General features: G+C 37.4%; 13 protein-coding genes and 1 long non-coding RNA gene across 30 annotated transcripts in view; 8 read left to right on the top strand and 6 right to left on the bottom strand.

The window, feature by feature from the left end:
* The window catches only part of nme7 (NME/NM23 family member 7), a 42,564-nt gene extending 37,051 nt beyond the window's left edge, over nt 1-5,513 (bottom strand). Inside the window, exons 1-3 of one of the 2 annotated variants that reach the window (XM_079629148.1) lie at nt 5,180-5,513; nt 838-939; nt 590-756 (exon numbers count right to left, since the gene is read on the bottom strand). In XM_079629148.1, coding sequence (XP_079485274.1) covers nt 590-756; nt 838-939; nt 5,180-5,182 — 272 coding nt within the window. In that variant the 5' untranslated portion in view covers nt 5,183-5,513. The remainder of the gene's footprint in view (nt 1-589; nt 757-837; nt 940-5,179) is intronic. The other variant, XM_079629149.1, reaches the window with a different exon arrangement.
* Nucleotides 5,463-14,829, top strand: LOC307007309 (homocysteine S-methyltransferase YbgG). 2 transcript variants are annotated; one of them, XM_079629150.1, is made up of 8 exons: nt 5,463-5,803; nt 8,955-9,022; nt 11,269-11,441; nt 11,525-11,631; nt 11,713-11,874; nt 12,676-12,881; nt 14,540-14,613; nt 14,693-14,829. In XM_079629150.1, exons 1-8 carry the CDS (start codon nt 5,732-5,734, stop codon nt 14,752-14,754), a joined length of 924 nt encoding a protein of 307 aa, XP_079485276.1. In that variant the 5' UTR covers nt 5,463-5,731; the 3' UTR covers nt 14,755-14,829. The 2 variants fall into 2 exon arrangements, with proteins under 2 accessions (XP_079485276.1, XP_079485277.1); XM_079629151.1 differs by having other exon boundaries at nt 5,487-5,803; nt 11,528-11,631.
* LOC307007310 (uncharacterized protein) lies at nt 7,342-8,692 on the bottom strand. Its single transcript, XM_079629152.1, has 3 exons — nt 8,662-8,692; nt 8,255-8,324; nt 7,342-7,821 (listed from the first exon to the last, which is right to left on the bottom strand). Exon 3 carries the CDS (start codon nt 7,784-7,786, stop codon nt 7,484-7,486), a length of 303 nt encoding a protein of 100 aa, XP_079485278.1. The 5' UTR covers nt 7,787-7,821; nt 8,255-8,324; nt 8,662-8,692; the 3' UTR covers nt 7,342-7,483.
* Nucleotides 14,830-15,145: 316 nt separating the features above from the next.
* On the bottom strand, nt 15,146-24,432 carry LOC307007307 (basic immunoglobulin-like variable motif-containing protein). The gene is made up of 10 exons (XM_079629147.1): nt 24,299-24,432; nt 22,959-23,525; nt 21,773-21,902; nt 21,604-21,699; nt 21,264-21,368; nt 18,495-18,589; nt 18,114-18,246; nt 16,892-16,975; nt 16,715-16,811; nt 15,146-16,622 (listed from the first exon to the last, which is right to left on the bottom strand). Exons 2-10 carry the CDS (start codon nt 23,422-23,424, stop codon nt 16,326-16,328), a joined length of 1,503 nt encoding a protein of 500 aa, XP_079485273.1. The 5' UTR covers nt 23,425-23,525; nt 24,299-24,432; the 3' UTR covers nt 15,146-16,325.
* Nucleotides 24,433-24,545: 113 nt separating this feature from the next.
* LOC307007305 (uncharacterized protein) lies at nt 24,546-28,685 on the top strand. 2 transcript variants are annotated; one of them, XM_079629144.1, is made up of 6 exons: nt 24,546-24,679; nt 26,296-26,490; nt 26,573-26,752; nt 27,515-27,626; nt 27,764-27,900; nt 27,985-28,685. In XM_079629144.1, the coding sequence occupies exons 2-6, from the start codon at nt 26,308-26,310 to the stop codon at nt 28,342-28,344; spliced, it is 972 nt and encodes a 323-aa protein (XP_079485270.1). In that variant the 5' UTR covers nt 24,546-24,679; nt 26,296-26,307; the 3' UTR covers nt 28,345-28,685. The 2 variants fall into 2 exon arrangements, with proteins under 2 accessions (XP_079485270.1, XP_079485271.1); XM_079629145.1 differs by having other exon boundaries at nt 24,646-24,679; nt 26,270-26,490.
* tmem131 (transmembrane protein 131) lies at nt 28,681-64,789 on the bottom strand. 3 transcript variants are annotated; one of them, XM_079629137.1, is made up of 41 exons: nt 64,557-64,789; nt 58,042-58,103; nt 54,133-54,173; nt 51,445-51,513; nt 50,089-50,209; nt 48,050-48,166; nt 47,834-47,956; nt 46,294-46,374; nt 46,040-46,190; nt 45,904-45,960; nt 45,753-45,814; nt 45,132-45,240; nt 44,573-44,681; nt 44,344-44,497; nt 44,093-44,263; nt 43,850-43,960; nt 43,556-43,690; nt 42,183-42,287; nt 40,880-40,966; nt 40,368-40,520; nt 40,120-40,195; nt 39,898-40,012; nt 39,662-39,800; nt 39,388-39,497; nt 36,130-36,202; nt 35,804-35,955; nt 35,576-35,718; nt 35,284-35,467; nt 34,921-35,106; nt 34,039-34,194; nt 33,466-33,920; nt 33,111-33,295; nt 32,868-33,004; nt 32,040-32,161; nt 31,798-31,953; nt 31,548-31,704; nt 31,303-31,418; nt 31,080-31,167; nt 30,889-30,992; nt 30,299-30,441; nt 28,681-29,709 (listed from the first exon to the last, which is right to left on the bottom strand). In XM_079629137.1, exons 1-41 carry the CDS (start codon nt 64,786-64,788, stop codon nt 29,452-29,454), a joined length of 5,505 nt encoding a protein of 1,834 aa, XP_079485263.1. In that variant the 5' UTR covers nt 64,789; the 3' UTR covers nt 28,681-29,451. The 3 variants fall into 3 exon arrangements, with proteins under 3 accessions (XP_079485263.1, XP_079485264.1, XP_079485265.1); XM_079629138.1 differs by having other exon boundaries at nt 31,798-31,950; XM_079629139.1 differs by lacking the exon at nt 64,557-64,789 and having other exon boundaries at nt 51,445-51,515; nt 54,134-54,173; nt 58,042-58,097.
* A 10,254-nt stretch (nt 64,790-75,043) lies between these two features.
* On the top strand, nt 75,044-82,441 carry actl6a (actin-like 6A). Its single transcript, XM_079629143.1, has 14 exons — nt 75,044-75,251; nt 75,618-75,694; nt 75,789-75,963; nt 76,112-76,212; nt 76,322-76,419; nt 77,031-77,125; nt 77,487-77,593; nt 77,707-77,796; nt 77,889-77,950; nt 78,433-78,547; nt 78,624-78,704; nt 78,803-78,898; nt 79,256-79,342; nt 81,855-82,441. Exons 1-14 carry the CDS (start codon nt 75,227-75,229, stop codon nt 81,933-81,935), a joined length of 1,290 nt encoding a protein of 429 aa, XP_079485269.1. The 5' UTR covers nt 75,044-75,226; the 3' UTR covers nt 81,936-82,441.
* A 121-nt stretch (nt 82,442-82,562) lies between these two features.
* Nucleotides 82,563-87,517, bottom strand: mrpl47 (mitochondrial ribosomal protein L47). The gene is made up of 7 exons (XM_079629146.1): nt 87,264-87,517; nt 87,002-87,132; nt 86,746-86,806; nt 84,217-84,313; nt 83,331-83,461; nt 83,150-83,245; nt 82,563-82,782 (listed from the first exon to the last, which is right to left on the bottom strand). The coding sequence occupies exons 1-7, from the start codon at nt 87,395-87,397 to the stop codon at nt 82,674-82,676; spliced, it is 759 nt and encodes a 252-aa protein (XP_079485272.1). The 5' UTR covers nt 87,398-87,517; the 3' UTR covers nt 82,563-82,673.
* Nucleotides 87,518-88,145: 628 nt separating this feature from the next.
* On the top strand, nt 88,146-97,410 carry ndufb5 (NADH:ubiquinone oxidoreductase subunit B5). The gene is made up of 6 exons (XM_079629605.1): nt 88,146-88,321; nt 88,879-88,964; nt 89,079-89,145; nt 89,241-89,302; nt 89,453-89,559; nt 97,214-97,410. The coding sequence occupies exons 1-6, from the start codon at nt 88,204-88,206 to the stop codon at nt 97,332-97,334; spliced, it is 561 nt and encodes a 186-aa protein (XP_079485731.1). The 5' UTR covers nt 88,146-88,203; the 3' UTR covers nt 97,335-97,410.
* A 1,089-nt stretch (nt 97,411-98,499) lies between these two features.
* On the top strand, nt 98,500-125,387 carry usp13 (ubiquitin specific peptidase 13). 2 transcript variants are annotated; one of them, XM_079628416.1, is made up of 21 exons: nt 98,500-98,737; nt 100,268-100,393; nt 102,909-102,969; nt 104,772-104,893; nt 105,999-106,141; nt 107,203-107,387; nt 107,563-107,657; nt 108,007-108,197; nt 108,806-108,877; nt 109,101-109,194; nt 110,501-110,626; nt 113,549-113,702; nt 113,983-114,157; nt 114,484-114,572; nt 115,112-115,234; nt 115,861-115,887; nt 116,070-116,213; nt 120,136-120,302; nt 121,602-121,794; nt 121,915-121,999; nt 123,276-125,387. In XM_079628416.1, the coding sequence occupies exons 1-21, from the start codon at nt 98,627-98,629 to the stop codon at nt 123,370-123,372; spliced, it is 2,580 nt and encodes an 859-aa protein (XP_079484542.1). In that variant the 5' UTR covers nt 98,500-98,626; the 3' UTR covers nt 123,373-125,387. The 2 variants fall into 2 exon arrangements, with proteins under 2 accessions (XP_079484542.1, XP_079484543.1); XM_079628417.1 differs by having other exon boundaries at nt 98,504-98,737; nt 109,101-109,173.
* Nucleotides 125,388-125,430: 43 nt separating this feature from the next.
* On the bottom strand, nt 125,431-222,867 carry pex5la (peroxisomal biogenesis factor 5-like a). Of its 3 annotated transcripts, none has more exons than XM_079628418.1 (14): nt 222,366-222,867; nt 164,980-165,084; nt 152,880-152,991; nt 147,509-147,703; nt 147,103-147,223; nt 146,316-146,409; nt 143,509-143,604; nt 134,927-135,043; nt 134,628-134,771; nt 133,603-133,673; nt 131,407-131,613; nt 129,918-130,083; nt 129,168-129,325; nt 125,431-127,731 (listed from the first exon to the last, which is right to left on the bottom strand). In XM_079628418.1, the coding sequence occupies exons 1-14, from the start codon at nt 222,384-222,386 to the stop codon at nt 127,530-127,532; spliced, it is 1,809 nt and encodes a 602-aa protein (XP_079484544.1). In that variant the 5' UTR covers nt 222,387-222,867; the 3' UTR covers nt 125,431-127,529. The 3 variants fall into 3 exon arrangements, with proteins under 3 accessions (XP_079484544.1, XP_079484545.1, XP_079484546.1); XM_079628419.1 differs by having other exon boundaries at nt 125,511-127,731; nt 147,103-147,220; nt 222,366-222,765; XM_079628420.1 differs by lacking the exon at nt 164,980-165,084 and having other exon boundaries at nt 125,511-127,731; nt 222,366-222,765.
* LOC307006912 lies at nt 158,263-214,700 on the top strand. The gene is made up of 5 exons (XR_013799546.1): nt 158,263-158,575; nt 172,895-172,997; nt 213,124-213,274; nt 214,148-214,261; nt 214,444-214,700. It is a non-coding gene; the product is annotated as an uncharacterized lncRNA (long non-coding RNA).
* Nucleotides 222,868-257,308: 34,441 nt separating the features above from the next.
* Nucleotides 257,309-267,783, top strand: pde6d (phosphodiesterase 6D, cGMP-specific, rod, delta). Of its 3 annotated transcripts, none has more exons than XM_079628428.1 (5): nt 257,309-257,576; nt 263,297-263,385; nt 263,584-263,709; nt 266,754-266,859; nt 266,964-267,783. In XM_079628428.1, exons 1-5 carry the CDS (start codon nt 257,527-257,529, stop codon nt 267,043-267,045), a joined length of 453 nt encoding a protein of 150 aa, XP_079484554.1. In that variant the 5' UTR covers nt 257,309-257,526; the 3' UTR covers nt 267,046-267,783. The 3 variants fall into 3 exon arrangements, with proteins under 3 accessions (XP_079484554.1, XP_079484555.1, XP_079484556.1); XM_079628429.1 differs by having other exon boundaries at nt 257,343-257,576; nt 263,584-263,694; nt 266,964-267,489; XM_079628430.1 differs by lacking the exon at nt 257,309-257,576 and adding an exon at nt 258,710-258,789 and having other exon boundaries at nt 263,172-263,385; nt 266,964-267,492.
* A 54-nt stretch (nt 267,784-267,837) lies between these two features.
* phb2b (prohibitin 2b) lies at nt 267,838-275,808 on the top strand. Of its 7 annotated transcripts, none has more exons than XM_079628424.1 (11): nt 267,873-267,950; nt 269,123-269,159; nt 269,318-269,447; nt 270,076-270,160; nt 270,267-270,346; nt 270,522-270,706; nt 271,861-271,990; nt 272,061-272,164; nt 274,034-274,111; nt 274,359-274,435; nt 274,592-275,455. In XM_079628424.1, the coding sequence occupies exons 3-11, from the start codon at nt 269,354-269,356 to the stop codon at nt 274,611-274,613; spliced, it is 855 nt and encodes a 284-aa protein (XP_079484550.1). In that variant the 5' UTR covers nt 267,873-267,950; nt 269,123-269,159; nt 269,318-269,353; the 3' UTR covers nt 274,614-275,455. The 7 variants fall into 7 exon arrangements, with proteins under 7 accessions (XP_079484547.1, XP_079484550.1, XP_079484549.1 ...); XM_079628427.1 differs by lacking the exon at nt 267,873-267,950 and adding an exon at nt 268,232-268,276 and having other exon boundaries at nt 274,592-275,446; XM_079628421.1 differs by lacking the exon at nt 269,123-269,159 and having other exon boundaries at nt 267,838-267,950; nt 274,592-275,808.
* The last annotated feature ends 12,550 nt before the right edge of the window (nt 275,809-288,358 follow it).

Raw genomic sequence — 288,358 nt, 5'->3', positions numbered from 1 at the left:
GAATACTTCCTAATTGTAACAATGAAACATATTCTGTAAAGCTGCTTTGAAACAATATGTATTGTGAAAAGCGATATACAAATAAGTTTGAATTAAACTGAATTGAATAGAAGAAATAAAGTCATACAGGTTTGGAAAGACATGAGGGTGAGTAAATAGTTTTCATAATTCATATTTTTAGTAAACTATCCCTTTAAAGGCCCGTTTACACCAAGGACGATAACTATAAAGACAACGATAAAGATAATTCTCAAAATTAACAAATAGTTAGTTAGAGTTCACACCACAGCTATAACGATAACGGCACAGAGAAACGATATCGTTGGAATCCCTTTCAGAATGATTTTATCCAGCTGATGAACGATAAAAACATTGACAGCCAATCAGAATCCATCCTGCTGTAATGAGCTTGAGCATTTAAAGTGACAGACAAGCAAGCGCTTAGAATAAACAGAACCATATTGTCCGCTGATGTGGACGCTAATATAGTTATCTTTATATTTTTCGTACTTGGTGTGAACAGGCCTTAAGGCTGCATTTTTGTGACTAAGACAGGTCTTGCCTCAGCAGGTGTTCAAAAATAAAGTACCTCTCCTTCTTACTGCCCAGTTTATTGGCTGTGTACTGATCCCCATAACCTATGAGGTTCAGCTGACGTGAAAAGACGTTCACTCGGTTGCCAACAAACAGATCCTCTGGATGAAGCTCATCAAACTTGGTCCTCCGTAGGAAGGTACGCTGATTCTTCATATCAAACTGTATAAAAGAAACATGTGAAGGGAAAAATCTCAAGCATAGCTGAAAGTCAGGCGCTGAAATCTGAGTATAGGAACGCACCATCTCCACGGAGCCATCTTTAGGGTAGTAGAGCAGCTGGTATCGTCGCAGCAGAGCAGCGCTGGGGTCCAACCACTCAGCCAGAAATGCAAAGCGTTCCTCCTGTGCATAACACAACAGACACAACAAAACACACAGTCAAACCAGGCCCGACAGGGGAATGTCACTGATCTGACCCTCTTGCTTGGACAGGGAGTCACAACAGCCGTGCTCTGACCCTCAATAGAGACGGGCAGCTGGGCCTGTTAACATGCTGAGTCGGAGGATCAGACTTTGAACCAGTCCTATGATCCCCTGGGGAGCGTTGCTGCAAATGGGAAGCCATAATCCAGCTGCTGGAACTACTGCTCCTAAAAACATGCACTACACACTTACACAAATATAGAAACTAATTATCCATATCATCGCTAATATGTTATAAATCCACATGTCCTCATTGGAGGGCACAACCCAAAAATGTTGTCGTGGGCCCTGTGATGAAAAGGGGCATTTACGCTATATATAGCTTTTACTCATGGGGCCTGAGGAAGATGGAATAACAATTGTGTTCCGAGGAATATTTAGAATGGCCCATTATATCGCAATACTAATTAATTAAAAACAAACAAAACAAAACAACCCAACTCAAAGAGATAAAGTGACAATTAATAAAAGCTCTCTTAAACATTAATATAATTAATTCATTGAAATTTTGTTTTATCCAGCCGTGTTTGCAAAACAAAACATAAAAATTATATAAAATAATAATAAACAAAACAAAAATTCTAAAACATTGATACAATGTACAATGTGATATGCAATAAACACTCTCTTCCATAATGGAATAATTCATGGATTTTTTTTGTATCCAGCCATGTCTGACAAAAAAAGTGCACTTGTTATTGTTGAAATTTTTTGTGTAAACGCACTACTATACTACCGTAATTACAAATAGCCTACTACTCTATAAATAGTACTATAAGTACCATTTAATATTTATACAGCAAAACGGCATAGAAAAGTGCATATGTTTGCAAATTAGGGTTGCACCTATAAATATGTGAATTTAGACACCACAACATTATCACACACACACACACACACACACACACAGCTTTAAATATATATACTAAAGTAACATCAAAAATATATATACTAACAACTAGACAATGCATGGGCACCCATTATTAATGCAACCATTGATAAAACATAACAATTTAAATAAAGGAAATAAAAGTTTTCCAAAGCAGGACCCTTTAGGACTTTGCCACTCTCATTAAAAAATATTATTTCATGAGTATTTAATATAGCACTTCAAAACAAATCATAGATGTTATTAAAATATATTAGACTATCAAAACCACAGTGTTACTATTGTCCAATTTCACCTTGATACCAACTCAGAGGTGCCCTTGAACAAAACATGGAGAGCTAGCATGTTGGCGTGATGCTGATCTCTTTCCCATGCAGAGCGCCACCTTGTGGGTGAACTTCATAGAACAGGCTCAAGTGATTGAGGGGCACGTAACCGACCGCACAAGCGTCATCACAAGTGATGAGAAAATATCTGCTAATTTTCTGTTGATCAGTGGACATCAAAAGTCGTGCACATGAGAGTAGGTCTACAACAGTAACTCATAATAGTTATTAATATTCATAATAACTGACATAATAACTGGCAGATAAATAAGTGTATGTTAGAATGGCAGTAATTTGATGTTGCATTTCTAGGCACTATCCATCCTTCATGCCACATGCTCGATAATTCAGAGACAAGGCAACATGTCAACACTGAGGGCTAACATGGCATCACTATCTAATTTAACAACAAATCATAAGTGCATCTGCACCATTTTCTTATTCATCATTCCTTACACTCAATGAGAGAACGAGAATCCCTTTAACATAATTGTGCGATCCATCTTAAACCTAACAGGGCCTCTTCCCCAAATAAGAGCTATTTTTACCTCTCAGTCAGCTGTGACAGAGACGATACTGACAATGAACAGCCTTCTTTGTACAAAAATACACTGAGGCACAGGTCTGAAAAGCCATAAAACACATCTCCAGACTCTATTTAGAGTCATATTATGATATCTAGAGTGACGTTTTTGGCTGAAGCAAAAAGTTCTCATGTTGTCTGCACTGACACCAGTAGTTATCACCTTGTGTCTGAGGCCTTGCCAGTCAACAAGATGTAAAAATAAATGTGAAGACAGCTAAAATCTATTTTCGGCAGCACTAAACATTAAACAATTTACACAAAATAGTCTTTGATATCTTGTGTTCCATTACTAATATATCTAACAATTATTAAATCAAGATTAATTTACTTGAGAAGGAAAATAACTTATCAAATATCTGTCAATCGAGTAAGTAAAATAATTTTGTTTTGCCTTTTAAATAACCTGTGAAAATTCCTTTGAAAAGTCTCCTGTGTCATATACACACATTTCTAACTAAGGCCTCTAAATTATTATCATGATCAAAACTTTGCTGAAAAACGTGTTGTACAATCTACTTCATGCCTTCTGCACTCGGATTTAATTTTTTTTAGCAAGTAAAAGTCCTTTTAGTAATTCTAAAAACATCCCCCTTCATACATTTGTCTTCTTGCAATGATTTTTTTTTTTTTTAGAAATTAAACATAATAACTTTTATATTGTTAGTAATATTTTAAGATGAACACTGGACTTAAGCAACTTAAGGTTTACTTGATTATCCATACATAATTTTAGATAAATCATGTTAAAATGCGAGTATCAAATACGATACATCGGCCTTTTGAGGAACGTTTATTTGTACATCTCTCAATGCGTTTCATTGCATTTTGCCTTTCACAATAAAAACTGCAGAGCTTTGATCATAAAACTAAGCATTCGAATATCATCTTACTAAAACGCATTATTGGGAGATATAGAGTGACGTGTATTTTTCTAAAGGTTCAATGACCTGTTCATATGTCAGGCTTTACAAAGTTAAGGTTATTTTTTTCACCCCACTGACAGATATGTTATGACTTAAGAAAGTATTGATTTTTGTACTGGAAAATGAGACAAAAGAACTGAGCAATAAAATTAGTTTTTGCAGTGGAGTGCTTTGACAATATGATAAAAACAGCTATTGTAATGAAACACTAGCCTACATTTTCATAATCAAGGAGTTTTATGGCATTTCACCAATCTAAGTGGGGAAGATTCGGCAGGTAGTCACCCCCTACAGATTTGTGCAAAATAAGAGATATTATATATCCACATTCTGCCTGGGCCAAAGTTACCTGAGGACATCTGTATGTCTAATAAGAAAGATGGAGGGCTTTTTAACTAATTTTAGCACCACAAAGTGCACCCTATCTGTTTTTCTAAAAGGAAAGTGTCATAAAAACCGATTTTATTTTATTTTATATACATATGTGAGTGTTTACACTTACAGCAATAATAAAAGCACGTTCAGGGGGCATGGGGATCTAAATGAACATTCCAGCACAACAAAATCACAGTTCTCCTGGTTAATGATCCTGGCCAGATTGAACTAGATATAGCTGGGCTTATCTGCCACTTCTAACACTATGAAAAATAGGGCTTTCCTCTCAGAGCCCTTCTTGGAAGCTGAGACTTTCTCAGACACCTGCTGTTGCCCTATGCTATCACTGCAAACATTTCATGCTGTCTGCATGGAGATGGATCAATGTACACTACTTAAGGAGACAGAATGCGAATTGGAAAATAAACATAGCGTAGGAGTACAACAGAGCAAGGAAAATGATGGTCAAAGTATCCTGTTACCCACAGAATAACAAAGTTTAGATTGTTGTGCAAATGACACTAAAAAAGCATATTATTCCCCTCAGTGACATTAGAGCTTTTGATTGAACTTGGTCTGTAATTTCAACTAAATTTCAACCTTCCTTATGCAGGCATATACTGACATCTAGTGGCACATCAAATGAGAGCATTCAGAAACAAAACAGTTGAAAACGAGTTTACAAATGATGCATTTACAAAACTGTTTTGTTTTCTAACTGATTATGAAGTGTCTTCATTTAACTTAACTGGGATTTAAGTAGCCAAGATGCTAGTGTCAACTAAGTTAACTTTCACTTGCTCGAACTTCAAGAATCGCTCTATAACAGACCAGATTATAGTTCACACGCGAGATGTTATATAGCCTATTTTATAATTTAGTGAACACAATACGTCTCAGTGGATTATGTGACTTGTATTTCTTTCAGTGGAAAAAAATAAAAACTGTTAAAAAGCAACAAACAACAAACATTCATGAATCATGAGTTCAGTTTTTTAGTCTATGGTTCAGTCCTTCATTACGAACAACATAAGACTGGAAAATATATTCTCCCACTTACCATGTCTGAATTAAGTTATTAAAGGAAAGATACTGTTGTTGATTGTTGTTTAACAGACGGTTGATTGTCTTGCTTTAGCCTCGCTGTTAAGTCCCATCACCATAGCAACAACATCAAACGCCTACCGCCAAATAAAATAGTTCAACATATCTCATGTGAACTCGTAACTATATTCCGTAGTGTTTAAACATTAGGCTGACTTCGATATTTAAAGCCTGGTGAATATACAGACGCTTAGGAACGAATAGTTTGCTTGAACGATTGTCTACCATAACCCGGAAGTAGTCCTGACCTTTTACCGCCAACTGACACTCGCACATGGGTTTGTTATGGTGTGGACTTTGACACTTGTTTCTCTATTATTAGGAGCTTTTTGACATAATTGTTAAGCTATTGGCTACAATTTGACACGCTTTTAAAATTGGGGTTAGCTTAAAATGTTGCAAACCTTTCACAATATAAGACAAAGGCATTTTGTAATTTACTGTATAGGTGAGGTTTATAGTTTTGAGTTTTGAGTTTGAGGAATTTCCACTAACCACAGCAGTTAAAATGGATCCCAGTCCACTCATTTTAGATGGAGGTCTTGCAACAGAACTTGAAGCAAGTGGATTCCAATTACAGGTAAGTTAGGTACTAATACTATTACACAGACTTATTGTAGTGGTGGGCAGATCGAGGCTTCATGAAACAATGAAACGGTTGAAGCAACTGTGCCATATTGTGTCGAGGCTTCGAAACAATCCGACACCCGTCTCAACGGTGACGTGGTCACTTGCAGGTGATCTGAAACAACCTTGACAACGAGCCATTAAAAAAAAATGTTGTTTTTATTATTGTATTTTTCTAATATGTGAAGCTTGTAACCTGTAGGCTCCTCGCTGTGCATAATGTTTTTTTCGGTCATGAAAAATGAATATTAATAAAAGAAATCAAGCCACAATGTCTCACTTTTTTTTATAGATTTTTATTCAAAAATATTAATTTCTCTGCTGTGGAAGGACTTATAGCCTAACTTCTCTTTTTTACAGATAATTTGTCCAGCCTTTGAAAAAATCTTGTTGCTGGCATGCAAAGATATTTTTTAGCAAGGACATACAAATGAGGAAAGATTACTGCTCTCTCTTTCCAGTAAGTTAGGCCAGGGGATCATGAGTTCTGGGCAAAAACACATCGTTGAAGTATTTTTTCACTTCCACTGTGGCAGCTGTAGCATTGTGTATCATCCGTGTTTCACGGACACGATTATCAAAAAGTTCCCATAAACTGTCCTGTGTTTCTACTGGTGTTGATGATGGGCCTGATGTTGATATTTGTGGCTCTGAATATAAATGAAAACAGCAATTAGTAACAGATCCTAAACTGATGGCATTTATGAAGTATAAATTACATGAATCAGATTACATAACATAGACTGAAACTGCTCACCAGGAGTTGCGTTTGAACGCATCAGCAAAGCACACTCCAGTGTGATGAGCTTCACCGTCCTGGGCTTTGGTAGGATTTCCAAATGCTACATTTTTGAACCTTGGGTCCAGCAGTGTAGCCAGTGACAACAAGGCTCTAAAAGTGTCATACCCTCCACATCTGGAGTGCAGACCTTCTTGCAGATGTGAGCCTATAGCCAAAACAGGTGAAAACCATATTAATTATAATAATGACAACAATATGACAGTTATGGCCAATTACATGGGTAGGATGGTCATTGTGACCTACCTAATTGTACAGTTGATTTCTGCGTTGAATGTCCTATTTCCTGTGCAAGCTTGTGCTGCAACATCCTTTACAGTGAGTGGTATAAGCTTTGAAGCTGACACTCGGTTCCTCTGACATCTCTGTTGTTGCTATAGATTGAATGGTTGCAGTTGTGACAATGATTGTTGAATAATGTCATACTCAAGACTTGTCAGGGGAGCAGTATTACTGTTTAAATTGGAAAGTGCTGCACCCACTGGCTCACCTTGCTCATACAAGCGTTGTAGCATGTCGAATGTGCTGTTCCATCTCGTCTCAACCTCCTGTATCAGTTTCAGAGTTGGTCTGGCCATCAAGCCCTGCATCTCCACAAGCTTGTCCTTTGCTTTGCAGCTGGATCTGAACAACCCCACTATCTTTCTGGCGTATTTCATTGATGACTGGGGTTTGATCTATAGGGCCTTTTTCACAATCATATTTAAATTATGAGCAAAACATTGGACATGGCGAAGGTGGAGTAGCTAGGCGCTTAGGATCATGTTGGATGCATTGTCAGTCACCATGCACTGAACTTTGGAGGTTATTCCCCACTCAGCCATTAGCAAGGCTTTAGCCTCCATGATATGCTGGGCTGTGTGGGTTTGGTAAAACCTCCTTACCCAGTACAACAGTTGCCATTTTTGCCTCTGGTGTTATGTAATGGCAAGTTACACCAAGACATCCATCCATATTAATGGAGGACCACATGTCAGCTGTAAGGCTAACAAATTCAGCCTTTTGTAGGTCCTCCGTTGTCTTCTCCTTGGTTTTGTTTGGTTTTGGGAGGACATAACTTGGATCAAGCTGGTTCACAAAGGCCCTGAAACCCTCATCCTCCACGATGGTGAAGGACTGCAGATCCTTCACCACCATGTTTAGAAGAGCCTCATCCAATTCCCTCTGTCTGCCTTTTAAAAGAGAAGATAAAACATACTTTCAGACAAATACATAGTGCATAGCTATTAAAAGTAGCCTACTGGTTCATTATTTGGAAACCTTCCTAAACAAAGTTATGTTATCAACGTTTTTGCTCAGTGTGCAGAGAAAGATCAAATGGAACATACTAGAACTACAACAATTAGGAAAACCAAAATTATGTCTTCACTGGCTGTAGATTGGGTACTCATAGACCTATAAAATGTATATTCACAAAATATTATATTATATTGACAACATATTATATCATATTCACAGTGAAGCTGTTTTTAACATGATCGGCAGTTGTGATTGGGACGTTAGGTTGTAGGGCTTAGGTTGACACAGGCCTATGGACTTTTTAAACAGTGTCCCAAAAGTTTGTTATTATATTTCAATTATAATTATATTTCAAACAATGCATACCTTGCTTAGATGGCCCAGCAGTGTCAGTAGCAGGCCTATGTACAGGGGGAATTCTACCATCCTCTGCACCCTGCAAAATGGCACATCATGGATGATGTATTGTTGCAGTAGGCTAGCTGCCGATCACAATAAATACATCTCACTTTATTTGGGGTTTCCAAATGGAAATGCTCCCACACCACAGATGTACGGCATCTCTTCTGTGGAGCCTCCTTAATTATTTATCAATCTATCTTAATCTATGTATCTATTAATCTATCTATCTATTAATCTATCTGTCTATATATATTTCTATCTATTAATGTGTCACTATACTCTGTCTGTCTCTAGCCTATCAGTCAATGTGTAAAATTAAATATAACTAAACAAATTGCTCTATAAATGTCACTATATCACCAAAAACCCACGAGGTCAAGATGCGTTGACTTCACTTTTATACAGGTGTGCGATTGTGTGGTCTGTTCCCGACCCTGTCAATCAAACGCTGATTCGGCGGACCATGCCACCTGTCGAAACACTTGTGAAACACTCATTCATTTAGCCGTAGTCACGTGACATGGGTGTTTTGAATCACGCTTCGGATGTTTCGAAACATCTGCGGTTCGGGATCTCGAAAAGCTTCGGAACGTCAGTTTCGCGTCAGCCATCCCTAACTTATTGTCACTAATCACAAGTTTACTCACGCATATTGTGTTTGCAGGGAGATCCACTGTGGAGTGCAAGACTTCTGCATACAAACCCACAGGCCATTAAGGACGTACATTACAGGTAATTACAGGCTAATGTTCTGTACCTGTGTGGTCATGCAGTTATCGAACAATGTAAAATATTTTTAAACATATTGCTTATAATTACTGTATAAATTTTATATATATATATATATATATATATATATATATATATATATATATATATATATATATATATTAATATATTATATTTAATTATACATGCAGTGTTTTTATGTAATTTATATTAAAACTATATATATATATATATATATATATATATATATATATATATATATATATATATATATGAGAGAGAGAGAGAGAGAGAGAGAGAGAGAGTGTGTGTGTATCGGTCAAAAGTTTGGAAACATTACTATTTTTATTGTTTTTGAAAGAAGTCTCTTATGCTCATCAAGCCTGCATTTATTTGATTAAAAAAAACAGAAAAAAAAACAATAATATTGTGAAATATTATTACAATTTAAAATAATGTTTTTCTATTTTAATATAGGCCTACTTTAAAATACAATTTATTGCTGTGATGCAAAGCTGATTTTTTTTATCAGCCATTACTCCAGTCTTCAGTGTCACATAAGCCCCATTCACACAGCACTTTGAACCCGGCAAATTGCCGGCAAATTGCCGGAACGCCTTCTGTGTGAACGCAAACACGACCCGGGTTTAATGCCGGGATCGATGCCGGGTTGGGGACCTAGTAACATTGCCGTGTTCAGACCCGGAACGCGCGCTGTGTGAACAAAAGCCAGGACAAATGCCGTAAGGGGTGTGTCGTAGTGATGATGCACGAGCCTTCGCAATGACGTAGTGTTACTCTGTTAGAAGAAAGTTTGTGTTCGTCATCGATACAAGAAAGAACGAAAAGATGTCTGCAAACTGGACTGAAGCAGAGACCCGAGAGCCTTGCAATCCGCGCCGAAGCTGAGATCGTTCGCCACCTTATACGTCACATCATAACGTCACGCGTCTATCCGGGACATAGCCTACCCGGGTTGTGTGTGAACGCGCTCTCTGATTCCGGCAAATCACTGGCAGTGTGAATGAACCATTTTCAAACGAACCCGGGTCAAATCCCGGGTCACTTTATCCGTGTATTTTCCGGAATCTCTGTGTAAAATCATCTTTTCTTCAGAAATCATTATAATATGCTGATTTACTATCAATATTGGAAACAGTTGTGCCACTTATTTTTTTAAATAACCTTTGATACTTTTTTCCTGGATTCTTTGAATAAAAATAAAAAAAGAACAGCATTTATTTAAAATATAAATATGTTACAATATATACTACCGTTCAAAAGTTTGGGGTCAGTAATTTTATTTCTTTAATTTTTTATGATACTTTTATTCAGCAATAAAATGCAGCAATAAGATGTGTTAAATTGATAAAAGGTGATAGTAGCCTAAAGCTTTATGTTGTTAGAAAAGATTTCTATTTTGAATAAATGCTGTTCTTTTTAACTTTTTATTCATCAATGCATCCTGAAAAAAGTATCACAGGTTCCAAAAAAACTGTTTCCAACAATAATAACAGTATCAAATAAGCATATTAGAATAATTTCTGAAGGATCATGTGACTGAAGACTGGTGTAATAGCTGATAAAAATAATATTTCACAATATTACTCTTTTTTTCTGTATTTTTTATCAAAAAAGTGTAGACTTGATGAGCATAAGAGACTTCTTTCAAAAACATTAAAATGGTAATGTTTCCAAATTTTTGACCGATACTGTATACTATATATAATGTACTTTCTTAAAAATGTATTTGTCAGCTCCAGGAATTATCAAGTAAACAACAAAAAAAAGGTTAAACAAAAGTGAAAAAATACTGTACAGTCAAATGATATTGTTAAAAAGTTTGAAGTCAGTAATTATTAAATATGCTGTTCGTTTGAACTTTCAATAAAAAAAAAACTAAGCAGCACAACTGTTTTTAACATTAATCATCATATTAGAATGATTTCTGAAGGATCATGTGACTGAAGACTGGAGTAATGATGCTGAAAATTCAGCTTTGCCATAAATTGGGAATAAATTACAATTGAAAATATATTAAAATAGAAAACAGTTAATGTTGTAATACTATTTTACAACATTACTGTTTTTACTGTATTTTGATCAAATAAATGCAGCCTTAGTGAGCTTAAGAGACTTATTTAAAAAAAAAACTTTATTAATCTTTCAGTGGTATTTCTAAATGCCTCTATTCTATGACAAGAATGAATTAATATTTGATGAATGACTGATCTGACTTTTTAAAATAGATTTCTTCAAAGCGGCTCTGATGTCATAACAACAGCCACGTATCAGGCCACCATTGAGGGATTCGTGAAATACCTTGGTCTCCGACCTGAGGAAGCGCAGCAGATGATGATGTCAGGGGTTCAACTGGCAAAAGAGACAGTGCGTGAGTTCATGTCTCATTCACCCGAATCAGGTGTGTGCAAGTCTAACTTCTGCTAAATCATTAATTTGATCAAGTTTCTGCTACACAAATTCTAAAATGAATATATCCCCTAGAAGACAGAAGAGAGCCTTTGGTTGCAGGCTCAGTGGGTCCATATGGGGCCTTTCTACATGACGGGTCAGAGTACACAGGGGCCTATGAGGACAAGATGACATTGGAGGTAAAGAAAGATAAAGCTCTTTGTCTGCCCAAGCTGCCTCCTCACAAGAATATCAAGTGCATGTTTTCTCTTTTGTCTTAGGAGTTGAAAGACTGGCATCGTCCACAGATCCAGTGCTTAGTAAAAGCTGGAGCTGATCTTGTTGCTATGGAGACCATTCCAGGTCTCAAAGAGGCAGAGGCTCTGGTGGAAGTACTCAAAGAATTTCCCGAAATGAAAGCCTGGCTTTCCTTTTCCTGTAAGGTGACTGATATTAATGTGATAAGCGTTCCTTGAATTACAAATACCGCACATATATTATGATATGCAATGATAAATTGCAATTATAACACACTTGCAACCATTTATGTGATTAAAACAAGTAAGAGTGTGCTAGACATTGCTATTAAAGGCACAATATGACACAAGTCATTCAGCTTTTATTAATATGTGATATTTTAATATCGATCTAGCTTACTGTAATGTGCAACAAGTGTCTCATATCAGCCACCGAGTAAACGCAGAGTAACATTATAACATAACTTTCAACACACTCAAATGTATTTTTATTATGATCCAAGTAAAATAGTGCTTCGTTACCACACAATATTAATGGCTGTTTCATTAAAATGAAATACAATAATGTGAATTTAAGTGATCAAACGTAACTGTAACAATGTTCAAGTTTAGGGAGGAAGGTGACCATTAAACGTAACTTTAATTGTAAAATTTGCATAAACAACTTAACAAAAAGAGCGGCAGAGGCCGACTGCGGCATATAAGCGTAATAAAAACAGCAATGTAAATTGTTGCTGGCTCTCGGCCCGCCCTGCTTCATACCGAACCCAATGTCTCCCTGAGTTCCTTTGGATTGCTTTCCATTGGTTGTGGAGGTGAGGACGACAACTCCCATGATTCCACGCTCATTCATGGTGTCATCGAGCTACGCCTTTGTTGTTGTTTTTAATAAGCGACCTGTAGCGGTGAAACTTACCATATTGTTCTGAATATGAGGATATTATATTTTTCTTGGAAATACATGTTTAATGCAATAATATGTTTCAGGACATTCATAATATTTCAAGCGGGAGGAGCTTTTCTGAGGCGGTTCAGGTGGCCTGTAGGTCCACACAGTTGGTTGCTGTGGGTGTGAACTGTTGTCCCGCTACTTTGGTGAAACCACTTCTAGAGTCAGCCAATTCACACAAGAAAGCAGATTTGGGCTGGGTGGTCTACCCTAACAGTGGAGAGAGATGGGACCCCAAGACCGGGTGAGATTAATCAATTATTTTTTCATTTAACTTTTCATATTTTTAATTAAATTGACACAGGGTTCCAACATTCGTGGAAGATTTTACATTTGAAATGGAAAAAGTTTTATTAAAAATGGAATCTTAAAATTATAATTTCTAGACATGAAAAAGACATGGACATTAATATTTGATTCCATTTCATCCCATATATTAAAGGGGTCTTGACATGTTTTTATTTTATTTTATTATTATGTTCCCTTAGGTGCAATTATAGTATTACTATAGTTTTTTTTACAAAAAACTTTTAAAATGTCATCCTCTGATTAAAACAGTCTGTTTTGGGGGTGTTTCCCCTTTAAGGGTTCAGTGTTAACGCCCACTGTTATGATTGGCTAACGTCAGTGCCTATGCATCAATTATTAACGCCCCCAGCCAGAACATTTGCGGATTCATCGTATTTAAAAAGTAGTTTAAAGTTTTAAATACATTGCTTACAGTTTGCGTCGTCGTTGTTGAGCCCAGAATAGTCGGCACGGACTTATCTTTGAGCAACAGTTTTCTGGCAAAGCCAGCATCATTTTGGGATTTGTTCTCAAAACAGTCATCCTTCAAATGTATAGAACAAACGCTTAAACTAACACTGCCGTGACTGAGACGTCCGCAAAAAATAAAGTGCATCCATTTTTCCCTGACGTCTGGATCTTTCGGCAGCGTATTCAAAGATGTTGTTTGTCCACAGCCAGGAACAGCACATCTGCGTGGCATCGTAATTTCCCTGTACACAGACCCACTCGCTGTCCGTCGCCTGAACACTTGTGAGGCGCGCAGCGCGCGGGCGCGACAACGATACGAAATGAGCGTAGTTGTCTTGTGCTGGAGGCGTTCATATGCATAGACAGTATATAAACATATGCAAACGCTGGTACGTCACTTCGTACCGTGACGTCACTTCTTACCATGGATCCAGAACGAGCTGTATTTAGAGCTTGATTAAATAAATGATTCGTTTATAATGGGGAGGACGTCTTAAGCTATGAAACTTGCAGGACGTTTTAATTGTACAAAGACCTCTTATATACCAAAAGATCAAGGCAAATTTGGTTTCTCATGTCATGACCCCTTTAAAAATCGCTCTTTGTGAATGTCATCTTTATATAATTTATTAAATTAATTAATTAATATAAATGTATTAAATTATTTTCTATAGCTCAAATATATCACGGTTTCCACAAAACTATTAAGCAGCGCAACTGTTTTTAACATTGATAATAAACAATGTTTCTTGTGCACCAAATCATAATATTAGAATGATTTCTGAAGGATCGTGACACTGAAGACTGGACTAATAGATGCTGAAAATTTTAAAATATTAAAAAAGAAGTTATTTTAATGTATCATATTTTACATTATTATTGTTTGTCCTGTATTTTGATCAAATAAATGCAGCCTTGGTGAGCATAAGAAACTTCTTTCAAAAACATTAAACATTCTTACCAGCCCCAAACTTTTGAACCGTGTAATTAAATAAAACGTAAAATAATCACATATGACTGCAAAAGTCATAGAAATTGATTACTCCAAAGGTATGGGAATCCTGAATTCATTTACTTAGATCGTATCTGACACAATTTGTCTCAATAGTTTCACTGTGTAAGGCTGTTCTGATTCTATTTCAGATGGATAACGGAAAAACAGACGTCATTTGCCAAATTAAGTCTCGACTGGAAAGAACAAGGGGCTTTGTGGATTGGTTGGTATCGAGTTGCACCAGTTAATACTAAGACTTGTTCTTTACTGTTGCGCTGACTCACCAAGATTTCTGTTAACAGGTGGCTGCTGCCGTGTTGGTCCTGCTGATATAACTGCACTGAAGCAACAGCTACTTGTATAGCAATGACTCATCATGTAACATGACACCGTTCACATCTGGTTACCTATGAAATAATGCACTGATGTGTAAGAAGGTGTATAAATATTTTATTTATAAATAAAAATGAATACCAACACTAGATGACTAGACATTGAACATCATACATTAGATGTCGCTGTGTTAAAGGAAGAACACAAATCACAATGCACATGGAAGCAATCATGCAATCTCAGCTCACAGTGTTGCACAAAGAACGTGATTGTAATCCTTAAAGTTAGTATTTACAATAAGATAGCGCCATTTTAACAGACTGTCACTTCACTATAGCCTGAATCTGATTCATTGACACATTATTAAACACTCTTTTGATATCTTCATGATAACTTAGTTTGTATATTCTTTAGACGTACACTAATAAAACCATTTTGTGTAGTCTTCATAAAGATCAGTCTTCTATGTAATGTTCGGAGTATTCTGCATGTACTTTGTGCAGATTATTCATTTTTAAGTACATACCGTCCTCCAATTATCTACCATCAGTAGCATCCACTAAATAGCATATAATGGAAATGGAATGATGATTTTGATCAGAGAATCATATATTCACTAAATGCTCTTGGTACACTTAAGGTGCATGCAGTCACAAATTTTTGCAGACAAAAAAGTTTAGAAAATGTATGACGCTTTAATGTCGCTTTGAAACCAAGCAGCTTTCTGTTGGTCATTGAATCCTCATGACGAAGTTAAACCTGTTTTATCGCTGTCCTCTGTCGCATCTTGACTTCTGTTCTGGAGCCAAATTTTGCAGGCAAACAAGGCCTATTGTCTACAGCTCACAGAAGTCATTCCATGTGACCAACTTGAACCCATTGTGAAAACTCATTGCCCTCACGCCAAATTCTCGATCGCATGGATTTTGCACGCAAAAATTAGCTACACAATGGTAAATGTGACCGCTTAATTTATTTAATGATTCATTTATTCACAATGTTTAGCAAAGCAGCATCAGAAGTGACTTAACCTCTTCTTGGAGAGCCATTAAGTAGTATTTTTAATCCCACAATGGGGCAGTCATGTCCTAATGGTTAGAGAGTCAGATTGGTTACCCGAAAGTTGTGGGTTCGATTCTCAATACCGGCAGGAAATGACTGAGGTGCCCTTGAGCGAGGCACCTAACCCTCCCCGAGCGCCATAGCCGTGTGTGTGTGTTATCTACTCACTACTCCTAATGTGTGTGCACTAACTTGGATGGGTTAAATGCAGAGGATAAATCCTGAGTATGGGTTTCCATACTTGGCCTTCACATGTCACTTTCACATTACCAAGGCCTGTGAAATTTGATTCACATTGCTGTAGAATGGTAGCATTACAAGAACCTCCCCAACGAGAGGTTATCGTTCCTTCCTTATGGGCATCAAACCAGTATTCTTTTGGTTACCAGCCATACCTACTAAGCAACACCATTTGGCTTGCAACCGCATCTATCATATCTAACCTTTCACTGTTGCTAACAACCTGGAGAGATAAATATTCTTGTTTTAAACTGTCGAAACCCAATTGGCTCTTCAGAAGGAGGGTTGGAGACTTCAGACTTAGTCAGTTATGTCTTCTTCATCCAGGTCACTGTCTGGAGAGCCTCTGTGCCTGTACTCTGCTGTGTTGGACAAACGCTTCCAGGCATTGTCGGACTTGTTCCCCGTACTGAGGGACCTACCCAGACGTTTCACCGCTCGCTCCTCAGAACCATCCTCGGTCGCAGCTTGACCTCTGTGTTCTGATTCCTGATGGTGGAGATCATGCCTCAGATTTTCGAAATTCAGTGCCCATGGTCCCAACTTTTGCCAGTTCACTCTCTGGAAGGCCATGATGCAATGCAGATTGCCTCCAACCTATAAAAATATTATTGAAATAACAAATATGTGAAACAATTCTAATGTCCAAATTATTGTACAAGTACCATCACCATACTCAACTCCCTTACCTTCTTGGTTTTGCGATACTGAATGCCTCTCTCTGTATGACGTATGTCCAAGTATTCTGGGTTCTGAGTATTCAGATCCGTCACAATATCTGCCCATCTGATTAAAAATGAGGTTAGAATGAGTGCGTCATATTTCTAATTTTACCAAGTACTACAATTCCATAAAATGAACCATACTTTTTACAGTGGATTGCAGGGTGTTTCCTGCTTGGTTCGCCAATGAGAATCCAGTGTTCCATATCATTAAGCGGCAGTGACCCCCTGTAAAAATAATAATAAAGAAATTACCTTTCTTTCTTAATTAGAAGAAAAGGATATTGTAACACTTTCATGACATTTCATATTGTAATACCAGTTCTCAATAATAAGGATGGCCCAGGGTCAGTGAGAGATTTTTTTTTTTACTTTTGGTGGATTGTCACTAAATGCTGCCTTCACAGCGAAAATAGCCTGCATTTGACAGAAATTCCAGAATTGTCAGCAAGCTGACTGTCTAGCTAGCGCAGTGAATGCTTATATACTGTAGTTATCAATGAATGGGACGTTAAACATCAGTTTGGCTTAAATAAAATGTTCCTAATAAATAGGCAGTGTCCTCCATGATTCCTGTTCTTCCCGACAACAAAGCACTTTAGTGCGACAAGCTCAAAATCACAACTTCAGAATTGGGAACTAGGAAATTTCCAACAGCACATAAGGGCAGTATAAATCTTACGTTCGTTGATCTTGTTCACTACCCTTCAAAAGTTTGGGGTCGGTAAGACTTTAATGTGTTTGAGAGAAGTCTCTTATGCTGACCAAGCGTGCATTTATTTGATCAAAATACAGTTTAAAAAAGTAATATTGTAAAATATTACAAAACTGTTATAGTAGAAAATACATTTTCTGCATATTTTACTCCAGTTAACAGTGTCATATGATTCTTTCACAAATCATTCTAAAATTCTAATTTGGTGCACAAGAAACATTTATTATAATTATCAATATTAAAAACAGTTGTGCTGCTTAATATTTTTGTGGAAACTTTGATACATGTTTTCGAGATACTCTGAAGAATAGAAAGTTTAATATAACTTACTTAAAAACATATTTTAACACTAATTTCTTAACCCAAAAATTACTGAACCCAAACATTTGAACGAGAATGTACATATGTTTGTTTGCATTAAAAACCTAAACATTTGGCATTCAAAAAGTGAAAAAATATTGACATATTTTCTGACACACATAAAGTTCAATACTATATATATATATATATGGTGTGGCAAGTAAAAGCCTGAACAAAAAAAAGGGGAAAATTAGGCCTGAATGCATTATTTACAATTTTCTTACAACCACAATGACCTGAATTTAACAAATATAAGAATAAAATGAAAACGAAAGTTGCTGTATGTTGTACCTGTATGCTTTGGCTGCTTTTAGTGGGGTAGCTTCATAGCCCACAGGGCAGAAGTAGTGATTCTGACAGTGGTAAATGTAGGCCATGGATTCATCTTTGAGTCCCTGCGTCAGCTTCAGCAGCGCCCCCTCAGCTAGAAGGAACACACATGCTCTATAGTATGCAACTCAAGTATTTTTATGACAGAATAAAATTATTTTATAATAGATTAACTGTCTATATCTAAACTTAAACATAAGATTAAGGAAATATCAGATTCTATATTAAATGTGAACTACTGTCTGCTGACTCTGCTTAACAAACTAGATCAAAAGAGTATTTGTAGAACAATGTGCTGTTGCAGCCTCTGTTTTTATGAAAAAGGATTCAGAATTCACACACCTGTCTCTCCTGCTGTCTTGTGCTTCCCATAAGGTTTGTACAGAATATAAGAGCATCCCCGGACACGGAAATTATCGTTGATTTGTCTGAACCATCTGCACCAATATAAAAATAAATATTGTACACAACAAATCAAAGTTTGGGGTCAGTACGAAATATATTTTAAAGAAATTGATAATTCGTCCCCTTGGAATTATAAGGTTCTATCTGACATTTTTGTCAAAATTGAGTTATTCACATATTCTTATTCTGTGACAACTTATTTACATTATGTGATGTTGTTTTTTAAGTTGTGTACATTTTGGAACTTTTTATTTAGAAAATAAAAAGGTTCTTTCTACACAGTCGAATGGAATGCAAAAACTTTAAAGCTCAATATCTCAAAACCAGTCAGAATGCAGATAGAACCTTATAATTCCAAGGGGACGAATTGTATTCATCAAGGATGCAATTAAATTGATCAAATGTGACAAAGACTTTTACATTGTAAAAAAATATATATATTGAAGTTTCAATTAATCAAAGAAACCTTTTTTTTTTTTTCAAAAAAGCAGCAGAAATGTTCCCTCGTGTTGCGTCGGTAGATGTGATTGGGGGGGGGGGGGCTCCTTTTTCTTAGAATGTTGAAGCCTTACTTAATAAATGCAGTGATCAGTAAAACTGTACAAGCCAAAGCAGTGCAGGAATCTGCACGAGCCTATTGGTAGGCATCTCTGAAACATGCCTACTTTCATGTCCGGTTTGCGGACTGTCTCTGGCACCGCACAATTTCATGAAGTGCATGGATGCAGCCCTCTCCCCTCTGAGACAGAAGGGAGCACGCATCCTGAATTACCTCAACAACTGGCTCATTTTAGCCCAGTCGGAGCCTGAGTTAGACACTCACAGATCCTTGCTCCTCAGCCATTGGGAATGCCTGGGACTCAGGATCAACTTAGCCAAGAGCTCACCGTCTTCCAGCCAGTGAATCGCTTTTCTGGGAGTAGTTCTCGACTTGGCCCAAATGCATCAAACGAATCAGGGAGGAGGCACAGTCCTTCTGGTGGCCCCCCTCTGGCGGACCCAGCCTTGGTTCCCTGAGTTGATGCAGCTGCTAGCAGTAGCCCCATGGCCAATTCCCCTGAGGAAGGACCTCCTTTCCCAGGAGAAAGGAATGATTTGACACCCCAAACCTGAGTTGTGTGCCCTCCATATATGGCCCCTTACGGACCTCCTAGAGAGAGTCCTTAACACTGTCTCTGAGGCTAGAGCCTCGTCCACGAGACGCCTATACTCCCTTAAGTGGTCTGTTTTCTCTGACTCTTGTAAAGTCCGGAACAAAGACCTAACTTCCTGTGATATACCGCTGGTACTGTTCCTACAAGAGCGGATGGACACGGGTTGCACCCCTTTTACGGACAACCATAGCAGCATACCATGCTCCTGTGGCCGGCCAGTCTCTAGGCAGGAACAACCTCCCCACAAGCCACAACAGTTGGCCGAGCTGTAGCCACTTTCGCTTAAGACCGCTCTCCTGCTAGCTTTAGCATCGGTCAAGCGAGTGGGTGACTTGCAAGCGCTCTCAGTGAATGCATCTTGCCATTGGGACTAACGACTGCGAAGTTGTCCTCAAACCAAGACACGGCTATGTGCTCAAGGTGCTACAAAGACGAGCGTGAATTACACTTACTCTGCCATTACCTTGATGGTTCTACAGATGATCTTATCAGATTTTCCTGTGGTGTGACGTGTGTTAAGAGTGACAGAACCTGCTCGGGGAACCCCCAGGACATACTCGCACGTACTATGTTGAATGTCAAGAGGAATGAAACAATATCCAATCAGAAAGGAGCTGACAGAAGATGGAAGCATAACTACAGTCATGGCGCAGCAAAGAGTGGAATGGATATGGACACAGTTGGAAAATCTGTTTGTGTGTGGTGTGTTGTCTTTTTCACATAGGAGCAAAACTGTTAAATCTAGGATTTTTTGGCCTTTTGTTTGTGGTCTCTCACATTTTTTAAATCTTATAAGATTTTAAATATCTTTTGGTGTTGCCCCAGTATAAGAGTGTATATATAGAGCACTCTGCTCAGTTCAGAGAGTCAGAGCTCTTTGTGTGCTTCGGAGGCCGCAACAAAGGGCATCCGGTCACGAAGCAATGATGAACCTGCTGGATAGTGGACACCCATTGCATTAGCCTACACTTCGATGAGCCTTCAGCCAACACTAGTCAAGTTGATCTCAATCCTATGGCGAGACAAGCTTGTTTTATAGACGGATGCTCTGCCCATTCTGGCGGGCTGCGCACATTGGTTCACGCCGCTGCAACCACATAAGTTTGTGCAGATTACACTGCTCAGCCAATGGGCTTGTGCTTTGGCTTGTGCAGTTTCATTGCGTTATTCAATAAGGCTTCAACATTCACAGGAAATCTTGTTTTTCCCCCCATCGTGTCTTGCGACGCAATACTCGTTCCCGTTATCTCACGGGATCGGGGTTACGTTAGTAACCGAGTATGTTTTCAACACTGATGATGATATAATAGTAATAATAATAAGAAGAAATGTTTTTAAGCACCAAATTAACATATTAGAATGATATCGGAAGTAATTATGCTAAAAATTAAGCTTTGCCATTTTGTAATTTAAAATTGTAATAATATTTCACAATTGGTGAGCACAAGATACTTTTTTCCAGACCCCAAACTTTTTAATGGAAGTGAATGTATTAATGTATGTTAACACATTTTGAGAAACTGTTAAAAGGCAAAAACTACAGTAAACTTACCGCATCAGAGTGGCATTGCCGGTGAACGGTCCAAACTTGATATCTTCAAACGGAGGCTGGAAACCAAGTATATTCAGGGCTTCTTCTTGAGAAATGGGTGGGAGACTAAACAAATCAATCCTAAAGGTTACTCTTTGTCATTTCTACCAGACCAGATTAGAAATCTTAAAGTAGATCAGGTGAATGTGCTGTTTTTGCTCCTAAAAATACATATTCCTTGGTATATTTTTAAACAGTGTGCCAAGTCTCATGCATTAAATCAACAGAGGCCGATCCAGAAATTATGTCATTTGCAAAATGAAATTAGCTAGCTATTGATCAATTTCAGCAAGGAACACACCTGCCTGCTCCTAAAGTACTGTAGAGAAAGTTCCAACAAGAGACAAGTGAAGAGATTCCACACGATGTTTTATACTGGGGTCGGCTGATGCAGTACCTTAAACATCAGAGAGAAGTGGTTAAACAACGTTCACTTTTTGAGTCTCATTTCTCATTCACTAGAGTATTACCATCTACGGAGGTCCAAGACTTTTCTCTGTTTGATCTCCTCCAGAGAGGCTTGTGGTGGGGGATCTTGCAGGTTTCTGCTGAGCCTGTCAGATGATTTCATTTTCTTAGAGTTGAATTTCTTTAAATTACCTGAGGAAAAACACACTTAATCCTTTAAAATCATTCTAGGTAATATATTATATATTAATATATATTATACTCATTCTGGTTCAAATTTACACTCGCTTATCAAGTAGAAGAATTTGTTTCACTGGAAAATATAAAATACCCTTAAAATGCATTGAATAATGTCTTAGCTGGAGTTTGGATAAAGTTAACTCAATGTTAAGCTTCATTAAACGTATGTAGAGTGCATGATTATCATTCTGAATCTGCCCTGTGTACTTTGTCTTAGCAAAGATTCCTCAGATCAGTAATGCCAGTGTAACCATTTCTAGACTCTGTTTGATCAGGCACTGAGTGATGGCACACATCCAATGCATTCTCTCTATAAACGCTGAATCTAGGAATCATTTCAAATTAGTTAGGTGAAATCCATGTGACAGAGTCACCTGTGTCAGTGAAGTCATCACTGCAGTTACATAAATCACAGCAGATGGTCAATGAGCTAATGTTCCTGGCATATTTTGCTCAACAGCTTGTAGAATAAAAATGACCCTGATATTTTTTTAACTTTTCAGATTTCACTATTAGTTTACTGATAATAAAATAATTGTCATAATAAGCTTAAACGTTATTTTCAAAGGATTTTTGATTATTTAAAAAAATTCCCACAACATGATAATGCCCTATCCTGAAATATATAGGCAGCTTTATATTTTCATGTATTAAAACCCATTTATATTGTGAGAAAAATATTAAATGTTAAATCATGAAAACAACTAAATCTAAATTTTCCTAAAATAAATAATTGGAAGAAATTTTAAAAGCTTGAAAACCCCTGGTCAACAGTACGTAGATCAGGGGTAGGCAAGTTCGGTCCTAGAGAGCCGCTGTCCTGCAGAGTTTTGCTCCAAAACGGAAAAAAACCTCACCTGGCTATAGCCTTAGTAATCCTGAAGACATTGATTAGCTTGTTCAGGTGTGTTTGATTAGGGTTGGAACTAAATTCTGCAGGACAGCGGCTCTCTAGGACTGAACTTGCCTACTCCTGATGTATATCATTTTAGAGAGAGTCACTCATACTTGTTCTGGTTTTCCGGGATAAAACCACATCAAAATCAGAGGTGTCAATCTCCCAGGCCAGCACAGGCTTGTTGCTGGATGACACAACCTCCATATCACAGTTCCCATCTAAAGACACACTTATTCCCCCTGAGTGGCACTGGGAGGGGGTTGCAGTGTTAGTCTTGACTAATGATATCCCGGTGTCTGGATTGGTTGGTGGTGCATCTTCAGATGTGATGATGGGTCGGGCTCGGTTGAGCAGGGCATAGTCCGAGCAGACGGTGTAGAACTTCTCTCGGGAGTGTGTTACAGGGCAGGTCCAAGGAAGCTGGAGCTCTGCGCTGGAGGCCCGTCGCACCCGCAGCGCATCACTCGTCAACGGGCTCAGGAAGCTGCGCTCACGCTCATCCTCTCTGCCCGGGGCCCGTGATGGGGCCTCTTGATCAGATCCGTTGGCACCTTCACTTTCCACAGTGTTAGGCATTTAACGGAGAACTGGGATGACGGTTAGGAGAATACAGGTGTACTCCAGCTGTGACGGCTTGGTCCCAGAAGAGAGCTCAAAGAAAGAATCTCATCCACTGACTACAATTAAGAATAAGACAGAAAGTGCAATAATAATAACAATAATATGTATATATTAGTGCTGTAAAATCGATTAATCGTGATTAATCACATCTAACATAAAAGTTTATGTTTACATATAAGTGTGTATAATATAATTATATATATGCCTGTGTGTGTGCGCGCGTCTGCACATTCACTCACACACACACACACACATATATATATATATATATATATATAGTCTATAATATTTGTGTTTTTTATATATATTATATGTCTGTATATACAGTCTATATATAAAAACTTGGTGGATTTTTTGTACAATAAGGTGTGGTGTGACACTGTTGTCACCATCATCATGATTATAGTCCCTGCACTAAGCCAGAGATTTTTATTAATTGAAATTATGAAACTGACAACAGCTTTAAACGACGTTTAATCTTCTGACGTTATAGATTAATGGTACCACATTGTTGAATTCGACCTACATCATCATCATCATCGTCAACAACACTACCATCGTTTTAGGTCATTATTTATCGATGATGGTCGGTAGGCATCATTTCAGGTATAGATTGTAATTTAAATCGCTGCAATGTAAGTTTAAACCACCGAGAACACAATATAAATAATATACATATCAGAATAATAGCTAAACACCATCAATGTAGCATCAATGGGCTCTTCGAAATAATTTAACCCTTACATGAATGTGGGTTCATAGCGCAAATATTTATCCTTATTTACTTAACCTTAGTTAAAATTAGAATAATAATAAACACCTAACTTACCTTGCCAAATCTGCAGGCATAATTTATGTAACTTATACAGTACACTGCTCTGCGCGAGCTCTCTGTTTGCTGCCTAGCTGTGTTTTAACGGGCTCTACCAATCTCAAAGACAGGGGTGTTTTACGACATAGAAATTGTAAATATTTCCTTTATAGGATTTAAACGGTCTACATAACGGTGTACCGTTTTATTGAATACATTTTAAGAATGTTGGTATAAAACATGCAATGTGATGGCAGATAGTTTTGTAAATGAAGATAGTCGTAGAGATAGCCCCACCTCCGATGTTCTTTCAGAGGAAGTAGAGCGTGGTTGTCTTGAAAGTGGACTGAACTGCCTGTCAGTGAACTGAACTGAAGGAGGTGCAGACAAGAGACCTGGGTAGGTGAGCAACAGTCAAATAAAGCGAGTTTATGAAGTGTGGCTAAAAACTAAAGCATGGTTCCATGTGAAACAATTTATTGAAAATATTTCCAATGTTAAACGCATATGCACTTAGAATACGTATTTTGTAGTTTAAGATTTAACCTGCAGAAAGTAACCTGATTAAAACTTGATTGTTGATGATGCATCATGACACCTCAAAGTTTTTTTTTTTTTTTTACTATATATTTTTTATTCCAATTTTACTATTATTATTAAAATGAACTGTATCTTGACCATTTTTGGATAGTGTTGATTAAAAACTAATAATAAATAGGCTCACATTAGCTGAGTTGTTAGCAATACTTAATGTTTTTTAAATAAGCCTCTTATGCTCATCAAGCCAGCATTTATTTGATAAAAAATACAGGAGAAAAACTGTAATATTGTGAATTATTATTTCTATTTTCTATTTTAATATCCTTTTAAAAATATTTAAAATGTATTTCTGTGATGCAAAGCTGAATTTTCATCAGCCATTACTTCAGCCTTCAGTGTCACATGATCCTTCAGAAATCATTCTAATATGCTGATTTGATACAGTTATTATCAATGTTGGAAACAGTTGTGCTGCTTAATATTTTCTTATAACCTGTGATACTTATTTCAGGATTCTTTGATGAATAAAAAAAAAACAAAAAAAACCCAGCATTTATTTAAAATTCAAAAGTTTGGGCTCAGTAATCTTTTGCTTTAATTTTTTAAAAGAAATTAATACTTTTATTCAGCAAGGATGTGATTTAAATTGATAAAAAGTGATAGTAAAGATTTTTATTGTTAGAAAATATTTCTTCTTAAGGTAAGGCATTGTCATAAGCTTTCTGTAAATCATTGTGTTTTAGCGCTAACATTATATCTGATGTGATAAAATATTAGCATGGGAAAAAATAGGTGTATTCAGGTTGATTGGGACATTTCAAGTCATTTCAAAGGCAATGAGTGAATTTACCTAAATTTACCCCTATGTATAATTATATTTAATATACATATATATATATATTAGGGCTGTGAAACGATTAATTGAATTAAAATAAAAGTTTGTGTTTACATAATAAATGTGTGTACTGTGTATAATTATTTTGTATATATAAATACACACATGCTTGAATATATTTAAGAAATATTTGCATGTATATAGATAATTTGTATTATATATAAATATTTTATATATAAATAACACATTTTTCTTAAATATATACATGCACGTGTATTTATATATACAAAATAATTATACACAGTACACACACATTTATTATGTAAACACAAACTTGTATTTTGGATGCGAGTAATCGTTTCACAGCCCTAATATACATTTATAATTGATGTGATAAAATATTAACATGAAAAAATAATATATATATATATATGTTAATCTTTTATCACATCAAATATAATATTAGCACTAGTATACAATGATTTACAGAAAGCTTGTGACAATGCCTTACCTTAAGAACGAATGGTGCAATACCAAGTACTGAGTTGATTACAAATTAACTAGTAGTTACTAATCTCCATAGATAACATTCAACCCTGTATTGTGTGATTTAGAGTCCTTACTTGACTGATGTTTCTAGAATCTAACCACCATGGCTTGCAAGCTGCTAATAATCGACACAGACTGTGGCATAGATGATGCTCTGGCTATCATAGTTGCTCTCGCAGCTCCCGGCGTGAAGGTGTTGGGCATCACCTGCTGCTTTGGGAACACTGATGTGGATAATGTATGTCAGAATGTGGTGCGAGTACTGTCAGTCTGTCAACAAACCCAGGTATGTGCATTTAAAACAGTACCAATACAAATATCAAGAAATAAGAGAGATAATTGCATTCTATTGTATGGTTTTCCCTCAGATTCCAGTCTTCAAAGGGTCTGCTGGTCCTCTGGTTAGATCTGACACATCATGTAAAGATCATTTTGGCACAGATGGACTTGGAGATGTTCTGCAGAACTCTGAGATTTGGAAGAGGCAGATACAGAAAGAGCATGCCGTTCATGCCATGATACGACTGGTGAATGAAAACCAGGGAGAGGTAAGAAATCAACTAATAACCCACTTTAGTTATAGAATATTGATGTCAAAGTTTGAATAGAAACATTCAAGCACAATAAGTAACATTTTCTATCAACTAGCATATTCATTTATTTTGAGTTAATAAGTTTTGTTTTAGTTCATTCGAACACAAATCACACATTTTGAGTCTCTATGGACCCACTTTGCAGTATTTTTTTTGTTTAGGAGATTATTTTTTTACCTCAGAAATCCTTAAGATCCTAAAGAACAGTATGTGAGAGGACCTGAATCTTACAAAAAATAAATTTTTAAAACGTAAGCTAATATCATTACATATCATTTCCCTTATGTTTCCTTAACTGCTTTTTTTATTTAAAAATCAGGGTTGTAAAATAATATGACAGAAAAATAAATAAATAAAAACCCTGCAAATGCCATCAACTAGAAAAGTCATGTATACATTGGCAATAAAAAATTATAAGCCCTGTAGTGATTAAAACTTTTAGTATTTTTTTTTTAGTATATTAACACTCCTGGTTTCCATGAAAAAAAATATTAAAAAGTTTGAAAAAGAGCAGCATTGTCACTAAAGAAGTATCAAGAAATAACTTGGTGCAATCATATATTGATTATAACAATGGGGGGTTAAGGTCAAAACGGTTAAGAACCACTGGGTAAGAATGTTTAAAATGCAGTTAGTGAACTCTTCTGAATATTGTGATGCCATCTTGTGGTTGACAATGGAATGCGCTTAAACATCCCTGTTTGTTTACATCCACAGGTATCTCTCATTGCTCTTGGTCCACTCACTAACTTGGCTTTGGCTGTTAATTTAGACCCCACTTTCCCTCAGAAACTCAAGGATCTGTATATTATGGGCGGTAATATGGAAGGTAAGAAAATAAGCTGCTGTATAACATAAAAACCAAGCCAGTGCTGAGAACAGCACAGGTCAAGACACGTTCCCCTAATCGGGTCTCTTTCTATTGAGCTTCATCTCCCCCACACTGTCCACTGTTAAATCTTCCAGGGAAGGGAAATCTGACACCAACGGCAGAGTTTAATTTTAGAATGGACGCTGAATCAGCTTACGTAGTTTTGGAGGAATATACCTGCTCAACACACATCGCAACCTGGGAGTTCACTTGCAGAAACAAACTATCTTGGGTAAGAGCCTCCCAACATGAGCAAAATCCATTCTTGCGTGAACATTACAGGCCTGACAAACTTGTGTGCTTCATATTTCTCCAGGAGTTTTTTGATGAGCTGGTCAATCAGGATACATCAGCTGCTCGATTCATGAAGAAGATAACCTCCAAGTGCTGGGCCTTCTCTAGAGAATTTTCCACCAACAACAACAAAGATGTGCTCTTTGGGCAAGGGTTTGTACCCTACGATGCCTTTGCTGTGGCCGCTTGTGTGGACAGCAGCGTGATTACAGAGAGTGTACAGGGTGCCGTTCGCGTGGAGGTACAAGGTGCGTTGGGACGAGGCATGATGGTTGTGGACCAAGCCAATACTCTGAAGAAAGGCCATCTTGCATTTGTGATGAAGACATGTGACCTTAAAAAGTTCAGTTTGATGCTCAAAGCTTCTTTACAATTAGCATAGAAATAAAACTTTGACGCTTCAAAAAGTTCATAAAGACATTGTGAAGTAATCCACATGAATCATGCGTTGATCACTGATTAAATGCAAAATATATTTTTTTTTAATTGAGTGTCTCTCTCTTCAGAAGACTTGAAATAAAATGTAATATGGATTGTTTGTCTTTATGAACTTTTTGAAGCATCAATGGAGGGACATGAATCTCTCAGGTTTTATTAAAAACATTTGTTTCCAAGATGAAAGAAAGCCCGAGTTTGAAATAACATAAGGACGAGATGACAATTACTGTCCCTTTAAGCAAATTAAAATGTATGGCAGAAATAAAATGAGAAGTCCTGATTCCAGCCTGATATGTTTATTTCAACCAATGAGACCGAACGCTCACTCTTGAAGTGACAAATGAATGATGAACAGAACACATTTCAAGTTCTTTAAGCTCCCTCAAATTAAAAGCCAATTTCAGCAAATGAAGCCTTTCGCTTCAAGCTGAGGCCAATTAAAATAAAATAAAATCTCAACTTCTGAATGCTTTTACGATTTGGCTTTGACTTAGAGGGGTTCAAATCAATGTGGTAATCGTAGTCTTAACCACTTTTATCTTCCCAAATGTTAAATCAACCAAGAAGTGTGGCCAGAAAATGCTCAAGAATGAAATCATCAAACCAATATAACAGCATTTTGTAGGAGTGGGGTTTTACGCAAAGTGCTTATTTTAAGGTTGAGTAATACTGCATCTTGCATTTTAATACAATAATACTGGACCATATACTTTAATTCCAAACAATGCAGTATTACTCAAAACAGGGAATCTCTAAAATGGTAAAGAAAAATACCCCTACAGGGGCAATAGCATTAAACCAATGTTGTAAATTTTCTGTCTGTTAAAATTGAACTTAAGGCATTTTTATACCCCACTAAAATAAATAGGTCTGAATTTTGAGGTGAATTGGAACAACACTGGGTTTCCATTGGACATTTGTTCCATTACAATTCAAGATTTTTGTCCAATTATTAAAATGATCTTGGTGTACACCATACTATTCAACCAGGAAAAATAAAACAAGATTAGAAACCACTGCATTTTCGGTTGCTCAGTGAGGCTGTTCTGCCTCAGATGCCATTGTTGTCGGGAGTGTTGGGCCAGGGCTCTGAGTTCCAGCGATTGAGTGAGGGAGACCACCCCATGTTCCAGGGGTTGTAGGTGCGACCCACGTCGTTGGGGGCAGGTGTGGGCGGTGCGGTGTGGCTGACCAAGTCAGGAAGAGCAGAGGAAGTAGGAGGGTTGAAGGAGTGCAGGGTGGAGTCGTTGCCAGTGGACCAGATGGACCTGCTGAAAGACCAGGGACTGCGCGCACTGCCCAAAATGGACTAAACACAAGCAGAAAGAGAAAGACGATCATCTCATAACCTGCAAAACTACATTTATATATAGTCATGGGAAATCTAAAACATGTTAAGCATCTAGCTTATTGCTATATACATACACACTACTACTCAAAAGTTCTGGGATGGTAAGATTTTTTTTTAAAGTCTCTTATGCTCCCAAAGCCTCATTTATTTGATAAAAAAAGTAATATTGTGAAATAGTATACCCGTTATTACTCCTTTTGCATTAACATATTCTAAATGCAATTTGTTCCTTTTGATGACAGCTGAATTTTCAGCAGCCATTACTTTAGTATTCCGTGTCAAATGAGCTTTCAGAAATTATTCTAATGCTAATATAAATGTCATTGCTGTTACTTCCGATCAATTTAATGCATCATTGCCGAGTAAAAATCTTAATAACCCCAAACTTTTACAATAGTGTAGTCTGTGAAATGGCTGAAGATACATTTAAAAAAAAAAGCGGGAAGTGTCACTGAGGCTTCAATATACTCCATGATTGTAGTTTTAAATGTTCTTGATGGGATCAAAGGTGTGGATGAGACAAGCTGACAAGGAAGAGATATCTTACAGTTGTTGGAGTTGATGGGGATCCACTGCTGGTAGCCCAGGTGTTACCCGGCTCAGTCTCCCAGATGGACGGCGACACTGGAGTGTACTCAGGCCAACTCTGCTGGGGCTCTGAACTCTTGGGAACGGTCATGCCTCTGAAAACTGAGAATAACCATAATATTGGATACATTGGCATTAAAAACTGGAATTTACAGGGGTGTGATTTTTTCTGCATTGATATGGATTTCCATATTTTCTGCCCTGAAAAGTATGAACCACATGAGTTGCTAATAGCCAAGAAAACAAAATGGTTTTGGGGAAGGGTGGTGGTTACTGTATGATGATTGAAATCGAAATGGCCTTAAACAATTACTACAAGTTACCGCAAAATGTTACGTTCTCTAATACTTTATCTTTTCAGCCGACAGGGACTCAAAAAATCACTAGTGTATTAATAAACAATTAAAACGTCTCCTTTTTTAAAATAATAATAATTGCCTTGGGGTCAGGTGTGTTTTCCTTCCTTTTTGTCTTTAGCTGATCACATGCCTGATTTTTAGCATTTTATTTTTTAATTCAAATTTTAAATATTGACTGGTTTTTGCATACCTCCAGAGAGATTAAGTGGGTTGTTGGGTCCAAAAGCAGAGAAAGCATTAACTTGACCAAAACCGGGGCTGCAGGTGGGGTCTATTGGGCTCCAGAGTCCAGAGCTAAAAGATCCACAATGACATTATAAATATACTTGTAAAAACATTAAGCAATGCATTAAGCAATGTTTCGTTATGAAGGCACTGCACCTATCAGATCCATCACTCTCCACTGATGTCATGTGAGACAGTGTCTCCTTCCCCAGACTGTCAGCTTTACTAGCTGAGCCACTGCCACCTGTGAAAACAAGAGCACACAACTTGTATAACATTTACGCATAAATGTGTTGGCACTTTAAAAATAAATATCAGTAAATGGTATCAGCCACAAATTCCTTGATCGGTGCACAACTACATTCAAGTACAAACTCACCAGGGCTTTTGTCATAGCCAGCGGCTACAGCTGCAAAAGTTGGATTTCCATTCTGACCAGGCAAAGAGGCTGACTTGGTGAGCTTATTCCCTGGAGCCTTCTTTAAAGTAGCCTCGCTATAAAAAAAATATACAAGTAAAAAAACGTCACTTGACGATTTCCATGATGAAACCTGCCTTGATGGCAGTTTCTCAAATGACTTCTAGTAGTATGTGCACTTTAAAGCAGACGCCTGTTAAAGTTACCTGTTGGTGTGGAGCACGCTGCTGTAGCTTCCACGAGGCACCAGGACAGGGGAGGTTGGGGGTGGGGAACAGGTTCTGGAGATGACTGAACTGGGTCCTTTCAGGAAGGGGTCTGCATGCATGGTCTGCATAGAGATCTGCTGAAGACTGTCTGCTTCTGATAAGACATGAGACAAATGTTTACATTTTGGGATAAGAGTATATAAAATAGCAAACTGACTCACAGCCCAGGTTAAACTTCATTACTTACGGTTGCCAGCTTTGCTGAGAGGAACATCCCATTCTGGTGGGGGGGACTCTTTCTCTCCTTCTGATCCACTGCTATGACCCAGCTCCGACATGGAGCCATTGGATACAAACTTTCCAAGTGGAGATAGCCGGTCATCACCCATCTTCCCACTGACTACTAGGATAGAGTTAAAAAAAAAAAAAAAAAAAAAAAAGTTAAATGGTTTCAAGATTCAAAAGTTGGGTGGAATAGCGGACACGTACGTTTGCCCAGAGTTCGTGGTTTGGAGAAGCTGTGAATTCCTGTATTGGCAAGGGTTTTGGTGAAGGTCTTGCGCTGCTTATCCTGTTTTTCCAGGGGTGTGACGTAAGGGAGTTCAAGAGAGCTGTGTAGGGGGAAAAAAAGTTTTTAAATATGATATTAAACTGATCAGAGTAATAATAGAGATTGTGTAAGTCTGATGCAAAAAAAAAAATCCATAATTCTAGAAAATATAAATTTATATTTAGTATTCTAAGTTACAGATAAAAGGCTCACTGGAAACTTTAAGGCCTTCAAGATGAAGTACATAATTTCTGCCCCACTAATAGCACCTCGGGTTGCTCAAATTAAACCTCTAAAGGCCCTGATATATTTCAAAGGAAATTGAAGAATAAACAGGTGTGCTGCCATTTCAGACAAAAGTTGAAGTTGAAACTTCCAGAAAACTTCTCATTGGCTGTTAAACACCTACGGACTGCCATTGGTCATGATTACGAATAGGTGGGTAAATAGGATCCACCTTATTTGACCTGGAAAGCTTGCACTGTGAATACACTGGAAAGATGCTTTATAGTTGAAATTGAAATTCTGATTCTTGAAACTTAAGTTGGACTTTACAACACTGAACCTGACACTACAACGTTTTTTCTTCTTCTTTTTTTTCTTTAATACTGTAAAGCTGCTTTGAAAGCAATTCTGCAGACATCCCACCTCTCCCAGTAGATCAGTCAGTCTCTGGCATATTGATAGCTACTCCTGGACGCCTGCAAATTATATAAAATATCCCAGAAGTCGTTCCTTCCAAATCCCCCAACAATCTCTAAACAAACCTGGATTTTTCCACTTGGTTCTCCTTCTTTGTGGTTGGTTGCTTCTTAGTTTTTAGTTTAGTAGGAAAGGGAGTAATTTCTTCTCTTTCTTTTCCATTGTCCATTGACACAGGTTTTCCTTTCACCTTCACTGGCTCCTGGTTAATAAGACAAATTGTAGTCAAAGAGTTAATCTATAAAGCAACTAATAGCAAGTTGTTTTGGAAGTACTCTGTTGGTCTAACATGTCTCACGTGTATGTACCTCTTTAATATTGGCCTCCATGTCTGGGTTAGAGGTCTCTGTGGTAGTAGAGGAGCTGTCATCATTGTCTGCCAGTGGCTCTTTTAAATCTTCTCCTTGAGCCTTTCCCTTTGTTTTCCTCTCCTTCTCCTCTTTCTTCTTAAGAGCTTTTGTTTTATTCTTCACTTTCCCTTTTGATTCAAGCACTGAAAAGCATTCAAATAAATTAACAAGTTATATTGTGCATTTTGCAAATTACACTGACCTCTGGGACAAACACCTGGCATAAGTAGTTATGTTAATAACCATTTAATAGTTACTAGTTAATAACTAATGTTAATCTATACAGGTGTATTTCTATATTGTCATATATTACCTTTGTTTTGTGAGAACTGTTGTGAATTGTGTTCTAATGACACATTATTGGTAGAAGACTCAGGCCTGTCAAGGTCTTTATCCATGGCTACCAGAAGTCGGTTGTAATCCTGATCTTCTGTACTGTTGGCCCTTGTGCTGTTGGGCTGTGAGGGTGTTGAGCTCGGGAGGTCCTCCAGGAGGCCTGAGCCCTGCTGCTGTTGTTTGGAACTTCGGGCCTTTCGGTTAGTCAGCTGAGTGAGTCCTTGGCCACTATCTTTATTGAGAGGAAAGGAGGAAGAGGATTGCATAGATCCAGAGCGGCCTGAACCAGATCTGGGCTTGCTGTCTGGCAGAACACCGTTGCTGTTGGAAGTGGAGTGTGGACCACCTTGCCGACCCCCAGTCCGCCCACCAACGTTTGACCCGTACATTCCTCTTGTTGAGTTCTGGTTTGAGTCGGCAAAATCATTCAAGCTGCAACAGATTAAATGCATTTCGTAAAACTTCTCAGATAAAACGATGTGGAGAAAATCAGAGAGAGACAAAAATGGCATATCACTTTTTTATAAACTAAAAAAAATTCCTCACTCACTTAGCATCACTTTGAATTCGTACAATTTCCCTGAGATCAAAAGGTTTTCCAGTCTCCATGGGAGAGTTGGATTCCACAGACAGCCGTCGTTTGAAGGGCTCCCATATTCCCTGGGCCTCCAGATAGGCAGTAGCGATGACCAGCAGGAACATGGAGCTAAATAAATATCACACTGTTATTCATTTACAGATAAAGAAACAAGTATTTGATTAATTCCATGTGTTAGAATATATTAAAAAATATTATACATTAAACAGAATTAGAACGACCATACAAATACACTACAAACACAATGCTCAATTTACATAATATACATTGGCCTATCTACAGCAAAAATGACTTAAAATGTCAAAAATTAATGGCATAGTTTCATACTTTATTTATACTTTAATTTTAGCTTAACCAACTCCCAATACTTTACTGTTCAAAAGTTTGGGGTCAGTATTTTCTTAAAGAAATTAATACTTTAAGAGTTAAGTATTAATACTGTACTTTAAATTACTTTTTCCATCAAATAAACCTGAAAAAAACTCCAAAAAGAAACATCAAGAAAATGTTTCTTGAGCACAATATCAGTATATTAGATTGATTTCTGAAAGATCACGTGACACTGAAGACTGGAGTAATAATACTGAAATAAAATAAATGCTGACTTGGTGAGCATAAGAGACTTGTTTAAAAAAAAAAAAAAAATCTTACTGGCCCCAAACTTTTGAATGTTAGTGGAGCAGTGTGGACAGTTAATCCTAAAGATAAGATTTGAAAAAACAAATCAGAATTTTGTGCAGTGTGAACAAAGGCTTAGTTTTTGCTGTGCAATGTTTATAAGATTTTATGAGTATGAGTTTAGACTTTCAGGTGATCGAATACGAGAAATCAGACCTCATAATGAGGGAGACGATGATATAGAGCTCAAGCTCCCAGTTGGGTCGGGGAAGGGTCTCGGCGCACACTGCCAGCATGTGATATGGCAATGATGCATTCAGCACGAACGCAAACACTGAGCCCCCTGCAGTCACCAACTTCAGCTCCCGGATCACTCTGGATGATGTGAAATCTGGTGTAAACCTGCACATCACAAGACAGAAAAGAGTTAAATCATTTTTGTCCAACTGTTATTTATGATCGAACTCTCTAAAATAAGGGAAATGAAATTAATTGGGAATGAAAAGCAGCTACGTTTTAAAGACATTATTAACACAACATTTATTTTCTGTTTAAAATGGTAACCATGAAACCACTCACAGTATGACAAGGTCTTTTGAACTGTTTGGTTTGAGTGCAAATTCTTCACAGTTGAGAACTTTGAAGCCATAACCCTCACATGCGTTGCCACTGATCTCCATAGATCGAATGTGAATCGGGAGAAGCCCTGTGTTCTCCAGCCTGAAAGTCCTTCGAAGAGTGAAGTTTGGTTCCTTGGCTTTAACTTAAAGAATTGAGAAACATTCACAACTAAACAACAGCATAATAAGTATGTGAATAAAAAGGTAAAGTATATCAAACTTCAGAATTCTTATTTAACTTTGACACTCACCATCTGAACAGTCTTTGAGGAATGCCTCAGTAAGTTTAAACCTCAGAGAGTTGCCAAGACCTGGGGCTTTACCAGCCAGTCTAAGACTCTCTGTTGTGCCTTGACCATGAACCATGATCAAGTCTACTATTGTCAGGTTGTTCCTGTGCAAACATGACAAGGGTAATGTGCAAATGCACTCTCATAACATAATTTTTTTTTAGCACTCATTTGGCACACTAAACTTACCTGACGACTAGCAGAGAAGAGACACTGTGATTGGTAATGGGTCTGAACCTCACATTGAAGGACTTTACCTCCCCAGGCATAAGGAGCACGTTGTATATGTAGGGCCGAATCAAACCTTCAACAAATCCTGTGGAACTCTTCATCACTGAAGACTGACAAACATACACAAATCATTGGCAGCATAGACATACCCCAACCATTGTGCAGCAATTCTTTATTTGGGTGGATATCATGAAAGGAATTTTGCCAAGTAGAAGAATTAAGCTAAATTGATGACAATACAAAAAAATGTCACTACATGGTCACAAAAAGCCCAGGTTACTTACATGATTTTTATGGACCTGGAATTCCAGTGTATGTGTGTCAATGTTGATGTTGGACAACTTTCCTAATGGAAACCTTTAAGGAACAACAGGATATAAAACATCAGATGAAATCCATTTTAGGGCTGCATGATATTGCAAAAGATTATTGTTAAGCCATATTTTGTTTTCATATTATCTCCCACTTGCTAAGATTATTTCTACTGGTTAAAATATTTGCTTGCCCTGCCAAAAAATTCACTGACATTGCTACAAAAAAACAAAAAAGTAATTGTTTTCATTATTTTTGACACATACCTTGCATTCTAAAAAAATAAGGTTGTTGCAACACCAAAAATTCTCAATTCAAATTTCAATACCACAGCAACTAATACAAGCCTAACTAATGTAAAGTTAAAAAATTATTAAAGAGAAATAAACAGTAATAAAATAAGAACAAATAAAAAAATACAAACAAAAACAAAACAAAGATACAAGTGAAATAAATGGTGCTATACATTTTTCAGGTGATCTAACAGTAGTATTCAGGTAAGAAATGCTACAGAAATTTAATAAAGTAATAAAATGTAAAATGACTGCAGTTTTCACTGTATAAATTAAACGGATTAATCCTTTGACATGTACAATCACACTAGTGTGTAATGTGATCAACTGCTAAATTCAAATGTGCTTTCACACTTTGGCTGGCGCTTAGCCAGAGACATCACAACTATTCAGTGTTTAATGTTTATGTTAGTTTTCACATTTAAATACACATAAGTACAACCAAATATACATCTATAGTTTGTAAAATGCACACTTAACATTCTATGGAAGCAGCAATTAATAATCCTTTCAATTATAATTTGACGACATGTTTTATTTATATCAGATACCACTTACTTTCATGTATTTCGGGAGAAGTGGGTAAATCCAACAGATCTGATTCACTGAAATGAGGCGGGAACTAACATGGTAATGACTAATCGAGTTAATTTAGAACATAATCATAATAAAGGTGTTTAAACGACAAAACGCATTCACTTACACATATTCGGAATATATAGGGGCTTTCGCACTGGAGGAATCTTTTTATAGTTCCTAAACTATTGGCGGAAGTAATTAATAATAAGTGTTCTCGGACCTGACAACTTACTTTTTCTGATCTGTTCCATGCTGGTGGAATGACCTGCTTAACCAACTTAACCAGAGCTGCTGAGTCCGTGGCCATTTTCAAGAAACGGCTGAAGATGCATCTTTCTCAGCAACACTTGATCCATTAATACTAACACCTTATCTTCTATTCTATATCTATTATCTTTATAAAAAAAAAAATATATATATATATATATTATATATTATATATATATATATATATATATATAAAGTACACGTACTGTGTTAGATTAAACTGGAAAGGGTCATAACACTTGCATATTGTTGTCCTATTGTTAGTTTAACTGCTTCTATTGTTCTTATTTGTAAGTCGCTTTGAATAAAAGCGTCTGCTAAATGAATAAATGTAAATATAAGTACCCGGTTATTGGCGTGTTCACACCGCAGGAACTAGGAATACATATACATACATACATATATATATATATATATAGGGGCTTTTGCACTGGAGGAACCTTTTCATAATTCCTAGAACTATTGGTGGAAGTATCCTGCTTCCAACACACCTGAAGCAACCAATTAAGGTCTTCAGAGCACGTCAGGATCACTTGAAAAAATTAAAGGCAGGTGTGTTTGATTAGGGTTGGAGATGAACTGTGCAGGACAGTCGATCGCCAGGAGCAGGATTGGGCACCCCTGCCCTAAAGCATGCGAAACACCAGCACCCACCTTTAAAAAAAAAGCTGTGTAAACCCACAGATTATAGCCTATATATTTACTCCAGAAACTAACTCTACGAACATGGAAAACAGTGATAGATGGGCCTTTTAATCATTACACTAAAGAGAAAATCCAACGCAACTTTGAGGAAACCAAGAGAAACATAATTATGCATTTCTGCTCAACTAGCAACATTGGATATCAACCACACGACAAACGTTAATACCTTTTTTTTATATACTGTATAACAGTTAAATCTAATAACGTATTAGACGGGACTGTTAGACCGATTGTAAACGAATGAACACTGAGAATGCGACTCTGGCTGGCGTTCTCAGCGCTGTCAAAATAATGGTCCGCTGCGCCGTCAAAATAAAAGTCTCAAAAACAAGCGCGGCTTACGTCACTTCAGAGTAACTACTGGCAGTGCGAACGCAAACAGGAAAATTTTCCTAGGGGAACCATTTTTTCCTCTGGGAACCACCCTGGTGGCTTGTTCCTAGAACTAAGTTCCTAGAACTAACCGGTGCGAAAGCCCCTTATCAGATAGTCCATTATATAGTTCACAAGTTTGTGAATATTTCACAAATTTGTTAACTATATCATGAACTATCTGATATATTCCGATTGTCAAATATCCATCCATCCATTTTCTTCCGCTTATCCGGGGCCGGGTCAGCAGTCTAAGCAGAGATGCCCAGACTTCCCTCTCCCTAGACACTTCCTCCAGCTCTTCCGGGGGGACACCGAGGCGTTCCCAGGCCAGCCGGGAGACATAGTCTCTCCAGCGTGTCCTAGGTCTTCCCCGGGGTCTCCTCCCGGTGGGACGCGCCCAGAACACCTTCCCGGGAAGGCGTCCAGGAGGCATCCGGAACAGATGCCCGAGCCACCTCAGCTGACCCCTCTCGGTGTGGAGGAGCAGCGGCTCTACTCTGAGCTCCTCCCGAGTGACCGAGCTTCTCACCCTATCTCTAAGGGATCGCCCAGCCACTCTGCGGAGAAAGCTCATTTCGGCCGCCTGTATCCGAGATCAGCTAGAATATTTTAAACTTGCGTGTGAAAGGCTTGAAGCTACTAAATGTATTCAGGCAAGGGCAATGAGTGATTATTTTTCTTTTGTTGTTTGATTAACAACAATGACACGGATAGCAGCAGGTATATTTAGGCTGCTGTCACTTTCAGACTTTACGTACGGATCCTAAAAAACTGATAGACATTCGATTTTCTCCAACAGTTTACACTCAATTAAGAAAAATTCTAAATCCGTTTATGAGGATACTCACTAAGACATGCACTTCAAACATAATTTTGTGTGCATTTGTCCATTCAAGCACGATAAGTTGAAAAAGAGTACCGGTACTCAATTTGGTCTGAAAGTCGGCTTTCTGTAAGCATGCTTCAAATGAGTGCGTCTTCATACACGAAAACACATAAGAAGTGCCTTACCTGTCAGCAAGTTTGCCTGTGAACACTGAAGGATTTGGGTACAGAGCCAGAGGGAGAACCTGGACGTAGACCGGGACATCGGCTGGGTTTTCTAGAATCACTTCTTCTTCCTAAAAAGGCAAGTTCAGGTCAATGTATTTGACTACAGTGAAAATACTATTGTGGACTTAATCATTTGTAGCTTAAACAAATGAATAAAGATATTAATAAATAGGCACACAAAGGGGAGAGGTATGTAGAGTTTTGTAAATGATTGGTGTGTGAATACACTCACCGATGAGCTGTTGGTGTTTGTAAGTGAAAAATGGATCTGTTGTGATGAGTTGACCAGCGAGGGCCAGGTGAGCTGCGCTAAGATTTTGGCCTGAACATTCTTCTGCAGATCTGTGTTTACTTCGAAGAAAGCTTCAACCCTTCACAAACAAGACAATTACATCAAAAGATACATACAAAATACATTCACTGTGTGGTTATCTAAATCTGGTTTCAAACAAGATGTATCAGACTCACTCAAGGCCTGATTGCTCTTTGAGCTCTCGCCATCTTTTCAGGAGCCGCTGGTGTAGATCTACATCAGCATCCCACATGTCCTCCTGCATAACTAAACCATGGGGCCTGGACTCCGCTGCAGAAAGAAAAACGCATAGGAGAAATATTCAATGAAAAAAACCTTACAAAAACAAAAAAATGTAGAGAAAAAAATACTTAATTTCTTTTAGAAAGAAAGCATACATTTCAATACAAACGGTAATCCCACATAACAGTGATCACCACACTGCAAGCTGGCATCAAAATAAATGTTTGCTATCTGGAAAAAGAGTAAAAAACAATAGTCAATTCTTAAGGTATAAAACATCCGATTCATCCAAAATGATTCTACATTATATTATTGTACTTATAGCACAAAGTAAACTGAGCAAACTGTGGGCAGGTGCATTTCATTAAGTATAGCGTTATAGTGTTGTAATTGGGCCTGGCACCTTGGACTTTCGTCTGGGTTCCAAATCCACTTTGTTATTGCGAAGTCGTTTGAAGTAAAACCGGACGTCCTCCGTGAGAGAGCGAATTTGCTGAAGCCTTACTTTCTGTGAGAAAGAACTCTGTATGCTGAAACCTTGGTGAACTACTTTTCCCTAAATAAAAAACACAGAAAAAAATTTAACAGCTGATGAAAATCACTTTGAAATGGTCTGAAACCTACTGAATGGTCTCTTGTCTTGTAAAAATAACAGTGGTTTGCAAACAGGTCATGTAAGCACATGGCACTGGACACAGGGAGTGGTGTTCAAACAGTGCCTGGGGGTAAAAAAGCAGGGATGAATCACATGCTTACATTACATGTACAATAGAAGTGTCTTTATTACATTGAGATCTCAATGAACAGGTACTTTTGAACCATTTACAAAAAATAAATCTAGAGACAAAAGGATAGGACTACGATTTTGAGAAGGACACTGAGAATTTACATAAAATTATGGTTTTTAAGACTTACCGGGAATGAAGGAGGAAGAATAATTTGTTTGGGTGAACAGCTTAATGTCCCAACAGCTATGAGGGCCTTTACAGGGATAGTCAATATCTGAAAGAGAAACATATTAGCTGAAGATTTGCTCAATGGTTGCCACTGTGTTGTTAAATATATATGCCACTTTGTGCCTGAGCAGGTGCAGGAGCTTGATCTGAAACTGTTCTAAAACTTTTGCTCACCTAAAAAAACACTAAAACCTGCTGGTATCAAACCAGGAACCGCTAACATCAGTGGCTGTCAGCCCAGTATAATATACACACCAAAAAAAAAAAAATCAGAACTGGTCAATCCGCAAAGATTGACGTGAAAAAAAATCTAGAAAGTTCCCATTAAAGTTACAGACCTATTTGTATGTATGTGAATCTCCAAAATAATGCAGAAGCAACAAAGACTGTATATTTTAAATATTAGTTTAATTGCATCTTTTTACTAAGCGCTATTAATAAAGGCCAGTCTGTATGTACATACATATACATTATATATATATATATATATATATATATATATATATATATACACATACAGCGTAAATTAATAACTGACTAATCAAAAACAGCAATTATTCAAAATCACAAATTAATCACAGTATAGAACATTTTCCTGTTTGAATGGTGCTGAGAACAGCAGAGCCTGAGCACACAGTGCTCGCATTGTCCGTGTTCATTAGTTTGCGATCTATCTAAAACGTTAATAGATATAACTGTTATACATAGAAAGTAGACAGTATATGAAAAGGTATTAGCGTTTGCCATTTGGTTGATGTCCAGTGTTGCTAGCCTGTGCAGAAATACAGGTTAAGAGGCCTGTTTTCCATGTTCGTAGAGTTAGTTTCTGGAGTAAATATATAGGCTATAATCTGTGGGTTTACACATCTTTTTTTAAAAAAAGGCAGGTGCTGGTGTTTCACATGCGTTCGGTCAATCAGCAAACACTAACGTCACTGGTAGTTCCTATAGTGCTGGGTTAGACCCTGCCCTGAAGTAAAAGGAGTTTACTAGAACTCCAAAAGGAGTTCCTAGAACTAAAATCATTCCTAGTTCCTGCAGGGACACACCAAAAACAGGGTACTTCCACCAATAGTTCTAGGAATTATAATTATATAAAAAAAAGGAGAGAGAGAGAGAGAGAAGGGGGGGGGGGTTCCTAAAACTCCTAGAACTGTTGGCGGAAGTACCTACCAATAGTCTGTGACACAACCTTCATTGGTTTAAGTTCACAGATGCCTTGGCATGACAGTTTTAGGGAAAAGTTTTAGAATGAAACGTACCTCATAGTCTGTTGTAATGTGTATGGCTCCATCATAAACTCCCTCTAGAGCTTTAGCCACCAAAGTTACTTTAAACGCTGCATAATAGCCTGAGGCTAAAATTACCTGAGGAAACAGACATGCAATACAGAGTTATGAACACCTATGCATAAAAATGACAGTCCTGAAACCATCCTGTTTTTCTTACAGGATGCAGATATATGGTACTGGAACACAACTATATGAACAAACCCTAACCGATGCTCATATTTACTTAGAAAATATGAAAAAAATGGCACACATGGCAAAATTCAGTGCATCTCCTTAAAGAATAAATAAAAATAAATAATTTATTATTATTTTATATTGTATTTATATTTTATATACATTGTATTCATAATTAATATTAGGATAGACTAGAGATTTTGTATCTAAAGTAGCAACTGAAACCAGCTTTGTGCAACAGGCCACTGCTCTCTTAAGTCAAACGTTAAGTTGTGTATATAAAAGACTATAGTCTAACTGAAGAATTTCTCTGTAAAATGTACCAATCCGTTTACATTAACTTATTTTGGTATTTAAAAAAAATAATAATGTATGAAATAACTCCTGTGCTTGCAGTACCCCAAACCCACTAATCTTGCGACACTTCTGCAATTTTACCGCAAGTACGGACATGTAAAGATTCCACCGGAAGTCATATGACTGCCTGCATATATAATCTATTCTGAGATAGCCATGTATGGCTCTATTAGGTTATCAGCGGTGTTTCCAATCTTTATAATTTGAAATATTTTCAATCACATAAAGACTACAAAATATTTATATACATTTAAAACTATTGAGAGCAGAGAAGACACAAAAACATTTCATCAATATTTAGTGTGGGAGAGTGTATAATTTTTTCAGGTGTTAAGTTGATTCTTTGGGAACAATTTATATTTGTAAAATATTAAATGAAAACAAATTTAATTACTAGTTTGCTATTGCAGTCTTATTTTGCAGCACAAGTCATGATACATTTTAACATTCAGAATCTTTGAATGAAGTCAATTTTTTTCAGAATTTTGTAACAGTACTTCATAATGGTATTATCACTTTTACAACCACTAGCACAGCTTTTGACAATTCCACATTTCCACTTTACAATACTTTTTAACCACACAATACACATTATATATTTATACTGGATAACTTAGCATATCTGGATTGGAAATACTTTTATCAGATTTTGATTAAGATACAGAGATAATTATCTTAGTTAATACATATTCCAGCATAAAGACAACTTAAGCTCTGTGAAATGCTGTCTATTACAGAGAAAATTATTCTGGGATGATTTAAACAAGTTCTGGTAATGGGCAGTAAAGGAGTGATAAAGACTGCACTCTTACGGTTTTGTATTGGGCGGCTGATGTGTTCTGGAGCTCTTGAATTCTGCTCAGTGCTATACTTCTGTTCCCTCTTTCTGTGTTAAGCAACTCCAATGACAGACTGTCTCCTGTCACCAACCACGACTTTATCTCCAACTGTAAGTACAGAGAAATCCATGAACACGTATTCATAAAGAAAAAGCCATATCGACATTACTGCTCACTCCAGTAACGTCTTGAAAGTTTAAAAGAGGACTGCTATTCTTATCCAAATGAAAAAAATGTGACAAAGTACTGAACATGATGACCTCGCACCTCAATTGGGTTGCTGTTGACCACCACAAACACCAAACTGCTGGTGTCTGTGGCACTAAGGACACCAAAGTCTAAGATATGCTCTCGTAGACAGGGAGGAAGAACAACGGGCTGTTAAATAAGAAAGCAAAGAAAAATCATGGCCATATAATCTCAAATTAAACCATTAATTCACAACATTTAAAATTCAGAATTAGGTTACATTGGTGACAGTTTGTCCCATGTAAGCTGTTCCTAATGTACCTCCAAGAAGCCTGTGTAGGCCCTGACTGGCAGGTGAAATTTAGAAGCATTGGTGATGAGGAGAATGTTGCTGTCGATGTGGATGGAGGGTCTTACTGGTCGAAACAGAAGGGAGAAAATGTAGCGGGACTCATGGGGAGGGATAAGAACTGGTGTGCTGAAATTATGCACCTGTAAAAAAACAACAACAATATTTTTACTTGAAAGAAGTTTTCTGCTGACAAAATTGTGACGCTAGAAAAATTGCTCACATTAAACATCGTCTTGGCTTCTTCGGGAAGGGACACATTGTGGATGCGTATGGCAAAGTTGAAAGTATTAGTGAGGTAGATGGGCCTGTCCACTGGATCTACAGGACTGTCTCTGATGTGGAACAGGGTGGCTGTGTGGTCAAAGCCCAGGTACCTAGAAACAGTAAGCATTAATACATTGTAAACTAGTTACACAACTAAATATATGCTGGTGAACTTAAATTCTTACCCTTCTAAAACTTCAGCTTGGTAAGGAATTTCAAGTTTTGAGTAGCTTTTCTCTTTTGCTTTCACTGTTATTTTTCCAGAAAACTGGTCTGGTCTTCTTGCTTTTGAAGCTGGAAGGTAAAAAAAACAAAAAAAAAAAAAAACACCTCAAACATTTCTGTTGTTAAATCCGTAAACAAACACTTTTGTTTCATGTAAAACAATGAATCTAAATTTCTCAAATAAATAATTTCATGAGAATGAAAAAGTACTTGTAACATAGTAAACAGACTTTAGTTGCTTTGATGTGATAAGAGATGTGATAATGTGATAAGTTATTAAGTAATTTTTTTTATCAAACATTTTTTCTAATCAAGATCCAAGATCATTACAGATTTCAAACCCCAAATGCTTCTACCTTCTCCTCAAACTTAATAAACTTTTGACTTATGGATAAAAATATGTTTACTGACTGGGATTATCATCAAATCAATACAGAGATGCATGATGATGGGTTAATCTATATGAGGACAAAGGCCAAATGCCCTCCTAATGATACATCTAAAAAGAACAGTACTTACCATCAAAACTAATACTTGCAACTTTGGTATATCGGCTCTCTCCAGCTTTTAGTGTGATTTGTTTGAACTCAACTACGACAGCTTCATTCGATGGAGTTGGCCTAACACTCTATACAACACAAACACATTGAGAGCATTAAAATAGATATTTAATTCACCAGTTAAATCAAAAACCTTGCCAGACTTACACTACCATTCAAAAGTTTGGGGTCAGTAAGATTTTGTTTTTCCTAAAGAAATTAATACTTTTATTCAGGAAGGGCGCATTAAATTTATTTTAAAAATGACCAAAAATATTTCCATTTCAAATTAATGCTGTTTTGAACATTCTAATCATCAAAGAATCCCAAAAAAGGTGCATCAGGTTTTTCAACTCTGATAATTAGTCATGTTTAAGTGCCAAATGAGCATATTAGAATGATTTGAAATAAAATAAATGACATTTTAAATTCTAAACTGGAATAATATTTCACAATATTACCATTTATACTGCTTTTTTTTTTTTTTTTACCAAATAAACAGTCTTGGTGAGCATAAACGACTTTTGAAAACATCTTACCGACCCCACACTTTTGAACGGTAGTGTACAAATAATTCATGTAAATAAGCCATGTAAATTACCATGATCGATACATCTTTTGATCCTGAATTTAACAGATGCAAATTCAGTTGTTTTGGTCGATCTGTAAAGTTGAAAGGACACAAAGAATTGTTACCTTTTTCCCCACAGTATCTACCATACTGCTGTCAAATGTATTGGAAAAAAGCACACCTTGCGATCGAAGCGTACCAAAGTCCAGCATCTCTGTGGAGGAGTATATACCAGGTGCTGGAAAGATGCAAAAACCATGAGTCAGTGCTAAAATAATATTGATCAGATGGTATCAGAAAAGATGATTCCAACTGACCTGTGGTGACTTCAACCTCCACAGGGAGGATGATAAACTCGTCCTCGTTGGACGCATTAGTTTTAATTCTTATGAAGGCTGTGTGGTTGTCAGCGTCTCGAGAAGAGAAGCTGGCTCTCATCACACCCTTTGTCTCGAAAGGAGCGATCTCCTATAAAACACAGAAAATTAAGCACGTGAAAATAATAAATTGTACCATGACAGTGATTTACAATAATGAGCACACTAAAATGTGAATAAAAAGTTATGCTCACCCATAATTTTTTGGTGCCACCTTGCTGTCCAGTAGGCAGCTCTAAATGTAGGTCTCCTCCACTGGTATACATCTCTACAACCTGAAACCATAAAAATACCATGTAAAGACAATGATAAAGAACCAAAATGGCCTACTGGTAAAAGAAAATATAGAAGCACACGCAAATGCCAAGTTCACACTACAGGATTTTAAGCCTGAGTCAGCAAGCTCGCAGACAGGTCGCCAATCTTTATGTGTGAACTACTCAACGACGCATCAAAGAGGCTCGCTGATGCCTCACCGACACCAGACAAATATCTAGCGTGCTAAATATCTGGAGCTGTCGGCTGACTCGACATCCTGTGGTGTCAAGTGTCGCGATGAACTACAGCCAATGAGAGCATAGGCTTGACCAACCAAGGAAATGGTCTAGCACCCATGGAAAAATTCCAGTACTTTTAACCAATAAAGGAAAAATAATTGCAGCTTGCAGACACCACTGTCTTTTCTTTTTTATAGTAAATTTGAGGCTATTTCTATGGCGTTATTTTAATGAAAATTTTCGAGAGCACATTATTGTAATGCGAGAACTCATCCATGCGAATGCCAAATTGTAATGCGTTGTCTCATCCATTGTAATGCGAGTAACAAATCTCTCCTCTCGCAGGCGGTTTTCTTTCACTCTTGCACAAAACTGGGCGCGCACTCTCAAATATACAGTGGTCGCATGGCTCTGCTCTCGCTCAGATTTTACATGTTCAAACTTTGTCCTGAACATTTGTGAATCTCTACTTGCTCTTTCTTTAGAATTGAAAAAGCTTTCAACCACCAGACTTTCACGACTGACTGATGAAATAACACAGTGTACCTTTAAATTAGTCTTTGTTTCATTAGATAGCATTTTCAAGCTGATTTTAGTCATCTAGTTATTTATTTTTTGAGTTAAGTACTTATTGTAAATATATATTAATTAATTATTTTATTTAGAGAAACCGCTACTTAACAGATATCAGCGTGAGCGCGACTACAACACTCATGGATGGAATGCGGGGTTTTTTTGTTGGTCATGTATTTGCAGTCCGTGTGTTGTGCTTCGTGAGACAATAATAACTTCTGTGTAATTAATTCATCAAGTGCATTATTGAAAGGAGAAAAATTCAAATGTTAAAATGTTTTAAGGGGCACTTGCTGCATATCTGTATAATAACTTAATCCAGTTATCATTTGCTCATGGAAACTGAGGTGAATAAAAATGTGTTTTATATTTGGTTCGTAATGTATTTGCAAGTGCATTTTGCATTCCGCTTCTTGCGTAGGAATACGTGACAAAACGTGATTTGGGGACCGGATAGAGTCATTGGGTGACAGAGTTGTTGTCAGCTCATGTAGTGTGTGACCCCTTGTTGCAGATCATTTATGTAGTGTCATGAAGTGTGAACACCACAACGACTTCAAGACTCCACAGCAAGTCATGTAGTCTGAACAGCACAATGATCTGCTCTGCTGACGGTTTAAGTTGTGTAGTCTGAACTAGGTATAAGCTGAAGAGTTTTGCGTACCTGCAGTGGTTCACTGTGTGGGTTGAAGATGCTTATGAGTGGAGAGAAGCTGCTATTTACTGGAACTCTGGCCCCTACGAAGGGCCTGAGTCTGTAAGGATTGGGGATGCCCACACCAAACACCTAAAATCAAACTACAGTCAAATCTTCTGCCCAAAAGATCAATGTAATAGCTGTACACCAAATGCAGAACATTTTTAAGCATATGAAATGTACCTGGTATGTAAACACTCCATGATGTGATGTATTAATAAATAAGGTATTTTCTACATTCCCTACTACTCGAGCTAGAAACACCACATCAAATGAGGTGTTGCCTCCAGGTGGAATTATCTGCAAGTAAATGGCAGAAAGTGTTACATATACAGTATGCAAGATTACCTCCGTCACTCCATACACTTCACTCACTATTGTCAGACCGTTACCTAGTGTTGATAAAGAGCAAAAAAAATAATATAAATAATAATTATTAAAATAATAAACATTATTACTTTTACATTATTTTAATCTAAACACAAACAATGTTTTTAGCTGGATGCAAACATGATGCGGTCACATGCTTTTTCAACCATCTCTGAACTGGCTGAAGTGGATGATTCTGAAAACATTTCTGACCCAGTTTACTTAAATTTAGCATCTCCCAATTTCAAATGTTTTACCTGAAATGGATGCTAACACCAAGTGTAACCTTTGGTACCCAAGAGTACACTGAGTTTACGGCAGCTGGTCGGCCACAAGTCATTAGCCAGGGCAGAGTGTAGCTGATTTATGCAGGCATCAGGAACAGGTGGGATGTGTTTAATTTATAACCGCCTGGAGTGTGAGCACACACACACACACACACTAAAAGCTTTAAATAGAAGCTTCAGTGAGGTCAGGGTCCTGCTGTTTCACTGACATGAATGTGTGTATGGGTGACATTCAATGACTCCCTTCACACATCAAAACTATACAAAGGCAAGGTGGTGTCTCCACTGAGGTCTACGACCAATGAGCTTTGGTGTGAGCTCAGACGTTTATTTATGTCATGTCTTGTGCCACACAATAAGATGAGGCATTTACCACACAGATCCAGAAGCTGGCACACAAGATAAAATGACATTTCTTCAGTTTTTTTGTTGTTGCTAGGTTTAAACAGGAAGTCATAACTGTCACAGTACTTTGTAGATCACACCTAGAGTTTCTCTGTGATACATAATACAACACAGTATTGTTCAAACGTTTCAGGTCAGAAAGATTTCTGATGTTTATGAAAGAAGTCTCTTAGACTGCATCTATTTGACCAATAATACATTAAAAAAAGCAATATTGTGAAATATATGCTGAAATAAATAATCAGCCATTACAGCAGACTTTCCACTTTCCAAGCCGGGTTTCCATTACAGATTTGCACAAAACTTTTGCGATATTTTCTAAAACAATTTTTTTCTTTTTCTTTTCTAAAAAGTGGAGAGAAAAAAAAGAAAACAAATTATCGCAATAAGTCATTCCAAAAATCATGGCAACGGATGTTGGTAGGGTTTATGTACATCGCAGCCACCACACTAGCCATTATTTTTAATTGAAGGAGACGTAGGCGTGTTATTCAAGCTTTAAATGGCAAGGAAAGTCCCTTATACTTTCGAGTGGCCACGTATGAGGTGTTGGAGTGTTTCTCCCTCCTATCTGCTTTGAGGTCTTAATAAATTGTGGCATTTCTTTGTTGTTTAGAATCCAGTATTCCTATAATTCCTTTGTCTTTTATGAGTTTAATAAAGAACACAGTCTCATCTTTGGTCCAAACATCTTTAAAGCTTCTTATATTAAATAAGAAGTTTATATTAAACTCAAGCGCCATCTTTAAAGAATGATCCACTTTTATGTACGCTAGGTGACCTGTAAATGTTTTCTTTGCAGTTTTGCAAAATATTCCTTTTTCGAATTGACTGAAAAACCACCTCATACAAGTGCAAAAAAATACTTCAGAAATGGTGCTCAAGAAACATTTCTTATCATCAACGTTGAAAACAGTTGTGCTGCTTAATATGATTTTGAAAAACATTATACATTTTTTTCAAGATTCTTAGATGAATAGATAGTTCAAAAGAACAGAATTTCTTTCATTTATATCAATTAATTGTCATCTTGGCCAACTAAAGGTATTAATTTCTTTCAAAATATATATTTCTGACCACAAACTTTTGAACGGTAGTGTATGAAATAACTGTCAATGATTTAAACATGATATAAATATATATACATAAAAACATACTTACCCTATTCTGAAAAAAGGATGCATGAAAATGTGATGTTGTTGCTGATATTGATATTAAACTTATTTCTTCTGAACTTGGATTGTGTAAGTAAACTTTTTCCATTTTTGGCATTCCAACTGGCCTATGGATAAACACAAAAAAACATTTAGCAACCAGGAAAAGGACAGAAGAGTATGGTACATACTGACGACTTCGCAGGTAAAATAAAAATAAATTATGTATTCAGCATCTGAGGTGGCTCATTTCTATTTATCAGCTTATGCACAATTATGAACAAAATCAATTTGTTAAAAAATGTGTTTTGATAGAATCATAAGACCGTATGAGATTACAGTACGAGATACAGGGTGAGCTACGAATTTATCGAAGGTTCTATTGCCTGCTGCTGGCAAGAGGGACTGGCCTGATCAATGCTGTACAATGACTCAATAGGAAACAAGAGACTTCGAACTTAGCATGAAATAATGCAAACAAGGGGGAGTGAAGTAAGGGTTATCTGGTAGAACAGTAACCCCAGCAGAAAATCTCATACACCCATATTTGTAAGGATAATATAACAAGCTCGTTTTACAACTCATTCCAAACTGCATAAATGATAACCATGTAGGTAGGGCATATAGATGGGAAAACAAAGCACTCAAGTATACCTGCTTCAAAAAGGCCCTTTAAAACAAACATTTCACAGCAGGTTCATAATTTTTTACGGTGTCATTCTGTTGGGATCACCTGACCAGCTGGGGAGGGAGCTAATTAAACTAATGCATCTAATGAGGCAGGGATGGGTGATGGATTCTTTAAATGACACATACTAAATTGCATACAAGACTAATAATACAACTACATTCAAGAGCACACAAAATACTTTCAAATATTCCACTGAATAATGACTAAGTTCTGTGGAAAACCACCCATCATTACTTAGATTAAATTGGAAATGTTGTAATCGGTGTATAGTTATATATATATATATATATATATATATATATATATATATATATATATATATATATATATAGCTTGTTATAATATATCTCCAAAAGCAAGCTATTCAGGAACTTTAAGCATTTTTTTTATTAGAAAATAAAAAAAGTTTTCTTTATACAGTTGAAGCATTTTGACAAATTGGCCATTCTTTTTTAAGCTAGAAAAGTGATACAAAGTCTGCAGGAAATAATCATTTAAAAAAATCATAAAATCACAGTTAATATAAATAGTGGCTTGTCATTAATATTCATGCATCATAACATAATAAATAGAACAATTGTGTTTTTGATGTTTCAATATCACATGATACTGTGGGACAATGTTGTCACAACTTTAAATGTTATGTCAACTATCCAGTTAGAGTTGTCTTACTGTTCATGAAAGTCCAGCATTGGAGGCTCAAAGCGTATGGGTCTGCTGTTCCCCCGCTGAGAGGATGTACTGCAAGAGAAAGGAGATACACTGTAAATGAGGGGGACACAGTGAGAGACACCGTTTTTTGTAATCCAATGTGCTTTTTTTTGTCACACCACAACATGGCCTGTTGAGGATCAAATGACGCCTCTCTATTTCCCTTTAGGCAAAGAGAAAGATACACCCACACTTATACCTACACTGTAACAAATAGTCTTTGTCTGGCATGGAAGCATCAGGTTTACACCAAACATTAAAGTTCAGGAACCCACTAAGGTGAAACGTTCTTCCACTGGGCAAGCATTCGATTGAGATCTGGATCAAAACCAAAACCAAACCACATTTCACACATAATGTTTCAGAGTTTGAAGTCCCCCTCCCCATTGTACCATGTTTTTCATTTAACACTACTCTCCTCCTCTTCTTTTTTTGGAAAGATTTTGCAGATGGCAGACTAAATGGTAAAATGAATCTAGGATAAATTATATGGTCCCTTGAGTCAGATATCAATGATTTTAGGGTGTGCCCCACTAATATGGCCTAAGACATTATCATTGTTTTGAACTGAAAACAAGCATAAATTTGTCTTTGAAGATATGGTTGTTAACATGTAGTTACAAACTCATTTCAAGCTTAGCTAAACTAAATTGTCGATTCAAAGATCATGGGAAAGGGGAAGCTGAAGTGATTTAGTTGGTAACTAAGAATTTTTTTTTTGAAATTATGTCTTTGCTGTTTTTATGGGAGTATAGGCTAATAATTATAATAATAATAATATTTATTGTATGATTATTATTATTTTATTTATTTACTAATTAACAATTATTATCATCATCAATCATGATAAATAATACCAATACGTAATTGAAAATAAATAATAATTACAAATAATTCTACTACAACTATTAATTACATTTATAAGTTAATAACATAACAAATGTTTTCAAATCTTATGTAAACCTACTATAAAAATAAATAAATCAAATAAAACTTATAACGGCTCTCAAACTATGAAAGTGTTAAGAGTGACAGACATTCATTCCATTTGACTAAGGACATTGTCTCTCTGGGGCAAGACTGGCAGCATATTTATGGATTAACAGAATGTGACGCGTCAAGTTGCACACCAATGTGTTTGAGTGAAATACAGCCTGTATATTGTAATCTCTCAACTACAAGGATAACTTACGCAGGGATAACAAACACTAATGTGAACTATATGTAGTCTGTAGATGATTTTAAAGCTTGACTCAAATAAACACTGTCATCATGACCTGCTGTGGCTACACAGTTTAGCCAAAATGAGCTAGAAAAGAGCTAAAGGGTGAAATAACTACACCACCAGCAGATTAATTTGCCCCTTTAAAGCCGTATAAAACATGTCAATGTGTCATGCAATGTTTCTGTTGGATGAGATCAGAGATAGCCTTCAAATATAAAGTCTCAAAAGGCATTAAATAGGCTTACAGGTCTGGCAGCACAAACCACAGAATGAAAAATAGCTGCGACAAAGTCCCTAACACAGTAGTGTCAACCACTTCCCAACTGCAGTACGCGTGCTGCAAAAAAAAAAAAAAAACTTAAAAAAAAAAAAAAAAACCTGAGGAGCTATAAAAACACCACTAAAGTAGACAAAGTGCAATAATAGATCTGATAACACAACAGGAAAACTGCCCATCCATAAGCATAAGGGAATAACACAAAGTCTATTAGCACTAGACCACAAAGCTACACATTTTTGTAAAAAAACACCAACAGTGTTTGCTTGCTTCCTCATTTTCTTGCTTGCACTACACTCGACATGCATGCTAAACTGTACACAGCACGCCAAGCTGATGGTGTCGACTGAGGGCGTTGTCCTTTTGCAGCTGAGATGACGAGTCACAACACAGACAATCAGCCAATGAAAACCAGCCACCGCTAGCATACAGCCGAGTAGGTTGGCCAAGCCCTCGAGTTGGAAAGCCTTGATTGGTTGAGCAAATGAATAGGCTACCTAGTACACAAAAAGTTGATCTACTGGAATTAGTTAAAAATGCCTGAAATAAAAACATTCAAGGGGGAAGGAGAACATCAAAATTCTTCTGGCATTTCAGAGAACAATAGCTTTTCCATCTTTGACTCACTGCTCTTTAACACCAGTTCCTCTGCCTACAAACTTAAAAGACAGAGTTGTGTAACTCTTCATAAACTCAATTTAAGAGGTATTCACAAGGGATGAATTACCTTATAGTTACCTGAACTCTGATCTACAGAGTAAAATCACTGAAGTACTTAAAATGCCACAGCAAAGCCACACCATTCAGTCATCCATTGATTTATTCATTCCCTTCGCTCAGCTGTGTGACAATTTACTGAATGCCAATGACCGCCAAGAGAGTATCTGAATCTGATTAAATCATTTGAAATGCGAAGGGAGTCCGATGAAATGACAGCTGGTGACGTTTGCATTTTTTGCTCATTAGTTTTTTCCTCGAGCACAGGAATGTCTCATAGTTTAGTGGGAATGTTCAATTCACGTGTCTCGTTAAAAACCAAGCAAGTGTTTCTTGGAAAGTCTAATATAAACCACATGCTGGCTCTGGCCAAGCACGTACAAAGCAAAACATGAAGAAAATCTCTGGGTGTATGGAAGTATAACCTTACCTTTTTTGACGATATGAGCTAAGATCAATATCAGACTCTGTCTGTAGGAGAAAAGAAACAAAATTAGCCTCTAAAAGTAATAGTACCAATATGCAGGACAACTAAAGCAGAGATATAGCAGGTTATAAACTAAGAAGGTCTAGGTCAAACATGTCCCACCGAAGTGTTAAAGTCTAACTGTTGGACAAGGAGCTTGCTATATGTATGGGCTACTGTTTGTGTACACTGAGTGCATGTTAGACTCTCAAAAGACGCTCGTGGTGATGTTCTCACTGAGGTCCACTTCTGTAGCGCTAAAATAAAATGGGAACAGCAGGATGGAGAGTATGGTTTGGTCTATTGGTCTTAACATTTCCACTAAAGAACTCACATGTACACAAAACCACTAAGATCATAAGAGTTCATAGTCCCATTCAAGTGACTATTACAGCTATCATTTCAAAACCGCTCAGATATTTTATTTTATTAGGGAAAACTTTATTGGGCAATTAAATCCATCTGACAAAATTGTTTATGCTGCCACTGCCACACCTTTTTTAAAGGGATAGTTCACCCAAAAATGACTCACCCTCATGTTGTTCAAACCCTGTGTGAGTTTCTTCTGTTGAACACAAAAGAAGATTGTTTGAAGAATGTTGGTAACCAGACAGTTGACAGTAGTCATTGACTTCTTTAGTATTTTTTTCCCTACTATGGAGGTCAATGGCTACAGTCAACTGTTTGATTACCAACATTCTTCAAAAGGTCTTCTTTTATGTTCAACAGAAGACAGAAACTCAAACAAGGTTGGGGAAAAAAAAGGACAAAATTTGTATTTTTGGGTGACCTATCTCTTAAAGCTAATAAACCATAACTAGTACTGTAAAGTATCAAACATACAGTAGCAGTGTTGGTCAAGTTACTTGGAAATAGTAATTAGTTACTGATTACTGATTAATTCTCCAAGAAAGTAATCCAGTTACTTTACTGATTACTTATTTTCAAAAGTAATTAGTTACTTTACTAGTTACTTTACTAGTTACTTTACTTCAAAAACATGATGCACGACCTGAAAATGCTATAAAAGCAGACCTTTCAGCCTAATTCTATTCTTTCTGCATATTCCATCATCTAAAATTGAATCAAATTAAACATTCTCTTTTTTAAAACTTGTTTAATTAGTTTTAATATTTTAACTTTATGCACATTGCATCAACCAAAAATGTAATTAAATGCAACAGTCTCAGACTTGAAGAAAAATGTTGAACATTTAACCAATTTCTGCAGTCCACCATATTTTAACGAAATACACAAAGTCCTTCTTCTGTTAACTTATATTTCTGCATATTCCAGCATATAAAATGCAAATATTTTTTTGTAAAATCCTTTATTCGATTAGATTAAAATAAAATACAGCAATAAACTAATTAAAATGAAAGTCTCTCATGACTGTATTCCAAATTATTAACAGTTACGTCTTTTAACATTAAAGAGCAGATTCTTTTTGTTTTTGTAAATCGTCAGACATGTTTTTACCATTTCATGGAGTTTTCCTTTGTAGAAAGCCTTTCTTTAAAGTGAATTTCGTTTTGTATAAATTGTATCTTAATTTTAATAAATATTGCATCAACCAATTGCATGTATTTAATAAATAAAAAGCAAATATAGCAGACAATATAATAACCGTGCATTGAGGCGGTAGCGCGCCGCGTTCACTTGCATTGCATTGTTAAAAGCCTTTCTTTAAAGTGAATTTCGTTTTGTATAAATTCAATTATTTTTGTATCTTATTTTAATAAATGTTTCATCAACCATTTGCATGTATTTAACAAATACAAGGCAAATATAGCAGACAATAACCGTGACATGGAGGAGCCGGCGAGCCGCGTTCACTTTCACTTTCACTGTTAACTAGAGCGCGCACCTCATAAATGAATGAAACTCAGTGTAGGCCGATGTCTCATGATACATTAGCATTAAATATCTTTGCTGCATCCTTTCTAGAACAGACAAGGGCTTTCTCGCGGCTCGCATCAGCATTTACGGATGATGAGTTTTGTGATGCGGTTGCGGATTAAATAATTAATACCCCATTCGCGCAGCTCTGTCGATAACAACATTTGAACACTAGGCTACACAAATAGTATTTTTTTATTTTATTTAGGCGATTAATTTTCCATAGTGACATAGGAGGTGCCGGATCCAACGTCGGGCGTGTTCCGGCTCAAATTAAGCCACGACTCACGAGACAGTCTAACGAAACAACATCACAGTAACGCAGTAACGCTGCCTCCTTACGGGAAAGTAACAGTAATCTAATTACTGTTTTTGCAATTGTAATCCCTTACTTTACTCGTTACTTGAAAAAAGTAATGGGATTACAGTAACGCGTTACTTCTAACGCGTTACTGCCCATCACTGTACAGTAGTAGAAAAGGATAAAACAGAAGCCTTAAAAAGACCTGTTCCACTTGGTGTTTACATTGAATTTTTAACACCGAACCTAGAGGGATACATTCACAACCTGACTGGTTGGGCTATTATGACGTATATTTCGCGACGGAACTTACTGAACATCCAAAACAATGTTGGTGCTGGGCTAAATGTGCTCGTTGTATATACATAGCCTACATATGGTATTTTGACCAGCTGAGAACTCGTGCAGAGCTTCTAAAATGTGTAAAGTAGTGAAAACAGCTAAAGGAATCCCTCCGTCACACACACAAACGAAGAAATGCTTTATGGAGACGTGGTTCAGATGCCTGTACCGAACTGTGATGGGCAACATTACGACTATGACGAGATAAAAACTGGTATGCTTGAGCATTCTGTCCTTTTTAGGGTTGCATCTTGAGACATCATGTTCCGTTTTTGGTTTGTTTACATGTATTTGGTCCGTGTTGCGTTCATATTTAATTAGAACCGCACCAGAGTTCGTTTGGAAGTGGACCGAGACTCTTTTCAGTGGTCTTGTTTGTTGTGCACCAGTGTTCGGATGGCAGCATTCACACTTATTTAAATTAACCACATTAACAGAGCAATCGCACCAGGGTTTGTTTTAATCAAACCAAACATGCCAAGTGTAAAACACACCCATAATCAGATATAAAATTAGATGAAGCTTTTAAGCTGTTGCTAAGCTCTCATCAACATTGAGTAAAAACTAAATTATGGAGTATCACAAAAAGTGGTATTTCACAATATTCATTCATCTCAGGTAATTATTTTAGGTGGATGTGTCAGTCTTTCTTCTAGAAGTCTGGGTTTTTTTAGGTTGTTTTTTTTACATACGGCCGTTGCCGAAAGCCATTGATTAGCTATAGTTAATATAGCTTCGCTTCAGAAGGCATTTATTAGCCCACTGGAGTCATATGGATTACGTTTATGATGGATGGAAGCTTTTTGGAGCTTCAAAAACCGGGGCACTATTCAATATCATTGCAAAGCTGGGAAGAGCCAGGATATTAATGAATATAACTGCAATTGTGTTCAAATGAAAAAAGAAAGTCATATACACCTAGGATGGTTTGAGGGTGAGTACATTTACAGGATGATTTTCATTTTTGGATGAACTATTACTGTAACTGTTTGCAACAGCTTCAAAAGTTGTTTTCCACAGTTGTTGCTCTGTGAACATAACTTGCATTTAAGTGACTAGCACTTTCCTTTTTTTCATTTCTTTTTTTTTTTAAATCAAATAGTTCTGTGGATTGTCTCACTACCTTTCCAATCTCATCCACTAATCGTGATCAAATTTGTTTGTCATTTATTCACAACATCAGGGTGTGTACGGTAGTATTTAATGTATTCACTGTTCAACCCAAAAAAAAAAAAAAAAAAAAAAAAAAGGTCTTTGAAGATTTTCCAATGGCCTTTAAACTACTATGCAAGCTTCATGCTATATCAGCTATCACAGTCACAAAAACGTACCTGCAAGAGGCCTCCTTCCCCAAAGTGTAGTACCTCCAGGATGTTGTCTGACTGTATGAAAGCTGTAGACAGACAGAGCAAATTCCCATGAGGTTTTAATATCAGCAAACAATGCCATGCATGTTGATGCAGTGTGTGCAAGTGGCTCTCTGGGGGTGTATCAGATTTGGACACAATTACCCATCAGGCAACACAAAAGAACTGAAGAGACAGGGAATCATTACAGTCATTTTGTGATCATTCACTGTCTGGATATGTCTCGAGTGAGCTCTTGATTAAGGAGAGTGGAGAACCATATAGTTTCATGCGCTACTTTGTAAGAGAAGCTATAGTTGCTACAGCTTCCTGGAAACAGGTTTTGAGGCCAGGAAACGGCAAAAAAGAAATGGAAATGTCAGAAATGTATGTGGTCAACATGAAGTTTACCTCAGTCTACTTTCAGATGTTTGAAGTGAGTCTTCATCACCTTATCAATATACCATCAATTTCCTTCAAACAGGAAAACAACCACTGATGACAGTAAATGCACAAAAATGAACACAGAATAAAGTTAACCCAAACGTAAAATTGTGAGTGAACACTTATGCTGTTAGCTAATAGCTAATGAAATTCTTCTTGTGTTTCCACTAAAACATGACATTAAAGTTCTTAGAGCAGGAGCATTTTTTTTTTACAGATTAACAGATGGTAAAAGTAAAGTCCTCCCAGAGCTGCCAAGATCTCATATTCGGCTTCATGTCAGTGTACTTGCAGTGCTATTATTAGTCTGCAGTTCTGTAACTCTAGTGAAGTCTATAGTGATAGAAGCTGGTCACGCTCATGAAGCTCAAAACATCCCTCGTATACTTTCAGGGGTACACAAAACATGCATCACTTTCCACACCACATCATGTTGTTGGTGTCCATTTCATCTACAAACATTAACTTAATCTTGAGTCGCGTGTCAAATGGACCAATTCCCATCATTTTCGATTTGGACAAGAACAAAATCAACCGATTACTGTGGGCTGCATCATTTAATACATACAAAAATAGGAATGCCGCAATATATCATCAAAAAGCATGCAAAAATCTGATAATGTGACAGCCCAACTGCAAAAATAGATTTTATTATTTAATATAATTTATTTTTCATTAAACAACATCTTAAAAAGTTGTTCTTAACTAAACTTAAAATTTGCCTTAAGTATTAAATAAAACTTGTTTACTTTATGAATACTTCAATATTGACTATGCATTGCTGCATTTAGCGGTGTGGCTGTTACTTCACAGTATCTTGGCAAAAATTGTACGATGTTATGGGGATTTTAAATAGATTTAAATAGATCACAACAATATTCCATAGTATGTATATTACAACTCCCAGGGCTCGATAATAAGGACTGCCTGGCGGCCCTGGGCCAGCATTAATGAAGCTCGGGACAGTTAAAGGAACTGTCAATCGTCACAAAAGTTTATCATTTACATGTGTTTTTAAGCCTTGCCAATTTAAATATTCAAGCGCAGCAAAACACAAAAGATAACTAACTATATTCAAGCTGCCTCTTAGGAAGTGCGCGAATGCTGAATTGAGTTCTCTTTGACTTTCACGCCTTCTTGCGCTTGAACCGATATATTCACGCAAAATTATGTCAAAATGCCGTATTGGCGAGTATCCTCCTAAAAACAGTCTGTTATGTCCGAAGTGAACATAAACAGTTGAGAAATAAAATGCATGTGTAATTGGATCCAGGCGTGCAGCTCTTAAAGTGACAGCAGCCTAATAAATCTTATTTATGTTAATTAAACAACAAAGGAAAAAGGGGGAAAAACTCACTGGGGCCGTATTCACAAAACATCTTCGTTGTTAATGGAGAGACAGAGGCGCTGAACAGACGCAGGTATGCATTCTCTCTCAATAATTAATTCAAATAAATGCTATAATTCATTCATTCAAATAAAAGTAATCTTACGCACTACTACTTTATCTCATGTGTCTGATTTAAAGCGGGCAGAATGCTAGATCAAACGAGCGGTAGCCTGACGAAAATACCCGAATTTAATCTTCCGGTAAAATGTAAAATTTTGGCAACATTTTGGCAGGGCAAGTAAAACATTTAACCACTGGCCTGTTGAGCCCTAGTATACATAGAGCTTGTAGTGGAAGTCCATGGAAATCTCGGTTCTTAATCTGATGCTTGGTCAAACATGCTAACAATACCAAACCATTCAAAGGGATGCCAAACAAATGTAGCTAAAGCTTGTGTTCCTTTTCAACAAAGGTGACTTCTACACATACTTTTTAAATGCCAGAAGACAATCATGGATGTTGTATTGTGAGGAATGTGTGTCAAACCCTTTACTATTGGTTTGTAGAGAGAGAGACAGTGGGAGGGAGCAAGCTGCTGCTGAACGAGCAAAAACAACACGCTACTCCGGAAGCTTATTCTTGCTCATGTACACACACCTTTGATGGATTCCTTTTAGCCAAACACAGACAAACCTATGGACAACTGTAGTTCAGGCCATTGTATAAGACACTGACTGCTATTTTAATCAATCAGTGCTGGAAAGAGACTAAAGCGAGTGAATCAATGACAGAACATTTAAACAATTTCATGCTCAACGAGACCCTAACACTGTGTGAGATCATAGGCCTTGAAAAGTTAGAACACTATGTGCTTTTGCACACATGAACAGAATTATGCAACAGCAATTGAGCATCTCTAGATAGAGCATCAACCATTTCCCTTCTCTCAGGCATCTGTTGAGCAGATAAGCCAAGACCTTGAAAGAAAGAGGTTTTATTTTTCACATTTAGATGTTCCACAATTTTCACGTGTTGACATCTGGACACACACACATTCTGCTACTTTAACGGCTAACTGCAGAACCCACATGTCACAAGAAGATAAAAGGTCAAGATATAAACCATGCCAAAATAAACCAGATACTGAAGTACTGAACGTAATAAATGGAGCTTTAAATAAATATACATACAGTATTGTTTCAAATAAGAAAGAAAAATCTTGGACGTTGGTGTTGTCTTATATTCGGAGTCTAGCCTAAACTGTTTATGCAGACAAGCGTGTCAGTACGTAGCGAAAAAGCAAATGAGGGGCTGGCCATAACCAGAGCCATCATCCAGCTGAAGGCACTGAATTAATATCGCCAAAAAGCTGAACTTACCCACCATCGAGCGATTCGAGCCCCATCATTTCTGGTTTCCACACTTGCCTGTTTGCACACTTGCTTTGATGCGGCGTAATAATGATATGGAGTAATGAATTAGGGCTTGCCCTAACTTCAGGGATAAACTGCTGTCTTTTCAGCGCTATGTGATCGGCCTAAATATCCCCCTGGATGAGATAGGTAGTGTTGATCAAACCTGTGTTTTTTGACATGCTAACATCTGTCAATTTATGTTTCATCATGGTATCTATTCCAAGCGTTTATTTCTGAATGTGATTGCTGTTGGTAAATTTTACCAGTACCGGTATTTGCTTCAAATACAAAAATGTTAAATTTTTAATATAAAAAATATGCAATATGAAAATTATTTTCAAATAAAGTATTTTCTTTAAAAAAGAAAATACCCCCTCTCCCGCCCAGTATATATTTAAGTAATTAAATTAATATAGACATGCGTTTGGTCAACTAATGACTTAAATGAACGACTACTGTGGTCGACTAAACAAATCTTTATACAGGGGCCCTAGATTAATCTTCATTTAATTTATACAGTGAAGATGCAGTTATTTTACATTTAAATACTTTATTCAATTTCTGCACCTGAAAACTACGGTTTGACCTTCCTAAAAAAAACTTAAAGGCACTGTTTATTTTATTTACTCTTTGCTCTATTGTATTTATTTGCGATATTCCTTGTAGTTTGCTTTTGTGTTCTTATTTTCTTTTTTTTATTTGACAGTAGTACTCCTTTTTTCCCCCTGAAAATAGAACATAGGCCTACCAACCTGTACCAAAACCGTGACCCTAAAACATAAAAATCGAACCATGAGTTTTTGAACTGTTACACCCCTACTAAACACACACGATTGTCACAGTCAGTGCTTTACTGACACATGCCTAGAGATGTCATTGACAACTGGATTCTTGTCTTATTGTGAAGATAAGAAGCCAAAGGGTTAAACACATTCCTCCTTGAATTAAAAGGAGAAGAAAAAAACACTCCATGTGCTCAGCAAGTCCCTTCAGTCAATAACTGGGTTGACACAGTAAATGAAATAGTGGTGCATTCATTTCCAGGGAAGAGTGAGAACACTTAACTCACACGTGCTTCCCAAAGAGCTCTAACCCATCTGCTCAAGCCTCTGTGTGGCCTGACTGGCCTCTTTGTAGCTATTAAATCCATTTAGAAACTTTCAAAAAGAAAGTACTAAGTAGTGAGTAGGTTTATTACTCTATCACTTGGCTTAAACCATAAGTGTTTCACATTTACAACAAAACACTACTTACAATCGCAAGGACCGATAACTGATATCTCATTCAACCTGAAAGCTGTAGATTATTTGGGCTATTTGCACACAATATGTAAAAATTTGCGTATCCTTCACAAAATTTCTGACAACAACCACAGACAAAACCAACAAAATGAATTATAGATCAAATGCACATTAAAGCCCTAAAATGACATTTGGATTGCCCAGGCAAAAGAAGCAGAGTGATCTAGGGATTATGGAGAAGAGAGACAAGTTGTCTCTGAAAGGCAAAGATCATGCCCTTCACTGGATCTACAGGGCTAAAGCATGAGTCGGAGCATGGTGTGTCTTTGCTATCCCTAACTAGTAGTAGTTATAGAGTTATCAATCAGCCAGGGCAATTAATCGCTCAATATTTTTTGCCTCCCTGTGTTTACTCCCAGTGTCCGTCACAAAATCCATAGACAATCTTCTACCCAGAAAAAGTAGCATCTATGACAACACTAGAATAAAGGAAAATGGCTTAAATGTTTTTGGATCAAACTGATTTGATAGAAGGTTTCCCACTGTGCATAGCAGAGCTAAGCCAACCCTGTATCAAAGAACAAATCACAGTCATAACTTCATTTTGACAAAAAGTGTAACAGCGTTTTGCGTGAGTCATTGCGTGAGTACTGTGTAAAATAAGTCATTATTACGTACTGTGCACAAGTCAGAATATCCTATAGACATTGATGTTGGACAATAAAAAGCCCACAATGGTCGACCACTGACTACTGACAAGTCCTTCAAAGGAATAGTTTACACAAAAATTTAAATTCTGTCATCCATTATCCATTCTCATGTCACCCTGAATTACTTGATTTTTTCTTTTATTTTTGTCTATACAATGGAAGTCAATGGTCACCAAAACTATTTGGTTACCAACATCCTTCAAAATATTTATTATGTGGTTTAGTCACGACTATAGGACGAGTTTACCCATTTACAGAATTTTCATTTTTGGGTAACTATCTCTTAAATTGTCTATTGACATTCAGAGTCCTTTCAATACAGGCAAAACAACAACAACTAAGAAACAGTAAAAAAATAAAATAAATAAGCAGGTTGCAGCTCTGGTATTTACTGGGTCATCTGCCCGTCTAAGGGTTTGATGATTGTGCCAGAGAGCACTGCTCATTATTTCCTTTGCAACCACAGCAAGTGTTCTGCACTTCAGTTTTTACAGAGTGATTTCTGAGAACCTCTAACTGTAATTTAATTCAATATGCTCCATAAAACGCAGTCACACAACACAATTTCTATATGACAAACTGCTTAGCAACAAATGACTGCACATGACACTACTGTATTTAACTTTGCTTGATGCAACAAGAAGATATATCCTAAAAACTTGCATGAACTTGCAGTATGCAGTCAACTCCTCCTCCCTCTCTGAGTTAGTTGACATGTCACTGACAGACTGGGCCTCAGAAACGAAACTCTCACATTAACACTTTATTTGCGACCTTCCGCTAATTTACCCACATAAAGCTGCTAAAAGATCTTCGAAGGAATGAAACATCATGAACGTAGTTTACGGAGTAAAACTTATCCGTTTAGTACCAAACCCGCATTTATTAGCTAAAACGGTCATGAAGTAGTCACCAATGTAGGCTACAGATTCATTAAACGTGTTATTATAAAGGATAAACCCTATCCTGGACAGGTTTGAGTTCTGTCACACATTAGCCATTGTTTTGTTTCGTTTTGAGAGTGAGAGTAACTTCAGACAGGTTAAGTGTGATAGCTAATGTAATATGACTAAGCCTGTTAGCTTTAATACTTAAGCTAAACTAATGTCTCTGAACACTATTATCCGGCAGCTTTACGGAAAGAAAATAAAAACAGTCAGAGCAGTCGCATGTCATCTAACCCTGAACTGCGAATTCAATATTGTGGATAAGACATGACTACATACTTTATTCTGTTCTCTGACGCGCTAAGGCTCGAAGCTAACAGTCATTAGCTTGCAGTGAAGCCGCGGTATACATACAACCCATAAACACTGGCGAAAAACAGCTGAAAAACGCACGGCGCGTTTTAGGAGGTTACCTTGTTTGTTCGCCTGTGCCACGTGAATAAATGCAATAAATAAAAGGCGTAGAAGTCCAACACATGATGATTTTGTTCGTGTTGGATGTGGGGAACTCTGTGTTGTGTCCTTGCTCGCCATCCTGCTGCTGTTTCTCTGCCGTGCGCGCGTCGTGTGCGCGCTCATATAAACAGCGCTCACGAGTTCACTCGAGACAGACACCCAGCGGATATGAGGTGAGCTACACCACATTGTCACTATGTCAGTGGTGCACTCAGTGAAATTTATTTTTTTCTAATGAAAATGAAAATGAGCATGACTTTTGAGAAGAAAGATTAAAAAGATGTACACTCACATAAAATAAAGATTTCTAGAAAAGCTATATTGTTCTACATGTAATGAGTAATCTCAATAGGCGCAGCCATATTGACATCACATGACCAGCTGTCATGCATTTGACAGTCAATAATAATTTTTATTTACATAATGTAAATGGTATTATTATGTTATACTCCCATAAAAACTGCATGTTAACAACAATAATATGTTCATAGTTTTCAGGCAAACAAAGAATAAACATGAAAGAACAAAAACAACAATATAAACATAACAAATGAGTCCGAGGCCTAATGGTAGGTCTATGATTCTTACTAAAATATTTAATGACATGCATAAAGACTGATAAAAAATAAAGTAAATAAAGTTTAAAGTAAATATCAGCATTTGTTCAGCACCTTCCATTTAGGTAATATTTAACTTTTTGAAAATTATTTAGAAGTCCTTGACAGGACTTTAGTACACCAATAGATCTGAAGTGATCACAGTCATGAGTCTTTTATCTTTTGTATGACTATACACAGCCTTCCAGATCTCCATGCAAATCAGTCCCCAAGTACAGTGAAAGCATAATACATGCAAACGAGCTTATACAAACCAGGTAAACTTATGCACCTTCTTTTCATAAATGTCAACATTCATGTATTTCTATTGTGATAAATTGCATTTACATATCAAAATAAAATAATTGCAGCTGAATGTAAGGACAAAAGACTGCAAGTTTGCTTGTGTGTGGCCTTTGTGTGAAATTTGGGCATTTGAAAAACTTCAGAGATTCAGACACATTCCACATTTCATATATGTTAATTGTTTGTTTCGTGACTATAATCTGAAACTGATACATTCAAATGTTTTCATCCTTGTTAACCACTACGTCCACAAAGCTTTCTTTCTGCGTGTACACATGACAAAGCTTTCAAGTAGCCAGTGTGTTTGCATTATCTATGAGAGCCACTATATTTTTCCTGTTTAAATATTATTGTTGGCTTAAGTCGTTTACTCCATAGACATTCTGACAGTGGTCCACGTGATTGAGGACACGGCGTCTCAGTTCTTTATGGGCCCATAAGGCTGTAAAAAAAGAACAGATATCTCTTTAGAGATAGTGAGATCACTCAAAAAACTGCATCTGCCTATATGTTTACACTATTATCAACTTATCCAAATACTGTTTACATTTAAGGCATTTAGCCTTTAGAGTCATATAAGATGTTTAATGTTGTCATACAGTGAAAGATCACATGATACAATGAAGCCTAATTCTATGAGTGTTTGTGCAAATGAGAAATATGATTGCTGAATGTAGTTCTTCAACATATAGTGCTTTCCATAGTGGTATCTCTCCATTGAATCCATTACAAGGAACAACAAGATTACTTGGCAAACAAGAAGTATTCCTTTGAGCTCGTGCATGTAATAGAAATGATTAATATAATGATGTTTGTTTGAATAAAGATTTAATAATGAACAAATAATTTAACCGTAAGCAGGAGTAAAGCTCCTCAAAAGCAGGAATGAAGAAAAAAGGCGAGTTTTAAATAGCTGAGGATATGAAATCTAGAGGCAAAGGCAGCTTGGAAAACAGGAAAGTATCTTTGACTAATCCTAACAAAAATGTCTGTTCTAAAAATCTATTTGAAATTCCAGAGGAAACCTTTCAAAATGTGGAAATTAGTAACTTTGTGTTAGTTTTTCCTCAGTGAATCACTACAAATACACAAAATAACATTGTTATTATTAGATGGCACAATAGAACAACAGTATGAAGGTTGAGAGAAGCTTATTATTTATTCATTATACTTCAGCCATGAGGATTCTAGATATACCAGTCAGTCAACATAAATGTCTGCATTTTTTGGCAGACATATGACATGTTGAATGGGAGTGTTACTAATTTTAACAGTGAAGGTTTTTCCATTTGTTCATATATAGTCTTGTTTTATCTATGATGCTGAATGATTAGTCAATAGCATTTCAAAAGAAAAATAAATTGTTAACAATGCATTACATTTTTAATGAGTTTATCTTAACTGTTGATATAAATTAAATGGAAGGTATATTGGTTAAAAACATTTGCTATGCTTAATATTTAGTAGAAATACTTATCAAAAGTAAATATGAACTATATGAATAGTAAATGAAAGTATAATTATAAAAGTAGAGTATTGTACTTGTTGAACTGCTTCGTTGTGATGTTTTGATTTACTGGTAGATTTATTTTGAACTGCAGCATCCAGGATTTCAATGCTATACTAAATGCAAGAGGATGAATAGAATAGAAATGACAAATATTACAGCAATAAATTAACAAACAAACAAATAAGTAAAAATTAATCCATTAACTGGAATATGGTTGTAAAATTTATGAGAAATAGCACACTTGTTTGGAACTTTACATGATTACATGAAACTGAATTTTAAATAAACAATAAAAAAAAAAAATTGTACTCTGATTCAAGGTAAAATATATATATACTTTTTATTCTAATAAAGTTTAAGACCTTTAACGTACGTTTGTTTTCTTCATCGTCATCATAACTTAAATCTTTTCCTTTTTGTGAACTTTACTGACAATCAATTATGCTCCAGGCTGAATTTCTTTCCCCGCCAGCGTTTTTGATAATTTTCACAAAATGTTCATGGCCTCACCCAAAATATTTTGTTGTATATTTTGTTGCCCCTAGAATAACTTAGGTAAAGTTGGTTTTATATTCGCACATTCACACTTTTTTGCTTAAAAAGTGTCTCAATAACATATGCAATAAAGCATATATTTGCAAAATAAAAGCAGCTACATGATCTTTAGGACAAGGATGGTGAACTACAACATTTTCCACAATCGATCAAAATGGGCAAGTATTGTTTTAATGGCATACAAACTTGCGAATGTTCACTGAATGTCCAATGTAGTGCGGTGAACAAGATAGGGACCGTCTAAAAAGTTGTCTCTTTTTTTCATTGTGTGCAAACAGACAACTACATTTTTGCAGACTACAGATGTACCAGCAAATATCTCTCACATTGTGTGTTCTAATGCTATTGATTGTACTTTAGCAACAATAAAAAGTGCATTATAATGATTGTATTTAGGAAACCTGCCTCACTGTACATAATTTACATAAGTACTTTTTAGAATAAAATTACATTAATTCACCAAAGGGATTTTTTACTATCCGAAGGTTGTAGCATGTTCCCAGTGACCAGTCTGACTTACTACAGGTGGTATGTTTTACAAAAACTCCCTTACTGTACATACAATTGACAAATATGTTTTTTTAAAAATTACAGTAATTCACAGTAAGTTTTTTTTCGTGTTCAAAAGGCTGTAGTGCTTTCCTGCGGACCAGACTGACTTACTACAGGTGAAATTTTGACAATACCTCGCTTACTGTACAATTATCAAATATGTTTATGTAATAAACATATTATTACATATATTATTACATATTTTTATTGCATATGTTTGTGAAATAAACTGTAATTCACCTATAGTGATTTTTTTTTAATATTCCAAAGGTTGTAGTACTTTCCTAGTGAAAGGACTGACTTACTACAGGTGAAATTGTGACAATACCTCGCTTACTGTACGTACAATTATCAAATATGTTTATGAAAGAATTACTGTAATTCACCGTAAGTATTTTTTCATGTTCCAAAGGTTGTAGTAATTTCCTAGTGACCAGACTGACTTACTACAGGTCAAATTGTGACAATACCACCCTTACTGTACGTACAATTGACAAATAAGTTTATGAAAAAATTACTGTAATTCACTGTAAGTATTTTTTCATGTTTCAAAGGTTGTAGTACTTTCCTAGTGACCAGACTGACTTACTACAGGTGAAATTGTGACAATACCTCGCTTACTGTACGTACAATTATCAAATATGTTTATGAAATAATTACTGTAATTCACTGTAAGTATTTTTTCGTGTTTCAAAGGTTGTAGTACTTTCCTAGTGACCAGACTGACTTACTACAGGTCAAATTGTGACAATACCTCGCTTACTGTACGTACAATTATCAAATATGTTTATGAAATAATTACTGTAATTCACCGTAAGTATTTTTTCATGTTCCAAAGGTTGTAGTACTTTCCTAGTGACCAGACTGACTTACTACAGGTGAAATTGTGACAATACCTCGCTTACTGTACGTACAATTATCAAATATGTTTATGAAAGAATTACTGTAATTCACTGTAAGTATTTTTTCGTGTTTCAAAGGTTGTAGTACTTTCCTAGTGACCAGACTGACTTACTACAGGTCAAATTGTGACAATACCACCCTTACTGTACGTACAATTGACAAATAAGTTTATGAAAAAATTACTGTAATTCACTGTAAGTATTTTTTCGTGTTTCAAAGGTTGTAGTACTTTCCTAGTGACCAGACTGACTTACTACAGGTCAAATTGACAATACCTCCCTTACTGTACAATCATCAAATATGTTTATGTAATACACATTATTACATGTTTATTACATATGTTTATGTAATAAACTGTAATTCACCTATAATGTTTTTTTTATATTCCAAAGGTTGTAGTACTTTCCTAGTGATTAGACTGACTTACTACAGTTTAAATATTGCCAATATCTGCCTTACTGTAAGTACCCTACATACATATTATTATGAAAAATTACCGTAATTTCAGCTTGTTCCATGTTCCAAAGATTATAGTATGTTCCTAGTGATCACTCTACTCAATTCATTTTGATAAATGTTTTAGATAAAAGTAAGTATTAGAACTGCTGTTCCTTGTACAACACATTTCTTTCATTGATTAAAATAACGGTAAAGATTTTAGCTTAATCATATTTTCAACATTATAAATAAGCAACACCCTTAGTGTAATGATTCAAGTTTAGTTTTTGTTATGAAGTCCCGAAGAAGTGGATTCTAGAATCCACTGCTGCTTCAATGTATATCTAATGAGTGATTTTAATCAAGGTATTTATCAATAGTTTTCCTTCTAAATATCAAATGAGTTGAATGACTTCTCTAGGCTTATGAGATTTTACTTTGTTATAGAAATTACCAGTGTGATTATCGAAAATGTTATTTAATGTATCCTTTAAATGTCTGTATTTGATATCTGAGGTGTGACTGAAGGGTCTGGCCCATGCCAGGAATGCAGTAACAGTGCTTGCTCATTTAGCCCGGATTCCAGAGATGAAATATGGACTTCTTTAACAGGTGTTACTACATCCATCTGCTTTTCTAGGGTACCCTGATAGCAATGGTCTCAGCAGGGGTCATTGAAGTCTATAGTTGAGAGACCATTTCTTAGTTAAAGTCTTTACTTTAAAGTTGATTTAAAGTGTTCTCTCCTTGAGAGAAAGAACATGTTATCTTGATATTTTGAGAAGACTCTCCTGTTTATTGTTAAAGCCTGGCCAAATCCAATCTTGAAGAAACTGTGTCTGTGTGTGTTAGTATTCTTGGTTACAGGTTAAGGAACAAGTGGAAATATAGCTGCAAGCAGCGATACGGGGCCAAGCCCCTGAAGCAGCAGCAAGAGCAGGAAGAGTAAAAACAGCAGAAATTGAACATACATGAAAAAACAGCTGGTTCAGAAGTACAGGTGAAAATTAACTCAAAATGAACAGAAGTTCAGATGAGAATGAACACATAATGAACAAGACAAACTTATTTCTAACCCAAGAGGAAGAAAGATTAGTACAATGTTAAATAATAAAGGAATCGATATGACACAACATTACACACAATTTTATAAAGTCGTTCCACACGGGCTTGAACCCACTATCTCTGGGTGAGATGCCTGACTCTCATCCCATTGCGCCACTGGGAAGTTGTGTTTTTGTGCATAAGGTCAAGTGAGGTTCAAGCGAGAAGCAACTCAAAATTATACATTTTTATATACATTTGCTGCATGTTGGTATTTATTGAGTTCCTTCATATAGACACCATATCTGGAAAAGAAGCAACTTTACCACCACTTAAGGCCACAGTACCTCTTGCGGTCTGGGCATGTGCCACACAGGATTCAAACCCACAACCGGAATGGTTCGGGGATCGTGGTACGTGGTTTAGCAGCTTGTGCCACTCAGTTGACACTGTCTTACTAAACTGCCGAGGAGAGGCTTCAATGTAAGAATGAGAACACAAAAGCATGTTAACCAGATTAGCAAGCTAAATTAGCTTAATGCTAATGTAGCTTATGGTTAGCCTGAATGTTTGTGTACTGTATGTACAGTAAGGGAGTTTTTGGCAAAATTTCACCTGTAGTAAGTCAGTCAGGTCATTAGGAAAGCACTACGCCCTTAGGAACACGAAAAAATACTTTAGGTGAATTACAGTAATTTTTCACAAACATTTGTCAATTGTACGTACAGTAAGGGTGGTATTGTCACAATTTGACCTGTAGTAAGTCAGTCTGGTCACTAGGAAAGTACTACAACCTTTGAAACACGAAAAAATACTTACAGCGAATTACAGTAATTTTTTCATAAACATATTTGTCAATTGTACGTACAGTAAGGGAGGTATTGTCAATTTGGCCTGTAGTAAGTCAGTCTGGTCACTAGGAAAGTACTACAACCTTTGAAACACGAAAAAATACTTACAGCGAATCACCGTAATTTTTTCATAAACTTATTTGTCAATTGTACGTACAGTAAGGGAGTTGTTGTCACAATTTGACCTGTAGTAAGTCAATCTGGTCACTAGGAAAGTACTACAACCTTTGGAACATGAAAAAATCCATTTGGTGAATTACTGTAAGTTTTACATAAAAATATTTGCGTACTGTATGTAGAATACACAAAAGTAAACTAAAGCAGTCTAGGTGAATACGCATCAAATATCAAACCTAAAACTATGTTTACCCTGTTTGGCAACTTTTTTTTTTAAAAACTTGACTATGTTCGTGGCGCTGTCCACGTATGTGGTACTGAAGGTCATGATCCAGTCTGAACCTTGGGTAAATTTGGTTTTATATTCATATATTCACCGAGATATGCAATATCTCGTGAGCTGAATATTGTTCCTACACAAATAACATTGTTTCAATATTTTAATCTTCCTCAAAACGAGCTTTCCTTCAGGTTTGCACTTTGCAGATGGTCCCTTCTTAGAAGCCTGCGCATAGAGATCAATGTATTTTGTCCACTGCGAAGGAAAGATCGTTTTGAGGAAAAATAGGTTGCAGCTTCTGGTGTTATATGTGTAGTTATATGTGATAGGTGTTTTGTGTAGCAACAACGTTTAGTTCACGAGTTATTGAACGCGGAAGTCCGCGAATGTGCGAATATGCGAATATAAAACCAACTTTACCTAAGTCCTAGAATATAATATTGCAATCTGAATATGCAATATGTAAAAATAACAGACCTGGTTCTAAAGAACAAAACAATTGAATTTTTTTTTTTTTTTTTTAGCACAAAAAAATGCAAAAAAGGTGAGAAAATAGCGTTTTTGTCAAAGACTACATCCGGAATATAATCAAAACAAACAGATGGAGTAAATCAACTACATCATCACCCCCAAAGCTTGCACAGTCTTGTAGCTCGTCCTAGATCGACATTTAATTCGGTAACATTAACGTTAGGCATTTTTTATTTAAGTGCTGTTTAATGTTGTTGGTGATCGTTATTTTGCATATGCATCTACCTGCTTACATGTGATATCCTCTTTGCTGTCTATGGTGATATTCTCGTTTATATACTGTCTATGGATATTCTATGGTGATATGATATCGCTTGTTTCTGCTTCTTCTTCTTCTTCTTTTGTGTTTTTTTTGCGGTTGGCAAACCAGCTTGAGGTGCATTTCCGCCACCTACTGGGATGGAGTGTGAAGCATAGACATACATAGTAAAGGCTAGATGTCTCGTCCACACTGCTGGCCGTGCTCACCTGGCGGCCATCTTGTCACAGTCAGCTCGCTCACTCGTAACATTGTTTTAATTGTGCACTTTTTAAATAACCATAACTTGCTCAATTTTCTACCGATTTCAAACGGGTTGGTTTGTTATAAACGTCAGAGATGTAGTTATGACACTGCATACTTATGAATAATTATAATATTATATAAGCATTCAGAATTATAGCCACGTTAATAATGTTTGTAAGAAACCAAACCGTTTCATAAATCCATCAAGATTTCAGCGAGATAAGAGTATTTGTGTTCGTTCTGTGCAACGTCATCACACAGATGCGCGCGCATCTAAGAGGCAGAAAGCAAGTCTACGGCTATATCCAGCAGAAGCAGAGATGACGCGGAGCTGTTGTGCTGTAAACTAACCTAAATGCATAGGGTATGTCAGGTTTTTATGATTCGCAAACTTAGTTGGACAATTTCATTCTAGTCAAGTAACTAACGTTTTACATAATGTTATATTAATATGCAAACCCAGATAGCAAACTGACATCGAATCAATGTGGAAACAACGTTTCTCGTGACATTGAAACAACATCGTTTTGCTCATCGAATTAACGTTGAATCAACGTCAGACACGCCATTCAACCGCATTTCAATGTTGAATCGATGTTTTATTTTCGGTGTAATAACGTTCTGAAGTTGATTCAACGTTGAAATTTGATTGATGATTGATACTAACCTTTACAACTAAAAATCAACATTGAATCGACATCGGTCTGCTATCTGGGAATGAAACACAAGCAAACAGATCCAACTCTGAAATTGCAGTTTATTATTGAGTCAACAAGAATTTACAAACAATGCGAAATCTACGTTAATTACAATGTTCTTTTACAGAACTCGGCATAACATATAGCGGTCTTGCCTCTTGGATGCGCGCGCATCCGGTATTGTTTGTATACAAGAAACCTGTGTATAACTGTTTCTGTGCATTCTGAAATATATTCTTAACTGTAATGACATTGATTTCCAAATCTCTTCATTTTTCAACAAGCTGATTTTTTTCTCTTGTATTGCCTCAGTGTAAAATAACATGTTCAACTGTTTCTGATTTTCCACAATAAGTGCAGCAGTCTGTCTCACACTTTCCTAACATGCAGTGAATAATGAAGGTTGTGTCCTATATGGAGCCTGTTCATTCAATCCTTCTTTCAATCCCCACTTTAGGTTGAATGCTGAATTTTGCATTCTGTCTCCATTTTGACTCTATATTCCATTCTTCTAGCCACATATTTCTAACTACTGTTTTAATAATACATTTTACTTCTGTTTAACTTAATGGAATTTCTATATCAACCTCATCTCTTCCCAATGCTGACTTGGGCAGCTTGTCCACCATTTCCCTTTTACCCTATGGGGCTTGTTTCTGCTTCTTCTTTGCCTGTGTTTTGATCAGGAGATTCTGTTAGTCAGAAGTACAAGCCATGTGAGGCTAAATAGATATTTTCAGTCTGAAATGCGAGGCAAATGTTGGATCACAATAAGTAGGAGCCATAGTTTCCACAAATCCCTTCACTCGATTGGGATGTTCTCTTTTATTCTGGACAGCAAGGGCAGTGACTGTAACATCGAGCGTATTTTGCAGAATTAAACGGCTATACCGATTTCATTATAGGCTCTGAAAACTATTCAAAACACAACACACCACCGTTTCCAAAAAAAATGTTTTGCAACTTTTTGTCGGGCTGAATGTCCCCAGAACGCCCTGGAGTGAGTGGAGACGTGGCTAAATTGCATATTCATAGAACCGTGTAATAAATGAGGCAAAGGTGTGGAGTTACACTCAAGCTATTTTACGGCATGAATAACTTTTTTCAAGGATTCTTTGGTCATTTTCGTGATCAAAGATGGGTTTTAAGGGATACAATTATTGACTACAGGGGGACTTGATTATACACTCTTAAAAATAAAGGATATTTAGCAATAGTTCTTTGAATAGTTCCATCAATGAACCTTTAACATCCATGGAACCTTTTTCATTGCAGAAAGGGTTCCTTAAAGTAGAAAAGGATATTTAGATGAAATGTTACCAAAAATATGGTTCTTTTAAGAATTGTTCACTGGCTATGGGTTCTATGGGAACGCAAAATGACTCTGCTCACTGTGAAACCCCCTTTTGGAACCCGAAAAATTTGAATATATAAGTTGCTTCAAATGTTACTTTGTTACATTTTACTTTTAGATACTTTGGCTTTTAATTGAGTATTTTGTTTTAGTGTGTGTTCATATGATTCTACTTTTAGTAGTTACATTTCCTCCTGGCCGATTGGTGGCGCTGCTAAATGTACCTGTGAAGAGCAAGCCACAACTCCTCTCCAAGACAAAGATGTCTGATTCGTTTCCTTTGTTGTGATAGTGAAAATACGAATCTTACGTTTCTTATTTTATACCCCCGCTTTAAAATCAAGAAATCAAGTAGTTATCTTCTATCAGTACTTATCAGACTTAAAAATGAGTGGCGGAGTGTATGGCGGAGGTAAGAGCGATTTTGGAGGGAGAATCAAATGAATGAATGCGCCACGTTTATAAGCTCGCTAGCCATCAAACTAGCATGACGATTATTTATTTTCTTATTTTGTGAAAATGAAACTGGAGCCCACGTTTCAGGATTTTATGCTTAATAGAATGCAGAGTACAGATGAATATTGCTAAATGCGCGTAGTTAATACAACTAAAATTTGCAGGATGATTTAACGTTATGTATTATAACGTTAACGGACTCGCTTGTTTATTTTTTGACTAACTTACAGTATTGTCATTTTATCTAACGAATACTGAACGTGTTTTCCCTTTAGTTGTATCCTCATCTGTTTTCCTTTGGACATTTTTTTATTCTACACAGATGAAGTTGGAGCTCTTGTCTTTGACATGGGCTCATACTCAGTGAGAGCTGGCTATGCAGGAGAGGATTGTCCCAAGGTGTGAACAGTAAGATAGATCCATAATCCATATTGGTGGTAACGCTGAAAAACACAAGTTCTGAGCAAAAATGCAATTGTTTTGTGGTTTGTAGGCTGATTTTCCTACTGTGATCGGTGTGACTCTGGACCGGGAGGATGGCAGTACACCGATGGAGACAGATGGAGAGAAGGGAAAGCAGAGCGGCACCACCTATTACATCGACACTAACCAGCTCAGGGTCCCTAGAGAGAACATGGAGGTCATGTCACCTCTCAAAAATGGGATGAGTAAGTTTTCTCCCTTTTCCAATCGCATATATCAGCTCGGAGATGTGTTTATTTTAAATAAAAAATGAAGAAAGTATATAAATGAAAAATAAAGTGTCTTACGGGTATTTACGTTTTTACATTAATATTACTGTTTTTCTCTCTGAAGTTGAGGACTGGGACAGTTTCCAAGCCATTTTAGATCACACCTACAAAATGCACTTCAAATCAGAGCCCAGTCTGCATCCAGTCCTGATGTCAGAGGCCTCGGTATGTTGATTTTATGGCATAAATCTAATCTGCAGATCACATAATACATGTGCCATCTGTTAGGATGCTTCACTCAACTTCCTGTGATCTTATTTTCTTCATCTTGCAGTGGAACACGCGAGCGAAGAGAGAGAAGCTGACTGAGCTAATGTTTGAGCATTACAACATTCCTGCTTTCTTCTTATGTAAATCTGCTGTTCTGTCTGCGTATCCTTCATTTTAATTGGCTAGCTGAAGATACAGTTCTTTGTAGAAGACAATGTCATGTGTTTAGAGTTGCCTTAGGTGGATAATACTTGTACAGTAACAGAGGAATGAAAATAGGTTGTGTTAGGGGTGTGTTCACACTTGTAGTTCGGTTAATTTGGTCCGGACAAAAACAAAAAATAATTCTCCTGGTCCGTTTCCATCAGTGTTTATCGCATAAGCCGTATATCGTTCAAGATAAAATCGGATGAGACCGAACGTATTTCATGAAATTCAATCGAATTATTTTGGTTTTGGTTTGTTCACATGTATTTGGTCCTTGTTGCGTTCATATTTAATTTGAACCGCACCAGAGTTCGTTTGGATGTGGACCGAGACTCCTCTTATCAGCCGTCTCGTCCTGCTTGTTTGTTGCGCACCAGGGTTCGGATGGCACCGTTCACACTTATTTAAATTAACCACATTAACAGAGCAATCGCACCAGGGTTTGTTTTAATCAAACCAAACATGCCAAGTGTGAATACACCGTTACATTTCAAATGTAGACAGGGTATTCATCTTAAAAGGCCAGCAGGAACATGAAATGTTGAATCCTTTACTCAGCATTCCAGGTTTGCCAATGGGCGATCCACAGGTTTAGTGTTAGATAGTGGATCAACACACACAACTGCTATTCCAGTGCATGATGGTTATGTTCTACAACAAGGTAATTTGAATCACTTTGACTTTTCAAGCATATTTTACTAGACTGCCCTGTTTTTAATGTTACTATGCTACAGTTAAATTCACACATTTCATTAATGTTTATACACCAAGGAAGATTTTCTATCAAATTTTAAACTGAACAATTTTATGTTGTTGTAATGTTGTATACAGTTAATACAAAATATTAATGGCATTCATTTTTGTTTAATTTTTTTGATCCTAGTCTATCTAGTTTTTATTTAATTTGATCATGAATATAGCCTTTGATGCTTTTTTTAAAGCCATAAGGTCATTCAAAATATATTTATGTATATATTATTATATTTATGTATATATTCTATGTGTGTTTTATGATCTTCCAGGCATTGTAAAGTCTCCTCTTGCTGGCGACTTCATGAGTATGCAATGTAGAGAGTTGTTCCAAGAGTTAAGTGTTGAAATAGTACCTCCGTATATGATTGCATCAAAGGTGAGGCCTGCTGAAGTTTACTCTTTTATTTTATGCATACTATCATCTCTGTTTGGAGGTTGCAATTTGTATTACGTTTTTGAGGTTAAAATTAATACATATTTTCATTAAAGGATTCAGTTCGTGAAGGAGCCCCCGCCAGTTGGAAGAAGAAAGAGAAACTACCTCAAGTTACCCGTTCATGGCATAACTATATGTGTAATGTAAGCGATAGGAACTGAATCGTAGCGAAAGTTACTTAACATACTGAAGTGCATTTTTAACATGTATTAAAAATTGCTACCTGTCATTTCAGACTGTCATACAGGATTTTCAGGCCTCTGTCCTACAGGTGTCAGATTCATCCTATGATGAACAGTAAGTAAAAAAAATTTCACACATCAGTTTCCACAAAAATATTAAGCAACAATTATTTTCAACATGTATAAGAAGAAATGTTTCTTGAGCAGCAAATCGGTATATTAGAATGATTTCTGAAAGATCGTGTGACACTAAAGACTGGAGTAATGGCTGTTTAAAATTCAGCTTTGCCATCACAGGAATAAATTACATTTTTAAAATATATTCACACAGTTCACAACGGTTATTTTAAATTGTAGTAATATTTCACAATAGTACTGTTTTTACGATCAAATAAATGCAGCCTTGGTGAGCACAAGGGACTTTCAAAAACAAAATCACAGATTTTGCACAGCAACAATTTTTGAACGGTAGTGTATATAGCATTTACAAGTTTATGTCATAATTCACTTTTTTGATTTTGAGTTTTTGGATATGTTAAATGCTTATGATCTTAATGAAAAGGAAAAAAACTCATTGTTACAATCTGCCCTTTACAGAGTAGCTGCCCAAATGCCCACTGTTCACTATGAGCTGCCTAATGGGTACAACTGTGATTTTGGAGCGGAAAGACTTAAGATCCCTGAGGGTCTGTTTGATCCTTCAAATGCTAAGGCAAGAAATATCCTCTTTACTCTGTACAAGTTTTATTCTGAAATTGCTAGTATTTCATTAGTCTTAATTTTTACAGGGTCTATCAGGGAACACCATGCTGGGAGTCAGCCATGTTGTGACCACAAGTGTTGGCATGTGCGACATAGACATTCGACCAGTAAGATTTCAAAACATTGCTTTACGTTAATTTACATGTCCTGTGTCTGTGCTGCCAATGCAAGTGACATTATGCTTTTCTTTTTTCTTTTTTGAAAGGGTCTGTATGGCAGTGTGGTAGTTACAGGAGGAAACACTCTCATCCAAGGGTTTACAGACAGGCTTAACAGAGAACTCTCGCAGAAGACGCCACCAGTAAGTGGCACTTTGTATTTTTGCTTTATAGACCTTAGTCAGGGTAGCGCCATATTTAATATGTCAGGAATGAAAATGAGGCTGTGAGGGATAGAATACAGTGTGTTCAAAGAACATTAAACATACTTATTGTTCAGCTGACGAAATGCCTTTCCACAAACTTTCAGCAGACCATTAAAAAAAAACATTAAAGTTTTAAAAGTTAGGAGGACCTTTATACGGTGTGCTATTGTAAAGACTAAGTCTCGGTTTCATCTTTGTAAAATTAAAAATGGCGCCACCCTGACTAAGGTCTATTAGAATGTCAGTTGGCTCTTCAGTGCTTTATGATAACATGAATTGTTTTGTCCTCTGCAGAGTATGCGCTTGAAATTGATAGCCAATAACACAACTGTTGAGCGCAGATTTAGCGCCTGGATTGGGGGCTCCATCCTCGCATCCCTGGTGAGTAGTTCACTAAAGGCATCACAACTACATGAGTGTTGTGCCCAAAATAATACTTGTTATTATTAATGATGTTATACATGTAGAGAGAGGGAAAAAAAGAAGGTATGTTTCTAATTCTTAAAGGACAAGTTTGGTATTTTACACTTAAAGCCCTGTTTTCAGATCGTTTCTGATTAAATAGAACGGTTAAGATTAAAATTTGGACACATGCTGCTGTCCCGAGAATTTTGGGTTTCTTTCGCTTTTCCCCCCACCTCCACAATGGCTGCATAGGTGCACTGGAATATCCTTCCTAAAACGCATTAAACGTGAAACTCACAGAGTGGTCAGGGGTGTTTACTGATATACTCACACAAAAATCGCTGCAAAATATGCTTTCCAACAGGTTTTATCTTAGTTTTTGTCCAACTCCATTGACTTGTACCTCACAGCTCATCCAATACAAGTCTGATACACAGCTGATCCATAAGGTCAAAAATGAACACAGATTCCCAAAACCTCTGTGACTTATATGCAGGGGTGCACATAACTGGTACGCAGGTACGCATGCGCGACAAAAATCAGGAATGCGTAATGCCACTTGTGTTACTACGCGCATTTGCGTACTTTAAGGGTAACTGTCGCCAAAATGCAACATAGGCAGTGTTCATTTAATTTTTTCACGTTTTAAATGACGACCACGTCAACGAATAAAAACTAGACGGAAATTAGGGAGGGACGATTGGGGAGGAGATCCAGTCAGAACTGATTTGCGTTTGTGGAAGATGCGCACATTTGAATTGTAACGTGCTGATCTACCCGGCGCACACGAGTTGGCATGCGCTTGATGCATGTCTCAAATCGTTAAAAAACGTCTTGGATAAAGAGAAGAGCAGACATGGATTGATCTGAATAAGAGAGACGACGCGAAAGAGAGCTTTATTCGGTATGCTTTTCTGTGCGAACACACACACATACGCGACCCGAAGCGTGCAGTCCTGCACATAGACAGCGCGCAAGGACTGAATTGACCTCTCTTTCGCATCTGAATGGACAAATACACACAACATTATGTCTAAATGTCAGTTTTGGAGAGCATTCACGTAAACACAGTCGGTTATGTCTTTACAGAACGTACAGTGCATCAGTGCAATTGGATCTGCATTCTGCACACTCGGTCTTAAAGTGACAGTGCATAATAAACCTAATGCCTTCTGTACACTTAATATTGATCAAATAACAAAATAAAAAGAGAAAATTCACTGCTGTTTAATATCTTTAATAAGGATTCATTATATTTAATTATACAAATAAATATATCTGAACAATCAAATAATACTTTAAATAAATCTTTTCCAAAGGTGTTTTCTATCATTTTAGGTAGTTTTTCCCTCCAACGCTGATGTAAATTTAAGTGTTAGTTTTTTTAATTAGTTTGGTTTTAGTTAGTTATTTTATGCTATAAAAACGGGAATGTGACGTCATGATTGACAGCTGTGGCTACGCTACATTATGGGGTGAGTACCAAACACCATCTCCTGGTACTCACCTGAGTAACTCACTGAAAAAGTTATGTGCACCCCTGCTTATATGATTATATAGAGCCGAATTTTCTTGTGCTTTTGGTTCAGTAGTGGTGTACGTCTTGGAGTTCTGGCATGGAAACCGCGTGCATTTAGTACGCGCCTTTCTGTACAGCTGAAACTTCAGTGCCTGTTGCCACCAAGTCTTGCTGCAGGTCTTTTGCAGTCACTCCAGGGTCACACCGGCGCGCGCGTGAACTGGAGCTCACCTCATAAACGAATCGAAACTTATATAGAAAGCTTGAAATACTTTTACTTGATTTAACGTTAATTTAAAACATAAAGAAATGGCTGCTTAGGCTAATTCGTAGGAAGTGTGCATTTCTCTATGCGCGTTCACTTTGTGGCAAGCATTATTCCTGCGCTTGAGATGCGGGTCATGCGGAATAGGCAATATATTATTTGTGGTTTACAGCACAGACAGTAAGCCTCGGTTACCTCAGAAGAATTTTTAACATGCTCGAATCATCTCCACAATGGAGTATAGTTCGGTTTGTTTTTCAAAAGTATTTTGTTACAAGAAAAGAGTTATAGCTTTAGCTATTTATTTATTTATTTGCCTTTTAAAATCCTCCCTCCTCGCAAGAATCGCGGTTTGTATCGAATCGTGGGTCAGAAATCGGGATACGAACCGAATCGTGGGTTTGCTGTATCGTTACAGCCCTAATAGACATAACATTCTTCCTGTAAAGCTGCTTGGAAATGTGTATTGTGAAGCACTAAATAAATTTGACTTGAGGCTTGGTCATACTTCAAGATTTGTTTGGTGAAACTAAAGTGATGACACTAATCAATGGATATTCTGGTTGTTTCAATATATTTTGTAGAAACTTTGAAAATTATCTGGAGAACTCCTAGCTAGATGATGCAGAGTAATATATTTAAATATCACCGATATGGTCAATGTTAACCATATCATATGATAATTATGACTTTTTTTTCTTTAGGGAACTTTCCAGCAAATGTGGATTTCTAAACAGGAGTATGAGGAAGGCGGGAAACAGTGTGTTGACAGGAAGTGTCCGTAACCAGTTCCTGCAACACCACGTTGCCTTCTAAAGGAGATGAAAATAAGAAATATACCACCCAGTTGAAAAAGCCTTTTTAGTGGACTCAGGAACTAACAAGGACAATTGCTGTTATTTTTAGTGCAAACAAACCATATTTTAAACCGTTTAATGTGGTTGCACTCTTTTCTACTCCTCCACACAATATTTTCATATCCAGTTTGGCAACAAACTTTTCTGACCACCTGATTCATTCTAAATAACAGTGACAAAGTTATGTGTTTTGGTACATGGGAATTATGACCCCCTAATTGTATCAGTGCTTAGTGCTTTTTTTTTTTTTTTGGCACCACAGGAAACCAAATGTTTGTTATGCTTTTAACAAATCAGCTCTTTTGGGAATAAAATTGTTTGTGTTAAACTGGTCTAAATTGATCTCATTTTGTTTGAATAAGTAAGAATGTCAATGCCATGATTCTGTACTTTTGTTCTAATTTTAGTACATTTGAACTGGTCTATTCAGACTTTCATATTGAAGAAAACCTATACTTAATGTGTCCCTTGAACTCAAGAAGAGGGATGATTTTCAATCTTAATCATTTACATATTTAGAAAGACAAAAATCAAAACAGGTAAATACACAAACAGTCTCTGTTACAAGTTTGGATTTATTATTTGACTGTACAACATATTGTGAGAAATGAAAAGTATTGTGTGTTGAAAAGACAATATTAAATGTGAAAAGTCTTTTCAATGATCTCATGCATGTGCAGTCTTTTTTGGAAACATCGCTGATAGCTTTTTTTCGTTTCTCTTTTCTTTTTTTTCTTTCCGCATTTTATCCTTCAGGTATTTTTCAAGGCTTAACCTAAAATTCAGAACAGCAGAGTTAAACATGTCTGTGCATCAAGGAAATGTAATAACATTTGTTAGAGAGGCATTTGTAAGAGTTTATATAAAAATATAATCTGAAAAACTAACAATATATCATCATCACTAACAATATATTTGAATAAAGAACTATTTTACAGAGCCCCTAGTTCACTCGCAAAGAATGAAAAATATTTGCAAGAAAATGCAAAGTTTTTGAGGGAATTTAAAAAGCTTTGAAATATAATTTCCCCGTAGGGGCTCCGCACAATGTCCATTCTATTAAAATGACAAGTTAAAATGCTAAAAGTTAATTTATTGTTACTTTGATGGGGTAACATTTTTCTATTAGACTTGTGACATACCTTGTGTAAGGAGCGACATGTAATGGTTCAAAGAATCGCCGCCTTTTGTATCTCGAATTAAGGTGCCAGGGGATTGGGTGTTCCTTGAAACGGTACCTGATGAACAAACATGCCCGTAATTTGAGTTACACAAAATAGATGTGCAAAGGAGAATAATCTGCAAAACATTTGATTTGCTTACCAAAAGGTTTTGCCAAAGACATTTCTTCGCCATGCGCCTGGTCTAGCTTTCTCTTGTCCCGTCTGCAGTAAGCGCAGTGCATCCTCACGTTCTTTCACAATAGTGTCAAGACGCATTATTGACTTTTCAACCTATTAAAAGAATGCAGAATGGATATAGTCATATAGATTCACCCTATGTTTAAACTTAGTTCAGAACTGCTTGTTTTGGCTGTCATTTCATTAAAGAGTAAATCATGAAACCAAGAATACCACAGATACAACTTGGCAGGTTGAGAAAATATTTCCTTTCAGAACAGTGGTGGAAGAGTCAAAACTAGTTTTACTTATAAAAAACACCACGGAAGTATGTATGCTACCTTTCAAACGTTTGGGGTCATTGAGATATAAATAAGAGTTTTTGAAATTACGTCTTTATTTGATTTAAAAGAAAGTTTGGACTAAACGGCTCAATTCATATTGATTATTTACAATCTCTTTATGAGCTTTTTGAATTTCATCAAAAATATCTTCATTTGTGTTCTGAAGATGAACGGAAGTCTTAAGGGTTTGGAACAACATGAGGGTGAGTAATTAATGACAGAATGTACATTTTTGGGTGAATATTTTTGTGGAAACCAAACCATGATGCATTTTTTTTTTTTTGATTCTGATAAATAGAGTTAAAAATAAATGCATTTATTTGAATTAGATTTTTGTGTAACCATGTAAAAGTCTTTATTGTCATTTAAGAAGCATTTCTTAAAACAAATCCCTAACTTTTGAACACTAGTGTACCATGGGAAGCACTGCATCATCACTGTACCATGGCACTACCTCAGTATTCAAGGTTATTCCATTTTATCAACAGAAACTGTGCATTTAATTATAGTTTTAACATTTCATACCTTTTTGATGCGTTCTGGACTGGGCATCTGAACACACTGTCGTTTCCCCTCCTGTTCTAAAGTGAGTAACATGTTCTTTTCCTTCAAGAGAACATACCTTTGAAATTCAAAATAAATGTGGGTGAATATTTGTTGCAATGTTCATTTAAAGGAGAACTCCGGTGCAAAATGAACCTTTGGTCTAATTACACATTGTTACCTAGTCAACCGTTATCTGAGATTTGTTTTCATGATTATCGAATGTAAATAGTTTTATCTCTAAAAACAGTTTAGCCTATAACGCTAGTATAACGCTAGTATATGGGGCATGGAGTAATGACAAATAAAAATCGCTTGTTAATACCACTAACAAGGCTCAAAATAGCCCCACACTAACACGGTAGCATAATGAGGGTCCCTACATGCAAACCGAAGCATTGAGAACTTTGACAGTGTCCAGACAGTTTAATAAGAAGATATTTTATACATAGTCAACTTCACGTATACAAGCAGAATCCATCTTGGAAAAACAGACTCTATCAATCGATCTACGAACCACCGATCCAAATGCGCTGGACCATATGAGATTCTACACAGTTCAGCGCATTTGGATCGGTGGTTCGTAGATCGATTGATAGAGTCTGTTTTTCCAAGATGGATTCTGCTTATATACGTGAAGTTGACTGTATGTATAAAATATCTTCTTATTAAACTGTCTGGACACTGTCAAAGTTCTCAATGCTTCGGTTTGAAGGTAGGGACCTTCATTATGCTACCGTGTTAGTGTGGGGCTATTTTGAGCCTTGTTAGTGGTATTAACACGCGATTTTTATTTGTCATTACTCTACGCCCCATATACTAGCGTTATACTAGCGTTATAGGCTAAACTGTTTTTAGAGATAAAACTATTTACATTCTATAAATCATCCAAAAAACTATAAATCAACTGGCCTGGATTCTATCTCGGCTGAACATCTAAAAAATGCAAGCATACGGCTATATACACTTCTTGCACTAGGCTTTACTGCCTTCATGATCCATGGCTTTCTTCCTGACTCAATGATGTCTGTGATGTTGATTCCTGTGATTAAGGATAAAGCAGGAAAAGTGGGTTCTTTAGAGAACTACAGACCCATCGCCCTAGCTAATATAATATCAAAAGTTGTGGAATTAATTCTCCTGGATAAGATTAATGAATTAATTATCTCTGCAGATAATCAATTTGGTTTTAAACCGAAGCATGGTACAGATATGTGCATATATGTCCTGAAGGAACTACTAAGCAACTATAAGAGAAAAAACTCAACTGTTTTTTTATGTTTTTTAGATGCATCTAAGGCATTCGATCGGTTGAATCATTGGAAATTATTTAAAAAATTGGATGCAGCAGGAGTCCCTAAATACATTGTTAGAATACTATCATATTGGTATGCCCAACAGACCATGCAAGTGAAGTGGGACAGCTGTATATCGGCTCCTTTTCATATTAGTAATGGAGTAAGACAAGGGAGCATCTTATCCCCCATTTTATTCAATTTTTACATGAATGATTTATCATATAAATTAAACCGAGGTAAAACTGGCTGTATGGTCGGCAGTACAGTGATGAACCATCTTATGTATGCAGATGATTGTGTGATTTTTAGCCCGAGCTCAGCTGGACTGCAGCATCTTCTTAGCATATGCTCTGTGTTTGGGGAAGAACATGATGTAAAGTACAATGATTCAAAAAGTGTTATCATGATTTGCAGAACCACAGAAGACAGACATTTAACTTTTCCTGTTTTTAGGCTTGCAGGTAATGTTCTTAATGTCTGCAGTAAAGTGAAATATCTTGGTCACCTGATTACAGATCAGCTTACAGATGACAATGATATTAATCGTCAGTGCCGTATGCTGTATGTGCGGGCAAATGTTCTGGTACGCAAATTTGGTTGCTGCACTGCTGGAGTCAAGTTGACCCTATTTAAAGCATACTGTTCGCCTTTGTACACTGCACATCTGTGGCTGAACTATAAAAAAGCTAGTCTCCAGAAATTGCAAGTAGCTTTCAATGACGCTCTGAGGATGCTACTAAAAAAGCCCAGATCAACCTGTGCGAGTGAGTTGTTTGTGAGCAACAGAGTGGACACACTGCAGTCTGTCCTGCGAAAAGAGATGTTTAGGTTCATTTGTCGACTGAATGAGTCTGTAAATCAAGTTGTTGTGGTGCTGGTGAATGTTAGGTACAGTACCACACGCTGCACGTCCCAGTTTTGGGAACACTGGTATAAGTGTCTTTTTTTTTTAAACGAGTCATTTGTAACTTTGTGTTGTGTATTTGTATTTGTATTTGTATTATGTGTTATTTATTACTCTTTTTGTATGGATGGACCATGAGTCTGAAATAAAGGATACTACTACTACTACTACTACTACTACATTCGATAATCATGAAAACAAATCTCAGATAACGGTTGACTAGGTAACAATGTGTAATTAGACCAAAGGTTCATTTTGCACCGGAGTTCTCCTTTAAAAGTCTTTAAACTGTAAAAAATTATAACAAACCAAAGTTTGTGTAGGTCTTCATTACTTTTCATCCTAAGCTGTTTGGCAGTCCATGGAGCACCTATGAGGTTACAAAAAAATTATTTATTCATGTACACACACACACACACACACACACACACACACACATATATATGTGTGTGTGTGTGTGTTGGTTGAATACCCCAAAATGTTGTCTAAGTAGGAGCATACTAGGTTTTTAGACAACCAACAGCTTACAGTAACTGAACAATAAACATGTAGGTTAGTAGGCTACCTGATTTAACTGTTAGTTCACCCCAGTTCTCTGGCAGGTCAAAGAATTCTTCCAATCCTTTTCTGACACAAGATGTGTGGAGTGCTCTGTTATTTATGGGACTTCCGAACCACCACGAGTCATACATTTGTCTATATTCCGAGAAATGTGAAAAGAGATAAAATTAATTGGCGACATTAAAACATGCTTCTTTCTTTCTGGATATCATGATGCATTGACATTTAAGCCCGACATATAATCAGCAAGAAAAACATAACGTTACCTTTGTTGACACGAGTGAAATTTGGACAGCGCTTGGGTCGCATATTGAGGCTGTGTGTGTGAAGACACTGTAACAAAACGTTGAAATTGTCTGCAGATAGCAGTAGTCAGGCGGCTCGTTACGGCCGCAGCCATCTTGACAATGTCAAACGAAATAATGAACGGAAACGTGCAGCGCCACCGGTCGGACAGTAGAATATTAACTACAAAACATTTCTCCCTATGATTTCTCCACGTTAAAAGTTCAAACGTTTTGGTGCAAAATATTCAACACCACAGCACACAACAATGCGCAATGACTTTGTGTATTTAACAAAACCTTTATTATTAATTATTATTAATTTGAACATCATTTAATTGTTATTTATTATATTTTTTAAAATCTTTATTTTTAATGTCATTATTATTAAAATATTATTTATTAAACTTATTTCAATTATTAATATTATTATTTTATTTTATCAAAATGTATTTTTTTTATTAAGATGGGGTTTTTCTTATTGGACATGAAAATCACATTAAATTTGATTGGAAGTGGAATCGTTGTACGCACTGCACACTTATCGTTTATTTGTGATACTTTCCAAATGCCTTTATGTATATATTTGATTGTTTTAGTCTTTTAAACCCATAATCATATTCATATTTTAAGTATAATAAATAATAAGGAATAGTGAACAGAGTAGTTCAGCAAACTGAACGATAAATCTGTTCTCACCATGCATTCAAGAATTTCTCCGATTAAAATCTTACCAAAATAATCTTATTTTTCAGCAGCATTATTTTGCTTATTTTTTTATATTGTATTATTTTTTAGGGCCATCTTTTGATTTGAACTTTTAATTTGCCCTAAGTATCAAAGGTGAACATGGCTGTCCTCTGCGTTAGATGAGCCAATCAGTGAAGCCCGTGTGTTCACGTCACGCTCCCCCTCAACAGTCATGGTGGGCATGAGCGTATTGAGGACGGCGGCTGCATTTGCAGCCAGAATAAACCCACTGAAACGAACATGTCAATCTTCAAATCTGCTCTCCAGGACTGTTGCACGGTCAGAACAAGGTAAAGATTGTTATTTTTTTCTGAACTCAGCGGTATGACCGGTTAGGGTGATTAAAACTAGCAGTGACCTTGCTTTGCTTGCTTAGCATGTGTACAATCTGGCCTTAACAACAATCCCCACTGTAACCTTCCGATAGATATATGTATAAAACAGCTGCATGTATGTTATATGTTAATATACATCATGGGCGTTTTTACATAGAGATATAATTTAACAGTTTTTGATTCAAAATACCTCTTGAGCTTCTTTTTCAAGTTTTGATATGCAATCAATCAATCAACTAAGTTAGACAAGCACAATATTTTGGCCCTCATTGTGTAACTTACGTAACACTTTCACTTTATATTGTAAAAACTTGAATTTATAATTTGGGGTTGCAGCTGTAATTTTGTATTAACTACAGTTCAGTTCTGTGTTATAATTTACTTCCTGTTGATTAAAATTGTGTTTTGTCTGCAATTTAACTCTAAACATATTACAGTGATATATGTTGACATGGTAAGCCCTTTTATTATTATTATTATTTCTATTAATATTTTTACCTTTTCTTTTACAGTTGCTGTCCGTCATGGGAGCCATGGGAAAAGGATGTTTATCATCAAGCCCACTGCCTTCTATGATAAAAGATTTCTTTTCCTGCTGGTAAAGCCTGTTCTAAGTACTTTACTTCAGTTACATATCATTATTGCTGCTCGTTCTTATTCATGTTAAATAAAAAGTCCAACCTTTCTCTCCTCTCTTGCTTCATTACACCAGAGAAATTACTTTCTTTACACTGGCGTCCCTGTGGCAGCAATTGTGATCTTTGTGAATGTTTTCGTAGGTAAGTTTCTGATGCAGCCTACCTGACAGTTTTCCTTCCTGTAGTTGCTGTATCTGCCATAATAACTTGATTAATATCTGCAATTCATTAAACAGGAGAATCTGAGCTAGCAGAGACACCTGAAGACTACGAACCAGAGCACTGGGAGTACTACAAGGTATTCTAAAATATTTAAACATCAAGTACACTGTATATGCCAGTAAAAATTCCCCATTGTTAATTGAATAAAAAATGAAAATTGTGTTGCTGGCTGCTATCATAATGATTCATGTATTTTCTTTCATTTGTTGTCTTTATTATCACTTAGCATCCCATCACCCGTTGGATTGCACGTACCTTTTATGACAGCCCAGTGAAGGACTATGAAAAAATGATGGCACTTATCCAAATTGAGACTGAGAAAGCTGAAATGAGGTATGTTGCCTTCACATGATTCAACTAATTAGCCTAAATGAGACTATACATGAATGATATTGTCAATGTGAAACTGTTTTTATTTTATTTTATGCACATATATAGGCTATATATACAGTATCATTTTCTAAGGTTTCATTTGTTAACGTGACCTAACAATGAAAAATACTTTTAAAGCATTTATTAATCTTAGTTAATGTTAATTGCAACATTTACTAATACAGTATTTAAATCAAAAGTTTTATCTGTTAATATTTAATGGAGGGGGGGCACAAGATGATGTCAAATTATTTAATTATATTAAAAAATCACAAAAAACAAAAACAAAAAAAATCAAGATGAATAAGAAATTGTAAGGTTGGAAATAATCCAAGATTATTTCAATGCAACAAAGACACTTTCTTTTCATTAAGACATTTCCAGCATAGCAGTGATTGGGACAATGGAGGAAATTGTGATGGTCTGATTGGTCAGTTTTGAATGTCTCACCTGGGGTGTTGGGCAAATGGTCGGGGGAGAGATGACAAAACAGGACGGCAAATGTTCTTCTCTCTCTTGTCTTTGGATGCCAAGCTGGGGAGAGGGTCTCTCTCCCTCTCCCTCTCTCTTTCTCTCTCTCTCTCTTTCTTTCTTTCTCTCTCTCTCTCTCTCTCTCTCTCTCTCTCTCTCTCTCTCTCTCTCTCTCTCTCTCTCTCTCTCTCTCTTATATTTCTCTCTCTCAGGTAACATTTATGCTGGGTACAAATGGTTTAAATTCTCATTACATCATGTTGTAACTATTTAAGTGTAAACATAACCTTATTGCACATTGAACTTTTATTTAATTCATGGAGTCAGATTAAAACGAGATTGTTAGGGGGGTAACAGTTATAAGACCCGAGACCAGATATGTAGAAAAGATGACCAGGAGTCGTGAGGTTCAATCAAAAAGATAAAAATTTACTGAAGAATAGTTTGCAGTTTCATCGGTAGAGCGAGCGTCAAAGTCTCACGAGGAGGTCGCAAGCCAACTCTACCTTACACAAAATCATACACCAATTATACCATTTTGCAAGGGCAAGCATCGCATCATCATACATCTGATTGGCTAAGAGAATATAGAACCATAAACAATTTCACACATGTGAGCAGATAAAAGGTGCCTATCGCCATTAGTTAGGATAGCTGTCGCCAATCCTTAGATTTAGGTCAGCGTTGACCTCGCAGGTTAGAGGAGAGCGCCAATACGGCTGAGCGTTGTGTCCCCCGTGCCTATGTAGAAAGTCAAACACACACACACAGAACAACACCAAATAACATCACCAAGGCCAAAGAGTGCTTGAGCTCTGCATTATCAGTTAACCAAAACATAGCTCCTCAGGAAGGAAGGGAGAGAAATGGCATTACTCTCAAGAGAAAAATATAATTTCACAAGCACAAAAGAATATAGAAATGATTATGTGATAATGCATATACTTGATTATTGATTATTATAAAAGTAATGTAAGCATTCAAAAGGATATGGAATGAAATATATATATAACTGACTGAAGAGACAAGGGATTTTGACCAACCCTTCAGTCCCCCGTTTTAGACCCATGTGGGGCCCAATACCGCCACGTCTGGTCTAACAAGTGAGGTCACTACGGAAGGTGGAGTGGTGACAAATGCTTCCCTGGCGGGTCACAAAAGTCTCTTCGCCTCTTTACGGACATGCTGGAAACTAAAAATTCCAGTCCCCATTCCGAGGCTCTCCCACCTTCCACTCACAACAGGGCATCAATGTTGTTCTTTCTCAGTTTATCGCTCAGGCGGTTTGTCAGCTTGATCAGTCTGCTTTCCTCCTCGGCAGGATTCAACTTACTGCAAGCAGACCTGCAAATATATGAGAAGAAGAAACGAACACACATACACACACAAAAACATAGAAGAGCCAACCCACGCCTCCACTTCTATCCCACCAACCTTTTTGCATATTGAGGGTATTACAGGGATAATTTGGGGAGTGACCAAGCCAAAAGGTCACCGTCTCATTACCGTCCAAGCGATAACAGCGATCATTAACGTTCTGATACATGGTTGGAATTAAATTTAGACCCTCAGTTGAATTTAGGCATGGGTATTGAACCCATGATGGACGGTTATAAATCTCCTCACAATCCCAGTGAGTGGAGAACGCATGGAGTCTACCGGTCCAAATTGAAATCTGAATACATCAGGAATGATAAGGCTATTATAATCAAAGCCACAAACGAGAGAGGGAGTGCCAATCGAATGATGGCCCACCTCACTTTCAGTCGTTTGGTATTTCGCACTTCTTCCTAAATAATTAGCAGCTTCAATATATCGTCGGATTCCGCCATCTGTAATGATAAAACATTGTTACAGAATTTTTACACTATCACACATATAAATTACCTTTTAGAGATAGTTCGTTATTATGATGCGGTGATTTGGTTGGAACCTTTATCGAGTGGTTTCACCTGTGACCAATGTCTCCAGACAGTACCTAGAACCCCTCTGTCAAGTAAAACAGATGTATTAGTTGTCAAGAGCACCTGGTAAGGTCCATCGAATTTTGGACCTAGAGGAGAAACAATCTCTCTTTGCAACATTACATTGTCACCTATTTCAGGCAAGGCCGGCATGTAACGACCTGTCATTATTTCACAAGGGCTGATCTGAGTAGTTTTGTTAGGACTGGCTCTCATACTTAAAAGAATCATTGGAACAGCTGCGTGCCACCCCTTCCCCCACTCCAACAATCTCTTTCTCAATGACGTTTTGAGTGTTCTGTTTGTACGTTCAATGGAGCCGCTAGACTGAGGCCTAAACGGGATGTGGAAGTGTTGCTTCACTCCCATCAGTTTCATGACATTTTTCATTACCTTTCCCGTGAAATGTGTACCCTGATCTGATTCAATTTGTAAGGGTAAGCCCCATCTTGGGAAAATTTCATTCAACATTACTTTTGCGGTTGCGTCTGCGGTGCAGTTTCTCAGTGGAAATGCCTCCACCCATCTGGAGAAAAGATCAACAATCATTAGAATGTATGTGAACCCTCCACTAGGGGGCAATGGACCTATGAAATCAATTTGGAGGTGTGTCCACGGACCCTGAGGTCGAGGGGCATGTCCTAAGGGAATTTTCAGCTTTGAGGAAGAATTAACCTTAAGGCATACTAAACATCTCTTACAGAAATCATTGCAAGAAGCCCTCAGCCTTGGCCACCACCAGGTTTTTGAAATCATTGCATGTAATTTCTCAGGCCCTGCATGTGCCAACCCATGATACAAGGACATAAGTTCCGTTCGAGCAGAAACAGGGCAAACAAAGCGTCCATTAAATTTCCAAAGTCCTTCAGAATTTTTCTGTGCTCCTAACTTTGTCCACTGTTCTATCTCTTCAGGGTCATCCTCTGCATAAAGTTCAAAAATGTCTCTGGAAGTTTCATTCTCCTGAAGGGAAAGAGTCATCACACTCACACATGATTCAGTCAGTTTTGCAGCCTCTCTGGCAGCAGCGTCTGCAGCGTGGTTCCCGTTGGCTTCCGGGGAGCTGTCAGTAGCGTGCCCGGTGACTTTGATGACTGCTCCTTCTGCGGGAAGATCACAGGCATTCATAAGTTCTTGTACCTGCTGTTGATGTGAGATAGGAAGTCCTGCAGTAGTCAGAAATCCCCTGCGCCTCCATACGGGGCCGAAGCGTGTTCCCTGCTCATGAAAGCTGGAGCCGTCCACGAACAAGTTCATAGCATTAGACGGGTTCAGATTGGAGAGGGCTTTGGCTGTCCGCCTCGATCAGTCGGGCACAGTTGTGTGCAGTTCCTTCTTCTGGAAGCAAGGAGGCAGGATTGATAGCAGTTTCAATGTCAATTTGTATGTCCACATTTTTACTCAAGAGAGTTGTCTCCCATTTGGCTCGTCGTTGAATAGAGATGGAGCCTAAACGGGTATTTGTTAACAGTTTCAAAATCTGGTGTCTGGTGTGCAGTATCACCTTTTGATGTGTCACAATGTCACTGCCCACTCTGCACAGTCACATATCAACAGGCACGGATGTTGCCCTGCCATTGAAACAGGAATAGGAGCAGAATAATATCCTACCATCCCATACGAGTTCCGGCCCAGAACCTTTTGACCCAGAGCAGCGGAGTAAGACCGGGTCCCCACCCATGTCCATAGGTGGAAAGGCCTGCTGGCATCGGCATGTCGTAATGCTGGGGAGGAAGCAAGAGTTTCTTTGATACTCACGAAAGCCTCCTCCATCTCCTCAGTCCAGTCGATCAAATCCGATCCAGGTCTTCCTCCTTTCAGTGCCTCTGTGAGTGGTTTAGAGAGTTTAGTCTATTCAGAAACATACTGGCGGCAGTAATTCAAAAGACCCATCACTTGCCTTAAACCAGTGACAGTGTTTGGCTTTGGAAGTTCAATAATAGCTTTAACTTGTTCGGGGGGGATGCGTCGGCCACGCACCCCCACAATCTGTCCCAGATAAGTCACTTCAGGTAATGCTAGCTGTGCTTTCTTCCAGTTCACTTTGAATCCCCCGTTTTGGAGGGCCTTCAAAACAGTCTGAATAGTTTCACCTCCCTCTCGTGCTTCATTTCTCAAAGGGTATTGTCTTTTGGCTTCATGCAAGGGACCTGGAATACTCAGAGGCTGAATCTGTGCCAGACCACAATCATATTTGTCTTTTGCCCATACATTTGGGAATTTAGAAATTATAAACTTCAGCGATACTCACAGAATCAGCCACTGCACATCTCTCCTCATGGTGGGGGCCAGTCTGAGATAAGCGAATTGTTTCATTGCAGCCAAGCACTAGCTTATTTTTAGAAAGCAAAACATCAGCTTCAAGGTTTTTCAAAATGTAAACACCAATAATTGTCCCTACAGTGTTTTCTCCTACCCAAAATTCAGTCTAATATACATTTTCAGAGTTAGAAATGGTTAGAGGGACAGAAACAGATTTGTGATACACCTGTTTGCCATTTAGACCTTCTATATACAAAGTTTCAGAAGTGATTTCAAGATCGATTGGTTACAACAGCCACATTCAACAGTCCGCGCACCTCAGTATAGGGTCCATCATACTGGTTCTCAGTCTGACCGGCTAAAGCTGCCGCCTGAACAGTCTGAGAAGAGATGGTGGGGGCGGAGGGAGCACGAGAGACCGTCTCACATTTCGCAGCTCTCTCAGCCTGATCACACACTGCCTTTAGACCTTCACTCAAACTGCACAGATCAGATCCTATCTCTCGTCCGATAATTTTTGTCATCCTATCACGTTGAGCAATCAAGCTGGACCACCCATTAATCATGTTAGGGATTTTTTTTTTCAGGAGTTATTGGTATCCCCCCCATCTTACAAATCCATGAATACGCAAACCAAACACGGATAAAATTTTGATTTTATCAGCTTCCTTTTTTGTTTGCAGCAAGTCTAACTGCTGTGTGATTTTTCCAATCAGAATCAAACCCCTGACTGACCATTTTCTTAATGAGCTGTGCGTATTTCTTTGATTTGAGCCCGTCAGAGCAGAGCTGTTTACAGCGTTCGCTCTCTTCCATTTGGTCAGGACTATTTTCTTTATCAGTCATTCTTATTGGTCACAGATGAAAAACCACCACAGGAAAAAATTTAGTAGCCACAACAATAAATTTTGCGGAAAAATACGTTTAGCAACAATAGTGAGACTTCTACACAATGAAACTGCAAATTATGTTTCGCTTCCCAAGTCACATAAAACTGGTCTATGCCAATTTGGGTCACACTATATATATATTTATTTGTTTGGGACCGTTCCTGATGCATCCCTGGCAAACAACCCTATATTTTACTATTTTAATTTTATTTTATTGATTTAACTAACATCTTGTTCCCTATCTGCCTGAATCACTAACTTCGGGGATCCCCTATCTGAGATGGAAGAGATTGATCAGGTTTTGCGGTGCCACTGGACCTAATCCAGGGACGCCCTCTGCTGGGGTGGTGTACCACACCCGTATTGCCCCACTGGGCCCCCACAGAGTGCGTTTCACTTTTGCTGTTTTAAACAAACAGCAACCCTTTATACTCTCGTAGTATAAATAATCTTCACTCGCCTCGTCGGAGTGAAGCTCTCCCGTTCCCCTTCAAAATCTCTTCCAATCAGACAGCCCTAATAATTAATAAAATCTCTTTCTACCTTGTTTGCTGATTTGCCAGAGATGTCACCACAGAATGGCTGCCCGCATCCTCCACCAAACTGTTAGGGGGGTAACAGTTATAAGACCCGAGACCAGATATGTAGAAAAGATGACCAGGAGTCGTGAGGTTCAATCAAAAAGATAAAAATTTACTGAAGAATAGTTTGCAGTTTCATCGGTAGAGCGAGCGTCAAAGTCTCACGAGGAGGTCGCAAGCCAACTCTACCTTACACAAAATCATACACCAATTATACCATTTTGCAAGGGCAAGCATCGCATCATCATACATCTGATTGGCTAAGAGAATATAGAACCATAAACAATTTCACACATGTGAGCAGATAAAAGGTGCCTATCGCCATTAGTTAGGATAGCTGTCGCCAATCCTTAGATTTAGGTCAGCGTTGACCTCGCAGGTTAGAGGAGAGCGCCAATACGGCTGAGCGTTGTGTCCCCCGTGCCTATGTAGAAAGTCAAACACACACACACAGAACAACACCAAATAACATCACCAAGGCCAAAGAGTGCTTGAGCTCTGCATTATCAGTTAACCAAAACATAGCTCCTCAGGAAGGAAGGGAGAGAAATGGCATTACTCTCAAGAGAAAAATATAATTTCACAAGCACAAAAGAATATAGAAATGATTATGTGATAATGCATATACTTGATTATTGATTATTATAAAAGTAATGTAAGCATTCAAAAGGATATGGAATGAAATATATATATAACTGACTGAAGAGACAAGGGATTTTGACCAACCCTTCAAGATAATTACATATGCGAACCTGTGTCTTATTTAACCAAAATTCCTTTAAAACATATTTATTTTCTCCCCCTGAATAACTTAATCAGAATCTCGGATCTGGAATCACAAAATTAATCATAGTTAATTTATTATCAACACTTGCAGTTTCTGTTAATAAAAAAGTTTGAAATTAATTATAGATATTTTATATAGAAGATATTTTCAGCAGAAATACCAAAGGAATGGGTTAGCACTTCCTGTTGCTGGAATTTGAGCATTTTATAAATGCATCTTTCTTTATATGTTGAGAAGAAATTGGGACCCAAATCGTGAGCCATTTTGTTCACAGTAGAATCAACATTTAATTGTCTATAGGTTTAGATGACCTAGTTTTATACTTTGTTCCTAAACAGTCTTTATCATGACCTTTTCGAAGTTCTGCTCACTAAAGTGATCCATGCCATATGTAGGTTCATTTTGAGTTTAAGGTGCCTCCAAGTAAAGAAATATCACTATGTCATTAATAAACCATGTACTAGAAGGTTAGAAGAAAAGAGCAAAAAATGTCTGTAGGGTAAAAAATAAAGAAGGAATTGTCAAACCTTAGGGTACAATTGAATGGAACTGCAACAGCAAAGGCACTTTGAAATGTTTTTACTGCTCACAATAATGTATCTTGTTTTTATGTAGCCTAATTGATGATATCTAATTTATTATTCACTATTTTTCTTGCAGGCAACAAGAACTTGAAATCCGCAAACACATGAGAGAAAAAGGAGATGGACCCTGGTTCCACATTAAGACACTTGATAAGAATCTCATCGACAACAGCCCCAAGTCATCCCCTGATAACTAGGAGGGGTCATGCATACCTGTCCAAAATATTCAGGCATTATACAATGTATAATGTAGTTAATAATAAAAATGTAAAACATTTTTTTTCCCCTTTTCTTTGCCTCTGGCACCAATAAACTAACGATTATAAATACGTTACTGCTCTTGTGTATTCTTTTGAGTGGTACATCAAGGATTTACCCCAAAATCATTTACTCATTTCAGACTGTTCAGTATGCTTTTATGTTTATATAATCTTGAAAGCTCATGTCTCCAGTCATTATTATTTCATGAAAAAGAGTGGCCGAATTATTCATAATTTCTTATTTTATGTCCAAAAGGAGTAGAAAAGTCATGCAGGTTTTCAAGTTAACAGAAATACCAACAAAAGTGCAAATCAAACAAAACTGAAATCAAAACCTAAATATTTGCATTATTGCAGTAATGTACAGTAACTATAATAGCAATATGCACTACATCAGATGATGCCCATTGTAAAATGGTTTCAGAACTGTGAATAACATTTCATTTCATTCCATTAATTAGCAGGGCAGAACAATAAAACAGCCAAACTAGACCAATCTAATTTCTTCAGCCTTTTAATATTTCAGTAAAAAACAAAACACCAGTTTCAATAGTTTGAATAATTTAAGTTATTAACTTTGCAGTTTGCATAAGTAGGTAATCAACTAGTCCATGGAGCACCAATGAGGTTACAAAAAATAATCATGAGACAACAATATTAACACAATTTGTATAGCACCTTTTATACAAAGCTTAAAGTATTACAATAAATACCAAATACTTCACATATGTACCACTTACCACAATAATAAAATACGTATTAGGCTAATAATAAAATGCACAACAAAATGAACAATAAATAAATAAAGTGAGAAACTATACATATTTCAGAAAAAAAAATCCTTTTTAAAAGCTAAAAAATAAATAAATAACGTTAAGAGTTTGTACATACCGTAAGCTACAGTATCGAAGCACACATACAGAGTAAATGGCGCTGCCATTGCTATTACCGTATAAACATATTAAAACTCATTGAGCGTCGATCTGAAAACGTCACCATTTGCGTCAGGGTGAATAATGTCAAATATTGAGTCTTTCTCCAAGTGCACACCCATTGTTTCCCTCCCATATACACCACCCTCCATCCCTCTATGTCACAATGTTTTCGTCGTCACATCGGTCCATGAGGAATGTCGGGTCTGTATGGTTTAAAAATAGCCCCATCTCATCTTCAGCCTGACACGCTGCTCCAGCGAGGCTCATAGTGGTGCGAGCAGCAGGAATGTGAAGATGGCTACAGATCTGGGAGAGCTACTGGTCCCGTACATGCCCACCATTAGAGTGCCGAGGACAGGAGACAGGGTTTTCAAGAGCGAATGCGCTTTTTCCTACGACTCTCCTGTGAGTATTATGCCAAATACTTCATGCATGAACGTTAAACAACAACTGGCGTCCAGACACGTGGAAACTTAAAGCTGTGTATAGCGCGTAAGAGAGATTGGGGATCCTCGCGACCATTCTCCTGCTCAACTTATGTGACAGCCTGCAGAAATAAACAACACACTGGTGTTTACATCTTACAGCGTGGCCAAGTTCCCCTCTTTCAGTTGGCGTTATACGAGATTCAGATGTATAATGATAGCAAACACTGCAAGTCTGGACCATAGACTGTAAAAAAATACTGGACACTGGTTTGTAGGCTACTAGAGAGAATTTCTGTCCACTGTTTTTAAAAGCGTGTCAAAGAAATAATTATTTCCATTCCCACGTTCTTATGCATTCGGCACTTCCCATCCTCGTTGGACATCTCATTGTGTTACTTGTTGATGCCAGACTGTTTATTGTGATATCTCATTGATACCAAGAGACAAACAACTGTTATGTAGCATGAATGTGAAAATTGGGATTTCCTAAATCTATACTAAGCAGTTAGCAGCCATGACCTATAAAAATAATTCAGGTCAACCGTCAATGTGGGTTCTCTGTCCACAAATCATGTATAATACTATATGTTTTTGCGATCAGTTATGGGAACTTTTATATAAACGTGGATAAAGTGCACAACTTGCTCCCAGCTGTAAAAGTTTTAAAGGTGACTCAGCTGTTTGGAGTTCATCATGTCAGACTAAAAGACAGGTTATTTTTACACACTATCTGTTCAAGCTCGTGTGTCACCAGGAGCTAGTGACAGGTTTTTCAGTCTGGTGGGCCCTCAACACCCAAACCGACACACAGCCCAGTAACAGTGTTTTGATTCAGATTTACTCAGAGGTGTCTTGTTTGTTTATCCTTTATCGCTATAAGTCTTTAAAAGAATAATTCAGATTTTTTACATTTAGAAGAAACAAAACACTTCTGAAAGAACTTTAATAAATAACATAAATATGTAATTATATAATTATGTGTTTGTTAATAACCAGGTACCACCAAAAGTGGCTGTATATCATGAAACATGGCCAAAATATTATTGCAATATATGCCTGAAGAACATTGTATTACCATATCCAACAACAAATAAAAAGCACTATAATACTTATTGGAACTTTGTTGTTATAGTGTTGAAATGTAAATATTTAGGTAAAAGGCACTATTGTGAGCATTCAGCAATTAAATGTTTATTTATAATTTTACTTTTATGTCCATATTTTGTATTTCCAATAATAGGCTACATCCCATATATTTGGCATGACTATTTAGTGAAGCCCTAGATTGTAAATAGGATGCAGTTTTTTAGATTATGCCCTGCTATGTTGAAGTGTGTCCTCTTTTCATGTATATGTTCCTATGTTTATGATGCTTATGTCTTTGAACGTTCTGCCTTAATCTCGAATGGCAGTTTTATTCACAGTTGTCTGGTAAATCTAAGTAGAACTATGGAGTTGTGCATTATACACCTTATCTTAGCTTAACTAGCTTTATCATTTCTTTTAGGAATCGGAAGGAGGTCTATATGTGTGTTTGAACACATTCCTGGGATTTGGAAGAGAACACGTGGAGAGACATTACCGTAAAACTGGACAGAGTGTGTACATGCACTTAAAACGACATGTAAAACAGGTAAGAGCAGCGACAACTTTTTTTTCAAGCTTATTGTTGGATTGAATTCTTTGCAAATTTGTAAAAGTGTTGTTTTATATTTCATTCTGCACTCCTAAGGAACCTGTTTGTTTTGCTAAGGCATGACTATAAAAGCTCCTTAAATGCCCTAATTGAACAAAGGCCTAATCCTGGTTTAGTCTAAGCTGTGTCTGTGAAACCGGGCTTTAAAGTAGTAGTAAAATGAGGAATCTATATCTAGTACAGGTATATCGTGCAAAACTAGTATGAGGTAGGGGGAACACACATTTACTCATCTGAACATATTACATTTATTTTTCATAGTCCATTTGTCCTTTGTTACTGCTCTCGTAAAAAAAAATACAGTTACTTGTTGTATTTTAAACTTACATTTAATGTCTAAAAATAAATAATTTAGAATTTCTCGTAGCAACTCACTCTTCTGTTTACCAGATGGGTTTTGTCCACACACCAATGCATTATTCACAGCTATAAACTGACGTGACTTGCGGATGTTTTCCGTCCACAGTGCGCAGATGCAATTCATCTATAATCAAATTAGTTAGTTGTTAATTAAGTCCTATCTTTTGATTTTCCTCTTATGTTATGTGAACATCCTCTAGTTTTAAGATTTGCCATACCACAGTACTTTCAAAAGGTGTAAAAATTCAATTTAGCAAAGATTGATGACATCTGATGACTGATGATAGATTTAGAAAGCAGTTTAGAGTTTTGAGGTGATTATACCCAACAGGTCTTGAGAGCAGAGAGGTAGGTAGGTAGTTTTATTTCATACCCGCAGGTAAAATTGTATTACAGATAAAAAAAGTCTTCGGTCATCCACATAAAAAACATAAGAATATACAACTATTTCACGTACAAATAGACAAATAGACTTCATGACAGACTGCGCCATAACACATACATATCCTCTATTCATATCAACTGTCAAGTGCTAAAACTTCTCTCTTATTATTTAAGAATTCAATTGCAGCTGGAACAAAAGTATTCTTATATCGTCTTGTTTTCCATCTCAAAGCCGCAAACCGGCGACCAGACGGAAGTAACTTAAAATCATTCCTTAAGGGATGCGACCGATCACTCAAGACAGCACTTGCTTTCCGATACAGCTGATTTGTGTATATTTTACCTAGGTTCCTTTGATTTACTCCTATTATCCTACTTGCCCATCTTACAATTTGGTTTAAGGAGTTTCTGTTCTTCACTGACAGACTTCCATACCACACCACTATGGAAAAAGACATAAAAGATTAAATAAAAGCGAAATAAAACAAAGTCAACATATGTCTGTCAATGTGAAATTATGCAAGTTTCCTAAGGCTTCTCAAACGTTGATTGTAAGAATGTAAAGGTTTTAGGTGTGATGTTTCTCTTCATAGAGATTTTTAGGAATCTGCTATATTGTAAAAAATGAGATGATCAGTAAGTCATGCCAACTTATGTTTTACATTCATTCATCAAAATAATTTGTATAAGTTATTAGGGATAGGGAGAGTAGGAGATTCAACTTGTTTTTTTTAAGTCAGTTAATATAATCTAAGTTGAAATGACATATACTTAAAATTGTAAGGCAGCAAACTTGAAATTAAGTTTTTTATTGAAATAGATTGATTTTCATTTTATTTTTACAGTGTATTCATAATTTAAATGGTTTTGACATATTGGTTTATAATTGATGAGCCCAGTATACTACTATCCCAGCATGCCTACTGTGCCAACCCTCTTGGGAAATGTCAGGAAGAAAAAGAAACATTAAAGGAATATCTGGGTATTTACAATAAATACAGTATATTTACAGCATCATAGATAACTTAACAACATGTTACATAAACAGGAGATAAATGAACTGTGCTGCATTATTTATAACTATCTATCTCTCTATCTATCTATCTCTCTATCTATCTATCTAATCAATTTTTTTATTTTATGTCACTAAATGTACTAATTGATGGAATGATTTTAAATAATCAGATACTGAGGTATTGTCTCATTTTGAATGTTACCATGGCAGTCGTTCCATATCTTAGCAGTTCTGTTGATTCCCAGCCTGCTCCTATATTGTCCTAATGATGAATGATCAGTTGGTCATTTAGAACAGGATCTTAGTTATTAAAAAAATTTTTGTTAGTTCTAAGTATATTTGGATGTTTTGGTTAAATGCTGCTATTTTCATGTCTGTATCTGTCCAGAAACTGCTGGCCCCCATTCTTGTATCTCTTGTGTTTGCTGTTTTTTACTTGGGGATTACATGAGAAGTGTGTCAACATTAATCATTCAGTAGTCCACTTTACTCCACAATCAAATGATTTTACCTGTAATGTTAAATGTTCTGTAATGCTTTGTACAGAACGATCATTCCCATCTGTAAAGCTTTTTATCCAGAATTGATCACATTTGCAACATGATTCTGTAAGATTTGTTGTTCTATATAGACAGTTTTGCAAATGTAACGTTACACTTCATTACCCATGTTGTTTCTTGATGTTAATTACAGAAAGCCACAGGTGCTGCAGGGGGTGCCATACCAAGACGAAGGAATGGAAAAGTATTTTTAGGTAAGTCTGTTTTGAAGTAAAAAAAAAAAAAAATCCCATACTTAAACTTCTATCTCAAATGAGAGGGCCTGAATAAGCCTTATATTTTTATGTTTAGCAACCCCAGTCATTACTGGCTGGGGCTAAATTTATCTTATTTATTTGTATGTGCAGTTAGTAACCATTCTAAATCTAAAGTGCCACATGCTTGCCCTGGCCTAATCTTCTGCTATGGAGGGTTGGTTTTCAGTGGCCGGCTATGCCTGTCAGCTGCTGTGCCCTATCAACCCCCCAGGCTGACACACTTCTGCCATTGGAGGTGTGACGTAGCAGGTGGGGGACCTGCGGCCTCTTATTCTCATGCGTCGCGTCAATATAAACGCCTGCTTGAGGACGATATGTCAGAAAGGATGCCAGTCATTTTGTAAACCCACAATGCTTTGCCAAACATGTCATTTAGGCCACTCTGACTGTTCTATTAAGGATAATGTCTGGCCTGTCACCAGTGGCTTGGAGCGCAAACTGATGCGATCAGGTGTTTTCTTTAGTTTGTCAGATCTCGTTGCCATGTCTAATGCAGACACAACTATAAGTGTGACATACTCAAACTAATTAAATAACTTTGTTATTCTTTTTTAATGACCAAATTTGCAGTTTGTATGACCTCATTAATAGTTGAGAGAATAGAAATAAAATTTGTTCTCCCTTTACAGGGCTATTTAATGGGGTCCTATTATGCGTTTCCACTTTTTCAACTTTAGCTATTGTGTAATGTTGCTGTTTGAGGATAAAAAAGATCTGTAAGGTTACAAAGTCCAAAGATATTTTATTTAACAGAATCCACTTTTCAAGAACTACAACGAACTGCTCGTTTGGACTACAACTCGATTTTTCCAGATCTTATGAAGTCACAATGTTACTCATTTAAATAATCGCGTCCACGGTATATGCAAAAAGCATATTTTTTGCAGCTTCACAGTGATAACTTAGTGAAAATAATACAACAAAGTTTGTTTCTAGAAGAAAATAGCATCATCGTCCACCTTAAGTAAGGTAGATCAATAATATTGTTGAATAATAAATGTCCCCAACTAAGCGAGCCAAAATCCAAGACAAACAGTGGCAAGGAACCAAAACTCCATCAGTGACAGAATGGAGAAAAAAACCTTGGGAGGAACCAGGGTTAGTCGGGGGCCAGTTCTCCTCTGGCCAATGAGCGAACAGTGTATAATTATGATTCAGGCAGCAAGTCAGATTGGATCAGAACATTTAGAGTATTTATCCAATTCCATCTAGAGAACTCGCAGTTATGGAGGGGCAGAACATTTCGTATTTCGGAAGGAGGTGCTTTATCGAAACATAGACCTAGATGGCGCGTTCGGGAGAGGAGCTGTGATGTAAAATCAAGCTTGAAAACATATTCTAGTACACCCCAAAAACAAAATCAAGGGCATGATAGGACCCCTTTAAGCAAACTACAAAAATATATTTGAAAAGGTTGTTAAAAACCTGAAAAAGACACAATGATAGTTGCAGCCTCTAAAATATAGACTTTCTAAATTCATATACTTTTTAACCTCAAATCTTAATTTTAGGGGTTCAATCAAGGGAACTAAATCAAATGTTTAATCAAAAGACTGAAACACTTCTTTTTTAAAGAAAAGGACTAGATAAACATGAAAAGAAAGCCATTTTGAGTGTGTACATTGTGTGGAGTTTCATCATGTTTATTAATTAATTTTTTGGGGACAGTGTTTTTGGAAAGTGCAGTCATCCCATCAGCTCTCGATTAAATATAACTCTTTCTGCTTCTTTTCCTGAAGATTTAGAGCTTAACCGTGATTTTAATGGAGATGATTATGAGTACGAAGATGAAGCCAAGCTTGTCATATTTCCAGACCACTTTGAGATCCCTTTACCAAATATTGAGGAGTTGCCCGCACTGGTTAGTGAGTGTGTGCTCATGCGCCCTGTATGCCCTGCATGCCAAAGGCCTGATCTGCAGATTCTGCAGGTTTATCCTTCTCATTGTGTGCAGTGATGTCATGTGGTGTTGCAGTAATATGAGTTTTAGTTATCCACTCTCACTTATTATGGATTATTTTGTTATACACTAAAATCTGTTTAAAATAAGTTTATTTCTGATTAGACCCGAATTCTTTGTGATCCATTCATGCCTGAATATACAGCATGTGTTGTGTTTTTATTGATATTTTTGAAATTTGTAAGAGCAAAATGGGTTCTGGGGTCTACACCGTTCAAAAGTTTGGGGTCAGTATGATTTGTATTTTTCTTTAAAGAATACTTTTATTCAGTAAAGATTAAATGTTTTCAGATAAAAGTTTTTTATTCATCAAAGAATCACAGTTTCCACAAAAATATAAAGCAGCACAACTGTTTTCAACATTATTAATAATAAATGTTTCTTGAGCACCAAATTCAGCATATTAAAATGAAGGAATACAGAACATTCAGGTTTGCCATGCAGGAATAAATTACATGCTAAAATATATTAAAATAGAAAACCGTTCACGATGTTCAGTATTAAATCGCCGTTTTATTGTTGTTTTTTTTCTAATAAAATTAGCCTTTGTGAGCATTTGAAACGTATTTCAAAAACATTAAAACATCTTTTCCATCCCCAAATTTTACCAATCTCAAATATTTGAGGATTAACTGGTTGATGTTATATTCTATCAGTACACATGATGCAAGAAGGTTCATGGTGTTATGTTATACTACATAAGTTGTTCATGCAATACATGTCATGAAGTAGCACACAAGTGAACACACATCTTTGTACTTGTAGACACTTGTAATTGCATGGTGTGCGTACTTACTGCTGCTTCCCTTATATTTATTACCTAGAAAATAGTTGCGTTATTTGACCAGGATTTTAGATTTGGTTTTAAATATTTTTAAATCTATTTAGTCATAGTCTGCACCACTTTCCAGCTGGCTGTGGTTTCTTAAGCAGTCATCAAATGCAATATCATATTAAGCAATGGAACAGCTATAATATAATGTTCACATGCCCCTTTAACTTTCAGGTGACAATAGCCTGTGATGCCATCCTCAATGCACAATCTCCATACAAAAAGCAGGAGTCAGATTCATGGGAAGAGGAGATCCAAGTATCTAAACATGCCCGAAGTCTCAGACAGCAGGAGAATGGGGTTCGAATTCCTCCCAGGTTGGTCACATGGAAGCCCAGAGTCATAAGGACTAGCACTCTAGAGTCTGCTGATGCTTACTTCAGGTCACCCTTGAATCTGATATGTCTGCTTCCCCTGCAATAACATCAATAATATCAAAACAAGCTATTGATGTTTATGTTTAGGATAACAGTGTGTTCTGATAAAATCTAGTTTTTGTTTTATGTGAAAATTTCCATTAGGATACTTTAGGATTGGTTCCAATGAGAGAAATCCCAGTACTAATACTGTCATAATTCCCTAGTGATGGGTTTTCAGTGGCCGATACTGATGCTGATATCTGGATATGAGGGTGTCTGATGGCTAATCTAATGTGGTATTTGAAACTAGTACCGTATATTTGTCTAAAAACTTTTGTCTAACAAACGTTTAAATGTGCATTTACCCTTCCCAAGGTTGTTTTAGATTTAAGAACAGATGCAAAACGAATAATTATTTATGTACTATTATAGTATTTATTAATATTTTGAAATAGCTTTTTTATATATTAATTTATAGTTTATATTTTAATTTCAGTTTAAGTTTTAGTAATTTTGATATGTGCTTTTGTCATTTTTAAGTTTAAAAAAATTATTTAGCTTGATTTATTTTTATTTAGTCATTTAAGTGCTTCATTCTAAAAAGAAAATAAGAAATGTTGCTTTGGAAGTTATTCTTGTTAATCTTTCATCTAACATTTATATTTTATTATATTTCAGATTTATTTCTCTTGGCAATTTTTTAAAATAGTTTTAGTATTAGTATAAGTATTAGTTTTAATTCTAGAATTCGTTTTAGTTAACAATAACAACACTGAAGGGGAACTAACACTTTAACCACGCGGAAGATAATCTCAAAATTGCCAAATATCGACAGTCGATTGGTCTAGCCGATTGATGTGTTGGAAATGGTCTCATAATCAGAAACTGTCTTGGTCTACACAAATAGATTACAAATACTCAGTCGATTATAGAGTAACAGCCTCATCACTTTGAGGGCACCTGAAATATGAGGAGTCCCTCTCCTGTTTGTGTCTTGAATATGCTTTATGTCCTATTAGCGGCTGGAAGTGCGCCAAGTGTGAAATGAGAGAAAACCTGTGGCTAAACCTGACGGATGGCTCTGTCCTCTGTGGGAAATGGTTCTTTGATGGGAGCGGAGGGAACGGACATGCCCTTGAGCATTACAAAGAAACCAACTTCCCCCTGGCAGTTAAACTCAACACAATCACCCCAGATGGAGCAGGCAAGTGTCTCTCCATGACAGGTTTTTCATGTGTCACACAGTCTTCCAGGAAATATGGTGGCCTGCATGTATAACACACAACAATTGCAAGCTCAAACTTAATTTGGACAAAAAAAAGAGTTTTTTGTTCATAGAAGGTTTTACAGATGTTTCGGTTCCATTCTCTCTTTTGCAGATGTTTATTCCTTCGACGAAGAAGAAGCGGTGGTTGATCCTCACATATCAGAACATTTGTTACACTTCGGAATAGATATGCTGCAAATGCAAAGGGTATGTTTCTTTTTTTCTTTCACACTTTATTCATACATTTCTCTATATTTTATCATGCAGTCAATCATTCATTTATTATAAATATCTAATACTGAAAATATTTTACAAATATTTATAATATTTAATTATTTTCATGGTATTAATGGGTATACCCATTAATATGGTATTTTCATGGTATAAATGAAAATGTATAGCTTCATTTATATTGTAGGAAGGGAATCATCATATTTGTGGGTCTGTTGCATCAAATAGGTTGAAAGCCCCTGTTCTAAACAAGTTAATTACTTAAGCAAAGACAAGCAACCCTGCCTTCTTCCAACCTCTTCAAATGTCTGTCTATCCCTCTCAGACAGAGAATGGTCATCATACAGACAACCACGTGCAGCTGCGTGTGAGTGACTGGGAAGTGATTCAGGAGGCTGGTCTAAAGCTAAAGCCCGTCTATGGCTCAGGATATACGGGCATCAAAAACCTGGGCAACAGCTGCTACCTGAGCACCACTATGCAAGTGCTTTTCAGTATTCCAGAGTTCCAGAGAGCGTGAGTACTTCATAGACCTCAATGGTCCAATACATTCTACATACTCTTCTACATTCTCCTCCCATTGTCATTGGATCTGTTTGAATGCTATCACACTTAGGGCCAGATTTACTAAACAGGGCAAATTAGCGTGATAGCATAATTCCAATAAAGCACCGATGGAAGTGGAAAGTTCTGCACAATATCTACTGACGACGGGCAAATTAATGACCGACTCATTCTACCAAGAGCAACGCAAATTAGCGTTTGGTTTAAGACATGCTTTTTTGGGCAGTAAATAATGGTACAAATCCGAGTAAATTGACCAGCGCAAACCTTAGTAAATCACCTTGCTTGATTCATTTAAATACTCTCCTCCCATACGTTTTGCTTCTGAAAGGGAAACTCCTACAAATGCATATTTAGTAAATCCTGACATTAGTTTTTTAATGCCAAAAGAGGGTTTGCGCTGGAGCAAGCTGTTAGTAAATCTGTTAGTAATCTGTGCCGTCTTAAAGTTTGTTTGCTGTTTTTTCTTTTATGTGATGATTTTGATTCAATGCCAGGTTCTTTACCCAGTCAATATAATAAGCAGGTTTAACAGTGAGAAATTATTTTGTATATTGTAGGTATGTTGGGAACCTACAGAGAATATTTGACTACTCGCCCCTTGATCCAAGCCAGGATTTCAACACACAGATGTAGGTGTTTTTTGTCATTGAATGTTAATATCATGTTACATTTTATCTTGTTTTTTTATTTCTGAAATTCAAATTACTTCTTATTCTTGTATAAAATAATGCAATGCAATTGTATACATATCTTTACTGCTGGCTGCAAGTGCATTGTTTGACATCTTTCCTCAAGCGTGTGTCATTTAGACATGGTATTTAAATTGGAATGTTTGTTTTCTTATTTTTCTAGTGCAAAACTTGGTCATGGACTTCTCTCAGGCCAGTACTCAAAACCTCCAATGAAATCAGAAGTAATTGAACAGGTGATGAAAGAAGAATACAAGGTATTTGACTTGGTCTGTCTTGATGATATTTGGCTCGATTAGGTTTGCATAACTGTGCCAGTTGCAGTCCTTTGCCTGCCTCCTTATCCAGCGACCTAATGAGAGTCAGGCAACCTTAAGGTACATTCATACTGACAATTATTTGCAGTGACCCGAGGTCATTCATTGGCAGTTTCAGGTGACAAAAATAAAAAATAAATCATACAACAAAGCTGAGCAGAGTTTAATTTTATGCAAATGAGTAGAAACACAATGCGGCATCTACCAATAATAGAGCAGAAATTGTGAATGTACCTTGGGTATGCTTGTATGGCTTGTTTAAAGGGGTGGTATAATGCCCTACAGATATTTTATTATAGCTTGTTAAAATTGTTCTCAGCACAGGGGCTACAAGAGCTTGTGTCCTTTTACCTCACACAGACATGCACTGAAAATGTCAATGTTTATGTTCAAACCGGAGTCAGACAATAATGGGGAGACTCAAGAAGAAGTGATAACATGTAGAATGCAACAGGACATTTCTGAATGGTTAGTTGATGATTTTAGCACATAGCTTATGTGTAGTTATCTTCTAGTCATTTATTAGCATATTCTGCCATTACAATCGGACTATAAATCATGACAAATAAATCGTGTTCCGGGGGTGGGATTTATGTACATTTTAGGGTTAGTGATATCACTAACCCTGGAGGAATGTTGTGTAGTCCCTACCAGCCGTTTGCTGTAGTCCTTAAAAAAACGATTTCTTTGAAAGCAAATATCTTCCTTTGCTTTGAACTTTGAGCTTCGTAACTTTGCAGATGTTGTTTATGCTCAAACAGCAACATTACACACTAACTAAAGTTCGAAAAGTGAAATCCTAATCAACCGCCCCTTTAATTGTTTGTTTGAGAGGAGCCACAATATCAGATATTAACTATTTTATCCCAACAGTTATCAATATTCTTTAGCTATTGTTTTGGTTGCCCTCATTTTCTGTGTGTTTTTGCCTTTATTCTAAATGACTAAATTGTAGTCATTTGGAAGTTCCACTGAATTTCTACCGAATTGTAAATGTGTTTCCTTAATAATATACCTTTCTCGTTCAAATAATAAAATAAACATGGACTGTTTATTTTATTTTCATGCTATATGAAACAAACAAAAATGCTGCATGCTATTTCCCTAAAGTACAGCTTTGTGGCCTTTTAAGAATGTTTAAGAACGTCCTGCTGTAAACCTGCTTTCTTAATAGGATTTCTGATGGCATTTTAAAGTGCATTTGGTGACCCTGAGCCTAGATGTGTCATGTTGTTTTCCTCTGTAGCAGCTGCAAAGAGGGATTTCACTTAAGATGTTCAAAGCGCTGGTCAGTAAAGGACATCCAGAGTTTTCCTCAAACCGGCAACAAGACGCTCACGAATTCTTCCTGCATTTAATTAACCTGGTGGAGGTACGAACGTGTTTTTATCTTATGTGACTGTTTTGTGGAAACGTAATGTTACCTTGATTATAATGACGTCATGTTTTAAAAGGATAGTTCACCCAAAAATTAAAATTCTATATTATCACCCTCATGTCACTCTAAACCTATTTGACTTTCTTTAGATGTTGATAAATTACTTTAATTTGATGGAAAAAGAGCAGCTTGAACATTTTTCTAGACTAATCATTTTGTGTTCCATACAAGAAAGAAAATCATATGGGTTTGGAACGACAGAAGAGATTGTCGTTTTTAGGTGAAATATATCTTTGAATAATTTATGTAAAAAATAATTTGAGAGACACAAGGGTTTCTAGGGATTGGCCAAATTTTCCCCAGACGTGTTTGTAGACGTTGAGTCTTGTCAGGAGGCTCTGGTTTCAGGAGACACATTGGACTGTACTCTCTCTACCCCTCTGCTGGCAGACACACACTTGAAGTGACTTTCTCAACGGAGTTAAATTTAGATACCCCTATCAGTTACACAGATAATGCTTCCTGTTACCCTCCCCACTTGGTCTATGTCCAGAATGAAAGCCATTGCCTTCTCTGACACTTTTCTGTGACTTAAAAAACAAACAACAGCAGGAGCCACGCTGTTAGACTTTTACAATGTGAGATATACTAATTAAGTCAACAAGAAACAGTTCCCAACTAATTTTACATTATACAATGTAACACACTTATTATTTGAATGGATCATGCAAAATGGCTTCTATATGACAGGTGGTGGGAGGGGAGGGGTTGGAAAATATAAGTGCTTGTTGACATCAGCTGAAATGGAAAGTAAATTCAGAGGGTTAGCAAGTTATTAGGTAGCATTCACACTGATAGCAATTTGTTTTTGACCAGAATGATGCTGCGATATAAGCAACATCATGATCATTGGTGATGTGACAAAGTTGCAAATACACTACTGTTCAATAGGTTTGGGGTTTTAAAAAGATTTTCTAATGTTTTTGAAAGAAGTCATGCTCACCAAGGATTTTTTTTTTTTAAATATTAAAAATAGAATATTATTACATTTTAAAGACATTCTATTTTAATGGTAAAGCTGAACTGTCAGCATCATTAATTTACTCCAGTCAGTGTCACATGATCCTTCAGAAATCATTATAATATGCTGATTGATACAACTAATCAAGGCCTAATCTTTGCTGACATTTGCTTTGGTCCTGACTGTGCTCATAAACCAAGAGGGTCAACCTCATAAAACCAAGACAGAGCTATAGTTCCTTGAAATGTTTAGTGCTCAGAAATGTCGACTGGTTTATTTGTAGCTGCCCTCAGCTGTGCCTTGTATGAAATAGCATAAGGCCTGTGAACAGTGAGGGGACTTTACAGTGCATTTCTACTTCCTCAGCAGGTTTGTTCTCTGGTATCTCAGACTTGATAGAGGAGGGCTGGTATATTTCTGTATGGCCTCAGAATAGCGAAACCTCTGAAGGATGACCTCGTTGATCTTAATTACGGACTAACTCTGTACTGTCCCTAAAGATGCCTGAATTTAAATAGAAAGTTGATTTGTTTACCATTCGGTTTGAAGAACGATAAATCATATGACCATTATTGTTTTTAAGTCATTAGTTTGCTTGGTAAATTACCAATAAAAGTTCTCAGTGCTGCAACAGAACTTTTGGTCCCATTTTATAAGTCGTCTCTCTAAATACTATGTACTAACATTTGACTGAATAATTTGATACAATGCACATATTGTGTACATGTATTTTTTTACATTGTACTTATACTTGATTGTAATTACAGCTGTAATTAATTTCTGTAATTAGCCTTAAAGTAGCACTCAGTAAGATCGGGATTTCTTTGTTGTATCCTCGCGTTTTGCTCGGAGGTTTCTCTCTAGAGCTCCCCCCGCAGCTTCGGAATAGATATTTGACAACAACTGTTAAAAACTCGCTGGCTATTCTCAGACACTAGAGGCTTAGTAGATCAACGACATCAAAGCAGATGGGAAACTCTTTGCAACGTCGTCTTCATTCGGGTTCCAACAGCGTGAGGGAGCGCAATAATGACAGCATTATAGCAGATTTCTTTTTGCAGTAAAGCAATTCTTTACCTCGCGAGACTTGGGATCACACGATACTTCCAGACGAAGAGGCCGGCGGGCCGCCAGCCCAAAGTTGCAAACGCTGTTTTTCCACTCACGGGCACCAGGGGGGTGCGAAACCACCACCATTCAACCCAAAATAAGTAATATAACCATTCCAGTGACTCCGAAGTTAATCAGTTAAGGTAAAAAAGTTACTTAGTTCACCTTTAATCGGTCACGGTTAGCTTAGATAGGAAGACGCAGACTAGCAGATTAAGATCAATATACATCTGTTTTAATGAAAGTTCTCCAAGCGGGAAGACGGGCAGGATAAACACAACCATACATAACGGAGATTTGACAAAGACAAAGATGATGGTAATTAATAGAACACAGGTGATACAGATGAACTAATGATGGTAACCAGGGAGACAGACTAGTGGCGGGAAACTGAAGAAAGGAACATGTGACAAATGACAATTAACTGAAAAGTCCATGAACAGTGGTGACAATCTATAATTACACTGTTGACCCTTCACTTACCCCTTAACCAACCCTTAAACCTACACACACCACCAAACCTGTCCCTAACCTTACACGTATCCCACCTCAATTTCAGCAAAAGTATTTTGCATACACAATAGGTACACTGTACCTAACATTTAAGTACATAGTACTTAGACCACCTAATATGAAGTGTGACCAAAATGTTTGGTATTTTGCCTTTAATGAACCTTAAAAAGTAGACAGGAAAGTTAAAGAGAAAGGGCGAATGGGAACAGGCCATATTTCCATGAGCACTACAAAAACGTTCTATAGGCTATATTATGTTTTGCCATTTTCAGAGGAACAATTCAGGCTCAGAGAACCCCAGCGATGTGTTTCGCTTCATAGTTGAGGAGCGAGTGCAGTGCTGTCAGACACAGAAGGTGCGGTACACACAGCGAGTGGACTACCTTATGCAGCTTCCTACACCCCTGGAGGCTGCCAGCAACAGAGGTAATACCTTCTACAACTGATTCTTTGAACATTGCTCCTGCACTACAGTTTAAAGGTTCAGGTATTACGTTAAAGAGCTATTTCTACCTGATCTGACTCTAAAAAACGAATAAAACCTAATATAGTTATGTGATTGATTTATAATAAATGATGAATAAATAAATAAATAATAAATTGAATAAAAATGTATTTGTTTTTAAGTTTAATGTTGTTATATGAATCCAATGTGCAGGTAGACATATTTGTATTTTATTTGCATGTGGTTTTGTCGTTTGTACAGAAGAGCTAATAACATATGAGAGTAAGCGGATGGAAGCTGAGGAGAACATGCGGCCCCCCCCAGAGCCGGTGAGAGCCCGAATCCCCTTCACTGCCTGTCTGCAAGCCTTCACTGAGCCTGAGAATGTTCCAGACTTCTGGAGCTCTGCGCTGCAAGCCAAGTCGGCTGGAGTGAAGTAAGCAGGCTTCTGGTTTTAAGACCTTCGAATGACTTGCAAAACATTCTGCACAATTTAGAAGAATATCATGGGGTTTATATTGACAATAATCTTATACTGTATGCGTTATTTAATTATAATATACATTATTATTTTCCTAATTATATATATATATATATATATATATACACACACACACACACACACACACACACACACACACACACACACACACACACAATATTTTCTTAATTATATATTTTATGGAATATGCAGTGTAGCAATGTTAGTTAACCTTAGTGAAAGTTATGCTCTGTAAGACTGTATCTTTCTTTTTTCCTCAGGACTTCTCGTTTCACATCTTTCCCTGAGTACATGGTTGTGCAGATAAAGAAGTTCACATTTGGTGTTGATTGGGTGCCCAAAAAGTTAGGTGTGTAAATTTAAGTGGTCTTGATTTTATTTTGTATTTTGTATTTTACATTGTTGTAAAGTAACACGTTGCTGGCCAAAGCATGTACGAAATGTTGGATCATTTCTTTTTTAATCCATCCAGCTCCTGTCAAAGCCGATTTATTAATGTCATGTTTTTGTTTGTCATCTGTGTCTGCCTATCACATGCTCTCTTGTGCAATTCAAACCATCACATGTCGTGCATGTTGAGCAATGCATCTTGATTGCTTGCATCAAAAGACTATCAGTTTGCAAGGTGTTATGTTTGCTTTAGCAGAGGCTTTTCCCTTGTCCAGTAGAGGGTACTGTAACACTGTTTTTCTACATGAGACATTTTGGGATCAGAGAATGTTTGAGGTTCTGTGGTGGAGCAAAATGTTGGCAAGACTTTTGGAAAGGAATAATTGCTGAGTCTGTTCTGAGTATATCAACATGCAGTACATATCTTTTTGTCATATATATATATAATTTCCTTAAAATATATATATATATATATATATATATATTTATGTCCTACAGATATTTCTGTAGATGTACCTGATTTCCTGGACTTGAATCGCCTCCGGGCTACAGGCCTACAGGCAGGAGAAGAGGAACTGCCTGACCTTACACCTCCCATTGTCATTCCTGAAGACACCAGAGGTGAGAACCTTTACTTCCATTCAAAATGTTGGGGTCAGTAAAGAGATATATATATATATTATTGTTTTCAGAAAGAAAGTAATTTGTTCAGCAGGGATGCTTTAAATGGATCAAAAGTGACAGTAAAGACTTTTACATTGTTACAAAAAGGTTGTATTTCAAATAAATGTTTTCTGCTAATCAAAGAATCCTGAATTATTTTTATTTTTTTAAAAGCAACTATTTTCAACACTGGTAATAATGTTTCTTGAGCATCAAATCAGCATAATCATATTATATAATGATTTCTGAAGGATCATGTGACACTGAAGACTGGAATAATGATGCTGAAAATTCAGCTTTCCCATCACAGGAATAAATTACATTTGAAAAGAAATCCAAATTTTTAAAAAATTCACGTTATTTTTTTATTTGAAATATTTTGCAATTATTCGTTTTTTACTGTACTTTGATTAAATAAATGCAGCATTGGTAAGCATAAGAGACTTCTTGTGTGTGTGTGTGCGTGCTTGCGTGCGTGCGCTGTATATACATTTTATGCAGTGTAATCAAAACAGTATGCTTTAAATTGCATATTATTCCCTTTTGCTCTGTACTAATTAACTAAGTCTTGTTTTCGCATTCAGGCATTTCAACAAACAACTCTTTGGAATGTAAGTACCACTTCGATTGTAAAAGCGCAAAAATGTATTCCATACATATATAATTGTACACATTATTCAATAAACAATATTAAAAGTTTTAATAAACTTTAATTTACCTCAAATATCTGTATATCTATTATTAGTTGTGGAATGTTGATTTGAAGCAACTATTTTCTTTACCTGTTCCTCAGCTCCAGAAATAGATGAATCATCCGTGATGCAACTGGCAGAGATGGGTTTCCCTCTGGAAGCCTGTCGGAAAGCAGTGTACTACACTGGGAATATGGGGCCAGAAATGGCCTTTAACTGGATAATAGCGCACATGGAAGAGCCAGGTAGGACCTCGTATCTTGTCTGATCCGACACATATTGAACAAAGGCATATCCTTTGTGTCCTCTGCTAATTCCATATAAAAGCATTACCGGTACTTAAAATAATAATACTATAATATATATATATATATTTTAAATATTACATAAATAATATGTAAAACAACAAAATGTTCCATATACAAATGATAAATGATGTACATTCATAATGACCTAAAACTTGCAGCTGAGACAGTATTAAAAGTATGAGATCTTATTTTTTCTGTGGCTCTGGTCACATAGTCTAGTAATCAAGGGAAAAACACTTCATTGACTAAAAGGTTATAGACATTTTGTTGGAACTGAAGTGTGAAGACTGAATCACCTATTTTTACATGCTGCACCGAAAAGAACATTTTGGATATTTAACACAAATGAACTTACTGTTATTTGCATATGAATCACCCCATTTTTTTCAGATGTATTTCAAAGAAAAAAACATTGTCTTATATTCGGAACCATGTGGTATGTCTAACCGCAAATCCTGAAAAGTTGGGAAAATACGATAAAATCAAGAATCTGTGATTTGTTAATTTTCTTTAACCTTTATTTAACTGACAAAAGTATAAAGAAAATATTTTCAAAGTTGTCACTGACAAACTTAAGTGTGTTTTGTAAATATAAACAAATTTTGATGGTTTGATGGCTGCAACACACTCCAAAAAGAAAGGGGCAGAGCCATGTTTTCTTTTAATTATACTTTTTAAATGTTTGGGAATTGAATACAATTTATTTTGAGTTTTGCAAGTGGAATTTTAGCCCAAACTTGCCTGATACAAGTCAGCTGCTCAACGCTCTGTGGTCATCGTTGTCGGCTTCTCCTTTTCATGATGGGCCATACATTTTCAACAAGAGACAGATCTGGAGATCTGGACTGCAGGCAGTCAAGCACATCCACTCTATGGTGTAGAGTCTAGAAACCACTCAGTTTTAGCACGTGCAGAATGAGGCCTGGCATTGTCTTGCTTCCCAGGAAAGATGTCATCTTGATGGCAGTATATGTCTCTGTACAATCCCAATATACGCCTCCACATCAATGGTACCTTCACACACATGCTGCTTGTACTGATGCATCCCCAACCATGACAGATGTTTGCTCTTGCACCTGTTGCTGATGAAAGTCTGGATGGTCCTTTTTTTATTTTTGGGACTCAAAACTCAATGTCCGTTTCCCCCCAAAACAAGCATAAACATGGGCTCATCTGACCACAGCACACATTTTCACAGTGTTTTGGATCATCTGAGAGGCAATGCCATCTGAGGGCTCGAAGGTCACGCACAATCAACAGAGGTCGCCTGCCTTGCCCTACACAGACTGAGATTTCTCTGGATTCCCTGAATCTTTTAACAATATTATGTATAGTAGTTGGTTAAAGACCACATTTTTTGCAATCTTGCATTGGGAAATGTGATTTTTGAATTTTTCTGACAAGTCTCTCTTGAAATTTGGCACAAAGTGGTGAGCCACGAATGACCCATCTTTGCTTGCAAAGACAGAGTCTTTGTTGGATGCTCCTTTTATACTCAAACACGATAATCTCACACATGACCAGTTCACCTGCTAATTGTGGACTGTTTCAATAGAGTTTAACTGGGATATTCTGTAGTCTTTTCGCTTTTATTTTGCCTCTGTCCCAACTTTTTTGGAGTGTATAGCAGCCATCACAATGTGTTTATATTTACAAAATACAATTAATTTGGCCAGTGAAAACATTGGCTTTTTTTAATATATATACTTTTGTCAGTTACATAAAGGTTAAAGAGAAATAAAAAATCACAGGATATTGATTTTATCACAAAATTTTTCACAATGTCCCAACTTTTCTGGATTTTGGGTTGTTTGAAATGAATATATAGTTCATTGCATTTTATTTGTATTTATTTTTCCCAGAACAGACCTGTGATAATATACATACAGTTTCCCTAAAGAAAAAATGTAATGGCCGTCTATGCTGCATTAAAGATAAATAAGCTGCAGAAGTCTGGTGCGCGTTGTGAAGCTCATTATCTGGGTTCCAGCCACAGGGGAATATTTCATGTTTCGAGCATGCCACTTAGATAAATACACGTGATGTAAAGCGTTGCGTACTTTTATTCATGGGGAAATGTTCATGCCAAATGAATTAATCCAAATACAATTTAGATCTAAGTTGCTTTATTTACACAAGAAGTTTACACAAGGTTGTATTTAAAGTCTCTTGCTAGGAACCCTTGTTTATCAGGGCGCTTTTGGCTAGTAAACAGAGTCCTCACACTTCAGCGTCACCTGCAAACTGGGAATTCTTTTCTCCTCGCTTTCCTGCCCCAGTTAAGCAGCCACCTGAGATCACAAACAGACTCAGACATACACACCAGTGGTGTCTCTAGTGGTCCAAACCCCATTAGCTTTACATCTCCTGGACTTTTGTGGCGTACTTCTACTCCACCGCTACAGCTGGGCCTGTTTCTATATAGTCACCACTGACAGGGGTTATTAATAGTGTGTTATACACAGCTTCATACACAGATATTTTTAGTCTTACATAAATTCTTCAGTACTGTGGAGGTGATATAAGGCTAGTCTAAAGAAAACAGAAATCCTAACTTTTATTTTTTTATTTTAAAAAGTCAAACTATTTGGATCTGCTCTGCCTGATTTTATCATTTTTATAAAGTTGATAATTTTAGTCTTTCTATAATTTCTATAATCAGACAATTTATACAGTATTTCTATCATTATTAAACAGACATACCAATTCATACCTTTTATTATAACACTTGTTTGCCTCGACTAATTCAAAAAGTGTGCATGATATGTATAGTGTGCGATTGATTCTAGTCAAAAACATGAAAAAAAACAAGCTTTTGAAGTTATTTAAAGCTTTTTGAGTTTTTTGAAATTAATAAGTTCCCCCAATATCACAGTTTTACTGTTTATATATAGCACATATACAGTAAAGCTGTAATAATGTGAAGAATTATTCCAATTTAAAAGAACTGTTTTATTTTAATGTATTTTAAAATGTAATTTATTTCTGTGATGGCAAAGCTGAATTTTTAGCAGTGATTACTCTTTAGGAGTGACTTCAGTGTCACATGATGCTTCACAAATCATTCTAAATATGAAACCTTTTTCTCAAGAAACATCTCTTATTTTTACTTATTGCAAATACAAATAATTAGTCAAGGCAAAAATTTTACTATAAAATAGAAAACTGGAGGTTGTGATATGTTGTGATTAGATAGCATAGCTAAAGTCCATTGTTAGGCATGTCACACACAGTAGTACCTTTTATACTTCAATAGAATGTTTGTTCATGTAGGACTGAGGCAGGTCAGTTTGTAGTTGCTAGTGGTCATACAGTTTGTTTGTGTGTGTCTGAGCACAGCATTTGATCTTGAACATTAAAGGATTAGTTGCAGACTACAGGGAATGGATTACATGGCTCGTGTTCATTGAATTTCCGGTTTATCTGTGTAATCTCAACAGATAGTTTCATCCTCTGCACATTTGGTGAATAAATCCGCACTCTAGACTGAATGTGAAGTTCTTCTTGAGATACTTTGGATGTACTACATAATGTACTTAGTGTTACATCTAGTCTCTGTGTTGTCTGTGTTCTTATATTTTAAATGTAGTATATGTGTGATATTATACTTGGTTTACACTTACCGGTAATTGTAAGGTGTCCTTGTTACAATGTAATTATATATTTAAGTCCTGAGTAATATTAATTAACAACATGCACTTACTATAGGGTCAGGGTTTGGTTTAGGGTTGGTTGCATATAATTATGCATTATTTACTGTTATTACTATAGTAAGTACATGTAACATGTGTAACAAGGACACTGTAAAACAAAGTGTTACCAAGACTCTTATATCTCTTGTGAAACTTACTTACTGTAGATTTTGCCGAGCCTCTGGCAATTCCCGCTTACATGGAACCAGATCTGCTCAGCCCCAGCCTCCCTACTACCAGTGCGCTGGACAACCAGCCTCCAGAAGAGAGCATCTCCATCCTCACCTCCATGGGCTTCCCCAGACATCACACAATCAAGGCTCTCAAAGCCACAGTGAGTGTCCTGTCTCATTTGCTTCATGGGCATTGGCCCCGAAAAATAATTTGGACACCTAAGCCACACATAAATATATGAATGTCATTGCCTTATGATAAAGTACACCTGTGGTTACTCTGCTAGAACACCTGTGTGAACACATTCATCTTCTAAAAAATATTTTGAGACCAGCTGGTTAAAAGTTATTTCAGAAATGGCTCGAGTTAGTTCTGATAAAAGTGTCCATGTACTTTTTGGGGCCACTGTATAAAGGATGGTACTGATTTGAGTAACATCTCATTTGCTGCACATTTTCAGATGAGATTCTTTGGTAGGAATATAATTATCGTACTCTGTCATGTTACACAGACGCAGCATGTTTTGACATGTCAGAATCCGTTTTGTCACTCGTTGCTCTTCGATTAAGCATGTGACATTAGAGAAGCCACCTCTTCTGTTGAACTACTTGGCTAACCTTCACAACCTTCTCATGTACTGTATGATTTAAAGTTCAATTTTATTTTATTTTTTAAGGAAATTTTATTTGTATTGGTTTGACTTTCTTCAGAGATCATGCTGTTATTTAGTAAAAAAAATTGCTTAACTAAATGTGTGTATATACTGGATAATTCAGAAGTTTAGGGTCAGTACGTTTTTTTTATTTAAAAGAAATGGATAGTATTTTTCAGATTTTTTTTCAGGGTTGTTAGTGCTTATGTTATATAATGTTTAAACATTACTCCTTCACAGCAGGACCTGCTTCTTCTTGAATAATATCTTTCTCTTTATGTTTTAGACAATGTGGTGGTGTTGTTCATGTCTGTGCATGTCTGTGTGTTTAAAAATAGCTTCTCAAGAAGCCAATAATAGCTCGGTAACAAGTGGACGTCTTCAACCTACGTCGTTCACATTTGTCCAGGAAAAGATGAGGGCGTCAGGCCACATTTGCTTTCAGTGCTGGCATTTGCAGTGAATCACGCCACTATTTCAGATTAGTGCCTATGCCTAAATGAGTCTTTTGACCATGCTAGAATGACCTCAGTTAAATCAAGGACTTTCGTCTGGTCTGAGCAATTTAAAAATGTCTCTTTGCCTAAGGATATAATTTCGATGTTCAGTGTTTTCTTGTGAAATTAAAGCTAGTCATGTTTTTTGGTCCAGTTAAGCTGTTAGTAACCTACAAAAATTGGTATGTGTTTTAAGAGCTCCTTTACTCAAGTGATGAAAGTATTTGTCTTTTAGCCTGAAGGCAGTGGTAAAAATGAATTACGGTATCATGAGGTCATATCTTGTCTGTCTTCTACTTCTTGTCTATAGAACAACAACTTGGAGCGAGCTCTTGACTGGATATTCACACACCCAGACTGTGAGGAGGAGAGTGAGGCTATGTCAGACACAGCAGACACAGAGCCGAACGATAACATCTTCTCAAACGCCAATGCTCACAGCGAATCCTCACTGTCTCCAGATCAGGACCTGTCCAGCCCCCGCGTCAGAGACGGACCCGGGCGTAAGTGCTCACTGAATATTGAATTCAACAAACAGAGGGTCAACACATACTAAGGAATACACACATTGTTGGTTAGATGTTTCATTGCTGATGTTGTTGTTTTTCTTTTTTTTCTCAAAGGTTACGAACTGTTTGCCTTCATCAGTCACATGGGAACATCCACAATGTCTGGTCATTATGTGTGTCATATCAAAAAAGAGGGCAGGTATGCTGATTATAATGTGTGTTATTTATGTACACCTTTTCATTTTGTGGATGTTGCAATCAAACATCAAAAGAACAATTGTTTTGTGCGTGTCAACAACAAACAATGATGTACAGTTATAATCGAAATTATTCAACCTCCATTGCAAATCAGGTTTATTGACAAAATTTAGCATTCAGCTGTTTGCAATAAACAAATCAAACAAAAGTAATTGAAATAGCTCAACACAACAAATGTTTCAAGTGGTTTCCCCAAATTCAACTGAAAATTTTACTTTTAATGTCTTCTGCAGTCTCAAAATGATCCAACCCCCTGAATAGAATCCCTCACAACAGCACAAACCTGCGAAACAGGTGTTGTCTCAAGCACACCTGATGCAACTAAACAAGGGATTCATTAGTTAGAGCTAGAACACAAAATATCTAGACTAGCTGGGTTTGTTGAGTGTCACGTTTGACTGCATGTTAGAAATAGAAAAGAAGAATTGTCCAAAAAGTAAAGAGAAGGAACAGGATACAAGAAGATAGCGAAGGCACTGTTCTACTAAGTACTAAAGATGCTTGCCATGAAGAGGTTGAATAATTTTGAGCCTGCAGATATCTTTAAAAGTTGCATTTCAGTTGAATTTGGGGAAACCACTTGAAACATTTGTTGTGTTGAGCTATTTAAATTGCTTTTGTTTGATTTAAGGAAAACACATTTAAATTTGTAAACATTTATAAATCTTAAAATAATTTTAAAAAAAGATAACACAACACTGTACAATAAGTTAACATTAGATAACTAAATTAGTTAGCATGAACTAACAAAGAACAATTTCTAAAGCATTTTTTAATCTTAGTTTGTTCATTTCAACATTTACTAATACATTATTAAAATCAAAAGTTGTATTTGTTAACATTAAAGCACTGTGAACTAACAAACAGTGAACAAATATCTTTTTTAGTAACTCACATTAATAAAGATTAATAAATCCTTTAAATATATATGTATGTGTGTATGGTTAATATATATATATATGGTTTATGAGAACACAAATGTGTAAACCGGTAATGACATTGGGTATTACGATATAAACATGATTCCTATGTCCTCGTAAACCAAATGGCTTAAACGTTTTTTTTTTAAATGCCAGAAGTTTTCTGTGATTTGGGGGTAGGGTTAGTGTAAGGGGATAGAATATACAGTTTGTACAGTATAAAAACCATTACGTCTATGCCTATATATATATATATATATAACACAAACTCTGTTGTTTTTTTCTTTACTTTTCTAGATGGCTGATTTACAATGACCACAAAGTATGTTTGTCAGAGAGACCCCCTAAAGACTTGGGCTACATGTACTTTTACCGGCGCCTGTCAAGCTGCTAGATCTGGACCTTCACAACCTTATGCACAGCCATTTGGCCAGAGAGGTGTGTGGGGCACCACTGACCCTGCTGGAAACTAGGGAAACATTTAAACCTGTGAGACGGAGAGAGAACCTCTCAGACCCTGCCAAGACCCACACAGACACTAATACCACAGCAACGGTCGAGCAGGGAAACAAATGTGTCGTCTGTCTGAGTTTCGTTTATTTGTCCGTCTTGTGTCTGCTTTAAAGGTACATGGGATGCGTGCAATTTTAAGTATGCAGATTATTTTCCTAATATATTCTCAAATTATTTGTTATATTTCTCGTTGAATACTTTAAGCTCATGTGCCAGTATTTTCAAGACGTACTTCTTTTGAAAACAACACGTGCCTGCATTTACAAATGTTATTACTGCCATTTCAGAATCTCAGAATGTACTCACTGCAGTTTCATTTCATGTTATGTAGGTTACCTAGTTGTTAAACAACAATAAAAAGCCTGTCAGAGTAGATTTCAAATAGAGATCATGTTTAGTGGATTTTGATGAAACTGCAATCGATCTGTAACAATGTTATTTCACAAAAATGAATGTTTTGACTCATGCCCATAGAGGAAAAAAAGTTTTTAAAAGGCAAGTTTATTGAAATACTGGACTACGTTCCTTGTTTAATAGGTCTTAGTTTGCTGACAGATATGTGCTAGATATATATTCTAGCATTTGGACTGACATCATTGACAATTTTTTTTTAATGGAATCTATATTTCAGGTTTATTCTCTCCAACAGCAAAAGTTTGTCCAGTTTCCAAACCTTCTGACAGATGTAAACTTTTGTACAATATTATTACATTCAACTTTAGGTCCATGATAGTTTTCAGTCAGTCTGATATCTGACCAGAAAATGCACCAATATCACATATTCATGAAAAGTTCAAAGTGCTTTACTTTGATCGTATCTTAGCAGTTTAAAGACTGGAATGCATTTGAAGTCGTTCCGTTTCTTTTATTTCCAGTATTAAAGAATGTAAAACTATTTTTATCCCGTACTTAAGCAATATGTGATGTCATACTGTATAGAGCAGAATTATATGCAGTGTTATTCATAGAATTATCTCAGATACATGTATGTATTGGTGCTCAGTGTTACCAAATCTTAAGCTCTCAAGCTTTGACATATCTGACAAACTTGGCTCCGCCACCATCACCTTTAACCGATTTCAAACCTTGGACATATCATTTATTTGCTGAAGAAGTGTGTCATTCCTAAACAAAACCAGAATGCGTTCTCTGCAAGTGTTCTTTAAGTTACAGCGTAAGCCTCAGTCTGAAGAGGAGCACTGAAATAAAGTTTAATATTCATTGTTTTGATCTCGCTCAGGCTGAGGTGGGGCCTGTTCATCTCGATTTAATTCAACTGGATGTTGCACAGTCAGTTGTAGATTGTACCGTGTCATGTTTCTTTCTATTGTGCACTTCCTGTTGGGAGGTCCGTGTCCGTTTACCTCGTGTTGTGCATGTCTTTCTTTGGCGTATCCATCTGAGGTTCTCTCACTCTTTCTTACTTTAAATGAATATTCATACCCAGTTCCTCTTACTTCTCTTTTCTTCCTGTTCTCTTTTTTGTCTTTATATTGGGTGTGAAAGTGGATGTTTTACCCCACCTTTCTCAAACATCCCTTGAATTTTTTTTTCTTTCAGAATGTGCACTAAAACTCAGAGATTAGTCAGTTGACATTTTGCAATATATTATTGATTTTTAGCGGGTTCTGTTTTTCATCGAACTGAAGGTTAAGTGGTACGTTTTTATTGTTGAAAATTTTCGTTCTTTTTTTTTTTTGCAAAAAATGTGTGCCCCAATTCTCTAGTTACAAACTTGCCCACTTGTTTGTTATAAGTTTTTTTTAATGGTTTTTCTGATCCATATATTGTTTAGAAACACACAGACATGGCAAATGTGGGAATCCTCATTCAAATATCTGTTCAAACATACTTGTGACTCGATGTTTGGATTGTTCAATAAAATCCATAATTGTTTATCTGTACCATTTTCATATTTGGCAATGGCAGTATGGAAAAATCCATGGAACCATTTATTTTTGAGTTCCTAAACAAAATAACAGATAAATGCTCTCATGGCAATAACCAGTCATACAAACTCTAGTACAATATTTTATTTTAAAAGATAACTTTTTTTTGTATATGCATCTATCTTTTAAATATTGGGCCAGAATTATTAAAGCCTTTGCCAAACATTCAGAAAGTTTGCATGTACAAATGCAGAAACAGCTCTGAACGATGCATAATGTATTTGAGCCTCTAATTCTAAAGGTTTTAGTAAATCTGGCTATTGCAATAGTAATATAAGTGACTATAAAGTAAATCTTGTTGAGATTTGACCAACTGCATTGCAAAAACTGCTTGTTATTTCTAGATATTTTACGGTTAATATGCCGTACTCTTCAGATCAATATATATTCTTTTTTTTAATGCAAAATTGTGTGATTACACTGATAAATAAGTAATAGAAAGGAAGGGTATAGATTAAAATAGGCATGTCAAGTTCATGCATATAAATAAATCTACAGCATTCAAAAATAAGTATATTCGGCATGCGATCATACATCAGGAGTATTTCTGGAGCATGAATTCATCTAGACAATCACACCTGAGATTGTACAAAGTTCTAGAAAAGAGGAGGTTTGGCCTCAGGCATGAGAGAATCTACAGTATCTACTGTAACATTCGGCTACAAAGCACAAGTCTGTTCTAACTGTGTCAATGAGCATATACAGGACTTTTCAAATAGTTTTGGATACAGAATAATGAAATAAATACAGAGTGCAGTAATTAAATCAATATAATAACAATAACACTTGATAATGGGTGCTTGAATGGCTTTGCATGCTTTTTCATAGATATCTATTTTTTTATAAATATATTCTTCCACTTTGTGTGGGGATCATTAAAATATATGATGCTACAAATAAGCTCAGCTGGATCAAGGAGACTTAAAAAAAAAAAAAAAAAAAAAAAAAAAATTGACCATCGACTACCAGACCTACCTACCAGTTTACACCTTAAAACACAAAAAGTGGCAAAGCATGTAAAGCTTTCTGGTACTTGTAGACTTTTCTCCTGCTTCCGGCTGAAGAAGAAAAAAATATCTATAGGTTTTGCATAGCATTTTAAAATCATTCACCTATGCGTGTACTGACTTTTCTTGAAGCGCAAATGCAACATTAAGCGCTTGCGTGTTCACACTGATGAGCAAAATGGCAAGTCATGCAAGCGGGAGAGCAACCCGCGATAATTAATATGAGTAACAACGTCAGTATTAGGGTATAAAACTGTGAACAATCACAAATTGTTTGGCTTAGATATTGGGCAGCTTTCTTCAAAAACAGAGACACTGGACAAATCCAGGCTGATAATTGTGGCAAGAGGGGCAGTATATCAGAATTCCCTGCATCGAATTTTGTAAAAAATAATGCTATGTCCAAGAACACTTCAAGATGTGGTATGTTCCACAAAAAGACCTTGATAGAACATAGACTTCTCTTCAGTTATATCAAGTGGTCAGTTTATGGCAAGGAATGGCTTTTATCTGATATCATTCCGATAACATCTTAATTATTTATTTTGCATGCACGATGAGTAAGGCTTTTTAATCTGGTCTGCAAGCTCCAGGAAATAAAGGGGATGATGCAGCAGAGATCAGGTGAGGAGTGTCCAGGGTTGAACTAAGTCCAAATCAATAATAATAACCCCACCATCTAAAATAAAGAGTGCATTTGAACCAATACAACAAGTCTACGGAGTACAGTACATGTCTAATCAAGTCATTGATGAGAAGTCAATATTCTTCCTGCGCATTAATAGTCTGCGTTCCTCTCGTCAATTGTGGAATTATTAAGTTGTCCTCCGATTCCCATTGTTACATTGCAGGTCAAGCTGATTTTTTTCTAAGGCATACTAGTACAATCTTCTCCAGGCATTGTGCTCTTTAGGATAATCGTAAACTGATGTGCAATTTGCAAACCCTATTCAAATGGTATCATCCAGCCATCAGTTCTCAGGAATGTAAAGGTGCTCTGCGAGAAAAAAAATGTTGCTTTCTGACAAAGTTCTTTTCATAAAGTACTTTGGATATTTGCCATGGTTAAAGGGTATTCTCGCTCACATATCCAGGTTAAAAGCTCTCATGAGTAAGTCCAGGTCTCCTAAGTTAGCAGCTTGAAAAAGCTCCGGCTGGTCCAGCATGGACAGTGCTATCCGCAGGGCCGCCCAGATGTTTCCAGACATAACCTGGTGCGAAAGCTGCCGACTCCTGCTCTTCCTCTGCTGACCAAGAGCTGTCAGGAAATTACTGGCTGCCTCCCTGCAAAAAAAAAAAAATGTAAGAAAAAGTTGCAAAGGGGTGTTTCTACAACTATGGTCAATTTTGGCTCTGTGGACATTCAGAAAATATTTATAATTTTTTTACACATTCTCACTAGTTAAGTCTACTAACAATATATAACATACGTGCATCAAAGGAGAATTGTGTCATTTTTATGTTCATTGGAACATTTTCACAACGATGTCTTCTCAAATTATACATTGTTTTATAGCATTCTGTGGTGGAAATAAAAGTGTTGAAAATCGTTGGAATAAAATGGCCAACCCCTTTGTCTTGCTAAGGCTAATTTGATATCTTAAATTTTAGTATTCTAAATACACAAAATTAAATAATATTTTCACACAATTAGATTAAAAAAAAAAAAAAAATCACAATTCAAGTATTGTTTACAAGTTATTTTTACCTTCTTTTTTTGCCTTCTTTTTTTAAACTAAACTTTCTTCTACTAAACATGAAACAGAAAGTCATGGAAAAAATGGTGACTGAAGAACAGCCATAATTTCAGTAAGAATGTATACAATTATTGATTTATTCACAAAATAAATATCAAAATATTTTCACATCGATTTGCACTCTTTGTTTAGATTAAATTATTTTGTTTTGGTTAGATTATTTATTTAGATTTTTTTTTCTTTAATTAAACAATTAATACCAAGTATTGGCATGAAACTTTAGATGGCACAGACTTATTTACATAGTTATCTACATAGCGCAGCTGATTGGTTGCGGTTGCATCAGCGGCCAATGAGCAGTAGCTCAACATTCAAATTCTGGTGGCGTTTGCTGTAGCAGTCTGCAGCATGCTTTCAGAAACCCTCCATCTTCCCCAGCTCCACCTGTATAGATCAGCTATGGGGGTTATTTCACATATGTTACATGTGCAGCAGCAGCAGCATGTCTTACATGCTCACAGCAGTGTCTGTGAATGTATTGGCAGTAGCAAGTCTCTGTACTTAGCAGCGTAGTAGATCTAATCAGCTAAGACCAAATACATTAATATTGCCATATCCAATACCATGTCAATATCTATTAACCATGCTAATCTCTCAGAGAGTTATCATGACGGAAATAATAATTCAGTTTCATATTTTAAAGATGAAAAATCTGAGTCTGGGCCAAGGGTATGATAATAAATTCTACACATAAAGGCATCTGAAAAGTAGCACAAATAAATTACAAAGGCATAGTTTCCACGAAGGCCCTCATATGACCCTCATATATATAAAAAATAAAATAAAAAACCTGGGACACAGAAGTACCAGTAGTTGAAGAAACATCCATAAATCACGGAATAAATGTTTCCTTTTTGTGTTGCATTTATTCAGGCATAAACACAGGATCAAAGTATTTATACAAAAAGTTAGGGAAGATGTTTTACATAATTTCCAGGACAAGCCCAATGCTCTGTCACAAACCTGTGAGCCCCCATATTAATGAAGCTGATGCCAAGGTTGTAACGTGAGCGGATGAAGCCGGGCTGGAGCTCCAGGGCTTTGTTGTAGGCCTCCACAGCCTCCTCGCTGCGATCTCCATTAGCCAGCGTCGCCCCCAGCCGATTCCACAGCAGGTAGTCCTGTACACACCAACGGCAAAAAAAGAAATCCCCTCTTGCTCAGTGTCATGGATCAAAATAATTATCACTCTGAAAGATTATGCAGTTACATTCGACCATGTTTAATACCATTAAGGGATGATCTGCTCTCTTTCTTTTAGGGATAAAAAATAGGAATTTGACCTTTAAGTACGGTGACACGGTCTAAAACAGTGGTACAAAGAAGTCACAAGGAGCCTGGTATCAGTTTCACTTCCACATTGCCATTATCTTTCATGGTATTCACGCTCTGAGCCCCCCCAGCAGGCAAGCAGACATTACCAAGTCAAGCAGATGGGGAGGATTTTCGATTGAGTGTAAATGCAGTCTACACAGGGGGACAGAATTTGGCTTAGCAAGCATCAATCGTCGACAAGGTGACCCACAGGGTTCTGGAGTCAGCGCTCATGAATGGTAAAGCTCCCCTCAAGTTTCAAATGAACTGTTTCAAAGATTTCAGAGGCCCTTCGTAAGCCCCGGTGACTTTCTTCTTATCTCCTTTGCCCTCTGCCTTTAGGGTTTCTGTATGATTTAGCACCAGTTTGTTAGTAGAGTACACTGAGCAGGGCTTTACCTCCGGCCGCACCGACAGCGCGGCGTTGAAGGCTTCCACCGCTTTGTTGAACTCGGAGCTGAGGTTATACAGCACTCCCAACCCTGTCTGCAGGTCTGGGTCAATAGTGTCCGAGTTCTGCTGGGCAGCGTCCAGGTACAGATCCTTCACCTCTAGCAGCAGGGGGCTGGAGCGACAGAGAGAGAGAGAGAGATGAGAGACTCAGAGGCACTGCCCTTCAGGGACGTCCCTTCCAGCAACATCATCAAAATGTGTCATTTAATAGCTTAGAAAAGGGAAAGGGGCTCTCTTGAGAGACATTTAAGATGTTGGTTCCAAGAACTTTCCATTAAGGGTTTGGAGCACTTCATGTTGGGGAAAGTCGTAACCCTGTCAGTTTAATCACATAAAAATTAGGCGCAGGGAATTGACCAGTGGTGACAGTAGAGGTTTTAGGATTTGTAGGACATTGAAAATTTAAAAAATTGGATTAAATACCCAAAAATTATTTATATGATCAGTTCTATAATAATATAATATAAGAATGCAAATTATTAAATAATAATAATCATTCTATAAGAAACAAGTATATAACAATTACGATGTTTGTTTATGGTAACAACAACAGCAATAGTAATAACAACACTAATCACACACACACACACACACACACACACGTTAAAAATTGTAAAACATGACTATTTTTAATGTTTTTGAAAAAAGTATCTTATGCAAGTCAAGCCTGCATTTATTTGATCAAAATTTAAAATAATGTTTTTTTATTTGAATATACTTTAAAATATTATTCATTTCTGTGATTCAGCAAAGCTGAATTTTCATCAGCCATTACTCCAGTCTTCAGTGTCACATGATCCTTCAAAAATTATTTTAGATTGTAATAATATTTCACAATGTTACTGTATTTTTTGTATTATTGATCAAATACATGTAGGCTTGATGAGCATAAGAGATTTCTTTCAAAAACATACAAAAAATAATGTTTCCAAACGTTTGACTGGAACTGATATATTTGTTTTTATTATTATCAATAAAATGACTATCAAAATAATTATTGCAACAAAATAAATATGAAATATCAAATAAGTATTATTTATTTGTAAAGTGGATGTTTGTTATGTTTCAAATGATGCAACTAAAGATATACTGTTCAATCATTAAGACAAAAGCATTTGGACACGTTCTACTTGTCAAACATTAGTGGATCATGTGATGAATTACACCTGTGGTTCCACCTCTGCTAGGACACCTGTTTGACCTCTGACCTCATACATCAACTAAAATTACCTGTTGGTTAGAAGTAACAGCAAACATGCCTAACACTTAAAGCTAGTTCTTCTGAAAGGCCTAGCATTATTAGTTTTAAAACACTTATCTGTTAATATTTTGTTTCTACAGTAATGTAACCCTAAGTAATCTAACACTAAGTATCCAAACCAATTTTGGGGCTGCTGTATATTCCTCATGTCACTGCATTCATTTGAAACCATACCAGCCATTTGAAGTGGAGTAGGACAGTTTCCGTGAGCCAGGTGAGCCCTGCAGGTGCGTGCGGCACTTCAGAAGATGCTTGTATTTGGGGTTGTGCCTTATCCAGCCCAGCAGCGCCTCACACGCGTCCTGCCTCATGCCCGTGTTGGTCAGGCTCACTGCCAGGGCCATGAGGGCCTGAAGGTTGTTGGGGTGGAGCTCCAGACACCTGCACACACACACAACAGGGAAGCATCTAAAGAACCGCTGCTTTTGATGGACACTAATTAGCTGTCTGCCATCATAATAAGAGCCAGATGCTTCCTGATTAGTGCTGGTTTTAATTCATGGGTGGATGCTTGTGTCTTCTCATGTGTCTGCATGGAGGCTGTAAATACATTTAAAAAAACTCAAATAAATCATTTGCTCAGTTTATGACGGAAGTCGCGTTCCCTGTTTTACAAGTGTAAGAAAAAACACAGTGAGGGTGACAACTGGATATTGTTTATTTCTGCACATTACACGGGTGTATCAAAGAATAAACATTGATATGCAACGATGCCAAATAAAAGCATTTTACTAGGTTGTCTTTATGAGAGTCAGTAAAAACATTTTCTCTTGTTGTCCATTGAGACGAAAGCAGTGCACATTGCTAATGATTTACCAGCTAAATCCATCAGAAATATAAATTCTAATCTAATCTGATCTGGTCTAATCAGATTATTAGGTAATAGTATACTCAACCATCCACCCCCACTCCCTCCAGCCAAAATAAGATGTCTGCTGTGTCCCGATTCACATACTTACACTACGTACTAAAAATATGTACTTCAGTATTTCTTATGAGTACGAAGTAACTTATTACGGAAATAGGACTCCAATTCCAGTCAATTCCAACAAGGGGAGCTACAGTTCCCATAGGGACATTCCAAACAAAAGTGAGCAACTGAATCCTTTCACAAATGGCCGTTCCATAAGTCCGTTAACATTTACACCTGACGAACACTTCAAGGAAGTAGTTTTACCACTTATGATAACCTGAGTGGCAAATCCTTGCGATTTATTGAAACTGACTCCAATATTAGGGTATTTTATTTGAGCGGTTACTTGGGATTTAAACACATTATTAACCCAATTGGAAGTATATTTCTAAATACTTGTATTCAGCAAGGACACAGTAAAGACACATTATTACAAACGAAAAAACTACTTAAAAATATATTCTGTTCTTTTTAAACTTTCTATTCATCAAAAAAAAAAAACATGACAAAAATCAGTTTCCGCAAAAATATTAAGCAGCACAACTGTTTTCAACGGTGATAAGAAATGTTTCTTGATCACCAAATCAGCATATTAGAATGATTTATAAATGATCATGTGACACTGAAGACTGCTGAAAATGTGCCATCTCAAGAATAAATTACATTTTTAAATATAGTAAAATAGAAGTTATTTTAATGTTTATAATATTTCACAATACTATTGTTTTACTGTACCAACAGATGACACACCCTTTTAAAATGACATATTAAATAATGTTTGATGATATCAGAGACATTATAAAATCCCTCCATTCAAAAGTGATGTGGATACATCATGGTAACAAAACAGCTTCAAGTGTCACCAATGATTAACACATAGATTGGAGTTTTCATCCTGGTCGCTCAGAGGAACATTGTATAAGATTATAACTGGCTGTTCCATACAAAATGAATGTAATCTCCCGAAGGCCTCTGTGCTTATGAAATGCAATTTTAATTGGATCACCGGGTTAATACAGTAGCCCTTTATCTCGAGCAGAAGAGGGCACAGCAGAGAGCTTGGTCTCATTTGGTGTCACAGATAACCACACGGAGGTGTTCAATTCAAGGCCCGTTTGACATTCTTATGGTTGAACTTCCTCTGCATTAAACACTCAAGCAAACATGCAGAAGGGTCTTGTTTTCATTACTTATACTGTTTCTATTCTGAATGAGGATTCACTTTTAGATTAACCTAAATCTTGACTTGACATTGATGGTGATGAGAATTGTAGGTTTATCTCAGCACATACCTCACAATCATCTAGCATACGTACTAATATAAACCAATTCTTTCTACTTATTTCCCCCCCCATAAAAGCTAAGTCAGTGTAAGTGTGATGACTCAAACTTCATGTGCCAGACAGCTATATGTAAAACATCATTTGCATATAAATCATGCAGGGATACTTCCCTACCTCTGGAGGGAGACAATTGCTGCCTGCTCATTCTCATTCTCTGCTTGTGTGGTTCCCAGCACCAGCCAAGCCTGAAAAGAAAATAGGTGCCGAACAATAAGCATTGGGGTTATCACCTTGACTCCGTTGAGGAGCTTCTATTGTGCAGGACCTACAGTGCTAACTCGGGGGATATGATTCATTCTCAAAGGCCTGCGACTCACACATACAACACAATGTTAGTGAGGAACTGAATGGATTTGTGTTAGCATTACTTGGAGATAATGAAACATTGGATGTACTAAATACTGCTAGACAAATTTAGAGTAAACGACTGAATATTTATGCTATGATTCCTAAATGAATCATTCGTAAGGCTATGAATAAGACTAATTATTAGAAGACAAGCTTATTTGTGTTGGAGAAAACTGCGTTCCTTGTGACAAGCCAACAGTTTGTGAATACAATGAAACATTTATTAATGAGGGTTATAAATAGAATAACTTAACATGGTTGGCTGAGTCTGCGCACTTAACTTGCTACACAATGAGTATAGAGTTCTTGATGATATTTCACAAGCAAACTCTCCCCGAAATGTTATTTGCTTTGTAATATTATCTGGTGAAATTCATCTTTTTTTGGAGACACAATCATTTAGAGGTGGGGTAGTTCCAGGAGAAGAGGGATAATCCTTTCTGGGATGTAACTGAACTATTACATCATTAAAGCGTCTGAAAAAGGGAACCCTACTCAGTTACAGGAGTGTTAATGGTTTGCCATCCGTCACTGTCAAGTATGATGTCTAATACAGAGCTCTTATTGAAAATTTGTGATAACATGGAACCCCCTGCCTTGGCTAATCATGCCATGATGTGTAAAAATGTTCAGTCTGGGCAAGAACAAAACTACCACTTATCCCTGTATGTAGGAAAGGTATGACGGTAGTCTGATTGGCAGAACATGTGGCTTGCTGTTTTCAAGCTGTGTAGACGTTGATTTGATGAAAGTACCAGGCTTACTCTTGTTTTATAAGTCCACTCCCTCACCTCTGAATCCTGAGGGTCCTGCAACACAGCTGCTTCCAGAAGAAGTACGGCGTTAGGCAGTTCTCCCTCTCTCGACTTGCGTAATCCCTCCTCAAATGCATTTGGCCAGTCTTTGAAAGGGTTATCTGTGTGAAAGTAGTATCCCTGAGGAAGAAATAATGGAAATAATTAAGTAGTGGACAATTTATGAAGGTTTTACATACTGGAAAATCGAAATAAATAGAAATGTATGAAGGTTTTATATAGAGAATAAATAAATAAATTCATTAAATCATTTGCTTGAATTGTTTCTCCTTTACCTTTTCGTAAGGAGACACATTGGAGGGAATCTGCTGTTGGTCATTCTCTGTTAGCCAGTTCCTGCGAGCGAGTTCTTCCCACTCTGCCTGCATCTTATCCCAAAACTCAGTGTCTGACTGAAAAAGATTTAAGAAAGCAGTCAGAAAGAATAGCTATACGGTGAAAATCATATTCTTGAAAAAATAAGAAAGACATGTTGACACAATGTGCAGTATCAAAACAGTTGTTCTAAAATATGAAAATAGGTTTTATATATCATTCTGTTTTATTTTATTTAACTAATGATATTACATTCAGCGACTCTTAGGTGTATAACAAAAATCAATATTAGCTGAGCTGCAGTGTTTATAGTAAATTTAATGACCAGGAACGTCACAAAACTCCTTCCACATTCACTTTTCAGCAAAGCCAAATGGGCAGTAATTCTTAACAAAACAAAAAAAAGATATATATTCTAGCAATTGGATTGATCCATTTATGTGGTGTCATAAACATCTCAGAAAAGCTTAGGCTATAAAACCTCTGGTGATATTACAGTGATGCAGTTCCTGTAGCTCATCAGGTAGAACATGGCGCTAGCAACATCAAGGTTGGTGGGTTTGATTCCTAGGAAACTAACATACTGGTCGAATACTCCAAAAAATGAAGAGATCCTGAAATACCAATTTGTTCTCAAAATGCATTCATTTACAGAAATTTAAGCCAACTAGAAATGTTATACCACACACACACACACACACACACACACACACACACACACACACACACAAACACAAACACAAACACAAACACACACACACACACACACACACACACACACACACACACACACACACACACACACACACACACACACACACACACACACACACACACACACACACACACACACACACACACACACACACACCTAGTTTCAGTTTTGTCGTTTTTTTTCTCTCAGTGTCCAAAAGAGCAATTCATGCCGAAAACTCAATTTTCTTCTTCCGTAACATCAAGCTCTGGGCAAATCTTAGTATTTAGTCTAGTCTCCGCAGGTGTGCCGCACTTATGAACGTCTCAAATCTGTATCAACATGCCTCTGAACTCTCTCTGCTCAGCAATCTGAATAATGAATCACTGTGCATGAATATTGATGGCAAGAGGAGACTTACACAGCCACACAAGCAATCATTCAGCTCTCAGCCATCTAGGACATTTGGAAATCTCATCTAAAGGGTTTGATTAATCAAAAAAAAAAGAAAAAAACTTTCGGATAGCATTAGCCAGCAGTGCACTGAAACAAAAGGACAAAATGGTAACATTATTTTAAATGTATATATATATATATTTTTAACTTCAAATCTTGTCAGTCAAAACCTCACACATCACTGTCATGTGTAATAAAATCAGAAACGACAGGAGTATTCGTTGAAGTCAGCTACCAATCGATACAGGTCACGAGTCTCATGTATCCCATCATTAGGGCTCATATTCAGTTGGAAATCACTGCTGTAGCTTTTTCAAAAGCCCTCATGGCATGATTCCCTCAGAGACTGTATTTATGATGAGGGTTTTCAAAGAATGTTGTGCGACTGAAAGTTGATGAGATGTTATTTTGTTCAATGACACATCTTTTGTTGAGGAGATAAATGGCCCTCCGTGTTTTATGATGGGCAACAGCTTCGTTAAGTGGCCAATTACGGTAATTGGATGACCCACCCCCCTTATCCCCCCAATAGCTCAGCACAGAGAGAATCCAAGTAGTCAAAGGTCAAAGTTGAAGACTCATTATCTCTCATCCAGAAAAAGACTGCCCGACTGAACTTTTTAATAGCCAGGACATTTGTGTTAAGTACATCCTTCACAACACACATCTTCACGGAACACATCAGAGATTTTCTTGAATCCACTGTTTTTCCGCTATTGTTCCATTTATCTAAATTATAGATCCTTTTTTCAAAAACTTTAGCAACATTACATTTGTTAAAAAAAAAGTTTTTCATAAATTCTGTCTTTATTTCCTCACCCTCAAGTCTTTCCAGCTTATTTCTTCTGTGAAAGTGAATTTTTGAAAAATATCCAGTCCACTTTTTTGACAACAAGGCAACATCACAAAAGAAGTGTTGTTACTGTTGTCTAAAAGTCGTAAAAATCTGTTGGTAATTAAAATAAAGCTTAAAAATGATAAATATTGGATGGTAAAACTGAAATAAAAATAAATTAAAGCTTAAATAGAAAAATAAAAAAGTAATAATAAAATGAAAATTTACAAAATTAATTAAAAATCAAAATAAAAGCTATTCAATAATCAAAATATGAAATAATACTATAATATCATATAATACTAAAAACATTGTACAAACCTAGCCCATTCAATACTTTTTAAGTCTGCTAATCCAAATGATAGGTTTGTGTAAGAAAATGCAAGTTGTAAAATTTAAGTCATTCTTCATTGAAAATCATGATGAATATGGTCGGATTCATGAATTGTTCTTTTGAATCAATAAATTGTTTAATCTGGTTCACAACCTTCACCAGTCTGGAAAGCATCTTTGAAAGCTCCAGTCACCAAAATGTTATATTCCACAGAGATAACTTTTTTTTTTGATGAGCTATTACTTTAACAACTTTCATCACCTATTTTGGGCAAAGCACCTGGACGGTTTCTAAAAATATGTCTGATTGATATGTCAGATACACTGAAAAAGATCCATGAAGAATAATGAGAGCTATGTTATGACATCCCCCTGAAGCAGTAACTGTGTAAGGAGCAGAGAAAAAGCATTCCTGAACACCGGTCTGTCTTTCAAGACTGGCATCTTTCCTTCAGAGTTCTTTTACCTCAAACTGCATTGTTCGCCCCTTGAGAGATTGTGATACAGCTCTATAAGTGCAAAAAAAAGTCTGAAATGTTGTCAGGAGCTCAGCATGGCAGAGGCCTTAACTGATGGCCCCAAAGGGGGTCAGTGTTCTTCCTCATTTTCAAACAAGAGACACATGATCAAGGCCATGCTGTTCCACTGGGGTGAGAAAGTCTTTTCTAATTGGTTCTTGTTTCTGAAATAGAATGCCCTTTGTTTCACAAGTTTGAGACCTTTATTTCTATTTGGACGGTACACAAAAGCTAGTACTTAAACACTTGGCACATGCTTTACCCTGGAAATGGTGAAAAGCTCTAGTATTTCCAATTTCCAATAAAAATTACCTAAGCATCCTTAAAATAAGATACATTTACATTAGAAGCAAAACTGAAGATTCAGAAAATATATCTTGAATTTAGTTTATTCTTTTTTTCTTAGCTAATGTTGTTTTTACCCCCTGTCTATTTTAACCCTTAAACGCATACCTCAGGTCTTTAGTGACCCAGGACATCATTCACTACCTTCTTCCTCATTCATTTTTAAAATTTAGACATCAATCTTCTAAATATTCCTCAGTCAACTCATTATAAACAACATAAATAATTTTTTAAAATAAAAGAATGCCTATTCATTTCCCATTCATTTTTTTGTAAAAATTGTATAGGGTCGCTAGCGACCCGAGGTGTTTAACAGTGTAAGTATATTTTTTTTCTGCACAGCAATTCACCTTTATTCCACAACGTGGCAATGTCTGATACATAATGATGAAGTGACGTTTCACCCGCAAAAAAAGAAAACAAAAGAATAGGAAGTATCATCAGCAAAACTTAGCTCAGTAATTTAATGCAGAAAAAAATGTCACTGCCACTTGATGGTAGCCTGGCAAGTCAGACCCAGATCAAGGAACACACCATTGGCAGGGCTCAATCCGAGGGGCGGGATAAACGGTTGTCTTTCAAATTCCCTCTGCACACAATAGGATAGCGCTTCAACCAACAGCAACGAAGAAGGTGACGTAGTCAGAGCCACTATGCATGCGTTTTCCCACCAGCGGAGCTAGTTGATAGATTAAGCTTTTGCCGTATCCGGTCGGCAAAACTCCGAACACATCTTCCTTTTTTTAAGAATGACTTCAGTGCCGTTCTTTGTTCTTTTCTCAAAGAAAAGCTTAACTCCAAGTCTTCCAGAGTCGCGGCCAAAGCCAATTTGAAAGACCGCTGTTCGCCAGAAGCAGCAGCCATACATTTTCAAGTAGCAGGGAATTCAAGCCCACTGACTCTATACACGATGTGATTGGCCTGACTAGAGTTTGTTTTTTCCAGCTCGCAAGCCAACAGAGAGTTGCTAGACGTAACTGGCTGAAATAAAATGTACTGCCGCTAGGTTTGCGTCTAGATTTCTAGGCTAACTTGATGGTGGATCTGGTGAAGAAGCTGTTGGAAATTGTATGAGATGGCGAATATGAGCCAGACGCTGAATGCACTGTAACTGGGAAATGAGCTCTGGCAAGGACAGTGATGATGGTATAAAACATCTGCTCAAATGGAACCCTTCCAAGCTCCAAAAGATTACAAAATACGCTTTATTTTATCCTTCTGTAATTGTTATTCTAATATCAGGAGAGTTTTATATTTTTGCGACATTATGGATCCGGGTCACTAAAGACCCGAATCTGTAATAATGATTGGCGAAACATTCATGCATTTAAGGGTTAAGGATAAAACTAGCTTGTAAAGAGTAAATGCTCATCAAATACAATTGTTAGTTTATAAATTATAAATTAATAACCTTACAAATAGTATATAAGAGGGGTGTGGACAGTTTTGTCCAGAACAGGAGAAAGTTGGGGTGGTGGATGCAAATAATTATTTGAACTCTCTCAAAGACCAACTCTTTAATAGAGGAGCAAGTGAATATATTCATCTCATAATTACAAACTAAAAGAGACCAAGGGTCAAGTTCATGATTGGAATGATAAAACCCCCTAAGACAGACGTGACAAACAATTAAAAAGCTTGAGTGTGACACTCATACAGAAGTCATACAAATTCCAATGAGGCTTCTACTAAACTTCTGAACAATAACTTTTGAACATATGAGTCAACAAAACCATCAGGGCAAAAATGTAAGTAATCCATATTGCACTTATTACATACATAATAATATTACATTGATATTTGCAATTTAATTTAATCATAATTACTTACCTAAATTAAAACAATGAATTGATCATGTACTCTACTGTTCCTTCAGTAGCTGACTGTATTTTCCCCCCAAAAGCAGGAACTTTCTGTCTGAGAGTTTGGTTTGTTGAGCATATAAAAAAAGAATTGACAAGCTGTCAAGTCCTGCTGTTAAAACCGATCCCTGTCATTTTGCATCATTTGAAACGTCCTACATATTAGAAGATGGAAAGGATCAGAAGATGGATTTTGAGTTACTGGATGTGCGCTATTGTAAATCTATATCCTGTATGCTCAATCATACTATTCTTTCTTTGTGAAATAAATGCTAGTGACAAGTAAAGTGACAAGTAATGACCCAAAAGGTTCCTTGCCAGCACATGGTATTTATACATCATTATTCATTATTCATCATTATTCACAGCATAAATCAGTACATTTAACACACCTTTGTGTTGTGTTTGGCCCTGACCAGCACAGAGTCAGCCAACATCCTGCATTAACCTCCCCTGTCTGCCTGCATGTTTCTAAAAAGAGCAGCATAATTTCAGTTGTATTTTGTTTCCTGCAACCCAACATCCTCCCCTAAGACTGCGGGGCGTAAAAATGTATTTTCCATCTATCTTGCATCTTTATTCAATGCTCAGTAAGCAGCCCAGCCCGCCGTTTCTCCATTTTAATTCATTTTGGGCTCCAAGCTATTTCTTCATTCAGGACATCAACAAATGAAAATGATTGGAAACTGGCCTCACTGTCCCAGAAAGTAGCTTTCTGGATAATTCAGGTCTCCATTCATCTAATAATCATATTAAATATATGCAGTTACTTATAGGGGGGCTGGAGGCATAAGGGCAGCTCTCAGCGTGCAGGCCAGAGTTCCCGTAATGATCGAAACTCAAGGATGGTGCTATCGATCAACCCTCCATTTGTTCCCATCGCAGCCTTAGAATCACTACTTACTGTACACTAAGTCCCGCCCCCCTCCAACTCAATTCCAAACCGAACATCATCTCAGACATATAGCTGTAATAGCCGCTGTCTTGAGGGCTACGAATAGGCAGCATAACCAGTGATTCTGTGCACAGTATAAATTCTGGATTGAGTGGTTCCTCATACTGTAAGTACTGCTCTCACTTTTAGATGTGCACTTCCTCTTCCATTATTCATCTGTTCTTACAGATCCCCCATGTTTTTGCCCTTAGCACTCTACCTCTCCAACACATGTAATACAATAGCAAGTGCTATTCTGGCAAGTGCAACAGCAGACACCCATCAGAAAAACATAAACTTTTAAGCAGTGAGAAATCTTAACACACACGTTAAGTAGACTTATCACATTGTGATGAAATACACAACTTTATTTGCAAGGTTTGGTAACTATTTTGTGTAATCAGCACTAACATTTTTATCTTATTTATTCATTTCGATTTTTAATTATTGATTTTCAAAGACTCTCTTACCCAAGCACAACTGCTGAAAATACTGATATAAATTTAGCTGTTATATAAAAAAATAAGAGATATCGTGTCTAGATGTTTTTTCCCCCCTGAGTGATAGGCCTGTAATTTCTTCCAATGCATCAGCGGTTGTGATCACTGAAGCAGAGGAACTGATGTTTGATAGCGGGGTCTCCAGCTGAATTAGCCCATATCTAGTTTCTGAAAGCACAATACCTTCTCCTCTGCCACCTGATGCTGCATGACTGGCCTATTTTCTCCTCTCAATGAGTAATGGAAAGTTGTAATTTGGTTCAACTTATTCCATGAGCAACAGTGATGACATTATAATCAATAAATTATTGAGTGAGGCTAATTAGCATCACATTGTACTCGTGACAGACAGCAGACGGTTTTTAACTCGTCCAAAGCCACAAAGGTGAGGCCTAATTAAAAAATTCATTTTAGCACACCTTCAAGTTACTTTATATAGATTTTTTTCCATGTTAAAATATTTTCTTCCATCCCAATTTAAAGTGATATGTCACCCAAAAATTTTAATACCATTATCATTTACATACCCTCATGTCATTCGAAACTGTAAAAACTGTATGACTTTCTTTCTTCTGTGGAACATAGAAGATATTTTGAAGATTATTGGTAACAGTTTTGGTGGCTGCATGTTGACTTCCACTGTACAGACCAAAAAAAAAAAAAAAACTCAAAATATCTTAAATATTCTCCACAGAAGAAAGTCATACTGGTTTGGAATGACATGAGGGTGAATAAATAATTACCTTCTCAAAGAGTGTACAAAAGTGTTGGCCCTTGGAAAATTAATTTATTAAACATTTATATTTACTGTATAGTGCTGGCTAATATTAGTGTAGTATTCTCAGCTCCAATTCCAGTCCACTGCTTTTAGTATACAGTATTTAAATCCACTCTGCAGAATTCTGTAGATTTCCCTCCACAACCGGGATAGAAAAATGGAAAATGTCTGTAGATTTCATCTCTGTCTGTTGATAAGTTAATAAACATAGACTTTGGAACAATTTTACAGTAATGCAACATTGGCTGTAAATACACTATAGTAAGCAAATACACTATAGGTAAATACACTACCTTATAAGGCCTGGTTACACAGACAGGGCTTAGATTAAGCCAGGACTAGTCTAATTAGGACATTTATGAACCTTTTTGTAAGATATATCAGTGCACGCAAGCTCAAATATGCATTTTAGTCTGGGACTATGTGAAACCGGGGGTAAAAGTGTAAAAAAAACAGATGCTATTTACACCGAATGTAAATTGGTAGATACTATTTGCACCTAGTATTATAGCAACAAATAATGCAAATAGTGACAGATGCTATTCACAAAATGTGCAAATTAAAGTAATATGCTATTTGTACAAAAGGTAAAAAATTATCTGAGTAATGATGGAGTTAAGCCACAGTCAAACTAGACTTAGAGCATGCAAAATTTGCAACATAATTCAACATAACTTGATTCAAATAATACATCCAAAATGTAAAAATATGCAATCTATTCCGCTTTACTGCAAAGCTGCAATACTCGAGATTTAAAGAGATCACGCTGTGACATATCAATATTATATTGGTCTTACAGCAGGTAATCAACCAAAATGATGCAAAATTCATTAAACATGAAACAAATTCAATTTCAGCCGTAAAGCAGCTCTACAGAAGACAATAGTGTCAATATTTAGCTCAATTCAGTTCAGTGCGTCTTTGAAAAAAGCCTTTTTTTCAACAAAGTTGCCATCTTGTACTCCATGTAAATAGTTGTGGTTGACCGATAATCAGATTTTTTTCAAATAAAGAGAAGGTAGCGTTAATTTTATATATAGTACACAGTGAAAATTACATGTGTTAGTGTTCTCTTCAAAACAAAAGTCTTGCAGGTACCTCATCAGACAAACAGAAAATCGGTAGATTTTGATAATTTAAAAAATGCCTAATATCGGCCTATACTGTATACTAGCCATGGCGATATATTGATCAACTACTAGTATGGCGCAGGCCATTAATGCCCATGACCCATGAGAAAATGATTGTGATGCTCATATACATTTTTAACAGACGCTTTTGGCTTACCTCCACTGCTGCCTTAGCTCTCTCAAACTCTTCCTCCAGAGACTGGTTTCTGGACAGCAGTGTGCTACCCCACCTTTGGTCTTTGCTCAAACGGCCCTGTCAAACACAGGAGTCAGAGAGAACGTGGTCAGCCATCTCTCAGTCACTCTGACAGGAGAAAAGGCCCTGCCCTTGCCAAACCCTGATGCCAGAGGCAAGGAGAAATGCCAGCATTAGCAGCACAGGGTCTTCATATTTTCTTTCTTTCTCACTCTCTTCTGAGGTCCTGCTATCCACACCTAATGTTCTCACCCTCATGATGGCTCTGGACTGGCTTGTCATGCATAGCGCGTTGCCCTGCACATTTTTCTTAGTATGCAAATCTGAAAACAGCATGGCAGGAGACCTTTGCTCAGCATGTATTGTCAAATACGCACCATTTTTAGCACTGTACACCTGAAGACATGCTTCACATGCAACAAAGCCATTCATTTTGACTACACTCCTGTGTGTGTGTGTGTGTGTGTGTGTGTGTGTGTGTGTGTGTGTGTGTGTGTGTGTGTGTGTGTGTGTGTGTGTGTGTGTGTGTGTGTGTGCATATCACACAGCAATGGAAATAAAGCTTACTTGTTTTACTGTCATCTGTTTACATTTGCTGATGGCTCAGGATGTTAAAACAAATACTATAAAATAGTATTATAATATATTTTGCTAACTAGGTATTGCTAGGGCTGTCAATTTATTCAAATTGTTAATCAAACTAATAACAGGATATTCCATTTTAAAAACTGCATTTAATATATCTTCAATCTAGCCTTACTAGATTACTTACTAAAAAAATCTATAGTCTTTAAATTGCTCTGATGGTAGTAAAATTCCTTTGTAAAATTAATGTACAGCCCAGGGGGCATGATTACTTGTGCTACTTTTTCATTCAGTAATCATAAAGCTACCCTTTAAAATTGTACCTTGTTCCTAGGTCACTCTAAATGTCAAGTGCTGAGCTATCAAAGGCAAACTTCCATTCCCCCAATCCAATTCTCGGCATAACAAAGCCTTCCAGGCAGACTGAATCAAAGGAATAGGATGAAGTATTTGCCACCTGCCTCATTGGATATTAATCAATTATCAAGGTTACTAAGTTAAACGGATTTCATACAGGAGGCTATAATGGAAGCCTCAAAAAGGACAATTGGTCTTGCTTCATTGTGCTGGTGCAGCTCTGTATAATTACATTTAATGTGCCCATGTCAGACCCTGTGTCAGTGCAACAATTACCTTTAGCATTACACATTCCATTTCCAGTGCACCCCATGGTCAAGAGACAATTCGAGCTCGATGTTTTTAGAACCATGCAGCTCACAAGTGTAATGATTGCTTCATCATGACTAGTCTTAAGAAATGTACGAAATGTATCTGTACTCCTAATGCAAGGTTTGAGTATATAAAGGTCAGTGGCGTATAGAGTGTCCATGATAAAGAAACATTAATCATGATATAATATTATTTAAACAAATGTTTTAAAATGTAATTTTACTGTTTACTGTTTTGTTTTTCAAACGATTAAATGATAAATACTCTACTGTTCAAAAGTTTGGGGTCAGTATTTTTTTTTTTTTAATAAAAGAAATTAATGCTTTTATGCTGTTCTTTTGAACTTTCTATTCACAAAAGAATACTGAAAAAAATCTAACACTTGTTTCCACAAATATGTTAAACTGCACAACTGTTTTCAAAATTGATAATAATAAAAAATGTTGCTTGAGCTCCAAATCAGCATATTTTCACACAGTTTTGGTTGCTCTTTTGTTTCTGTTTTCATGGACTTCCAGTTTTGTTTTCATCAGTCACATGTGTGTCTTTGTCATGGACGCCATCTCATTATCACGGTGTATTTAAGTTCCTCACCTTCACTCTGTGTTTGTCGGTTGTTGTTAATGTGTGTTTGTAGACAAGCTGTTACTTTGTCGTATGGATTACAGTTTGTTTTCATTAAAGAACCCTTTTTAATTCTCCTTTATCTGGTAACAGATATTATATTTCTGAAGGATCATGTGACACTAAAGACTGAAGTAATGGATGCTGAAAAATTCAGCTTTGATATCACAGGAATAAATTACATTTAAAACATATCAAAATAGAAAACGGTTATTTTAAATGTAATACAAATTTCACAATTTATTTAAATAATATTTCACTTTTTTATCAAATAAATGCAGCCTTGTTGAGAGGCAAAAACATTAAAAATAATGTATACACCCCAAACTTTAGAAAGGTAGTGTCTAGAAGTTTTTTTGGGGAATTTGACCAGTGGCTGGCCAATAATTAATTTGCTAATAATCTAATCATGATAGATAGCAATACAACAGACCTGCATGCTTCACTGAGGGTAAAAGCGTGTAACATTTGTACCCTGTAGCACCACAACAAATTTGAAAGTCCATACAAACTGTGACCCACCACATGGGCACCGCTTCAGTTCATTATTTGCCATGTTTGGTCTTTTGTATTTAATTTGGTGGTGATGCTGTTGCCATGGTACAAACGTATAGATCATTCAGCGATTCATTCATAGAGTGCACAGAGAGGCTTACGTGTCTTCCACTAACATATTGCCTGTTAAGCTGAAAATAAAGAATTCTAGACATTAGCACAGAATGTTACACAATTGTATTGAATGGCTAAAAAAACAAACCATTCACAGTTCAAGTGGATGGACATAGCAATATTTGACAACACTACAAAAGAATGGGACACATGGGAAATAACATGTGAAAGTCACATGTACAGATGATCATGACTCAAGTGTTGCTCGGTGTTGCACTTACTTGTGTTACTGGCACGGCTTCTGCCTCTACTTTATTATTTACCTCCAGGGAGTTCCTGGGGGCAATGTCTAGCTGAGTCTTGCAATCCATAGACCTGAGGTTGAGTCATAAGAAATTAATGTTAATTTTTTATTTTTTTTAAAGGTGTTACTTATTCATAGTTTTCCTTTGACATCACACCCTAATAGGAATGCCCACCTGGAGTGTAAAACAAGGCTTTTCTCCATTGCCCGCCAGTTATTTTTTTTTACCAGGTTTGTACTTAGTACAAATGTAGTATGACCTTATTGATGATGCATACTATGTACAGACAAGTAGATTAACCAAGAATACAAACACAATACATGTTTTTTCCTCACCATTTAGAGTGCTGAGTTTATATTCTGGGCTCATTTGCTTACCTGTATATGCATCAGCAATAAGATGTATACTGAATTGTATTTTTTTATATCAATGTTTAAGTACATTAAGGCAGTTTAAGTGTTTTTCATGTTAAGTTTTTTTATAATGTCCCGCTATTTTTAGTGACTGAAATACTGCAGCAGGTTCTGTATAAGGATCACAAGTGCCCAAAACCTGCATTTTGTTCACATATTTTTGTTTTTCTTCTTTTGAGATGTGTAATCTAAATATTAGTGGCTTGAAACAGATTGTTGGAACAGTTCTATGGATGTTTCGCCCTCCAGGTCTCAGTGCCAGTCGTGTGACTGAAAACTATTAATTCATATCTTTTAGACAAAGAAATTGAGCATTTTCATATCTAATTTTTATTAGAACAGCGACTCACCACACAAATTCGCCAGAAATTTTGGATGAACGTCTTCTCTCAAGTTTCCACTTTCTGCTACCATTTCGCTCTGGGTGTGGGTTGAGTTCTTCCCATTTGTCCAGTGAAGATGGAACTGCTACTGTGAACAAAATAAGGCCATGCCATTTGACAGAGATATACTATCATAATGCAACCTAAGTAAAACACAAACAACACCAAAGTTTGAGGCATTTGCAGCATGCAAGCACATAATGAATAGGGCAAGTAGATAACGATATGTAACCACGTAATGCTGTTTCTAATGAAAAAGTACTATCCGTTACAGAATCTGTTCAGTTAATCGTATGAAAAACCCATTTTCATTTGTGTAACCATCTGATTTCCCTTGACTGATTTGCAAGAGTGCTGCATTATAGTAGAATACCTGAGTCCAATGAAATTTTTTCAGGTGTGCGGGAACAGGGTATACTATGTTCAACATCCACTTGAATCAGCTCCGTTTCATCTGGCTTCCTCCTGTACGGTGTGCCCTTAGAAGAAAGAGGGCTCTTTCTGTCTTTGCTGTGTCTTCTCTCACCAGGCTCACTCAGATCCAGCAAGTCCAGAGAGGAGGACAGTACTGGACAAAGGAAGCAAAAAGAAAATAAATATCATTCACTTGTATTTGTCTTCCAGAAAGTTCAGTGGTTCTGAAGGTGCAGGACGGATCCCATGGCCAATTCCAAGTTTCAAGCATAAGCTCGATTAATACATAAGCTAGGGCAAAAGTGAAATGCACAAAAAGAAGAGAAAGCCTGAACATTTTTTTTTTTTTTAAGTTGTGATGGCCTCAAGAGGAACTGAGAGGGTGAAGGTTCTGGAAAGGAACCACCAGTCACAGTTTTCTCTCAGACTATAAATAGCAGGAGGGAATATTTACTTTTAAGAGTGTATACTAAGGTTGAAGCATGCATCAACAGCCTCCCATCCTTTTATCCATCCCCTTTTGTGTTCAGTAAATAAAAAAATAAAAAAACCCGCTAACATTTGAGAGCAAAGTCTCATTTGTGCATTGCAAATAAATTGTGAACTAGCAAGTTTTTGCTCAGCTTCAAATTAGCACACCAACCAAAAGTCCAGAGTTTAAAGGAAAGAAAAAACATAGAATATAACATTCTAGCTTAGTTATTGCTCTAGGCACTTATCTACCTGCATGGTCACAGCAATAAAAATAAAAAAAATCAGCCAGTTCCGACAGCTCAGGGGCCTGTGCCAAATAATCTTTGATGTTGCATACATGTTCCTCTCCAAGAGAACAAAGAGCGTTTGATATAGTGTGTGTGTGTATATATATATATACACACACAGTTTATCAAGAACACTCTCTACAGAACACTGTCTTCCGCTGCAGAGGGTGAAGGTTTGAGAATAATGTGTTCATTCAATATTCAGAGGGAATGTAGTCAGCTTTTGTGATTAGGTGAGATTAAAGCATAAAAGTTTTAGATGGTTGAATCCCCCATTATACAGTACGGGAACATTAAGAACAGATGCTACAGACATATTCTTCAGCTTCTACCGCCATCCTGTTACCCATCAGGCTTGCAGAACAGAGGTCTTCATAACCAGGTAGCAGACAAAATATCCATGCAGGTCAGAACTGCATATAGATGCCAGCATGGAGGATGCATGATCCAAGCCTTGAGGGCTTGACAGCACACCTTCTGAAATCTGGCACAAACATCAGAGCTGAAACCAGGTTAACACCGCATGCTTTTGTTTCTGCCGACCGCGACCACACAAGCTAAGAGTGCAAGAACCTCAACATGTGCAGTAACCATCAATATAATCAAAAAGATTGATTGAAATAATGAATTATTAATTCCCTTCACATGCACAATAAAACATTGATTCAAATGACATAATGTGCCCACATTAAAGAACATAAAACATGTTTAAAAGGAAGGAAAAACTGTTTTAAACACACGTGTCAAGTTCTTAGTGTCACGCCTGCCAGCCGTAGTACCTATGATAGCCAGCAGTGTGCACTCCTCCTGTCTTCTTTATGGCATTATGAACTACATTTCCCATGACTCATTGCCTGGACTCATCGTGTGCTGATTGCTTCCACACCTGTGTATTATTATCTCGTTTATGTTCTCCATATAAATGTGTTCAGTCATCCTTTGCAAAGTCTTGCATGTTAGTATTACACTGCATTTCTATAACTCTGACTTCCTTATCATGGTCTTGTTATTCTGTCTGTCTCTCTGGATTACCCTGTTTGCCTGTGCCTTGGGACATTTTATTATTATCTGGAGTGATTACCCGTTGGTTTTAACCTCATGCATGTTATATGGATTACAATCAAAGTTTGCGTTCGGATCTCCTACCCAAAAAGAAAATTTGCTTTTTAGAGATCCAGCAGCTGAGTGTAAACCAACATGCAGAAGGGCAAAACCACAGGGTAATCAATCCAGATAACAATAAGAGGTCCAAGGCACAGGCAGGGAGACAGGCAGAAGAACAAGGGAAGGAGAGATGGCTTTCTGAAATGCAGTGTAACACTTAACTAAACATGCAACAAGGCATTGCAAAGAACGACTGAACACACAGGGCTTATATCAGAGAATATAAATGAGATGATAATAGAAGCAGTTCACAGACGATGAGTCCAGGCATTGAGACGTGGAAAATTAAGTTCATTATGCGATAAAGAAGACCGGATGAGTGCACTCTGGTAGCTATAGGCACTCCGGCTGGCAGGTGTACTTGTGACACGTACTGTTGTTGGTTTCATATGGTTTTGAAAAACTTTTATAGCATTTTCAAGAAAAGTTTCAAACATCATATAAAAAAGATTTGTTCACCTTTGAATAAATTAATAGACAGGACAAAACTGAATGTCATGTAATTGACAAAAACATAATTATAAAATATAATAAGTGTAATCATCCGATTTTTCTCTGGTATTGATGTCAAAATGATCGAGCAGATGAGCATGACTGCAGTTTTTGTTTTCTGTTTGTAGGTGTAGATGTAAGAAGTGATATAGAGCTGGAATTCAATGTGGTTTAAATCACTGATCTTGCTTTGAATCTCATAAGTGTCTCAAAGAAAGAAGTATAGGAGTCCTGACGCAATGATAATATGATAGTCAGACAATTCTTAAACCAAAGCAAGTCATAATTTTTTTATTGCTAAAATGAAAAATGAATCAAAAGCTCACTCGGGAGAATCTTCCAGTGAATAATAATTGAATTCAGAGGTGTTCCTTTGAAAGATTACAGCAGTTCCCATAAAAGACCCAAATATAAATTTCTATAATCAGCTCCATTCCTGTTATAGACAGACACTGCTTTAAAAAGCCTGGTGTTCCTCAAAAATGTACGTTTTAGTTTAAGAGTGTAGTTTAATTCAGCATAAAAAGTATACAATGCTATTAATTAATACAAATATTTAAAGTGGTACCAACAAAAAAACTGACTTTAATGCAGTGTTTACTTGGCAATTTACTCTGGCTTCACATTTAAAGCCAGGCACAACTGCGCATAATGTTTGACAGACTGAAAATCTTTCATACTGTGAACTATGTGGCATTTTGATTGCAGAAAGTTCTGCTTGGTAATTTCTGAACCTCAATATGCATTATGTTCAGAGGCACAGTAATAAGCCGACTGCTGCTTCATTGCAACTAAATCGAAAGATCCTCCAAATGTAATCTGTTGGTAAATTAAAAATGCTGTTTTCTACAATCAGAAAGTAAACTAGATCTGGGAGTAGTAGGGGTTGTCTTAATTGCTTTGTGGTGTAGGCAAGACAGGATGCAGTTTTACTTGCTCAACTTCTCAGTGTGAACTTCACGTATACAGCTGTCATGCAGTAAGAAGCCACTTACTTCCTCTTTTAGTAATGTGTCTGTCGGCTCCGCTAATCAGTGGTGAAGATGTATATAATGTGGTGACATCTGCGAGGAATTAATTAGGTAGAAACGTAAGCATGAGTTATATCTCGTGTTAGCAGCCACTACTATGGTTTGCCATGTTAAATGACTACACAAAAATACCACACATTTGTCTGAACAGTGGCATTAGTTAAAAGTTGAAATTTGTTTGGTTTGATAAGGCAACGGTATGCATGTCTTTTGTTTAATTATAATTTACTTAATTAAATTAAGTACCGTAAATGTCTTAACTGAATTTCCTTTAAAGTCATTCAACTCTGCAGTTATCTTGGTAACTCCACCAGACAGCAACTGTATTTCCAGTCATACAAATACATCTATTTGAAATGAATCAATTTGAGTTTCAATCAGGAATAACACTGGTAGGATAAATTGGGCTCCACCCACCCCCCCATGTTAAATGTTTACCATTTTTGTGGAAACCGTAATACATTCTTTGATGAATAGAAAATTTAAATGAGCAGCATTTTATTTTAAATAGAATTATTTTGTAATAGTATAAAATACTTTGATCTCGCTTTTGATCCATTTAATGCATCCTTGCTGAATAAAAGTATTAATTTAAATATCCAAAATCTTACTGACCCAAAAATATTTTAATGGCAGTATAATTTATATAAAAAAGATATATATATATAAAAAAGGTTTTGGTTCTTAAAAATCAGATTATATTGTAAATGTTGTTAAAGGGGTCCTATGCTTTTCCACTTTTTCAACTTTAGTTAGTATGTAATGTTGCTGTTAGAGCATAAAAAAAGATCTGCAAGGTTACAAAGCTCAAAGTCCACTCCAAAGGGAGATATTTTATTTAACAGAATCCACTTTTCAAGAACTACAACGAAAGGTTCGTTTGGACTACAACACGATTTTTCCGGATCTCATGAAGTCACAATGTTACTCATTTCAATAATCCCTGCCTACGGAATACGCAAAAAAGGGGATGAGGCCTGGCTGATCTGCATTAGAGAAGACAGTGTTGCTGCTATGTCATACTTTCAAAAGTATGAGATACTTTCCCCCCCACCCCGTTTCCAAAACTCATTTGTTTGACCTTCCTAAGGCAAACTTAGAGTGGTTAAGATGTATACACTGTTCCTGTTTATCTGTGCGCTGCACATTTTATGGAGAACAGCTTTTTTTTGTTGCTTTTGTAAGCTTTCGCTTTTGTAAGATGGTTCACCGCTCCTTAGGAAAATGAACCGTGCTTTTATTACCGATTACTGTTTGTATTATAGTTTTCCAACAAATATCACAATTAAATGGTGGCTAACACTGTATCTATAATGTATCAGAAACTTACAAAAAACATACCACTCTGAAACGTCCTGTGAAATCCGTGCTTGCAAAGTCTGTGCATGAAATCCGTTCTGCACGATCATCTTGTTCGTTAATATTGTCAGGGTCTGAATCGGGCTCGAATTGGTTAGAAAATTTACGCAATCCTCAATATTTACACTAGAGAAGAACTCACAGTTATGCAGGGGTGGAACAATTCCTGAACGCGCAACGCGGTGCCAATCACAACTCACTAGGCCATCACATTTTTTATTTCGGAAGGAGGGGCTTCATCGAAATCGGCGTGTTAGAGCAAGACTGGGGAGAGAGGAGCTCTGATAATGTAAAATATGTGAAAAATAATGCGTTTTTTGAACAATCAAGCATGAAAACATATTTTAGTTAGTACACCCCCCCAAAAAAATCAAGACTTTGTAAAAAGGGCATAATAGGACCCCTTCAAAATGTCTGAATTAGTCTAATAGTATAGGTATAGTATAGTATAGTATAGTATAGTATAGTATAGTATAGAAGCAGAATTGTTGAGGAACTACAGGAAGGTCAGTATCTCTGGTACCTGCTGTGTTGGAGGTTACTGGGCGGGCAGCTCCATCACACTTGGTCTCGCAGAGGAAATCATCGATGGAAGGGCTCAGCAAGGGACGGCTCTCTTGTTGCTCGCTCACCAGCTGAAAAATCAAGCAAAAGAGTGCGATGAGATCTACATTAATGCACTTGGCCTCCTGTTTTCCCATTTCTTGAGTTGCAGCCAGCTTCCATTGCGCCATGACCATCTCTGCATGTGATAGGTAACGCTGGTAGTCACTACCCTTACAGCTCCTGCCTATTTACAGGACTGAGACGACAATTCTCACCTTGCCCCCCTCTGACAAACGTCCCTGGGGATGTTTCTCTCTCCCTTTATCACTTAAACAGAGAGAAAGCAGACCAGTAAAATAGTACACGTGTCGTGCTTGTTTTTCTAGAGGTCCGAGTAATTGTGGATGACTGTAATTATGACAAGGTGTGAGACTTTCTTTATAAAGCCCCCATCAGTGTACTATGTGTGCTATGTGACAGAATGTGTGTATAAGTTCTCTTGAGAGACTGGCAAAGAGGTGGCCTTGTGTCTAACAGAATGGAAAAAACACATCAATCATCATCTGGTTGTTCTCAGTGTTCATTCAGCCATGCCACAGTCTCATCGGAGGAGAGCACTTTTGTGGGCAGCGCATGGCTACAGCATATCTGCATTTGTTTTAAGCCTTAACTACCGCTCTTTTGAAAATACAATCCTTTAGTCATTAAAAAGATACGCATTTGCAACATTAGGTTCCTGATGCATAATCTGTGCACTCAATGTGGATAAATTCATTATTTTCTTATATTGCACAAGGTAAATTTTTTTTTTTTGATTATTTGTGTGTCCGCATAGGTTTGCATCAGAGGCGTTGCTAGACACTTTTGGGTACAATTTTACTGAAAAATCCTCAAAAAAGTAGACCATATTAGAAATTATGCATATTAGAATATAGATTACCATATTAATCAATATATCTATTGATAAACAGGCTAATCTATTAATTGCATTTGATAATCTCCATTGTTTATATGATTTAAGACACAACGCTAATCACACCAGCTGAGGCAACGATTTCTTTTCATATATATCTTCACACCATAGGACTCATCCTCCCTTCTCTCTTTGTTGTTGTTGTTGTTGTTGTGCAGATTGCATATGTGACATGCCTGGAATGCAGCTAACTACAAAGCTAACACTTGCTAATGTCTGAATGAGTAGCTATTTAAATATGTTGTGTAGGCCTATATTATTTAGCTTGGTACAAATGTAATACCTGGGTTTCTGACACATTTAACAGTGCTTTTATATGTTAAAGCAGCACCAGGTAACTTTTCAACCTTAATAATATATTTCCAAGTCTCTTGTGATGGTACATCGACTTACAATAGGTTGAATGACACGTCTGCCATAGCCTGACGGGGTCTGTAGCGTTTTTAATCGTACTTTTAAACTTCGGGTTTCGGGTAGTAACCGGCGAACAAAGAGAACTACAAAATTCGACTGCTTTACGGCATATACGTCACTTCCACCACCACCCCCACTTCCTTAAAATCGGACGTGCGAGCCAAACTAGCGTTTGTTTGCCAAATGTTATAGTCATGGCCGAAGCAGCACAGAAAAGCAAGAAAGCAAAGGTTTTGTCGGAGGAAAGCAACAAGAGGAAACGAGAAAGTGATCGTATTAAAGGCAGAACGAGGATCAACATTGGGCCAGCGTTTCCTCGCTGGCGTGAACTGGAGGAGGAGGAGGGGTGCTCGATGTTTTCCAGGGATTATTCTCTTTTTTGAGCGACAGTCCCAGAAAATTCATATTCTTTCGCCGGGACACGAATTGTCCCGTTTTTTTGTGAAAATATACGTTACTTCTAAAGTAGAATTTCCTGGTTTCAAATTAAACTGTTTCCGTCTACCGCTACTGTGTTTTCTTCATAGTTGTGTACAGTACATCCAATCCTGTGTCCGTAAACGGGTAAAAACCATGGTAAAAATGGGTAAAACAGTGGATTGGCCAATGCCAGGCGTTTACTTTTATTTGATTAGAAGCTCAACTTATCGCCTAGCAACTGCCTGTGCTGTCGGTCGCGCGCGCGCATCAACACGCATCCAAGATGATACAGTGTGAGTTTAGTTGCTAGCTAGCTTTTTAAAAACTGTCTATTTACATCTATTGTGTGAAATGGGGAGAGAGACGGACGAGGAGGATAACCACTGTCTATGAGGATGACACAACAAAGTCGGATGAGCCACCAGTGTCAAAGAAAATACTATTTACAACCTACAACTCAGACCCCAAAAAATAATAATAATCTGAATGTCCCGTTTTTTCACAAATCAAAGGTGGCCGATGCCGATGCGGACTTTCAAATATCAAATGAAAGCCTATGTCTAAACGGCGTGTACAAGTTTGATAGGGGCTACATTCTTGCAAGTAAATATATAAGATGTACAAAATAATATTTTAGGATACCTAACATGTCTGTGATATTTGTTTATTTGCAAATCGATTTGTAAAATTTGCAGAATCATCTATGGTAGCTTGATATTATAATATTGACGATATATGGTTATTATATCTACCACTCAAACATTGCATTGAAGTAGTATCATATAGATTCAGTAAAACGGTAACCAATAGACTAGGCTACTATAATGACGCTGGCTTGTAAACGTGAGCATCGCGATCATTTGTCGTTTGAAAAAAAAAATAAAACCCATGAAATTATATTCATATCATGACATGCTGAAATATATGCCACTGTACCTGGATGAAGACATTTCACACGCGACGCAAGCAGAACACCTGCATGTGAACTCCTCCTACAGTGTTCAGGGCTATCATGGTTGTCAACAAATGCACGTGCATGTAGGATGACAGAGTTTACGACAGTAGTAGAGGACAATACTGTTTCCCAACTGTAGGGGGACCCCGAGAGCAAAAAAAAGAAAAGTAACCTAGTGCTGCTTTAACATCATTAGTTAACTGTTCATATCCACCAGGAACAACATAATGCAATGTTTGCATTTGTGTTTCGAAGGTCACTAAACAAACATGCTGTGAACGAATAGAATAGCTACAGCTAATGCTTAAAAACTAAACTATTATTTTAGCTTCTGCCTGTTTGCTAATTAGATTGTAAAGCTACAGTTTGTGGTTGGTAATATTTTTATGTTATCTTATGCTCACCATGCTGCATTTATTTGATAAAAAAATTCAGATATACAAATAGTGAAATATTTTTGGGCTACACTTCAAAATAACCGTTTTTTCTATTTTAATATATTTTAAAATGTAATTTATTCCTGTATTGGCAAAGCTGAGTTTACTCAAGTTGTCACTGTCACATGATCCTTCAGAAATCATTCTATGCTCTGATTTGGTGCTCAATAAACATTTCTTATTACTATCAATATTGAAAACAGCTGTGCTGCCTAATTTTTTTTGTGGAAACCATGATAGATTCACACATTTCAATCTTTGATTAATAGAAAGTTTTTAAAATAGAAATCATTACAAATGTCTTTACTGTTGCTTTTCATCAAATTAATGCATCCTTGCTGAATCAAATAATTGATTGATTAAATAAAAAAAATGTAAACATCTTGTTGACCCCACACATTTGAACAGTAGAGTATGTGTAGCTTACAGTTAAAAATTAGGTTGTAGATAATACATTCAACTGATGAAAGCCTTTGTAGCACAGTTGCATTAATGCTACACAGCGGTGTTCAAGAGAATGTAAATATGCTTCTCTAAATGTCACATGAATTGAAAGCTTTGATGCTGTTTTTTGCAAACAAATTACCTGGGGTGAGAATCCCCCAGGCAGCCCTAGAAAAAAAGGGGAAAAAAAATGTAATTATTGAGGAGCCTGTGCCCCAGTATGGACGAAGATCAGAACATCCCTGGTTTGCATGTTGCTGACATGTTTCCTGCATAGAGTAAGGATAGGGCTGTATCATCATAACGCTGCTGCGTGTAAAACAGCACACATGTAATGTTATGTCACATTCACATGTCCTATGCATGGACTTAACAACAACAACAGATGCTTCAAGCAACGCTGCCTAAATTATAGACTGTTGCATTTTTTTCATTTAATGCAAACTGAAAAGAACAATAAATTGAAAACTCTGACCTTATCAAGACTGGCTTAATTAAAGGTTCCTCTGGATAAAGGTTTTAATAAAGGGTTTCCCTCGGATTTATTTTTAATTTGTCCGGGGCTTAAATAAGACCATAGAGACAAGTCCAGCAGGAATTAATTTAGAGATGGACATGGAAAAACAATTGAATTAATAATAATGGAAAAAATGGATAATACTTCTCTGAACAAAAACTATCTGCGCTTAGAATTTTTCTTCAAACTGCCGACTGTATGAAGGTTTGTGATCTCTACGTACAGTACCTTGACAGGAGCTTTGAAATAAATACTGAATATTCATGAATAACACGAGCAGTGCATGTTGGCCAGAACGCTTTTGAGAACATTCCTGTTGTAAGAGACGGTGCCAGAACGCTGACCCAGCAGTCTTAATTGGGTTGGACAGACAACTCTGGCTCTCCTGGTGTCAGGGAGGAGATTTATTCCTTCGCTGGCTGGAATGCCTGATGTTACCCAAGCTGAACTGCTGCTGTTACAACACCGTGTACATTTTTTATGAAAGGGAAGAAAATGATGGCACTCTGTCTTCTGTTGTCTTTGGCTTCTTTCGCATGCAGAAAGTTCAGTTTGCTGATCAGCAAGCATTTGAACATTTTGAAGTGTCAGGCTGGGTTATATAACAACATCTACTGTTCTGATGTTTTATCACTATAGGTGAGCTGGATTTGGAGCTTACTTTTATTTTGCCCCTCTAAGCCTTATTATAAAAGCATAACTTCCTCCCTTGTGAATGCCAACAGAACAAGGGCCATAATGAGAGGGGGGGAATTATTTTGGAAATATTTAAGGCTCTACAACTTAATTAGATTACTATTCCATTTAAAACAGTTTTTTCACTTCAGGCACACATTGGTTGCTGAGTGCTGACATTATTAGGGGAAAAAACTAATTCTTGTAATTGGAGCAGATAACTCAGTCACACTGCACAACTTAGTCTGTTTATTTAAATAGCAATCAGGCTGAAAGAGGATTTGACGGGCTGTTCTGTCTGAGAGAAGGAAACACATCTGGCGTGTCTAAAGTTAAAGGTATTCAGTAGTTTGGTGCTAAATTAAAACGTTTTACACAGCTGTGTTTTTGTGAAGAGTCATCTGAATGGTGTACACTCAAATGAGATCAAGGCGGCTGTACTTATAAAAACATCTATAAAAAGTTATTTCATTTAATTATTATAATTAAATTTAATTATTATGACAATGGTTTTCGCCATGACGTGACCGACGTAAACGTCGGAATCCTCACGCCCGTTGACTGCCGTCTCTGTACGCTTAGCGTAGGCCTACTTGACACCAGTTGATAATGGTAATAATAATTTGGTTATTTGGCTTCGAAGAGCGAAAATAAGAAAGTGAAACACACTTATTATCGTGCTTTACCAGAAGAGACAACGGGAGAATGCGTAGCGTTACCTGATTGATTGATTGAATGAAGACTTTGTACGTATAACGTTACACAAGATGGAAAGATTCGACGATGAAGACAATCCAGAGTGATGATGACCAAGTATCTTCTTTTTGTTGGACAGGAGGTAAGGTATTTTTTTTTTTGTAAACCGCGCTCTCTAAAACTCCTTAGTATCCGTGTTTAAACTCATCGATCATAGGCTACTGATTCACGTCGATAGTTAGCAGCGCAGCGTGAAACAGAGACGCTAAATAAGCTAACTTAACACCTTTACATGGAGATTTTGTTCAACACGATTGCAGAGATTCTGAAAGTTACTGTTTATAGATATGCTAAACTTTGCAATCCGTTTCAAATAATCTTTTCCACCACCTGTATTATGTTCAAACAAAAACTTCTGCGCATGTGCAGAAGAAGCAGAGGAAGGTAATTGACGTTTTTGACTTGTTGTTGACATCTAAAAATATGTTCGAAAAGCGTTTTCTTATGTATTTTTGGATTATTGTATTAGGTTATTGTCGTTGCATGTACATAACGTACATGCCAATATCGTTAATACGATAAAAGTTCATATGGAGTAACTTAGACACTAACGTTACTGACAGCAATTTGGTGTCTTTTTGCTCCGATATTGGCAAATGTATGTGCATGTACATGCAATGACAATAAGTTAATGATATAAAAGTTAATATGGAATTAATTAGACTTCTTGAATTAATAAGTTTTAAATCGGTTGAATCATGAATAATTGAATGGTTCATAAAGACAGTCCCTTGTCGCCACCTTCTGGTGTAAAAGACAAGAGTAGATTCAGATATTTGTCTTCTCTTGGATGGTTTATTTAATTTAAAACTTCCTACAATATTGAGAACTTTAAAAAAAGTTCTGCTTAAATTTTGAACCCTTATTTCCATTAAAAATGAGTGCCAATTTTCTCTGCAATCTGTTCCTTTTTTTTATTACTGTTATTGTTTGAAAGAATCATGCATTTACAAGTGTCCTTTGATCGGAAGATACATACAACAAAGCATTAAAGGGTTAGTTCGCCCATTTAAAGGAGAACTCCGGTCAATTTTAACATTGAGCTAATTTTTTTTGTAAATTTGGAGTGCTGTCAATACAGAGAACAACGACAAAAATCGGTGTTGCCTACACCTTGTTATCCTCTTTTTAAAATGTGCACCCTGTTGACTTCAATGGGGCAAGTTTTAAACCTGCTTTTAAACCTGCAATCCAACGTGCGCACTGTTGACGTTGACAGCATTGATAGAAATGGAAAGAAAATAGTGCCGATTAAAACTGAGGTATGAATTTTGTCTGGCGTGTTTTTTGTGATGTAAATTAATCAAGCTTTGAAACGCAAATAATTTTTTCACGTACTGTAAAAACCAGGACTACTTTCTTGGAAAACTTCCAGCGGTCAGAACTCTGACCAGGGAGGTGACCACAGAGTGGGTCATTGTGTATGCACTATAGTGCTGTTAAGGATTGCATACAACTTCATGTCTTAAATGGGTGAACTAACCCTTTAAAGGGATACTTCACCGATTAGCATTAAGCTTTGTATCAGTAGAAACCTGGCAGCATTATTCGAATGACCATGCTTCCCTCCCTCATGTCCTCCTGAGATGAGAGATTTATGTATTTTTTTGTCTGGAAAAATCCTCTGATGACGCAAAATTTTTAATTTTGGCTTTCCTGGCCAGAGGCTAAAAACTACAGCCAGTAGTTGGAGCTAGTTCTGCATGTTTTCAACCTGCCCATAGTGGGTGGGATCTCACTCACAGAATGTACAAATAGTGTCAGCTAGGGCTGGACGATATGGCCAAAATATATATTTCTTAATTTCGGTCGATACAATATAATTCCGATATCGATATGAACAATATAAAAGCCTCAGGAAAAACTGCCAAGAACGCCCACAATTAATGTCTGTACCTAAAAACTTCTGAAAAATTAATTTGCCAAGTCTCTGAAACCTCCTCCTATAAAACTATATAACATTTTAGAAATAAAAATGGTACAAATTTATTATTGTTAATATTTTATTTGTATTTAGCCTTCATACAAACAAGAAATGTGAAATCACCGTCAAACAAACATAAGTTAATAACTCAACTTATTAATATCTAACATAGGTTGATTATATTTTTCTTATAGGATAAAGAAAAGAATATGAAAAGTGCTCAAAGTTGCTGCAGAAAAGAACCCCCCCCAAAAAAAGTGAGCAACAAAAACACGTTGCTGAGGGACATTTTGAGTGTTGATGACACCCTGAATTCATTTTGATTGATTAATCTGAATGTAGTGTTTAACGTTACATGAACGCCAAACACGTGATCGGGTTGATGAGCGCGTTTATGTCACAAGCTTCAAATCAGAATTGATTTTTTGACATGCGCACACTGCACAAATATAGTTTCCAGCTGTTTGCACATAATAACTCCATTCGCCGAATCCACCATTTTTGTCCGATAAAGCAATCAGGAGAGTTAACTTAGTACATTAACGTTGGAGGATTTGAATTGAAAAACGGAGTGTTGTAGTCTTTCCGCGGTTAAAACAACATTCCTTCTTATGTTCATTCATGTTTATTTGGTGCTATAAATTAACTAGAAGAAAGAGATGATCGGTTCACGAGCAGCTGAGGCTTTACAGCGATCTGTCACACACATTAAAGAGCCACAAAACGCCATTTATTGTTTAAATTTCTTGACAAAATTGCCAAAGTTGAGACGTTGTTTCATCATCAAAAGTAACCTTTTCTGTCCTGTCTGTCAGCGTGTTGTCAGCGTCCTCTTTGCTCCGCAATGTATTTTTCACTGCGTGAGAACATGGTGTGGCGTGAGAGTGGCGTAGCTTGTTGGACACAGCAATAGTAACTAAAGGGGACGGGTCTTTGTGAACGGTCAATTTGGAGACAATGAACATATGAACTGTTGTGTCGTGCTGCTTATATTTATAACGCAGTAAAAATGAAAACGTAAACGTAGCCCATGCCATTGTCTGTAATGTATATCGGAAATGTGTTTAAAAATCATATCACCGTTATTGAAAAAAATTATATCGCGATATTTAATTATTGTCCAGCCCTAGTGTCAGCCATCTTTTTTTTAAGCTAAGCTAACAGGCTCTTGCTCTGTGGAGAAAGCTGAGTAGTAGGGGTGACCATACGTCCTCTTTTTCCCGGACATGTCGAATCGGAATAGAGGAAGAGACAGCTCGCAGACTCGAGCTGGGGCGGACTAAAGGCCATTGCACACTGAGTCCGAAATTCGCATCCGAAATTTTTGCACGTTAAAAAATAAATACGACCTCATGTTATGTCAATCACGCTTGCACACTGCCTCCGAAACTTTCGTTCGTCATAAAAAAAATCGAAACAGCGATTTTCTGCGTTTTTCGCATCCGTAACAAGCAGTTTGAAGGGTGTTTGAAAGGTGCTTTGAATTCAGAGCCACCGAATCACGAATACGAAAAAATGCATACGAAAATTTTGGACTCAGTGTGCAATGGCCATAACTCGTCACAGAGATTTACGATAAAATGGCGTCTTTCTAGTTTCGAGTCAACCAGTAGCCTAGTTGTATAATTTCTTCCGATACTGCCCTCTGTAACCGGTAGACGTGGCTTGGGAGTGGCCTCGTAGGGCAGCGAAGCAAGTGCATTCTGGGAGTTGTTGTCTTTCATCCACATGAGCCATAAATATATTTTCTGGCTTTTCTCAGTCTAGAAGGCACCAACTTCTAAAATAATTTCAGATTTCTACTACATCCATGACCCAATTTAAATACAAATTCATCTTTCCAGCAGTGAAGTATCCCTTTAAGTAAAAGAATGAAGTGTGTTATATAAGCGTGAGGCTTCCTATAAATTCAAACAATGAATATTGCAACATAAAATTCAGCCAAGACTTGAACATCAAGGCTACATATTTTGGCTGTAATTAGGATTTGATTATTAATGTAATTCTGTACATAATTTTCTATTCTGAGATTCATATTGCTCCTGTCCCATCTCACTATGATCCTCAAAAGCTTTTCTAGCAACTACATTTAGCCCCATGAATTAGGGAAATGAAGCGAGCACGCCATAGTTGCGCATTCTAAATGTATTAATGTCTTCAAGCCATGCAAGGTATAGGTTGGCTAGCCGTTTATTTTGAAACATAATTAACCAAGGGGCCAAAAAACAAAAAAGGCAAACGTGATTTTACTGAACATAAGACCTACTTGTGTAAATGCCACAATAAAAGTACATAAACAACCACTAATATAAAATGATCTCTGTGTCCAGTGAAACGTGATTTCTACCCCCCCCCCCCCTCCTCACTTTGAATTTACTTTACATTTTGTATTGTATTGTAAAACAGAATAAACTCACTAATTGCTAATGTAAGAAAAATAATGCTGATGGACTTCTTATCTATGTAAAATAGATTCCCCCCCCCCCCCCCCCCCAGTTCTTCTCAGCTATACGCTTTATCAAAACAAAAGCATTCAGAGGGCATATCCTGAATTATGTCATGGAAAACTTCAGCTAATTGTGTCACGTGGGCTTAGCTCCTGGTGGTAACTCCAAGATATTGTTGTCAAGGGAACCTGGAACCAGTTTAGCTGGCGGGAGTCTTAGGGGGGAGAGTTAGGGAGGTTAGCTGAGGGAGGTAAAAGCTCATGTGAGGCAATTATTAGTGTTATAAATAACAGCATGAATGTACACAACTGCATACAGTATGAAGAAATTATTTTCAGAGGTATTTTGCTGTAAGAGTGTTACCTTGTTGAAAACCTATACTATTTTATTTTTATCTCGAGTGATAAATTGTGTGCGAGGCCTGTATAATTAATTAATATGATATTTAAACTGAAAATGTTTATGCAACACCAGCATGGTTGTTAATTTGGTTAAATATATAAAAAAAACATTCAAAAGTTGAAATAAGGACGCCTGGTTCTCGCAATGACGAAGTGTTTTCAATCAAGTAAAAAAAAAAACCCTCTGCTTTCTATTATCCTATATGTTACACAGTGTGTTTGGCTAATTTTCTCTTCAGATAAAGAGTCTAGCCGGTAAGTTCTGCAATTTTCTTGAAGTGACGGCAGGTGTTTAATACACAGTATTAAATTGGTTAGGGACACAGAGTATAAGAAGTGCTAATTTCTCAACATAACATTATTCAGGCTTTTATATATATCTATAAATACCCTAATATAACCGAATGACATGCATCCAAATAAACTTTGCCGATAAAATCAACTTTTCATTCGGACCATTAGTTGTTTTACAAGACTGAAGTTACTACTGGTTCCACATTGTGTTAAATAGGTCAGTATTGATCTGATAACACTCTGGCATCAGTATTGACAAGACTTTACACAGAGGAACGATGCTGTGCTTCACATGCCATGTTCGATCTCACCTGATTTGAAAATGAACTAACCTTCACGCTATTATGGACAAAGCAAAGGAGTGCAGTTGACTTCAGGTCACTGGTCTATTGATTCTCGACTGATTACAAAACGAACCACTAAATGCTTTGCAAAGGTATATTTGAATTATCTGTCATTTAGTGACAGGTGAAGCAAGAGCGGATGCCAATCGTGCCAGTTAAGTGCTAAAAAGCTTAGTTTTGTCCAATTATTATTGAATAGTTCCTAATCTGTATGGCATCAATACAACACACAGACTTATACTACACAGATGACAGTTACACATACCAACTAAAAGATTTAAACACAGAATGAGCCACAAACCACACAGGCAACAACAAGATTAGCAATAAAGCTACGACACTAGACTCATATCAACCACTAAAGAGCAAGGAAATGTATTTTGCCAGAAAGGTTCCAGCATCAAATAAATAATTTGAAATGATTAAGTGAAGTGAATTTACACATGGTAACATTAAGTGCAACATGAAAAATGGATGTTCGTTTTGGGATTTTGAACATTATTAGTTAGTTGATGACTGCAATGGTAATCAAAATGTGTGGAAAATATAGGTGGAAATGATGCACAATTAAAATATAGTCCGATACATTACTGATATATTGTACATTGCTATGTAAAATATTTGTAAAATAACATTAAATATATCAAATTGAACTGCTTATTAGGGTATATTACAATTCAGAGGCATGTGGTGAAGTATTTCCCTATATTTACAGCTTAAATATGTGACCTATATTGTGGTTGTGGTGTAAAATCCTTGACCATCACTAAACATACTGTAAGGCTACGATTTAAATTCATGTGTCCCACATGTCCATCTAAAATTATCATTTCTATTGTCCCCATTCTATTGCCAGTGACAAGCCTTGCCTGATGTGAAAAGCTGAATTTTATACCCCACAGAGCTGCTCTGAAATAAAAAAAAAGCCAGTGTTAACTGTTGTGTTGTCGGTTAGACATTTATGATGGCAGTTTTTATAGGCTAAATGGTAGAGGTTAGACATGTGATGGTCAAAGCCTTGCCATTGGTTATCATCATCATTTCACTCTTGCGGTAGCTGCAGTAGTTCTGCCCACCTTGTTTGTCACCGTGAGGAGGGGTTTGCCTTCTGAGGACGCCTTATTGGGTATCTCCTTCAGGACCATGGCAACGGTCTTATCTGCAGCCCTAGAGTCTTTCCCCTACAACAGTGAAATCAACAATGCCTTGTGTCAGGACAGAATATTTAGATATTCCAAGTATTATTCGTCCTACGGTGCTTAAAGGCTCAAATAATTATATTCTTAAAGATTAATATGATCACACTGAGTGTCAACAACACAGCAAAAGGAAACACTGCCTAAAGCCACACATGAAACAGCTGTATGGAATGACAGTATATTCTTTCTCACGTCACCCTGGGTTTTACTTTGCGTGATGGAGTGCCACCGCAGTCATGCAAGTGATAAGGGTGGCTGTTGTCAACTGCTTTTATCTGAACTACAGAGACAGAGACATATGGCCAGTCTGAACAGTTAGTCACTTCAGGATTCAACCACTGCCTCCCCTGGGGAAGAAGGCACCCAATTGATCCAAGGACAAGTTACATAATGGGTTAAATTGAATTGGACAGCTCTGTTCAGCTTGGCTAAACTCACACTGAGTAAATGCAGTGTCCAGTGAATCTATTAAATTGAGAACACTTACAGTTGTGCTCAAATATTTACATACACATTGCAGAATCTGTAAAATGTTACAGTCATTATTTTAACAAAATAAGAGGGATCATACAAAATGCATGTTATTTTTTTTATTTAGTACTGTCCTGGATAAGATATTTTACATAAAAGATGTTTACATATAGTTAGGGCTGGGCGATAAAACGATAACGATAATTATCGCGATATAATTTTTCTCGATAAAACGATATCAAGAGTTCGATAAATGTTCGATAATGTTTTTGCGCCAAAAGCGGAACGAATCTCATTTGAACCGCGCGCGCCACACGGACCGTTTATCCGCTCGGCTCAAAGTCCAAACGGCAGCGGAGCGCGAGCTCACTAGAGCAGACGCGTTTACTCTGATCGCTCTCGGTCACTAGATCCAGTGAGAAGCGCTTGAATTCAGCGAGGAACACACATGTCTCAGTGATTTAAACCAGTTTAAAGCCAGATGAGACCGCACTGACGAACATGAGAAACACTGTGCGCAACGATACAGTCAGAAGCTTTTCCGTCTACTCATTTACCACGGATTTAACGTTACTGTAACGTTAGCCTACTAATATTAACTGCACCATGAAATGTGGGATATATATATTGAATTGTATAATATTATTAATGTAGACAATGTATTAAAGGACTAATGGAATATAATTAGTTTTTAATAATGTATTTAGGCTACTGGTTTTCATAAATACCATAGAAACCATAAAGTTACATTTTATCTGTGGTTCTCATGATCTAAATGCATGATGCTGGATGACCAATGGTTAATTTTAATAAAACTAAAGAATATTACATTTGACCAAATACAAATAATGTTGTTACTTTTTTTTAACAGATGTTACTGTTTTTGTTAATGAACATAAATTGTATATAGTTAAATCTGCATCCTAACTCAAGCTAACACTACTGAAATAAAGATATGTATTTTGTTAGGGAAAAATGACAAATGTTTGAATGTTCTACCTCGGATTTGTGAATGTTCACCTGTTTGGCAAGTGTTTGTCATGATATGTTCTGAGAATAAAGAGTAGTTTAAAAACACAACTAACGCCCTGGTTTCTTTTTGCTCCTAACTTTCACTTAGGAGCACAAATCTGCCTTTAAACTTGAAATAAATAAAGATTTGACATTTATCGATAATTATCGATATCGACTGATATAAAAAAAAATATCGTGATATTTTTTTTTGGCCATATCGCCCAGCCCTACATATAGTCTACAAGACAAAAAAAAATAGCTGCATTTATATTAATGACCTCGTTCAAAAGTTTACATACCCTTGATTCTTAATACTGTGTGTTGTTACCTGGATGATCCATGACTGTTTTTTTTTTTTGGGATGGTTGTTCTTGAGTCCCTTGTTTGTCCTGAGCAGTTAAAAAAGTTAACATTCTGCAAATTATTCAGTTTTCCAGCATCTTTTGCATATTTGAACCCTTTCCAGCAGTGACTGTATGCTTTTGAGATTCATCTTTTCACACTGAGGATAATTGAGGGACTCAAACACAACTATTAAAAAAGGTTCAAACATTCACTGATGCTCCAGAAGGAAACACGATGCATTAAGGGGGTGAAAACTTTTGAATTTGAAGATCAAGGTAAATTGTACTTAAATTGTCTTACTGAAAACATGTACGGTAAGTATCTTCTGTTGCTTCCGAAGGGCAGTAATACATTATTTTCTTTTATAAGAAAACCGGTCCAAAAGTTTTCACCCCCCAGCTCTTAATGCATTGTGTTTCCTTCTAGAGCATCAGTGAATGTTTGAACCTTTTATAATAGTTGTGTTTGTGTCCATAAATTGTCCTCAAATCAAAACTGAAGATTTTGCAGGACCTGAAGGATTTTTCTGAAGAACATTGGGAAGTTTAACTGTTCATGACAAACAAGGGACTCAAGAACAATCATCACAAAAAAAAAACAGTTGTTGATCATCCAGGTAACAACACACAGTATTAAGAATTAAGGATATGTAAACTTTTGAATGAGGTTTTTCTTATATATATATATTTTTATATATATTTTATTGTCTTGTGGACTATAATAAAACATATTTTATGTAAATATCGTATTCACGAAAGTTCTAAATAAAAAAATAACATGCATTTTTATGATCCCTCTTATACTATTAAAATTATTAATTAACATTAAACTTTTGAGCACGACGGACTGTATGTTAAACTCTCAAATATACAAATACTTAACATGGCCTATCTATTTATCTATCGTTCTATCATTCAATTTGTCGTTCTGTAAGGCATATAATGCTTTAAACTTCAAGGCATTTAAAAAACTTTTCAACACTTTCAAATAAGACTTTGTCAAGCAAACATTCAAAGTTTATCTTCGGAAAAAAACTGCTTTTCTAAAACAATGAATGACTAATTAAATTCCAATTCTTTGTAAATAATAAATTTGAAAATCAATTAATCTTTTAAAAACATGATCAATGGTGAAACATCCATTGCTAAAGTATCATGCATTGCTGCAATAAAAATCTGATCTGGTCAGCTAGCATTTTGAACACTCAAATAAAACATCATCCAACTCTACATTTCAAATTCTAGTTTGGTGTGGTGACGTCAGCATTAGATTTCAGAAAGATGAAATACTGCATCTTTGCAAAATCTAGTTCAATAAAAACACACACACACACACAATTTACACTGTAAAACTTTCCAGCCATCTTTTCGATAAAATGTATTCCCTTACGGTCTAATCTAGCATGGCTCTGCCATTAGAGATAAGAAAAGTAATCTCTCTCTCTGAATCACACTGTCGTCATTCTTAAAACAAGAAGTGCTCAATTCTCAATTCATTCACTCTACCCTGTGATTGTGTCCAGTGCCATTGTGTGTACGTGACCGGCTGAGACATCTCTCCAGAGAATTTAATGCTATTACGTAAAGGAGACGAAAAACACGTCTTAGTTGACTGATATAAAGTGTAAGTGTTTTTAATTAAAAATGTAAGCAGTCCTTACAAAGTGAGTCTTCTCTGCCTCATGATTTCTTTTTGTCATCTTTGCCCTTTTGCCCTATGAATAAACCCTCATGTTCTGTTTGTGGTCGAAGAGACCCCAAGGCCATTTTAAATATATTTAACATTTCACATCAGACTGATACTAAAATAATTTTCTCATGTAGAAGGGATTATAGACAACATTTTAATTGCAGTTTTATTCAGTCGCCTTGGCTCAATGCTCAAATGAGACTTGATTTTCTCAAAACAATAAGTTCAGGTCTAAGTTCAGAACAATTAGTTTCTTGTTCACATCAGATTTGAATTTCTGTAGATTACAATTTCAATTAGATTGATTTAAGCAAATTGCATGTGTTTTGGCACGTGTGCAAAAAAGTACAATTGTCTACAATTTGCACAATAACTAAATGCACATGGCTTGTTAGCTACGTCAATACTGTATAAATACATTTGAATTTTTACAGTACATTTATTTTTGTAGAAATGTGTTGCATGCAAACTGAAAATTGTGTTTAGAGAAAGGAATAATGGAGCGTGTAAAAATTAACAAGCAAATGAGAATTTTTTGTTTACATGTAACACATTTCTGCAATGTTCATTTTCTTTTTTTGTACTACAGTATTGGCTTTTCCTGGTAAAATTGTACCTACTTTCTGAATCTGTAGGCTATTTAAAATGCTCAGACAAAATTGACATTCTTGTATAGAAAGCAGTTAATGTCAGTGTCAAATAATTTTTCATATTTAAACATCTAAGCATTTTGATCAGTGTGACTCACACGATGACAAAAACACTTTATTTTGGTGCCATTGGACAATTTTCTGACACAAATAACTAGGTTTTGAAGCAGGAATTGGGCAAGTTTCTACATTTTGCAGACATGCAATAGAGTTCTGAATGATGTTACAACAAACAGTTGAGAGTTTAGAGAATGTTAAGACTGTTTCGAAAAATGTGCCAAAAGTAAATATAATGTGATGGAAATTTAAATATGAATGCTTTTGTGATACCGCTGTATTAGAAAATCTGCCCTATGTAATGTATTCCTGTGGTGGCAAAGCTTTATTTTCAGGAGCCATTACTGTCAGTAGTGACATACTCTCTTCAATATCACTCGGTCTTCAATGTTCATTCTAATATGCTAGACATTTCTTAATATTATCAATGTTGAAAACCGTTGTGCTGCTTACTATTTTAGTGGAAACAATGATACATTTGAGTTTTTAATGAAAACAAAGTTCAAAAGAACATCCTTTATTAATTTATTAACAGCATTATTAAAGTCTTTACTGACACATCTGAACATTTTTTTGCTGCTAGAAAATGAATTAACAGAATTAAACTTAATTTAAATTAACTCAAACTAACTTCTGCACTATACTAGTGTGTGTATAATGCTGATATACAGCAGCTTACGATGTAAATAATCTCACAAGTGCCTGGTATCAGCTGGTATCAGTGGTGCTGAACTAATAGTTTCCTTGATGAGTATAATGTCTGCCACATTTGATCACTTCCTCAAAAATGTGATATCGCTCAATAATTAATTACATTCAGTTGATTTAACATTAGTATGCCAACCTTTTTATGCAAAGGTGTAAACTAACATCTCTTGCATGCACAATGTGTCACATTTACAAATTATATTTCACAAAATGTGCACTTATTTGTAAATCATCACATATCCAAATTATCTTTGGAGGCACAATGCATGGGTTTTATATATTTCAATTAATTAGCAATTAGCAAATTTCATTTGTGATGCGTGACATTGGGGTTGAGCAAAATTTACAATTTTAGTGGCCCCCTTTCTATTCATGAGTTGGAAATTGAATTGGAAGTTGAATTCAAATGAGAGGAAAATGACTTTATGGAACTGCAATTCAAATAAATACAACACAGTTGCACAGCAGAAGAAATTTCATTAGTCCAACACAAGTTCTGTGACAAAAAAAATGATGTTTCCATGTTGTAAGCTGCTTAATGTTGTTTGGCTCCATTTTGAAGATTTAGGGGTATTAGAGCATTCTGAGAAATTAAGTGTTCTTCCATTATATTTATGTTTGTTATATATTTTATTGACCATAAATTCTACTTCAAATACAGGAACTGAATTTAAAAGGCATTCTCCTGTCAAATCTGAATAGTGCACAACCCGGTGAACTGCTCCAAAACTGGTGCTTGCACTCTGCATAGTCTTTGGATTATGTAACAGTAGCGTGGATAATGCATGGCTGTTTGATGCATCTCTAGTTCAGCTCCTGGCAGGACTTGGTCCATTTGCTGGATCTGCCTGCAGCTTCAAAGAGAACATTCATTTTAAATAGCCTTGACTGGCCACTGTACTCAGGACCAATCGCCATTGTGTGTGAACAAAACACAGCCCTGCCTCTCTAATATTACAAGTCTGTACAAGAGTGACCGTTAAGAAGGGCCTGTAATAAAAATAAAATGTGGCCATGCAATGAAGAGACACATGTTTGGAAATGTCCTCACCGTGATTCTACTACCACAAAAGTCAAGTTAAAGCTTAAACCTTTTGAATATAGGCTAAGTAAACTCAACATAATTATTAGCGCCGTAGGCACCTATTTTATCTGTTAGTGTTCTTATTAGGGGCCAAACACCGAAGATGCTTAGGCACCTATTGTAATCGTTAGTGTTCTTCTTGTTCTTCTTCTTCTGCTCTGGAAGTCAGTGGCAGCCATAGGCGTAATTTGCGGATGGGACATGTTCCCACCACTTTTTACCAGCGTCAATATTGTCCTCACCACTTTTTTGAAATATCTTGCGGCACGGATGTACCTTATACAAAAGAAACATCTCCTGTTGATTAACAATTAATTTGTTTGTGTTAAATAAGAAGTGTTCTGGTGCTGGAATGTGTTGTTTTTTAAATCACGCTGAGTGCTCGTTGCTGCAGTTATCAGTGGCGGAAGGCAACAGTGTTCTCTTGGCACTCGTGCACAGTCTTCACACAAACGAGTGCTTCAATCTATCGCTTAAGGCTGTTGCGGAGACTCTATTCATTCCGGTGAAATCACAAAGTAAAATGCTCACAAACGTGTCCCTGCTCTTGATATACAATAACTGATTAACTTTGGTTTTAATGAGAGAGAGAAAAAAAAACTATAATTAGAAACCAGAAACTCTGCCACCTTTACGGTACGGATGGCAGCCCACAGAACTGCTTGCTGGAAAGTTAGAGATTCTTGCGCGACCAACTGTCCAAAGTTTCACTTATGTTTGCTAATAACTTTTGAACAGTAAGGGCTAGAAACAAATTACTCATTGTTGCAGTTGGTCTGATTCTCCCAGCCATGCTGGCATGACTTATCATGTCTTCTTCGTGCTTGGCCCCTTAATTGCTGCTTGCAGCTATATTTAGGGGCCAAGCACTGAAGGTGCGTAGGCACCTATTGTTTCCATTGGCGTTCTTCTTCCTTTGCTTCTGGTCTTGAGACTTTGTCAGCCCGTAGAACCTTATGGTAAAAAGCTGTGATTTTTGTCTTAAATGGAGACCGAATAAAATGCCATTAGTGCTCTGCATGCTCTGTAAAACTGAAATGGTATACCACAGCAGCCCAACTTCTATGCAGGAGCATCTGAAAAGCTTCCCGGGTTATCCTACTGTACCTCAAAACGACAAGACGGCAGCACAAGTATTTGGACTATTATAGTGATTTTTTGCAGCATTAGAATATGCTTGTGAGTCCAATATTTTGCTATCAATACAGCTGTGTAAATACTGCATTCAGTTTTATACAAACTACAGTGAGTGTGAGGCTGCAAGATGCGTGGCTCAAACATACTCTCTGCAAACGGTTACAAAACATTTAACGTTGTTGTTGGTTATTTAAAATATCGAAATGATTACTCGCGCCTCAATTGGACTCATTTAATAATGCGCAAAACTTATTGGTTCCATTTCGAATGGGAACTCGTACTGCTTCCAAGGATGCTAATGGGGAATGCCTCCAGCATGACCTTTGTCTGAAGCATGTGTCAAAACACGACAATAACATTGGCCGGCAACAGCCTATGACGACACAACTGGTGCGACCAGAGTATAAAAGAGCGCCTGTTGTACACGTCATCCACTTTCTTGTCTTCAGGCCGTTTGTTTGTGACGTGTTGAAGGCAGTATGGCAGCGAGAGCTTTCCGGAAGTGTGTTCATCCGTGTCAGCAGTGTCTGACACCTGATGATACACATGAGCTATGCATGATTTGTTTGGGCGAGGAGAATGCTCGCTCGAGTTTCTCTATGGTGAAACTCCCCTCTAATTTGTACCTTTTCTCAAGGGAATTGGGACAATCATATGCGCCCTACGGACCAGGACCTGCTGCAGCTGAAGCGAGGATGAAACTGAGATCAAGGGTTTACAGATGGAGGACTTCGAGAAAGGTATGGAACTTTCTCATTCTTTGGTAGCTGATGAGGGCAAGATGCTGGATGAGTATGTGTTATCGCTCATATCTTCTGATCTGGCAGCGTGTCAGTGTGCTGCAGGATATGGCTGTTGACGATGATGATGTCTCTGAATCTTCACAGCCTGCATGCCCTGCGTACGACGAGCTATTGGATTAGATTTGCCATGGTGGTGCAAGAGATGCGAGTTCGCTCGCAGCCGGTTAGAGGAGCGATATCTATGCAGTAATAATCGTCCATCTTATGATGCTGTTTTACGTGGATATTGGAACACGAGTGAAGTACAAAGCCTTGTTGTCATGATCAGGTTGTGTAAACACACAAAGATGAAGATGAGAGTAAATATGTAATCTTTAATAATCCACACAGGTTAAGTCCAACATAGTTACACAATCCAACACAACCACAGTATAGACGAGACCAGACAAAGTCACACAAAACAGAACTGAACTTAAATAGTGACAGGATAATGAGATGATTGATTGGTGCACAGCTGAAACTAATGAGTGTCCATGACAACAAATTAACTAAGGAAAAACGGTACTGACTGAAAACAAGAGTCCATGTGGTGTGAGTGTGTGACAGAACGCCTCCTCCTTGAAGGCACGTCCTCGCGCTATGGTGACAAGGAGGCAAAGAGGATGAGGAGATGGCAAAGGGTTGACAAAACAGGCAGAGGACACAGGGGGAGGTTCTGGAGGTGGACAGCTGATCAGAATGAGGCAGAACACAAAAGTCCAGGGTGGAGCAGATGGTGGTAAAAGCCATAGCAAAGGAAGATGGCAACTGACCCAGGCCACAGCTGAGACTGCGACCCATGGCGGCGTCGCAGGAGGAAGGAGTCACTGACACCGCCATTGGGACGACCAGAGGTGATGATGTCATGGAGAAATGGAGGAAGGAGCCCACCGTGCAGCCGGAGAGCCGATGTAGCAAAGGGACTCCGATGATCTAGGCGGCTGCGATGTAGCCGCAGTGATGGTCGTAGGGATCCGGAGGACTGAAGTCGAGCTGGAGTGACCGAGGGCGGAGACAGAGCCTGAGGGAGGGAGGAGCTGGCCGAAGTTGAAGGGGTGGAGGGTTTGACAGCAACTATTGGGAGGAAGGAACACAGGTGCAGGAGCCAGGGCGACGGGTCAAGGAGGAGTTGAGCACACAGAGGCAGAAGACGGAGCCACGGACTTCCCACATCCAGGAAGAGATGGCTCCCAGCAGTCCCAAGGTGGATCCACGCCACTGAGAGGAGGCTGAGGTGAAACTGAAGGGTTGATGGGAGGCTGGCAGCGATGACTGGGTGGCTGGGGACTGGATAGGAGCTTGGAGAGTGATGCAAAATCCAGCAAAAAATAAAGTCTCATAAATATTTTGGAGGTTGGGTGGGACCAGAGAATTAGAAACTTAACAGACAGATTCAGATGATAGAAAACTGGGCAGAAAAACCTCTCCAAAATCAGAACAGTTTTCCCATGTGCTTGCCAAACACTCTCTCTCAGTGGTGGGATGGTAGGTGGGGCTCCCTTCCATATCCTCATATTCCACTAGCACTCCCTCAACAATGGATGAAGTTGCCAGCTCACACACCTGGTCAGGCACGCGGTAATTAGGCTCCGTTGTTATGTTCAGCTTGGTCGCGGCAGAGTCTCTCTCATTGCCTGCGGTTTGCTCAGGCTGCCAATCCTCACAGTCTGGGTGTTGTTGGCTGGGCACTGGGTGGTTAGTAGGGCTGGTGTCGTCGTCGACAATGTCCACTGTGAGCGGCGAATCGCAGGACATCAGCACCCACTCTGCGTATCTGGTGAAGCTCTCTCTCTCTCTCTCTCTCTCTCTCTCTCTCTCTCTCTCTCTCGAGGGCCTTCCCCAGACAGCTGCTCTCTGCTGGTGGTGTTGAGGCCAGCATGCAGGAAGCTGCAGAGGCAGTTGTCCAGGAAAGATGTAGCTGGCACGAGGCTGACGAATTTCTCCAAATGCTCCTCGAGGGAGCGGTACTTCTGCTCAAGGCAGTTTGACTGCAGCAAAGTGGTCCATATTGCAGAAAGAAACCAAGAAACACTTACTCAAAGAAAATCAAACAAAAAAACTCAACAAACACGCCGCTTATCTTTTCTTAGGTCTAGTCTTCTTTCACGATTAGGTTGTGTAAACGCACACAAAAATTAAGAAATGAAGAGATGTCTTATCGATCAAAAGTTCAGTATGGTGTACCACAAGGCTCAGTACTAGGACCGTTGCATTTCACTCTGTACATGCTACCCTTAGGAGATATCATTAGGAAGCATGGCATTAGTTTTCACTGTTATGCTGATGCTGTTATGGCTATTGTGTTTATAATGGTTTTAAATGTTTCGTTTTATTTACCGGTATTTAATATACATACATTAATGTAATTGTTTGCAGTTAAAGGGTTAGTTCACTCAAAAATGAATCAGCTTCATCTTGTGGTCAATAATTATAATGACATTTTAAAAAATACTAATAGATTTTTATTAGTTTTGCTTATTTTATCTAAACTGGTCTTGATAGATTATATGAGTGATACCGAGAACATGGATACCAATGTTTCCATACTCGGCCAAACTTTTCATTTGTCTTAAAAAAAAAAAAAAAAAAAATGTTACCTACTTTTTCAAACTACTCCTAGACCGTTGCTCTGATTTCCATGAAAATTGAATCGGATCATCTTGGTGCCACATATTGATAATAAGATATTGTCATATTACAAGTGATTGTATTTATGAGCTTTTAAAATTGTCTCCAAATATCTAAACTAATTTTGATTGATTTTTAGCTCCTCATGTTGCTTCTGTGATGCTTGGCCCCTAATTCGCTTGTGGGAAAGTTGTGAAATTTGGCATACAGATTGAGGACAATCTGAACATTAACCACAGCGATTATGGAGTCTCATACTCAAACCTTTTAGCACCACCAACTGTCAAAATTTGAACTCATTTGCGTTTTCACACCTGAACGTCCGCCCCAAGGTCCCGAACCAAAGTTCATGTTTTGATACATTTTATATATTCGGTAAGTTTTGGTTTGGTTTCACACTGCAATTATACGAGCGCACTAAATAACTTTACATGACATGCTTGCGTCCTGTCGTCATCATGGGGGCTGCATCTCGACATTGATTGGTTTGTAAACGGACGTGCGTCTGATGTCAGCCTGTTGTCAAATCAGTGGGTAACTTTGACAACAATGAATGAACAGATGCATATCATTGAAACTATATTGTTATTATTATGGTATTACCTGCAGCACCAACTATACGTGAGGCTAGTTCAAATTCTCCAAATGAACGTCCTCGTTGTGCGAACATTTGATCGTCGCCGGCAGGAAAGGAGGAGAAGACTGCAAGCCTTTTTCCAGTTGACTTATGTCGTCAGACCATATTTCAATTAAAAACCTTGTCTCCTCCTCTCCCCATGTGCTACCACGGCTAATTTTTCCTGCTATCTTTGTCTTCTTCGGCTACGCGGAAACCACCGGAACTTCCTGTAAATGGTCTGTAAATCCGAACGTTACAGAAAATGCTTTCACACTAGAAACGAACCAAACCTTTGTTTAGTTTGATCCGGACCGAGACTACCTCTTTTCATCGGACCAAATTTTGTCTGTTTGGTCTGGACCGTGGTCCGGGGGAGGTTTCACACTTGTAATTTTGGTTCGGATCAAACTGAAAAATCCAAAAATCCATACCAAACAAGGTAGATGTGAAAGGGCCCTTTGATTCAACTTAATTTATATTTGTTATATTTTATCATATTTTTTTGCTATGTTTTTGTCATGATTTAATTGTGATATTTTGAAATGTCAAATGATGCAATCAATGTTTTAGAATCCAACCAGTTAATACCACAAAACTTCACAGAATTCATCAAATCTATTGCTACTCACTGACATTTATGTTATTGTTTTCCTCCAAAAATGATGTTTCTTTTTGTAGGATGACAGCATAAAGGAACATGTTTTTTGTTTGTGTTAAAGGCATATTACAAAGACCTGCTTCCGTACAATTAACATTATTATATGTACAATTGAGGACACATGAAAACTCTAAGAAATTATTTCTATTTAAACCAATATTTTCCCAAAATGAAGAAAATAAATGAAGAAAAATATGGAATATAATTCAATCTTAAATGGAATATAAAATAAAAATAACAATAATAGTAGTGAAGTATAGTAGTAAATGTGATAATATATTAGCCTATATTAAAAACCTATTGGTTCACTTAATTGTGATTTCCACATAGTATAGAAATAGTGTTCAAATAGAGCTTTATATATATGTTAGGGACATGAAAACATACGGTATAGTATGTAAAAATGTCAAGATCCTCATTAAATTAAATAAGAAATATAGAGTCACGCCTGCTTGCCACCTTAAAATGTTTATGACTGATGATGTATCAGCAGAGGTACTAATCTCCTAAAAGAGCTAGAACCTTGACACTCTCAGAGGTGCTTCTCATGTATTTACCCTTACCCACTGTGTCCTAATACAAACTGCTGACCTCAACAATCCACAGTGCTCTACAGTCACAGCTGGTTCTAACAAAGAGTATTAAAGTGAAGTGCTGTGAGAGATTGATTGCATGTCCCGGGTTATAAATATAAACAATTCTTCAATGTGGTCATTTATGCCAATTTGCAGCTGCAGCAGTACGTCATGCAGCACATAGAATTGTGCCCTAAATATGCGGCAGAGTCCCGCTCATTTAATGATTTTAATTTTCTCCCTGTGCTGGGAGCACTTTCTGCTGCTGATCTAATTAGAGCATTTCAGGGACTAAGCAGATGGAATACATTGTTCGGCAAATATGGGATAATTTCTGACCAACTTTATTCAGAAAGAGGGCTCACATATTGAGATAGTTATGACGAGATATAGATTAGTACTTCTGGAATGTATACTAGCAAATTTCAGAGATGGTGGAAAGTATCAGTGATTTCATTCATTTAGAAAAAGAAGTTAATCTTATGTAACTTTTATATATATATATATATATATATATAAAAAAACCTTTTATGTTAGACACAAAATTGCCAGTTGCCACCGCAACATTTACCATTTGTGTTTCTGAGGAACACAGTAGTGGTTTCGTTCCTGATTGAATCATTGTTTCTGAACTGATTGGTTAAGTGAATGATTCTGCGACTCACTCTCACAATCTGAAATCGCGACTGAGTAGATACTACATTTAATGAGGAACTTATGTCGTTAAAAGAGTATGTTCTATATGAATGTGTGTAATGAAATCTAGCACTTCACCCGCCATGTTGTCATTGACTTGCGATGTCAGTTGGTTGCTTTACTGCCATTCACAACTCCTATCCTGTGGCCTCATGGGATAGTAAAGTGTCAATCTGATGCAATTCAGAATCTTGGTGGAAGTAATCCACCAATTATGCAATACATTTCCATATATGGGAAACTGCTTATATTTTCAATACTGCAATATATGCATTGACCATTTATGGCTATATATTGATGCAAAAATATTTAGAAATGAAGACAAAAATAGCATTACATGTATTATTACAAGTTTTTATCCTTTATGGTGTATATATGTTGTACAATCATGTTCCCATATAAATGTGAATGTATTGTACACCCATGTACACATTTACAGAATGAGTTCCAATCAGTGGTAACAACAGATTTCTAGTTCATGTTTAGCTTCTGATTGTAAAAGGAGAGTAAATGTTAAAATTAAGTAATATTTCACGTGTTTTGCTCAATATTATTAATATAGGGAGATATCTGTTAGTGTTTGTATTATTTTGGAATTTAAAAGGGTTTCTGGTCTTGAGTTTTTGGGATTACCATTGTGCTGAAGAGTAGAGCCTGTGGTTAGTTTGACGATTGGCTTTATTTAAAAAGTAATTGCTGTGTCCTCTTCAGCACAGTGATGGTCTCTTTGCTAAATATCTAGTACAAATAGGTGTGCTTGAACTATTGTTAACTAGCTGTATGAAAATATTCAACATGTATAAATGTAAAATAATATTTGCCCCTGGACCACAAAACCAGTCATAAGTCGCACGGGTATATTTGTGGCAATAGCCAACAAAACACTGTATGGGTCAAAATTATAGATTTTTCTTTTATGCCAAAAATCATTATGATATTAAATAATGATCATGATCCATGAAGATATTTTGTAAATTTTCTACCTTAAATATATAAAAATTTTGTTTTTGTGAATGGATGCAGCACAATCCTGAACATAAATGGAAACATTAAAGGCGATTTTCTCAATATTAAATTTTTTTGCACCCTCAGATTCCCGATTTTAAAATAGTTGTATCTCGGCCCAATATTGTCCTATCCTAACAAACCATACATTCATGGAAAGCTTATTTATTCAGCTTTCGGATGGTGTATAAATTTCAAAATCTCATAAAATAGACACGTAAGACTGTTTTTTGTGGTCCAGGGTCACATATAATAAATATATTACGTTATATTTGCATTATATATACACACACACACAAAATTATGTGTGTGTGTATATACTGCATGAGTAAATGTTTTATATATTTATACATGTATATTTATACACGTGTGTATATACTGCATAAGTAAATATGCATGAGTTATACATTTATACACACGTGTTTATACATGTGTACACTGTAAAAAAAAAAATTGGTTTAACTTAAAGCAAGTTGCCTTAAAATTTTGAGTTCGTTGTAATTAAAAATTTGAGTTAATACAATGAAGAAGAATGGTTTAATAAACAGAAACTCAAAATAGTATGTTATCTTCACACATTAGGCTAGTTATCGAAGGTGATTTGACAAAAGATAAAAAGTTGTGATAACAAATCATGAAAATATTTTTTTACAGTTTATATACTGCAAGAGTAAAAATGTTTAATATATTTATACACATGCAGTACCAATATATTTTCACATGTATATTTATTTGTTATGATGTGAATTATTATATATACAAGTAAACATATTGTCACATATTTTTATGAAAGCGGCAATTCCTTGTGTATTTTTCAATATATTGTAATATACAGTGTTTACCAGTGTTGGGTATAGTTACTTTGGAAAGTAGTTAATTAGGTTACAACGTTACCATCAATTAAAAGTAATCAGTTACGTTACAGCGTTATCTATTCATAAAAGTAACGCGTTAGAGTACTCATGCGTTACCAAAAATGAAAAGCCGTTTGCAGCGCCTCACACATGCTGCAGCTTAATTGACAGACACGGCCCCCTTTAAATGCACCTAGAAGTCGTGACTCCTGGCAATGAATAACGTCAGTCATCCGACTAAATTAACACTGCAGGATAACAATAACAGGAAAGACAGTCATAGGCTATTCCACATAGCGTTTTATTTATTTATTTATTATCACAGAACATATTAATCAAAATTCACACCTTCCCAGCCCGGGTAGTAGAGATGCGCGGATGGGCTATTATTTCAATAAAAATGCCTTAATGAAGCTGGAGGGTGGTGGGGTATTGAAGCGCAGAAACACTGTCTTGATCCTGGGGAAATTTTTTTATTCGGGATTTTCCTTTCCTTAAAATAACGGATTACTTTTTTTAAAAAATAACGAAGTTACTGATTACTTAACGCACAAAACTAACGCGTTAAGTTACACATTTCACGAAAAAGGTAATTAGAGTACTCTAACGCGTTACTTTATAACGCGTTACCCACAACACTGGTGTTTACACAATATATTATTGTGTTTATTTTCCAATACCATTAAATTATTTAATATATTGATCATTTGATATATTCGAAAATATATTTTCTTTGCGTAAGGGATAGGCATACAAGAAACTTCCTGGCATGTTGTTGAGGCAAGTTGGAGCTAAACTCTGCAGGACAGTGGCCCTCCAGGACTGACTTTGGACACCTCATGTTCCAACTCCTTTCACATACTGTTTTTCACCTACTATAGGGAAATACGTCTAAAACAGGGGGTGGTTCTCAATTCTTATTTGTGCATCTTCGTTTCCTTTCCTCGCGTCTCAGCTCAACCCCCCTGTAGGATGTGAGGGAAGGCTGCAAGGAAAGAAAATAAGGACGGAGGAATCGAATGAAAGCTTTTTTTATACATTGGAATACTTGATCACTCGAGCGTCTCTTCACAGCGTCATTAGCAGCGCTCAAAGGATCTGCCCTTATGTTGAAGGGGGAGGAGAATGTATAATCTGTATAATGTGCGTCACGTTTAGTCGGTAAAACACTTCTGCAAAAGATACACCTGTGTATCCTCGCTCATGACTCAGAAAGCTTCCTCACTCCTCGATCCTCACGGAGCAATTAGATAATTGAGATGTCCTTCAAGATGGCTGAGCTCGATCGCTTTCCGGGTCATAGGATGGAGGACGGAGGGGCGAGGAGTGATATTAAGAAGCACGCAGGCAGGGAGTAACTTGTATCATTCCTAAATGAATCAGAATGTTTGCTGATTTACTCATGAAGACTTATTTAAAGGCTCACTGAAGTGCCTTGGAACGCGCAGCTTTGTATGATGTGTTGACGTAATTTCCACTGAAACCGGAAGCTAAGTTGGGGACATATTACATTGCTCCTCCCCCTTTTCAAATTGCCAATAGCGTTTAGTTTAACTCAGACTGCAAGTTGTACTTGACAGCACCATGGAAGCGAATCTGATCGCTGATGATTCGTTGGATTTAATAGTAAAGGTGTGAATAAATTCTATCCATTTCATTCTTAACAATGTACAGTTAGAAAACTGAATAAAACTCGAGTGTTTGAGCAATCGAAAACAATAGTCAATAGTGTCAATAGTCGCGTTTCCATTACAGATTTGCGCAAAACTTTGCAATATTTTTCCCCTTCTAAATGTCGAACAAAAAACTATTGCAAAATGACTCCATTTCCATTGAGGTTTACGAATATCCCAGCAACCGTACTAGCCATTATTATTAATCGAAGTAGGTTTATCCAAGCATTAATGGCAAGGAAAGACCCTTATACTTGTGAGCGGCACATGAGGTGTTTCTGGGTGTTTCTCCCTCATATCTGCTTCGAGGTCTTGATTGTGGCATTTCTTTGATGTTATAAGAATCCAGTATTTCTGTAATTCTTTTGTCTTTTATGAATTTAATAAAGAACTCTGTCTCATATTCTCTCCAAACAAACCGCGTCATCTACATCAGATGACATTGCAGTTTTGCGAAATATTTATTTTTCGAATTGCCTGAAAAACCACCTCATGCGAGCGTAAAAACTTTTTGGCGATAAATGAGTTTTTGCGAAATTGACGTGTTTCCATTGGGCGTATTTTCAATTCGCAATTTCAATTTACGCAATTTGAAGGGTAATGGAAACGCGGCTAATGTCACTTTGGCCAGGTAGTATTTATAGCATGGGGGCGGTGTTGGGAACTCCTCCCGGAGTTGCGGGGCTGGACACTTTAGATTCTAGAGAGCATTTGATTGGATAGAAGATGTGATGAGAAGCTAAAAAAAAAACATACATTTTGATTTCAGGGGGCCTCTAACTGCTTCACTTTGAGAGAAAGTTATTTTGTAGGCTAAATCTGTTTTTCAGTAGTGATAGTGATTAAAAAAAATAAAAATTAAAGGAAATAATTGCAATTATTCGATACCTTAAAGGGACACTAAGTAGGAATTACTCCCATCTAGTGGTGAATTCGTATTTTGCATCCAAAATAATTTTGCTCTCCAGCGCCTCGCTTTTTCAAATGCGCATTGCATCTACGGTAGGCGATATGTACCAAAAAGCTTTGACAGGATGTCTTCTAATAGCACTTCGTCGAGTTTTCCTGTTTTGAAACATTGTTATTCATAAAAATAAATCATGAGAACATGAACTTCATCACTGCATGTGCAGGAATTGTAAAATATTTTTTCTTATTAACTGAAGTAGCCTAATGCAATATTTTTACTCTAATAGCTTATCTTTCCCCACACATGAACTGTGATCATGCAATAAAGTTAACTTTATATTGCGATGCTGAGCTACATTGAAATGATAGAAAAGACATCTGTGATAGCAATTCGCCTCATTCGCGCAAACTGGAGTAGAATGAGGCTCGCGAAACACCGCGCCGCAGGACCTCTGGACGCGCATAAACGCGTCTTTACATTGAAATCACTCGCGCCAGACGCTCAAGAGTGAGTGAGTAATCATTTTAAAATAAAATTGACTTTAATCAAACCACGGATCCGTGATAAGTTTTGTGATCCGTCTCGCCACTATAGTAGCACTATGATCACTTTGAGGGGAGGATAAATGTATCCCCACCGGGGATAAAAATAATTAAGCAGAGGTAGGGATAAATTGACCAGAAAGGGGGAAATTCCACGCATTTTACGTTCTATTTTTGACTTTTTTGGCGACGATGTTTTCTTCTCCTGTGGCTTGGCATATGTATGGTCCATAATAACAATGCAATCCAGACTTTTAAACTTGCCGGTGCAGTTTCAAGCGCCTCTCACTGCTCTGCACCTGCGTTTCTGCTGGTTTCGGCTGGCTCTGAACGAAAACGCGTTGTGGAACGCGTTGGCTTAGTACTTTTTGTCCCTCTCTGCTATTATAGTTTTGCAAGATGGCGGAACTACATGGAAGCCTCCGTGGACCTACCCGTCCCATGTATATAAAGATAATACATTCTTCATTTATAAGTATAAGTCAGATAATTGGCCGAGGTATTTGTACACCATTGAGGACATATTTATGAATAAAAATATTGATTTTAGATAATAAAATACCTAAAAAGATACTTAGTGTCCCTTTAATAAAAGATCAAATGAGAAATGCCAATGCCAAATGAGATCCTATGAGTTAAAAGAAACACATTTGTGGTTAAGTATCAATAAAAATAGGTATTTTAGCCTTACTGACGGGGCTATATACTGTTTAAAAAAGTATTGAGTGTATAGAAATGCCTTTCAGATTTGAACAGATATATATATTCAAAATAAAGCAAACAATCACTTGACATGCAATGTCCAAGATCTGACTATCACACATTCCAGTTCACATTGAGTTTATTTTGCTAGAGGAAAAGACAGTTCCCTGCAATTAGCGGGCATCAAGATGTCCAGGCTGATGCTCGTTGTGGCCGGTAAATAGTTCTTTTCAGCTGGCTTTGCTGCCTATAGCCATCCTCTTGTATCTGACTCACCGAACACTTGTTATGTGGCATCATTGTCTATTCCATGAGTCTCTTTGGACTAAGTTTTATTGTACAGCACAAGTAATCTTGATAATGAGCTATTCGCCACAGCACCGCAGACACTCACAAAACCAAAGAAGAACATTTTAAAGGTCAGGTTTGTGTAAAAGCTTTCTTCCTCATTTTCATTTGTTCTTCGGCGACATGTTAAATGCTAATGCTAAACTCGGAGAGTTCCCGCAGGGCACTTTCAGGTGTACAAAAGCACCTTCAACATCTGAAGGCAGAGTTAAGAATAATACATACCAGCCAATTAAAGTCGTGTGAACTCGAAGTACAGTTTTTCTTTTTTTCTCTTTCCTTTCCACCTCCTTGCCATTTATATGAAACCAAACCAAACCAGCAACTTAGACTTGAAAGTTCATTCTTTAGAATTGTAGGCTACTATTAATGAATGGGGCTTTTATATGGTGAGTGTAAGGAAGAGGCAGCGGCGTTGAGATCCATGTGCAGTATTTATTGAGTAGCAATAAACCGTAGAACAAACAGGCAGGGGTCAAACACCAGCAAAAGAGTTATCCAAGGCTAAATAAAAACGTAGTCAAAAGGCAGGCAGAGTTTCAGGGCAGGCAGCAGACAGAGTAAAGAATATCCAGGCAAACAAAGCAGGGTCACAAAGGCAAGAAGCAAAGGGTCGATACGATGAAAACTGTCCAGGGTCAACAATGAGGAAACAAGGAATCCAGGGAAACCGCTTAGAAATGTTAGCCAGGGCAGAACAAGACTTCGCACTGAAGCAGTGGAGAAAGGCTGTATAAATAGCCCGGATGATGAGTGGCAGGTGTGCAGATAATCAGTCTGGATAAGTGGCAGGTGTGCAGATAATCAGTAACAGGCACGGGGTCATGGGAAATGGATAATGTCAATATTCTGGAGAGGGTGCCCTCTGGTGGCGAGTAGGAGGAACCACAGAGATGTTTGATTCGTGCAGCTCCTTGATCGTGTTGGGTTGTGGCCATTTCAAGACTGCCTGCACCTTGTCATTCATGGCAACTCCTTCTGGGCTGATTTCGTAACCAAGAAACGACATGGAAGTTTGGTGAAACTCACATTTCTCTGCCTTGGCATATAATTGCTGAGTGATTAAGCGTTGTAGGACCATACGAACGTGTTTGACGTGATCTTTGAGGGAGTCTGAGTAGATGAGAATGTCATCAATGTATACGATAACCCATCTGTTTAGCATGTCTCGGAAGGTATCGTTAATGAATGCCTGGAATACAGAGGGACTATTGGCCTGCCCGAAAGGCATTACCAGGTATTCATAGTGCCCTGTAGCAGTAGAGAAAGCAGTCTTCCATTCGTCCCCCTCTCGAATGAGATTGTAGGCATTTCGAAGATCAAGTTTGGTGAAATATTTAGCAGTACGAAGTTGTTCGAGGGCTGCTGGGACTAGAGGTAAAGGGTAGCGATATTTGACAGTGATGTCATTAAGCCCTCGGTAGTCGATGCATGGGCGAAGCCCTCCATCCTTCTTACTGACAAAGAAGAAGCCGGCAGAGGTTGGGGAGGTGGACGGTCGAATAAATCCCTTAGCCAATTCCTCCTCGATGTATGTCTTCATGGCTTCTGATTCAGGTTGTGATAGGGGGAAGATGTGACCTTTAGGGAGCGTAGAATCTGGGATTAGTTCGATACTACAATCACTGGAACGATGAGGTGGAAGTTGAGATGCTTTGATCTTGCTGAAGGCCTCCTTAAGATCGATATATTCTGGTGGAAGATGTGGAGCAGAAAGGGGTTCTAGAAGTACAGTAGCAGCTTGAACGGGCATGGGAGCAGCAGCTTGTAGACAATTTTGTTGACAGTTGTCGGACCACTGGGTGATTTCTTTATCGATCCAGGAAATTTGCGGATTGTGTTCTTGTAGCCAGGGAAGTCCAAGAATTATGGGATGGTTGGGTGACTGGATAAGGAATAACTGAATGGTTTCCGTGTGTAAGGAACCGGTTTGCAGTGTTACATATCCGGTGGTGTAATGGATGTGGCCTGCACCCAGGGGACGTCCGTCTAGCGCCGCCACTGCCAACAAAGATTCACAGGGTATTAATGGAATAAGATTAGACTGGGCAAAATCACGGTCAATAAAATTACCCGCTGCTCCTGAATCAATCATGGCCGTGGTTATCACGGATTTGCCAGAGAACGTTAACGTAGCTGAGAATTCTAAACATGATGAAGAGCGAGAGATAGGGCTTGAAGGACTTACAGTAGTAGTGTTGCGAAGAGGGGGTCGCCTGGGGCAGGATGCCTTTAGGTGTCCTGGTTGACCACAATACAAACAAAGATTCTGTTGAATGCGTCGTTCTCTCTCCTCTGAAGTGATACGGGTTACTCCGATCTGCATAAGTTCAGGATTGTTCGTGTCAGGAGATGTGGTTGTGTGGTAAGCTAGATTTCTAGTGGGTCTGCGTGATCGTATCAAATTATCAACGCGGATAGCCAGATTAATGAATTGGTCCAAAGTTGCTCCATCGCGACATGCAAGTTCAGATTGAAGTTCCAGATTGAGACCTTTGCGAAACAGCAACTTCAAAGTGGTTTCAACCCAGTCAGTTTGTGCTGCCAACGTACGAAAGGTGAGTGCAAACTCAGCAGCTGTGTTTCTTCCTTGCTGGAGAGCTAAGAGCTGAACACCGGGATCCTTACCCTCCTCCGGGTGATCAAACACTTCACGAAATCGTTGTAGGAAGCCAGAAAACGAAGAAAATGGGGACTGACCATCGGTCCATACTGCAGTTGCCCATTCCAGAGCTCGACCAGTTAATAAAGTACCCACAAATGCTATACGACTGGTGTCATTGGGGTATAACGTGGGTTGTTGGTCAACGAACAGGGAACATTGAAGAAGAAATCCCTTACACTTGGCGGGTGACCCATCAAATTTCTCCGGGAAAGCAAGACGAGGATTCGCAGTGGAGGAATTAGTTACGGGCATACTGGGTGCTGGGCTTGCTGCAAGTGGGTTAGGGTTTTGTGGGGGTAAACCGAGTTGTTGTAGCGTTGTTACTAATTGTTCAGTCAAGGCTGTTAGACGCTCTAGTTGTTGTTGGTGTGTAACAAGGACGTTAGTTTGGGCAGAGACCTCGGTGGATAACTGGATGATCGTTGCTGGATCTGTGTCAGGCGAAGTCTTCTGTAAGGAAGAGGCAGCGGCGTTGAGATCCATGTGCAGTATTCATTGAATAGCAATAAACCGTAGAACAAACAGGCAGGGGTCAAACACCAGCAAAAGAGTTATCCAAGGCTAAACAAAAACGTAGTCAAAAGGCAGGCAGAGTTTCAGGGCAGGCAGCAGACAGAGTAAAGAATATCCAGGCAAACAAAGCAGGGTCACAAAGGCAAGAAGCAAAGGGTCGATACGATGAAAACTGTCCAGGGTCAACAATGAGGAAACAAGGAATCCAGGGAAACCGCTCAGAAATGTTAGCCAGGGCAGAACAAGACTTCGCACTGAAGCAGTGGAGAAAGGCTATATAAATAGCCCGGATGATGAGTGGCAGGTGTGCAGATAATCAGTCTGGATGATAAGTGGCAGGTGTGCAGATAATCAGTAACAGGCACGGGGTCATGGGAAATGGATAATGTCAATATTCTGGAGAGGGTGCCCTCTGGTGGCGAGTAGGAGGAACCACAGAGGCTTGATTCGTGACAGTGAGATGGATGGAGCTATTGTCTTCTTGGCCACTAAATCTAATTTTAGCACATCTATTGAAACGCTTTACTCTTCTTAATTTTGACAATTTATCTGAAGATTAAAATTTGTGAGATTTATTCAATCAGTTTTTGTGTTTGTTACTAGATAACATAGATTATGTGAATGGCTCATCTTATTAAATATCAAAAGATATTATGTATCCTTATATATGAGAGATATACATTTAGATTGGACAGTAAACAGGACAGTGTAAAAGTTGTGTGTGTGTGTGTGTGTGTGTGTGTGTGTGTGTGTGTGTGTGTGTGTTTATAGGTCAGTGCTGCCTATTACTACTGTAAGTGTCCCCATGAGGACAGTAAAATCTGAAATCACCTTTGGTTAGTCCAGCCAATGGGCCCCATGAACAAAATGGTTTAATTACACATTTCGAAATGGGACGTTTTATTTAATAATTCCATGGAAAAGAAAGCTTGATTATTAAAAAATGATTAATTTGATAAATGAGTTATAATTTACATATTATAATTTAATATTTGGTATTCATTTATTTTATTTGGAGAAAAATGTACACAAATAATTATAAATATTGTACGATACAATACAATGTCCAAATACACAAAACTGTTTAAAATAATTTTGTACATCATCCGTTGAATTTTTTAACAAGTTGCTATATTGTATGTATGGTTGAATAAACTTAAAGGGTAAGTTCGGTATTTTACACTTAAAGCCCTGTTTACAGATCGTATCTGATGAAATAGAACGGTTAAGATTAAAATTTGGACACATGCTCCTGTCCCGAGAATTTTAGGTTTAGTTCGCTTCCCCTCCACACCCCCACAATGGTTGTCTATGTGCACTGGAAGATTCCTTCCTAAAACACATTAAACTTTCGTTTACAAAGACGTGAAACTCACCGAGTGGTCAGGGGTGTTCACTGGTATGTGCACTCAAAAATCGCTGAAAAAGATGTATTCCAACAGGTTTTATCGTAGTTTTTGTCCAACTCCATTAAGTTGTATTGGATTCGCTGTGTGAGGTAACGTTACGGTATTACTCCGCCGCGGGAAACGGAAATGGGGTTGTTTGTATGCTTTTTGTAGTCTTATGCAGTCGCGGACGCGGTATCGTAGGGTAAGCTATCTAAACATTTTTACAAGATCAAGCTATCTGTGTCAACTTAGAAATGGATTCCGAGACATTTATATGGGAGGATGACGGTTTTGAGATCGATTTTGATGGACAGGGTTATAGGTTTGAGCCTGAATATTCAGAGGAGGAATTTCTGCAAAGAAAGGCAGAGTTTGAACGGCAGTTGACAACGGAGTCCAGTGTTACGCCTGTTGCCGAAGCTGCTGCTGTCTCAAGGCTTACAGGCACTTGGTGGTGTTCCTTTTGCCACGAATCTTCCCGCAATTCGGAACTGCACAAATTCGCCACATTATTAGCTGTCTGTTTGTAATGCTTTCAATGAAGACAGCGATCTTCTGCTTCTTCTGTGTATATGCCTGTGGTTTGCTTGCAATTGGCAAAGGTGCATTATCGCCACCAACTGGGCTGGGCTCTATTATTCAAGCTCTCAACGGAAGAATCACGGGTGTGACGCGTTTGGCAAAATAGGTCCACAAAAGCTAAATAAACCTAAAATTCTCAGGACAGGAGCATGTGTCCAAATTTTTATCTTAACCATTCTATTTCATCAGATACGATCTGTAAACAGGGCTTTAAGTGTAAAATACCGAACTTGTCCTTTAAAGGTGCAGAAATATACTACACATGGGGGCATGAGGAGCAAGTAAATAATAATAGTTATAGTAATAAAACATATTTATTTATATGAATTATTCAATTAATCTATTGTTCATCATTAGCTAATAAATTAGTAGAATGACTCAGTCCGAATATGCATTGCTGCTATTCTGAGATCTCTTCACTGTTATAAAATATGTATATATTACATTTAATAAATATTTTACATTTCCTATGTAATATTTAAATAGAGCATTAGAGAATTTTACATTATTGATACCTCAATATATATATATATATATATATATATAGCAAATATCTGATAACAGCATTTCCATTTTCTGCATTAACAATTATATTTGCAAATGTTTCCATTTATTTTCCCTAGGAAAATATTTAGAAGATGCATTATCGTTCTGAACTTGATATCTGAACTGATATCTAAATAAGTTTCACTGTGTAGTCTTACCCCATCCTCCCCAACATGGGTCAGTTTTTGACGTCATTGTAAAGGAGGCGCTGCGTAACTTTCAGCAAGGACTGATGCCCTTGAGACTCGTTAAGGCTGAATTTTTTAGAGTAATTACGCGGTGATGTGAATATGAAGTAATTCAAGTTTCATCGCTGTTTTGATTTCAATGATATATAAGACTACTTTTTTAATACCCTTGTTGATATAGCTGTAGAGCGGCTTCATGTGCCATCTTGTCAAAAAATGAAATGAGAGCATTGAAAATATTACATGGAGGAATAATTATGGTGCCAAAAACTAATTTACCAACCCAGAATGATAAACAACGTGTGGAAGGAAACCAATCTATTTATGTGAAATAATTGGTTCATACCTCAGCATACAAAAAATGGTGGCACGGCGAGAAAGGTAAAGGGAGATTATGTTGCATTGCATTACCTCTTTCCTGAGGTGCATGTTTGTATATGTTATACAAAACCACAAGGACATTTAATTTAGTAACAGTGCAAATATTTAGATTAAAGGCACTGCTCATGTCTCTGAGTGGGTGGTAACTGAGAATATACATTAGAGAAAACCTGTAATTGACCCCTTGAAAAAACACTGTCAATAGCTACAGTATGAATGCCGCACACTTCTTGTCCACTTTTTCTACAGGGTGACCTGATCATCTCCTCATGATTTGTTGTTGAGTGTTTAATGAGAATATAATGACTGGGCGGAGAACTGGTAATGAGCCGACACCCTATGCATGACCAGTTTTTGGTGATCAGAACCCTTCAAGAATGTGTTTTGGGACTTTGTGAATGCCCTGCACAGTCTGTTGTTTCCAAATCCCTTGTTCTGTAGAGACAAAGCCTATTATCGCCATTATTTCGCCTTAAGGTCTCCAATTAATGGTATCCTAACTTTCTCCTCTGGCTTTTGGGAGGCTACTCCTTTGTGGCGCGTCACTGGGACTGTAGGACGAATCTTCTTTGGTCTCTAAGGAAAAGAGCACTTCTAGATAGGAAAGCTGCCCGCGACCCAAGGTCAAAACATTTCCTCTAAACTATGTCTCACGAGACCAATTTTTTTGCTGGATCGCAAAGGTATGAAGCTATAGGATTAGGGAGTGGCCAGAATAATCTCGCTGTTCATAAGAATGAGACTAAGGCTTATTTTCCTGAGCTCTCATAGGTTTTAGGATGTTCAAACTATTTCGTGAACATACCTGACAATTCTCACCTTACATCAAGAATGTTTACATTTGATATGCTTTCTATGCTTGAGGCAGATGAGGTGCTACTGCTAACACGTTTTGCAATCATTTAGAATGAGATATTCCAGTATATTGCATTTTTGTCCACACATAACCGCTATTCGTTTAAATTGATTTTCTTTAAAAAATGTGTGTGTGTGTGTGTGTGTGTGTGTGTGTGTTTATAGGTCAGTGCTGCCTATTACTACTGTAAGTGTCCCCATGAGGACAGTAAAATCTGAAATCACCTTTGGTTATTCCAGCCAATGGGCCCCATGAAGAAAATGGTTTAATTACACATAATAAATCTAAAAAGGCACAAAGGTTTGTGTGAAGGTTAGGTTTAGAGGCATGTGTTAAGTTTGGGGCCAGAAAATATAATTAGCTCAGTATAAAAACAATAGAATACAATGGAAAGTCCTCAACATGACAGAAATTCAATAAGTGTGTACGTACGTAACCTTAAATTGGCATGGAGGACTGTCACTATTGTGCATTTCCACCAATAGCATCTGCTAAATGAAAGCAGCTACTTCGTATGTTCTTTCTGTATATTATATATATAAGAAAAATCCACCTAATGTTTTTTATTTACATCACGTTAAATATTAGTTTTGACTTAATCAAATCTTTAAATAAAAATGTTAGATTACTACATTTTTCAGGTTAACATTTTCAGTAAACTAGGGGTATTAATACAAACTTGTATGCCATATGTGTTTGTTAATATGCTTACTGTGCATTTAAAAAACATATTTAATCAACATTTCAGAAATATGCAGTTTACAGACAAGGATCTAATACAATTCTGAGTTTCAAACAAACTATCATTAAGTATTTATGAGAATCCAGTGTACAATGAACTTCGAAAATGTACTTCATGTGGTAACATCTACAATAACTAGTTTAGTTTAGTTGAAAATAAATAAATAATTTAAGATTACTAATTTTTAACTGTTCAACCAACCTGAAAAACTAGTTTTGTTATAACTGAATTCAACCAAAAAAAAAAAAAGGTTTTACTGAAGCATAACTGTCAGTAGATATAACCTGATTTCTCCAGCTAGGTCAAATTGATTAATACGTTTGATAATATTTTTTGTTTTATATGATGAAAGTCCTTTTCCACCTCGATGTAAGGTAAATTACCCTTAATTTAATTTAATAATTTTTTACACACTTACAATTTTACAAACTTAATTAAATTATTTATTATTCAAAATAAGTCAGTGTACAGTAGTTGGCTCAACAGTGTTGTTCAAAATGTCCAACATAACTGAAAATTAAACATTAACAAAACAGGAGTTTCTGTTATTGAATGTTGTGGTTACATTGTGCTGAAGAGTACTGAAGAGCACTGTCATTTGTGATTTTCACTTTAATGCAACATAATGTGTATAATAAACCTCTTTTAATAATAAATAAATCACAATTTCTCATTGAAGCAAAATTTACTGTGTCGAATGTTCATCCTGAGCTTTATTGGAAATTGTATGTTGGGTCAATGTAACTAAATGAGTTAAAACAAAAGTTATAACAGCATTCCCTTATTTTAAGTTACATAAAACTTCAGGTTACAACAACAAAATTAGAATTTGTACTTTGTAGGTAGAATCAGGTCCTTAAAGCAACTGCACATGTTCACTTTTAACAGTGTACAAAAGCATGGCAGTTTCATTGATCACATCGTTGTTCAATGAACCTTCAGAGTCAAAGGTTATTTTCTGTGTCTTACTGTCTGGATAAACAGACAGCCTAAAGCTTCTGAGCTACTGGTAATCTAGTCCCTGGATTGACGATTGATGTTGGCTGGCACTGCCATGTGTCTGTCCTAAGCAGAAACAGCTTACACTGATGTTTTCTTGCTGCTGACAACACTTAAATAACTGGGATGGGTTTCTGTTATTAGAAATGGGATTTTGCAGTGTAATCATTTCTAATGGTTAGAGAAACCTTTATCAATTACATTCAGCATAAGATTACATTTTATGAAGAAATTAGTTGTTCTGTTCAAAATCACCAGCATAGCCTATAGCACAGGGTGTTATGAATGGTCATTATGGGATGTTTTTTTTTTAAATAATGAACAAATTATATATATATCATCATACCAATTCAGAAAAAGCATTAAATATGTTTTTTGTCCACAGAACCACTTGCTATATTTGCAATGCAATTAGCAAAAGAAAGGAACTAGTCAAAGGGTTGTGAGGGATGTTTAAATTACAAGTCAAGCTGTAGTTAAAAGGAAATTGGATATATGAACTGCATGTCTAACATTGTGTGAACATGTAAAAAGAATGTCCTTGAGCGACGTGATTCATGCTTCCTCAACCCCATTTCCATTCACAAATAATCATGTTTATATCCTTTTCCATCTGGTTAGACCTCTATCCTTTCTCTTCTTTGTTCCTTTGAAAATGCAAGTCTAGGCCATTCTGGGGTGCGATAGCGATTACCTTACGAGTGTTATGTTTCCTTTCCGGCAACTTCTAGATCAATGAATCATTCCAATACTGATCTTGCTTCTCATGTATCACTGCAAGACAGCGAAATAAGTCTTCCAGGTCTTTCTGATGATGTTCATGAATCATCTTTTTCATGAGAAAACTATGGCATCTTTAAAGCTGAAGTGTGTAATTTTTTTATGTTAAAATACTCCTCTAATGATATAAATAGACAACTATAAATAAGCCTGTGGCAAGCAGGGCGGGGCCGAGAGCCGTGAGAGAACGGAGCGAGGCCAGTGGCCTGATTGAGCGTTTAAAAAAGCCTTTTGTAGGATGATTTTCCCTCAAAATTAATTTTTTTTATTTACATGATCTCAAATTAATTTTCTCAGTGGAAAACAAAAACAAACCCTGTATGTTATAAACCATTTAATCAGGAACCATTTAACCCTTTAGAACCGAATGTGTCGTCGCCGACACAGATCAGCAAGCTGTATTCATTGTACCGTAACTCTTCAACCGTTTGCACTATCAAAACCATTCAAATTGCCCCTGACAGTAGACAACATGCGCTTTTCGGCAATATACAGCTTATTATGGTAATTTCATGCTTTCCGTCAGCAAATGACAGCGGGCTTTCTGGCAGAGCGGGAAGGAAGGATTTGAACCAAGAGATATGAAGCGCTAGCCTGGCAAGCCAGACTTGCATCAAGATGTTTAGTCTGGCAACTCTCCATAGACGCGGCTTAATCCGAGGGGCGGGATAAACGGTTGTCTCTCAAAATCCCTCTGCACGCAATAGGATAGCGCTACAACCAACCAGAGCAACGAAGAAGGTGACGTAGTCAGAGCGGCAAAGATCCAGTCCAGCAAAACTCCGAACACTTCTTCCTTTTTTAAGAATGACTTAAGTGCTGTTCTTTACTCTTTTCTTAAAGAAAAACTTAACTCCAAGTCCTCCAGAGTCGCGGCCAAAGCCGATTCGAAAGACCGCTGTTCTCCATCCGCAGCTGCCATTCTTTGTTTTCAAGTGGCAGCCGTCGCAACTCTGTCGTCATATGTTAAGCCCGTCCCCGCCTACTCTATACATGACGTGATTGGCCTGACCCAATTTAGGTTTTTGCAGCTAGAATGTCTAATGGAGAGTTGATAGACTACCCTGGCTGCAAAATACATTTTGCTGCCGCTAGGGTGCGTCTAGACTTCTAAACTAATGAAGCGCGGCTGGTTAGAGTGTTTTGGATTGCATAAAATAATAAAAGACACGAACAAATACATGGTGAAAGAAGTGGTAGAGAGCAGAAGAGGGGATTGGGATGATTCTTAATGAAACTTGGGAGGCGGATGGCCGTTACTTTTTCACGTATCTTTACATGTGGTGCATGTGTGCGTGCCTAATATGAATGGATGCATTTGTATGTGTGCGTGTATGAAAAAAAGTGTCCTAAATGAAAACTGTGCAACCCAATGTCACAAAAAAGACTTGTATAGTTGTATTATACTTCATTTTTCAACTTTAAAGTGTTAGTTTCTTTCGTTCGTGTTTTTTCTGTTTTTTTCTAAATAAAAATCAGAAAATGTATTCTCGTTTTTTTATTTTTATTTTTTTATTCTATTTACAAACTCACCACACATAATAATGGTCAATAAATGTCATTTGTTGAAAGCTAATCTTTTTCTGAAAAAGATGATACCTTGCACATGAAGATAGCACATTGTTTTAGAATTTTACAGTCAAAAAATCAAAATATGTGAAAAACACCCATTTTAGCTTCAGGTTCTAAAGGGTTAACCATCCCTCGAGTTAGCTGTCAATGAAATTGACCACGTTTACAGAATCATTAAAGACGATAAAGTCATATTGTGGTTTGTTGACAGGTTAGTAGGTTGAGTAAGAAAAGTAAAAAATGATGCTTATCTATAATGCACGCAAATACACACTAGCCTACTGTTCAAAAGTTTGGGGTCGGTAAGATTTTATTTTTATGTTTTTGAAGCATAATGCTCACCTGCATTTATTGGATCAAATAAAGTGGAAAGTAATATTGTGAAATATTATTACAATTAAAAATTAATGTTTTCTATTTTAATATATTTTCAAATGTAATTTATTCTTGTTAAAAAAACTTTGTTGTGTGGACATCACAAGAAAATTACATCAAGATCAAGTCATTTTGAAAAAGTATGGCCTCTTAGGGCTTTTGTATATCCCAACTAGATTAACATAACCATGTTGACCAGTGGCATGAATCTGAGGCGGGGCTATCTGTTAGTCTGTCCAATGGAAGGAGGGGGGAGTATACAGAAAACCTGTTTAAAACTATCATTATTTTACACAAGTTAGCTCAAATTCATCCATTAACCTAGTGAGAACTGAGCTTCTCTGCTTTGCTCAGCTCATTAAGTTCCGATGTCAGTATACAAGCATCCTACGGTTCACAACAAAGAGAAACTGGGCCTCACCATCCCATGGATAACAGTGTTAACGTCAGCACAGTCCTAGCAACTGCTCTGCTCTCATTGGTTGTGGGACACAAGAAACATTGTGCCATTAAACCACAATGTTGTCTCTGGGGGCAGTCAGCCAGGCAGGTGTACTGTTGAAAATAAAATTCACCAGAGGGGCATGGCATTATTCATTCTAACTCTTGTGCGGGAGGGGTTGAGGTCGTTGCATCCACTTGCACATTAGCAAGACAGATGAGCAAAGCCTTTTTGCAAGCTTACAGTCTTTGACTTTCACAGATGGCCAGTGTATTTATGGGGTCTCCCTGAATTTAACAAAGACAGAGTATAAAAGAGTGCACAGTCACCTAAAAAGTTGCAGAGCTGCACACTGTTAAACTTTTGGGCTTGACAGCCCTCAATGATAGTGTTATTATTACAATAATCTCATGTTGAGGAAAAATGTCACATTCTTCTGAATAGAAACCAAGATTTGTGGAATTACATCATGCATATCTCTCTACCTGAATATGGGTGCAAAGCTAACAGTGAACAATATGGCCAATACGAACAATATTTTTAGGTGAAAGCAAGGAGGCAAGGTTTGCCCCTCATTAGCCCGTCCTGGTAGATTTTTTGACTACACCATCTGTTAAACTGTACCACCATTGAAACGAATTTAGCCAGATTTAGCAGCTTATAGCAATACCATACTATTGATATAATACATGCTATTGTATGATTACTATATTTACGTAGGCTGCATTGGTATTTATATGGTACTTCAGAGAATACAATGGTATTAATGTCTAAAACATTGCATTACCTCGTGCTATATCCACAAAACCATGAATACTTTTTGTAAAGTATGAATAAATACAGCCTATTAATACTGTAGCTCGTAAATGTCAAAACTTAAGCAGATGTATTAACAGGAGAGAATGTTTTGAATCTAAATCGACCCAAAGGGTCAGTCTAAACGGGTAACATCTCTTTGTCTATTTTAAATGCCAACTGTCCTTTTTTATTAAAAACCATAAAAAGCATTCAATGGACAGCTAATTTATATAATTACCGCAGAGCAAAAGACATTTTATAAGATCTCCACAGTGTCTTTTTTCAGGGCATTTAGCACCGTTCCAGGTAGACAGATTAGTCATAGCCTAAGAAAATGTGCTGTGCAACACACACACACACACACACACACACACACACACACACACACACACACACACACACACACACACACACACACACACACACACACACACACACACACACACACACACACACACACACACAATATATTCTGTTCCATAATCTAGTGAGCCACATATGGAGAAAGGATTTCAAGTATATTCCAAAGGGTTGAAAACTTCATTATGCTGCCTACTAAGTTTTTATCTAAATTCTAAGGCAGAAAAACATCCATCACCGAGAAGGCAATAAATCCAAGATGGCGCAGGAAGCTTGAGAAATGCTCATTAAAATACATTGTTCAATATTTTGTTCAATACTTCATTCAATAGTAAGAAGTATACAAATATTACTTAATATTTGTGTGATCATAGTATATTGTTGTTTATTAAGGCCTGTTCATACCAACAGAAATATTTGCACATAAATTAGGCCTGATTATTGCATGCAATTTGTCTGTTCAGACCAATGCGTAAAATTATTGGCATATGGGCGGAACGAAACTGCAAATTCACTCTCTGAAAGTAAATGCACTTTTAGAAAAGAAAAAATACCCTAATACTTATAAATACTCTTTATATTATAAATAATCTACTTTTTTTTCTCACTAAGAAATTGTGAGATGAAAACTTGCAATGGTGCGATAAAGTCACAAAATGTTTTGAAATTATTCACGAAATTATTCTTTAAAATGTTTTATTCTGTGGCGGAAACAAGCTTCCATAATTAACAGCCGTTCATTCGAATTAAAATGTTTATTGCATGATCATTCGTCGTAGTGTGAACAGGCCTCCATTAGCATAGTGACATGCTTATAACAATTATTTTTTCAAACTCAAATCAGTCACTTATGAGCTGCCTTAAAAAACAGCAGCCTATAGGCACTAGTCAGTGAGGCAGCTACAGTAAATAGGTTTGGAACAGAGCTAATGTCTAAATTTAGCGCTTCCCTACCTCAGAGTCAGATCTGATTAAGATGATTCTGTTATGAACGGTTGTCTTGTTATTGGGCTTGAGTGGACAATAATGTAGCTTAACTGTTGTTCCCAGTCTCTGTCTCTTTCTGAATTTTCTCTCTTTTGGCTGCACTAGATCTAGCCTGATTTTCTTGACTTAGAAAGGGCAGGAAAGCCAATTCATCCTCACAAGAGACTCCTTCGGCTGGTGTCCTAGATCTATGATGCTATACCAAGCGTCTCTAATGCTCATGACCATACCTGCTCTGAGGTTCTGTTACTCAGAAAAGCTCCTTCAATCGTGCACCATCTGTTTTTCCTTAGCTTCATTGGAAAATATGTGCCTATACTTAAATTTTTCTTGGTATACATACTTCACAGCTGCAGTTTCCAAAATAAATGAACACTAGTAGCAGTAAAACACCAACAACTTTTAATCCTGTTCACGCAAATTACAGGAACCGATTATATTAATAAAGACTTTCCACAGGGTTCCTTGCACAACACTGTTATGACCTGAAAATACTTTTACCATAGTACATGATTTGCAAACTAATACATTTTGACATTTGCGTCATATACTTTAACCAGCTTCATAGAAATAGCTTTTCTAATGTAGTAAACTTGCTCAGTAGCTCACCTGGTACATTTGATGTGGAGCGCTAAGGTAAGAGACCTGTGAAATACTAATAATGATAAAAGAGCTCAAAGACTTGTAGAAGCAAGCTAAAAGGGCATTGTTGCTTCAGAAGTTTTTTATTTTTTATTTTATTGGTAAAGGAACACTCCACTTTTTTTGGAAATAGGCTCATTTTCCAACTCCCCTAGAGTTAAACAGTTGAGTTTTACCGTTTTCGAATCCATTCAGCCGATCTCTGGGTCTGGCAGTAGGACTTTTAGCATAGGTAATTGAATCTATTTCAATTATTTCCAAAAAAAGTGGAGTGTTCCTTTTAACACTATCGGTTAGGTTTAGTGGTACTCAAGTTCAGATGCCATGGGGGCCACATGTAAACCACATAAGATGTGAAGGGCCACAAATTACAACTTGCATCGTAAAACTTTATTTATGACAATATTTTCAGTTTTTACTTAGGCTATTTAGAAATGCAGTTTATTACCTATATTGCTAAGTATTGCTATTTAAAGTAATACTGAACATGAAATAAAAAATAATAATCTGGAACAAAAAAAGTGTATTAATTTTCTTGCGATATTAATGCAAAAAAAAATAGTTCATACTCAAGAGTATTAAAAACCTCAAAATATATGAAGAAAATCATTGAGCAAATACAATGCTATTATTCATTAAAAAGCAGTGAATGCTTTTCTCTTTTTATTTTGTTGTTTGATTAATATTAAGTGCACAGAGGCATTAGGTTTATTACGCACTAGCTGTCACTTTAAGACCGAGTGTGCAGATCCAAATGCACGGATGTTCTGTAAGGACATACCGACTGTGTTTACGTGAATACTCTCCAAAACGGACATTTAGACATTTAGATGTTGTGTATTTGTCCATTCAGACGCTAAAGAGAGCTCAATTCAGTCCTCGCGCGCTGTTTAGCTGTCTTGTCATTCGTCATATAGTTACACAGCTTGTTTTATTTAATTTTTTATAAGTTATGAGCTATAAATAATTAAAGACTGATATTTAAATTATACGCAAGTGAAGGTGCGCAGCTCTGAATGCACGAGCTCTGCGTGGTGCACACAAGTTGCCTGACCGCTTTACCGCTTGTTTCTCTATTTGTTGCGCTTAGCAAGTTATGGAACATTTCGGAGATATCAAGTAGCTTTAAAGTCCCATTAAACATTCCACACACATCACAATGACGATGATGAATGTTATTTTTTATCAATCGACCCACGGATTATCCAAAGCGTCCGCGGTATTAAACATAGGCTACATATAAGTCACATGTCTAATATTCGAGCAACTTAAAAAAGAAAGAAAAAAAAAGTGTATAAATATCTTTTGCATGAAGCGGGCCATAAAATTAATGCCGATGGGCCGGATGCGGCCCTCGGGCCGCCTGTTGAGTACCTCTGACTGGTGGTACATTATTTTCAAACCCAATAGAGAATTAATCTTTTAACGCCAAAGAGTGGATGTTAATTTCCGAACTACGGCAATACACACAACAACCAACGTAATAAAACATGACCAGATTCACATTAATCTGTTTCAGTTAAAACTGAACATGTTTTTACTGCCACTCACAGAACATTTTACATTTGAAAGGGTTGCAAAATGTTCAAGCAACATGATTATATCATTTTGCAGAGATGTCACCGGAGGCACATATTTCCAGTGAGCCTGGGTTGTACATTTCATGAAAAATAAGTCTCAGGCTCAAATGATTCTTACTGTATTTTTCCAGATGTTGTATGATAGATTATAGGAATTAGTCAGACTAAAAGATGGCCACTGAATCTATCACCATAATTACTATTAAATATATTACCATTACTATTTGTATAGTGTTACATTTTTTTTTCTTTCCTTGGTGGTGTAGATACTTTCATTCGCCGCACAACATCCTTTGATTGGTGGATGAGGTGAAAGGTGTTTCATATTCCAAGGTAGCAGGTGTTAAGCTCATGACCCCTCCTGCACATCTCTACATGTGTATATGTAAGAGAAGACATGTTTGGGCATGTTCGTGTGTGTGCATGAGTGATTGTGGAGGTGCACAAACTGGTATCATGAGATCTGCCAAATCATTGTGATTAATTGTATAGGTAAAACAGTGAAAACATTAGTGGGGAATGGTGGGAATTTAAAAAAATGTGTAGGATAATAATCGACAGACAGGCAGTATGAGGCAGCATAGACTGGATGCATGACAGGGGAACTTTAATGAAGAAAAAATGCAGTGTGGCACAGTTGGCAGAAACACAAGAGAAAGTAGCACAGGCCGGCACAGTGGTGCTGAAGTCATCAGGGCAACCCAACACACTTTAATAGATGACCGCTAAAGATCCTCCCGTGTAAACATATGGCACTGTGCCATATTGTCTTGGTTACCCATGAGATGGGGGAAAAAAAGATTCTCATTTGTAAAGTAATAAATCTATTTTTATATCTACTGAAGTTGGCTAAAGAGGGTGTGTGGACAGAACATTATCAAAGATCATGCACTAAATCATTTGATGATCACAGGTTTCCTTCCTGTGGTGACATACTGAACTATTGAAACAGGAAGTTGAGGAAGTTTTTTTCTACAAAAAATACTAATGCGAAAAACAGAACAGCAAAAAAGAAGTTTATCCAAATAGATATTCAAAAAACAGCAGCGAAAAGTCTCCCAGATTACCTATTTCCCGCAAGATTTTGAAGTGCGCATTCGATGAACATTTTTACTACCCCGTGAGGCCAAGGGAGGGGTTTTATGAATGACGTGAAGCGACACAACTGAAGCTGGTAGGTCACGTGACAGTAACAAAATGGCGGAAGTAGTACATCCGAATTTCATTCATACTACTCATATTCATACTAGAGTGTACTTTAACGGTCGCAAAGTAAATAAAAATGTAGTACTTAGTCAGACATTATGTGTTTCGGACGCAGCTTAGGCCTTAACTTTCACATCATAACAAACTATGAACCAAGATTTGCTTCTTGCTAGTCAGCTGAAAATACTATTAATTGGACATTCTCACTCTAAAGAGCATTTGATTGGACAAAAATCTGTGTAGTGCAGGATGAGTCATAATTTATTAGATATTAATTAGTACTGTAAATTAAAAAAAATTGTATATCTGATAAATGTAACATTTTGGAGTACATTAGCATATAGATGACCTCAAAGCAATAGACTGATGTGTATCCTCCTTGCTTTGGCTTGACAGCAATAATTTATTTTTTACCAGCTTTTTGCAGTTGTAGTACAACGTATCTAAATGAAGGCTGTTATCTATCACCTTACTTTTTAAATATGATTAAGCAAACACTTTAAAATCCTTTGAATATTAGCCTGAGCAGATTATTACATATGCTTCGTTAATCGTTTAAAAAAAAAATAATAACAATAACTTTTGTTTCTTTGACAATTTCTTTGACTTAAAAATTATGAATTACATAGCAAAACCATCCGACAATATGTAGCATATATCATGTTTAAATAGAGCTGTAATTGTCAGTGAAATGCTGTGTGAAAAATGGCATATCTGTTGGTAGCCACTAATGGATGTGAAAAAAACAGGCCATACCGGCATTAAATACTGATTACCCTTTTAGCTGCAGCTTATCTTAATTAGCCAATATGCTTGAGGTTTGATTTTCTGAATTTCAATGCTATACTATAGTTGGTAGCACATATAGCAAATAATATTATGGCACAAGAAGCAAGAGTATGTATATAGAATAATAGCAGTTTTAGTATACATTTCTCATGTCTCTTTTGCCTCCCTTCAGCTTGGTCATTGATGTCCTAAAGCATGCAGTGAACATGCATTCATGTGAACAAATTCAGTGCCTTTAGGACACTATGATTGGCTGATTACCTTGTAATCATTGCCTATCATGTTTGCAACCGGTCTGCAAATCAGCTTAAGTGGGTTAAACCTGGAGGTTTTGGTTGGTTTGCCCTCTGCAGTTTGCCCCTGCTGGTTGATTACGCTGTTATGCAAAATGTTTCTCCATTGACAGCCATTCAAATGTTTCTCCATTGACAGCCAAAAGTAGCTGTGCAGTTTGATTGAAATAAAATTCTTCAAGCAACATATAAATGTCATTGTAGTACAGTTGATATTTCAGAAGTGTCCAATTTTGAGAGGGTTATTGACAGCCCAAAATGGTCTAAAATGTATATATTTTTTCTTGCTACAATTAGTTATGATTATAGATGGACCAGTCACATGCCATTTTTGGTGAATGACTTAAAAATCACCCCCTCAAATAGGGCTGTAAACGATTAATCGTGATTAATTGAATCCAAAATAAAAGTTTGTGTTTACATAATATATGTGTGTGTATTGTGTATAATTATTTTGTATATATAAATACACACACATGCATGTATATATTTGAGTAATACTTGCATTTATATACTGCATATATATTTTTATATGATTTAAATTATATATAAATATAACTATTTTATATATAAAAAACATTTTTTTCTTAAATATATACATGCATGTGTGTGTATTTATATATACAAAATAATTATACACAATACACACTCATATACTATGTAAACACAAACTTTTATTTTGGATTCGATTAATCGCGATTAATCGTTTACAGCCCTACCCTCAAACATGACAACTTTGAAACAAAACAAAACAACAGCAATTAGAAATAAATAAAATACATGTTTTTTTTAATTAATATATTATTGCAGCAAATTTTTTATGGATACTGTATTTTAAACGTGCATTGTGTAATATTTAGGAGGATCTGTTGAAAGAAATGCAATATAATGTACATAACTATGTTTTCAGTGTGTATAAAGACCTTACACAATGCACGTTATGCTTTTATTAGTTGGGGGGTTTTTGCTTACAATAAGGATAGTAAAACCTGAAATCACATAGCCAATGGCTAAATAAACAGATAAATAAACTAAATCTAAACCTAAAAATGCAAAAAGGTTTGTGAATATTCTAGGATAGAAAAATACCATTAGTCCAGTAGAAAATCAACAGTTCCCTTTCAGTTCGGTCACGTTCGACGTAGTCGGACTCACCGTACTGATTGGTATCGCTTTGAGAGACCAATCTACTTCAAGTGTAATGAAACGAGCCAATGCACATTGGCATGCAATTATTGCATCAGCTGCTCTGCCTCGCAGCGCAAGCATATAATGAGCAGAAGGTGCTTCGCATCTTTGCTTTCCGCTTCGGAGCAGAGCGGTTGTACTGTTCCTGCTCTGCAATCTTATCTGACAGTGTTTTAACTTCAAAAAAGAAGAAAACGAGTCTGCTTCTTAGGGAGAACGTCTCTTCAAAGCTGGTGTTGGATTAAACTGTGAAAGACAGAGCTGGCTTCGATCTCACAGAGAGCAAAACAGCTGTTTTCACAGCTATCAGATCGTCCTGTTTGTGTAGCCGCGACCCTGACCTGTACGCTCGGCACCAGAGCGAGCAGTTTCCTGAATGTCATTTAAACCGGGTGCTTCTACATGCGGTCGTTTCCGATTCTCATTTGACGGTCGCCATCACTGTTTCACATGCCTGGGCTTAAGTGTGTTGAGACTGCATTCGTGGGTGGTTCATGTTCTCTCATGAGAGCATGACCACGTCGGCACGTTGTTCATCTCACCTTTCTCGTAAAGGATTGAGTCGCTCAGCGTGCCGTGCCATCGAGCTGCTGGCTGACAGCGCGGGTTGTCATGGCAACCCAGCGCTCTAGATGCGCGGTCTAGACTCAAGTGCCTCAATCGAGGTGGAGTCCTCTCATCTATACTCCGATCTAGTTCCTCTTCTGGTGCACCAGAAAAGGGCTACTTCGCCAAATAGGCAGGGTGACCTGAGGATGGCAGGAATACCTGTGGGCCCCTCACTCCTCTATCGCATCACAAACATGCTGAGACTGTGTTCGTGGGTGGTTCATGTTCTCTCATGATAGCATGACCACGTCGGCACGTTGTTCGTCTTGCCTTTCTCATAGGGGCTTTAGCATACAGCGTGCTGTGTCCCGTTGAGTTTGATGGCCACGTTATACCATACCTGCGCAAGTATGCGTTTCCCCCAGTTAGCCTTCTTGCACAGACACTTTGCAAAGTTAGGAGGAAAATGAGCAGGTATTGCTAGTTACCCCTTATTGGCCTGACCGGACCTATTTCCTCGAACTGATGCTCCTCTCGACAGCCCCTCTCTGGCCTATTCCTCTGGAGGGAGACAGGGCTGTCTCCCTCCACCCTCAAAGTGTATGTTGCCTCTATTGCCGAACATCACGATGCAGTTGATGGGAGATCCGTGGAGAAACACGATCTAATCGTCAGGTACCTGAGGGGCGCGAGGAGACTGAATCCCCCCCCCCCCCCCCCATACCCTCTTGGGACTTATCTCTGGTGCTGACGGCACTGCAGAGACCTCCCTTTGAGCCATTGCAGGCAGCAGAGTTAAATGTCCTGTCTATAAAAACAGTTCTCTCTGCTTTCGGGACCAGGTGGTGAACCTGCAAGCGCTGCCCCCGGAGGATGACTCAGAGTTTAGCTTCTTCCTGGGTGCTGGCACAGGGTGCCTTGCTGACAGATATTTGTAGAGCTGTGGGCTGGGTGACACCAAACACGTTCACTAGATTCTATAGCCTACGTGTCGAGCCGGTAGCTTCAGCTTCCCGTGTGCTCTCTTCGCATATAAGCCAGTCAACACTGTAAGCCCCGCTCAAATTGTTAGCTTGCTGCGCCATTCCCCTCCTATGGACTGGATACGTGCGGCATTCTTGCTCCAGAAGAGTTCCTCATTAGCCGAACCCTGTTGAGTTCCTCGGCAACAGACGTGCCAGACCTAACACTCGTATGCATTGGTGGAACCTGTGCTAGGCAGGGTCCCTTATGTTGTCCCATACTCCCTGCGGCGAGCCCGTATCTTTTCCTTGGCAGAGCCCGGTCTGCCGTCTCTGACCGGTGTTGTCTCCATCCTGTTATAGGCTGGAGCCACCTCAGTGAAACGCCCAGTCCATATGTGTAACCTCCACATGATACCTCCCTACGGGCAGGATGTGGCTTCCGCAGCGTCTCCCTTTCCACTAAAAAGGCACACTTTCCCAGTGTAATCCAAGTCTGCCTGAGTGGGTCATGCGGAACAGCAGTGCATTTCACTGGCCTAAGCCCTGTCCATCCCCGCCTCAATAAATGCAGGGGGATCAGGAGGCTTTCGCTAGGCACTGGAAGGTGGCAGCACTAAGTGCTGTTTTAATTGGAATCCCAATTAGCACGGTACGTCCGTATACGTCGAAAGTGACTGAACTGAAAGGGAACGTCTCAGTTACGTATGTAACCCTTGTTCCCTGAAGGCTCGTTTTATTACACTCGAAGTAGATTGGTCTCTCAAACGATCCCAATCAGTATGGTACGTCCGACTACGTCTCCGTTCTCTCCTTCCGGGAACGAGGGTTACATATGCAACCAAGACGTTTCAAGTCAATGGAAGGTCGACACCATAAAAAAAAACTTGTATACTGTATGTGTGGCACCATCCAAGTCCCGCATTAACGTCCATGTTATACAAGCATGCACTGGCTGTTAATTTTGAAATATGGCCAGGATCAGAATCCATACGAAAGTCACTACATGCTATCACAAACATGTTGGCCTCAATCCTATTATAATCCCCTCTGACATCTGTAACAAAGTTGCTTGAGTCCTTCCACGTTTCTAATGGGAGGACGGCTTTGATTGGGTGTTATGCATTGCCTGAGACACAGGCATTAACCAGCTGGGCGCTTTCTAGTCACAACCCCTGCTGAATTGCTTAGCCTCGGCTTTGACAGGAAGCTTGATGTCCTGATATGGCAGCTCTAAGCCACACATCTGGAAAGCAGATTAGGAGAACAGAAACCATTCACACGTAATGCTGAGAGAGGCCAGATACCGGTGCTGGCTTTATCGCCTCTGTTTTCATGGGCACCACGTCAGATTGCTTTGAAATCACTTGGTTGTATTCACAGCTGCACATGAGGCCGTCAGAGCTGCTTGCCACCAGACAGACTCATTCAACCCATTTCACATGCTCGGCAATGCACCAGGAGCAAGGTGTAATCAGGATGTTTGACCTGGACATTGTTTTACTGAAAGGACACTCAATGTCCATGATTTATTTTCTTCTGTAATTCTCTTTTATCAGGTATATGATGAAGACAAGAGGAACTCAAAAGGGGGTGGCATGTAGAGATATGTTAAAGGTATAGTTTAATATTTACAAAATCAATCAAAAAGACTATTAATTTTTTTTATATATTATCATTGATGCCTACGTTTCCTGTAACAATATTGTTTTTGTCAATTGCCATGAATTTCATCAGTCACTGCCCGGTCTCAACTCAGACATTTGTGTAGCCAGCTCTGTTTGTGAAAAAATAAATTACAAAAGAGAGAATTAAGAGGAGAATTGTATCATATTGCAGCAGTTAGATTCCATCTATGTTAGATATAGATATGGGTAGCTAAAGGCCTGAATATGTAATAATGATTGGTGAAACATTTGTGCATTTAAGGGTTAATACTACTTCCTTACATTTAAAATTGAAATGAATCCTGCATTTGTTACCTCAATTGGAATTTAGACATTTTATTTAAAGGCTTGCTCAATTTAAAGGCTTGCTCTGGCACACAACCTGGTGGATGGTGTGAGTGAGCTGGAACAGTTCGATCTCATTTTACCTCTCCTTCTATCTCTGGCTATCTATAAAAGGACAACAAAAAAAACGCACCTTAAAAGCAATTATTTTGATCATGGTTTCAGTTGATCTGTCAACGTGATCTGTACATTGTGGGGGTCATCCTCTCATCCAACTTATTCATGAAATCATCTGATGTCGAGCATTTGTCAGCCCTTGCACATTTTACTGTAAATTATTTAACAATGTTAAATTACATCCATTAAAACCTATGCAGGACTAACATTGTCGGAAACAGGTATGAGCCAAATGAGGGCTACTATAGGAACCTTGCCATTACTAAATATAGCACAGTGATTGGAAATAAGAGCTCCTATGTGCCAGAAAGCAGTGAAAGTGTTTAGTTTAGTGCGTAAGCCCAACAGCTCAGATCAATATGTGGTACTCAGGGATTGTGTTGCAGGGGCATCACAGTAAAGTGATATTTGTACCTACTGAAGGCCCTGTGCACTGGAAGCCCTCGGCGTCTCCCCTCAACAGTCCAGACAAATTTAGACTGGCCATTGGCCCACTTCCACCTATTGATCTCAAGGTATGGAGTTGCAAAGCTGCTTTCAAGTGTGTATAATGCACTCAAAGATGAAAAAGAAATTCATCATCATCTCCTTTTCGCTTTTTCTTGTTCCTTCTCCATCACTCCAAATGAAAAATGTGCACTGCATGATTTGATCTGTTCATCAGCAATATTCTTCCAAGTGAGAGAAAAAACATGAAGTGCTGGTTGCAATCAGTCTCAGGAGGTTGAGAAGAGGAGCATAGATTTTGGAACTGACAAATGATAGAGGCTACAAGGCTGTGTTTTCACTCGAGTGCTTTTTTGATAGAGAGTGTAAGAACCGAGCTCTACCATGGCCGTATAAATGTCAATCTGCATAAACTAATCACCGAAATTCTGCTGAGGACTTCATCGCGGAGGGCCATTTTGTCAGACTTGTCTTCATGGCTGCACTGGAGAGCAAGTGTGAGCAAGTGCTTCGTGTGAGATTAGACAAGTACCATGGTTTTGATTGCACAAGCCACGGAGAGATCGGAGTAATCATGCCATCCATCCTCATTTCCTAAAACAACGCGGCGGGTCACAAATGTGACGCAAGGCAATCCAGAAATACAGTGAATGAAGTTGGGGAATGATTGGGCATAAACCTATTTCCCCTGAAGTAGCAATTACGGAGTGAGTTCATCACCAGCTGTTTTATTTATTATCAATACAATACATGGCGCAGAGCGTCAGATTGCAATTTAAAGGGACAGTACAGTTTTTATGAAGCCTTGTCTAAGCCACTGAGAACAACAATGGTCTCATTTCAAAACTGATATTTGTTTGTTTTTAATCCTATTTTTTTCTTTTCAGGCACACAGCTTTGCTGTTAAGCTCCTGGCATGTTCCTCGGTTGCCTGTTGTCACTAATTTACCAGCCCTAAATTAGTCGACTATAACAATAGACTGGAAAATACCTCAGATGTTACAAAGACAAAACAAATTAGACAATTAAGATAAATTAAGTGACAAGATAAATTGAGATAATTATGAGGTACAAGATCTTGAAGATGCAAAGTATTATCAATGTGAGATTTAAATTGAATAAATGACTTGGGACACAGCTGTTTTACTTTGCTTTCAGTCTCAGACTTGAGAATTTCATGCCAGGGCCTGGCTCATGACTGACCTTTGCTTTGGCAGACACTGCTGGATAGGATCTGTGCCCGAGGATGGGATTTAATTGACATGGTCCACTGCTTGAGGGTTTGCTAGTTGGACTGGTATACCATGACAAGCAGAAATCATTTGGGTTAAAAATATAGACAATCTGCTAAGCCTGCAAAGTATGTGTCTGAGATTAAAATGTATGTGACATCAGAATTTATGAGGTCATCTTATGAATGTAGATCATTGTCATCATACAGCATATTTAAGGGAATTCTCTTTTTGTCAAAGATGGTGAGTGATTTGCGTTCGTGATCTGAATGCTGGAAATCCTAGAGGGTACAGTATGTATTGGTGGGTTTTTATTTTGTTGCATATGTGTAATTAAACTATTCATAATTACTAATTATGTGTGTTTGTGGGTGGGTGAATATATTCCATACCCAATATAAATACACAAATATTATATACATTTTACATGTACAGTAATACTGTGATATATTCTATTTTATTTCTATTTCTAAGAACTCTTTTCTATTATAATATATTTGTAAACATGTAAATTATTCCTGTTATGGCAAAACAGAATTATCGGCAGCCATTACTCCAGTATTCAGCGTCACAATATCCTTCATAAATCATTCTATATGCTATTCTGGTGCTTAAGAAACATTACTTAGTATTAGTTGAAAACAGCTGTGCTGCTAAATATATTTTTGGAAACCTTTAAAAACCTTTTTTTTTAAGGATTCTTTGAGGAGTAGAAGGTTCTTTTTTTTTTTTTTGAACCTTTTGTAACATTATGTCTTTATTAACAATTTTGATCGATTTAATGCATCCTTGCTGAAACAAAGTATAAATTTATTTAAATGAAAGATCCCAAACTTTTGAATGGTGGTGTATATATGGCACATTAACAGATATTTGTCCCTGCAGAGGTGTAGGAAAATACAATGAGTAACAAGAGAGGGATAATGAGAAACAGGTGTGGGACTGTAGTAACCATGGAGACCAACAAGGATTGCTATAGAAACAGGAACTAAACACAGGAAAAGAAACCAGACACAGCAAGACCAAGAACACTAAACACAGGGAATCTTGACAATGTAAATGGTCACATATATAAGTAGTAGACTATAAATTAAAGTAGATTTATAAATTATTTATAATCCGTGGTAGTAGATAAATAAACTTATTTTTACACCGGGTGCAAATACCATCTGTCTCACTATATGACTGAGTAAACAGCCTCCGCCTTAATTATTGTAGATCGATTATTTTAGTTTATTCTAACATTTTTCTCATTGGGTTGTACGTGATTTTCTGTTACCACTCAATTTGTTCCACTAAGCAAACAGTAATGTACTGGTTCCATCACTGGCGGCAAGAATCCACTTTACTCTATTTGCTGACAAACAGCCCCCTGCCACCAGACGAATTATCTGCCATGCTCAACTGCTCTCATTATAAGGAGCTATTTCTATGATGCACTCACATCATCCAATTTAGTAGGATGTCTTTGGAGAAATGGAAACTGGTTGTGACACTAAAACGTGACCTTTCAAATTGATTGTAAGATTATAATTGTTTTCAGCTTCGTTTTTTAGACTGTGGGCTTTACTTGAAAGTTTATGATGTACAGTAAGAGCTTGTCATTAATGCTGACAAAGCAAAGTACTGGGTAACTAAAGAATTATGACAGTAGATATATTGAAGTCTTGACCACTGCGTCATCTTATTCTAAATAAATCGGTTAGCATTGATTACTATTGATAACTTCACGAGAAAAGTATATTTAATTTATTTAATAGTGCACGTATTGTTTACAAAAAATAACAATAAAAGACTTGATGTACATTATAATAGAAAAATGTATATGATTGATAGGGGCCATAAGAAATCCAGTGGATAGACTATATATATATATCAACCCCCCCAACTAAATATGATGGGAGGAAAACAAGCATTTGCAGGTAGATTTATAGTGGTTGTACTTATTTATAGTACTTGTAATAATTTGTTGGGAGTGTGTGCTTCAGGTAGAAGTGAGTTTGGCTGGGAAAACCAGCTGTTTCAGCAAAAGGAATTCCATAGAGAAAGTTCTTACACTACACAGCTGCTACCTGAGAGAGCCATCTGTGTCTCGACTAGTCGAGCCCCATGACAGTAGAGCCAGACTGTGTGGTTGGGGGTCAGTCCAGCACACACAGACAAACACAATTACACACACACATTGTATCCCTGAACACCTGGTGCAAATGTGCATGTAGGCCAATGTCTCGTGTCAGTGTTTGTAATACATCCGTGTTCCCTAGCTATCGTTTGCTCTCATATATGTGTGCGGTTTAAGTTTGTCCGTGATCTGTTTGTCAAGGATTACTACTGATTGGTGCAAACAGATTTAGCTGAATGTGCTTGTTGGACCGTGAGTGATTTAAGAGGTTAAGCTCATCAGAGGTGACCAAAAGATGGGCTGTTTTTTGCAAAAGATGGGCTGATTAAATTATAATCAGACCAAATTAGAAACATGTTTGCAGAGTTAAACAGTCCCGTCAACAGTCCTCCTATTTTACCCTTTCTATATGAAAACTCAGTTTATATATTTTTGGGCTTATTTATTGTTAACCCAACGTATGCTTAATTCTATCAGATTAAGGCAATTCAAAATGGATCTAGTCCAAGAAGAAATGCAAGCAGAATGCATTTAAACATGCAAACTATTCATAAAAACATTTGGATGAATGATTTTCGGAATAATTAACACTAATTCTTTGTGGTTGTATTTTACACTGTGCACCGCACCAATAGCAATAACAGTGCAATGTTAGTGTGTTGCTGCTAAGATAACGGCATAATACTCATAATAGTGCACACATACTGAAAAGTATTAACTTTTAATTACACTGAAATATTTGTATTGATCCTTTTTAGTATTTAATTAAATGTACAAGGAACATACATGTGTACATGTACTGTATTTACCCTATACCATTCAAAAGACAGTAAGATATTTTTTTTTAAATAAGAATGGAATAAATTGATAAAAATTGAGAGTAAAGACTTTTATTATTATATAATTTAGAATAATATTACAAAAGATGTCTATTACAAATCAATGTTGTTCAGCATAGAATGATTTCTGAAATAATCAGGTGACACTGAAGACTGGAGTAATGGCTGCAAAGAACTCAGCTTTTTTAAAATTATAATAATATTTCACAATATTACTGTTTTACTGTATTTTTGATCAAATAAATGCAGCCTTGGTGAGCAAGAGACTTAAACTTAAACTTAAAACACAAAAAAAATCTTACCAACCCTAGACTTTTGAACAGTAGTGTCCAATCATAATTTCTGAGCTCGTCATAATGCATCATGGGATTGACTCCTCCATAAAGGATACGTGCGATTTTGCCTCAGACTTTTGGAACAGCTTTTGTGTCAAAAGGGCACCTATGATGAAAATGCTGCATCTGTAGGCTGTTGACTGGCTTTTCGGAAGAGAGCTTAGGTTTCAACACTTAAGCCCAGTGTGGTGTGCCATGTAACAAATGTTGTTTTCCCATCTTGCAATCTAGTCAATCTACTCCTACACCATAAACAGTCTCCTACTGTATGCCTTTCTCTGTCTTTCCTGTTTGCATTACACTCCTGTCAAGCATGGTCATCTGAAGGATAGATATATGATGGCCTTTGACCTTTTATACATGATCTCTTCTGTTTCTGGGTAGGGAATTCATCACGCCAGCACCACTTGACCTCAGCACATGTGAGCTTGTGTGGAACAGATGGGACCAGGCAAGGGTTTGGGTCACAGCTGTGCTGGAGGCACTGCCCCCTGCTGAAGTATCCTTGAGTCTCTTTAAAAAGCCCTCTACTGAGGTAAACCCCAAACTGCCTGCCAGTGTTGTTGTTGCTTTCTATACTTTGCCCCGTGTAATGGCAGTGCAACAATGTTTTGGTTGGCATATTAGGGTTAATATGCATATTTTTAGAGGTCTAATTCCTGGTTTCCAGCTCTATTTAACAGGAAGTGCCAGCTTACAGTGCATATAATAAAATACTGTGTCCAAAGAGCTGTCTCATGCATTTCAGGATGCCAAAAGTCAGAATTAGCCTATCTGACAAATTTGTGGACCCTAATTTTACTTCAGTCTTGGGGGAACATCTGATATAATTATGCACCAGTGTATGTAAACACACTAAAATGTGTTAAAGGGATGGTTCACCCAAAAATCAAAATCAAATCAATCGCCCTCAAATTGTTCCAAATCTGTATGAGTTTTTTTTCTTTCTTATGTTGAACACAAAAGAAGATATTTTGAAGAATGTTGGTAACCAGACAGTTGATTGTAGTCATTGACTTCCATAATATTTTTTTTTCCTATGGAAGCCAATGGCTAGCGTCAACTATCTGGTTACCAACATTCTTCAAAATATCTTCTTTTGTGTTCAACAGAAGAAAGAAAATCATACAGGGTTTGAACAACATAAGGGGGAGTAAATTATGACAAAATCTTCACTTTAGGGTGACCTATCCCTTTAAATGGAGCTGAAAGTATTATACTATTTATAGAAAAATACAGCTCTTTCCATGTAATGAAAGGCAATGATGACCATGGAGGATTTTTAAGGCAATATTTTTGCCAATATTTCTTCACGCAAAGCTATGGTTTCAGAAGACTTGAAATATAACACATAAGAAGGACTATATTTGACCATTCGTTTATGGTGCTATTTTTGTCCTTTATGTAGCTTGACAGCCATTGGTCCCTATCCAATTCCACTGTATGGAAAAGACAAGAGAGCAGCTGAACATCTGCTGAACATCTCCTTTTGTGTCCCAAGGAAGAATGAAAGTCATACAGGGTGAGGGTTGGAAAGACAAGGGGGTTAGTGAGTGTGATAATGTTTCAGAATTTTGGGGTCTTTAATGTCTTCTGTTATTTCAAAATGTGGCATTTGAATGCCGCTATGCTCTAGCTAACAACATACTGTAAAGGCTTGATTAAAGTATCTGGAATTTAGTCAGGTTTTTGATTCAATTACAGCTAAAGACTGCCTGCTGTGTGATGAAAAAAAATCACATCTCTACCATAAATCTTCAAACATCAAAAAGAAGAAATCTGACTACATCCACACCCTCAGTTGCTGGTCTCACTTCATGCAATTAAGCTCACCTTCTTCTACAGCAATTATCTTGATTGTTTATATCAAGATTCTCTCAGATTCGGTTGCTTCCACTAAATGTTATGTAATAGAGTTTTGAGACATTTTTGTGTCGCACAAAGCTTTAAACATTAATTTGAAAAATCAGAGCAGTCTCTGTTTGTTTTTCCCTCTGATCTCTGTGGACTAGTTTCTAGAATGGTTTGGTTCAGCTAATTAGTAATGGGAGAGAGGGAGAGAGAGAGAGAGCGAGAGCGAGAGTATGTAAAAGAGTGGATAGACTAAGGAGGACATCTGAATCGTTATAGTATCTTTGTTCATCGCCTCATTTTGTATAAGATGTAGGGCTGGGCGATAAAACGATAACGATAATTATCGCGATATAATTTTTCTCGATAAAACGATATCAAGAGTTCGATAAATGTTCGATAATGTTTTTGCGCCAAAAGCGGAACGAATCTCATTTGAACCGCGCGCGCCACACGGACCGTTTATCCGCTCGGCTCAAAGTCCAAACGGCAGCGGAGCGCGAGCTCACTAGAGCAGACGCGTTTACTCTGATCGCTCTCGGTCACTAGATCCAGTGAGAAGCGCTTGAATTCAGCGAGGAACACACATGTCTCAGTGATTTAAACCAGTTTAAAGCCAGATGAGACCGCACTGACGAACATGAGAAACACTGTGCGCAACGATACAGTCAGAAGCTTTTCCGTCTACTCATTTACCACGGATTTAACGTTACTGTAACGTTAGCCTACTAATATTAACTGCACCATGAAATGTGGGATATATATATTGAATTGTATAATATTATTAATGTAGACAATGTATTAAAGGACTAATGGAATATAATTAGTTTTTAATAATGTATTTAGGCTACTGGTTTTCATAAATACCATAGAAACCATAAAGTTACATTTTATCTGTGGTTCTCATGATCTAAATGCATGATGCTGGATGACCAATGGTTAATTTTAATAAAACTAAAGAATATTACATTTGACCAAATACAAATAATGTTGTTACTTTTTTTTAACAGATGTTACTGTTTTTGTTAATGAACATAAATTGTATATAGTTAAATCTGCATCCTAACTCAAGCTAACACTACTGAAATAAAGATATGTATTTTGTTAGGGAAAAATGACAAATGTTTGAATGTTCTACCTCGGATTTGTGAATGTTCACCTGTTTGGCAAGTGTTTGTCATGATATGTTCTGAGAATAAAGAGTAGTTTAAAAACACAACTAACGCCCTGGTTTCTTTTTGCTCCTAACTTTCACTTAGGAGCACAAATCTGCCTTTAAACTTGAAATAAATAAAGATTTGACATTTATCGATAATTATCGATATCGACTGATATAAAAAAAAATATCGTGATATTTTTTTTTGGCCATATCGCCCAGCCCTACGAGAAAGTGCAGTAATTGCGATTTGAAAATCCCAGCTAACACCAAGAACAAAAAGATAGTTTACACTATCTGCCATTTTTTAGGAGCTTTAACTACATAATGTAATTGACCTAATTGTAGTATTGTACATTCCAAAATGAAATACCGGTACAACTGAAGTGGGTGGTTGGGAGTCATGTTCACCCAGTTACAATGGCTGCTGCCCCCCTGCTACCACTGGTGCCATTTTAAAGAGATTAGATGAGAGTCCATATTTGTCTCTCCAAATTTTCAAGCACCAAGGCGCATCCTGCCTTCCCTGATGCCTAGCCTCATATGACGCCTATAGCTGATGAGTCCACCATGGACCTGATGAATGGCTGCACTTAGAGATGGATGAGGCACCACACAGGGACAGTGGTAACTGCCCCACTTCTTCCAATGAGTTTGAATTTAAAGCTCAAAGGAGTTGTTCCTAACCAACCTTCTCATTTGACTATAGTTCCATATCCCAAGCTCATGCTGAGATTCTAGTGAATTATGGGATAGGACATGCAAAATTCCTATTCCCTCAATGGCAACCTTGGTTGGTTCCTGTTCATTAATTACATCCCTGAATACCATCATATTTAAATTCATGAACTTTAAAAAAAATAACACTGTAATCTTATGCTTTCTTTGGATCCTCAGAAAAAAAGAAAAACATAGCTAACTCACACAATATTGCACTCTGGGATCATGCTTTTCCAATATTTGTAAAGCTGAGTACATCAAAAGAAGCTTCTCGCTGAAAGTCTTTTCACTGGCCTTGCCACTTTCCCTCCACCCATAAAAATTTTACATTTCTAATTTATTATATATTAATTACCCTCTTATTTATGCATTACATAACAGTGTTTGCTAACAACTCTCATGTAAGACCCTCATCATTTATTTACTGCCCTTACAGAAGTGACAGAGTCAGACCAACCATCACACTCTAAAATGAGATAAAGATTCCACAAATACTGCTCATATTCTCCAGGGGTAAAGCGAACACTATCACTTATTCCGCTTGCTCCGGTCTGTTTCTCCTGACTCTTTTCCTGCCGATCTCCTGCTGATTGTTTTCCACGCCGGCCTTGAGTTTTGTCCTCTCAGATAAGTGTCCATGAGAGACGTGACACACTCAGCCTAATCAGCTTTAACAGGTAAAGGACAAAATAGTCCCTTGTCTTTTTTGTTTCTTAGGAATTTAGCTTGAAAAGTTGAGCCAGAGATGCAAAACTCAAATAGTAGAAGCGTTGATGTAAAAATACCCCCTGTCAAGAAGCGCACCTTGAGTGAGACAGATGGTCTACTGATTTTATTTGAAAGGCTGCCACATGCCACTCTATTACACTGTCCTTCTTCCGGACTTTATCAACAGGATTTCAGTATTATTGTGACTGATACTGAGCGACATGCACTCCCAACAGCTAGACAAACTGATTGCGTAATCGCTGAAAATACTGCATTAAATCATTATGGTAGTCATAACACACAAGGTGTCACACAACCTCTTTTTGGCATTACATTTTGCATTTGGCAGATGCTGTTGTCCAAAGAGATTTACACTGCACACAAGCTATACATTTTTTATCAGTGTACATGTTCACTGGAAACTGAACCCATGATCTTGGTATTGTATGGACCATGCTGTACCAGTTGAGCTATGTAAACATGTTACATTAACATTTACGTCTATGTCTTTGGACCCTCCAGCTTGCCTGACACTCTAGGTTAGTAAAACCATTAAATGAATCAAAAGTTTCTTAACAGAACAGCCGTAATCTATTACCCAAAAACTTTTCTCTTACAGGAATGGTTTACCTAAAAATGTAAATTGTTATGATTTACTCATGTGCTTTTCTTTCTTCTGTGGAACATAAAAGGAGATATGTTGAAGATTGTCTCATCCTTTTGTCTTTTTGGAGCTTGAACGTTTTGGACTTTTTCATTATGGACAAAAAGTCCTGAAAAGAAATTACTCCATACAATCATCGACTGCTATACTGCAAGTCATCTAAAGCTACATTATTTATGTTGAACAGAGAAATGTGTAAATCAAATCAAAACATTGATCAACGCACAACATACAGAAATTACATAACATATGGTGACATAAACAAACAGCTGAAAAAAATCTTCAAAATATATTATTTCATGTAATGTAGAAGAAAGAAAGCATTCAAGTTTGGACCAGGTGGGTAAAAGACATATTTTTCATTTTGGGGTGAACAGATTTCTGCTCTTCTCAAATGTCTTTAGAGGTTTAGACTGCTGTGAAATCAGAGCATGGCAGTCACTTTAGTTTGTTTAGTTGTAGACTCTACTAAAAATGATAGTTCACCCCAAAATGAAAATTCTGTCATCATTTACTCAACCTCATGTTGTTCCAAACTTGAATGATTTTCTTTCATCCACTGAACACAACATTAAGAAATTTTAAAATAATTTTGGTAATCGGTTTTGGTGACCATTGACTTCCATGGCATGGACAAAAACACTGAGATGTTTCTCAAAATATTGTCTTTTATGTTCCACAGATGAAAGATCGTCATATGGTTTGGAACAACATGAGGATGAGTAAATGATGACAGAATTTCCATTTTCGGGTGAACTATCCCTTTAAATCTGCAAGTGAACAAACACTTTAGAGTTCCATTAGGGATCGCACCTGCCGTCTTTTAATTTTGTAGAATTCTAAACCTATGAGAGACATTTAAAAAGAGCTGGAATCTGCATAAATTGATGGTTGGCCACAAAACACAATACATTTCCCTTCAAATTTTTTACAGTTTGAAGAGTGCTGTTATGTATCTTTGCTGTTTCCAGCAGGGCGCTATTATAATTTGCTTGTAATTTTATCACGTGTATAGCAGCATTGCTTGTAACACCATTTATCTAACCGCCATTAGTCCACAAAGGATTAATCTATGCTTATTACATTACTATTCAAAGAATAGACTCTCTTAAACTATCTTTTTTTTTTTTCTCAGACATTTCCATAGGGAAAGTCCCTGAAAGGTCATATTAAGACCCTCACACATAAATCAATAGCTGTCACAATTGTAGGGTCTCTGAGAGCCCCCTCGCCTCAGTGTGATGCAATCTAGGCCAACATATTTCACACTCACAGGTGACACACAAGCACGTCTCAATCTCTATTTTTGAGCCCAGCTCAAAAGGCGAGAGCCCAAGATGAACTCCCGTTCACCTTCCATCCAAAAGCACTATCACTGTCAAAGCCAGAGGTGAAACATGAAAAAGCAAACCTCTGTCAGCCTATCAGAGCAGCGGTAACACCTGACAGGGTTGTATCTGCACACCTGTGGGACATCAGGGAGACTCCATTCACAAGGCAAAGCCACACCAAGGCATTACACAACACGACTGCTCTATGAGGTACCCATTAGGCAGGCATTTAGAAAATGGGAGGATAACATTGCATTTATTTGATTTTATAAATTTAAAAACAGACCGGAAAAGCTTAATAAATGCTATACCGAGGCTCTGTTGAGGGTAATGGCCAATTATTAGCCAGCAGAACAACTGACTCTATTTACCCTACTGCATCTAAGACATGTCATGTGACTGAGTTTTAGGAAAACAATGCTGATATTCAGAACAAAAGCATAAATTAATGTGCGGTACTGCTTGTATAGAGTACATACAATTATATAATTCATATACCATTTCAACAGTTATATAAACAAGCTAAGACAGAGTAACTTACATTGTACGCACAATTTGGCAATTATATTGTCTAATATGGCTCACTAGCAAAATAATGCAGCCAAAGCTATTAGCCTGGAATGCCGCAAACACCAAAAGCAGAGTGATTTAAAAAAATGATGCATGGGAAACATAAAGAACCATAATTTGTATAATCAATAATTAATATGGATAATTTCATGTCATGGTGGTATGGTTGTATATCATTTATGAAATATATAAATAGATTTATAGAAAAAGGAACTGATACAAATAAGTAAAAACTGAACTGTGACACCAAAGATTCTTTATTGGATTATATAAAAGGTTTCATCCCTTTCGGGAATCGGAGACACAGGGTAAGCATTTCTGAAAAGGAGATGAAAAGGAAGCATGTTTGGTTTTAGAAAACAAGAATTACTTCATAAAAATGACAAGCAGAGCCTGAACTGAGCAAAGAGGTATAGAGACACTCCATTAATTCCTGAATATGCAAAAGATGCCTAGACTAATTAAAGTAATAAGAAGATAAAAAGGCACAGGGGCTTTTGCCAGCGTTCTTTAAGGTGCTTTATCTTGGGCGGACAGTGTGGCGCATTCTAGCCAGAGCAAGACAGACAAATCACGTATTCGATAGCTGCACTTTTGGACTATTTGTGATACCCATGTTTGATAGTGAATGCAACACTGTGAATTGCAAATTAATCTCAAACTGCGGTATGGCTGTAAAGGGCAGGAATCACCCAAGCAACTGGAGTTATTTATAGTAATTATAACATGTGTTGTTACATCTAAGGTGTGAGCTGATATTTGGTTTAAATAGGTCAAATAGCTCTTAAAATAAAACTACTTTGATATTTATCTGCATGTACTATCAATTTACTGATTGTCACAGGATAAATATGTGAACAATACCTCTGCGTTTTTATGAAGGAAATATCATGATCAGCTGAGCTGTCATGCTGTGCAAGTATTAAAAAAAAACATTTTTTTTATTATATATATTATCAAATCCTGTTGTGTTGTTTAAGATAAAATGACAGAACTTACACTCAAGTAAATTTGGTCTATGAAAATGATCAGTGGGATATACTGATTTCCAATGCCCCCTAGTGTGGTAAGATGCTGGTGTTTAATACAGCAAAAGCTGTATGTTCACAAAAACTTTGAAATCCAAGTTTCACTTTAAATTAACTAATAAAACCAGCAACGCATGACCATCTGTTAATTACTGATAAGGTAGCTTTGAACAACTCTCTGTGATATCCTTGCAAACTTGAGTATCAACATAGTATTGCTTAGAAAATGTACCATTTGATTTGAACTCTTCATGGCAGTGCTGCTATACATATAATGTGCAAATGCAAACTGTTTGGCTCTTATACTCAGAGATGGCTTTAAAGGAGAATGAGCCATCACTGTCAAGATAAGTGTGTCTGTTTAGGGAAAGATGCGCTGCAAAGAGCCCAGTGAAGGACAGATAAAACATCTGCTTTGCACAGAGAGAACATTTCCTCTTAAATTACCTCCCTATACCTGACAGAGAAAATGTGATATCTTACTCTCCCTAACTCCCCAAAGCCTGAAATAAAAGACTCTAACATGATGAGAAGAGTTATGAATAGGACCATATGAGACTCTTATCAAGTGTCCGATTACCGTTACCTGAAAACAAATCTATTTTATGTCTCCTGGAACATTAATAACACAACTAAACAACTATTCTCGTACAATATTGCATATGCACATACTTTTATGAAGCTTTTTCAAATGTGTAAGTATGAGTTGGTGTCGAAATGCTGGACAAACTAGAGAATTATTGTAAATATAATACTAATAAAGCCAATCACTAGTGATATGAAGGTAACCGAAGACACATAGCAGACCAGACAAAGGGTATCAAAAAGCTACTCTGGTTTCCTAAGATACTGTAATAGAAGTCATGAAATATTCAGCTGGTAAATTACTTGGAAGTTGTGAGACTTGGTAAACAAAGTGCTACCTGCTTTAATTTAGCAGTTACATAATTAACAGATCTTCATCAAAAGTAACACAATCTGCTGTAAGCAGATATTCAAAACACCCTGGTGGGTCTCATTTTGCACATGTGATTTATGGATTGCTCCTTCAAGTTCAACTGTAATGATGCAACAAAACATTTAGTAATTCACTATTGGTGATACTACAACAAAGTGTGCAACTGCGTCAAAAAAAAAAAGTAAAGTGCACAGCAAGACAGAAGATGAATGTTTATGACAGCGTTTTGTTACATGAAAACTTGCTTTCCTTTCTTTTCTGCAAAAAGTATTTTACTTTTTAAATTGTCCACCTGCGTCATGTACACTAATATCACTGGCTTAATGCATTGGCTTTCTTAATCGATCATACATAAATTGGCTAACATTTTTAAAAGTATAACTTACCATGTCTGAGACTACAGTATATGGCATTAATATATCTTAAATAATGAACACAATAGCAAGCAAGACTCTTTAGGACAAAATCCAACTTGACTCATAAAACTTTAACATGATTTTAATGCACTGATCACTGGATAATTGCACCTAACATGCTTCCAGTGCAATCCGCTGATTTCAGTGTAACTAAAACAATACAAATAACAGCCATCATAAATATAAAGAAAAGTATTGTACGTCTTATGTGAACAGAGTCTTACCTGCAAATGCCCCTGGTACATATTTAGCGGAGAATAAAAATGGTCCCGGGCTATGGATCACAGCTAGATGAGCACAAGAAATATGATGACACTTCTAATGTGCATGCGTGCGAGAGTGTTCTGAAAGTACTGAAAGAACTGCTCTTTAAATTGAGTCTAGTTAGGGAAGCCGACACACTGGAGCTGTCTCGTGAACCAAGTGCTGAATTTACGCGCACCCGATAGCTTTCGTCACCGATGCACTTTATAAGGTGAGGAGGCTTCCAAGCTTCACGCGCGCCGGCGAGTGTCTTCACCAACTTGCTGAGGCGCGCGATGGATGCGCTGATCGCTCGAGAATCGTGCCTACGTCATAATCAAAGACCCGGTGTGGCTCTCGGCGTTTTATCTTAGTTGGTCTGATTCTTCAGCAATTCCTCCCTCCTTTATCAGACCCCCCCTCGCTCTCTCTCTCTCTCTCTCTCTCTCTCTCTCTCTCTCTCTCTCTCTCTCTCTCTCTCTCTCTCTCTCTCTCTCTCTCCTCTCTCGACTGTTCGTCCCCTCCTCTCCCCCAACGGATTTAGGCGGAGCCGGTTCCGCCATTCACAGAAGCGTGAATTCTGCACGCGCAGATGCTCAGTCCAGGTGTTCTCATCGTTTTAATGTTCAGCTGTAGCGACTAACTAACTAACTAAATCAAGTGAATAGCTATCTCGGTCCTCTTCGTGTAATGTTCCTCGTGTCTTCTTAGCAAGGAGGCGCCACTTGCATTTGTTTTGCTTTTGTTACACAATAGTTGCCAGAGGTGAGATAAGGTGAAGAAATGTAGCAGAAAACATGCTTATTAAAAAACATGCAAAATAAATGATTATTTGCTTGTGTTTAGATAAAAGGTTTTGTTGACTTGCATCACTAAAGGGAAAAAGATAGACTGCTCTATTGAGTAATTGCAAATGCTAGGCTATATAAAAAATATTTTAACATACAGTAGGCTACATTTTTGTGTAAATTTGAATATTGTGCAAAAGTTCATTTATTTCAGTAATTTTGATGATCATGGCTTACAGCTTATGAAACCCCAAATTCAAAATTAGAATATTGTGAAAAGGTTTTCATAGCTGTAAGCCATAATCATCAAAATTATAACAAATAAAGGCTTGAATCTCACTTTGATTTTTATATTGTACAAACTGTATATTTTATCCCCTAACCCTACAACTAAATCTACCCATCACAGAAAACTTTCTATATTTTTACAATATCAAAAAATATCACTTATTTTTTGACTTATTTATAAGCTGTTTCCACACACACACACACACACACACACACACACACACACACACACACACACACACACACACACACACACACACACACACACACACACACACACACACACACACACAGACAGACACACACAGACACCCACACACACAGTAAAGGCACATTATGTAGTTTGTAGTTTCGCTTCTGGTTGCTTATTCAAATCAAAGGCGTAGCTTGATGATGCCGTGAATAAGCCACAGCCAATGGAAAGCAATCCGACAATCAGGCAGAAAACTTAATGGATGAGCAAATGTATTAAAGTTTTATTAATTTTACCATTGTATGAAGCAGTTTGGAACCACAAGGACTCTTCCTAAAGCTGTCCGCCCGGCCAAACTGAGCGAACGGGGGAGAATGGCCTTAGTCAGGGAGGTGACCAAGAACCCAATGGTCACTCTGACAGAGCTCCAGCGTTTCTCTGTGGAGAGAGGAGAACCTTCCTGAAGAACAACCATCTCTGCAGCACTCCGCCAATCAGGCCAGTATGGCCTGTATGGCACGCGGTTAATTTTAAAATATATTGTTTGGTGGAGAAAATGCTGTATTGCTGTTACTACAAATTAATATTTCGGATTAATATAGTATCTGAGGCATGGTACAAACATGTTACTTGCAGTAAATCAAGAAAACGAAAGTCAAACCTAAGACTAACCCAATAAAGGCATCTAAACAGTTGCTCACCTGTCTAATAAAACACATACTATATTATAAGTGTCTTTGGTGAACTGATTTTTCTTTAAACATTGTTGGGAATATTTGGGATAATGTGAGTACACAAGTCTACAAAATATATAACATTGCTCTAGTGGTTTTGTTTATTTTAATCGACAAATCTACTTTAACAAGATAAATCTTAATTGCAAAATAAATATTTATTTTGTCATTAATTGTATTTTCCCAAAAATTTTAATTGATTTTTAACATCTTCTTCACCAGTAATAAAATGCACAATAGTCTTTTCTGTTACAATTCTTCTATGAGAATCTCTTCAAGAGAATGGAACAGTTCTTAAAATGTAATATTTTATTATCAATGAAAAATATTCCCTCTATTCTATTCATAAAGAATGGTGATTAGATTAATTAAATATTTATAAAAGAAGGCAAGAATAGATGTCCTCATTTATTCAAATCATCTCTTAAGATTTTTACAATACTCTGAGTATGATAAATGTGACCGTAGTTTAAAAAATGTAAGACTCTGCTCTATTTTTGTCCATTCCATTCCATGTGATGTAGGATATCATCTTTACATACACTGTCATATTGTACTGTTGACAAGTAACTGACTCAATTGAGAGGCTTCATGGGTTGGGTTAGTATTCTGCCTTTGAATACAGTCTGACAGCTGTCTAAAAGGTATTCATTGTTTTCTGTCAACATAACAGCTTCATCATTTATCCCATATGAGAGTCAGATACCTAGCTGTGTTTGCTGTCTGTGTTTGTGTGTCCTGCTTCTTGGTTATAAGGACATGTGAAGTCACTGACAGATCTATGGTGCATGGCTGAGAGGGGTTTAGCTCCAAGTAAGGGTTTCCAGGCCTGGATGGGAATACTGATGTCACTCAATGACACGCCAGGCTTGAAAACAGACCAGGACGCATGGAAAAAGTGACTGTACTCCAGTGACATCATTAGGTGAGCTGTGGAAAAACAAAAACAGAATACACAGATGTGACATTGTTTCATATTATTGATTGGAAATCTGAGCTAATATGATTTTTTTTTTCTTCAATATGTTTTGGTAACAACTGTAATACATTTTGATTGTTATAGATCTGCATTGAGTCTGAGTACAATATGGTGCTTTTTGCGATTTTGAGAGTATAAATAGAAAGATGAAAATGACAAATGAAAACAAATTTTTTTGCAATGAAAATTCAATGATCTAAGGAAATAGCTGATGCACTTCCTGTTTCCTGACACGGCAAATACATTAACTTTGTTCTGTTGATTTGACCCCCCCCCCCCACACACACACACACACACACACACACACACACACACACCTTTTTTCCTCCATTTTGCTCAAAGGATGCAAAATATAATTTTTTTTAAAACTTTTATTGCATGCAATAATATTGGAAGGTACTTTCACTTCAAGGTAAAGAGGCGAAACTCTGCTTCATCTATATTTTATCTTTCAATTTTAAAATCGCGGTTTGCTGGGGTTTTGTCATTAGTAGGCCTATTTGACTCAGGTTTGAGGTAAAAAGATTACTTTGATGAGCAATTTCTCGCTTTACTTCAGTAGTGTAATATAATATAGACAGAAGTAATATAGGCTGCAAGCACACACTATAATGTTTCTCAAAAATGCATGCTGATGCCTCAGGAACAAAACTTCAGTAGCATTTAATTCTCTTGTAAATGTCACCAATATGTCACTGAATATAATTTTAAAACAGTAGCTCTGTGGAAATGGATAAACTGATTAGGAGACTGCAGTAATTGTCAGTCCAGCTGTAACTCAGTAGGCATCAGGGATTTCTTAGACGTCCTGTACTCATTAAAAAGGAGGGCATGATTTATTGTCTATAATTGCAATACTGAATCATAAACGATTGTTCATTGCTTGTTAAATTTGAGTCATCTTTTGTCCTGTTTCCAGTCATGTAATACTGTCTGTGTAATGTAAGACTGATGATCCTGCTAGATTATTGATCGTAATAACAAACAGAGAAAGGATCAGCCCGATACAAATTGTCAAAATTTACGTACAAGCGAAACGAGGAAGAGAGATGCTCTGACTATCTATCACTATAATAAATACTGTCTGCCTACTAGACCAAAGTTTGAAAGCTAATTTCATTCACCATTGATGCTTTAAATGAATAGTAATGGCAAGTGCAACAGCAGGTCTTGTTTTTAGAGCTTGTTTCTACTTTGTTTTGTGTCGGATCTTGTGAGATCTCTGCTGGCTTTCAAAAGTATTTAAACATTAAGATACAGCAACTGGATCCTAATAGGACTTTATCCTATTTCTTTTTGAATCTTAAACTACAGATGTTAAAGACATGGTTCACCAATTCTATAATTACTTGCTAACTGCATGCATTTTCTGTCCTGCAGAAGTACTCAAATCTGCAAATTTAACAATACTTTACTGTAAAATTGCATGACATATCTTGTTAGATCTTAACATTTTTAAAAATTTTCACTGTATATCGTAAGGGAACTTACTGGTTAGGGGAACTTCACCAATGAACAGTTATTTGTTTGTTTGTGTGTTTTTTAACCCACTGCAGTCTTTTAAATGAAGACAATTTTTACAGTGTATAGACGTTTTTAGACGTTTATATTTTTTCTTTCTGTTGCGTACATGAAAGTAAGTTTACAGGTATGGAACAACATGAGAAGTAGTAAATTTTTTGATGAACTTTCCCTATAGAGACTAAGAAACTCCACATAGCAGGGTCTGTACGTATATATCTCAGACACAATGAGTTTCTTCTACTGTCAACTAGAATTAGGCATGTGACCTCCCCACCTGCACACTGACTGAGCCATAATTAGCTGTCTACTGTCTATAATATCTCACGCCTCGGCACATTCAGATGCCATATACGTAAAGAGAGTTAATGTGTATCATAATTTGCTAGAGGCCTTCAAATCTGATAAAACAATGTTAACAATGTCACTGTTTTTAAATAAAAATTGTATCATCTCTCTGCTCCATTTAATGCACTTGAAGTATTTTTGTATTTCTCTGGGGGTAAATGACAGTTTTGCTTCATTTGAAAGCAATGACAGTAAGACTAAAGGAATGTTGGACTGAGAATCTTGAGGGATTTAGAGCGCATGATCTCATTTCCTAGTGTATTTTTAAAGCCCAGATGATCCATCTTGGGTCCATAAATCTCTCTTGCATTGGGAAGAACCATGAAGCATCTTGCGAAAGCTTGACGTGAGGAGTGCAGCGCTGGTAATGAACTTTGAAATGGGAGTGAGCGGCAAGGGCTATCAATTATAATAACAGCCTTCCCCTCTTCCAGACAGAGTAACATCCGTCCCCATTTTGGTCCATCACCTCTGCCATGTTTAGCCTCATTAAGCAACTCTCTTCAATAAAACGGGGGCCAAAGGCCTCATCACGTGGTTGCACTGCTTCAAGTCAATAGATTCACATTTTGGCAATGTCACATATTTATATACCTTGGCATATTTTAATATTTTTATGACAAATGTCTTTAAACTCCTGTAATTGAATTGAATCCGAATTGCATGTTCAACCATAGATTCGACGTCAATGACATACAAGTGTTTACGATTAAATTAGTTTGTGCTTTAAACTTTAAATAGTTCTTAGAAATATACACTTTGAAGTCATGTTGATTTCATATATTTTTTCAAAAGTAAAAGATTTATACTATTTTATATGCTTTTAATGACTTTAAAAATGCAAACAATTAAAAAAGTATTAAAAGATGTACCTTGATAACACATAATACTTATTATTGTAAAAAAAAAAAAAAAAAAAAAAATTCAACACCTATTGAAAATCAGGTTTATTGGCAAAATACAGACTTTCAGCTGTTTGCCATGAACAAATCAAACAAAAGTAATTAAAATAGCTCAACACAACAAATGTTTCAAGTAGTTTCCCCAAATTCAACTGAAAATGCAACTTTGAATGACTTCTGCAGTCTCAAAGTCATTTAACCCCTTCATGGTAAGCATCTTAGAACTTTTGCTGTTATGACCTGCTACAAATGAGATGTATAACCAGACACCAGCTTCTGGCAGAGTTTCTGAGGAATCTTAGTCCATTCCTCATTAGCAATGGCCTCCAGTTCTATAATATTCTTGGGTTTGCGTGCTCCAACCGCCGCCTTCAAATCCCACCAGAGAGTTTCTGTGGGGTTCAAGTCAGGTGAATCTTCCAGGACTACTTCTGCAACCAAACCTTGATGAAGGTATGCTTGCATGGGATCATTCTCCTGTTGGAAGGGTCCAATGACGCCCCAGCTTCAGCTTCCTCACTAACGGCATGACGTTTTCTCCTAGGATTTCCTAATATTTAAATTACTCCATCTTGCCTTCCACACACTGCAGGTTTCCAGTGCCAGAGGATGCAAAGCAGCCCCAGAGCATCACCGAGCACCACCATGCTTAACTTAACTGTAGACAGTGTTCTTTTCAGCATATGCTTCATTTTTCTTCCTCCAGACATACCGCTGTTTAGTATGCGCCTTACTGTGCAGCTGAAACCTCAGTGCCTGTTGCCACCAAGTCTTGCTGCAGGTCTCAAGTGTTTTTCTGAATCTGCCTTCTCAAAAATCTGGTTGCAGTCGTTGATACAGTAGCCTAGCTTATTTTTTCTGCCCGTCCAGGTAGTGTAACCACTGTTCCTTTAACTTTGAACTTGCAAAATATGCTTCCAACTGTGTCTCTGGGAACATTTAGTGCCTTCGCTATCTTTTTGTATCATGTTCCTTGTTTGTGAAGGGGTGATGATATCTTCTCTTAACTTTTTGGACCATTCTTTTGACTTCATGTGTTCTAGCTCAACACACCTGGTGCAACTAATGAAGTCTTTGATTAGTTGCATCAGATGTGTTTGAAACAACTGTACTGTTTTGAGGGATTCTATTCAGGGATTTTAATAATTTTGAGACTGAAGAAGTCATTAAATGTAGAATTTTCAGTTGAATTTGGGGAAACCATTTGAAACATTTGTTGTGTTGAGATATTTCAATTACATTTGTATGATTTGTTCAGTGCAAACAGCTGGAAGTCTGTAAATGTAGCCAATAAACCTGATTTGCAATGGGGATTTAATAATTTTGATTAAAACTGTATATGCATTGCATTTTTCATGTATTTTTGAATAAATCAATTGATAGGACAAGAAAAAGGCCATCACGTCATTGACCTTTCTTCTACAAATTTCAACAATTGAAGCAAAGCAGAAACACACAGAAGTCCCATCTTTGCTCCATTCTGATAACCGAATGCGTCTTTGCTGTCCCTGAGGACTCACAAGCCTGTACATGTTGCTGTGATAGAGAGACAAAATTGGACAGACAATTAGTCATGATTAGTCCTTAACACCCAGCAATTAATTATGGGGTGACACATTTGTAGGCCTGCTTCAAGATTTAAGAAAACTTTTTAAGACCAGAGCAAGCAGTATTTGACACTATTTGACACTGCATTGAGAGCATGAATACACTCTATGCTGAGAAAGAGAGATACTTTAAACATGGATAGAGGAACACTCTGTATATGGAGTCTAATCTACATGATGAATTATCATGCCGAGACGACATTCTTTATTACAGCCGCCGAGGAACAAAAGCCCACCGTGAGGTGAAAGGGATCTGAAAATAAGATATTACAGTAGATGCATTACATGAAATATATTACAAATAGCACTGAATAATTCAAAACTATGTGTGAGCCTAGTTTATAAAATTAGAAGTGTGAAGTGTGTTGCCAACTGTGGGATTAATTTCGGAGAGTTTGCTGTAGACCTTTCCACTGTTGTGACTACAAAGCAATGGCTAGGCCTCAAGGGACAAAGCTTTTCGCTTAGCCAATGGTTCAGCAAATTGGTTACCAGTTTGTTTCAAAGTCCTGTCAAAAGTTGCTTCCTGGAAATAATTTGTGTGGTTTTTGCCTCTGATGAGGTGTTTGTTTGTAAAGATAGGGGTTATGTCAACATTAAGCAGAGCTGTTTTTAGGAGAGGCATAGGAATGGGCCCATGAGGACCTTTCAGAACATGATGACAAACAAAATAGCCATTCTCAGGGGCCACACTTAGACTGAAGCGACGGGACATGATCTCCTGATTTACAAAGCATGAGATCAGCTGCTTTCTTGAGCCAAATCTTTATCTCCACCATCTGCCAGTGAGATTCAGCTTATCCAAAATAAAGATTACATTTTCAAAAGAGGGGGGTTCTTTTGTTTTTTGAGTGTATTTCTTTTTTCTTTTGTTTCTCTGTGCTTAAATAAGAATCAACGCTGTACAACACAGTAGTAATAGAATGTGTTTCTCGACTTACAATGGCTGCATGACAAATACCCAGTAAAGAACTGAAAAAGTGTGATGCTTTTCCTTTTTTTCTGTCTTAAGTTAAACCAAATTAGAATTGTATGCTCATTCTCTCTTAAAGAATGTGACAAAGTAGACTCAGAAACAGACTCACAATCCATAGACAAAGTTTAATTATGTCAGGCAGGCACAGGTCAAAACCAGACAGTAGAAAGGATCCATCCATCCATCTTCTTCCGCTTATCCGGGGCCGGGTCGCGGGGGCAGCAGTCTAAGCAGAGATGCCCAGACTTCTCATGACCATAGTTGAGAGTAGGAACACACCCTCCTTCTTAAAAAGAGGGACCACCACCCAGGTCTGCCAGCCCAAAGGTACTGTCCCCGACCGCCACGCAATGTTGCAGAGGCATGTCAGCCAAGACAGCCCCACAACATCCAGAGACTTGAGGTACTCAGGGCGGATCTCATCCACCCCCAGAGCCTTGACACCGAGGATTTTCTTGACTACCTCGTGATTTCAGCTTGGGTGATGGACGAGTCCACCTCCGAGCTCTCAGCCTCTGCTTCCTCAATGGAAGACGTGTCGGTGGGATTGAGGTTATCCTCGAAGTATTCCTTCCACCATCCGACGACATCCCCAGTTGAGGTCAACAGCTGCCCATCTACACTGTAAACAGTGTTGGTAGGGCACTGCTTCCCCCTCCTGAGGCGCCGGATGGTTTGCCAGAATCTCTTCGAGGCCAGCTGGTAGTCCTTCTCCATGGCCTCACCAAACTCCTCCCAAGCCCAATTTTTTGCCTCCACAACCACCCGGGGTGCAGTCCGCTTGTCCAGCCGGTACCCGTCAGCTGCCTCAGGAGTCCCGCAAGCCAACCAGGCCCGATAGGACTCCTTCTTCAGCTTTACGGCATCCCTTACTTCCGGTCTCTACCACCGGGTTCAGGGATTGCCGCCTCAACAGGCACCGGAGACCTTACGGCCACAGCTCCGAGTAGCCCCGTCGAAAATGGAGGTGGAGAACATGGTCCACTCGGACTCAGTATCTCCAGACTCCCTTGGATTCCTCCCAATCACGCCCCTCCAGGTGTCACTGTCGCTGCCCATGTGGCCGTTCAAGTCCCCCAGTAGAACGACGGAGTCCCCAGTCGGAGAACTTTCCAGCACCCCTCCCAGAGACTCCAAGAGGGCCAGGTACTCTGCACTGCCGTTCGGCCTGTAGGCGCACAAGACAGTGAGAGACCTATCCCCGACCCAAAGGCGCAGGGAAGCGACCCTCTTGTTAACCGGGGTGAACTCCAACACATGGCGGCTGAGCTGGGGGGCTATAAGCAAACCCACACCAGCCCGCCGCCTCTCACCATAGGCAACTCAAGAGTGGTAGAGAGTCCATCCTCTCTCAAGGAGTGTGGTTCCAGAGCCCAAGCTGTGCGTGGAGGTGATCCCGACTATCTCGAGTCAGTTCCTCTCAACCTCACGCACACTCTCAGGCTTCTTCCCCGCTAGCGAGGTGATGTTCCACGTCCCTAGAGCTAGTTTCCGTGTCCAGGGATCGGGTTGTCGTGGCCCCCGCCTTCGACAGCTGCCCGATCCACTAAGCACCGGCCCCTTACGGTCCCTCCTGCAGGTGGTGAGCCCACGGGAAGGCGGCCCCACAGCGCTTCTACGGGCTGAGCCCGGACGGACCCCATGGGGGGAGGCCCGGCCACCGGGCGACGTCATGGTCCTCATTTTTCCATCCATCATAAAGGGTTTTTGAACCGCTCTTAGTCTGACCCGTCACCTAGGACCTGTTTGCCTTGGGAGACTCTACCAGGGGCATATAGCCCCGGACAACATAGCTCCTAGGGTCATTCGGGTACTCAAACCTCTCCAGTTCAAGGAGGGGGGCAGAGCAAGGATAACAAGTCCAAAACACAGGCAAAGAGGGTAAAGGCAAAAATACAAAGCACAGGTAAAATACCAGAAAAGTAAGTACTAGTGAGATTCACAAAGAAGTTAAAGTATTTGAAGACCTGGGCTGCATCCAAAATAGCATACTTCCCATAGTAGGCTAAAAAAGGTATGCGACAAAAGAAGCATGTCTGAATTCACAGTTCTCTTAAAAGAGTAGGAAAAAAGTACCCGAATGACATACGACATACTTCTTCATGTGAGATTGTGAAGTGCACATGTGTCTGTATTCAAGAGATGCGGATCTGGGCATGGATATGGAAGAAATTAAAGGAACAGTTCAAGCTAAAGTAAAAGTGTCAAGTTTTGTTGTTCCACAGCTGTATGGCTTTACTCTCTGGAATACATAATGAGAATTTTACCAATGTTACTCTTTTCCATGTAAAGAAAGTGATTAGAAAATCATAAAATTGGCCCATATGTGCGCTGTATATAGTCTTCTGTAAGCATAAAAAAAGAAACAAGCTAAGATTATATCCTAACAGAAAGTCATTTTAATATCTCCCCAAGCTCTCTTCGGCGCCGTCATGAAAGCTGCAGTAATATTAAATTCATAAACACATTTTTTCAATATTTTTTTTCTAAACAAATCAGCCCTTCCATTCACAAAAGTGGTCTAAATGATTAATTGAGCTTCGACTAGTTTCTCAAATTCAACTCATTGACTCAATGATCCGATCACTGAAGTTTAAGAATCCATTTGCCGGGAACACTTTACGTGAACAAGAATTTGAATTCTGGTCTGTTTGTCAAGCAAAGCTATCATTTTACTTCAGAAAACTTATATATGAAAACAATAATATCACTGAATTTTAAGTGTCCCCAACTAAGCCAGCGAAAGGTGACAGGGGAAGTCACACAAGTTTGGGGTACACTAAATTATGACAAAATCTGTTAATTTAAAGCATTTCCAACAAACAGATAAGTGGAAGCAATGTGATTCAACATCACTATGACCTCCCCTGTCAGGTGATCCAAGCCATGTAAAATTAACACACACCAAGCTGTCTTGAACAGCTGTGTGCTGTCCATATAAATTAAGACAAGATTTGTTGAAGTGTTACTCCATCAGCTTTAATTTTAGTGCTTGAATGCAGACGTATGTTACACAATCACACCAAAGACTTGGGGCAGAAAATAACAAGGGAATGTTCTCATTAGTGAAGCGGTAGAGGGAGCCAGAAGGTGGCTCAATTATAATACCTACATCTGACAAAAAAGTGAGCGACAATATCGTAATGCACTTGAACTGTACAAAGCTAGGTCTGACTGCCTCTTAATCGCTGTTTCCGTGATAATGCCTTGCCCTTTTTTTTCATGGCTTTGACATTCCCAAGAGTATTGCATCTTTCTCACTCTGATGCAGTGTAATACCCTTGACGAGGAGACTCAGTCTCAGGCCCTGAAAACTGACCAATTAGAACTGCATTATTGCCTTCTGCAGTATATACTGGCTGTGGTCTGCTGTTATTTGGAGATTGTATAAGATTGTACACTGTGGCTATTCACTGAACAGTTATAGATAAAAAATAATTCTGATAAAATAAGCCTAAATGTATAATGTGCACTGATAGCATAGCAATGAATGCTTTGTTCAAATTGCAGTTGAATGTGGCCCAAATCAGATTTTTACCCCTCACATTTGACAGATTTTTTTAGACTAAAGCTTTAACAGGAAAAAAAGGGTGTGGACAAAGACAAAAGTTGGGGCACTTTAATGTAAGTCCCAAATGTTGTCTTTTAGCCTGGGAAAACCCAGACCACTTCCGGCAAATTTAGATTTGCTCTGCAAGTGGGTCTGGCAAAGAGCCCATTGAAACCCATTTCCAAATCCGTCAAAATCGCGGCACCAATCAGAAACGTTTTACACGATGACGACAGAGCAGAGACGGTGACGCAGATTTTGTACATTACAGAGATGGATGCCGCCGTGGAACATCACAACATCACTCGTTCGAATCAGCTATCGCGTCTGTTTCAAGCGATTTAAAATGGTCATTTTCGTTAACACAAACAGAGAATTGCTGAGAGTCTCAGATGTTTCTCCGTCGCTCTGCATACGTCATGTCATTCATCGCTCTGATTGGTTTTAGATCTATCCGACGTCCGTTGGTGACGCCCCTGTGGAAATGAATTGTCTATGGAGCTTTGCCAGACCCTTACTCAGTTACAACTGAGAGTGGTCTGGGTTTTCCCAGGCTAGTTGTCTTTATCATTAGAGCCACAACAATAACATCTATCATGAAAAAAACTATAAACCATACTTATAGGCATCAATGAATGAGGGGAGGGGGGGAAGGTAAACATTGTCTTGTGTTTATTTGAATAATCATGTCATTGCGTCCATTATCAAATGTGCCACTGTATCATTTGAAAAAAGACAATTTAGTATGGAGCAGATGCGATGGAATGTATGGAGGCCCAAACCTGCAGAAACATTTAAATAAATAAATAAAAGTAGGCCCCTAATACAAATCATTTTATCAAGTCATAGATTGCCTTATTTATTTTTGTATTGTCACATTTATTTATGTATTTATCTGCATGTTTGATTCTCCATACAAATATGAGTTTGTATAAATGGCGCTGTTTCATGCTTGGAGCAATAAAGTAGGTTAATTATTGGACCCAGTATAACTGTGAATTGGTTTGCGAGTACATTTACTGAGGTGTTCTTTCATTTTGAAACCACAAGTGTGAAATGGTGAGTGGTGTTTACTGGGGTTCAAGTCGGACTTTTGAGGCCTGCATGTTCAGTTCTTCCACAAATCTATATCAGATTCAGTACCATTTTTTCAACCATTTTTATTTAGACTTCGCTTTGTGAGGGGCATTATCATGGTGGAACAGTTAAGGGTCTTTCTCAAACTAATGTGGAAACCCATAATTTTCTAAAATATTAATCCATGCCTATTAGACCTTTACCTGAATTAAGTGGCCTATAAATTAAGTGCTGTCATTTGACCATATTGTGTATGTATCTAAAAGTATGTCCTTGTCCTGTTAAAGCAAGCATTTTTGGTTATAATGGAGGTCCATTTATCTAACCCTGAGGATATCATCAAGGAGGAAATGACTCAGACAGGAACAATGTTGAATCTACTACAATGTTCTGTTTGAAATTAATCTGCTGTAACTTTCTTTGGCTATCTTTATACAGCTGTGATGTGTATAAATGAATGACCAAAAGAATAAAGAATAACATATATTAAATAAGCAATGAGATGTCATGTACTTCTTGGTTCATAAAAAGTACATTATTTGGGATGGAAATGACAACAATAACCAAAAACACTAGCTAAAGCACCGGATACATTATTTATATCTACCATGTCAATATACAGAGTATATCTAACACATATTTTTATTGTTTAATAAGGAGCGGTTTCATATTTAGTGGGTATCAAGTGATGAATTCAGAAATTAACAACAATAGTCTATTAAAACTGCAAAAGCTTTCAGGCAATATCAAAACAAAAAGTTTGAATGACATGAAAATGTAAATAATGTATGAGTTAGTAATGAGCAAATAATTAATTTTGCAGTGAACTAACCCTTTAATGTATTTGGCTGGGCTCTTCCTTTTTTCCCACTTGGAAAGAATATCAGATCATTCTGCAGTGTTTCGTGCATTTCTGAAGGGTTCCGCACTGCCAGCTATAAAAGTTAACCTACTTAACCTCCACAAATTGAATAAGCAGTGAATTATTGAAGTCTTCCTTCACACCTACCCCTGTAATGTGCATTAATGTTCTGACTGCATTACTGTACCCTGTGTGCGGATGGTTTCTCATTCTTCTCCTTCAGTGACTCAGCATCACAAGCGTAATTGGAATTATTGCACAACCAGTTGATCCTTTATTGCACAATCCATAAATTAGAATGCTGCACACAGGGTGAATGAGCATTCGCTTAATGCTAATTATGGTCAAGTTATGGCCTAGAAACTCTAGTGCTTATCAGTCACCATTCCAGGTGACCTCTCTCAACCTTCCAATGGGACCACTTGGATCAAGGGTTTTACACAGTGATGCAGAATAACACAGAGATCTATCTATCTATCTATCTATCTCTCTCTCTCTCTCTCTCTCTCTCTCTCTCTATATATATATATATATATAGATATATATATATATATATTCAAGTATAGTTTAGCTCTGTTGAAGATTATTTATCATCATAAAGTGAGTGTTAAGTGTTATTTCCCTCCTCTGACCTCATTAGACTGAGACTACAGCAGCGAGATGGTTCATATAAGAGATGTCAGCTCACGTATCGAACTGAGTCCATCAAGCCTAAAGGTGCAACCATGATACACAATTCTGACCTCTGCAGTGCTACCATGCAGTAGAACAGACAAATGTCCACTGACGCAGCACTAAAATAGATAATTGAAATAACTGTGGCTAATTCTTTTCATGGTCCCTTTAACTTTTCCCAAAAAAAGGAGTCCCTGTCTGGGAGAAGTACCTCTTAGGGACCACTGTTGTCTGAACTATTATAGAATAAAAGGAACTTTGATTAAATATGCAGAGAAATGTGTTGTACAGTCTCAAGAAGAGCTCTGAAGAGCCACAAAATCCATTTGAGGTTGTGTTTTTTTTTTTTTTTTGAAAGAGTGTCCATTTAAACTGAACGTAAGTTAAATAATTGAATGATTGTCTCTCTAGATTTTCAGCTTTGAGTTTATTCACAAATAATCTTCAGGCTGCTGTGCCCGAGACTTCTTCACATTTCTCAAAAGGCAAAAAGTATTAGATACTCTCTGCTGCGAGAGCATCGGGTTTGAGGTGCATGTCATGATTGCATGCATTCAGCTCTCTCAGAAGGAGTCTAAAGTGCCAGGAAGCATTTATGCATGTGGGAACAGTCTGTTATGAATATCCAAATGAAATTTTAGAGGTTTTGAAATACTAATTCTTAAGGGAGCTGATGTAAGCTAATCTCAGCTCAAGCACGCAGTGTCTTTCATTTCTGCCTCTTGTGAACCTGTTTTAGTTTTGATACAAATGTGTACACACAACATGAAGATGCTTTGATGAACATTGGCACAAGTATATATAAATAGCTTTATGTGCTCTAAATGCCTCATGGATTTTTAATAAAGAAACAATGAAATCATTTTAGGTCGCATCCAAATGTTTTTGTGGTTGATTCTGTTCTCTGAGACTGTACTGTATGTGAACTTTTAGTGTTGTAATTCATCAAAAAGCAATAATAAACCCACTGTCAATAGACCATTCTCTAAAGACTTACAATTATATTGGGAGAAGTAGGCTTGTGATTATTGTGCATAAAAAAATTAAATTAAATCGGGAGATCAAATTATTTATACAAAACAATAATCACATAAATATGTTCAGCATTTCATTGTCATAAAATGTCATAATAGAAGCCATAAATCTGAACTAATCATATTGGCAACTATGTTGTGTGTTATTTATTCCACATGTAATGGGATTGAGTAATTGTTTTCCATCTTTACCGATCTCTAAGTTGAAGTATCCCATTTACATTTATATTGCCACTTATAGTAATACTGCTCGGCGGGGTCAACCCTGAGTTTATAATGTGTCGTGGTGACTGCTTCACTGGCTAATATGCTTCTCAGCCTTCATCCATAAACCTCAGTTAAAGCTTGTGGCTCAAAGCTCCAAATCTATGGAAGTTGGATCTGTTTCCTTGGCATGGATTGAACAACTGTATATTGCTAAACTTATTTTAGTTTTTACTATGTGTGATTTAGGTAGTGGAATTATCTGAAAATTGTTTGGGACACAGTTTAAATGAGTTTGGATAAGGGGGAGACGCACTAGACTGAACTTTTAAGATTTAGATGAGGTCACACCCTTACGGAACAAAAATATATGGGAATATACTGTAAAATATAATGTATAAACTAGTGCTTATATTTTTCAATATACTGCAATATATGCATTGACCATGTATGGTTATATATTATACATAAACAATATATACAGATTTTTAGTTCCCAGAATGCTTTGCTTCTGACTGTTACAGTTTTTCTCGATTGCTTAAACACATTTCTTGAAACTATGCCTTGTATTCTCAGAACAGTAAACACAAATCCATAACGTCTCACCCAATTCCCCAAACATCCTATTTTCAGGTCAAAATGAAGCTCTATATTCAAAACCATTCACTCTTGCTGAAAAACCTAACTTTTCCCTCTGACTGGACACACAAGCCATCAAAATCACACACACTACAACATAGTCTTACACACTGGTGCAATAAATTCAAAACAACATTTTCAAAACTGGTAAGTTGCTTGTGGTTCTCCCCCCTCACAAACCTTTTCACTTGATGAACACAAAAGACACAACCAATGGATACATTGGCACATTTTTATACATTCATGTACTACAGAATACAACAACAACAACAACAAAAAAAAAAATTATATTTACTTACGTAAGATGTGTGTGAGCATCATATGACCGTAAAAGAGCACACACAAACCTTATTCTAATATGGAATTGTACTGGAATGGTAAAGAGTGTTGGTCGTGACAGGAGGGCCTCCACTCAAGGATACAATATGATGAACAAGTCTAAGAGTTCCACGTATGGTTGAAATACCATCATTGGCCTAGAAAGATAACATTCTGGGAGTCAAGACTATAAAGGAGAGAGGATGCTTCACTGTCACACTCTGCAGACACATGTGTGACTGTACGACTGCTGGCCTTTTCTTGCAAGAAAATAAACCTCATCAAAGACAATTGGAAAAGTTTGTCTCTGATTCAGTGATAGAGTTTTGTTTGCCACCACACCTCCCTGAAGCTTCTGATGATGGAGGCGACGGTGAAGCGACTCAAATTTGGCTGTACTCGTTGCCCAGACTCCCTCATAGTCATACCATGGACAAAGACATGGTCAACTAAAGTGGCTTGAATTTCATCCGAGACTGCTTGTCTTCTTGCCCTTGCCCTTCCTCCTTCTCTTTCTTCTCCTCTCCCTCCTCGACCTCTTCCTTCATGACTTTCTGGATCCATTGTTCCAAAACTCAACAAACTGATTCGGGCCAATTTATCTATCTATTGAAGGATCTGATTGATGTGTGTTACATTTTGACTCTTAGTGTTTTCACCTGGGCAATTGTGTGCTAACTGAGCTGAAGCTGTGCTGACTTGAGTGAACAATATTGAATACTAGTGCTTTCTAAATGATCACATGGTGTAGGCAATGAGAAATAAAGGGATTTGTGTGTAGAGTTTTGCAGTGACAGTTCAACAAATCTGACTCATGTGTCAAAACCAGGCAATAGTGTTTATAGTTTAGTGAAATGGGTGTGCTTTTTGATAAATGGCATTATGGTTTTGAAATTTTAGTTCAAAAGCCTGGTTATAGTGTTTAAGCAATCGAGAAAAACTGTAAATGAGAGCAAATGTTAAAATTAAGTGTTACTTAATGTGTTTTGTTCAATATTAGTATAGGGAGAGATCTGTCAGTGTTTACTGTTCTATTATTTTGGAATTTAAAAAGTTTTCTGGTATGTCTGAGTTTTTTGGTTACCATTGTGCTGAAGAGTAGAGCCTGCAGGTTAGGTTTACGATTGGCTTAAAAGCAATCAAGACTATAATTACTATATTTTAAAGGTAATGACTGTGCCCTCCTTAGCACATGAAAGTCTCTTGGCTAAACACTTCAATACATGCAGGTGTGTGTGTGCTCTTGGTAATTTGTTTGATGATGATAATATGAAACATGATGTAAATAAATCAAATTTGCTTCATTCTTCTTCGTTCTTCCTCTAGACATAGGCTACCACTATTTAGTACGTGCCTTACTGTGCAAGCTACATTAACCTTTCATTATTGTTATATTGTAAACACAGAATATAGAAAAATATAGAAACTCTGTGCACCAAAATGTTAACATATCAATGCATATCAACATTGTGATTAAAGTTGTGTTTCCTTGTGTGACCAGGATCTGCGATCTGAAAGGTTGATTGATGAAAAAGAGAAAATGAGAAGGAATGTGGATATTTGTTTAACCAGAAACCATTTAAGGAGATTATATTATCAACAAATAAGAATCATTTGCTTTTATATAGGCTACACACTCTTGTATATTCATATTCTCTGATCGTTCAAACTATGTTTCTTCTTAAAATCAATTAATGCAATTGTCTACAGCTATTCAACTTGCCTTCATGCATGGCTGGAATGATTTGTAAGCTCTAAAGGGCAAACATGACATATTGTATTGATTATAACTTTGCTTACTTCAGAAACCTGTGGGCTTGATCATAACTTTTGAATTTCCACTCAGGCATGCCTTCGGTTTTAAGATGGTCTGTGAAAAACCATAACAGTGTTGCATGTACATTATCACCTCACATCAACAGTGGGTATACATCTTAAAAGTCCTGTCGAACTCTTTAAGGCCTCATGAGCTGCATGAATAGTATGTCTGCTATTGTGACTAGTGCTAGCATGCTTTCCATTTCCAGAAGAGAGCTTCTTGCCAATGGAGCTTTTTCAGAGCAGCGCCATGACAGGTATGAAAGCGAGGCTGCGAGGGATAGACTTACCATGTTTTCAATGGCATCCGCTGTAAAAAGCTATATAAATCTCCCAGATCACTTTCCTCAATTTTCCTTAGCTCAAGTTGTCTGGAGTTTTAAGTCTACTGAAGTTTCTTGGAAAGATATTTTTGCAGTGTTTCGTCAGCAGAACAATCCAAAAACACATTAAATAACAATACAACCCACTGAATCAAAGATGCCAATCAAAGATGGTGCTGCTGTGAATAAGGTCTGTTGAGTTCAATTGAGTTCAGTTTAAATTGGTGCGGGGTTTAAAATGCCATCGAAATATTTTATATAGGCCTAATACATAATTTGAAGGCAAACATTTAGGACGAGGCGTACAGTTAAAATTGAACTGGAAACATTTTCAAGTAGGACTAACAAAGTAAAGTGAAATATTAAGTAATTAAGGGCCTTGATCTCCATTTAAAAGTGCCTTTCCTTTTTCATCAGTGGCTAACAACTCACTATCAGCTGGGGAAAAAGCAAACATCGTAAAACGTGTGCGTGCAAAACCTGGCGTGTCAGCGGGAAATCAAAGCAGGAGAAAATAAATACATTTGCACGGGTGTCAGTGAACGGTCGCTTTAGTTGTGTAAAAAGAATGACCTCCATCACTGAGACCAAAATATTTAATCTCAGAGTGCAGCAAGGATGTACATGGATTATTATATCCGACAACATTGGGCTTAAAATAGCACAGAGAACACAAAAAAACAAATGTTGCCTTCATGGGAAATCATTTTATAGTTTGATAGAAAAGGTTTAGCACAGTCGTTATTTCTTTGTACACAATTTTTTTCCCCATTATTTTTCCAAAAGTATTCTACACGGATGTAAACACTAGAGGAAAGTATAAAAAAAGAAAAGATAAGTTGAGCATTGAAGCAAAGGGAAGAGCCCTAAATCTGTTCTGTATGGAAGCCTGTTTCACTGAGTAAGGAAATTGATCTCACAATGTGACTACATATCACTCAATTGCAACTTTATTTCTTTAACGACGACTTTATTTCTTAACAATTGTGACTTTATACTTCGCAATTGTGACTTTGTGTCTCACAATGTGGTTATATCACACCAATGCAATTTTACATCTCAAAATGTGACTATTTATTTTTTATTAATAAATAGAAATAAAAATAAAAATGAATAAGGCTTACATATTTATTTATTTTTGCCAGATTTGGCACAGCTTATTTTTTTTTAAACATGGTGTTAGTATGTAAAGAAATGGCATCTGTTGAACAGAGACTTGGAAGATGGGCCAAAAAAAAGGACTCCAGGGGTTTTTCTTCCACTTCTAATAAATCACAATCACTTCAAGTTTCTCAAAAAGGCTTTTTTTTATTAATTGCATAAAAGGATGACATGCTATCTTGTCTTCATTTCAGTTTTGACTGTTAAACTTGACATAACAGATATTCCTAATGTTTCACCTTTGATTTTAAAAGACCATTCATTGGATGTACCAAAAGTGTGGTTAGTGCCCTGATTGTGAAAATCTTTTGGCTGCTCATAATGCATTTAGGATAACACCTGCCATTACTTTGCTGGCAAAGTATGCTGGTATGCTTTATCGTGGCAGAGGTAAAGCAATGAAAAGTTCAGCTTAGCAAAGAATGGGCTGGTGTGGTCATGCAGAACAGCATATTCAGAGACTAATGGGGATTTTAAAGAATTGCCTAAGGGACAGACAGGGTCACACTCCCCATTTCCTTTAGCCAAGGTGGATATGTGCGCAGAGATTGCCTGTCTGTAATGTCGCCTCCTCTTCTTAAGTGCCATTTGACATAAATGATAAGTAGGAAATACAAAGTATGAACATGATAAATAACTGTGGCTTAACAATATTACGGAATTACTTCAAACCATTACTGTTCAATATTTAAGTAATACTAATACTGGGAAGAAATGCTGAATATTTTCTTTTAATGGTTGACTTTCACTAATGCTGACATGTGGAAAAGAACAGGAGAGTTTGCAAAGGTGAATCAATCATCTTTATACTCTATTATTCCATTGCAGGTGAGTGAATATTTCAACAGCATCACTTTCATAATATAAATTCATCTTCATACAAGCCAAGAAACATTTGACTGATGTCTCAAACCAGTCAAAGTAGAAGAAATAAAATAAAATACCTTGTGATTTTAATATCATAATGTTCTCTAAGAACACAATTATATTTATATAAACAACAATCCTTCATCATCTGGACTTTTGGAGAAATTTATTGGCCCTTGTTTGAATTTTCATAATCCTATGGGAACTAAATGTAAACAAAACGGGAATTTGGTAATATGTGTCAAAATGACAAGATGGGTGAACTACAGTAGTACACTCACCAGATAATGTTCCTTTCTACTGTGTCTTTTTGCTATAGCATTAAATCTGGCCTTAAATATGAGCATATTATACTTACTGGGTATAAATCACCTTTAAATATTAGTAAATGTCTGCTTTATGGTATAAATGTTTTTATAAATTGACATGCGTAAAATAATTTCAGGGGAAATTGTTGTTCGGATTTGAAATAATTAATAACTAATATTTTACTTATACAGCACTGGGACCTCTGGGAACCCAAAATTAAAGAAAGTAAAGAATGCATGTAAATGAGCATAAAATATTCTACAGGCCAAACTGTCTCTTTCTGTGCAGAGCAAAAATGCAGTCTTAGCAAAGCCCTGAGCAGCATTAGCTTTGACCAGATGTTGAACCCTAAGGACAAAATTCATTTGGGATGAGACTTTAGCCAAACTACAGCCTCTTTTTAATCTCGCATGAGTTCTGTCTGACGAGTGATGAGACATTGCAAGCTGCATTGCATAATCTGTTGTGTAATGCCTCGAGAGGTTGAACCATGCATGTCTTCTTGTGATCCCTTTTTAAGGGCAAAGAGCTATTCTTCTTCTAGATGTTTATAACTGCCTTTGTGCTTCTGCTAAAGCACATCTCATTTTCATCTCTCTTAAATGTCCATTATCCAGACTTTTGGCAAAAATCCTTTGTAATAGGCTTTTCAGACTTGAATTTGTTAACCTATAGGTCCCATTTAGACAACGTAAACTTTATCCTGGACATATTATATCACTGTTCATACTTTACCCTGGGTTAGTAAGTAGGCCTAAACTTGGACAAGAAACTTTTTTAAGATTCCACACTGTACATTTGTGAATCCTGGGTTAACATTTTTAATTCCATTTGTTTGAGCTCAATAACACTGATTAGGTGAATACACATTGTAACAGGCAATTGCTCGTCTGAAAATGACACTATTATTCCACTCTACTGTAAGTCATCTGAAACAAAGGTAAAAACTAATAATACAGTCTCTTCTTTGCCGCCACTGTTGAACATTTTTCTGTGACTGTAATACATTTATTTAAATACTATATTTTTTAAACTGTTTAGTTTATGATTGGTTGTCATTTGCTAAACAATTTGATACAATTTCAACATCCAATTTGCAATACATTTGCTCTGTTCTATGCCATTTTCTAGAAAGAAAAATCTTTGTGGAATGTTGGCATGTCTTAATGAATTATGTGGAACACTTGGATAAGATTGTGCCAAAATGAATTGATGTCAATGAAGATGTATAAAATGTAGACCTTTCGTGCAAGAGTCATGGCAGCAGCTGCTGTGGAAAAAAGAAGAAGAAGAAAAAGATGTGATCATTTACTTGTGACAAACATGTATATATTTCCATTACTTTAACTCATCAAAATAATTGAATCAATATCAACTTCATTTTTTAGTTATAAAAAATGAATCTAGACAAGTTGAAATTGTACAGCCAATTTGATTATACATACAAATGTAAGGCAGCAACTGATTGTAACGTGTATGTACAGTTTTGTTTTTTGTTTCTCTGTGTTCTGTTCCTGTTTACCTGAGTTTCTAGTAAGTACCCTCAGTTCTGTTTACAGTGTCTAATATTGTGAATTGGGGGGAATGTATAGTGAGTGTGAACAAAACAACAACAAGAAAAGACAAAGATGAGAGCAAAGTGCAGCAATTATTATATTTCACTTGAGTATTTGTGCTTTGTGCTCTGCCCTTCTCAAATTTAAATTAAAATGGCTTAAATCGCCCTCACTCCACTGGTGGAGTTCTTCTTTCATCAATCACTGTTTCAGCCCACTTAGTATTAGAAGCCTTTTGCAAGGACTTGCTATTAAAAGGACCATTTCAAGATAAGACAAACCAGAAGAAGGTTTTCAGGAAGATCTCTCACCTCCCACAAACATTTGTCTCCATGGATACATTTAATGGACCCTAAACAGGCACTGATTGTGTGATGACTGATTTCCGCTGAGGAAATACAACTGAATTGCAAGAAAACATAACCATGAAACTTAGCAGATCTGCTTATATGGCTTAACCTATCAGTGAGCAAATCAGATTATTCTGAACAAGATCCAGATCCCATGCATGTTTTAGCTTTTATCTGGCAGATAGGAGTAGAATAAAAGACTAAACATACCTGGCTCCAGGAAAAGACAGAAAAAAATGGCAATAGCACTACCCCAGCCACCACAATGCCATCCATGTGAAGTGCATTGTGCTAGGAAGTGTTTTGTCAGGATTAATCTATATAAATGTGATCCACAAGAATCGTGTAAAGGGCCAATCACACAGGACACATTTTTCCATTCCACTGTGCTACTTTTCCATTATTATTTTATGTAAGCACACGCTTTATGTGCTTGACCATTGTGTTGGTGTCTCGCTTTTTTAAATAATTTTTTTAACTGCAAAAACGCATTCTGGGTGAATGGCCAACACAACGAAAAGCACATTGTGGGATATTAAAGGCAAAGAAGGATACTGCTACCTTCAAGAATGGATCAGATGAAGGTATCTTAGGAGACATGAGGTGAAGCTAACATTGAACTCGGATGTGGTGCAGTCCTACTTTAGAATGCATTCTGCAAAGGCAGCATTTTTAAATTTTCAGATGCAGCCATAGATAGTCGGAAAATTTATAGACCCTTTTTCACATTTCAGGGTTTCTCAGAAGCAGAAGTCGTCATATTTGGGTAAAGTTATATGGCGGTGAATGAGAGAATACATTATATATATATTTTTTGTTCCTATTTGCTCAAAATAGCAAAAGAAAAACTCCACAATAGTGTTTTCACAACTTTCAAAAAGATGGAAAATAAAGAGGGATTGATAACGGCAGTCAGAAAAGAGAAAGATGTCAATTTTAACGTAACACTCCCACAGCCGCTGTATTAGAAACACCCTCGCAGGCGCAGCAACAAGTTTTTTGTACTTTGATGCAAAGATAATATAATAAAAAAGTATAGTGTTATAAATGTAGCTATATGATTTTAATAAAATTACAATATACAAAACTTTGCAGGATTTCCGATGCAGATCACGTTAAATCACGCCAGTCGGTGCAAAGGGTCCGTGGTGGGGAAAGAGTAAAGTATAAGTAAATTCCTATATACACTACCAGTGAACTAGACACAAAGATTAGAGATAATCGGAATTAGGAACATCAATATAAATATGTTCAAACAATGTGAGTTTATAAGACAGTATGTAACATTTGTGAAAAAAGTATTTAATAGGCTACTCAATCAAAAGAGTAAATACAACAACAAGCCACTTATAATATTAATTATGCTTTTAGGTATATCTCAATCAAAAGATTGAGTACAAGTATAGGCCAAATACTCATATAGGCTATACTTTTCTGTAAATATAATGTATAGGCATACAATTTAAATTTCTGAGATGTACAGTACATACATTATATTTCTGAGAAGTACATAAAAAAATTGACTGAAAGTATAATAGCACACTTGAATAAACTTATTTTTCGTAGGGTGGTTCATATAACCTAGATTTAATCCTATCTGATTCATTCACTGGGACCTCAATACACCATCATTGGGCCCTTTATTAGCATGCAATTCCCTCAGTTTTTTTACCTCAGCAAATGTGAGTCATTGTTTCCTGCTCCTGTTCCCATGTCTCTCAAGACATCAACAATTCTACAAAACCTTTGAGAGGTTATTACAGACTAATACTGATACCGTTTCGGTACATGCCCGGAGGAGAATCAAAATGATTGTTTTCTCAAATTAAATTAGCATTTTTGCTGCGGTCACATTTTTGATGGTGATTATTACACAGTATTGGATCAGGAATGTTGGGCTGATTTGTTATCTTCAATTTTCATTCAGAATCACAGCACATGCTCTTGCCATTCAAGGACAGGTGGATGTGCTTGAGGCTCAAGCTGTATTCAAATAGCTACAAAGTAACTCATTGTAACTGTAATTATTCTTCCGTCTGTCATGACAGGAATGGATCACCACTCTAACAAATTACACAACAAAATAAACTGCACTTCAGCAACAGTTTCTGAAAGCTCACTCTAATTTACTTCAATACGTTCAGTATTATTTGGAAAATAATTGGCATGTTTTTCCAATTAAATAATGAGATTCCTTTGTGTATTTCAATATTTTATGACATTTCTGATCAGTTTAAAGACTTTCCAATCCATTTAATTTATTTTATGTTCAATTTAAAAGCACCAATTATAGTAATGGAATTAGTGTCAGAGAAAATCTTATGTATTTAGAAATGTGTTTAGAGTTGCTGTGTTTAAATAGTTGTATGTTGTAGTAAAATCCCGAAGAGAGTCAACCTAAATATCAAACCTCCCATAATGTGTTCATAATCTCAGCAACATTAGAGGTAATGATAACTGACTCTTTGAAGTGAATAAGCACTTCTTCCATTATTGTTCCATTACAGGGAATTATTCAAGTGGACTGCACCTTTATCAAACTAAGCATGGCTGGCTGGGGCAAAGATGAATGAGAATGTAACATAATTTAGTAAATGTCACTTTAAGTGAGCTATTGCATTGACAATGAGAGATGTATAAAGCCTCTCATGGTTAAGATTACCACCAAGTTAAGACCAAGGCTTTTGGATTTTAATATAAAAACAGGCCAGCAATAGTGAGGCAATGACAGTTCCATTTCCTATAATTTAAATTATTATATAGCATTCCCCCTAAAAATGGATCATCCAATGGGAGTTTATGTTTATACAGAGTATAAATCACAAATGAATTGCATCCACTGTATATTCGCAAATGCTGATTGTTTAGCGCCTGAATCGCTAAATAATTATGCAAATCGCTATTTCAGGGCATTTAGCACCTGCTTAAAGCTGGATTGTGGGTGGTTGGTGAATAAGATGCAGAAATATACTGAAATATCCTGTATAAAAAGTGGGACCACCTTTCAATAAATTCACACCATAATTTGTAGAAAGTGGTGAAACCCTGCAGAAAGAATGCCACTTTTTGCTCCGCATGAATGTTTTTCCTTCTTCGCTGAAAGACTGCACTCTCACAATCAAATGATTTCTATTTACCTCTGCATTTTAAATGTAGCTGTGAGAATTGATCTCCATTTATACATAATTCATGTAAAACATCCAGAAATTGTCATTTTCCCATTCAGACATGTTCTGAGAAGAAACTCTTCATCTGTGGCCTTCTACTGTTGTTTTGCGTGCATGCATGAGTTCATGCTATTGCTATGGCAAGAATTGGCAAAGGTTGCTATGGCAAAGGTTGCTGACTGTTTTATGAATCACCCCAGTATGGCACTTCCAAAAGATTAATTGATTACAAGGACCAAACTAAACAAGAAGCTCATCAATATGCATGTTGTTTGTTTGAAAAAAAAAAATGTCTTTGGCTGAACTTAATTCATTTGGAATGTTGAATTTTCATAATATTATATTATAATATTTTAAAATATAAAAAGTAGTAGGGCTACTACTACTACTAAAACTCCTTATCTCAAATAACATGTGTAGTGGAAACCTAAATTAATTCAGTTTCAATAGAAATTACATTAAAATATCTTTTAGTTTACCATAAATGCTTGTACATTAAACAGTACACTTTAACCATATTGCATAGACGGAATCAATTATAAAATTACATATAAAGATAATTTGGTAACACTTTAGTATACTGTTCCGTCATTAATCAGGTACAAATGAGTAGCGCAATATTAGCACCCTAGTACTATTAACTAACAAGAAACTCTGTTTAATGAATTTAATAAGTAATATTAAGTAGCCTAATTGCAAGTAATATTGCTCAGTTGAATGTGGTACAGTAGTTTACTATTAGCTAATCAATAACTACTCTTTTTTTCATTCCTCCCAGAGTACTAAGAACTACATACAGTACAGGTTCATAACCGAAGTCAAAACCCACTTGTAATGACTCAAGTATTACCAAATCCTAAAAATTAATTAATAATTATTTGTATCAGTATTCTAAAGTAAAAAAAAAACAAAACAAAAACAAAAAACATAACTCTCGAGTAATGACGGAAGTTATTGTAAGATTTTAAGGTTTTGGGATAGTAATTGCTTCTGATGTATATATGCTAACAACTGAGTCATTACTAGTGGGTTACCATCATCTTCACGTTAGAATACTGATCCAAACAATCAGTGATTCCTTTAGTAACACTAAAGTGAGTCATTATATTCAAAACGAAAACCTCCAGAAGCTTACAATGACTTCAGTCAATATTAGGGAGCTTTTCACTTCAGAATAATGATCCAAATAATTAGTAATTCCTTCTGAAGGATTTGGTAATACTCGAGTCATTACTGGTTTACCATGATCTTCACTTTAGAATAAATTATACATCAGTTATTCATTAATGCGCATCAAAAAAAGCATCTTAAGTTCAACTAACTGCATTTAATATAAATGTATACAATAATACATTTTCATTTCATTGTAAATAATATACAGTTAAGTGTCGTAAATTCTTGCATTCAGTTCACAGTATATTCTTTTAAAGGATATTATTTCCATAAGTACTCTTTTTTTTAAAGTATGCTAAAGTCTATTTCTTTTTCTCAAGAACTGTTAATGACAATTATTAATGTTGTCCCAATATAAATAGGTCATAAAACTTCTACTTGACAGTGGTTTGCACACAATAAAATGCCGTGACCAAATGTCTGTTTGCATTAGCTCATTGTAATGAAGTAAACTGAGCATGAAGCAACAATATTTTTGTGTATCCTTAAAACCACTGACTTCCTCTTCATCCGTTGCCCATTATAAATGAGGAACTTACTCATTTTCACAGAGGCTTTTCATTGACCTTTATCAAAGCTACTGCTGAGAGTCAGAAGACATGTTAAATACAGCAGTTTTCACAGCTCAGCCCTGACTCCGCTGACCTTTTAATAAGAATGTGAAATCTCCCTCTAGCACTTATTTCTAAAAGGCCTGTTCACCCATATTTGACAATAGCTTTGACTAGGAAATACTGTCCTTGTTCGTATGTATGATTAGGTCCTTAAAATAACCTCAAATTAACCCAGATGTGAGGTTGTCTCACAGACAGTACTCTGTGTTCCTGGGATGTCAAAGTAATGTTCAGAGCCATACCCCTCATTCACAGCTGATAAATTACCATGGCTGCGTTTGAAGTATAAAGGCATCAAAAGCAATCTGGGTGATTAAATTGCAAGGCTTAGAGGATGCGAAACACACACAAACAAAAACGTCTGAATGCTGATGTTGTGATCCAGCTCTGTAATTCACACCGGCACCAAGCATCTGTTTCTGTTATTTCCCACCATGGAGCGGATAGACAATCGGCAGCTGGCTGGAATTTGAACATAAAGCAAACATTAGGTGTATTTTGCTGATAAAGCAGATTTTCAGATGCTTATTCTTATCCAACCGTTCCACAGAAACTGTGAACAGTCATTAAGAATACTGTATGGTTTATTTATGGAAAAATCTTGAGTAATGATAAAACAATGAATGTTGCCACATTTGCACTGAACAACAATGACATTTATTCGCATTATTTATTTATATTCGAGTCATATTCTCTCATACAGAAATGTGTTTCCATTTTGATAACTTCCAGGATGCCTATTGAGACTTCTCTCTCTACTGCAAGAGCTAACATTAGAAGCGAATGCTAAATGTGGATCACTGGGTTCTTTGTCTGTCTGTTTGTCAATCCATCCATCCATCCATCCATCCATCCATCCATCCATCCATCCATCCATCCATCCATATCAGTTGCTAATGCCATGTTGCTCAAAATGTATTAAATAGTTCTCTGTGCAATAGTCTTACCCCTCGAAACATCTAGTCATTAGTTAATCGTATAAGTCATTAAATAATGCTAAATGGTTGATCTAGTTGTCATAAACTGTCAAGCATATTTTCTACTGTTAGACTTTTTGTAAATGTGCCATGAGTTGATGAATTGTGCAGGTGAATCTTGACTTTCACTAATTAAGAGAATGTAGATCAAACAATGAGAAACCAGTTCTCTGAAATAGCTCAAAGTTGCATCTCATGAACCTTCAGTTGGCGAGCATATATACAGTGCTGCATGCAAAAGCAAAGTTCCTAACCAAAAGTCCTAACCTTTCCTGTGTTTGCCTTTCTAATGTTGTATTTTTGCCTTTGTGCTCCTACCAGTATTTCTTGGTGTTTTCTACATCACAATAAAATTGTAATGTGTGTTTTTTTTTTTTGTCAGACCACTAGTAAAAGTGTAACTGTGAATCCTATCCAGTCTCTTTGCAACCCGATCTCACCAAATGCGTCTATATAGCACGCAGTGTGTTTATCGTGTAATATATACGCGAAAATGAGTTTTTACGTGCATAGTATACGCATGGATAGCACATGGTTGGGTTTAGGGTGGGGTAGGGTGCGTGTGTATTATACGCTTGGGTAGGATTAGTGGTGTGGGGTGCGTGTGTATATCACGAAATTAAGTGCGTATCATATGCACGCGCAAAACTGCGTATCATATCCACGTAAAAACTCATTTTCGCGTATAAATTTTCAATCAATAACTCACGTACAGTAGTGTGTAAATTTGTACTTGTTTGGGTATACAGAAGAAGCGCAGCTTTGTACATTTCAATAACTGTCATCAAAACTTTAGCCATAGTTTACATCCGAACATCCCTCCAGAGTACACTGTTATATTGACAACATGACTAAGCAATTTGACTGTCTTATCTGTACACAATGGCACAAGGACTGACATATTCATTGACACAGATATTTACTTTTGAGACTAATTATTTTGAGCAAGAGACTGGCTTTTGCAGGCAATCCATAGTGTTTTGCTATTTGTACAATTTGTTTTGAGAAATGCACTTACTGTTTTGCAAATGTCGAGGATGATTCGAGAAATGTAACAAAGCGACTGAGAAAAACTGTAACAATCTCTAAACTGTAAGTGCAATTATCACACCTATTTTATGAGACATCACAACTCTATTGCAAAACATGCATACAAAATATATGTAACTCACCCAAAACATTTAATTTAAAACCTAGTTATTGTGTCAAAGTAAATTGTAACCAAAATGATTTTTGAATGAATTGAAAATTTTAATAAAAAAATATTTGTTTTATTGTCATTGTAACTTAAATTAAATCATTAAAAAAAATTTAGTCTAATGTGAACTAAACTAATTGTTCACAGATCTGAACTTGTTGTTTTGAGAGAAAAAAAATCTAATTCAAGAATTGACACAAAGCAACTTAATATTCTATAATATTTAGTTTGAAAATAAATTCTTTAATTTTTCAAAGCTATTTTAAAATATAACTAATATTTTAATATTTTTTAATATCCATAAAAAAATGGATATTACACATTGCATTGCTTGTATAAATATAGAACCAAAGGTAAAAAAAAATTGTAGGCTACCAATACATTGTACATGTTTATTTAAGGCAATCAGTTTGACAGGATTTAAGAACAGTTTGCTTGAGAACCCAATGTCACTGTAATGTTCAGTGAACACTGAACTAAGAATTTCTTTCCACTGGCAGAATCAGGACCAATATACCAGCTAATGTAGTCTGATGAGCAATTGGAAACAAGACAATAATTATAACTGTAACGCTGGATGGGACTTGCATGGGGAAGGAGGACAAAAATAGTTCTGATGAAAAATCAATGTGCCTGTTTTGATGAAAAAGCTTTCTGTTCTGATTAGTAATGGTTAGCTGCCTGACAAACGGGGTATTCATCAGTATTACTGTCATCACAGTGGTTAGATTCAAATATAAATCAGCAAATAGCATTTCAAAGTTTCACAGGTCAAATGTAATGAGTGCAACTATGAAAGTGGCAAAAATTAGTTGTAAAATAATATGATATGCTGAATGTCTCATTTGCACCTTCCACAGGAAGATGTTCAGTAGCTTTAACAGTTTCTCTGTTTCTGTTTCTAAGTCTCTGTGGACACTAATCTATCTTCTCTTTTAGACTATAGCTGCATGCAATATGGTTGGTCTTTGCTGCTCGATAACTCCAGGTAACGAGCTGTCTAATAGAGAAGTCACATCTGCTTATCTTCCAGCTGCAACACCCTCTTTTAATGAGCTTTACCTAATTTCCTGCTTTTTTATGCGCTCTCCCATTTAGCCACTGCAAGCCCTTTCACACACTCTATTTCCTGTTCAGCTCCATTTCCAGACAACATTAGAGCTAATTCTAGCGTCATTTCTCCCTGGAAGAGAGAAGCTTAAATGATAATGGATAATTTGGTCATTTTGCCGGCAATAACTACCCCAAATTGATATAATAAGTTGTGTGGTAAAGATACAGGAAAAATGTTGAGAGTTGTTGAGTTGCCTTGGATGTGACACCTGGACCTTCTGCTCGGGATTTTGACAGTCACAATGGACTCACACTGGCCGTCCGCTGAAGTGAGAGCTGTTATTCAGCTGTAGCATTCCCCCAGCATGAATAGTCTTTATTCTCCATTCGCTCAAAAACAAAATGATTCATTGGGTGAATAGCAAAAAGGCACACGTGTGTGCAATTGACTGGGTGATTTCTTATTAAAATGTCCATATTCTTTTATGTGTGTGCAATTGACTGGGTGATTTCTTATTAAAATGTCCATATTCTTTTATGTTTATTTGAAATCCTGGCATAACAGTCAAATATTAGAGCAGTTGTATGTTATGTTTAACGATATATATATATATATATATATATATATATATATATATATATATATATATATATATATATATATATATATATATATATATATTTGCCAAGATAAACTTTGATTCTAGCTTGAAAAAGCCTGGCCAGAAAGTTTGAAGTAGCTTTTAAATAAAAAGCTTGAAGTTTGAAGGTTTTAAGGCCATGCAGTCCAACATTTGTATGTGGGGCCCATGTGGGTATGAAATGAGCTGAAAGAAATGGGCCCTATGTATATGTCCGCAGGTTTAATGATCCCATGCAATATTAATTTTTATTGAGAGGGATGAATCTCCTGAATTTTGTGGGGTTTAAACTCAGACCTCGAGCCGAGCCTCAGGTTCGAGCCTCCTCCGAGGACAGCGGGCCAAGCTCGTTTAAGGCTGAATGGGCAGGCAAACTCGTGAAATAAATAAATAAAATAATGAACCCCAATATTGTAATATAATACAATATGTAAGTTTAGCATCATCACGTAGTAGTACATAAAAATAATTGCTTCTTAAAGGGTCATGAAAATTTTTCTGAGATTTTAACAGAGGTATGCGTGTTGAACTTCATTGAAGACAATGTTAGCATCTCCGTTCATCAGGGAACGAAGGTTACAATAGTAACCGAAATGTTTCCTTTCTGTTTGTCACTTTATAAGGGTCCCATATGCTAAACGCCTTAACACCTGAACTGCATCACAATAACTGCAGAGATAGATAGATTGATGGATTGATTGATTGATTGATTGATTGGTTGATTGATTGATTGATTGATTGATTGATTGATTGATTGATTGATTGATTGATTGATTCTCTTCAATCTTGTGTGATGTTTTACCACATTGAACAACAGGGTGCAAAATATTGCAGTTTCCCAGGAACTGGAATAACATTACCTTTAAAATGAAACATATTCCATTAAAATAGCAGATGATGAAATTTACTGAATATAATACTTAAAATGGCATTGTTTAAAAATAGATCAGTTAGTCAGTGCAAATATGTAGTACAACATGCATAAAATGTATGAAGTGTATGAGGGTAAAAGTGGGCCAGTGCCTTTTTACTAGTAAAGAAAACAAAAAAACTGGGAAATACGAAAAAAAAGAGTGGTACGTCAGTGGGCCTGGGCCATGCTTTCTCATCATACCACCTTTGATATGAGACCTAATCATGCATTAAAGATGAGGTGAAAGGTGTAATTATTAATTGAACAGCTCAAGTCCAAGTTTGTCTCTTCTCTGGAAGAGTATTCGAAGTGATGAGTTTGTGGTGTGGAGGATCTCTGCTCCTGTCTTTCACATGACATCATTCTCCATCCCTGCTTCAACTGACACTAACCAAAAATGCATGTGAACCTTGACAGAACATGAGTAACAGTACATGTATTTTGATGTAAATCTCAGCCTATTAAAAAAAAATGAAAAAGAAATGAAAAAGGCAATTTTCGGGCATATCTAATTGAAGGAGTTTTCCTATTTCATTTGGCATGTTTTGTTTTACCATGTTTTGCTGGTGTAATTATGCCAGCTGAAATTCAAAGAACATAGATGTTCTCTTTTAAACGCAACATTGCATTTTATTCGTATACAGTCAGTCTAACTGAAGGTTGCAATGTCGATTTTTTCTTTATTTGTAAAGGGAAAAAAATGAAATTCATGCACAAGTATATTTCAAGTTGCAAGGAGGAGCAGCAATTTATTAAATAAATTGCATGGGATTTTGCAGACTACTGCAGAGACATAAGATTTACTGTTAATATAAAGGCTTTCTCCTCCTAGTTTTTCATCCTTTTACTCTCAGCTGTGACATCTCAGAAATAGCAGAGCGGTGTTTGATGAAGTATCGTATATTTCCTTAGGCTGTAGAATCATACCACACTGCTGGTGCTTGAATTTTGTTGAGGTAATGCTGTGATTGATCAGGCGTCCATGAACTTTTTCCCATTTTCTGTTACTTAGTTTATTATTATTATTTTCAAAATAAAATGTTCAATTCAAAATATTACTATGTGTAAGCCTATTTCTTTCAAATAGCCTATATTTAATGAGTGGAATGAGTAGGTGAAATTAATAAAGGCCCTGAAAAGGTACGGTTATTTTCTTTGCTTGTAGTATCACACCGCCCCCTGGTTGTACTCTGCCATTGCAGGTCTTCTCTGCGTGGAAATAAAATAAAATAAAACGCTTATTTTAATATAAACGACATGCTTGCAAAGAAGGGCAGAGTGGAGCAGAGACCTACTTTATGTAACACAGAGCTCTGTGGTTTTTACATGACCACTCTTTTCTGGACACTTTAAAGGAGAACATTTTGAGACGTGTTCATAAATTGCACAAATATAACTATCATTATTTCCTGTGCTGGTTTTCGCTTAGCCACAGGGCTTCTTTTAGACATATAATTTGCAAACACAGAGCTTTCGCCTGCTGTTACAGACTAACTAACTGTGTGATGAAAACGTAAACTTATTTGCAAATGCTATACATAATAGTCTATGCTATTTTATAAAATAGTACTCTACTTGCCTATACTACTTTACAAGCACACGATTTCTATTAAGATGAGTGTTTTTAATGTAATAGCCTACAGCCTAATTATTTGGAAAAATATAATATTCATTTTTATTTTGAAATCAAAAAATGGAGTGCATACAAAGATGGTTAAACCAATGTTCCTACATCTTTATATATAAACTACTGACTGAGCCACATGTTTGCAATGCAAGCGACAAATTTACATAATGAAAAATGTTTTTACGTTCAAACACCAGCCACGTTTATAGTCCACTATCCATTTAAAAAGCAGTATTCATCTGCGGAGTATTTATGTTATGCCCTGTAAGTTCCATGAAGCACCTAGTTTTGCCATAGGAAATAATGTACAGACTTTTTGTCTCACACGCGCTTCCGTTCAGCTTCGTTCGAAGGACGTTTGAGGGGTTGCCATCGGTGACGCGTCCCTACGCAACCAGACCCAGCCCTAGTTCTTGCATCTCCTCTTTGATTGGTGCATTTAATCCAGGCCTTCAAGAACTCGTTAGATGATTGGTCGAATCAGCTGTCAATCTCCCACAAAAATCTATTTACAGTAGGTTGTGAGCGGATCAAGTGTATCCGTTCAGATTAAAGCTGCATCTCACTGTAACTAAAAGCTTTTTCGAGCTGGATTTTGTGCAATTAACAGATATTGTGCCCAGTATTTATTAGTTATTCCTCGGTGGAACGTTTTAATTCGTCTTTTTTCATCTGCTGAAGCGGAAGATCCAGGAAAAAGATGTCTTCGGACGAAGACAGAGCGAAGGAGATTCTGAAGGGGTTTAAACTGTATCCTTAAGTGATGATGGGGCAGATTAGCCTGCTAGCTGCAAACCTCAAACTTACAGAACTTTACATCTTAGCTAGCTATCTGACTTCGGGCGTAAATCTGTATCCGGCAAATTATCTAACGGTTTTGAATCCAGGACTCTAATATTGATGATGCTGTAACTTGTATGATGTTGATTACAGTTAGCAAACTGGAAGGTGAACTAACGTTAGTTACATATTATGTTATGCTTTTTAGTCATAAGGTTCAATACGTGCCTGATTTCAATTGGAACAATCTCTATCTATAACTTAAACCCAATGCTTTTTATCATATCAAACAAACTAAAGGCTATTTTTGCGTCTTTGGAGTCAGACTGTAAATTGACAGTTCATTTTGGATGTAATTTACTAACACTTAAACATTTAATCAAGTGTTTAAACTGTTTATGAAATGTTAAAATTTATCCTATGAAGTCTTTAGGAATTATGTACGGCATGACAGTATTATATTTGCTATGTAACGTTAATGTGTGAATAGATAAATCAGTGTAATTTCTCTAATCCAGAGATTATGCCTGCATTATTCTATAAATTGTATGATTTTGCTTGTTTTTGGTCATGTGCATACCTGGATTATTGAGTTACTGGGATATGAATTGCAAATCTCTAGTGCAGTTATGATGCAATTATCATATCGTCCTTTCAAAGCAGTTTTACTTGTATTTGAGCATATTAGCATCAGTAACTAACTGGGATGCTGTTATTTGCTTTAGGTGGAAGTTTTGTTAATGAGGATACTATGAGACTGACGGGCACCTGATTCTTGGGATCAGGTGCATTAGCCAGGTGAAATCTCCTCACACAGTTTGTGCCTGCCATCACGATTACATAACATTGGCTAGTGTTTCTATAATAGGCTCTGTAAACCTGACAAGAATAATCACACTAGCACCAGAACATTCTGATGGCGTGAAAGTGGTCTGAGAAACGACTGTCCCGTCAGACACTGTTTTTCTAATATATCTTCAAGTAGGCATGGGTCTACCCTGTGTGACCTTCTTTGGGGAAGCAAGGGTGTGTCTTACAGGCTGGTAATTCTTAAATCCTTGATTTGAAAGGACAGGGATTTGCTGCCTTATGCTCCTCACATCCAACTGTGTGCTGCATGAGGCAAAGCTGTGGGAAATGAAGTTGACCAAAACTTATGTGAACATGCATCTTTTAATGAAAGGTTTGTAAAATGAGTTTTTAAGTCTGTAAGGAAATATTTTGAACTTACCCTACTGTTCAAAAGTTTGGGGTCAGAAAGATTTTTACATACTTTAATTCACTAAAGACGCATTAAATTTATCAAAGAATCTTTCCGCAGAAAAAAATGGTTGCTTATTGAGCACCAAATCAGCATATTAGAATGATTTCTGAAGAATTTTGTGAAACTAAGGACTGAAATAATGGCTGCTGAAAATTCAGCTTTGCCATCAGAGGAATAAATGACATTTTAACCTATGTCAAAATAAAGAACAGTTCTTTTATATTGTAATAACATTTCATAATATTACTGTTTTTACTATAGTTTTAAACAAATAATAGCAGCCTTGATGTTGATGAGCATAAGAGACTTCTTTTTCTAAACCATGAAAAATATTACCGACACCAAACTTTTGAATGGACGTGTATGTATGGATAAGACATTCAGATATTGTTTTATGTATAAAATAATGAAACTTATACTATAGTTGTTCATAGTAAGCTGGACCATGGGCTGGTATGCCATAGATATCACCACCTATTTACCTTTAATTTATTATAATGTTTTTATGCATCTTGTATTGGTCCTGCATTTAAGTTTTGAGCTCAGCTGTTTTTACAGAATATGTGTCATCTTAGTATAGCACAGCTCTTTTTAGCAGTGTGAATCTGGTACAATGTAGTTATGCAGCACAGACCAATTTCCAAAGGTTGTTTCAAAGTTTCAAGCAATTTTACCTCCAGGCTTCATCATATCTGCCTTGTGTGTGTGTGTGTGTGTGTGTGTGTGTGTGTGTGTGTGTGTGTGTGTGTGTGTGTGTGTGTGTGTGTGTGTGTGTGTGTGTGTGTGTTTTACCCAGTGTGCCCCAGAGGTGACTACCGTGTGCAAAGCACCATCCCTTGAGTAGCTACAAAAAAACACTGACTTAAATAAGGAAAAAGATAGATATTGTATCGTGTGCCAAATTATGTTTGTTAGAAGTGTTAGAGCAATGTAACAACGAGTGCTGCAGTAGCACAAGTATTGAGTATCTAAGTGTATCTAGAATTTTGAAGGAGTTTGTATTTTGTGTGCTCACCGTGTCTTTCAAGGCTGGTTTAATGTTCCTGTGGCTTAGTTTATTTGGGAAAGCGTTAGTAGTACTAACACAGCCTCCATCGGCATTATTTTTAATAAGGCAAATGTAAAGCATGTGCTGGTGTGTTTTTAAAAAAAATACACTCTTTTGCACCAATAACAACAGACTGGAAATGGCAACAATGGATGACTTTTTAAAAATGAATGTGGCTTCCATGAAAGCTTTGTCACCGAGGGGACTAATTACCTTGACAGTGACAGTGTTTGTGAGTAAAAGGGTCTCTCCCTTGTGACTCTCTCAGTGTGCTCAGCAGGTGAGATCCCACAGACATCTGTCTCCAATAATCTCAAATGCACTCGCCTAGTTCATCAGAAACAGAGCCGAGCACTTTAGTAAATAGTTACTCATTTTTAGTGACTTCAGCTGTTGGCATCTAAATTCAGGGTGAAATATATCACAGGATACAGCACATGAAAGAGCTTGGAAAGATGCAGCCTTAGCTATATCTTGATTTTTAACCAGAATGGTTTGCGTTCTGGAGCTAGAGGCTGTTTTGGCCAGGCGAACTGGTGCCTGTCGTGAGAACCCCCTTTTCTGCAGTGGAAATGCGTGGAACGGGAATGGACAAAAGCCGGGAACCCTCCCGGAACAGTGTCAGTGGGAAAGGGGTACTTGAGGCCCCCTTGGAAGTTTGTTAAGACTCCCTGGTTGAGAATCACTGGTCTAAATGATGCTTAAGCAATAAGCACATAGGAAATATCTCCAACTTTTGTTATTTTTGTAGTCTAAGTGCATGAAGATATGGGATGTATTCAGTCAAATTGAAATTACCACTGCATCATTTCATTTGGTTCTGTTTGGTTCTTTGGCAAAGGGGAATATATCATATCTCAGGGCTGGACTGAAAATGAATCCTGGGTCATGCTTCTGGTTATTTGTGTCTTGGGATTCATTTAAAGTATATTAATGCCTTAGGCTACGTCTACATTAATCCGGATACATATGAAAACGGTGTTTTCGTTTAAAAACGCTATTCGTCCACACTAGCGTTTCCAGACGTTTTCCGACGTTTCAGTGTGGATGAGAAACTTTTGGAAAACGCTAAATTCACCTTACTGCGCATGCGTAAAACCTCACAAAAGCTCACTGAGATGATACAGACAGAACAATAAATAATAAAGTTATCGCGGAGTTCTTCTGACAGGATAATTTTATTTAGCAAAATATCTCACCATTCACTGATGCGTCCAGGTTGCACTCACCATATATGTTTGGTCTAAAACGCAAGTGTTCTCATGTATTGCTGCAGGACAGCACATCATCTTTGCAGGACGGTGATATGAAGAGTGTACAAAGTAACATTTTTTATATAGTGTGAAAGTAAATAACACATAACAGGCACAAAACCGGTATAAACATGAATATATTACAATATGCGTCACATGACTAAACTTACGTCATCGTTTTTAAATGCCTCCGTTTTTGACAGTCCACTCTACAACGCGAAAGCGCCAATGTATCCACTTTGTCAAGCGTTTTCAAAAAGCTTCGTTTTCATTAATAAAAACGCTGTCTCAGTGTGGACGAAAGACCAAAATGAAGAGAAAAAGATGCAAAAACTTATTAGTGTGGAAAGGATAGTTATATATCAAATTGAAAACATAATATATATGAGAATAAAAAAATATGATTAGGAAAATTATAAATAATTATTATAAATAAAAAAATATTACATTAATATCATTCACATAATACAAATGTTATAATTAATACAAATATTATATATTTAATTATGTAATTAAAACATTTTATTATGGCTGCAGTGTCACTAATATTGTACATTTATTTTTATGTGCAAAGTAACACTACAGTGTCCTTGTTACTTATGTTATATGTACTTACTACAGTATTAAGAGTAGATTATGCATAATTACATGCAACTAACCCTAATCTAAACCCTATTCCTATCCTAACCATATAGTAAATATATGTTATTCTTAATTAATATTACTCAGTACTTTAATGTTACACTGGCACCTTAAAATAAAGTAACATACAAAATAAAGTAACACATTTTTATGATGAGCCCTTTTCATTCCAACAGGAACAGATTTGGATTTTGGATTTAATGCTTGAAAGATAGATTAGGATTAGTGATACATGTAGCACACTTGTGCAGCCCTGACTGAGATCTCATGAGGTTGGTGACTAGGGCCTGTGTTGTGCACCTGTAGTGACACATGCAGCCTCGTGTGAGTGTGCTCGACCTGCCTGAAAGACTCCCACAGGTGGTCTGAAGAAGAAGAGGTCAGATGTCATTGACAGAGTACAGGACATAGTCACAAACCATTGTTTAGCAGACAGATCAGGATGTTTTTAGACCTCAAGTGTGGTCTGCTTCAGTTAGCTCTTACCTTATTTACTGGACTTGCGTGTGATTTAAAACTAAAAGCTGCTCAATGTAATGATCAGATACTGAATTTAAGCATCATTTAATGGATTAGTTCACCCATCACAACTTTCGCAAACACAAACATAATTGTAGCTATATGCTTATATGTGAAGATGCTCTTTCCCATCCAATAATTTGGTGGTCGAACAAGATATTCAGTGAATTAAACTTAAAACTTAAAATGTGTTCCTTAAACAAACATATCACATGGCTTTAGAGAAGTTTTAATATAGTGCACAAGTGTCTTATGGACTGCTTTTATGGTGCTGTTTTGTTCCTTTTGGATCTTGACAGTTTCTGAACATTCTGCTAAACATCTCTTTTTGTTGAAAGAAAGTCATAACGTTTTGAAATGACAATTAGGTAAATGAAATGACACAATCTTCATTCCTTAGGTGAACTGTCCCTTTTAAGCCCAATGAGCCAAACCCTAAGTTTATTGATTTGGACAAGTGACTTCATGTAAATTTATCTTCCTCTCAAATGTCATTTACAAAAATGTTGGAAAATCAGAAGACATTTTTTCTTTGTCAGTCTGGTCAACACAAAGACTATATAGAAAGACGGTGCACTCGTATTACTATGAATGGGAGAACAAGCAATATGTCTGAATAAGTCTTGCCTTCTAAATAAAAGAGCCAAAAGCTGATTGGTAAAGTCATCGCGTCACTGTAGCTGTCGCCTGAAAAAAAGATGCTTTTTTAACACTATTTAATCTAAAAAAAAACATATTTATGAGACAGTTGTTGTCAGAATTCATTGGTGATTTCAAATATGAAATTTAATCATAAACCTGGTGAACAGCTTTGGAGAATTTGATGTTTCCCCATTCAGAAAGATAGGAGCTGCACTTGCGAGACTGAAATAGATGCCCGAGAGGCATTTCAAAGATGGCCGCCGAGAGAAATGACTTGCCTGAAAAAGGGACTTTGGTTCAGCATGCCTTAACTTGTCTTCAGAAACTGGATGAATCTTAGAGATGCAGAGACAGGGAAGGTTCTCTGGCAGGGAACTGAAGACCTCTCCCTTCCTGGGGTAGAACATGAAGGTTTGTGGTTCTCAGCATTACCTTGCATAAAAGATTAAACCATTGACTAGATTGGGCTACGCCAATTCTTCTCTTATGTCCACTACTTCACTGCTCTTTTTAATGATGTCAAAGTGAGGTCGAGATCAGTTTTCAGTACTGAATTTGGTACAGAATGTGCCATGTCTGGTAACTAACAGGTTTGATTTTGTTTTCCAGCTCGGGTTCCTAAGAAGATCCTCAAATGTAAAGCAGTCTCCAGAGAGCTGAATTTCTCCTCAGTAGAAAAACTGGAAAAATTCCGACTGGAGCAAAAAGTTTTCTTTAAAGGCCAGTGCCTAGAAGGTTGTTCTGATTCTTTCTTGCACATTGCACTTTTGTAATAACAAATAGCAATGATTTTAAATGCAAAATTAGAGATCTCTCTAGCAAGATGTTTCCAGTTCTGAGATATCTACAGATACCTAGTCTTCTCAAGCAAGGAGCTCCTGTTAAAATGTGTAAAATATAAATGTTGCTAAAAATATAATACAATCGTAATATTTCACTCATTAGCCCCTTTTACACAGCAGTCCTGGTCATTTATCTTCAAATTATCAGAATGACTTTTTCAGTAAACACATTCTGTGTTTTTACCAGTAAGATACCATTCACACATCAGTACCAGTACTGGTAAACTCTTTGATGCAAGTCATTGGAAAAACACTCCACTTTCTTCATCCACCTGGATGAGGAGAAGCGCTTTAGTTTCATTTTAGTTACTTCTTTTTTTTTACTTCTGAGTGACAGGCTTAAAGGGATAGTTCACTTTAAAATTAAAATTCTGTCATCATTTACTCACCATCAAGTTGTTTCAAACCTGTATTAATTTATTTCTTCTGCTGAACACAAAGAAAGATATTTTGAAGAATGTCAGTAACCAAACAGTAGTCTGTACCCATTGACTTCCATAGTAGGAAAAAAAAATACTATGGAAGTCAATGGGTACAGACTACTGTTTGGTTACTGATATTCTTCAAAATATCTTTCTTTGTGTTCAGCAGAAGAAATAAATTAATACAGGTTTGAAACAACTTGAGGGTGAGTAAATGATGACAGAATTTTAATTTTAAAGTGAACTATCCCTTTAAGAGGATGATCACACAGAATGCGGTTTTGCTCTTAAATGCATACTATGCAGTTTCCGTTTTTTGTCAAACAGTGACCCCTAGAGTCGCTGTGGAGTACTTGTATTTAACGTTACTGTCGTAAATACCACTCACGCAGAGCCGTCTCTGCACTCACTTGACTCTTCCGATCGCGCTTTATTCGGTTTCTTCGTCGACTTTGCCATGATTCACGTCTTCCATTGAGGCTGCTTCATATGTTGTTGATGTATGTGACGTCGTGCCGTAAAGCAAGTCGTGATTCTCGCGAGATTTGGCGGGGCGCCACCTCTCAAACCTGCATTGCTGGTTTTGCCAGCGATTCGCTTTTTTGATTCGCTCTACTACGAGTGTGTTTACCATCGAAATGACTTCGAAGCTGTTATATTAAGGTACAAATCTGGCATAGTGTGCCTTTAAAGGGGTCATTGCATACCAAGTTTCCACAAGATGGTATGATTCTTTAGGGTCTTCATGTAAAGTTTGTAACATACTTTGGTTAAAATTCCTTAATGGTTGTGTAAAACAACACCCTTTTACATCCTCAAAAACAACTCTGTTCACAGCGACTTTCGGTGCATGTCTCTTTAAATGATAATGAGACGACACAAGACACGTAAAGTGCTGACTTGGCAGACAGTATACAAATGGCTGAGGGCGGAAAAATGCTAATATGGGAAATATGCTAATACGGGACAGTCCGTCAGTGGTTGTGGGCGGCGCATGAGCAATATGACATCATATTGCTCAGAAAATCCAAACGGCTTGATTATTGAGAGTGTTTAGGCTTTTTGAGGATAAAAAAAGAGTGAATGGATTTTTTTCAATGAATGGTGGTTGTGTCCACACACTCCAAAGACACATTTATATGCAAACACCATGTAAAAGTGAATTTTGCATCCGATGACCCCTTTAAAAACACGACACATAGTTTCTGCGTATTGCAGAATGCAATAGTAACTGGAGAGCCACAAAGCTGATGAATGGAGAAAAACATGTCTGTCTAGCGCAAGTTTACATAGAAAAAGCAGCAGAACTTACCGTAAACCGCTCCGACAGAGCAAACTTCTTACGTCTGTGCGTTCTGACCTCGTACGTGCTCATACCGGTAATCTTCATTCTCTGTTCGCACAAAGCATCATACCAGTCATTAACTGTTGTCTTACAACTTCTCATACTAGTAAATTGCCAGAACTGTATTTTTGAAAAGGTGCTGTTCACACATGATCTCTTAATGGCAGTTTACCAGTAATTTGGCAGTAAAGTTTGTACGTGTGAAAGGGGCTACTGTTAGCATGTGACCTTTATATGAGTGTCAATAGTAGCCATCTTAGGTCATAGTCTGGGTGGATTTAGATTTAGTGTAATCCAAATCAGGCACAGGTACATTGGAACATTTACGTATAGGCCTAAGATTCTTGAATAACCTGAACAGTATATTTTAGGTAAAGTGTTTCCTTCAATTCAATTATCCTATTTGTACCCAAAATTATTTTCAAAGAATTTATTATGCATTCACCACTAATTCACGATGCAACTGTCAGCCATTATAAGTTTCATCTATGCTTGTCTTCATGGTATTGTGGACTTATATTAATAGTAGCACAACTACAGTATTATGCCATTTGTTAACATTAGTTATTCGTGATTGTTAACATGAACTAACAATGAACAATACTTTTACAGCATTTATTAATATTTAGTCAATGTTAATTTAATTCAGTTAAATTAGTTAATGTTAATTTCAACATTCAAACAAAACTAACTATAAAGAATGAACAACTATATATTTTTACTAACTAACATTAACAAAGACTAATACATTATTTAAAACATATTGCTCGTTGTTAGTTCATGTTAGCTAATGCATTAACTAATGTTAACAAACAGGGCCTTATTGTAAATTGGTGGTATTTTACCAATATTAATATTAAATATCAATTTCCATTTTCTAATTCTAGACTTTACCTGTCAGGTTACTTTGTGTAATTGTGTAATAAAAGTGCTTGTGCCTACAAATTCCCATGAGCCAAGATGCAAAAGATTTACAATCTTGTAATAAGGATTTGTATGCAAGCACTTTTAAACATGTTAAATTAAATAACTTGGACACATGAATAGATGCGATTTTTGAAAGCTTGTTTGTGAAAATGTTTTTCCTCCTCTTGGCCTACTAGATTTGAAGTGTGTAAAAATTATTTACACCACAAAATGCTTACACGTGTATCTTTTGTGTCTATTCAGAGTGGTTTTTCGAGTTTGGCTTTGTGATTCCTAATTCTACAAACACGTGGCAGTCTTTGATAGAAGCTGCACCAGAGTCACAAATGATGCCTGCAAATGTCTTAACGTAAGAGTTTCCTTAAATAAAAAACATTTTATGATAGTCAACATATTAGATATTCATAAAAGTTTCTCATGGATTAATTATGGGTCAAATGTCTTCTTTTGCAGGGGTAATGTTGTTATAGAGACCAAGTTTTATGATGACGACCTTCATGTCAGCACGTCCCGGGTACGACTCTTCTACGTCTGAGACATGGAACCTTTATTTTATTTTCTTTTTTTACTGTCTGTCCAGAGGATGGACCCATCACTACAAGTTTCAATGTACAGAGGAGACACTCCACATACTGAGTATTTCTTCTGAGGCGCTGTGACAATAACATTAAAGGGAACATTTTAGAACAAAACAAGACAAACGATTACACCAGTTTTATGGCAGATAAGGACTTGTACATAAGAGTTATGCTCATGACAACCTGGTTGTGTAAATTACCCTGTTTGTATATTTTTCTTCTTCTTCAATTCAATCCTGCAATGTACACTGCTTCCTTATCGGCTGTTTTTAAAAGGGTTTCTCCCAGTCTTTGTGGTCATTTATGGTCTCATTGTTTTTTTTTGTTTTTTTTAGTTAAACTGTAAGATAGGCTGTGTTTTAAAATAAATGATGTAATTATGGATTAAAATATTGATATTGATGCGTTCTCTCTCTCTCACATTTCTCCCTCAACAAAATATTTCTAAAAACATTATGTCATGTCTCACATTGCAGGAATATGGCAGATTTAACATAAAATAAGTGGAATATAAGAACAAATCAGAATTACTTCAAACGTTTTAAAACATCTAGTATATTTTGCTGTTACATGGATCCCATTAATGAATCCCACAGAATAAATGAGTTTTTACAAAAGATAATTTTTATATCCAGTTAAAATATCTTAATTGTCATCTTTTTTTCTTTTTCTTTTTAAACATAAAACCTTGGAATTAGCCTATAATTGTTTTCTAAAGGGTGCCTGTCCATTATGTAGAAATGTCCAAAACATGGAAATAACCAAGAGTACTACATTACCCAGAATTCCTTCCGGTAGGAGCGGAAGTTGTTCGTGACGACCTTGGGTAGCTCTTGCAAGCATGTCGAATAAAGAGCCGAACGTGAGTATTATGGTATTATGTCTTAATTCTAAAAAAAGAAAAAAAAATTGAAGAAATTTGACCAGAACGAGAGTGTTACATGTGCATTAAATGACCGTTACAGTAGGCTAAGCTTGTTCTGCTCTCATACGCTAAAGCACATTTTAAGATTAAACCTGTTGTCTGACCTCTTAATTAGACCGTATATCTAGTTCTTGAAGTAGAAATTGAAATATTAATTTTTACTGATTCTCTGATTTTTAACATGCTCTGATGCTGAAATCCTGACTCCTGAAGCCGGCTGGTCTATAGACTGTTGGGAATTTGACGTTTAAAATCACCTGGCTGTAATATATTTATTTTAGTCTGAAGTTGACATGATACAAACGGTTGTTTATGAAATAATTCAAACTGATTGTGATTCTACATGTATATCTAATTTGTTTATTACTTACAGTATGCGCTTCCATAATCAGAATGTCAGCTCATGAAGTAATTTCTCAGACATTGGTTATTATTAAAACTTGCATATTGCAACTTTAAATATAAAACGGGAATCTTTTAATTTAGACATGATGAATTATACCCAATGAGTGTCAAAGGAAGTCGCTGTTGTTGTCTCATTTAACCCTTGGAAATAACTTAAAAGCTTAGTTTACCCCAAAATGAAAAATAAATGTCATACTCATCCTCATGTCATTCCAAACCCGTAACACTTTTGTTCATATTTTATACACAAAATATATGCTTTAATGAAATCTGTAAGATTGTACCTCCATTGACAATCCACGCAACTACCACTTCAAAAAGTTCATAAAAAGATCCTAATCCATATAAATCGAGAAGATTACTCCAAATTTTATGCAGAGACTGATTCCTTTATATGATGAACAGTTTGAATTTAGGCTTTTATTCACTCACATAAACATTGATCAGTGAAAATAAACAGAAGCTCAACCGCACTCGCCAAGAACCAACCTCATTGGTTTTTCAATGGCTTTGGCTCAAACCAGCTGCGTATCACATGAAAATTAATGAACCTCAATGGTTCTTCTCGCACGTCAAGCAAGCATGCTTGAGCTTCAGTTTACCTTATCTGATGAGTTGATGAAAAGTGGTATTTGCATGGACTGTCAATGGAAGGACAGAAATCTCTCAGATTTCATTTCAATATATTCATTTGTGTTTCGAAGATGAACGAAAGTCTTACTGGTTTGGAATGGCATAAGGGTGAGTAAATTACATAATTTTCATTTTTTGAGTGAACTAACCTTTTAAAGATTTTACAATTAACGTCATATTGTCATACGTAATTTCCAATGAAAATGAATGTTTTGTTGTTTTTGTTATTGTGGTGTTGTTGTTGTTGCTATTTTGTACTCTCACAGAGGTTCCTCCAGCACCTGAGAGATCTCGCCGGGCGCATGTCTTCTGGCTCAAGGGGTGCTGGGATCGGACTAAAGATATTAATTGGAGCAGGTGCACTTGCTTATGGAGTCAAAGAGGCAACATATACAGGTACATCCAGAATTGCATTAGAAAACGTCTTAGAAACAGCTCATTTCCAATGCAGTGAATTAAATTGATCAAAAGTGACAGTAAAGACATTCACCCAATGTTACTTTTTTAAATATATATATATATATATATATATATATATATATATATATATATATATATATATATATATATATAAAAATGCTGTTCTTTTGAACTTCCTATTCATCAAAGAATTCTAAAAGAAAATGTCATGGTTTATACAAAAATATTTAGCAGCTCATCACAAAAAGATCATTTGACACTGAATAGTAATGGCTGCTGAAAATTTTGCTTTAGAAAATGTAGTCACAGGAATAAATTACATTTTAAACTGTTAAATTTTTTTTATATATATATATTTTTTTTTTTTCAATTGTTATATCTTACAAAATTATAGTTTACTGTATTTTTTATCAAATAAATGCAGCCTGGGTGAGCATAAAATACTTCTTACAAAATCTCACGGACCCCAAATTTATGAATGGTTGTCTATTTGTTTAACTTTAAGTTAATATTTCAAAATATTAAAATTGATCAAATCGTTTCAAATTAATATTAAAAGTAGATGATTGGTAATGTCATCTCTCACACATGATCTTTTCTTTAGTGGAGGGTGGTCAGCGAGCAATTGTCTTTAATAGAATTGGAGGGATGCAGATGGACACTGTCCTTGCTGAGGGTCTCCACTTCAGGTGAGCTTTTTAATGACGTGTTGAACAGTTTTCTCTATGAAAGCAAACCCCATGTTTGATGTTTCCACAACAAAAAAAAAAAATTTTTGTGACATTCTTCTTATAGGATACCATGGATTCAGTATCCAATCATATATGACATTAGAGCCAAACCAAGAAAAATATCATCTTTAACTGGAAGCAAAGGTAATTTTTTTAAAAAATTTCATTTAACTTTGTTGGCCTTTCTTTGTTTACTTCCATTTTGAACATGTTCATAATTGTTCACCGTATCGATTATAGTTTATTTAAATATGGCTGCCCAATCTGAAGTTGTTCTTTATTTTACTTGGAGGAGTAATGTTATTTGTAATGTGGTCAGACCTGCAGATGGTGAACATTGCGTTGCGTGTGTTGTCCCGACCGGTGGCTTCCAACCTTCCCGTCTTGTACCAGCAGCTGGGGAAGGACTATGATGAGCGTGTGCTGCCGTCCATTGTAAATGAAGTTCTGAAGAGTGTGGTAGCCAAATTCAATGCCTCCCAACTAATTACACAAAGAGCCCAGGTTGGTATTCTCTCACAATCTGGCTTCCACAAGTTAGTTCTAGTTATGAACCTACCATAATATCCAGGATGTATATTTAAAGGGATACTTCAGGATTTAGCATTAAGCTTTGTATCAGTAGAAAACCTGTAGTACTTCCCTCCCTCATATCGCCCTTAGACAATTTATGTATTTTTTGTCTGTAAAAAATCCTCAGATGACGCAAAAATCCTCATTTTGCATCATCGGAGGATTTTTTGTCCAGAGGCTAGAGACTACAGCCAGTAGATGGCGCTAGATCCGCATGTTTACAACCCGCCCATAGAGGGTGGGATCTCACTCACAGAATGTACAAATAGTGTCAGCCATCTTTTTTTGGAAGCTAAGCTAACAGGTTCTTATTCTGTGGAGAAAGCTGAGTAGTAGGGGTTACCATACATCCTTTTTCCTGGACATGTCCGGCCGTCGAGATCGTCCAAAATGTCCGGGATTCAGCTTTTGCTTTCTGCAGTTGCCATTCATTGTTTACATGCACACCTTTTCTTTCCATCTAACTGAATTCATTCCGATTGGTGAATCTGAATGCAGTGTTTACATGAACGCTAAACAAGTGATCGGTTGATGTCCGTTTTAACATTGCTAAGCAAATTCCCGCTCCTCCCTGAGAGATACGAGACCGGTGCGTCTCACAGGTGTCGCTCATCAGTAATCACGCCACCGGCCTCGCGTCATTCTCCCGCGGCCCTCAGTCTCGTCCTGCTCGCCACAGTAAACATAATGAATGGCGACTGTAGAACGCAAAAGCCGAATCCCGGACATTTTGGGCGGTCTCGAAATCCCGGGCAGACTCGTCACGGAGACTCACTAGTAATAGCCTATAGCCTTGTTGTTTAACTGCGCTCTGTTACCGGTAGGCGTGGCCTCGTAGGGCAGTGAAGCAAGTGCATTCTGGGAGTTGTTGTCTTTCATCCACATGAGCCACAAATACATTTTCTGGCTTTTCTCAGTCTAGAAGGCTCCAAATTCAAAAATAATTTCACATTTCTATTACATAAATGACCCATTTTAAATACACATTCATCTTTACAGAGGTGAAGTATCCCTTTAAAGGAATGGCATTTCTATATCACTATACTTTTTTATACAATTTCTTTCTTCGCACTGATTGCATGCAGGTCTCTATGCTCATCCGACGGGAGCTCTTTGAACGTGCTAAAGACTTCAACATTATTCTCGATGATGTGGCCATCACAGAGTTGAGCTTCAGCAGGGAGTACACAGCAGCTGTGGAGGCCAAACAAGTTGGTAGGTAAAATTCGGTTCTTGAGTGCTTTAGCACAAAATATGTAAAATAATGTAAAATATGATCTTTCAGCCCAGCAGGAGGCCCAAAGAGCTCAGTTCTATGTGGAGAAAGCTAAACAAGATCAGAGGCAGAAGATCATCCAAGCTGAAGGAGAGGCCCAGGCAGCCAAAATGGTATAAGCTTCTTACCTAAAAATATTTATGTTTGCCACAGTTCATGGGTATTTTAAATATTATATTATATCATATCATATTATATTATACATTAAGAAACAACAACGGCGTGTCTTTAAAAACACTCTTTTGTGCAGAACTACTTCCTTCCGCCCCATATTTAAATCTCAAAAAAACATATTTGACAGTTTAACAGTTGAGCCTAAGCCTCCATTACTAATTCTAAAACATTACTTTAGAACTAGTAACAAATTAATGTTGATTCGCTTCATTGAAGCCTATTGTATTATCCAGAGTAGAGTATTATGATATTATGAGAGGGAGATCGACTAAACGAGTGTATTACATGTATCTGATATAGCATTTGTTCTTCAGGTCGATATCCATAATATTATATCCATTATAAGATATAAGACATTATATGTCCGCAGAGGAAAGCGATGTCTTCGTCTTTTTCAAAGTTAAAGGTGCACCGTGTAATTTTTTGCGGCATCTAGTGGCGAGGTTGCGAATTGCAACCAACAGAAGTTACGGTGGCCGACAGGAAAAGATGTCATCGTCTGACTGAGACAGCAGAGAGTAGCCAGTTAAGCAATGACGTTTCTTTACAAAGAAAAATTAAGAAATTAGGTTTACTTGATTATAAATTAATTACTAAAACACAACAATTTAAAAAATATGGTGGATTTGCTCAACTGCTATGACAATTGACCCTTCGCAGGGAGTTTGATTGACAGGTGATCTGACCATTCATACTTCGCCAGAAGAGAGAGTTAGTAGATTAACATGGGAGGATTTGAACTTTAAAAGTGGAGTGTACTGACACCTTTCCGCGGTTAAAACAATATTCCTTATGTTCATTCATGTTTATTTGATGCTATAACTTGAAGGAAGAGATGATCGGTTCACGAGCAGCTTTAACTGATGCTCTACAGCGATCTGTCAGACACATTAAAGAGCCACAAAATGGTATTTATTGTTTAAATTTCTTTTAAAAAATTACCAAATTTGAAAGGTGAGACTTTGTTTAATATGTTTAATATCAAAAGTAACCCAAAAGTAACCTGGTCTGTCCTGTCTGTCAGCGCTTTGTCAGTGTGCTCTCTGCTCTGCGATGTATTTTTCACTTCGTGAGAACATGGTGTGGCGTGAGAGCGGCGTAGCTTGTCAGAAATGGCAACAGTAACTAAGAAGGGCGGGTCTTTGCGATTGGTCAATTGCTGCAAGCGGAGAGATACAAACGGTAAAACGGTTAGAGTGCTGATCCTGGTGGAATATCGCATGGCTGGAAAAGGCTCTCAGCCAATCAGATTCGAGAAACAGATTATATTTTTGAATTATATTATATTTATTGTTGTTAATATTATTTAGAATAGTATTAAGGTTAAAATTTAAGGTGCCCTTGTTACAGTGTAATTATATATTTAAAAACTGATTAATGGCCTGGTTTCACAGAAAGGGCTTAGTTTAAGCCAGGATTAGGCCTTAGTTCAATTAGATAATTTAAGTAGCTTTTATATACATGCCTTATAAAAACATTACTGGTGTTCGTCGTGAGATAAAACAATGGTACTGACATATTTTAAGATATGCCAGTGCAAGTTGCTTTCAGTTAAAACAGTTCAAACATGTATTTTAGTCTGGGACTAGCTTAAGCCTTGTCTGTGAAACTTGGGGATTATCAATTAACTAGGATTTGGTTTTGGTGTAGGGTTAGTTTCATGTAATTATGCATAATTATAGTTATTACTTTAGTAGTTACATGTAATGTGTTACAATGACACCTAGTATTATATAATATAAATATTATGAATGTGTCTTTTGTGAAAAATGTCATTTGAGAAATGTATTTTGGTTTCTAATTGACAGTTAGGAGAGGCCGTCACAAAGAATCCCGGATACCTTAAACTCAGAAGAATCAGGGCAGCGCAGAACATTGCCAAAACGGTACAATGTTATGATTCTCTTCTTTCCACAGCTATGTGGCATTTTGCTTATTCATAATTTTTAATGAGTTTTCCTGATGTAAACGGTACTCTTTGGAAAAAGTGGTGTGTTTTTCACCTATGTAAATATTTGATGTTCACTAGCAGTTCTGCCAAGGTTCGGCTGGGTACATACCAGTCCTTTTGGAAAAAAATGAATTTTTTATGTCCTTTTTGAAAGCCCTGACCATATGACGGTTGTTTTCCAGGTGGCCGTTTCACAGAACAAGGTGTACCTGAACTCAGATAGTCTGGTTCTGAATCTACAGGATGACTATTTTAACAAGTAAGAACTATAGCTATATGCCTTATACATCTAGTCTTCCTGTATGTATGCTAATGCCAGTATAGTCAAAATACATTTTTGTCTTTGCTCTGTGCATAATTAATTAATTGCATTTTGTAAAAGTATAATTGATGTTCAATCTTTTTTGCATTGCAGATTGTCACTCGGAAAGAAGTAACCCGTTCAAATAGCACTCGTTCTGATTGTCAGAGGTCCTATTACAAGAAGCTGTATGCGTGTCCTTTGAGATGGCTTTTTCTGATTGGGTCACAAATGGATGTGTCATTCTGGGGAAGACTCATTAAATATCTAATGGTGTAGACCTGGTTCATCAGTTTAATTTGACTCCACAATTTGCTGATGATCAAAACACTACAGATTTGTGTTAATGAATGAAGGTAAAAATGTACAACTGGACCAGAACATTTAATTCTTTTCAACATTGATTGTTGCAACAGGAAACATGCATCTTTAAATGATACAATAGATGATCTAGGTTGGTTGAAAAAAAATCATCCATTCTTTTAGGAATGATTTATGTTTTGCTGAAATTTAATAGATACAGTTGTATTTATGTGACACAAAATGACAGATAATAAAAACTTTCATATGTTTCATGCTTTGGATTAACCCCAGAATATTTTAATCCGAACCAATTTATTTTCTTTCTGTTTTTGTATTTATTTATTTTATATTTCTTGGTATTTTACTATGAAACTTTTGTTATTAAACCAGCCTGCACTATAAAAGCATCACTCCACCACTTGCTCCTGGTAACTAGCAGTCCAATCCTGCTCAATCTGCCTCTACTTACCCTTTGAACGGCCTCTTTCCTCCCCCAAAACTAGTTTGGCTCTTCTATTGGCTCTTGTCTATTTTCATTCTTTAAAAAGGTACCAATGAACAGCTGCTTTGTTAAGGGCTGCATACTGCATAGCTAAATACATGCTACCATTTTTGATGATGAAAAAAAGTTACGTAATAAATTCTTGCTTGATCTCTTTTTCCTGCAAGTAGATGAATATGGTTGTCTTGTTTTAAGTATATTGGCCAGATAATACGAAAAGGCACACAATTTTTATTTTAATACTTTGAAAAGTGTTAAATCAATTTCAGAATATTTAGTATGCAGTATCTGCAGCATTTTAATGCAATTTTCTTGTCTTGTGCACACTCTACATTGACACAGTGTACAAAGTTAAGAAGAGATGGGGGGGGGGGGTGACTTTTTTTTGGACACGATTTCAGGCATGTCTGTGTGAAGGTCATGCATGAACAAAGATGTTTTTGTTGTTTATTAAGGTTATTTTAAAACCGTGTTTAGGACGTAATTGTTGTCTATACAAAAGAGTCTGCAGGTGGCGCAGTCTTTTAAAGTAGCTCATCTATATCACTGAATTCAAAACAACTTAAAATTCAAACCTAAGCTAAAATTATATACATTATACACTTTATTTTAAAATTATAAGCTAAATTATAAACCTATAATTACTTTCAATTTGGTGCAAAACATTTTTTTCCCAGAATTTGTTTTGAACACAGTTTTTAATAGGTAACATCAGAAAGGAATACAGGAAAAACAACATATAGAAAGTCACGCAGTGGCCAGATGGGACTTGTCGATATGGAATATGATGTGTATGATGATTTTATATTATAGTGCAAAAAATAGGTCTGTATGATTTCTCCAGAAGAATGTATAGAACTGCAGTGGCACATGGGTGGATATGATTTATTGATTTATTTTTCCAGTTTTGTTGAATGCCATTTTTTTTGTGAATATTGAAGACCTTTTTTCAGGGGGGCGCAGTAGGTCAGGGCTGTCCGCGTAATCTTAGACATAATGTTGGGGACAATGGGACAGATTTGAGTCACTGGATGCAGTCTGAGATTTATGCTGTAAAAATAGGGCACAATGTAGGCCTACTGTATAAACCTTTTTACGGGTGTTTTAACTGTGAATAATGCTTTGTGCTGTTTTAGGGTTAATGGACATTTCTGTAAATTTACTGGATAATGTCCTTGCAGAAAGTTACCAGTAGGCCTACATTTTCTGTTTTTAATTTATATTTATTGATGATGCAAATATTTAATTAACAATTCGAAGAAAAACACAGTCCATCCAAACCAAGAGCTTTATAAACCACTGCCTTTTCATTTATACATATAAAAAAACCTCCTGTACATTATAAAAAAGAAAAGAAAAAAAAGATGGAGTGTATGAATTCTGAAAGAAGTGGTTAAATGTAACCATGTGTGTAATGTATTGATTTATCACATATGAATCAATGATATATCATATATATTGGCATTATATCAGCAATCTGACAGTTCTAAGAAATGTCAACATTGGCCATTGAAAAGCCCATAGTAAGCCAAACACTGCTCTGTTTAAGAAACAAGTTATTCAGTATATCTGTTTAATTTCTTATACACAATTTAACCAGAGCTCAGACAGAGTAAGATTTTTGCAAGCAACCATAAGCAGATGAGAACTGAGAAGTCGCTGACTGCCTGCATATTTCAGTGGATAATCAGGGGTTGTCTTAAAGCTCTTATATGACTCTCTGTTGTCTCAGTATAATTCGATTATATTAAGCCCTTTGTGTAGGCCTACGTGTGACTATGGAACTGTAGCTTATTGGTGGCAGACTTGCTAAAGGGCCCCACTAGGTGGCACTCAACACCTAACACTGTCCTACATGGCATCACATTAAATTCAGCTGCTGAGATTGTCTGCTAAATAAAACTACAAACGTTTGAGCTTGGTCTCAAGTCAAGTCTGTTCCTGTAGTTTTCATAACGTACAGCTGGGTTAAGCGTGACGCTACACGTGTGTGGCCTCAGGCTTTAAAGTTTGAATTCATCCTTAATGGACCCCTATACAAGGTCCCTCTTTAAAGTGAAAAAGCTCAGTTGAAGGAGAGGGGGTTTGTGCCACATGAAGGTGGGCTGTAGGTCAGGCGTCTGTGAGCGAACACTGCTGAAAAAAAACATAAACACAGCCCTCCCCAAAGCTCCAGTTGTGGATGACCAACAGCAGCCATGTTTTATCAAAGACTTCTGAGAGGAAATAATTTATTTATACATTTTGGAACGTTGAAATGCAGTTTAAGTGGTTCAAGCTTGGATGGATGCATTTATACATACCAACCTTTGGTGTGTTTATAAAGCTTTAAAGGGATAGTTTACCCAAAAATAAAAAAATCTGTCATTAATTACTAACCCTCATGTCGTTCTAAATCTGTAAGACTTTCGTTCATCTTCGGAACACAAATAAAGATTGTTTTTTAATGAAATCTGAGAGCTTTCTGTTCCTCCATTGGCAGCCTACGCGGCATGCTCTTGGTAAAAAAATAAAACCGTACTGTTCTCCACACATGGATCTACGCATGGTTTGCTGAAAACAAAACAGACAGACAGAGTTAGGCTAATCAATGTATGTTTCTGACTATGGATACGCATTGGCTTCCCCTAAACTTTGTTCAATGCGAATGCTGTACGCTCTATATGACCAGTCATTTCCGCCGTCATCACCCGGGTGTTAATAGACGGGTGAGACCTGAACTACACACGTTTCTATCTGTTTAAAATAAACTAATTTAAGTTCAAGAAGTTGCTAAAGAGAACTCGCGTGTGCACGCTGCTTAGAATACTTGTGCATTCATCCCAAGCGCGCACACGGAAAGCCACGTCTCAGACAGCGCGCAAATATTGAGTTCTCTTTCAAGTCTTGCGCTTGAACAGACAAATTCACACACAAATTGTCAACATGCCCATCTTAGCGAGGATCCTAGCAAACATAGTAGGTTATGTCTTAAAGCTACAATATGTCAGATTTTTGTAGTAATAAAATATCCAAAAAATCACTTGCATCGTGTTATATATTTCTTGCAGTTGGGTACTTAAAATATCCCAAAAGTTCCCAAAGATTATTAATTTCAGAGAAATTCCCATTTTAAATAATCGCTGTCCCGGAAAACCTGTTCACTTGTCACTGACGTAATATCCGCGTTATCCCTGGTTTCCGGCCGCGCGTACTGCCATGGTAACCATGGCGACAGACGTGGACAACTGCCAAAGAGTAGTAACTATACTCTTTGCAACTGCGTAGTGCGTAACGTCTAACTGCACGCTGTTGTTGTTTCGTTCAAACATTATGGACCATGCCAAGCAGACTTTGGGAAAAGAGGAGAACTAACACTAGCATCAATATCAGCTTGGCATTTTCGAGACGCCGAGAGCTCCACGTCCGTGACAAACTTCGACTTGACAGACCTCACTCTTGCATGTAAGTTAAGTTAACTGTTAACGTTAACGTTACTTTATTAGAAAGGTGAGGAAATGTACATAAAACTAATCAATGTTGTTATATCGTTCAACATGATGGAATGTTAAAATATGATCTGTAAGTTATGTTATTCTATTGTTGATCTAGCTTACTGCTGCTAGTCTTAGCAAGCAAACTAACACATAGAATAACATAACTTTCACCACACTCAAATGCAGTTTAGTGTGATAGTGTAACGTTAGACCAAGTGAAACAGCGCTGCGTTAGCTCACAAGTTTAATTCGTCAAATAAACTGACCTTTGTGAGTAGTTGCTGAATTAGGCTACTACTCACAAAGGTCAGTTTATTTGACGAGTTAAACTTGTGAGCTAACGCAGCGCTGCGTTAGCTCACAAGGTCGCTAACCTCTTACAATAACAAAAGCGTAGTTTGATATTGTAAGAGGTTAGCGACCCCTAGCGGCGAAAAAAATACATATTGTAATTAACATAAACAGTATAGAAAAAACGCTTGTGTACAGTATCAGTGTACTGGATTACTTATTAATGTGACGGCAGCCTATTCCTGGTGTCTGTTTTTTATTTATGTTAATCAAACAACAAAAGACAAGGAAATCAATCTCTGCTCTTGACTGAAAAGCTTTTATAACTTCAATAATGATTAATCTTTATTTAATTTATACAGTGAAGATTATATGCAATGTTATTTTACATAATGATTACTTAATTCAATTTCTATACCTGAAAACGTACTCGGTTACTAACGTAACCTCGGTTCTCTCTAGGAGAGGGAACGAGTACTGCGTCGAAAGAACGCTACGGGAAAGATATTTCTTTGTCGAGATTGAAGCCTAAAATTAATCCTTAATTTTGTAATATTGTAAAACGCTTTTCTGAAGCATACAACCTAGGCGGAGCAATACAGCTCACCCATTGGCTGCTCTGCCAGAAAAGCACAGCCTATGCGAGGCCAGAGACGCTGACCAATGAGGACGCTTCGCGCCCTTCTGCGTCACCTCCCGCCCAAACAGGCGTGGCCTAGGCCTATAAATACGAGCATAGCTGTCTAACACGCCGATTTTCGTCAATGAAGCGACGCAGCGTGGACACGCACGGCCATGAGACGCAGTACTCGTTCCCTCTCCTAGAGAGAACCGAGGTTACGTTAGTAACCGAGTACGTTCTCTTACGTAGAGTTCTCTCGTACTGCGTCGAAAGAACGCTACGGGAACCCTATGCAAACCGCCGTGCGTGTTCTTGGATCGACACAGACACCTAAGGGCGCGCGCGCCCTGGTATACAAGCGCCTACCCCAAGAAGTATAGGGAGAGCGGCTAAAATAGCATCATCCCTTATAGTAGTGCCTCTTAAGGCATAATAGCATATATATGTAATATAGATATATATGAGGGGTAATAGCATGCTCATGGGACACATTGTCAGTGAGTGATGCTTAAACATTGAAGTGACCTGGGCCGCAGCGCGGGGCAGGAACACTTATACATATTAACATTGAAGTGACCTGGGCCGCAGCGCGGGGCAGGAACACTTATACATTTTAAACATTGAAGTGACCTGGGCCGCAGCGCGGGGCAGGAACACTTACACATAGTCTTCTAGACCGAGAGCAGTTTAGCCTGCAACGCAGGAACCTCTAGGCTATAGAACCTAATAAATGTAGACGGGGAGGCCCAGCCTGCCGCCATACAGATATCTTGTAACGAGATTCCGCTATACCAAGCCCATGAAGAGGCCATGCCTCTCGTGGAATGTGCTCTGATGCCCAAAGGGCATTCCAAGCCTCTAGATGCGTAGGCTAGCGCAATGGCGTCCACTACCCATCGAGACAGACTCTGTTTCGTTGCGGCTCGTCCCTTGGAGCGCCCGCTGAACGAAACAAAGAGCTGCTCCGTCTGTCGAAAAACAGCGGAGCGGGACACGTAAGCTCTTAATGCCCTGACCGGGCAAAGGGAGCTATTACCGTCCTCTGAGGCCGGCAGGGCCGACAGGGAGATGACCTGAGCCCTGAACGGTGTGTTGAGGGACTTAGGCACGTACCCATGCTTCGGTTTCAATACGACTATAGAGTCGTTTGGCCCGAACTCCATACAAGAAGCTCTCACTGAGAGCGCTTGCAAGTCTCCCACACGCTTCACTGAAGCGAGAGCCAAAAGAAACACGGTCTTGAGAGACAGGTGTTTCATGTCAACTGAGTGAATAGGCTCGAAAGGGGCCCCTTTCATAGCGTTCAACACTGTAGAAAGGTCCCAAACGGGGACTGAAGGAGGCCTTGGAGGGTTTAACCTCCTGGCGCCTCTCAGGAAGCGGACCACCAGGTCGTTCCTGCCTAGTGAACGGCCAAGCGTTGGATTAACGAACGCTGATATGGCAGCCACATAGACTTTGAGCGTGGATGGGGTTCTTCCCTTATCCAATAGCTCTTGCAAGAAGGAGAGAATCTCCGGTTCTCCACACTGAAGTGGTGACAGACCTTGATCTGAACACCATCCAGAGAACACCGACCATTTGGAAGCGTAGAGCCGTCTAGTAGACGGAGCCCTAGCTTGTTCGATCGTGTCTAACACTCCTCTTGGGAGGTTAGCGGGTACCCGTTTATGGCCCATACGTGTAGGGACCAAAGCTCGGGGTGAGGATGCAGAATCGAGCCCTTGGCCTGTGAGAGGAGGTCTCTCCTCACTGGAATCGGCCACGGGGCAGTACTTTTCAGTCGCATCAAAGCTGGGAACCAGGTCTGATTCGTCCAGAATGGAGCAACTAGCAGTACTGAGCATCCGCTCTCCTTGATACGCTCCAGCACTTGAGGCAGGAGTGAGACAGGAGGAAAAGCATAGAGCGGGCGGCGGGGCCAGACTCTGGCCAGCGCGTTCGCGCTCTTCGAAAAGAATTCTGGGCAGTGAGCGTTTTCCTGGTTTGCAAACAGGTCTATTTCCGCTCTGCCGAACGTTTTCCACAGCAGACGCACTGTCTGTGTGTGTAGGGACCACTCTCCCGTAGGAACGTTGTTCCGTGAGAGTCTGTCCGGGCCTACGTTCAAGTGGCCTGGCACGTGCATTGCTCTTAACGAGCGCAGGTTGTGCTGGGCCCACACCAGTATGCGTTCCGCTAACCTGAATAGGTTCCGGGATCTCACGCCACCCTGGTGGTTTATGTAGGCTACTACCGACATGTTGTCCGAGCGGACCAGGACGTGGTGTCCTTTTATCCGGGGACAGAAGTGCCTCAGCGCAAAGTCCACTGCCATCATTTCCAGGCAGTTTATGTGCGGTAGTTTGGCTCGCTCTGCCCACTGGCCAAAGAGCGGTCTGCCGTCGAGCAGTGCTCCCCAGCCTGAGGTGGACGCGTCCGTGGACACCACCTTCAGGCTCGAGGAAGTCCCCAGGCTTACACCTGACCGGTACCAGTCTGACGCTCTCCATGGTGTCAGGGCTGAAATGCATTCCTGAGTGACCTTGAGGCGATAACGACCGTGTAACCATGCTCGGCGCGGTACGCGCGCTCTCAACCAGAACTGTAGTGGGCGCATGCGCAGCAGGCCCAACTGCAGCACTGTTGAGGCTGAGGCCATGAGGCCCAGCATTTTCTGAAATCTCCTGAGTGGCACTATGTGGCCGCTGAGGAAGGATTTCGCCATTTGCAGGGTATTTCGCCTGCGCTGTGATGACAGCTGTGCTGTCATAGACAGTGAGTTCAGATCCAGTCCTAAAAAGGAGATCCTTTGACTGGGAAACAGTGAACTTTTCTCCCAATTGACTCTCAGACCTAAGCACTCGAGGTGATCGAGTATTAGTGTCTTGTGGTGAGCGAGTTCTGACGGCGATTGAGCCAGAATTAGCCAATCGTCCAAATAGTTCAGAATTCGAACGCCCCGGAGTCTCAGGGGTGCCAGCGCCGCGTCCATGCACACTGTAAATGTACGAGGTGCTAGAGACAGGCCGAATGGCAGGACTGTGTACTGATATGCCCGGCCCTCGAAGGCGAATCTCAAAAATCGCCTGTGACGTGACGCAATTTGTATGTGAAAATACGCGTCTTTCAGATCTATTGCCATAAACCAGTCTCCTCGGCGAATTTGCGCGAGGATACTTCTGGTCGTGAGCATTCTGAACTTCCGCTTTGTTAGCGTTTTGTTCAGACGCCTTAGATCTAAAATGGGTCTGAGACCCCCGTCTTTCTTCGGTACCAGGAAATATCTGCTGTACAGACCCCCTTCGCTCTGAGCTTGAGATAAAGGCTCTATGGCCCCTTTGCTCAATAGCTTCGCTATTTCGGCTCGAAGTAGATGTGCTACTTCTGTTTTTACCGTGGTTTCGACTTTTCCCGTGAAACGGGGAGGGCGTCGATGAAACTGTAGCGAATAGCCTCTTTTTATAGTCTCTAGCACCCATTCTGAGACCCCGGGAAGTCCTTCCCATGCATCTGCACGTGTGACTAGGGGTTGAATGTAATCTGGGCCCTGGTCGCGAAATGGCGGCGACACGAGAGCAACCGTGTGCTGTAACATGGACGCCGTGGCGTGTGAGGCGGGGGGGCATGTTTAACACAGTATGCATCCCGCGCGCGCTCGGCTCTCTGTATCGAGAGAGAGCGCGCGGGACGAGTCCCGTAGGGCTCGTTATGCTTGTGAATAAACGTGGGCGCTTGGTGGCGGGCACATTTATAACACCGGGGACACTGTGTTTGTGTACTGACTGACCGTTCGTTAGTTTCGTTTATACAGAAACCGCGGAACGTGCAGTGTGTAGTGGTTGTGGGCACTTGGCAGTGGACACGCTTACTACATGTAAAGCACAATCGATCTGAGTCGATTTTAAGTGTGCAAACCCTGTGTTGAACGGGGCTGCCCGTAGGGCTCGTATATTTGTGAATAAATGTGGGCGCGTGGTAGCGGGCACATTTATAACACCGGGAATACTGTGTTTGTGAACTGACTGATCGTCCGTTGGTTTCGTTTTTACAGAAAAACCGCGGAACGTGCAGTGTGTAGTGGTTGTGGGCACTGGACAGTGGGCACGCTCACTACATGTAAAGTACAAACGACCTGAGTCGTTTTTATGTGTGCAGACCCTGTGTTGTACGGGGCTGTGCTTGCACGGGTTGAAAAACCGGGCTCTGGTCGCGAAATGGCGGCGACACGAGAGCAGTCGTGTGCTGTAACATGGCGTGATGCGGGGGCGCGCTTATCGAGCGGGCAGCCCGCGCGCGCGCTCAGCTCTCTCAGCTGAGAGAGAGAGAGAGAGAGCACGCGGTGCGAGCTCCGTAGAAACCATGTTGACATGTAGCTTGTAGTGATTGTGGGCACTTGAAAGCGGGCACGCTCACTACATATAGTGCACAATCGACATTGAGTCGATTTTATGTGTGCAAGCCCTGTATTGTGTGGGGCTGTGCTTGTGTGTATGAATGGGCACTGGGTCGTGGGCATTGCAGTTACACACATTACATCATCGGCTGTGGCCGGGACACCGTGTAGCACAGAGAGTACTGTCTATCAGAACCGACTGACCGTGCATTCGTTTCGTTTTTACAGAAACCACGGGACATGCAGTGTGTAGTGATTGTGGGCACTGAAAAGCGGGCACGTTCACTAACTTACATGTATTGCACAATCGACACAAGTCGATTTTATGTGTGCAAGCCCTGTATTGTGCAGGGCTGTGCTTGTGTGTATGAATGGGCACTGAGTCGTGGGCATTACGGATACACACATTACACCATCGGCCGTGGCCGGGACACCAGAAAATACATTTTCAGATTTACCTGGGGCGTCGTGAAAACGGCGTTTGTGTGCAGGCAAACGAGCATTGATGCTGATTTGGTGACTGCAAAATACACTGGCACGGTCGCGTATGTTGGGACTGTGCGAGCGAGACATTTTAGTGAAATCCGGCCGCGGCGGGATTTTAACACTGTAGCTTCCCTCGAAGCAGAAGTGCGCATCCTGGCTAAAGACGGGGCTTTCCGGGACTCCGCGCTTTCTTCGTGAATTCAGGAAGAAAAGGGCGCGGGTCGTGAGGACGGTAACGTACGTTCCTCTGCAGAAAAGCAGCCATCCAGCCGGTAAGCGCATCGATGCTGGTCTTTCTCCGTCGACGCTCATGAGCGGCGGGGGAGGGGAGATCCTCGGAGCTCGCCCATCCGAAGCGGGAGAGAAAAGCAGTCTTCCTCCACAGACGCGGCTTCACCTTCCTCGTTCATGACGGACGCGGCGGCACACAGCGGCCCTTGTCCGTCGATCATAGAGTCCAGCGAAGCGGGCGGAGAAGCTGGCGGCAGCAGCGGCGAGCACCTCGTGGTGAAGGGAGGTTCCGGGCTCTGCTAAGCACGGCGCTTTTCACGGCGCGGCACTACAGCAGGCGGAAAAGATGCAGCTTCAGTAAATGAACGCCAGGCGAGTCCGCAGAGTCACCGTAGGCATCAAATTACAGCGATGGCAGCCGCCATCGACGAGAGCTGAAGCTGCGTGATATTCACAGGCAGGAAACACAAGCACGTGGTCCCTGTCGCTGAGCGGGGCTCTACACGAGCCACAGGAGGTGCGAGGCATCTTGAAAAAGACGCTCGGCTCTTTTAGTGGTGGAAAAACTGTGTGTCGCGACGGCGAACACACACACAAAACACACACACATAATGTAAAGGATATTCCACGCCGGAGAAGCGCAGCAGGGAACGGCGGCTGAAGGCGGCGAAGACCAGCGGCTTCAGGTAAGAGGCGCGTCCTGCTGAGGTGCTTGTTCCAAACGGCTGTGGCGGCTCGAATCCAATCCAACGATGCGTGTAGCTTCGTGAATTTTAGAAAATCGGCGTGTTAGACAGCTATGCTCGTATTTATAGGCCTAGGCCACGCCTGTTTGGGCGGGAGGTGACGCAGAAGGGCGCGAAGCGTCCTCATTGGTCAGCGTCTCTGGCCTCGCATAGGCTGTGCTTTTCTGGCAGAGCAGCCAATGGGTGAGCTGTATTGCTCCGCCTAGGTTGTATGCTTCAGAAAAGCGTTTTACAATATTACAAAATTAAGGATTAATTTTAGGCTTCAATCTCGACAAAGAAATATCTTTCCCGTAGCGTTCTTTCGACGCAGTACGAGAGAACTCTACGTAAGAGAACTACTGTTAGATACCTGAAAAGCACTGTTTATTTGATTTGTATCCTTGCTCTATTGTATTTATTTGTCCTGTTGCTTGTAGTTAGATTATTTGTTTTTATTTTCTTTATTTTTGTTTGACAGTAGTCCTTTTTGAACAGCACATACTGAAACCGTGACCCCTAAAACCATGATAAAAACCGAACCATGAGTAATTTGAACCGTTACACCCCTACACGCAACTACCACTTTTAAGCCCCAGAAAGGATGTGACTCCAGTGGTTTAACCTCAATTTTATGAAGTGACGTATGATGTCTATACTTTCTGGGGCTTAAAAGTGGTAGTTGTGAAGGCTGTCAATGGAGGGACAGAGAGCTCTCAGATTTCATTAAAAATATCTTTATTGGTGTTCTGAAGGTGAACGAAGGTCTTACGGGTTTGGAACGAAATGAGGGTAAGTAATTAATGACAAAATGTTCATTTTAGGGTGAATTAACCTTTTAAGACTGTGATCCACTCCATTGGGCATGAACAGTGAAACACCTGCCTGAATAAGCTTAATGTTAATTGGGGGAATGTTCTGGCTGCGGCGGTGCATTTTTTAACATGGCTTGTTTGCACCCTCCCTTCACACACACACACACACACACACACACTGCAAAAAGACGGCAAGCCCATTGCTCAGTTGGTGTGTCTCCATGGCAACACTGACCTCATGCTGTGACAGGCAATCTGGGCTGGTTGCTATGGTGAGTCGTTGTGACATCAAACCTGAGCCCCAGTTGCCATGGCACCACACCTACTGGCTCAGCAGCTATTTCTGTGTGATGTCTGGAGCCAACAGGCAACGGAGTTACAATGTCCCATTTTCATTCGTGATGCTTATTCCTTTGTTCTGCTGCTGTTTTATGTGCTGCTTATGCAATTTCATAGGATTCCGCCTTTGGCTCTGAGATGTCGAGCAATTGTAATCTATTTTTTTTCATTGTAAACTACAGCTTTTTAATGATTTTCTTCACTATCCCTATTTGCACAGAGCCAGGTTAACTCAACTATTATTCAAAATGCGGAAGATTATTTTGTGAGATAGATGTGTTTGAGTAAATCCTGGCGTTCAAGGACAAATGAAGAATTATGAGCCACATATTTAATCTAAAGATGGCGCTCTGGGTCAACTAATCGCCATCTCCTGCGGAGCATCTGAATGAAGGCGTCAGCACAATTTGCATACTTCTTACTAATAATTGCACTTGCATCACACCACAAATTGAATTATGAGGATATTATAAACCAGAACTGGAATTTAATGGCATACCCTATAGGTTTGTAGTGTGTATGTGTTTCCGACAGATCATAGGTGCTGCCCATGCTTGTTTGGTGTCTTGTGACTCATTAGAGGTGTGTGTAGGGTCCCTCGTTGCTGAGGGGTTGGGTACTGCAAAGGCCCCTCACCCATCTTCATTATGGGTGATAAAGTGAGCAAAGGCCCCATAAACAGCTCCGCCCTGCTTCCTTCTTCCCTCCCTTCTTTTTTTTCTCTTTCCACCCTTCCCCCCTTCACTCTCACTTTGTTCCTCCCGCCTTCCTTATTGTGTGTACTCACCAATAAGCGTCGTTCTCTGATACAGTTGAGAATTATTAGTATTTAGAGATCTTGTGTCTGTCACATTCCAGTCATTTTTCATCCTGACTTGTTCAGAGAATCAACAGAAACCACATCTGTAAAGTGAGCCATGGACTGGAGCCACATGAGTGTGTATGTGAGTGCATGAAGAGTCTGTCAGGAGTGCTCCACGGCAATATTTTACCCAGCAAATCAACTAACCTTCCCCCTCTCTGTCTTTCTTTGTAGTCTTTAAAGTGCTAAGTGACATTGGGGAATTGTGTCCTAGTTTGACATGCATCATCATGAGTAAGACAGTCTGCACACATCATCTGATGCCCTTCAGTTTGATAATGAAGCTGATAATGAACACCGCTGGGCCCAACCTAGTCCAGAAGGAAATCGCAACTAAAAGAGTAGAAAGAAAAACCAAACAACCCAAAAGAACATTTTGCTAATGATCCCATTAAGTGAAAACGTAATTTACTGGGAATGTTACTTTTGAATGTTCTCTATACATCTGTAACAAGGATCTGTAAGTGGTAATGTTTAAAACATTTGGCGAACGTCCAACTAAAATGTTTCAGAAAAGCGTTCCATGAATGATTTATGAATAGCATTTTTGTGGTAACGTTTTGATAACATTATTGAAGACCATATAACATGGAACGGACGTTACTGGAAGAACATTTGTTCATAACTTTAAGAGAATCTTGCCAGAATGCATGCCACATTTCTGTAAACGTTCTCTGGTTTCCCCTGCTCCACCTGTGGACGAGTGTGCGGCTCAAGGATCGGCCTCAACGCCCACGAGAAGTGGCACCAACGGCAACGTTGTTGATCCCCTCCCTGATCCCCTCCCTAATCCTGAAGCAAGCGTCATCATCGGAAACGATGGACAGCTAAGAGTTTTCACGTATGTCATGATG

This window comes from Phoxinus phoxinus, assembly GCF_949152265.1.
Source record: "Phoxinus phoxinus genome assembly, chromosome: 11".
Taxonomy (NCBI): Eukaryota; Metazoa; Chordata; class Actinopteri; order Cypriniformes; family Leuciscidae; genus Phoxinus; species Phoxinus phoxinus.
Note: the sequence above shows the minus strand (reverse complement) of the source record. Positions and strands in the feature narration are given on the sequence as shown.

Coding starts and splice junctions, on each gene's coding strand:
- actl6a (XM_079629143.1), top strand. CDS start 75,227: ATGAGTGGCGGAGTGTATGGCGGAG. Junction 77,594..77,706: donor CGTATATGATTGCATCAAAG/GTGAGGCCTGCT, acceptor TTTTCATTAAAG/GATTCAGTTCGTGAAGGAGC. Junction 77,951..78,432: donor GATTCATCCTATGATGAACA/GTAAGTAAAAAA, acceptor TGCCCTTTACAG/AGTAGCTGCCCAAATGCCCA.
- ndufb5 (XM_079629605.1), top strand. CDS start 88,204: ATGGTGGGCATGAGCGTATTGAGGACGGCGGCTGCATTTGCAGCCAGA. Junction 88,322..88,878: donor TGTTGCACGGTCAGAACAAG/GTAAAGATTGTT, acceptor TTTCTTTTACAG/TTGCTGTCCGTCATGGGAGC. Junction 89,303..89,452: donor AGCACTGGGAGTACTACAAG/GTATTCTAAAAT, acceptor ATTATCACTTAG/CATCCCATCACCCGTTGGAT.
- pex5la (XM_079628418.1), bottom strand. CDS start 222,386: ATGTACCAGGGGCATTTGCAG. Junction 165,085..222,365: donor TGTACCAGGGGCATTTGCAG/GTAAGACTCTGT, acceptor TCACTGTTGTAG/GGGAAAGACTCTAGGGCTGC. Junction 127,732..129,167: donor ATTAATATGGGGGCTCACAG/GTTTGTGACAGA, acceptor TTTTTTTTGCAG/GGAGGCAGCCAGTAATTTCC.
- usp13 (XM_079628416.1), top strand. CDS start 98,627: ATGGCTACAGATCTGGGAGAGCTACTGGTCCCGTACATGCCCACCATT. Junction 108,198..108,805: donor ATTCCAGAGTTCCAGAGAGC/GTGAGTACTTCA, acceptor TGTATATTGTAG/GTATGTTGGGAACCTACAGA. Junction 113,703..113,982: donor GGAGGCTGCCAGCAACAGAG/GTAATACCTTCT, acceptor TCGTTTGTACAG/AAGAGCTAATAACATATGAG.
- LOC307007305 (XM_079629144.1), top strand. CDS start 26,308: ATGGCTTGCAAGCTGCTAATAATCGACACAGACTGTGGCATAGATGAT. Junction 27,627..27,763: donor TATGGGCGGTAATATGGAAG/GTAAGAAAATAA, acceptor TAAATCTTCCAG/GGAAGGGAAATCTGACACCA. Junction 27,901..27,984: donor GCAGAAACAAACTATCTTGG/GTAAGAGCCTCC, acceptor ATATTTCTCCAG/GAGTTTTTTGATGAGCTGGT.
- tmem131 (XM_079629137.1), bottom strand. CDS start 64,788: ATGTGGTGTAGCTCACCTCATATCCGCTGGGTGTCTGTCTCGAGTGAA. Junction 54,174..58,041: donor GGGAAGGAGGCCTCTTGCAG/GTACGTTTTTGT, acceptor TTTCTCCTACAG/ACAGAGTCTGATATTGATCT. Junction 35,719..35,803: donor TCTTCTCTGCTAGTCGTCAG/GTAAGTTTAGTG, acceptor ATGTTTGCACAG/GAACAACCTGACAATAGTAG.
- LOC307007309 (XM_079629150.1), top strand. CDS start 5,732: ATGGATCCCAGTCCACTCATTTTAGATGGAGGTCTTGCAACAGAACTT. Junction 12,882..14,539: donor AGATGGGACCCCAAGACCGG/GTGAGATTAATC, acceptor ATTCTATTTCAG/ATGGATAACGGAAAAACAGA. Junction 14,614..14,692: donor ACAAGGGGCTTTGTGGATTG/GTTGGTATCGAG, acceptor TTCTGTTAACAG/GTGGCTGCTGCCGTGTTGGT.
- mrpl47 (XM_079629146.1), bottom strand. CDS start 87,397: ATGGCTGCGGCCGTAACGAGCCGCCTGACTACTGCTATCTGCAGACAA. Junction 83,462..84,216: donor GTCCAGAACGCATCAAAAAG/GTATGAAATGTT, acceptor TTCTTTTAATAG/GTTGAAAAGTCAATAATGCG. Junction 83,246..83,330: donor GTCTTTGGCAAAACCTTTTG/GTAAGCAAATCA, acceptor TTTGTTCATCAG/GTACCGTTTCAAGGAACACC.
- phb2b (XM_079628423.1), top strand. CDS start 269,249: ATGAAAATGAATGTTTTGTTGTTTTTGTTATTGTGGTGTTGTTGTTGT. Junction 269,448..270,075: donor CAAAGAGGCAACATATACAG/GTACATCCAGAA, acceptor TCTTTTCTTTAG/TGGAGGGTGGTCAGCGAGCA. Junction 270,707..271,860: donor TAATTACACAAAGAGCCCAG/GTTGGTATTCTC, acceptor GATTGCATGCAG/GTCTCTATGCTCATCCGACG.
- pde6d (XM_079628428.1), top strand. CDS start 257,527: ATGTCTTCGGACGAAGACAGAGCGAAGGAGATTCTGAAGGGGTTTAAA. Junction 257,577..263,296: donor ATTCTGAAGGGGTTTAAACT/GTATCCTTAAGT, acceptor ACTTGTCTTCAG/AAACTGGATGAATCTTAGAG. Junction 263,710..266,753: donor TAAAGGCCAGTGCCTAGAAG/GTTGTTCTGATT, acceptor GTGTCTATTCAG/AGTGGTTTTTCGAGTTTGGC.
- LOC307007307 (XM_079629147.1), bottom strand. CDS start 23,424: ATGCCTAACACTGTGGAAAGTGAAGGTGCCAACGGATCTGATCAAGAG. Junction 21,903..22,958: donor ATCCCGGAAAACCAGAACAA/GTATGAGTGACT, acceptor GTTTTTCCTCAG/GTAATTTAAAGAAATTCAAC. Junction 21,369..21,603: donor AGTACTTTAGGAGCAGGCAG/GTGTGTTCCTTG, acceptor TGATTTGTTTAG/TCTCCCACCCATTTCTCAAG.
- LOC307007310 (XM_079629152.1), bottom strand. CDS start 7,786: ATGGTGGTGAAGGATCTGCAGTCCTTCACCATCGTGGAGGATGAGGGT.